General features: G+C 33.1%; 25 protein-coding genes, 11 long non-coding RNA genes, 1 other non-coding gene and 1 pseudogene across 52 annotated transcripts; 21 read left to right on the forward strand and 17 right to left on the reverse strand.

Annotated features, from left to right (window-relative positions):
- Positions 1 to 1,390: 1,390 nt before the first annotated feature.
- LOC111200352 (ethylene-responsive transcription factor ERF043-like) lies at positions 1,391 to 2,889 on the reverse strand. The gene has a single exon (XM_022691206.2). It carries the CDS (start codon positions 2,335 to 2,337, stop codon positions 1,645 to 1,647), a length of 693 nt encoding a protein of 230 aa, XP_022546927.2. The 5' UTR covers positions 2,338 to 2,889; the 3' UTR covers positions 1,391 to 1,644.
- Positions 2,890 to 4,129: 1,240 nt separating this feature from the next.
- On the forward strand, positions 4,130 to 5,727 carry LOC125577397. Its single transcript, XR_007315829.1, has 2 exons — positions 4,130 to 4,664; positions 5,349 to 5,727. It is a non-coding gene; the product is annotated as an uncharacterized LOC125577397 (long non-coding RNA).
- A 3,953-nt stretch (positions 5,728 to 9,680) lies between these two features.
- LOC106361120 (probable glycosyltransferase At5g03795) lies at positions 9,681 to 12,313 on the reverse strand. The gene is made up of 5 exons (XM_013800823.3): positions 12,185 to 12,313; positions 11,276 to 12,035; positions 11,075 to 11,205; positions 10,513 to 10,861; positions 9,681 to 10,445 (listed from the first exon to the last, which is right to left on the reverse strand). Exons 2-5 carry the CDS (start codon positions 11,993 to 11,995, stop codon positions 9,783 to 9,785), a joined length of 1,863 nt encoding a protein of 620 aa, XP_013656277.2. The 5' UTR covers positions 11,996 to 12,035; positions 12,185 to 12,313; the 3' UTR covers positions 9,681 to 9,782.
- Positions 12,314 to 15,213: 2,900 nt separating this feature from the next.
- Positions 15,214 to 19,513, reverse strand: LOC106361122 (TOM1-like protein 9). Of its 2 annotated transcripts, none has more exons than XM_013800824.3 (9): positions 19,211 to 19,513; positions 18,681 to 18,759; positions 18,250 to 18,348; positions 18,051 to 18,164; positions 17,760 to 17,920; positions 17,256 to 17,337; positions 16,981 to 17,066; positions 16,257 to 16,897; positions 15,214 to 16,132 (listed from the first exon to the last, which is right to left on the reverse strand). In XM_013800824.3, exons 1-9 carry the CDS (start codon positions 19,309 to 19,311, stop codon positions 15,477 to 15,479), a joined length of 2,019 nt encoding a protein of 672 aa, XP_013656278.2. In that variant the 5' UTR covers positions 19,312 to 19,513; the 3' UTR covers positions 15,214 to 15,476. The 2 variants fall into 2 exon arrangements, with proteins under 2 accessions (XP_013656278.2, XP_048594841.1); XM_048738884.1 differs by having other exon boundaries at positions 18,677 to 18,759; positions 19,211 to 19,464.
- Positions 19,514 to 20,533: 1,020 nt separating this feature from the next.
- LOC106361123 lies at positions 20,534 to 22,892 on the forward strand. The gene is made up of 3 exons (XM_013800827.3): positions 20,534 to 21,064; positions 21,805 to 21,885; positions 22,136 to 22,892. Exons 1-3 carry the CDS (start codon positions 20,689 to 20,691, stop codon positions 22,564 to 22,566), a joined length of 888 nt encoding a protein of 295 aa, XP_013656281.2. The 5' UTR covers positions 20,534 to 20,688; the 3' UTR covers positions 22,567 to 22,892.
- On the reverse strand, positions 22,845 to 27,844 carry LOC106361125 (transcription factor MYB3R-1-like). 2 transcript variants are annotated; one of them, XM_048738886.1, is made up of 12 exons: positions 27,535 to 27,844; positions 27,206 to 27,341; positions 27,037 to 27,091; positions 26,816 to 26,873; positions 26,562 to 26,656; positions 26,319 to 26,422; positions 26,087 to 26,215; positions 24,427 to 25,957; positions 23,901 to 24,172; positions 23,677 to 23,791; positions 23,337 to 23,555; positions 22,845 to 23,196 (listed from the first exon to the last, which is right to left on the reverse strand). In XM_048738886.1, exons 2-12 carry the CDS (start codon positions 27,265 to 27,267, stop codon positions 23,077 to 23,079), a joined length of 2,760 nt encoding a protein of 919 aa, XP_048594843.1. In that variant the 5' UTR covers positions 27,268 to 27,341; positions 27,535 to 27,844; the 3' UTR covers positions 22,845 to 23,076. The 2 variants fall into 2 exon arrangements, with proteins under 2 accessions (XP_048594843.1, XP_048594842.1); XM_048738885.1 differs by having other exon boundaries at positions 27,206 to 27,328; positions 27,535 to 27,843.
- A 375-nt stretch (positions 27,845 to 28,219) lies between these two features.
- On the reverse strand, positions 28,220 to 31,217 carry LOC106361126 (la protein 1-like). The gene is made up of 10 exons (XM_013800829.3): positions 31,032 to 31,217; positions 30,878 to 30,956; positions 30,633 to 30,782; positions 30,077 to 30,219; positions 29,826 to 29,974; positions 29,637 to 29,759; positions 29,228 to 29,540; positions 28,978 to 29,125; positions 28,827 to 28,890; positions 28,220 to 28,569 (listed from the first exon to the last, which is right to left on the reverse strand). Exons 1-10 carry the CDS (start codon positions 31,080 to 31,082, stop codon positions 28,470 to 28,472), a joined length of 1,320 nt encoding a protein of 439 aa, XP_013656283.2. The 5' UTR covers positions 31,083 to 31,217; the 3' UTR covers positions 28,220 to 28,469.
- Positions 31,218 to 32,506: 1,289 nt separating this feature from the next.
- Positions 32,507 to 35,036, forward strand: LOC106359796. Its single transcript, XR_001272630.2, has 2 exons — positions 32,507 to 34,664; positions 34,755 to 35,036. It is a non-coding gene; the product is annotated as an uncharacterized LOC106359796 (long non-coding RNA).
- A 2,949-nt stretch (positions 35,037 to 37,985) lies between these two features.
- Positions 37,986 to 38,411, forward strand: LOC125577398. The gene is made up of 2 exons (XR_007315830.1): positions 37,986 to 38,100; positions 38,191 to 38,411. It is a non-coding gene; the product is annotated as an uncharacterized LOC125577398 (long non-coding RNA).
- A 1,309-nt stretch (positions 38,412 to 39,720) lies between these two features.
- On the forward strand, positions 39,721 to 40,191 carry LOC125577399. Its single transcript, XR_007315831.1, has 2 exons — positions 39,721 to 39,817; positions 39,908 to 40,191. It is a non-coding gene; the product is annotated as an uncharacterized LOC125577399 (long non-coding RNA).
- A 678-nt stretch (positions 40,192 to 40,869) lies between these two features.
- On the forward strand, positions 40,870 to 41,905 carry LOC125577400. Its single transcript, XR_007315832.1, has 2 exons — positions 40,870 to 41,530; positions 41,621 to 41,905. It is a non-coding gene; the product is annotated as an uncharacterized LOC125577400 (long non-coding RNA).
- Positions 41,906 to 43,958: 2,053 nt separating this feature from the next.
- LOC125577401 lies at positions 43,959 to 45,298 on the forward strand. Its single transcript, XR_007315833.1, has 2 exons — positions 43,959 to 44,987; positions 45,078 to 45,298. It is a non-coding gene; the product is annotated as an uncharacterized LOC125577401 (long non-coding RNA).
- Positions 45,299 to 46,342: 1,044 nt separating this feature from the next.
- LOC125577402 lies at positions 46,343 to 47,035 on the forward strand. Its single transcript, XR_007315834.1, has 2 exons — positions 46,343 to 46,724; positions 46,815 to 47,035. It is a non-coding gene; the product is annotated as an uncharacterized LOC125577402 (long non-coding RNA).
- Positions 47,036 to 48,257: 1,222 nt separating this feature from the next.
- On the forward strand, positions 48,258 to 50,474 carry LOC125577403. The gene is made up of 3 exons (XR_007315835.1): positions 48,258 to 48,452; positions 48,543 to 50,163; positions 50,254 to 50,474. It is a non-coding gene; the product is annotated as an uncharacterized LOC125577403 (long non-coding RNA).
- Positions 50,475 to 53,408: 2,934 nt separating this feature from the next.
- On the forward strand, positions 53,409 to 53,967 carry LOC125577404. The gene is made up of 2 exons (XR_007315836.1): positions 53,409 to 53,591; positions 53,682 to 53,967. It is a non-coding gene; the product is annotated as an uncharacterized LOC125577404 (long non-coding RNA).
- Positions 53,968 to 60,186: 6,219 nt separating this feature from the next.
- On the forward strand, positions 60,187 to 61,821 carry LOC125577405. Its single transcript, XR_007315837.1, has 2 exons — positions 60,187 to 60,970; positions 61,302 to 61,821. It is a non-coding gene; the product is annotated as an uncharacterized LOC125577405 (long non-coding RNA).
- A 1,446-nt stretch (positions 61,822 to 63,267) lies between these two features.
- Positions 63,268 to 66,849, forward strand: LOC106361127 (serine carboxypeptidase-like 42). The gene is made up of 12 exons (XM_048738887.1): positions 63,268 to 63,457; positions 63,740 to 63,998; positions 64,171 to 64,278; positions 64,355 to 64,447; positions 64,536 to 64,628; positions 64,724 to 64,809; positions 64,896 to 65,156; positions 65,247 to 65,380; positions 65,492 to 65,584; positions 65,667 to 65,784; positions 65,866 to 66,181; positions 66,769 to 66,849. Exons 2-11 carry the CDS (start codon positions 63,743 to 63,745, stop codon positions 66,031 to 66,033), a joined length of 1,410 nt encoding a protein of 469 aa, XP_048594844.1. The 5' UTR covers positions 63,268 to 63,457; positions 63,740 to 63,742; the 3' UTR covers positions 66,034 to 66,181; positions 66,769 to 66,849.
- A 253-nt stretch (positions 66,850 to 67,102) lies between these two features.
- On the reverse strand, positions 67,103 to 78,042 carry LOC106361128 (helicase and polymerase-containing protein TEBICHI). The gene is made up of 26 exons (XM_013800831.3): positions 77,827 to 78,042; positions 77,079 to 77,473; positions 76,729 to 76,951; positions 75,793 to 76,635; positions 75,311 to 75,375; positions 75,053 to 75,158; positions 74,767 to 74,967; positions 74,426 to 74,626; positions 73,914 to 74,075; positions 73,576 to 73,815; positions 73,235 to 73,447; positions 72,736 to 73,086; positions 72,498 to 72,650; positions 71,989 to 72,210; positions 71,656 to 71,874; positions 71,457 to 71,574; positions 70,183 to 71,303; positions 69,815 to 70,012; positions 69,395 to 69,654; positions 69,077 to 69,266; positions 68,911 to 69,003; positions 68,474 to 68,826; positions 68,172 to 68,280; positions 67,925 to 68,065; positions 67,704 to 67,800; positions 67,103 to 67,617 (listed from the first exon to the last, which is right to left on the reverse strand). Exons 1-26 carry the CDS (start codon positions 77,860 to 77,862, stop codon positions 67,550 to 67,552), a joined length of 6,378 nt encoding a protein of 2,125 aa, XP_013656285.2. The 5' UTR covers positions 77,863 to 78,042; the 3' UTR covers positions 67,103 to 67,549.
- Positions 78,043 to 90,914: 12,872 nt separating this feature from the next.
- LOC111215068 lies at positions 90,915 to 93,158 on the reverse strand (annotated as a pseudogene).
- A 1,210-nt stretch (positions 93,159 to 94,368) lies between these two features.
- Positions 94,369 to 95,545, reverse strand: LOC125576939 (glutathione S-transferase T3-like). Its single transcript, XM_048737487.1, has 3 exons — positions 94,898 to 95,545; positions 94,535 to 94,612; positions 94,369 to 94,416 (listed from the first exon to the last, which is right to left on the reverse strand). Exons 1-3 carry the CDS (start codon positions 95,543 to 95,545, stop codon positions 94,369 to 94,371), a joined length of 774 nt encoding a protein of 257 aa, XP_048593444.1.
- Positions 95,546 to 103,575: 8,030 nt separating this feature from the next.
- LOC106402140 lies at positions 103,576 to 106,185 on the forward strand. Of its 5 annotated transcripts, XR_007315838.1 has the most exons (6): positions 103,576 to 103,819; positions 103,920 to 104,319; positions 104,874 to 105,175; positions 105,257 to 105,326; positions 105,422 to 105,505; positions 105,595 to 106,185. XR_007315838.1 is itself a non-coding variant. In XM_048738888.1 (4 exons), coding segments are annotated over exons 1-4 (324 nt in total). In that variant the 5' UTR covers positions 104,868 to 105,173; the 3' UTR covers positions 105,773 to 106,185. The 5 variants fall into 5 exon arrangements, 1 of the variants encoding a protein (XP_048594845.1); XR_001280615.3 differs by having other exon boundaries at positions 103,762 to 104,319; XR_007315839.1 differs by lacking the exon at positions 103,576 to 103,819 and having other exon boundaries at positions 103,826 to 104,319; positions 105,407 to 105,505.
- A 1,633-nt stretch (positions 106,186 to 107,818) lies between these two features.
- On the forward strand, positions 107,819 to 109,340 carry LOC106361130. The gene is made up of 2 exons (XM_013800833.3): positions 107,819 to 108,080; positions 108,569 to 109,340. Exons 1-2 carry the CDS (start codon positions 107,867 to 107,869, stop codon positions 109,192 to 109,194), a joined length of 840 nt encoding a protein of 279 aa, XP_013656287.2. The 5' UTR covers positions 107,819 to 107,866; the 3' UTR covers positions 109,195 to 109,340.
- On the reverse strand, positions 109,329 to 111,284 carry LOC106361129 (protein FAR1-RELATED SEQUENCE 9). Its single transcript, XM_013800832.3, has 2 exons — positions 111,141 to 111,284; positions 109,329 to 111,053 (listed from the first exon to the last, which is right to left on the reverse strand). Exon 2 carries the CDS (start codon positions 111,038 to 111,040, stop codon positions 109,490 to 109,492), a length of 1,551 nt encoding a protein of 516 aa, XP_013656286.2. The 5' UTR covers positions 111,041 to 111,053; positions 111,141 to 111,284; the 3' UTR covers positions 109,329 to 109,489.
- A 3,369-nt stretch (positions 111,285 to 114,653) lies between these two features.
- LOC106361131 (cilia- and flagella-associated protein 251) lies at positions 114,654 to 116,553 on the forward strand. 2 transcript variants are annotated; one of them, XM_013800834.3, is made up of 3 exons: positions 114,654 to 115,388; positions 115,616 to 115,862; positions 115,970 to 116,553. In XM_013800834.3, the coding sequence occupies exons 1-3, from the start codon at positions 115,074 to 115,076 to the stop codon at positions 116,341 to 116,343; spliced, it is 936 nt and encodes a 311-aa protein (XP_013656288.2). In that variant the 5' UTR covers positions 114,654 to 115,073; the 3' UTR covers positions 116,344 to 116,553. The 2 variants fall into 2 exon arrangements, with proteins under 2 accessions (XP_013656288.2, XP_013656289.2); XM_013800835.3 differs by having other exon boundaries at positions 114,778 to 115,388; positions 115,619 to 115,862.
- Positions 116,554 to 117,529: 976 nt separating this feature from the next.
- LOC106361133 (E3 ubiquitin-protein ligase At1g63170-like) lies at positions 117,530 to 119,681 on the reverse strand. Its single transcript, XM_013800836.3, has 5 exons — positions 119,486 to 119,681; positions 118,708 to 119,353; positions 118,508 to 118,633; positions 118,144 to 118,420; positions 117,530 to 118,062 (listed from the first exon to the last, which is right to left on the reverse strand). Exons 2-5 carry the CDS (start codon positions 119,310 to 119,312, stop codon positions 117,796 to 117,798), a joined length of 1,275 nt encoding a protein of 424 aa, XP_013656290.2. The 5' UTR covers positions 119,313 to 119,353; positions 119,486 to 119,681; the 3' UTR covers positions 117,530 to 117,795.
- Positions 119,682 to 125,589: 5,908 nt separating this feature from the next.
- On the forward strand, positions 125,590 to 128,088 carry LOC106361134 (protein TIFY 8-like). 2 transcript variants are annotated; one of them, XM_048738890.1, is made up of 6 exons: positions 125,590 to 125,961; positions 126,550 to 126,722; positions 126,801 to 127,057; positions 127,127 to 127,223; positions 127,302 to 127,548; positions 127,707 to 128,088. In XM_048738890.1, exons 1-6 carry the CDS (start codon positions 125,730 to 125,732, stop codon positions 127,793 to 127,795), a joined length of 1,095 nt encoding a protein of 364 aa, XP_048594847.1. In that variant the 5' UTR covers positions 125,590 to 125,729; the 3' UTR covers positions 127,796 to 128,088. The 2 variants fall into 2 exon arrangements, with proteins under 2 accessions (XP_048594847.1, XP_013656291.2); XM_013800837.3 differs by having other exon boundaries at positions 127,302 to 127,527.
- Positions 128,089 to 128,445: 357 nt separating this feature from the next.
- On the reverse strand, positions 128,446 to 133,981 carry LOC106361136 (transcriptional corepressor LEUNIG). The gene is made up of 18 exons (XM_013800838.3): positions 133,589 to 133,981; positions 132,929 to 133,026; positions 132,717 to 132,826; positions 132,011 to 132,448; positions 131,847 to 131,932; positions 131,664 to 131,742; positions 131,503 to 131,578; positions 131,384 to 131,430; positions 130,968 to 131,279; positions 130,673 to 130,876; positions 130,356 to 130,598; positions 130,162 to 130,279; positions 129,925 to 130,034; positions 129,696 to 129,845; positions 129,444 to 129,599; positions 129,248 to 129,364; positions 128,929 to 129,135; positions 128,446 to 128,832 (listed from the first exon to the last, which is right to left on the reverse strand). The coding sequence occupies exons 1-18, from the start codon at positions 133,618 to 133,620 to the stop codon at positions 128,689 to 128,691; spliced, it is 2,727 nt and encodes a 908-aa protein (XP_013656292.2). The 5' UTR covers positions 133,621 to 133,981; the 3' UTR covers positions 128,446 to 128,688.
- A 7,075-nt stretch (positions 133,982 to 141,056) lies between these two features.
- Positions 141,057 to 146,118, reverse strand: LOC106359798 (probable indole-3-pyruvate monooxygenase YUCCA1). Its single transcript, XM_013799430.3, has 4 exons — positions 144,695 to 146,118; positions 144,370 to 144,618; positions 143,818 to 143,940; positions 141,057 to 143,735 (listed from the first exon to the last, which is right to left on the reverse strand). Exons 1-4 carry the CDS (start codon positions 145,328 to 145,330, stop codon positions 143,511 to 143,513), a joined length of 1,233 nt encoding a protein of 410 aa, XP_013654884.1. The 5' UTR covers positions 145,331 to 146,118; the 3' UTR covers positions 141,057 to 143,510.
- A 4,835-nt stretch (positions 146,119 to 150,953) lies between these two features.
- On the forward strand, positions 150,954 to 151,060 carry LOC125577531. The gene has a single exon (XR_007315938.1). It is a non-coding gene; the product is annotated as a small nucleolar RNA R71 (small nucleolar RNA).
- A 2,500-nt stretch (positions 151,061 to 153,560) lies between these two features.
- LOC106358984 (protein ALP1-like) lies at positions 153,561 to 160,970 on the forward strand. Its single transcript, XM_048738892.1, has one exon. The coding sequence runs from the start codon at positions 159,317 to 159,319 to the stop codon at positions 160,601 to 160,603; it is 1,287 nt and encodes a 428-aa protein (XP_048594849.1). The 5' UTR covers positions 153,561 to 159,316; the 3' UTR covers positions 160,604 to 160,970.
- Positions 160,971 to 161,162: 192 nt separating this feature from the next.
- On the forward strand, positions 161,163 to 163,065 carry LOC106361138 (V-type proton ATPase subunit c''2). The gene is made up of 4 exons (XM_013800841.3): positions 161,163 to 161,420; positions 161,527 to 161,604; positions 162,345 to 162,515; positions 162,619 to 163,065. Exons 1-4 carry the CDS (start codon positions 161,302 to 161,304, stop codon positions 162,782 to 162,784), a joined length of 534 nt encoding a protein of 177 aa, XP_013656295.1. The 5' UTR covers positions 161,163 to 161,301; the 3' UTR covers positions 162,785 to 163,065.
- Positions 163,066 to 163,214: 149 nt separating this feature from the next.
- On the forward strand, positions 163,215 to 166,370 carry LOC106361137 (serine hydroxymethyltransferase 3, chloroplastic). Its single transcript, XM_048738891.1, has 12 exons — positions 163,215 to 163,443; positions 163,683 to 163,912; positions 164,002 to 164,197; positions 164,266 to 164,440; positions 164,518 to 164,635; positions 164,712 to 164,824; positions 164,913 to 165,035; positions 165,120 to 165,224; positions 165,311 to 165,397; positions 165,493 to 165,600; positions 165,698 to 165,770; positions 165,950 to 166,370. The coding sequence occupies exons 2-12, from the start codon at positions 163,696 to 163,698 to the stop codon at positions 166,222 to 166,224; spliced, it is 1,590 nt and encodes a 529-aa protein (XP_048594848.1). The 5' UTR covers positions 163,215 to 163,443; positions 163,683 to 163,695; the 3' UTR covers positions 166,225 to 166,370.
- Positions 166,371 to 166,566: 196 nt separating this feature from the next.
- LOC106361139 (cytochrome b-c1 complex subunit 7-1, mitochondrial) lies at positions 166,567 to 167,738 on the forward strand. Its single transcript, XM_013800843.3, has 4 exons — positions 166,567 to 166,788; positions 166,887 to 167,044; positions 167,205 to 167,252; positions 167,533 to 167,738. Exons 1-4 carry the CDS (start codon positions 166,695 to 166,697, stop codon positions 167,599 to 167,601), a joined length of 369 nt encoding a protein of 122 aa, XP_013656297.1. The 5' UTR covers positions 166,567 to 166,694; the 3' UTR covers positions 167,602 to 167,738.
- A 473-nt stretch (positions 167,739 to 168,211) lies between these two features.
- LOC106361140 lies at positions 168,212 to 171,589 on the reverse strand. 5 transcript variants are annotated; one of them, XR_007315842.1, is made up of 7 exons: positions 171,427 to 171,589; positions 170,429 to 170,840; positions 169,737 to 170,333; positions 169,063 to 169,211; positions 168,931 to 168,983; positions 168,611 to 168,683; positions 168,212 to 168,515 (listed from the first exon to the last, which is right to left on the reverse strand). XR_007315842.1 is itself a non-coding variant. In XM_022718157.2 (3 exons), exons 2-3 carry the CDS (start codon positions 170,816 to 170,818, stop codon positions 169,692 to 169,694), a joined length of 1,032 nt encoding a protein of 343 aa, XP_022573878.2. In that variant the 5' UTR covers positions 170,819 to 170,840; positions 171,427 to 171,589; the 3' UTR covers positions 169,417 to 169,691. The 5 variants fall into 5 exon arrangements, 1 of the variants encoding a protein (XP_022573878.2); XR_007315843.1 differs by having other exon boundaries at positions 168,931 to 169,211; XR_007315841.1 differs by having other exon boundaries at positions 168,611 to 169,211.
- Positions 171,590 to 172,621: 1,032 nt separating this feature from the next.
- LOC106358985 (probable polygalacturonase At3g15720) lies at positions 172,622 to 175,155 on the reverse strand. The gene is made up of 9 exons (XM_048738893.1): positions 175,111 to 175,155; positions 174,871 to 175,002; positions 174,655 to 174,786; positions 174,366 to 174,536; positions 174,060 to 174,267; positions 173,865 to 173,946; positions 173,544 to 173,652; positions 173,306 to 173,419; positions 172,622 to 173,101 (listed from the first exon to the last, which is right to left on the reverse strand). The coding sequence occupies exons 1-9, from the start codon at positions 175,111 to 175,113 to the stop codon at positions 172,754 to 172,756; spliced, it is 1,299 nt and encodes a 432-aa protein (XP_048594850.1). The 5' UTR covers positions 175,114 to 175,155; the 3' UTR covers positions 172,622 to 172,753.
- A 2,770-nt stretch (positions 175,156 to 177,925) lies between these two features.
- On the reverse strand, positions 177,926 to 179,161 carry LOC125577406. Its single transcript, XR_007315844.1, has 3 exons — positions 178,829 to 179,161; positions 178,623 to 178,736; positions 177,926 to 178,422 (listed from the first exon to the last, which is right to left on the reverse strand). It is a non-coding gene; the product is annotated as an uncharacterized LOC125577406 (long non-coding RNA).
- An 11,540-nt stretch (positions 179,162 to 190,701) lies between these two features.
- On the reverse strand, positions 190,702 to 191,473 carry LOC125577407 (S-protein homolog 9-like). Its single transcript, XM_048738894.1, has one exon. The coding sequence runs from the start codon at positions 191,213 to 191,215 to the stop codon at positions 190,793 to 190,795; it is 423 nt and encodes a 140-aa protein (XP_048594851.1). The 5' UTR covers positions 191,216 to 191,473; the 3' UTR covers positions 190,702 to 190,792.
- Positions 191,474 to 198,779: 7,306 nt separating this feature from the next.
- On the reverse strand, positions 198,780 to 201,721 carry LOC106361141 (protein WVD2-like 5). Of its 4 annotated transcripts, none has more exons than XM_013800849.3 (9): positions 201,526 to 201,721; positions 200,711 to 200,923; positions 200,389 to 200,637; positions 200,263 to 200,303; positions 200,113 to 200,187; positions 199,899 to 199,995; positions 199,745 to 199,816; positions 199,554 to 199,664; positions 198,780 to 199,473 (listed from the first exon to the last, which is right to left on the reverse strand). In XM_013800849.3, the coding sequence occupies exons 2-9, from the start codon at positions 200,915 to 200,917 to the stop codon at positions 199,084 to 199,086; spliced, it is 1,242 nt and encodes a 413-aa protein (XP_013656303.2). In that variant the 5' UTR covers positions 200,918 to 200,923; positions 201,526 to 201,721; the 3' UTR covers positions 198,780 to 199,083. The 4 variants fall into 4 exon arrangements, with proteins under 4 accessions (XP_013656303.2, XP_013656301.2, XP_013656302.2 ...); XM_013800847.3 differs by having other exon boundaries at positions 199,899 to 199,998; XM_013800848.3 differs by having other exon boundaries at positions 201,515 to 201,714.
- Positions 201,722 to 220,464: the final 18,743 nt, after the last annotated feature.

Consider the following 220,464-nt stretch of genomic DNA (forward strand, 5'->3'; position numbering starts at 1 on the left):
TCTAACTCAACATGTTACCAATTGGAATGACTTCAATGTAAAAGCATGGGTAATAAACAAATTATACATATATTTAATATATTTATTTTATTAAAATATAAGTCACAACCTCGGTTCATGTGTGATTTTTAAGTTGGATGACCATTAAATTTTTTAACTAAATGAATATTAATAAAACCAATAATATATAGAATCTTTGAACTACTTTAATCATAATATATATATTAAATTTTTTGAAAAACCTGTTTAAAAAGATTTTAACAAGATCTTATATGTAAATATTTTCACTAATTTTATGATTAATTTTAAAATATTATTATACATTAATATATTCAGTTATCGTTTATAAAATGAAAAATAAATATTCCATCCTATTTTATCAATTATATAATCAAAGTTAATCATATTAAAAGAAAATTATTATGTTGATCTAAATATTTTAACAATATATTAATTTTCAAATTTTTTTATGTAAATATTTTCACTAATTTTTAAATTGCAATGAAATATTATTATGCATTAATATATATACAGTTATAGTTTATAAAAAAAAAAATTGTCATACTTTTATCAATCATATTAAAATACAATTATTATATTCAACTACATATGATAAAATTATATTAAATTGATAGATTTATAAATTTATTTTCATAAATATAAAATATTTATGTTAAAAATATAATATGATTACAGACTACAATACATGTATAAAAAATTATCATATCTTAGATTTTGTATATACAATAATATATTATGTAAAATGAATAAACGTAAAAATATTACTAAAACAAGATAAAATTTTAAAGGGTGGGTAAAAATTTAACTTAAATTAAATACAAAATAATTTTAAATATATTTTTTCATGCACATATTAAATTTGTTTAATAACTAAATTCAAATAAAATAAGATGAATATATAATAAGAAGCAGCAAATACTTGTGATAGTTTTAAGCAATTGATTATTTACAACATGTCAATTATAAATTATTATATTTGAAATATTTATATAAACATTTAAATATATAACTAAATTAAATGTATACCACTAAGTATCTAAAATAAATAAATATATATATACATATAAAATTGAAAATAGCATCTACCGCGCGGATCAACATCTAGTTACTTAATTATTTTTCTAACTGCTAATGTAAAATTCCATTCATTTATTAATACTCACTCTTACATTTAATGTGAGCAATTGTGAGAACAATATTCACATAATGATTTGATACCAATTAATAATAAGTAAATTAACCATATTTATTTATATATTAGTTAATTATCGATGTGAAACCTCATTCATTCGTTAACACTACATACCATTCTTTAAAAATAAAATATTGTTAGATCTTGCAAGATTATGAAAAATTAGAAGGTCGGAAAAACACACACTAACACTACTGTTATTATTTCTTCTGAACCCAATAACGTACACACTTACACATTTCATCAACTTTCATTTCACCGACTAGACAAGGAGAATAACAAAAAGTTGTCAATTCCACAGCATCATCTTGGAGATATCTCGTGCAAAGCAAAAAGAAACAGAGAGAATCCCATGAAAACTAAACCAAGAAAGAAAGAAAAGAAAGAGCAAGCAAATACGGGAAAACAACAAAAAAAAATTACAAAAAAAATCAGGGAAATTGACTCCAAGAAAAGCTTTCTTCGAAAACTAAGTTCAATGGAGAATCATTGTTATACGTAAAATCATCTTCCATACCACTATGTAACCATGGTGGCATGTACACCAAATCCTCCAACGAGTCAAAAAACACGAACTCGTTAGACTCGTTTAGACTTGTTCCTAGACTTGGCAACTCTACGATCTTTTCCAAATTGTCCGAGACTGAACTTTCCTCGTCAATGCTCGTCACAGAGAACGACGCCGTTTCGCTAGTCTCACTATCCGACCTTATACTAAGCGACGCGGTTTCGTTACCCTCACTCTCTGACCTTTTATCTGACGCCTCCGTTTCGCTCGTCTCACTCTCGTGACAAAACGCCGTCGTATCGAACTCCATGAGAGCCGCTTTGGTCGCCGCAGCTCTGACGTCACGAGGGCTGAGAGAAGCGGGTCGAGGGAGAACATCAGAGAGCTCAGGGAAGTTGAGAATGGCAGACGTTCCCTTGATGCTCAAAGCCGCCACGTCGTGAGCACGCATGGCCATCTCCGCCGTGGGAAAAGTCCCGAGCCAGATTCTTGATTTCTTACGTGGCTCACGAATCTCGGACACCCATTTGCCCCAAGTCCTCATGCGGACTCCACGGTACACAGGCTGCTTATTACCCTTCTTCTTCTTGTCGGAACCAATTGATGAATCCACCATTGTGAATCTTGAAATGTGATTTTAGATTTGTGTTGTTGTAAAAAGAAAGAATATTATAATGAGAAGTTTCTAAGTCAAAAGTAGTGCGACATTGTTTGGGGTGTAGTAAGAGTTTGAAAAGATAGTTCTTGTTTGTATCATTGTTTGATGAAATTTCTAGTCTCGTCTTCTCAGATGTTTCCAAATCTCTCAATGGTTCCTCGTAGTATTATCAACTTATATACATGGTCGAAAGAGAGCCAGGGACACATAAAGTTGTAGCTTACCTACGAGAAAGGTTGGTGGATGTACTGTAACTACGATTTTATTTTTTAAAAGTTTGTTATCTTTTTATTTACAACGCGGAACACGAGATACTGTTTTTCTAATTTTTACTTTTGCTTTTTAAACATGATGTGACGACTTAGATCATAGATTTTTTTGTTCCGCAACTAGATTTGGTTTTTAATTTTTTTATTTATTAAACATAAAGAAGATGAAGAATTAACGATATGAAATTAATATCGTAACTGTTTTGACTTTGTACGATTTGCTACGTGCAGGTCCCGATTCGAATCTGTGGTAGAGTACGTAGTCACCAGTCTGTTGAATTAATTGAACTCTCATAAGTAGAAAGAATTTGTGTCAAAAATATTTGTGTCATATCATTTCCTTACTCCAAAAGTAGTTTACATTAAAAAATATAAATGTATTAGTCAAGTCGGAAACCCTAGGACGTAATAACTTTCTAGCTAATAAATAATAAATACTATGCATTAAATCACGTCTTTTTGAACCGTTGAGTCCGTTTCAAAACACTATGACAATAGAGAACTAAAAACCTACGTGATTGATCTAGGGGTGATTGGTTGGGTTATAAGAAATGACTTTAGCTTTAATTTTCATCTACAACCTTAAATATTACCAATCATGTTTTATCTTGGTTTTTAAAGGTACAACCAAAAAATTAAAGGTACAGCAAAAACACACAAAAAATAGTTGTAAACATCTTATTTTCTAAAGCTCTTTTTTTTAGCTGTACGAAATTTTAAAGCTACATCACTTAAAGCCAAATTAAAAATCCTACAGACAAAATGATAAAGTAAATTTTCTACACTTACAACCCAACCAATCACCCCCATATCATGAGAATTATCTTATTTTAAAATGTGAATAACATTTCGGCTAGACTAAGTTTAATTTGAAGCACTAAATTACATATATATTGTATGTCGGCTGAAGACTAATGTAAATATAAAACCCACAGAATGCAAATTATTTTTATTATGCAATAAAAAACATCCTTTGCTCATTCGAAATCGGTTCTTTCTTCTTTCCCTAACCTCTCAAATCTTATTGCCTTGAACTTCATCTCCGGCAACCGACCGGTACATGTCGGCGCCACATGATTTTTTCTACCCTTTCTACCTTTTTTTGCTCCCGCTTGGCTTCTCCTCATATTCACTTTGTTGTGACCTCTGGTTCAGGATGCACCCTTCGGTTAGTTCTCCGCTCGAGAGGCGATATAATGCTGATGGTGGTTAACTTGCTCTCAAGTTTCAGCAAAGAGATGCAGTGTCATTTCGTTGGTGGGAGTTGGGTCTTAGGGCTTAAAACTGAATCAATTTCATCACTTTCTCTATTTAGAACATGGTCTTGGTGCTCGAGTTTAGGGTTTGATGGAATATATGTTCGATTTGTTTCTGTTGAGATTCTGCAATTTTCTCGGAGATGGTGTATGGGTTCGTCAATCTGGATTCACGGTCCTCTCAGTGTCATGAGGCTCGTCTTCCTTTCGGTTAAATCAAGTGAGCTCTGGTCGTGTGTTCTTATCAGAGGTGCATCGAGGGTTTGATATGCAGTTAGAGTTGATATCTAATTTTGTTCACAGTGTGTGATAGTGCATGATAGCTACTCGAGCTGTCTCATCATGCGGTCATCTATGGCCCTTGATGGCAGCTACGTAACTCTCTTCATGTTAGATTCCTTTTCTTGTCACTGCTCGAGACTTCCCAGAATTGGCGACAACTTTATATTCTCAAAAGTTTGACTCTTGGGGTTCTCTTATGTTGTTTAGCCCATCGACACATGTGGTTAGCAGTTGCGAGTCATAGGCTTCTGTTTCTTCGGTTCTCAAAGACAGCACTAGCGTCGCGATTCTTTTGGTCGTGGCGGTTTCAAATTTGAGTCAAGCTCACATTCCAGTGTCGGCTATGGTCATTTGATTTGCTCTTGGTAATGATACTTGGTTGGCTTCTCTGTGCAGGTCGTTAGAGTCTTCCCTAGTAAATTAGTGTGTGGCGTTAAATTCAAGTCTGGTGGCGATAAGGCGAAGCTTTTCCGTAAGGGTAACCTTATTCTCTTGTTTCTTTAGCACTTCGTAGACAATGACGATTATAGCTTCGACGCGCTCATCAGTAGCTAGCTATTTCGGAGACGGCATAGGAACTCCTGATATCTATGACAATGAGGAAAACTTCACTTTTCTATGGTCATAATCAATGATTGAGAATGACGACTGATTCTTAAGAATAATAAAAACGGTCTAGTGAAATGTGTCAGATTTAGTAGGTACGAAACTAAGGTTATAATATTTAGAATTGAAATTTTTTGTTCAACTCTGGGCTTATAATCGAATCTGAATCTCCATTTATCTGGATGATTAAAATTTCAATTAAAAAAATACATCATTGCAATATAGATTAGATAAATAACAACAAGCTTCAGGTTTTTTGTTAAAAAAATTCCGAACTTAACCATAATCATTGTGATTAAAAAAAATACATCATTGTGAAAATTCCGAACTTAACCATAATCTCTTCCGGATCCAGAGTTAGCTTTTAAATATTATAAATTAGAAAATAATATTCTAATAACTTGAACTAAGGACATCATTAGGCTAACAACATTTTGATAAGGATTAAAACGTTTGTTTCTGCCTTTCTGGTTATGTCTTTGTCCTTTATGTACTATTTTTTCATCTTCGTCAATCCACATAAAATTTTGTTTATTTTTTTTTGTTTTCCTTGCAGCCTCTGAAATTTCAATGAGCTGGAACCAGGTTTACTACAGCCCAAAACATTGAATGAATTTAATAAATGCAACAATCTACTTATGAATAATACTAATAAAAAGGACTATAGAATAAAAGAGTGAGAGGATGAAGAAGTCGACATATTTTGAAGAAGAAAAAAGGCCGTACGGAAAAGATAATGCAGCTGTCTTGATGTGTTGCACTGGACTGGTAGTGTTATCGACAACTTTTGGACCCCTTTTTGATTACGATTTACGCTCCACGTAACACGTGGTTCAACCACGACCAACCGTGGTCTCACGTGATTCCATTATTGCACCCGGCAACTATATTATAATGTATTTATTATGATAAACTCTCACTCATTCAGAGTTAAAGTACAGTATCACTCGTCGACACAAGAAAAAGAGTACAATATCAGTAGTAAAAGTAAAAACTAGCTAGGGTTAATCTGGACATAAAATTTTAGAAATGGCAAACTAATATTAAACTGACTACATTTTGTTCTCCTTAAGTTTTTTTCTGATCAAAAGTTCTCCTTAAGTTTAATTAATTTTTTATTTAAAAAATATGAATATATATTAAAATCAATCCGTATAACCAGAAACTAGTTCTAGTTACAAGCTCGATTCGAATAAATTTTTCCGAATCTATGTATTACAACAACTAGCTTCATCTGCTCACTAAACCCAACACAATCCGCTAGTAGTAAACTTTTAGTAAACTTTATAAATCAATTCATGTTTTCAACCGTTAATAATAATTATTAGCAAGTGAGGTTCTCTTTGTTACCTAAGCTTCTTAGTTAATTTTAAATTACCTTTGCATGCTTAATCATTTTCTAGATATGAATGGACAATTTTCTTTTTTTAACACCTTTTGATATAGGTATACGTTTAATTGGGATTTTATTGGGTTTCTAATAATGTAAAACATTTAATTTAACAATATATATATATATATATATAGATATATAGTGGTAAATATATAAATGACATATCATTTACATCACTGAAAATAAATAGGAATAATAAAATATAAAGGTTAACAAAAATAGTACTATATATAACTAAATAGTCAATTTGAATTCACATATTTTACGTTGTATAATAACTTATTTAACATGTTACAAGGAATTTGTATAATAACTTATTTAACTTGTTACAAGGAAATTGACGTATATGTTCTAATTGCATTTGTCAAATAGGTATACCGAATTGAACAATATACAAATTGTCTAGATGTTGTGGCTTGTGAGATGGTTATTTTTTGTCTCTTACTGTAAGTCTATAACGTGTTTCTTTTGTTTTTCATTAGGTTATAACTAGTAACTAATGTGTACATTATATATATAATTTTTTTTGTGTGTACATTATATTTTAAGTTATCCTTAATTGGGAGTTAAACATTAAGAGCATAGAGAAGACGTCTATAATAAATAAGGTTAAAATAATTTTTATTTTTGTAACATTATACATAGTTAGGAAGACGTCATCTCTATGGTCTTTTCATAATGTAACACCACCCTAAGAACATGGGAATCCAAGAACATGTCTAGAAGAGTTTCTCTAAATAAATATAATAACAAATTATTTAAAAGTAAGTGAGAGATTAAAAAGAGGTTCTCTATCCATTTTTTTAAGAAGCTCAAACTCCACTTGTTATCATTTACTGGTTCATTTAATTGAGAGATACATCTTTTTATTTAATTTGATAAATTTCACATAAATTAAAAAAATAATAGAAATATATTTATATTTTATTAATTATATATATTTAATAATAATATTGAAACAAATATTATTATATATTAAATCAATGCATTTTATAATCAATATGAAACTTAAAATATGTATAAATTACATTTTAAATTCTAAAATGATACTTTTGTATAACAAAAAATTATCAATATAAATGAAAGTCTTTATGAAATAAAATAAATAAATAATTAATTAAACAATAACATACAAGAAACTTAAGTGGTTTTTACGGCTATAGATATTTTAGAAATATTGATATTAAGAGTTTTTGGGAAACAAAATTCACTTAAAAAGGTTGGGAAACCTATTTGAAAATATTTCAAAAATGAAAAATATTGGCACTGATTTTTTTAATGTTTTTTAAAAACTCTCTTATTTAAATATTATTATTTTGATAAAAGAAGAAGAGTGAAATTCTAACGGAGCCTCAAACTCTTGAGGTTTTAGTTCCTCCAACAAGTTTTCAAAACCTCAAATTTATGGAGTTGTAAGATTCACTATTCAAAACCTCAAATTTTTTATTTATTTTGGTCTTTATAATTATGTAACTTACATATAATTATATTAATATTAATTTTGTATTACTTTAATCTATATTAATATATATTACTATTGATACATAAAATACATAATTTTTTTAAAAATTAAATAAAAATTTTAATATTAATTATATGAAAAATATTATGTATACATAATTTAAATATTTCGTAATTATTTTCTCTACTTGATACACTTTCTTTTAAGAAATTGGGAAATTTTATTTGATGAAAACAAAATATCTATATATGAGTTATAAATACTATGTTTGCATTTTTAATTTATATTTATTTATAAGAATTTAGTGCTTATAGTTAAATCATTACACATGTTAAAATTTAAAATGTAATATACAAACATATTCAAAATATATTTGAGGTTCTTTGTTGGAGCAAACTACTCTTTAACCTTCATTTTAAAGATCACCCAACTCCTAAACTCAACCTCACTCTCGATTATTCTCCTAATTTGGCATGCATTAGTTATGAAATCAAGATGCATTGTAAGACAGCACACACATTCAGTGGCGGAAGCAGAAAATATATTTGTTGGGATCATCAATATTAAACTAAAATATTTTGAGTGGGGGCATATAGCTTGAGGTTTAATAACTTGCACTAAATTTTTCAATTTTGTTGGGTTCAGTGGCTCCCATCTTGTTCTATGTGGCTCGGCCACTGCACACAGTTAACGAGTTTGGCAAGTCGAATGAGAAACCCGATTCTCGGTTAGAATTCCCAAGCTGTCCACTACATTTTAGCTCATAATTCAATTACAAAAACTTATCCCCAACCTCTACATTTCATATACATGTAGAAACTCGAAAGCTCTAACAGAATGCTAACAAAGAAGCCACTAAGACGAGCTTATTATTATTATTATTGATTTCTTAACTTTTTTTACGTTGATATCATATAGCCACTACGAGCTTAATTACCTTAGAGTTTAAAGATTTGTAATCCTAAGATTACTCGTTTATCACACTGGCTTAACCCCAAACCCATAATGCAGTCCTTATCGGAAATTGAAAGCATACGAACATATATTTATGTTTTAGTAATCTTTAATGATCTTACATTGTTGTACGTATGTATCTTGGTGATCAATACACTGAATGTATATCTTACAAAACAATTAAGAAAATAATAATATCTATATACACGTATACTATAGCAAACGTTATGTGGTCCTATTTTGAAATAATTTCGCTGATGATGGTTACAAGCAATACCTATCTATCTATTTGGTCCTCAAATTTTTATCTTATTTTTGTATGAAACCAAAACGGGATTCTGGCTTTAACGTAGGACACAATATACACAAAAAGAGATTCCATTAAAACACATGAACAATTAACAAGTAGCTAGTAGCCATACATATCTTTTTAAGCCACTGAAAAGTATGCCATTAATATTATGTTATGTCCAAAGCAATGTTTTTTGTCGACTTCCATAAGCCAATTATGTGAACGTTCTTTTTTAAAAGATGAATCAAAACCAAAGATTTTTCAAGCTTATTTCACAATATTTGGGACCTAAAGATCGATCTCTTTCAAACGGCCACATGTAGATTATGATTGTATGTTTGTTTGGCATCTTGTTTGTTTGGCATCTACGATGAAGATAAATCAAAACATTTAATGATAAATGATTTATTTTAAATACTGATTAATTATGATATTCCAAACTATTGTAAACATTACTGATAAAATGTTATGAAATTGATAATTCATAAAAGATGGAACATACCAGAACTGAGTCAGACGTTTTCATAAACTTGTTTGTTGATTCGGAAACACTCAAATGATGTGGTTGTATTTAGAATCTTGTAAGTTATGTATAAATGAATCTCTGCTAATCAAAACATCAAGATACAACATGTTTTTACAATTGCAAACTATGATAAACATTACTGTCTGAATGATACAGCGTAATGAAAAGGATAATTCACAAAACGTGAAGCATACAAGAAGACTTAGACGTTTTCCTAAACTTGTTTGTTGCTTAGGGAACACTCAAATGTTGTGGTTGTAATTGCAAAACTTGCAAGTACAGTCTTATTTTTGTATAAATGAATCTCTCTGCTGATCATATGCATGCTCTACATATTTCAATCCTAGTATATTATATGTGGTTTCAAGTTTGAAAAACTCTGTTGTACCAAATAGAATGAAGTATCATATGAAATATATCAAATCTCTCAGGTTTAGAATGCCAAAGGAAATGCTTCTGCACCATCTTCACCCTCATCTGCATCTCTCTATATCTTTCCTCACTTATCGACACTAATATGTTCTTCAAATCAGGAATGTCTTTCTCCAACACAAACACTGCAAAAGACTCCCAGTTTATGACTTCAAAGAAAGGAGGCACGAAGTTATCAGATATGATAACAGGGACACACTCATAGAACAATGCCTCCACGACCCTAGGGCTATTGACTTCATGCCCTTTTGGGCAAATGCAATACTTGCTGCTCTTCATGAACTCCATGTAACTCTTATTTTTCCCTTTGGACTTGGGTATCTCACTGAATATCTTCATGTCTGGATCTCTGTTACCTCCCCAGGTTTGTAATAAGAGAGGTCTAAGGTAGCCGTGCATCCCACCTGCAAAGAAGGCAAGTATGTGCCTTTGTGAAATGGGTTTACCTCCTAGAGCCCTAAGCGGTCTCCTGGGAACAAGAATAGTTGTCTCGGGAAGTGCTACATCTTTGCCAAACACAAAACCTTCTGACACGTCAGAGTTGCATAATGCTCTGATGCAGTTGGCCATGTACTGCCTTGTCTCGGAAGGAGCCTGAAAGACAAAGAAGTGGGATCAAAAGGGGGTTTCATCTCAATAAGTAGAACTACAAAAGACTTACCCAGTCATGACAAGCAACTAAAAAATGATCTGATCCTCCAGTTTTATTCCAGAAGTGATATTTGGAGGAGATCATGTCCAAATAGTTCTTCAGGAACTTAACGAGATTCTTGTCGCTGTGAGAACCAGGGACATAGAGAGATTCTTCCAACATTTTGGAGCTGAAAGGAAGGTAGAACAGGTGAGCTTTACGCGGGTTTTTCGTGACGAATGTTTTGCTGGCTTTGAGCTGTCTCATAAACCATCCTTCGGATGCATATATCCCTTTCAGAACTGGCTTATGAAATACAGGTCTTTTGCCTTCCCTGTAGACATATACTTTGAGCTTGGACTCCATTAGCTCATAGCTCCTGCAAACGAAAATATAGAGACATGAAAACCGAGCTAAACACAACTCATAGCCATTTCGCCGAATGCAAAACGAATGTGTAGACTTATGATAGATAGTATACAAAGGTTCCTATCTTTTTTGGAAGTAGAAACCAAATCTATGTCTAGTTACAGGAGAAAGTTAACACTATGAAAACATACATGCCGTTCAAATGCATAACACTATGACTTACCTTTTGAACATGGAAAGATTCCAATACAAAGGACCGTGCAGTAAAGGGTCGTTCTCCACCTTTGGTGAGTTCTCAATTTGGGTTCTTGCATACAGCAGCTCCTGATCAACTGCAGAAGGCCGTTTCATTTTCTGAAAATAATAAATATAATAAGATACAAAGGTGAGTAGTAGTAGTAGAAACCAAAAGTAAACCACATACCAGTGAGACATGAGTAGTGCGGCTTTGATGCAATAAACTCATCATCTCAGAGATAGAAACCACCCCAGAATTCGAAACATTCATTACTCTTTTCACCTCTGGGGAAAGATTATCATCAGATCTAGTCTCCAGAGTCTCCACATTCCTATTATTTTCATTAACAATCTCAGCATCTTCCACAACATCCCCATAACTCCCGTTGGAGCTGCTGCTTCTTGTCTCTAACAGCGAGTCCAGAGCATCCTTATCTTTTGCATCCTCTACAAAATCATCAGATTCCAGAATCTCCACATTTCTATTATTTTCATTAACAATGTCAGCATCACTCCCATTCATGCTGCTTCTTGTCTCTAGCAGCAAGTCCAGAGTTTCCTTATCCTTTGCATCATGAGACTGAACACTAACATTTGCATCAGAGCTAATCACATAGTCTTCTCCTAAACCGGTTCTTTCCCCTTCAGATACCTCAGCTGATACCGAACCACTAACATTCAGTCTCTCAGGACCAGACAACGGCCGTATTGGCTCTGTGCTTCCATGTATCGATACAGGAAACTCATCTTGAGAAGATAAAGATAATATATCACCACCATAGTAATGTATGTTCACGAATTGGAAGGCTAAGATAAAAATGAAAACTACACCAGCAAATCTTAATAGTTTCATTTCCTCTAGAAAAGACCGAAGGACTCTAAAATTAAGTTGCCACAAACTCAACATCTACTCCATTCAATATCTCCTCAGCATCTTGATCACGAATCTGCAGGATAGAACAGAACAGAGAAAGGAGTTCAAAAGACACGAACTTGATGTTACAACTGAATAGTTACTATAATAGATCTTGCATCTGAGAGACATCAGCTCGAAAGTTTTGGTTTTTCACTGAAGCTGAGTGAAGGAAGAACTCACAAGAACTAGGGGAGAGAGAGAGTTATAAACAGCAGATCAAAACCAAGAAGCTCCCGAAAAAGCTTGGAAGACGAAGAAGGAAGAAGAACATGAGAATCCAGCTGTGAAATCGATAAAGGTGTCAAGGACCTAACTTTTTCAAACTAATTAGCTAGCGAGATCTAAGCGTAATCAGTTTATACTAAAACAAGATTATTCATGCTTTTCTTTTCATGAAAACTTCAATTATACCTAAAAGACTCATACTTTTCCAAATGAATTTTAATTCAAACTAATGATATTTCAGTCATTTTGATTTTGAACCTGTATTTACAAATGCAACCAAAACAAATCATGGTTTTGAATTACAATAACCAAAATTATTCATTAATTGAATGCTCAAATTTGAAAATCTATCAATATTGAGAAAACATTTTAATATGCACAAATGAAATTTATTCTTAAATAGTTCATAAAATCAAATTTTTAGTGGCCATACTTTATTATACACATAAAATTCATTAAGAACTATATCTTTTCGAAAGCTCATTATACATAAACGATATTTTTATTATAGATAAATCAATAGAAAAACAGTTTTAGTTGCACATGTTTATTCTCTAAAAAATAATTATTCAAAATTGCAATATAACAATGTACTACAACAATATGATTACAAACCATCGAGATTGTATTAAGTTCGACCACATTATATATCACTTTTTAAGAAATCAGTTTCATTTATTCGAAGTCACGTGTTTGTTTCTTTTAAATTTTCTTAGATTCAAATCATTTTCTATAAAAACTATCTCCAACTGATAATAGCAGGGTTTTATCGAGTTTTATCAAATTTTTAGTTAACAATTTTTTTTTATTAAATTTGAACCGAACTATATACAAGACGCCACTGCTTACTGGTTCGATTACGGATCTGAGTCAGATATGAAAACATTGCTTAAACTCAAATAGTATAATAGAAAAAAAAAGATTAAATTATTTATTTTCTAATTAAAAGTTGTAAATTCATACAAATTTTTATCAAAATGATAAAAAGAAAGATACTGATTATAAGAACGTTAAAAATAATAGTAGCTTCTAAATCGAACAAAGATAAAAAAAAAAGTGTAGATAGATAGTTAGAACTATAATAAAATATATATCAAAGAAACTCTTTTAATTTAAAATTGATAATTCATATTGTTACTATTTTTCAATAATATAACACATTATTTTTAATACAAAAATATCTATACTACTAAGCGCACAAATCATTTTTAAATTTATTTCCAACAAATACTATATTTACAAAAAAAACCAAATGATAAAAATATAAAAACTCATTTGTTAAGATCTGAAATAAAAAAATAATGATAGTTTTTAATCAATTTTAGATCATTAATAAACGAGAAAACAAACCGTGCTTTCTAATTGCGGATCATAATCTAATATCCAATTTAAAAACAACTGAACCAAATCTCTTTTTAATCCGACCGAGCTGCATGTTTCTTTTGTTATTGACTCCATTTTTGTTCAATCGAATCCAGCTTATAACAAAACCTTTTAAACCAGATGTAACCCAGTAGAACCGTTAATCCATATCGAATGTTATAAGATAAGTTCAGAAGATTAACATTAGTTAGAAACCAATTAGTAATTTTATTAATATGTTATGTTATCAGCTTATGACAAAAAGATTTCAAAATCACACACGAGACAAAATCAACCCAACATCTTTATAATGAATTATTTTTAAGTTAAGACCAAATTGATCGAAATAAAAAAACGTTTTTTGTGGTTTTGGCGGAAAAACGCATTTTTACGGAAAAATGAATTTTTGCAGTTTCGGCGGGAAAACACGTTTTGTGGTTTTTGTGGAAAACAAGTTTTTGCGATTTAGGCAGAAAACCAAGTTTTTGTGAGAAAACGAGTTTTTGCAGTTTTGGTGGGAAAGCGCATTTTGTGATTTTAGAGGAAAATGTGTTTTTGCGGAAAACGCATTTTTGCGGGAAATTGCGTTTTTGCGGAAAATTGCGTTTTTGCGGTTTTGGCGGAAAATGCGTTTTTGCGGTTTTGGCGGGAAAACGCATATTTGTGGTTTTGGTGGGAAAACACGTTTTTGCGGGAAAACTGATTTTTATAGTTTTGGCAGAAAATTGCGTTTTGCGGTTTTGGCGGAAAAATGCGTTTTTTTGTGGTTTTGGTGGGAAAACGCGGTTTTGCGGTTTTGGCGGAAAACGCGTTTTTGCGGGAAAACTGGTTTTTCAGTTTTGGTGGGAAATTGCATTTGGTGGTTTTGGCGGGAAAATGTGTTTTTGCGGGAAACATGGTTTTGCGGGAAAACGAGTTTTTACGGTTTTGGCGGAAAAATGCGTTTTTGCGGTTTGGCGGGAAAACACGTTTTTTGCGGTTTTGGCGGGAAAACTTATTTTCGCGGTTTTAGCGGAAAAAACTTATTTTTGCGGTTTTAGTGGGAAACGCATTTTACCACCGAATAAATGATTGAACTTGAGAAACTCATGATTTTTCAATTCTATCAAATCTTAGAATTGGGTGGTTTACTCATGGTTTTCTTAATTAAAAACAAAATGGGTAAGAGTTGACCCAACCCAATAAACCCATTAACTTGCTAACCCATTAACTTGTTAACCCATTAACCTATTAACTCATTAACCTGTTAACCCATTAACCCTTTGGATCAAAAATAAACAGTTCATTTGAGTTGATGGGTCAACTTGGGTTGGGTCAACCCATAGATCATGACCCATTTTGACACCCCTAGGTCTACCCAACACTTGTTAAAACCGATTCTATTATGAACAAAAGAAATATAGATTCAAACCTGCGCAGGCAAAGCCAAGGAAATTGCGAGTTTGTACCCTTAACCATGTTTGTTTCAGTTAAACAAAATTGATATTAACTCTAAAAAGGGTGGTTCAAGTAAAGATTAGCCCAGTAGAAGCAACTTATGATGCATTTTGAATGTCTGGAAAAATACATAGACTCTCTAACTAATACTTAAAAATATATAAAATGACTGAAAAAAAAACAGATGGATTAAAAAGGTCTATAAATAGAATATCCACAATGGCTGAGTTCTCCACAAGATTTTCTTTCTCTACAAGAAATATACAAATCCATCACCGGTCATAATCAACAGCAATTTATAAGGGAGGAAGAAGATAACATATAATTGTATCTCCCAAGACAGTAAAATTAATTGATCAGAAGCTTATAGAAGAGAGTTAGCTTGAGTAAAGAAAACGGAGTATGTCTACTCAGAAATCAGGTATCGATGGAGGATTTTTGTGTGTGTTTACATGGTACCAGCTCTTCCCGAAGTCGGTTTTGTAGTAGGCTTGAACTTGGAGATGTCAACGAGATCCCCAAATAGCTTATCCTCTGGTTTATTCTTAGGTTTTGTAGGAGGAAGATAAGACGTGGCAGATGATGATGATGATACATGATGCGAAGTCTGGTCTCTCATGGATAAACCATACATTTGCTGGTCCAGATACGGTCTGCCCCCTTGTTGCTGCTGTTGGTTATAGCCATATCCATATCCTCCCATCTGGTTTCCATACGCCTGTTGCTGTTGTTGCTGTTGGGCATAATACTGAGCCATCATCATCTGTTGCTGTTGTTGTTGTTGTTGGGATGGATAGCCTTGCCCTAGAACTTGGTTTGGCATTGGCTGTTGCATGTAAATGCCACTACCGGCTTGCGGCATTTGAGGATATTGATTATTGTTGTTTACCACTTGGCCTGTCTGGGGAATTTGAGCATATGGACTGTTGTTGTTAACCGGTTGGCCAGTTTGGGGCATTTGAGGATATTGTTGAGCATGTGTGAAGGCAACTTGTGTCTGATGCATTTGAGGAGAAAACGGACTTCCTGAGTCTGCAGTGGGACTGAAGTCTTGATGCTGAGCCTCCCATGGGGGAGGTGGAAATGCCATACTGTCTTGGGCACCTTCACATACAAAATTACCACAGATAGAACATATAAACATTCTCCTGAATCCAAACGAGTGAAATGCTTTCTCGTTGCTATGTCTGAAAAGTAAAGGTTTGTGGCTTAAACTCCGATATATTACCATTAGATGGTTGAAGTGGTTGTTGCATCTGGTGTGCAGGTTGAGCATTCCAGGGAGAAGAGGCCCCTTGCCCGTATGATGGCTGCTGCTCAAACTGTGAATAGCCCGCTTGAGGAGAAAATCCATTGGATTGTTGTAATCCAGCTTGACTAGTAGGTTGCTGGTGCAATTGAGGAGTCAAAGGGCTACTCTGGGGAGCTGAACTGCCAGTCGGTGCAGTTGCAATACTTGGACTACTAGTATCGTCTGAGAACATATCGATAAGGGCAAGTGCATTTTGATCTGATGCAATCGGACTTGCTGGTTGAGGAGGTCCAACAGGAACAAGGGCAAGATCATCGCCACTGAGGAGGTCTATCTTGGAATTGGCTGAGCCATTAGCTACAGGTGGTGCTGGGAGGGCTAACTGATTTAGAACACCGTTACCAGAGCTTGATGTAGCTCCGTTCGCCAGATTACTGCTGTCCCCAGTATCAATAAGAGGACCATCAACATCTACAAGGGATTTTCCTGTCTCAGATTTGGGCTTCTCGATTTGAACAGATGTTCCAGGTTTTCCAGAAGCGATTGCTTCATAAGTGGTTAAGACCCGCTGCAAGTCATCGTTCAACGCCAGACCTTGACATAACAAAGACTCGTCCCTGGATAAAAAACATGGGTGAGGTATATAAGATTACAAAGAAAAAATAATATGTAACTAGAGAGGAAAAGAAATCGCTCTTACGAAGTTGAGTTGATTAGATGTACCACTCTTTGTTTGTATGTACGGCATTGCTCCACCAGATCGACCATCACCTCCTGTTTAAGGTCCTAGAGAAATCCAAAAAAAGAAGGATTAGCATCCTGAGATACGTATAAAGCATAAAATATTAAAGTCCACAATGGCAATGTCCAAGAAAAATCCCGAAATGCTGCTCTTCTTCTAGTATATTTTGCACTATAGTATAGCCAACACTTGCAAACAGGGATTTATATTTCTCTGCAGCTAAATCGTGTTACCTCCTTGTTTCCCGGCTCTAATGCACTCAGCATTTCCGCAAGCACATCCATGATACCTTTTGCATTTTGAATCTCTGACAAACTGAAAAACAAAAGAATTTGACATACAATACAATGAACATTGAGAAACAATAGAATATATCCTGAGCAACAATGGCATGCAATTACGTCCTAAACAAAGAAGCAAACAGGCGCAAAGACAAGACAAGATTGAAACTCCATTAATACACATGTGTTTTACAAAAATTAAAAAAAAAGTTATTTAACTGAAGTAGTTTTTTTTGTTCAAATCACGTCTCAACTTCGGTTTACCCTATATCTAGGCTTACAACTACAGTTTTTTTCTGCTAATACATGTCCTTAGAACAAAAAGTAGCAAAACTTATATTAACAAACTTTGTCAAGTAACTCAAGGACGTCGAAATTGGCCCAACAATATCTTCTATTCTTTTGTTAAAAAATTCATCAACTTAAAACGGCGGAGTTAATACAGAAGATATTTACCTCAGTGTCGGAAAATCTGGCTCTGCCGAAGGTTCAGGCAAATCATTAGCAGGTCCAGCATTACGAAGATTTGGAGGGTAAGACGTCAAAGGCTGTGTTTGTGGAGGTGTGAACACAGGTGCTGATCTCTCTGATCTCTGAGGGAAAACAGCTCCAGCACGCTGAAAAAGACATGAGTCAGCAATGGTGATGAGGAAAGAGTAACGGACAAATTTCGATTCACAAAGGATGTAAAAGGAATTCAGCATCCAGAATCAGAAAAATATATCAAATAAGTTCAGTAAACCCTACCAGCAATTCCTGGTATCCTGCATAGTATTGTGGATATCTTGCCCTAGGGCCACCAAAGGCTTCTTGCCATGTATCGATAAGGACCAGGATCTTCTCTTTGACATGGAAGTCCGGCTATATGCATCAATAGATACCTTGAATTAGAGAGAGATATAGAGTTAACTTTTTTCCCAGAAGACCAATTTTAAGGAACATTTACCTTTTTCTTAGCTATCCGAACCAGCTCATGAATAACACCCTTCTCAGCCACATGCATATGAACCATGTCACCACAGTTCTTCACTATCGTCTCAAGCAGCTAAAACATAACAAATGCATAATGGGTGAATGAATTTGTAAGCCGCAAAATCTTCATAAACACTAGAACAAAAAAGAGCAAAATCAATCCTGGTGAGGTTTGGTATGCTTTCTAAAGGACATCTCTCATGAACAAGTAAGCTCTGCTCATGTCAATTGTCAACTCGCGCTGATTAAGAGACGACTGATCATGGATCTTTTAGACCTTTAGAATGAGGCTATATGTGTAACTAAAACAAACAAGCTATCTAAATGCAGAATTGATAAAGCAAAAATCGTTATTTCATCGGAAAACAACAAAAAAGGAGACAGTTATATCGGAAGCTCACTCACTGTTAAGGCAAGAAGTTGAGTTTTAGGATTCCTGCTACCAATCCGTTTCTTAACGCCTTTCACAACATCTTTTGCTTGCCTGCAAAACAGCAAAACTTGTTTCAGACATCATGTAGGATCCGTCTGATCTGATAAGTAAAAACCATTTATGTACCTGTTCCAATCACAAGGCATATAAAGGGAACAACTTGCCAGATTTTATAATTAAAACGAATACAAGAAAGACTTCCTCCTCAAAACGTTGACTATATACAGAACAAATACTAACCAAGTCCACTTCAAGAGAGTTAAAATTTCAGAACAACAAACACATAGTAAAAAGAATCTGTTTTTCTTTTCTTGAAGCTTAGTCAAAAGAAGGCAAAGAGTAAGTTTACTGTTAAGTTTCTTACTGAACCAACAAAACACTCACACAGATTCAAATCAGTATAGAAAGTTTCAATATTTGTCAGGAGACTAGTTGACAACTTTAGAGAGAGAGAAAAAAGAGACAAAATTGGAGGGAGCAGAGAGGCAAACAAACAACATACACAGGATCGCTGTTGAGCATGTCACAGATCTCGAGGTTCATAGCCCAATCGGGTCCGATCAGCATCTCGCTCGTCGCTCTCTCCACCATAGCGTTCACCATCTTCGCTTTTGACCCCACCCAGATAAAACAAAAACCTCCGACAGAGAAGCGAGAGAGAGACCAATTCTCAACAAGCTTTGACGGGAGAAGAAAGCAGCCAGCCGTAAATAATAAGATCACGCCGGCGAAGAATCTTTCGCTCAGGAGGAATTCACGCCTCTCTTTCCTCTTCCCTCCTTTCTAGTAGATTTATTATTTAATTTTTTTGATTTTTTTTCTGTTCTTCAGATGATCAGCAGATCATTTTAACGAATTAGCAAATCAAAAAAAACGAATAAGAATAATCTTTTGGGAAAGGTCCTCTAAGTGTTCGACACGTGTCCATCTAGTTCTTTGTGTCTGATTTCGGTTTTGGTAGACCGTTGGTTCGACCGATCAATAAAATTACCAGACCAAAAAGAAAGCTTTCACCATCTAGATTTGGAAGTTTGAATTTTCGCTTTGATTTTCCAATTTGTATAGAAATTTATGATCATTCTGATATTTATAAAATTTATTTTGGTTTTAATCTTTTATTTTTAATTTTTGGTTTGGTACTTCAAATAATAAAATTGGAAATCAACTAATTGCCTAATTTTTAGGTTTAATTCAATTCCAATTGGTTCTAGTTTTTTTCAAAAAAAAAAAATTGAATAATTTTTATAAAAGTTCCAAATAATTAAAAATTGGAAATTTCAGTTTGTTTGGTAGACCAGTGTTACATCCCCTAGAGAATGATCTACGAAGCACCCTCGTGGCACTACACCATTGTTGGTCTATGGGATATAAAATGATAATATTGGAGAATGACTGCAGAAAAGCAATAGACATAATGACAAAGCTTTACATACTCAATGCCAAAGCTTTACATTTCAGTTTATATAACTGGATCAGGGAGTTAAATAGTGGGTGAATCATTTTCGATTCCAATGGGTACAAATAAATGTGCTGATAAACCTGCAAAAAGTAGACTGTTATCATCTAAATTTTTTGTATTTCGTGATTATGAATATGTACCAAACATGTTAAATCGGTTCTTGATGATAATAAAGTATGATGTTATAAGAAAAAGTAATTTGAACATTTTAAATATTTTTGGATTAAAATACTCAGGAGCTAATCTAACCTTTACATTTCTTAACGGAAATTAGATAATTAACTAAAAGATGAGAGGTCTATTTGTAAATAATTTCCACACCCGCCGGCAGTTGCCGTATCGCTTTACACGCGCTGTTTGTTCCTAAATCACCACCACCGTCTTTATCCTTCTTCCTCATTTCTCAAACCTCCCCATTTTTCCTTCTTTCAAAACCTTAAGATCTAGCTAGGGCTCTTCCCCAAATTCAAATTAAAAAAAAAGATCCTATCTTTGGGTAAAGGGCTTTTTCAAATTCTTCAATGGCGATCATCGGAGACGCGTTGCGTCAAGCGTTTATGCCGAAGCAAGAATACGAGAGCCTCAGGGAGGAAGACAGAGCCTGGATTAAGCTCCAGAGGCCTGTGCTAACCTCGATCGTGGCTTTCCTTTGCTTCGTCATCTTCACTTGCACCGTCGTCAGCTTGAGAATCGTGTTCCCTTCGAATGTCCTGAGGAGGCCCTTCTGCAGCGACGTAAAGGTTCAGCCTTTGCCTACGTATGGGAAGGCTCGCGACTCCGATCTGTTTCCTGGGGCTTTTTACTTGACGGATCAGGAGACTGTTGATTTTTACTGGATGGTTGTTTTCGTTCCGTCGACGATTGTCTTCCTTGTGTCGTCTGTTTATCTTGTTGCTGGTGAGTGTCTGTCTCGGGAGCTGAGCTTGCTGTTTTTGTGTGTTTGCCACTGAGTGCATTTGATCATGTGCAATTGGTTACGCGAGTTATCTCTTGATGTTAAGCACGTTTTTTTAGCAAAAGGCTTATACTTTTTTGGACTGGTGGTGAGGTGAAACAGTGCTATAGAGGGTTGGTTGATGTGTCCTCAGTTCTGTAAACAATTAGTTTTGAATGAAGACATGTCTAGTTCTGTGTTGGCTCAGTTTTGTTGGGGTTTAGTGGGTAAGTCTTTAGGAGAGTTGGTATACATTACTTTGGTAAATCCAGTTTATTCCTCTGCTAGATTTTTCCCTTATATATAGTAGAGAGAGAGAGGTTTACGGAAGCTAAGACAAGTGTTCTGCTATGCTTGATTTTTTCACATGGAAGCCCTTCTTAGTTCTAACTCTCTGAGTTTTGAGGGTTCTTGCTTTTCAGTTGAATGATAAGAGTTTTATCAAAGTGAGCCAGCTTTGCTGACCACTAGAATATAGATCCTTTCATGTTGCCAAATAAATTGAAACTCTAGTCTCATCTATTATATCTGTTCATTCATTCCTTCAACAAGTAACTCTGACAACATGGAAACATTGTCAAATGCTATCATTCTAAATGGCTAAACCTCTCTACTATCTCTCCTTTGTATTATCTTTTGTTAATCTTTTCATAAATGTGTGGTATGTCTTCTTCTTATTTTCGCTTATTTTGCTATACTGTAGGAATTTTTGTGGCGTATTCCGTCCCTCACCGTCACTGGTTTCTCAAAGTAGTTGAAAATAACTACTGTGCTTCAAGAAGAGGTATACTCTCTACTCTCTCCATCTTATATGTATATACCTTTCCATATATGTTTTTTATTTTCCATTCCTGCGTGCAATAGATTCATTCGTTTTCAATACCACTGTCTGGTTAACTTTATGTATATATAATAATCCTGTTTCATCTACTATCAGTTATGATGTTTCCACCTTTGAGAACCTTGCCTTCAGAGCTTAGCTTAGAGCTCAAATAGGTTATTGATCTTCTTTATCCTGTCTGCTAAATCCACAGGTGGGGTTCGTTGCTTGTCAATTCTGAATGTAGTGTTTGCTATCATCTATGGTCTCCTCGCTATATTTCTCGGCTCAACCCTCCTGACACTAGGAAGCAGCTGTTCTATGCCATTGTTTTGGTGCTACGAGATATCTTCATGGGGTTTGGTAATCTTGTATGCTGGAACTGCTTTCTGCCTTAGAAGAAGAGCCGCTTTAACGATAGACGAAGGAGAGTTTGGTAACAGAAATCATCAGGGCTTGGAGATGCTTGAAGCCAATCCTTTGGTATTCACGCCAGAGGTTGAAAGACGAGTGAACGAGGGCTTTAAAGCATGGATGGGTCCATCTTTGTTATCATCTGATGAAGAAGAAGAAGATGAATCCGAGTTTTACAACGAAGTTCCTAATGTAACAGCTCGTACTCTCTCTAGCAGGCAAAGATCTTGAATATTGAACAGAAGAATATGAACTATGACACTTTCTTAGTCCTCCAAAGATGGGTTGCTTCAGAGTGTGCTCACCCGAGTTTATGGACGGATCATGAGAAGATTGTAATCGGAAGATAAAATCAGAGCGGTTAGCAATGTCCTAGTTGTAGATATTATTACATCATCAAGAATGGGGTTTGCTTCTGTCATTGACCAGTTATTGGTCGCTTTTGATCCTGTTTACATTAGCTATTTCAGGAGGCTAGGCCAGCTTATTTTTGTTTTGAAACCCATTCATGGAAATTTAAAAGTTAATTTATTGAGAAAAAAAGTATATTTTCACTATTTAATCAAATTGTAATCATGTCCAGAGTTAAAAAATCAACACGTTACAAAAAGAAATCAAGAGAATGTTCATAGTACGGCCAAAAAAATCAAGAAGACGTACATATATGGTATGGCCAAAAAAATATTGAAGGCGAGAATGTTTCTGTTCCCTTCAGAGCTCTATGAACAAAAGCAGCCTTTTCTATCTGCAACTCTTTAGAAGGTAAGATGATGGGCTCGTGTAGCCGCGTGGAGAAGACGAGGATACCTTTGCTTTCCCCGGTGTCACGCAATCACTGAAGTCCAAGGCGCGACACTCCACCTAGATTTCCATCCAGAGTTGGTTCAGACCAAGTCAACTGATAAACTCAAACTGCTATTCCTTATATCTCTCCCAGTTCAAGATTCAATTTTCAACATTAAAGTAGACTAAGAGCAGAAGAAGAGGGTTGAAGCTGCTACCTGGGATCGGTTTTCCAGTTGATCGTGAGGCCAGAGCTGATTTTCTTTCCCTTGAATAGATCTGTTCATCTGTCTCTTCTTGAGTATTGTTTCAGGTGTGTCATTACCCAAGACTTCCAAAGCATCTGCATATGCCGTAGCTGTGTGTTCACTCAAGTGCTTCATCAGTCCTATGGCATCATAACTTCTCTCTCCAGGACTCATAAAGCATCCAATATCCTGAGAATAAAAGAGAAACAACAACGAACATTTGATCATCAGCTAGCGCTTCAGTCTAAGACAAGAAGCAGAATGTCCAGAAACTAGTTTCATTCATAGTTAGTATTCCATCTCACATTACCTCAAATGTAATTTCCGGAGGCAAGTTTGGGCTTTGTGAGAATGAACCAAAGAGTGAAGGGGATTTCCATGGTGATGGGGTATCTAGGAGTTTTTTGAACGGAGTTCCATCAAATCTGTAAAACGAGTGGAACCAAGACAACTTAGAATAATACTTTCCAGCAAATGTATGAATCAACAGAAAAATCAGGTATCAAACACATACAGAGGAAAGGGAAAACTTACATGCTATAGTTTTCAATAATATCAAGACTGCTCTCTGCAGTGTTGGTGTTAATTTCCGCGAATGCTGATAAAGGTATAGAGTCTGTAGTGAATGGAAGTTCTGATGAGATTTCTCCAGTTGGAATAGTACCGACTGACTTTTCGTGTTGGTTCGATGGATCTTTTGCAACTGTATTCACTTCGTTAGCTGGTCTAGATCCAGTTTTATCAGGAGAGCTCAGTTTCATCTCAACATCATTATGATAAGCCAAACTTCTACGAGTTTCTTGGTCCTGATGCAGAGGAAAGCAACAGATTTAGATATTAAAGCCTTTAAGGTTAAATTATTGGATAAGTAGCACCAGGGATCAAACTATGAGCCTTGACAAAAACAGTCAAATAACTAGATGCAATGTGCTTGAACATTCCAACAAGAAGAGATTTCAATAAACTAGATTGATGTGTTAAGCAACGAGAAGTTCACTAGCAGACAATGTAAATCAAACAGTGCACGTTAAAAGTATGTAGAGTAAAAATACGGACTTACAATTTTGGCTGAAGTCACTACTCCTGACTCCAAGGTCTCCTTTGGGTCCTCTTTGGCTTCAGAAGAGGAGGCACCTTTATTGTCATCTCCATCATCAAGCATAACATCTAAGCGTGAAAAATCTTTAGCCAAGGAGGAAGCCTCAGCACTTTTAACCATTTTTCCTTTTCTCCTATCAAGCACAGGTGACAGAAAGTCCCTATGCCGCTTCTTTAAGATGGATGGTGCACCACTGAAACTTTTGGCAGCATCTTTAAGCATGACATCAGGGGTCTTATCATGACACGGTGAATCCCATAACCTTGACGGAGTTGTACAACTCATCGAAGAAATCATCAACTGGCGGATACCAAAGGGACTGTACTCTTGCCGTAAATCACTACTTGATGGTGCAAGATCACAGCTGAAGAAAGGAATATCTGCACTTGGAAAACGTGGAGGTTCATAGCAAAGAGTTCCTTTGTCTTTTTCAGTTGGCTTATCGTCAATAGGAAAATGAATCTTCTTCACTCTAGCAGGAGAAGAAAAATTATTCAGAGGCACTAGCTTCAAAGAATCCTTGGGAATATATGATAGATCCTGCTGTTCTGGGATACCATCATTATCATCAATGCCATGGGAAGTTACAAGTCCATCAGCGTCGATGAAACCATCATTTGTATCAGTTTTACGTTCTAATGCAGTAGAACCAAGAAGGTGAATACCTTGAATAGTATCATTAGAATCATTGCGGAGTAGAAGTGAGTCCTTCATATCAGAATATAACAAGGGAACACTACTATGACCCGCCCGTCCCTCAGAATTTGAAGGATGCCAGGACAAAGCTGGAATGTTTCCAATTTCATTAGCATGAGATCCGTTGGCTTTTTGAGGCTCAACCATGTTCTGACCATGCTCACCATAAGATGTATCGCTATCTTTCATGTTATTTGGGAAAAGAACCATACAACACTCCTCGTCCGTGATCAAAGTTTGAGGTTGTGGATGAATATCTGTGTCCGAGTTTGGCGACGAAGGTTGATCACTTAATCTGACTGAATTTTGAAGATCTTGGCATGCTTCATTTCTTCCTTCTCCGGCCATGTTATGGGTCAATAACTGAGGACAATCACCCTGCAAGTGATCCTCTGTAGCTGTGGTAGTTCTAACCTCAGTTTGATTCTGATACTTCTTTGAGGATTCTGCATGAGATGGTGAGTTTGAGATTTGCTGCTCTTTTTCTGAAGGCAATTCAGGAATGTAGAATTCTTCATCTGCAGGTTTAACCTCATCTAGTAAATCATTGGTCGTCTGTGAACAACTGAAAACAGTTGAAGCTTGGCTGCACTCTGATTCTTCTGCATCAGCCCCTGGCGTGAATTTACCTTCATCTCCACTGCTGGGCGTCCACGAGGAAGATGAAGCGATGGATCTGTTCTGAGGGGGAATGAGTGGCGAGCTTTGACACTGATCTAAAAGTCCTGATGCGTAGTAGGAATCCAACTTCTTCTTAACTGAGCTGTTCCAGTGATTTTTTATTGAGTTGTCTGACCTATGGAAGCATAAAAGCAAATAAGAAAATAATCAGAGAAAGAAGGCTAGACCATAATCATCACCAGAATAAGCATAACAGACCACTGAATTTTTAGGACACAGGTTACAAAAATTCTATAATATTTACCTTCCTGGCAAAAATTTCATTAGATCTGCCCATTTATTCCCATAGATTTGATGTGCACGGATAAGAGTCAGTTCCTCTTCCTGGGTCCATGCATTTTTATTAATGGCAGGGTTAAGATGGTTATGCCACCTACATCAATCACAATATTGTTCATGTGTATCCAAGCAAAACTTAAAAAGTGAAGTACTAAACGTCATTTCATTGGCACAAGAAGTAGAGATTATGCTCATACCTTTCCCTACATTGCTTTCCTATGCGCCCAGGTAAGTGCTGACAAATAGTAGACCATTTCGTTGGCCCATATTTTTCTACCAGAGCAATTATTGTGTTATCCTCCTTTGAAAATATGGAATAAGATAAGATGTCATGAAACAAATTACATAGATTAAACATGTACGACAATGGAAACGATCACTCAAGCTTGAACAAAGTTGAGTAAAGCATATAACGCAATTCAACATAGTTAGAAAATCACCTCTTTTGACCAGGGTCCTTTCACAAGCTCTGGGTTCAAGACCTTTTGCCATCTATGAAGACACTGGACATCAGTGCGATCCTTAAAACACTCAGCTGAAAAGGTGGAACAAATAAAATCACACATTGCTTTCACCATTCATTCAAGGCTACAAATAAACGAGACAGCTAACATAGAGTATTGTTAATTTGTTATGATCTTTAAAACGTTGGAAACTAAACTAGGACAAGAAGAGAATACGCTACTTGACTCACCAATCTTCTTCCAGTTCTTTCCTTGAAAACGCTCAACAGCCTTGCACAAGACTTGGTCCTGTTCCAGGAAAACAGAAAATTTCAGACAGACAAATCTTCAGTACACACCAAGGACAGCTAATGAAACCACAAACTGCACATCTCTGATTGAGAACTTACATGATTCACACAACAGTTGAAGCACGCAAGAAGCAAAGAAAAGAAAGACAAAAGGAACTGACCTCTTCGGGAGTCCATTGCCCTTTGGTGGATCGTCTTGCAGGGCCACATGTCCTCCTATGAAAATGAAAGTGTTTAACACATGACAAAAGAGGTTGCAACAATTAACCTGAGAATGTCTTGTTCGATGCTACTAGTAAAACCTCAGAAGAAAAGAAGTGAGAAGCATACCCGTGACTCCCTTTCTGAGTACCTTGCAAACCATCTTGTGGAAGATTGGTGGGGGCTTTCATCTTAGCAAGATAAGCAATGTCACATTATCCCAAAGTCGGTGCCTTTCGGATCGTAATAAGCCTTCCACAACAAAAAAATTAAAACTTTAAACTTACAACGTAACTCGGAATAACAAATTAGCATACAGTAGTCAGCAAAAGAGTTTTAACATTCCCAGAAACTAAAAAGAAAAAAGCTTCGAATCGAAATGGCAGTGTGGTTTTGAGAGAAGCTTGAAAAATAGATTTTTGATCCTTTTGGTTCAAAAAATCAAATCAAAATAAGACCTTAAGAAGAAGAAGAAGACAGTGGTCGTATGGATCAATCGAGAATAAGGGGGAGCGTATGTAAGGCTCAGAGAAGCAGATCCACTAAATCCAGAAAGTAATCAAGACGAGAGAGAGAGAGAGAGAGGTATTCAAACATGGAGAGGCGGAAATGGAAGTGAGATCAAACGAAAGGGAAAAGATGATCTCAGCCGTTCAACGTCTCCCATTAAAGTTCCTTTCCTACGCCTATATTATTTTATACGTTTTCTTAATTTTCTGTTCTTTTCTTTCGAGATTCTTCATCGTTTTTCCCTTTTTTTATTTAATTAACGCTACTAACAAACAGCTAACAACATTCAAATAAGCATTAGGCATTCATTAGTATATATACTTTTCCGATTCAAAGAGCAATTAAAATGGAACTTGTTTTCTAATTTAGATCTTAGGTGGACAAAGTCAAATACATGAAATAAATCAAAATAAGTTTACCTAATTAAAACATTTTAAGTAATCAGTGAGTTAATTACTTGGACTATTAGAATACTTTCTGTAATTAACACAAGTTTTAGATCCTCACTTGCTTAATAATTTTTGAAAAACTTTCCAAAACATGATTAAGGTCAACCTATAATAGGAAAGAGAGATGCTCATAATAAACAAAGAATAAGCAGCAAATTAATAGAGCTAAACTTCTTTCCAAAAATATTAAAAAAACGAAACCAGATATGATATTTATCCAAAATTTGCCGAAAAAATAGCAACTACTACAAAATTTGCTAGCTGATTTTTCTAGTCATAGCATATCATCACCAAACAAGTCACAAGTAGATAATAAAGGTTTCGACTGCGAGGTTGTAATAAAGATCGCAACCACAAAATATATTAAAAGCAGAAACAAGTCAAGTCACTAGCTAGTAGCTACAAATAGAGACTAGAAAGAGTGTCGTCAACCATCATGCTTCCACCTTCTGAGCTTTGTTCCAGCGACCACCCGGTGAATCAGATCCCCTCTTTCTCCCGAACCTCCCTCTTCCTCCTCCTCGTTTTCCTCCCCTGCACACACACACACACAACCCAATTTTCTCAGTCCGATACCGAACCACACTTCATGTTGAAACCCAATGACCACCAACTTTTTATTAAAAAAAAAACAGCAAGACGAATAAGCGGTAAAATACAATTTCAGCATTAAAAAAGTACATAATATGTGGTTTATGTTCGTAATTTTGTTGTTTTATATAGTTTACAGTTAGCAACTAGTCGCCATAAAACCAAACATAACATATTCAAATACCAAAACATGTACCCACCTTCCTCCACGGCCACCCTTGTCTTTGCTGCGAAGGAGACCCCAGTACTCCTTTTCAGCTTCGCCTGCCACCAAAAAATATACACATTTTAACTGAAGTCGGACAAGTATAGTTAAAGATAAGATGGAAGTTTAAAAATGTGTTTTATTACCGGTGAGAGGTTCTAGGACAGCGATGAAATTCTTCACGGATAGTCCACCTTCTTTAGCCAATACTGCTGCTGCACGGGCTTTCTGGGATGCTTCTGGTTCATCAAACCTAAGGTAACCCGTCTCTGCTCCCATTTTGAAATCCACAAACTTCACAGTGACAAAACAAACAATTTGAGTAATAAAAACCAAAATGCTAAAAAGAACAAAAGATTTATTAGCAATGATAATTCAAATAGGATGTTTATGTACCTTGACATCACCGAATTTTCCAAACACGGCCTTAAGATCTTCACGCAACACAACTTCTTTATTATCTTTATGGGTAGCTAGAGCACCCTTTTCTTCTCTCTCTCCATTCTTAGTTGGAGAGTCAGGAGACTTCTCTTCATCTTCACCCTCTGTTCCTTGGCCCTGAACCTGATCAGTGTTTTCTGTATCCGCAGGCTTTGATTCATTTTCATCCATTGTCTTAGCAGTTGGCTCTTCAGAACTCTTCTCTTCTGTGGTACCTTCTTCATCTGAGCGCTTTAGAGTGAATGAAATGATCAAACCCTTGGGATAGCTACAATATTTTAAAAAAAAAAACAGTCATAGTAAGTTCAAGATCATTAATAGCAACAAAAGACAAGAAAGTTTATAGCAGTACTGAAATTCTTACTTTGCCTCATAATCAGAACCGCTCTTATGATCAGAGCCGTTCTTCTGATTTGCAGAACCCTTTTGAGGACGGTAGTCAGCAAACTTCTCTTCATCTTTCTCCCTTTCATCATCAAACTCTTTCCTGAAAGAAAATATTATCTTGTAAGTAACGCATCCAAACAGAATGAAATGAGAAAGCGTGGATTACTTTGGTTTCATGTCCAAGTCAAGACCAGCAAAGACCAACTTTTGCTTGATAACATTCTGGGCATCCTCTTCTGTAGGGAACTCTACCAAGGCAACGCCACAAAACACTCTCGTCTCTGCAACATGGCGAGGCAACCTCAAACTATTAACCTGAAAATAACACACATACATATATATACAACCAGTTAAAAAAAATCTCACTATTAGTATTTTTCTCCAAATTTTTATAAATCAGTCGGATAATGAATTTACCTTTCCATACTGGCTGAAAAAGGCTTCCACATCATCCCTTTTAACATCAAACGAGAATGGTGAAGCAGCAACGGTCCTAGCATTAAGTTGTTCAATCAAATCTTCTAGCTTCAACATCTCTGTACTCCTACCAACCTTTTGCCCTGTGTAACCAATGGTGGATTAATACAATGTTCAAAGATACTTCTCCAAACTGGGCATAATCATGTTAACAAGGGCTATATAAAAGACAGGTCTGAACGTAGACACTTCTAAATATGAAACTCTTAACACAAAGATGTCACCACCTCGTTTGAATCAGTAGCTATCATAAACTTAACCAATCGAAATTTGATTACATCATGCGTTTATGAGGTCAATAAACTGTTCAAGACATATTTCTCCAAAGTGGGCATAGTCATGTTAACAAGCCTTGTGAGTTCGGAATACAAGAGACATGTATGTCTCAACTAACACTTCCCCTATATATGAAACTCCTAACACACAGGTTTCACCACCTAGTTTGAATCAGTAGATGCACTTATATGATTAAGAAAAAAAAAGAGGAAACTTTTACCATCTTCAGAAACCTTGAGAGCCTTAGAGGTACGAAGAGTATCAGCAACAGCTTTGATGGTATCTTCAGGAATCTCATCTCCTTTGGAATCACCCAACTTCAAGTATCCTCTCATCTTACTGAATGAACATATCAACGCCAAACTAACCACTGTTCTCAAAATCCAAACATTACAAGAATCAAATCATCACTTAGCATAAAATCACAATAAAGCGATTGAACTGTTTGAAAGTTAGAAACTTTACATCCATCTTCACTCTGTGTAACTGTCTTCTTCAAGAAATCATCAATGGGAAGGTTACTATCACTGAAGTAGAACTCCACCTAAAGAATCGAATATCGATGTTAAAAAAAAAACTGATTGAAGCCACAGAGAAATAGAAGAGGAGAGGTTTGAACCTGACGGAGAACAGTTTTGGCAGTTTCTTCTGTGAGACAAGGGATCGACATTGTTGTTAACTGGTTCGAGAGGCAGAGGAGAAGAAAGAAGGAGAGAGAGAGAGAGAGAGAGAGAGAGAGAGAGAGAGAGAGTACTAGGTTTAGTCCGCGACAGCTTCGGTAGTCAAATTACAATTTTATATTTTTACTTTAGTTTCTGCTTTTGATCCTTTATTTTCAACTATAAACCCGGGCATTTTACCCGGACCCGAAGATCCGATCTGAAACCAACCCAAAAAAACCAGATTTGGGTAGGAACCGACCTGATCAAATTACCCTATCGGATCTTGTTGCAGGGGATCCACAGGTCTTAGACCCGACCCGATCCAAACCTGATGGGTATCCAAATTAATAATGTAAATTAAATAAAATGCATCAAGGAGTAATCGAAGATGGGTTATTTGCCTAGAGAACATGGGAGACAATGAATTGTTGTTGTATCTCGCATAGTTTAGTATATATACACATTTTAATATAATGAAAACACAAATTTTGAATAAAATTTTGAATATTTTCGGATATATAAATATTTTCAGATATTTTTTTGTAGTTTTAGATCTTTTTTAGATCGAACCCGAACCTAACCCGATCCGAAACCGAACCAAATTCGAACCGATAAATTCTAATTACCCGAATTGATCTAACTATCTAAGATCCGACCCGACCCGGACCCGGCACGATCCGAACCGACCCGTAACTGAGAATTTAAAATTATCCTATCGGTTCCTAAACATTTAGATCCGAAAGATCCGGACCCAAAAGGACCCGATCCGAACCCGACCCAGCGACCCGAATGCCCAAACCTATTTTCAACTTTACATTCGTGATACCTAGAAGTTTACTATCTATCTGATTTACTCCCACTATGCTTTACAATTACAAAATTTACCTACAGAATCATAACGCAGTCAGTATAGAACGCCCCAGAGACGAGGAAAGGCCAACATCATAGCTAGGAAATTTTGCTTCCTTGGGTTTATCGGTCTTACAATGAGACAGAAACGTGTCTCTTCCTTTGCTTCAATGTAGTTCATGTCAATAATTACATATTTCTTACCTACTTTTTGTTGTATATTTTAAATCTCATATTCATTATAGAATATGTGTTGATATTACAAGAAAAAATAATTTATATCGTCTAAATATATTATGCATAATGTATTTGGCTTATGTTAAGTTAAAAATAATTACAAGAAAATTATAACTCTAAATAATATACGAAAGACACTCAAGAATAACAAAATTCCTAATTAGTTACATGGCAAATTAATGCATTTACTATATAAAACATAAAAAAAAAAAAAATTGACAGCAAGATATTTACAGACTCATACATAAAAAAAATTAAGTTCTAAGATTCTACTGAACTAAAAATAATAACTTACAAGCATGAAAAACCTCATATGCCAAGTTCTTATTTAATACCTATTGGATTCATCTAACAATATATATATATATATATATATATATATTTAAAAATATATATAATTTATGAAATTAAATTTGTAATATTAATGAACATATTTTGACTAAGACTAAGGAAATATTCAATCATAATAATAATCTAAATCAATAACAAATAACAAACAATATCTTGACAAGATATTTTCTATATAAAAAAAATAACATTTGACACCAATGGTAAAGATATTATAAGGTAAGGAATTTATTTTTATATTATTTTGACTACAAACAGAGAAATTAAGCTCAAGGATATTTTGATAAAAAATTTCCTTTTATGCAAATTTATGTTATTATATATATAACAACATAAATAAAAATAAAAAACTAAACAAAAATTAAGAAAAGTTCATACAAAATGGTTTCTCCAAAAACATATTGATCGCATTTGTTTTCACCATTTTCTTGTAGTATCCAATGTTCATTGCTACCCATGTATTTAATTTCACTTGTTTACTTAAATTTATACTCCTTTATTTATCTAATTATAATTTGTAACATTCCAATGATTCTGATTTTATATAGACTTTGACGTAAAACAAGACTACAAAAAATGCTACCTTCCGTGTAAACAAACATCCGAAGGATGTGAGAGGTTTTGTGCAGCTAGAACATTCAGTTGGTTGGCGAATGTATTTCTGATTTATGTTGTTGTAGGTCAAAAAGGCCAAATTAACATTATTAAAGATTATACATTTTGTACTAGTGTCAAGAGTGCTAATAAAGATCCAAAACAATTAGCAAACTGAAGTTACTTTGATAAAGAAATCATCTTTCCTTAAAAGAAATAAAAAATATTAATTCAACATATAAGATATTTAAATGTAAATTATCAAAATTACTAGTGAAACAAGTCCACATGTACTAATGGTGAATTCAATAATTTTTTGGATAACTAGAATATATATATATTTTTTTATTTTGATATTTTTTGGCGCATAACCTTTGATTCTCTTCTTAATCGAATAAACACAATTGGCTTTGATATGTTATATTTGTAAAGTATAACATTTTGCGAGTATGGTTTTGATAGCAATCTTGTAGTTGAAACACCATTAATTCGTCCTCGAAGAAACAATATATATTGTCTTTGTACTTTACATCAAAATATTAAATGGATTAGACAAAACATATAGTCAGGATATTTATTGTTAAAAATAGGTTTTTACTAAACCCATAATTATTTAGATGCAACTAAAATATTTTTTTTGTACTAATACATCTACCCGTGTATCATTTTTCACTCAAATATAATATCAAAAACTGAATGATTTATTTGATAATATAAATGTAGTTCATGTCAATAATTCCATATTTCTTACCTACTTTTTGTTGTATATTTTAAATCTCATATTCATTATTGAATATGTATTGATATTAGAAGGGCAAATAATAGTAAAATATATGTTGATATTACAAGAGAAAATGATTTACATCGTCTAAATATATTATGCATGATGTATTTGGCTTATGTTAAGCTGAAAATAGTTATAAGAAAATTAAAACTCTAAATAAAATACGAAAGACACTCAAGAATAACAAAATTCCTAATTAGTTATATTGCAAATTAATACATTTATTATAAAACATAAAAAAAATTAAGTTCTAAGAGTTTAGTGAAATAAAAATATTAACTTACAAGCATGAAAACCTCATATGCCAAGTTCTTATTTAATACCTATTGGATTCATCTAATAATATATATATTTAAAAATATATATAATTTATGAAATTAAATTTGTAATATTTATTAACATATTTTGACTAAGACTAAGGCAATATTCAATCATAATAATAATCTAAATCAACAACAAATAACAAACAATATCTTGACAAGATATTTTCTATATAAAAAAGAATAACATTTCACACCAATGGTAAAGATATTATAAGGTAAGGAATTAATTTTTATATTATTTTGACTACAATCCAAGAAATTAAGCTCAAGGATATTTTGATAAAATTTTCCTTTTATGCAAATTTGTGTTATTATATATACAACATCATAAATCAAAATAAAACACTAAACAAAAAATAAGAAAAGTTCATACAAAATGGGTTTCTCCAAAAACATATTGATCGCATTTGTTTTCACCATTTTCTTCGTAGTATCTAATGTTCATTGCTACCCAGGTATTTAATTTCACTTGTTTACTTAAATTTATACTTTTTTATTTATCTAACTATAATTTTTAACATTCCAATGATTCTGATTTTATATAGACTTTGAAGTAAAACAAGACTACAAAAAATGCTACCTTCCGTGTAAACAAATATCCGAAGGATGTGAAAGTTTTTGTGCAGCTAAGAACATTCAGTTGGTTGGCGAATGTATTTCTGATTTATGTTGTTGTAGGTCAAAAAGGCCAAATTAACATTATTAAAGATTATACATTTTGTACTAGTGTCAAGAGTGCTAATAAAGATCCAAAACAATTAGCAAACTGAAGTTACTTTGATAAAGAAATCATCTTTCCTTAAAAGAAATAAAAAATATTAATTCAACGTATAAGATATTTAAATGTAAAATATCAAAATTACTAGTAAAACAAGTCCACATATACTAATGGTGAATTTAAATTTTTTTTGGATAACTAGAATATATATATTTTTTTTGATATTTTTTGGCGCATAACCTTTGATTCTCTTCTTAATCGAATAAACACAATTGGCTTTGATATGTTATATTTGTAAAATATAACAATTTGCGAGTATGGTTTTGATAGTAATCTTGTAGTTGAAACACCATTAATTCGTCCTCGAAGAAACTATATATATTGTCTTTGTACTTTACATCAAAATATTAAATGGAATAGACAAAACATACAGTCAGAATATTTATTGTTAAAAATAGGTTTTTACTGAACCCATAATTATTTAGATACAACTAAAATATATTTTTTGTACTAATACATCTACCCGTATATCATTTTTCACTGAAATATAATATCAAAAACTGAATGATTTATTTGATTATATAAATGTAGTTCATGTCAATAATTCCATAGTTCTTACCTACTTTTTGTTGTATATTTTAAATCTCATATTCATTATTGAATATGTGTTGATATTAGAAGAGCAAATAATAATAAAATATATGTTGATATTACAAGAGAAAATGATTTATATCGTCTAAATATATTAAGCATGATGTATTTGGCTTATGTTAAGCTGAAAATAATTATAAGAAAATTAAAACTCTAAATAAAATATGAAAGACACTCAAGAATAACAAAATTCCTAATTAGTTATATTGCAAATTAATACATTTATTATAAAACATAAAAAATTAAGTTCTAAGATTCTAGTGAAATAAAAATATTAACTTACAAGCATGAAAAACCTCATATGCCAAGTTCTTATTTAATACCTATTGGATTCATCTAATAATATATATATATATATATATATATATATATATTTAAAAATAGATATAATCTATGAAATTAAATTTGTAATATTTTTAACATATTTTGACTAAGACTAAGGAAATATTCAATCATAATAATAATCTAAATCAATAACAAATAACAAACAATATCTTGACAAGATATTTTCTATATAAAAAAGAATAACATTTCACACCAATGGTAAAGATATTATAAGGTAAGGAATTAATTTTTATATTAAAACTTTGACTACAATCCAAGAAATTAAGCTCAAGGATATTTCGATAAAATTTTCCTTGTATGCAAATTTGTGTTATTATATATACAACAACATAAATCAAAATAAAACACTAAACAAAAATTAAGAAAAGTTCATACAAAATGGGGTTCTCCAAAAACATATTGATCGCATTTGTTTTCACCATTTTCTTCGTAGTATCTAATGTTCATTGCTACCCAGGTATTTAATTTCACTTGTTTACTTAAATTTATACTTCTTTATTTATTTAATTATAATTTTTAACATTCCAATGATTCTGATTTTATATAGACTTTGAAGTAAAACAAGACTACAAAAAATGCTACCTTTCGTGTAAACAAATATCCGAAGGATGTGAAAGTTTTTGTGCAGCTAAGAACATTCAGTTGGTTGGCGAATGTATTTCTGATTTATGTTGTTGTAGGTCAAAAAGGCCAAATTAACATTATTAAAGATTATACATATTGTACTAGTGTCAAGAGTGCTAATAAAGATCCAAAACAATTAGCAAACTGAAGTTACTTTGATAAAGAAATAATCTTTCCTTAAAAGAAATAAAAAATATTAATTCAACATATAAGATATTTAAATGTAAAATATCAAAATTACTAGTAAAACAAGTCCACATATACTAATGGTGAATTTAAAATATTTTTGGATAACTAGAATATATATATATTTTTTTTTTGATATTTTTTAGCGCATAACCTTTGATTCTCTTTTTAATCGAATAAACACAATTGGCTTTGATATGTTATATTTGTAAAATATAACAATTTGCGAGTATGGTTTTGATAGTAATCTTGTAGTTGAAACACTATTAATTCGTCCTCGAAGAAACTATATATATTGTCTTTGTACTTTACATCAAAATATTAAATGGAATAGACAAAACATACAGTCAGAATATTTATTGTTAAAAATAGGTTTTTACTAAACCCATAATTATTTAGATGCAACTAAAATATATTTTTTGTACTAATACATCTACCCGTATATCATTTTTCACTGAAATATAATATCAAAAACTGAATGATTTATTTGATTATATAAATGTAGTTCATGTCAATAATTCCATATTTCTTACCTACTTTTTGTTGTATATTTTAAATCTCATATTCCTTATTGAATATGTGTTGATATTAGAAGAGCAAATAATAATAAAATATATGTTGATATTACAAGAGAAAATGATTTATATCGTCTAAATATATTATGCATGATGTATTTGGCTTATGTTAAGCTGAAAAGAATTATAAGAAAATTAAAACTCTAAATAAAATACGAAAGACACTCAAGAATAACAAAATTCCTAATTAGTTATATTGCAAATTAATACATGTATTATAAAACATAAAAAAAAAATTAAGTTCTAAGATTCTAGTGAAATAAAAATAATAACTTACATGCATGAAAAACCTCATATGCCAAGTTCTTATTTAATACCTATTGGATTCATCTAATAATATATATATATACATATATATATATATATTTAAAAATATATATACTTTATAAAATTAAATTTGTAATATTTATTAACATATTTTGACTAAGACTAAGGAAATATTCAATCATAATAATAATCTAAATCAATAACAAATAACAAACAATATCTTGACAAGATATTTTCTATATAAAAAAGAATAACATTTCACACCAATGGTAAAGATATTATAAGGTAAGGAATTAATTTTTATATTATCTTGACTACAATCGAAGAAATTAAGCTCAAGAATATTTTGATAAAATTTTCCTTTTATGCAAATTTATGTTATTATATATACAACAACATAAATCAAAATAAAACACTAAACAAAAATTAAGAAAAGTTCATACAAAATGGGTTTCTCCAAACACATATTGATCGCATTTGTTTTCACCATTTTCTTCGTAGTATCTAATGTTCATTGCTACCCAGGTATTTAATTTCACATGTTTACTTCAATTTATACACCTTTATTTATCTAGTTATAATTTTTAACATTCCAATGATTCTGATTTTATATAGACTTTGAAGTAAAACAAGACTACAAAAAATGCTACCTTCCGTGTAAACAAATATCCGAAGGATGTGAAAGGTTTTGTGCAGCTAAGAACATTCAGTTGGTTGGCGAATGTATTTCTGATTTATGTTGTTGTAGGTCAAAAAGGCCAAATTAACATTATTAAAGATTATACATATTGTACTAGTGTCAAGAGTGCTAATAAAGATCCAAAACAATTAGCAAACTGAAGTTACTTTGATAAAAAAAATCATCTTTCCTTTAAAGAAATAAAAAATATTAATTCAAAATATAAGATATTTAAATGTAAAATATCAAAATTACTAGTAAAACAAGTCCACATATACTAATGGTGAATTTAAATTTTTTTTGGATAACTAGAATATATATATTTTTTTTGATATTTTTTGGCGCATAACCTTTGATTCTCTTCTTAATCGAATAAACACAATTGGCTTTGATATGTTATATTTGTAAAATATAACAATTTGCGAGTATGGTTTTGATAGTAATCTTGTAGTTGAAACACCATTAATTCGTCCTCGAAGAAACTATATATATTGTCTTTGTACTTTACATCAAAATATTAAATGGAATAGACAAAACATACAGTCAGAATATTTATTGTTAAAAATAGGTTTTTACTGAACCCATAATTATTTAGATACAACTAAAATATATTTTTTGTACTAATACATCTACCCGTATATCATTTTTCACTGAAATATAATATCAAAAACTGAATGATTTATTTGATTATATAAATGTAGTTCATGTCAATAATTCCATAGTTCTTACCTACTTTTTGTTGTATATTTTAAATCTCATATTCATTATTGAATATGTGTTGATATTAGAAGAGCAAATAATAATAAAATATATGTTGATATTACAAGAGAAAATGATTTATATCGTCTAAATATATTAAGCATGATGTATTTGGCTTATGTTAAGCTGAAAATAATTATAAGAAAATTAAAACTCTAAATAAAATATGAAAGACACTCAAGAATAACAAAATTCCTAATTAGTTATATTGCAAATTAATACATTTATTATAAAACATAAAAAATTAAGTTCTAAGATTCTAGTGAAATAAAAATATTAACTTACAAGCATGAAAAACCTCATATGCCAAGTTCTTATTTAATACCTATTGGATTCATCTAATAATATATATATATATATATATATATATATATATATTTAAAAATAGATATAATCTATGAAATTAAATTTGTAATATTTTTTAACATATTTTGACTAAGACTAAGGAAATATTCAATCATAATAATAATCTAAATCAATAACAAATAACAAACAATATCTTGACAAGATATTTTCTATATAAAAAAGAATAACATTTCACACCAATGGTAAAGATATTATAAGGTAAGGAATTAATTTTTATATTATTTTGACTTCAATCCAAGAAATTAAGCTCAAGGATATTTTGATAAAATTTTCCTTTTATGCAAATTTGTGTTATTATATATACAACAACATAAATAAAAATAAAACACTAAAGAAAAATTAAGAATAGTTCATACAAAATGGGTTTCTCAAAAAACATATTGATCGCATTTGTTTTCACCATTTTCTTCGTAGTATCTAATGTTCATTGCTACCCAGGTATTTAATTTCACATGTTTACTTAAATTTATACACCTTTATTTATCTAGTTATAATTTTTAACATTCCAATGATTCTGATTTTATATAGACTTTGAAGTAAAACAAGACTACAAAAAATGCTACCTTCCGTGTAAACAAATATCCGAAGGATGTGAAAGTTTTTGTGCAGCTAAGAACATTCAGTTGGTTGGCGAATGTATTTCTGATTTATGTTGTTGTAGGTCAAAAAGGCCAAATTAACATTATTAAAGATTATACATATTGTACTAGTGTCAAGAGTGCTAATAAAGATCCAAAACAATTAGCAAACTGAAGTTACTTTGATAAAGAAATAATCTTTCCTTAAAAGAAATAAAAAATATTAATTCAACATATAAGATATTTAAATGTAAAATATCAAAATTACTAGTGAAACAAGTCCACATATACTAATGGTGAATTCAAAATTATTTTGGATAACTAGAATATATTTTTTTTTTTTGATATTTTTTGGCGCATAACCTTTGATTCTCTTCTTAATCGAATAAACACAACTGGCTTTGATATGTTATATTTCCAAAGTATAACAATTTGCGAGTATGGTTTTGATAGCAATCTTGTAGTTGAAACACCATTAATTCGTCCTCGAAGAAACTATATATATTGTCTTTGTACTTTACATCAAAATATTAAATGGAATAGACAAAACATACAGTCAGAATATTTATTGTTAAAAATAGTTTTTTACTGAACCCATAATTATTTAGATGCAACTAAAATATATTTTTTGTACTAATACATCTACCCGTATATCATTTTTCACTGAAATATAATATCAAAAACTAAATGATTTATTTGATTATATAAATGTAGTTCATGTCAATAATTCCATATTTCTTACCTTGTTGTTGTATATTTTAAATCTCATATTCATTATTGAATATGTGTTGATATTAGAAGAGCAAATAATGATAAAATATATGTTGATATTACAAGAGAAAATGATTTATATCGTCTAAATATATTATGCATGATGTATTTGGCTTATGTTAAGCTGAAAATAATTATAAAAAAATTAAAACTCTAAATAAAATACGAAAGACACTCAAGAATAACAAAATTCCTAATTAGTTATATTGCAAACTAATACATGTATTATAAAACATAAAAAAAATTAAGTTCTAAGATCCTAGTGAAATAAAAATAATAACTTACATGCATGAAAAACCTCATATGCCAAGTTCTTATTTAATACCTATTGGATTCATCTAATAATATATATATATACATATATATATATATATATATTAAAAAATATATATAATTTATGAAATTAAATTTGTAATATTTATTAACATATTTTGACTAAGACTAAGGAAATATTCAATCATAATAATAATCTAAATCAATAGCAAATAACAAACAATATCTTGACAAGATATTTTCTTTATAAAAAGAATAACATTTCACACCAATGGTAAAGATATTATAAGGTAAGGGATTTATTTTTATATTATTTTGACTACAATCAAAGAAATTAAGCTCAAGGATATTTTGATAAAAAATTCCTTTATGCAAATTTATGTTATTATATATACAACAACATAAATCAAAATAAAACACTAAACAAAAATTAAGAAAAGTTCATACAAAATGGGTTTCTCCAAAAACATATTGATCGCATTTGTTTTCACCATTTTCTTCGTAGTATCTAATGTTCATTGCTACCCAGGTATTTAATTTCACTTGTTTACTTAAATTTATACTCCTTTATTTATCTAATTATAATTTTTAACATTCCAATGATTCTGATTTTATATAGACTTTGAAGTAAAACAAGACTACAAAAAATGCTACCTTCCGTGTAAACAAATATCCGAAGGATGTGAAAGGTTTTGTGCAGCTAAGAACATTCAGTTGGTTGGCGAATGTATTTCTGATTTATGTTGTTGTAGGTCAAAAAGGCCAAATTAACATTATTAAGGATTATACATATTGTACTAGTGTCAAGAGTGCTAATAAAGATCCAAAACAATTAGCAAACTGAAGTTACTTTGATAAAGAAATCATCTTTCCTTAAAAGAAATAAAAAAAATATTAATTCAACATATAAGATATTTAAATGTAAAATATCAAAATTACTAGTGAAACAAGTCCACATATACTAATGGTGAATTCAAAAATTTTTTGGATAACTAGAATATTTTATTTTATTTTATTTTGATATTTTTTGGCGCATAACCTTTGATTCTCTTTTTAATCGAATAAAGACAATTGGCTTTGATATGTTATATTTGTAAAGTATAACAATTTGCGAGTATGGTTTTGATAGTACTCTTGTAGTTGAAACACCATTAATTCGTCCTCGAAGAAACTATATATATTGTCTTTGTACTTTACATCAAAATATTAAATGGAATAGACAAAATATACAATCAGAATATTTATTTTTAAAAATAGGTTTTTACTAAACCCATATTTATTTAGATGCAACTAAAATATATTTTTTGTACAAATACATCTACCCGTATATCATTTTTCACTGAAATATAATATCAAAAACTGAATGATTTATTTGATTATATAAATGTAGTTCATGTCAATAATTCCATATTTCTTACCTACTCTTTGTTCTATATTTTAAATCGCATATTCCTTATTGAATATGTGTTGATATTAGAAGAGCAAATAATAATAAAATATATGTTGATATTACAAGAGAAAATGATTTATATCGTCTAAATATATTATGCATGATGTATTTGGCTTATGTTAAGCTGAAAATAATTATAAGAAAATTAAAACTCTAAATAAAATACGAAAGACACTCAAGAATAACAAAATTCCTAATTAGTTATATTGCAAAATTAATACATGTATTATAAAACATAAAAAAAATTAAGTTCTAAGATTCTAGTGAAATAAAAATAATAACTTACATGCATGAAAAACCTCATATGCCAAGTTCTTATTTAATACCTATTGGATTCATCTAATAATATATATATATATATATATATATATATATATATATATTTAAAAATATATATACTTTATAAAATTAAATTTGTAATATTTATTAACATATTTTGACTAAGACTAAGGAAATATTCAATAATAATAATAATCTAAATAAATAACAAATAACAAACAATATCTTGACAAGATATTTTCTATATAAAAAAGAATAACATTTCACACCAATGGTAAAGATATTATAAGGTAAGGAATTAATTTTTATATTATTTTGACTACAATCCAAGAAATTAAGCTCAAGAATATTTTGATAAAATTTTCCTTTTATGCAAATTTATGTTATTATATATACAACAACATAAATCAAAATAAAACACTAAATAAAAATTAAGAAAAGTTCATACAAAATGGGTTTCGCCAAAAACATATTGATCGCATTTGTTTTCACCATTTTCTTCGTAGTATCTAATGTTCATTGCTACCCAGGTATTTAATTTCACTTGTTTACTTAAATTTATACTCCTTTATTTATCTAATTATAATTTTTAACATTCCAATGATTCTGATTTTATATAGACTTTGAAGTAAAACAAGACTACAAAAAATGCTACCTTCCGTGTAAACAAATATCCGAAGGATGTGAAAGGTTTTGTGCAGCTAAGAACATTCAGTTGGTTGGCGAATGTATTTCTGATTTATGTTGTTGTAGGTCAAAAAGGCCAAATTAACATTATTAAGGATTATACATATTGTACTAGTGTCAAGAGTGCTAATAAAGATCCAAAACAATTAGCAAACTGAAGTTACTTTGATAAAGAAATCATCTTTCCTTAAAAGAAATAAAAAAAATATTAATTCAACATATAAGATATTTAAATGTAAAATATCAAAATTACTAGTGAAACAAGTCCGCATATACTAATGGTGAATTCTAAATTTTTTTGGATAACTAGAATATTTTATTTTATTTTATTTTGATATTTTTTGGCGCATAACCTTTGATTCTCTTTTTAATCGAATAAAGACAATTGGCTTTGATATGTTATATTTGTAAAGTATAACAATTTGCGAGTATGGTTTTGATAGTACTCTTGTAGTTGAAACACCATTAATTCGTCCTCGAAGAAACTATATATATTGTCTTTGTACTTTACATCAAAATATTAAATGGAATAGACAAAATATACAGTCAGAATATTTATTTTTAAAAATAGGTTTTTACTAAACCCATAATTATTTAGATGCAACTAAAATATATTTTTTGTACTAATACATCTACCCGTATATCATTTTTCACTGAAATATAATATCAAAAACTGAATGATTTATTTGATTATATAAATGTAGTTCATGTCAATAATTCCATATTTCTTACCTACTTTTTGTTGTATATTTTAAATCTCATATTCCTTATTGAATATGTGTTGATATTAGAAGAGCAAATAATAATAAAATATATGTTGATATTACAAGAGAAAATGATTTATATCGTCTAAATATATTATGCATGATGTATTTGGCTTATGTTAAGCTGAAAATAATTATAAGAAAATTAAAACTCTAAATAAAATACGAAAGACACTCAAGAATAACAAAATTCCTTATTAGTTATATTGCAAATTAATACATGTATTATAAAACATAAAAAAAAATTAAGTTCTAAGATTCTATGAAATAAAAATAATAACTTACATGCATGAAAAACCTCATATGCCAAGTTCTTATTTAATACCTATTGGATTCATCTAATAATATATATATATATACATATATATATATATATATATTTAAAAATATATATACTTTATAAAATTAAATTTGTAATATTTATTAACATATTTTGACTAAGACTAAGGAAATATTCAATCATAATAATAATCTAAATCAATAACAAATAACAAACAATATCTTGACAAGATATTTTCTATATAAAAAAGAATAACATTTCACACCAATGGTAAAGATATTATAAGGTAAGGAATTAATTTTTATATTATCTTGACTACAATCCAAGAAATTAAGCTCAAGAATATTTTGATAAAATTTTCCTTTTATGCAAATTTATGTTATTATATATACAACAACATAAATCAAAATAAAACACTAAACAAAAATTAAGAAAAGTTCATACAAAATGGGTTTCTCCAAACACATATTGATCGCATTTGTTTTCACCATTTTCTTCGTAGTATCTAATGTTCATTGCTACCCAGGTATTTAATTTCACATGTTTACTTCAATTTATACACCTTTATTTATCTAGTTATAATTTTTAACATTCCAATGATTCTGATTTTATATAGACTTTGAAGTAAAACAAGACTACAAAAAATGCTACCTTCCGTGTAAACAAATATCCGAAGGATGTGAAAGGTTTTGTGCAGCTAAGAACATTCAGTTGGTTGGCGAATGTATTTCTGATTTATGTTGTTGTAGGTCAAAAAGGCCAAATTAACATTATTAAAGATTATACATATTGTACTAGTGTCAAGAGTGCTAATAAAGATCCAAAACAATTAGCAAACTGAAGTTACTTTGATAAAAAAAAATCATCTTTCCTTTAAAGAAATAAAAAATATTAATTCAACATATAAGATATTTAAATGTAAAATATCAAAATTACTAGTAAAACAAGTCCACATATACTAATGGTGAATTTAAATTTTTTTTGGATAACTAGAATATATATATATATATTTTTTTTGATATTTTTTGGCGCATAACCTTTGATTCTCTTCTTAATCGAATAAACACAATTGGCTTTGATATGTTATATTTGTAAAATATAACAATTTGCGAGTATGGTTTTGATAGTAATCTTGTAGTTGAAACACCATTAATTCGTCCTCGAAGAAACTATATATATTGTCTTTGTACTTTACATCAAAATATTAAATGGAATAGACAAAACATACAGTCAGAATATTTATTGTTAAAAATAGGTTTTTACTGAACCCATAATTATTTAGATACAACTAAAATATATTTTTTGTACTAATACATCTACCCGTATATCATTTTTCACTGAAATATAATATCAAAAACTGAATGATTTATTTGATTATATAAATGTAGTTCATGTCAATAATTCCATAGTTCTTACCTACTTTTTGTTGTATATTTTAAATCTCATATTCATTATTGAATATGTGTTGATATTAGAAGAGCAAATAATAATAAAATATATGTTGATATTACAAGAGAAAATGATTTATATCGTCTAAATATATTAAGCATGATGTATTTGGCTTATGTTAAGCTGAAAATAATTATAAAAAAATTAAAACTCTAAATAAAATATGAAAGACACTCAAGAATAACAAAATTCCTAATTAGTTATATTGCAAATTAATACATTTATTATAAAACATAAAAAATTAAGTTCTAAGATTCTAGTGAAATAAAAATATTAACTTACAAGCATGAAAAACCTCATATGCCAAGTTCTTATTTAATACCTATTGGATTCATCTAATATATATATATATATATATATATATATATATATATATATATTTAGAAATATATATATATATATACTTTATGAAATTAAATTTGTAATATTTATTAACATATTTTGACTAAGACTAAGGAAATATTCAATCATAATAATAATCTAAATCAATAACAAATAACAAACAATATCTTGACAAGATATTTTCTATATAAAAAATAATAACATTTCACACCAATGGTAAAGATATTATAAGGTAAGGAATTAATTTTTATATTATTTTGAGTACAATCCAAGAAATTAAGCTCAAGGATATTTTGATAAAATTTTCCTTTTATGCAAATTTGTGTTATTATATATACAACAACATAAATCAAAATAAAACACTAAACATAAATTAAGAAAAGTTCATACAAAATGGGTTTCTCCAAAAACATATTGATCGCATTTGTTTTCACCATTTTCTTCGTAGTATCTAATGTTCATTGCTACCCAGGTATTTAATTTCACTTGTTTACTTCAATTTATACGCCTTTATTTATCTAATTATAATTTTTAACATTCCAATGATTCTGATTTTATATAGACTTTGAAGTAAAACAAGACTACAAAAAATGCTACCTTCCGTGTAAACAAATATCCGAAGGATGTGAAAGTTTTTGTGCAGCTAAGAACATTCAGTTGGTTGGCGAATGTATTTCTGATTTATGTTGTTGTAGGTCAAAAAGGCCAAATTAACATTATTAAAGATTATACATATTGTACTAGTGTCAAGAGTGCTAATAAAGATCCAAAACAATTAGCAAATTGAAGTTACTTTGATAAAGAAATCATCTTTCCTTAAAAGAAATAAAAAATATTAATTCAACATATAAGATTTTTAAATGTAAAATGTCAAAATTACTAGGGAAACAAGTCCACATATACTAATGGTGAATTTAAAAAAAATTTGGATAACTAGAATATTTTTTTTTTATTTTGATATTTTTTGGCGCATAACCTTTGATTCTCTTCTTAATCGAATAAACACAATTGGCTTTGATATGTTATATTTCTAAAGTATAACAATTTGCGAGTATGGTTTTGATAGCAATCTTGTAGTTGAAACACCATTAATTCGTCCTCGAAGAAACTATATATATTGTCTTTGTACTTTACATCAAAATATTAAATGGAATAGACAAAACATACAGTCAGAATATTTAATGTTAAAAATAGGTTTTTACTGAACCCATAATTATTTAGATGCAACTAAAATATATTTTTTGTACTAATATATCTACCCATATATCATTTTTCACTGAAATATAATATCAAAAACTGAATGATTTATTTGATTATATAAATGTAGTTCATGTCAATAATTCCACATTTCTTACCTACTTTTTGTTGTATATTTTAAATCTCATATTCATTATTGAATATGTGTTGATATTAGAAGAGCAAATAATAATAAAATATATGTTGATATTACAAGAGAAAATGATTTATATCGTCTAAATATATTATGCATGATGTATTTGGCTTATGTTAAGCTGAAAATAATTATAAGAAAATTAAAACTCTAAATAAAATACGAAAGACACTCAAGAATAACAAAATTCCTAATTAGTTATATTGCAAATTAATACATGTATTATAAAACATAAAAAACATTAAGTTCTAAGATTCTAGTGAAATAAAAATAATAACTTACATGCATGAAAAACCTCATATGCCAAGTTCTTATTTAATACCTATAGGATTCATCTAATAATACATATACATATACATATACATATATATATATATATATATATTTAAAAATATATATAATTTATGAAATTAAATTTGTAATATTTATTAACATATTTTGACTAAGACTATGGAAATATTGAATCATAATAATAATCTAAATCAATAGCAAATAACAAACAATATATTCACAAGATATTTTCTTTATAAAAAGAATAACATTTCACACCAATGGTAAAGATATTATAAGGTAAGGGATTTATTTTTATATTATTTTGACTACAATCCAAGAAATTAAGCTAAAGGATATTTTGATAAAATTTTCCTTTTATGCAAATTTATGTTATTATATATACAACAACATAAATCAAAATAAAACACTAAACAAAAATTAAGAAAAGTTCATACAAAATGGGTTTCTCCAAAAACATATTGATCGCATTTGTTTTCACCATTTTCTTCGTAGTATCTAATGTTCATTGCTACCCAGGTATTTAATTTCACTTGTTTACTTTAATTTATACTCCTTTATTTATCTAATTATAATTTTTAACATTCCAATGATTCTGATTTTATATAGACTTTGAAGTAAAACAAGACTACAAAAAATGCTACCTTCCGTGTAAACAAATATCCGAAGGATGTGAAAGGTTTTGTGCAGCTAAGAACATTCAGTTGGTTGGCGAATGTATTTCTGATTTATGTTGTTGTAGGTCAAAAAGGCCAAATTAACATTATTAAAGATTATACATATTGTACTAGTGTCAAGAGTGCTAATAAAGATCCAAAACAATTAGCAAACTCAAGTTACTTTGATAAAGAAATCATCTTTCCTTAAAAGAAATAAAAAAAATATTAATTCAACATATAAGATATTTAAATGTAAAATATAAAAATTACTAGTGAAACAAGTCCACATATACTAATGGTGAATTCAAAATTTTTTTGGATAACTAGAATATTTTTTTTTATTTTGATATTTTTTGGCGCATAACCTTTGATTCTCTTTTTAATCGAATAAACACAATTGGCTTTGATATGTTATATTTGTAAAGTATAACAATTTGCGAGTATGGTTTTGATAGTAATCTTGTAGTTAAAACACCATTAATTCGTCCTCGAAGAAACTATATATATTGTCTTTGTACTTTACATCAAAATATTAAATGGAATGGACAAAAAATACAGTCAGAATATTTATTGTTAAAAATAGGTTTTTACTAAACCCATAATTATTTAGATGCAACTAAAATATATTTTTTGTACTAATACATGTAGCCATGTATCATTTTTCATTGAAATATAATATCAAAAACTGAATGATTTATTTGATTATATAAATGTAGTTCATGTCAATAATTCCATATTTTTTACCTACTTTTTGTTGTATATTTTAAATCTCATATTCATTATTGAATATGTGTTGATATTAGAAGAGCAAATAATAATAAAATATATGTTGATATTACAAGAAAAAATGATTTATATCGTCTAAATATATTATGAATGATGTATTTGGCTTATGTTAAGCTGAAAATAATTATAAGAAAAGTAAAACTCTAAATAAAATACGAAAGACACTCAAAAATAACAATATTCCTAATTAGTTATATTTCAAATTAATACATTTATTATAAAACATAAAAAAATTAAGTTCTAAGATTTTAGTGAAATAAAAATATTAACTTACAAGCATGAAAAACCTCATATTCCAAGTTCTTATTTAATACCTATTGGATTCATCTAATAATATATATATATATATATATATTTAGAAATATATATATATAATTTATGAAATTAAATTTGTAATATTTATTAACATATTTTGACTAAGACTAAGGAAATATTCAATCATAATAATAATCTAAATCAATAACAAATAACAAACAATATCTTGACTAGATATTTTCTATATAAAAAATAATAACATTTCACACCAATGGTAAAGATATTATAAGGTAAGGAATTAATTTTTATATTATTTTGACTACAATCCAAGAAATTAAGCTCAAGGATATTTTGATAAAATTTTCCTTTTATGCAAATTTGTGTTATTATATATACAACAACATAAATCAAAATAAAACACTAAACATAAATTAAGAAAAGTTCATACAAAATGGGTTTCTCCAAAAACATATTGATCGCATTTGTTTTCACCATTTTCTTCGTAGTATCTAATGTTCATTGCTACCCAGGTATTTAATTTCACTTGTTTACTTAAATTTATACGCCTTTATTTATCTAATTATAATTTTTAACATTCCAATGATTCTGATTTTATATAGACTTTGAAGTAAAACAAGACTACAAAAAATGCTAACTTCCGTGTAAACAAATATCCGAAGGATGTGAAAGTTTTTGTGCAGCTAAGAACATTCAGTTGGTTGGCGAATGTATTTCTGATTTATGTTGTTGTAGGTCAAAAAGGCCAAATTAACATTATTAAAGATTATACATATTGTACTAGTGTCAAGAGTGCTAATAAAGATCCAAAACAATTAGCAAACTCAAGTTACTTTGATAAAGAAATCATCTTTTCTTAAAAGAAATAAAAAATATTAATTCAACATATAAGATATTTAAATGTAAAATGTCAAAATTACTAGGGAAACAAGTCCACATATACTAATGGTGAATTTAAAAAAGTTTTGGATAACTAGAATATTTTTTTTTTATTTTGATATTTTTTGGCGCATAACCTTTGATTCTCTTCTTAATCGAATAAACACAATTGGCTTTGATATGTTATATTTCTAAAGTATAACAATTTGCGAGTATGGTTTTGATAGCAATCTTGTAGTTGAAACACCATTAATTCGTCCTCGAAGAAACTATATATATTGTCTTTGTACTTTACATCAAAATATTAAATGGAATAGACAAAACGTACAGTCAGAATATTTAATGTTAAAAATAGGTTTTTACTGAACCCATAATTATTTAGATGCAACTAAAATATATTTTTTGTACTAATATATCTACCCATATATCATTTTTCACTGAAATATAATATCAAAAACTGAATGATTTATTTGATTATATAAATGTAGTTCATGTCAATAATTCCACATTTCTTACCTACTTTTTGTTGTATATTTTAAATCTCATATTCATTATTGAATATGTGTTGATATTAGAAGAGCAAATAATAATAAAATATATGTTGATATTACAAGAGAAAATGATTTATATCGTCTAAATATATTATGCATGATGTATTTGGCTTATGTTAAGCTGAAAATAATTATAAGAAAATTAAAACTCTAAATAAAATACGAAAGACACTCAAGAATAACAAAATTCCTAATTAGTTATATTGCAAATTAATACATGTATTATAAAACATAAAAAACATTAAGTTCTAAGATTCTAGTGAAATAAAAATAATAACTTACATGCATGAAAAACCTCATATGCCAAGTTCTTATTTAATACCTATAGGATTCATCTAATAATACATATACATATACATATACATATATATATATATATATATTTAAAAATATATATAATTTATGAAATTAAATTTGTAATATTTATTAACATATTTTGACTAAGACTATGGAAATATTGAATCATAATAATAATCTAAATCAATAGCAAATAACAAACAATATATTGACAAGATATTTTCTTTATAAAAAGAATAACATTTCACACCAATGGTAAAGATATTATAAGGTAAGGGATTTATTTTTATATTATTTTGACTACAATCCAAGAAATTAAGCTAAAGGATATTTTGATAAAATTTTCCTTTTATGCAAATTTATGTTATTATATATACAACAACATAAATCAAAATAAAACACTAAACAAAAATTAAGAAAAGTTCATACAAAATGGGTTTCTCCAAAAACATATTGATCGCATTTGTTTTCACCATTTTCTTCGTAGTATCTAATGTTCATTGCTACCCAGGTATTTAATTTCACTTGTTTACTTAAATTTATACTCCTTTATTTATCTAATTATAATTTTTAACATTCCAATGATTCTGATTTTATATAGACTTTGAAGTAAAACAAGACTACAAAAAATGCTACCTTCCGTGTAAACAAATATCCGAAGGATGTGAAAGGTTCTGTGCAGCTAAGAACATTCAGTTGGTTGGCGAATGTATTTCTGATTTATGTTGCTGTAGGTCAAAAAGGCCAAATTAACATTATTAAAGATTATACATATTGTACTAGTGTCAAGAGTGCTAATAAAGATCCAAAACAATTAGCAAACTCAAGTTACTTTGATAAAGAAATCATCTTTCCTTAAAAGAAATAAAAAAAATATTAATTCAACATATAAGATATTTAAATGTAAAATATCAAAATTACTAGTGAAACAAGTCCACATATACTAATGGTGAATTCAAAATTTTTTTGGATAACTAGAATATTTTATTTTATTTTATTTTGATATTTTTTGGCGCATAACCTTTGATTCTCTTTTTAATCGAATAAACACAATTGGCTTTGATATGTTATATTTGTAAAGTATAACAATTTGCGAGTATGGTTTTGATAGTACTCTTGTAGTTGAAACACCATTAATTCGTCCTCGAAGAAACTATATATATTGTCTTTGTACTTTACATCAAAATATTAAATGGAATAGACAAAATATACAGTCAGAATATTTATTTTTAAAAATAGGTTTTTACTAAACCCATAATTATTTAGATGCAACTAAAATATATTTTTTGTACTAATACATCTACCCGTATATCATTTTTTACTGAAATATAATATCAAAAACTGAATGATTTATTTGATTATATAAATGTAGTTCATGTCAATAATTCCATATTTCTTACCTACTTTTTGTTGTATATTTTAAATCTCATATTCCTTATTGAATATGTGTTGATATTAGAAGAGCAAATAAAAATAAAATATATGTTGATATTACAAGAGAAAATAATTTATATCGTCTAAATATATTATGCATGATGTATTTGGCTTATGTTAAGCTGAAAATAATTATAAGAAAATTAAAACTTTAAATAAAATACGAAAGACACTCAAGAATAACAAAATTCCTAATTAGTTATATTGCAAATTAATACATTTATTATAAAACATAAAAAAAAAATTCTAAGATTTTAGTGAAATAAAAATAATAACTTACAAGCATGAAAACCTCATATGCCAAGTTCTTATTTAATACCTATTGGATTCATCTAATAATATATATATATATTTAAAAATATATATACTTTATGAAATTAAATTTGTAATATTTATTAACATATTTTGACTAAGACTAAGGAAATATTCAATCATAATAATAATCTAAATCAATAACAAATAACAAACAATATCTTGACAAGATATTTTCTATATAAAAAAACAATAACATTTCACACCAATGGTAAAGATATTATAAGGTAAGGAATTAATTTTTATATTATTTTGACTACAATCCAAGAAATTAAGCTCAAGGATATTTTGATAAAATTTTCCGTTTATGCAAATTTATGTTATTATATATACAACAACATAAATCAAAATAAAACACTAAACAAAAATTAAGAAAAGTTCATACAAAATGGGTTTCTCCAAAAACATATTGATCGCATTTGTTTTCACCATTTTCTTCGTAGTATCTAATGTTCATTGCTACCCAGGTATTTAATTTCACATGTTTACTTAAATTTATACACCTTTATTTATCTAGTTATAATTTTTAACATTCCAATGATTCTGATTTTATATAGACTTTGAAGTAAAACAAGACTACAAAAAATGCTACCTTCCGTGTAAACAAATATCCGAAGGATGTGAAAGTTTTTGTGCAGCTAAGAACATTCAGTTGGTTGGCGAATGTATTTCTGATTTATGTTGTTGTAGGTCAAAAAGGCCAAATTAACATTATTAAAGATTATACATATTTTACTAGTGTCAAGAGTGCTAATAAAGATCCAAAACAATTAGCAAACTGAAGTTACTTTGATAAAGAAATCATCTTTCCTTAAAAGAAATAAAAAATATTAATTCAACATATAAGATATTTAAATGTAAAATATCAAAATTACTAGTGAAACAAGTCCACATATACTAATGGTGAATTCAAAATTTTTTTGGATAACTAAAATATATTTTTTTTTATTTTGATATTTTTTGGCGCATAACCTTTGATTCTCTTTTTAATCGAATAAACACAATTGGCTTTGATATGTTATATTTGTAAAGTATAACAATTTGCGAGTATGGTTTTGATAGTACTCTTGTAGTTGAAACACCATTAATTCGTCCTCGAAGAAACTATATATATTGTCTTTGTACTTTACATCAAAATATTAAATGGAATAGACAAAATATACAGTCAGAATAGTTATTGTTAAAAATAGGTTTTTACTAAACCCATAATTATTTAGATGCAACTAAAATATATTTTTTGTACTAATAAATTTACCCATGTATCATTTTTCACTGAAAAATAATATCAAAAACTGAATGATTTATTTGACTATATAAATGTAGTTCATGTCAATAATTACATATTTCTTACCTACTTTTTGTTGTATATTTTAAATCTCATATTCATTATAAAATATGTGTTGATATTAGAAGAGCAAATAATAATAAAATATGTGTTGATATTACAAGAGAAAATAATTTATATTGTCTAAATATATTATGCAGGATGTGTTTGGCTTTTGTTAAGCTGAAAATAATTATAAGAAAAGTAAAACTCTAAATAAAATACGAAAGAAACTCAAGAATAACAAAATTCCCAATTAGTTATATTGCAAATTAATGCATTTATTATAAAAATTAATAATTTAAGTTCTTTGATTCTACTGAACTAAAAATAATATCTTACATGACTGAAAAAAACCTCATATTCCAAGTTGTTGTTTAATAACTATTGGATTCCTCTAACTATATATATATATATATTTAAATATTTAATTATGAAATGAAATTTGTAATATTTATTAATATATTCTGACTAAGACTAAGAAAATATTCAATCATAATAATAATAATCTAAATCAATAACAAATAACAAACAGTATCTTCACAAGATTTTTTTTTTTTTGTCAGCAGATATTTTCTATATAAAAAAGAATAACATTTGACATCAATGATAAAGCTATTATAAGGTAATGAGTTTATTTTTTTATTATTTTGACTACAATCCAATAAATTAAGCTCAAGGATATTTTGATAAAATATGTGTTGATATTACAAGAGCAAATAATAATATCTCATCTTCATTATAAAATATGTGTTGATATTACAAGAGCAAATAATAATACCTTTTTTGTGTAGAAGAAAACAATCATAAACATATTTTAGTCTAAATACATTATGCATGATGTATCTGCCTTATGTTAAACATAAAACACTTATAAGAAAATTAAAAAATAGATATAAAATACGAAAGACACTCAAAAATAACAAAATTCCCAATTAGTAATATTTCAAATGAATGCATTTATTATAAAACATTAAAAATTAAAGTTCTAAGATTTTACTGAAATAAAAATAATAACTTACATATGAAAAACCTCATATGCCAAGTTCTTATTAAATAACTATTGGATTCATCTAACGTTAAATATAAAATATATATAATTTATGAAATTAAATATATAATATTTATTAACGTATTTTGACTAAGACTAAGGAAATATTCAATCATAATAACATTCTAAATAATCAATAGACTTTACAAAATCAATAAAAAATAACAAATAGTATATTGGCATAATATTTTATATATAAAAAGAATAACATTTGACACCAATGATAAAATATTATAAAGTAAAGAATTATTTTAATATTATTTTGACTATAATCAAAGAGACTAAACTCAAGGATATATATTTTGATGAAATTTTCCTTTTATGCAAATCTACTTATATATAACAACTAAGGGTTTGCCCGGCGCTACACACCAGTTTTTCTAATATTATTTAATTACTTTGATACATAATGTAGTTTTATAAATTAGAAAATTTTATATATTTTTATTATGTTGTATATATTTTTTCACATAATATCAACAATGAGATATGATAGCAAACATACCTAAAATCTTAAATTCGATAAATTATTGTTAATTAGATCAAATGTCTTCTGCTTTATTTATCGTTTATTTTGCATTATTATTTGAAATAGATAAAAAAAATTTAGTTGTCATTTTTCCAATTTCTATATGGGGTTATGCTATATTTTATGCGGCTGCACTGATTCGGTTAAGACCGAATGCATATCATAAGTACTCCTCATTACAATTGGCATCTAGGCAAGAGCCAGATATATCTCATTTCCGTGTATTTGGGTGTGCAGTTCCGATAGCACCGCCACAAAGAATAAAAATGGGTCCACAAAGGAAATTGGAAATATATGTGGGTTATATGTCACCAAGTATAATAAGTTATTTGGAACCGGTAACTGGTGATATGTTTACGGCACAGTTTGCCGATTACCATTTTAATGAGGATGAATTTCCAGCGTTAGGGGGAGGAATTAGTAGAATTTCTAAAGAGATTACATGGTGTACAACGTCATCGTTACACCTTTATCCCCCTACGAATCAAAGAGAGCTGGAAGTTCAGAAAATTGTGCATTTGCATAAGTTGGCAAACCAGTTACCAGATGCGTTCACAGATACGAGAAAGATGACGAAATCTTATATACCCGCTGAAAATGTTCCATCCAGAGTTGAAATTTCTAAAGAACAAAATGATAGAAATAAAATGAATGAACCTAGGGTTCAGTTAAAGAGGGGGAGACCAGCGGGTTCCAAAGATAAAAAAACCCCGAAAGAAAAAGAGATTGGATGAGCTAATAAGGTTCTAGAAGAACCTGATACTGAAAGATGTCTGAAAAAAAGACATAAATGGAAAGGTTCTAGAAGAACTTGTTACTGAAAAATGTTTGAAAGAAGGCGTAAATAATATGATGCAGATGATGAAAAGGAAATATAAAAGTATGAGATTTCCATCAACTACGCCCGAGATGAAAATTTATGGATCAGAAATAAAAATAAAAGATGTTGATGGAATGTTCTTATTTTCTGTGTCCAAAGAGATCGATCATGAAAATGATGATCCCGATCCAAGGTCCATTTTGGAATGCCAGAAAAGACATGATTGAATTACTCTCCTTGAATAAAAGAAATGTCTTTGGACCTATAGACATAACGCATGTGAATGTAAATCATGTTGGGTATAATTGGGTATTCGTGAGAAAAGTAAATGAAAAGGATGAAGTAACACGATATAAAGCACGATTAGTTGCCCAAGATTTTTCTCAGAGACCGATAATTGATTTTGAGGAAATGTATTCCCCGGTAATGGATGCAATTACATTTAGATTTTTGATGAGCCTAATGGCATCTAAAAATCTTGAAATGCATCTAATGGACGTTGTGATTGCATATTTGTATGGATCGTTGGATAATGATATATATATATATATATATGAAACTCCCTGAGGGATTGAAAATTTCTGAAGCATTGAAAGAAAAATCCAGCGAGATTTGTTCGGTCAAGTTACATCTATCACTTTACGGATTAAAGCAATCCGGACGCGCGCATGTGGTACAATCGCTTAAGTGAATATCTTTTGAGTAAAGGATATATGAATGATGTGATATGTCCATGCATTTTATAAGGAAATCGTCATCTGGCTTTGTAATCATTGTTGTATATGTAGATGACCTGAACATAATTAGTATTCAAAAGGAGGTTGATGATGCTCGAACTCATATGAAAGAGGAGTTCGAAATGAAAGATCTCGGCAAGAAAAAGTTTTATCTTGGGCCCCAGATAGAGTATCTCCGAGAAGCAATATTTGTTCATCAATCAAACTATACGAAAAGATTATTGAAACGGTCTTGTATGGATAAAGCGACTCCTTTGAGTACTCCAATGGTTGGTAGATCTCTCGATGTTGAGAGAGATCCTTTTAGGCCATGTGAAGATAGCGAGAAGATATTAGGTCCTGAAGTACCTTATATGAGTGATATCGGTGGGCTATTATATCTTGCAAATTGTATTAGGCCTGATATTGCCTTTGCTACTAACCTACTAGCAAGATATAGTTCTGCTCTTACTCGCAGGTACTGGGACGGAATACAGCATGTATTATGTTACCTCCATTATACAATTGATTTAGGGTTAATGTATTTTAGAAAGCCCGAGTTTGGTATGGTTGGTTTTGCAAATACAGGATACTTATACGATCCTCATAAAGCTCGATCGCAAACCGGTTATGTTTTTAAAATTGGTGGAACCACGATCTCTTGGCGGTCCCAGAAACAAACTCTAGTTGTGACATCTTTGAATCATGCAGAAACTATTGCGCTTCACGAAGCATGTCGAGAATGTGTGTGGTTCTGGTCAATGAGTCACCACGTACAACCACAAGCGAAATAGTCAACGAGAAAGAGCCGATGAAAATATTTGAAGACAATTCGACATGTGTCGCTCAACTTAAAGAAGACTATATCAAGAGCGACAAAACAAATCACATCCCTCCAAGATTTTTCTCATACATACGAGAACTCGAGAAAAATAAAGAAGTGGACATTGAGTATGTACGTTCATACGACAATCCAGCTGACTTGTTTACAAAAGCTCTTCCGACTACAACATTCCAAAAATATATCTATGGTATCGGAATGCGACATTTGCGTGACCTGTGACAAGAAAGCTATGTCTACTATTCTCATAGGAAGATTACATTACAGTACTCTTTTTTCCTTTGTCATAGTTTTTATCCTACTGGATTTTTTCATAATTAGGTTTTTAACGAGACTGTAAGTAATTCATGATGGATAATCAAGGGAAAGTGTTAAAAGATAAAGATCAAAATAGATAATTATCCATTAAAGAGATAATGTTTGTCTTAATGTTTTGTCATTTTGTGGGAAGTAAACGATGTTCTAATAGTATAAATACTAGAAATTATTTTACCAAGAGTCACATTTCATCTTTTTATTACAGTGTGGGTCACTTTTCACTACTGGGACATTTTTCTTTAAGTTTTCTTAGACCATCATTAATCCTAGTATCTTAGCTGGGGTTCTTAACTTCGGCTAAGAGACGGTTCTTAGTTTTTCTTAGATTTTAACTTAAAAAAATTAAAAACCATCTCTTAAATAAGAGATATAAGAACCGTCTCTTAGCTGAAAAGTGTAATACAAAAAAAAAACAAAACAAAAAAGTGTCAAATCATAAGTTAAGAACCCCGACTAAGAGATCCGAGTTAATCATGCCCTTAGAGCAGCATCAACGGGAACGCTTAAGTGGGGGGAGCTTAAAAAAATTACTATAATAGTGGGTGGGTCCCACATAAAAACTAAACATCGTCGCCTCTGCGTTCTATTTAAGCACCGTGTTTTTTTGGTGCTTCCACTGTTTCGCAGGCCCACTAACACGTGACGACCCACGATTGGTTCATTTTCAATTTTTCTTTTTTAAATCAGACAAAAAGCTTTAAAAAGAAAATTAAGCACCCCCATTTGGGGTGTAGGGTTAATGATGCTCTTAGTTTCCCAACTCCTCTAGTTACGTCTTTAAACCAAACACCTAACTAAACTTGTAGTATCTAAGAGCAGCTCCATCGGGAGTTTATTAGAGGGGTTCTATACCAAAAAAATAAAAAATTTAAATGAAAAATGTAATAAAGCGACAGAACCGGTCCTATATTCGGTGATTGTAGAAGCCGTAATAACCCCATACGTGGCAATATGAGATTGGCTAGAGGAAAGTTTACCCTTTCTCTTCTCTTTCGCAATCGATCTGTCTCTCTCTTTTCTTCGCTGACCCCAAGATTTGCACCAGAGACTGTTCTTCGCGACTTGGAGCGATACAGCTGCGTTTGGTAGATCGATCATGGCACGATGCGTACGATGAGAACAAGGGAACGGCAACAGATGAAGCTTGTGGTGGAAGAAAGAGGATATTGATGATGATGATGATCGTGGATGAAAGTGGGATCAGCAGGTACAACTGTGATGAAACGAGGATGCTCGCGTTGTGATATTGCCCAGTTTCCCCTGAAATGAAGAGGAACATGTCCCAACTCTAACAAGGGAGCTGGCGCTGTATAACCCGGCTTGAATCCCTGAATAAAAAACACACATGTCTATATAATTTTATACAATCAATGTTTCAAGAAGAAGATGTTGAGAAGAGAAGGAGAAGGGACCTACCTTGGCAAGATAACGAGAGCATGTATCATTCTACATAATATGATCGTAGAAATTGGCAAGATAATGAGATCATGTATCAAACCGAAGTTCCCATGTGAATTTCACGTATTCGACGATATGCCTTCAAATCTCGGCAATATGATGAGCATTCGGAATCGAATTCGTGATAAAACAATACATCAACAATTGAAAGCTGATTTGGTTGAGCATATTTGGCAAAAATTTAGAACAAATCAAAATTTCGACTAATCGGCTTTTCTCGTTTATGATTTGTATTTGTATTTTCATATGTTTTATGTAATTTTTATCAAAAATTTTATGTATGCTTTTATTTTAAATCATTCTAATTAAAACAAAAAAAAATTTTAAAAAATTTAAGAACCCCTATGGGGTTCTCCCATTGGAGGAAGCAAAAATTAATTCCAATAACCAAAGTTCTTAACTTATCAAGTCACCTTAAAACCAATTAATTTAATCATTAGAACCCATTAGGGGTTCTAATGGATGGAGTTGGTCTAATACTCCTGTCTAGTTAAATGCTATAGCGTTTGAACTCTTTCCTCTCTCGTATTACTGTCTGATTAAATGCTAGAATTTGAACTCTCCCCTCTCTCCTCTCTAGTATTTTCGTATTTTGATGATGGAAAAAGTGTAACAAATGAGAGAAATAATTTGATTTGCAGAAGGGGGAGTAAGGAAGAAAATGAGATGTGCTCATGCCAAAATCGAGAAGGTGGATACCGTCATAGCTCGTAATTCAAGCAGCCGCCGCCGTATCTCTGTTTTCCGATGCACGTAGTCCAATAGGAAAATCTCAGTGTTGTTCCATCGGTGGGTTACTTTTCCCGAGAAAAGTCGTTCTGTTGTTTTCCCCTAATCTATAGATGCTAATAGATATCAAAGTTTCCAACTTTCTGTTCAGCTTTGATAATTTAGCTGATAATATCTATGTTGATTTAAAAGGTTATTGCTTTGCATTTAGCTTTATGCTGTAATCCTGTGAATTTAATCAAGAAGCTTACATCTCGAATTCATATTCAGACAGTGAAAATATTGGTAGATTCAATATTTGTATACCTTGTTGTTTTTTTTTGAAACACTTTGTATACCTTGTTATCTTCTAGTTATTTATATGATTTGTGTTAAACTCCTTGAATTTCAGAATAATTTTTGTTTGCGTTTCAACGAAAACTGGCCAAAGCTTTTAATCTGAAAATCGTTAATTAGCTCCTCCTAGCAAGGTATGTCATGTTTCAAAGTGTTCCTCTTTGACTTTACCTAAACTTATGTCTCCACAAATTCTTGTTCTTTCATGTTCTTCTTCTCTTTAACAGATATAAACTTGTCTTGTCTTGATTTGATGCCACTTGTTAATTTTTGTGTTTTGCTTTTGCTTTTATGTATGTAAACATGATAACATGCAATTGAACGTTTCGAGGATGAAAATTCTCTAGCACAAGATGGAGGCAGTGGTAAGGGTGGCTTATTGGCCGAATGATAGAAAGAATTCACTAGCTTGTTTTAGTTTCATGTATTTTGTAGAGTAATCGTAGATGACACCAAGGCAAAATGCAATGTTATCTACATGTACACAATAAACTAATGGGCTGTTGTCATTTTACCACCATAGAAATGTATGTACATAAAAACTTTGAGTTGCAAGTATCTGAATTTTTGGTAGATTCTCATAGAGTAGAAATATCGTTGGTATATATATAGACTTTATATAGTCGACCAAAAACACAGCCATATGTTACATACTTCCTATTGTACATGTGTACGCCATATTTTTATACATACAATCTCTGTTTAGTAATTCTCTATGTATAGTAGATTTAGCCAACACAAATTTAACCAATGATAATGTCATATATCTACCAGCTTTTTTGTTTTTAACTAGTTAACCAAAAAGAATCACAACATTCGAGTAATCCAACAAAATTCACATGATGTACAATAAACTACTATCCATGTGTACACCTTTTCTGTGCATTGTTTTATGCTATCTACATGTACACCTATGTTCGCGTACAATTATATTTATGTACATGTATTCCATTTTGAAAGGATGTTCTACAACATGCTAAAAATGAACATGTAACCCAAAGGAACAACAATCTGAGGAACATAACACAAAACTCAATTTCGTTTGGATCCACCGAGTCAAGATGATCTAAACACACAAAAAGTCTGAGACTTTAAGTGATATGTCTGACGTTAACCAGAAGCATTTTCTTGTCCAACCTCACAGCCGCGTAAACCTCAGAAGACTCTCGATCGAAGAAATCAGTGGTGCATACACTAACCTTATCCTTCTCGATGTTAACAAACATAGCAGAGACGTAACAAAATCAGTGATGCATTAAAAAAGGTAACCATTAAAAAATAAAATAATAATAATGTGTAGTTGGTAAAGCAACAGAGCAAACTCAAAAAGATGAATTATTTTTCGGTTCCAACAACATGAATAACTTTTGGTATGGGGTCCACCACTAAAACTATTCAAAATCACAATTGTAACTAGGGGTGGCGTTTGGGTTCGGATCGGATATTTTGGATTTTTGGATATTTCGATATAGAGGTGTAGAATCCGTTCGGGTATTTTTGAATTTTGGGTCGGGTTTGGGTATTTTTAGTTTGGATTCGGTTATTTCGGATCGGATTCGGATATTTAGATATTGAAAAAATATATTAAATTTTTCATTTCTCAAATTTCTTGTATTTAAAAATATAACTTTCAATTAACTAATTTTTTTATTTTTAATTGATTGAATGATTGATAGATTTAGACATAACATTTTAAAACTAAAAATACATTAATTTGGTTATTGTTTTTAAATTTTGGATGTAACTTTTTGTTAGCTTTTGAAATAAAAAGTTTGACATACATTTTAAGTGAGTTACAAATCATTTTCTCCGTAATTGTATGTATATGATATGAACTTAAAGTATGTGTAGTATCAATATAAATATTTTATATAAGATGAGAGATGTAAACTAGAAATATAAGATTTAAAGATATTTTAATAAAATTTTCCTTTTATGCAAATTTATGTTAATATAGAATACTAAACACAAATTAAGAAAATTCTATACAAAATGGATATCTCCGAAAACATATCGACAGGCAGCAGCATAATAAGAGACTACAAGTACAACTACACTCAATGGTAAACCCCACACAATCGACGGTCCTCAGTGAATATAACAAAAGCTGCTTTGAGACTTTAACCAAGTATATTTATCTGCTCCAATCCTTTAGCTTCCTTCCTTCCTTTAGCTTCCTTTCTCACTGCTGTGTTTCCTGACAAAATCAAGGTGAAGCTCGTCTTCTAGTTCTGTGTTCTGCATTTTATTTCAATGGCTTGTGAATGGTTCTTTTTTCTTTTGTCGTGGCTCTTATCAGCAGAAACTCTAACTAAATAGCGTAAAGACAGACACATAGAGTTCTACTTTTATATGTACACAACATCTAATTTTTTTCACGCTGTGGCTTATGTATCCTGATCTGTAGACTGTATGTGTATAAGAATCAGTGAGATCGGACTTAAAAATGTCTTAACTTATTTTTTGGTTGATTTGTAATATGACATGTTTCAGATCATGGTGTCGTACGGTGGCTTGGCGGTGACAATGGTGGTGGTCGTGGTTACAGTGCAGTTGTTGGGTTGCAACTTTGCAGAAGGGTATCCGGAAGAAGAACTTGTGGTGAGGCTTCCTGGTCAACCAAAAGTCTTATTTAGACAGTATGCAGGTTATGTCGAGGTTGACTCCAAAACAGGCCGTAGCCTCTTCTACTATTTTGTTGAAGCAGCCACACAACCTGAGACCAAACCCTTAACCCTTTGGCTTAATGGAGGTTTGTATGTCATTGTTTCTTCTAGCTTTGGTTTTTGTCCTGTATGTAACTTTTTGGCTATATATGTATAATATGGTTAAGAAGATGTTAATAAAAACTTAACTTTGCTTTTTTTCTGACATTTTGAGTATCAAAAGGGTGTGAGTTATGGAAATTGAGGTTGGTCTTGCAGGTCCAGGTTGTTCATCAGTTGGTGGAGGAGCTTTCACTGAGTTGGGTCCATTTTACCCAACAGGAGATGGCCGTGGCCTCCGCATTAACCCCATGTCTTGGAACAAAGGTTTTATAATAAAATTAGAAGAGAACTAGGATTTGATTCTACCTATACATCTGATACTTTCTTATATAATGTGTAGCCTCGAACCTGCTTTTTGTGGAGTCTCCGGCAGGAGTTGGTTGGTCGTACTCCAACACAAGCTCTGATTACAACACCGGGGACGAAACTACTGGTAAAGAAAACTTAAAATACCATTATCAGGTTATATTAGAATATTTACAAGACTAGTTCTTATTTCGACACGTTTTGTATATGAACAGCAAAAGATATGCTTGTGTTCTTGATGAGATGGTTCAGCAAGTTCCCAGAATTGAAAGCTCGTGACTTCTTTCTCACTGGGGAAAGCTACGCAGGTGTGTTTGATACATCATGTTGCTGTTTTTGATGTCATATCAGAAATATAACTTTATTAGTTAGTGTCTTCTGTTGATACAACGCACTCTCGCAGGACATTACATACCTCAACTGGCTGATGCTATACTCAGCTATAATAGACAGTCAAGTGGGTTCAAGATCAATGTCAAAGGAATTGCAGTAAGCAAAAATAATCTTCTTCTTTTTCTGGATGTTCAACTCTTTTTTTTAGCTCTTATTTTTTTTCTTAAATATCTGATGATCAGATTGGGAATCCACTTCTAAAGCTGAACACAGACACTTCGGCTGTTTACGAGTACTTATGGTCGCATGGCATTATTTCGGATGAACTTAGACTAGAAATCATCAGTCAGTGTGATTTTAACAATATACCAAACGTAAGCAACGCGTGCATCAAGGCAGCCACTGAAGCTGGCGTCGTTTCTCAGTTTATCGACGTGGATGATGTTCTCCGAGACTTATGCTACCCATCCATTGTCCAGCAAGAGCTGAGGCTCAAGAAAATGGTCCCTCTCTTTTCTTTTTCTTTTTTTAACCAACAAAATATTTGTTCTTCATCTGTCTAGGTGTAAACTTTTTAGAAATTGGTGTTTCAGGCTACACACATGAGCATAGGGGTGGATGTTTGTATGACTTACGAAAGAAAGTTCTATTTCAATCTCCCAGAGGTCCAACACGCTCTTCACGCCAACCGCACTCGTCTGCCTTACGAATGGTCTATGTGCAGCACGTAATTAAACACCTTTCCTATCCTCTTTCATTTTTTAGTTACATTAATTAATGGAAAAGACTTTTTATAACTGATTGGTACTGGCTTTTCGCTAATTTCCCTATGTCACAGCCTGGTAAATTACCATGGCATCGACTCGAACATCAGCATGCTTCCGCTTCTAAAGAGAATTATACAGAACAAAACTCCTGTTTGGATTTTCAGGTAAGAACTCTCTATTTTAAATATCCCCTTTTTATAACTTCTTTTTGCAGCTCTAAACACACCAGCTTTGTTGAAATTGCAGTGGCGATCAAGATTCTATAGTTCCATTTCTTGGTACTAGAACCAATATACGAGAACTTGCTCATGATCTTAACTTCAGTACCACACTTCCCTATGGACATTGGTTCCACAAAGACCAGGTAAGTTCTCTACTAACACTGAAAGTCAGCAGAAGCCAATTTTCCCTACTGATTGCAAACTTGTGGTCTTGTGACTAAAAGGTTGGCGGCTGGGTCACTGAGTATGGAAAGCTATTGACGTTTGCAACAGTGAGAGGAGCGGCTCATATGGTGCCCTATGCGCAGCCCGCAAGAGCTCTCCATATGTTCAGTTGCTTTGTGCGTGGACGAAGATTGCCCAACAACACACATTACCCTCATGATGAATGAGAGAGAGGAGATTGTCTCTTTATTGTTAACAACCTATATAAAGACAATGGCATGGCGTAGTTATCATTGTAATAAGTTACTATTGAGAAGTGTTACTTTTCTAGAGTAAGAGATATTGGATTCCAATTTGGGATTTCATAGACTTAAGGGCAACATTATTGGTGTCCTTAATTTTTGGATCCTTAGATTAGTTTAATCTTATTTTGATGTTAAGGACAAAAGTTAGGGACAATCCAAAATAATAGGATTATTGGTAGGACTTTTTGGAGTATCTTAGCAAAGTAATAAGATTATTATAATTAGTAATGACATATAAAAGATAAATTTAGAATAAAACATATAATACAAAACGACTGATTACATGAGAAAATTAAAAAAGTGAAAAAAAAGGACAGAGAACAGAGAAGAGCACATACCTCGTCTATATTCGATTCGGCGGAGAAGTCTTCGATTACACGACTGATCGGTGTCGCCGTCGAAAAAGAGAGAGAGGAGTCGAGATCGCCGTCGGAATAGAGAGAAAGGAGTCGAGACCAAAATTATTCGAAACAGATCTTCGTGTTTCCTCTACCCCTTTCGGTTTTCCAATCAAACTGTGCCACGAGCTCAATAAGGACGAGCTCGGACGTTCCTTGATTAACCCACGTCTCTCTTCTTTTCTTTTATTTTTTATTTATTTTTCGGCCCATTTCGCCTAAGGACGGCCTGCTGGGACGCCGATAATGTTGGCCTAAGAACCCATTTTGAATAGTTCTGTTGTTGGCTCTGTTCCCATGTCTCTAAAACTGTAGTCAATTATTTCTTGTTGGTCTCTCATCCCAGTGTCGCTATTGCATTGAGTTGATTTCATAGTCTTATGGAGAAAACTGATTATTGCAATGACTATGAGAGTCCTCAAAGTCCTTATAGATAATTTGTGTTTCTGGAACAATTCCATGGCGTAGAGGGTTCTCAGTGGGGTTTCAGATGAGCTATACGTCCTGTTACTCCCCGTCTCTTCGAACCATACATTTACTAAAGCATACTAGATCAATAAAACAGAGAACATAATGAACCAATACATTTACTCTTTTGGATCAATGAGCACATCATATTGAGAAAAACATTAAGAGTATTTACAGTGAAAAAGAGAGAAAACTTTTCCTAATCTTTCTATATGATTTTTGGTTATGTCAAAAGTCACTGTCTAAGTAAAACTGTGGAAACTCTTAATGGTACTTTACAGACTCTCTTTGAAGCTAAAACGAAGAGCCCTCAGAACACAGCAGGAGCAAATATCCCTTTGGAATGGTCCGTTCCTCTCCACCTCCATATTCAAGCGATGAATGTCACAAAGAAGCAGCCACTGATATCATTTATCTTCATCACTTGAAGATGAAACAGAGCATACCGTTGAGTCAAGCTGTGGTGAATGTGGGAGCATTTTGAGCCATAAAATACACATGTGAGCGAGTTGCTCAAACAATCCGAGGCTCTTAAGCTGAGATTTAAAGACACTGATATTTTGCTGATGTCTTTAATCAGCCTGAAGCGGCTCTAAAGAACCCCATGTTTTCCCAATCTTCAGCTTCACATGTAGGGGGACTGATAATACATAACAGAATCAATAGTCAACATATAATATTTATAAACATGACACAGAAAAGGAGCATGGTATATGAAGAACATACCGAGAAGTGAAACCGCATTTTCCATGCTGGATTGTAGCAACATTGCAGCTTCTTTTGCGTAAGAAGGATCAACTTCCAGCACGAGCTCATCATGTACCTGCATAATGAATGTGCAACTTTAATGAGCTATACAGACAATATGAACAAACATTAACTTGCAGGCAGAAGTAACAACTAAAGAAAGAAAACTCAAACAATAAAAAGAGGTGGGCAACTCTCACCTGTAGAAGAATTCGGCATCGTCCCTTCAACATGTGAAACCTAGCCTCAGTTGAAGAACTAGATGCTGAAGTATTAACATCCTCAGAAATAGCTGAATATATGTTTATCATCGCAATCTTGATTATATCAGCAGCAGATCCCTAAGTAAAACCATAACCAAGTAAAAAAATTATGGTCTAATTAAACGTCACATCATAACATAAAAGTGTCAGGGAAAAAGCAAAGGAAGAGAAACAAAGGTCAGACCTGGCACACGGAGTTTACAGCTTGCCTTTGAGCCTTAGATTTCTCTTTGGCATTCCCAAATTTGATTTTTGACAAGAACCGCCTTCTTCCCTTGAGAGTCTGAATGTATCTGCATATCAAAAATGTTCTTGGATTTGTAATTATAGTTCACAAAGAAGCAATCCAATTAATAATAAAGCTGATCGTGGACCAGCCAGTAAAACACAGCCAAAGAAATAAAACAATTAATCAAAATCTAAGTGTAATATCTCAGTAATTTTTAGTATAAGAAGCATTAATGAAGATAAGTGTAACATGCTCACCCTTTTTCCTGGCAAAAGGAAACTGTTTCGTTAAGCCAAGACGTGACTGCAGGGAAAGAACTTTTAAAGCTTCTAATTTTCTCCTTGGCTTCATCTGAGCTGCACTCAAGCTGTTCAGCAAGCGTGTTGGCACCCATTCCATAAAGAATTCCATAAATCAATCTTTTGGTTTGATCTCTATCATGTGAACCAACAGAATCCTCGGTCTTTCCAGTCCATTTTGCAGCAATCATCGTAAAGACATCACCTTCTGGCTGACTGAGCTGCGCAACCAAAGAGGAATCTCTAGAAAAATGTGCCATAAGTCGCAACTCTATCTGTGAATAATCTGCCGTCAAGAGTAACCAATTCTCCTGTGGTGAAAAGATATCATTATCGAGTCTTCATAAATGCTTGAAGACCAAAGACAATAAACTTTTAGAAACAAGGAAATTTACTTGAGTAGGAACAAAGAAATCACGTGCATTGATTTTGTAGCGATCTTCCTTTCCACTTTTATCCAATATAAACTCTACTTCGTGCTCAACAGACTGCAGAAAAGCAACATGCTGTTTAATTTGTGGATACATGATACAACGAGAAAGGAAAATAAAAGAATCATACTTGGAGATTAGGTTCCTCTATGGAAAGCCTTCCAGTTGCTGTGGATGTTTGAAGCCAGTGGCCATGCAGAGTGTACCTTTGCGTGCTTAAGCGTAGTTTAGCAAGCGAACAAATTGATCCAAGTGTACTATTTAAGAGTTTTGCCAAAGTGCGGTGCTCTTTGATAACTGGGACAACAGGATGTTCATTCCTGAGACAAAGTCGTAATCCCAAGTTCGATCAGACCAAAATAGAATCACATAAACTAGAGGAAATCTTATTCTTAATATCATAACCACATACTCTTTGTAAAGAAAAGAAAATAGCACTTTGGAATACCTTAATAGATCCAAGCAATGTTTATCAGTACTTGGATGGAGTTTCCCTTTATTGTGGTTTTCAGGTATGGGCAACTTCAGCTGTCGAAACAGCACATTTGAAATATCAGCTGGGCTGTGCAATGAAAATGTCATGCCAGCTAATTCAAATGCTTTCTTCTCAAGGGACCGCAGTTTATCCCGCAATAAATTCCTTGCCTTAAGACATCCCTCTATATCAACGCCTATACCCCATAGCTCCATGTCTGCAAGGACATTGACCTGAAACACAGAATGAACGCATTATGATGCCGGAAAAAACAACTAATCAGCAGATGGCTGCTTGAACAAATAGTTTCACATAAATATTTGACTTTGAGCATGACATGCTGGATGCTGGTGCAGTTAAGATAAACTCAAAAACAATTTAAAGGGGATATACCAGAGGCATTTCAGTGGTTGTCAGTGCTTCGATAAGTTCTTCTGAAACAAGGATCTTCCAAAGAGCTGAACAAAGGGCTCGCGTTTGAGCAACCCGTCTGCAGCAGCCATTGTGGGCAACCCTTCGGATCTGATTCCTCCACCTGCCACTGCGATTTGCAGCTTCAGCTGCCTCTGGGGACAGTCTTTTCTTTACCTCCTATAACAGTTTTACAAAATTTTAATGAGCAAATACACTAAACAGGTATGAGCAAAATCTGTGTGTGATGATAGATAGTTATACTATGGTGTTTTTCTGGTTCAACACCATCATCAGGACATATATGATATACAAATCATTCATTCTGCTAATAGTCAATCTGGAATTACCTTATCTATGTTTGGATTTGAGTGTCTTTCCTCATCTGGCCAAAGAATCCATGACACGATGCCCATGTCAATGGTGTGGCTTATGCGAAGTGGAAGCATCACCAACCAAGATCCATCCACCAACTCATGGTCCCTGACCACTTCTGCAATATTCAGGCGAGCGCATCTTTGGATTGAAATGGCAGGACTCTTGAGAACTTGAATCTGGTTTTTCAAGTTCCAAGTGAACTTTCTCTTTTCTTCATTCCCCATTATTTTACTGATTCTGTTCCACCTAGCTTTAATAACATCAAGCATGTTTTGGGTACCCAAAACCTCTTTCTTGTCAATAACTGCATCCTTGAAAAGCTTTTCTTTTTCTTCACATTCCATATTGGGAAGATCCTTGTTAAGATTGACATAGTATACAGGAGAGCTATTCCAGCAGATCGCAATTCCATGTATCTCATAAGAGATGCGAGAATTCAAATTTTGTAGCTTACTATAGTGGATATCAAAGAAAAATTCCTCAGCAGATTCCCAGAGCTTCAGGAAAGAGTCAAATCCGCCACTAATATTTCCTGCAGTTAGTGGACCCTTTTCACCTGCATTATCCTTATTGCTAAGAGGAATATGGGCACTCCTGGTCAATTGCTGCTCAGCATTATCCTCATTTTTGATCTCTCTGTCATCACTAGAAAGAAAACTAACAGCATTAGGTCCATCAGTGCCAACTGTAGTTCCTATCGGTTGGATTTCAGGAAGAGGATCGGCCAAGTTAACTTCTGATGAAACCCCTAAGGCAGTACCTGCTACGTCCCTTGGCTTTTCTCTGTGATTATCCGTGTCAAAGTTCCCACGTTCCATGTGCCCCTCCATGCTTGATCGTCCTGGAATATGTTGTGGTCCATTAGGACCAACAGAGCCTCCAGAGATATCTCTCTCAATAGTTACTTGTCCATTGGGACTCCTAGCAGGAGGCAACGGCAAGGGATTTGAAAGGTCATGAACATCCAAACCAAGCGACTTAAATGCAGAGAATGCAGCAGCCCTCGCCTCTTCTGCTTTCTCAAGAACAATTTTGCGCGCCCCATTCTTGATTTTCTTGGCTAATCCCAAGTGTATCCTTCTCTGTCCAGTACCTTGTACACCATATCAACTCGAGCACATTAGATGGAAGTGGATACAATATTCTTTCCAACAAACGGCCAACTTATCATTCCTATTATAAGCTGGAGAGACCTCAATGAGGCAACAAAAACATAAAAAATAAACTGTCTAGGAAAACTGATTACCTTCTTCAGCCCACGCTGAAGATTCAAAGAGAGCTTTGACAATTTCAGGGATGGATGCTTCAGCTATCGCCTGACATGTACGCAAGCCAGCTTTGTACAACGCTCTAGCTCTTGAACCCTATTTATTCAACACCATAAACCATCTTTGTCAATAGCACTCCTTATATCCTAGCTATAAGTTCCTGGAAGTTGCAAGTACCTTTATATATGGAATGCTAGTAAGTTCAACAATTTCAGCTCGGACACCAAATGAAACACGGTTCTGGAGTTTGGCAACTAAGCCTTCTAGATCATGCCATCCAAGCCTTTCACAGAACACCGAAACCATGGAAGAAAACCTTCCAGCGTTCTCCTGTAGCGCTTGAACCATACCTCTAGCCACTTTATAGGCTTCACAAACCTCAGACACAGAAGCTTCCTGCATTTCATAGTTAAAAATGATCTATTAGAGGAGTCAATCATCACCTGCAACGGGTTTAGCAAATATTTTTTAAGAAAATACAAGAAGCAAAAAAAGCAGTAGGGGAGCCACCTGAACTAATTTTGACAAGATGAGAGCAACAAAAAATCGTTTGCACACTCGAAGCATCTCTTCATCTGAAAGCATCTTACTGCTAGTTGAACCATGCCGATTGTTATATTCTCCACGCAATTTTTTGTTCACATCTTGTGGTTTCTTTAGAGTGCGCACTGTTGCACCATGTGCCATGCGCATCAGAAAAGGTTCGACCACTCCAACTCTATTGCCAACAGACTGAAATTGTATGATCAAGTAACAGATCAGCTTACAAGATTTTCTGGAATTGTGTGCCCAAATAACTAGACCTAGAGCTTTTCAAAAAGTACTGCAGAAAACTTGGAAGGTTTCCACTACAGAAGTAAATGAAGAATAGAATGCCTAACTATTGTGCAAAACATTAAAATTTCAATAAGAAGAATGACATTAAACTAGAGAAGTCAAATTAGAGGAAGAAGTTATCTGAACATACTTCTTGTTTTCAGCACATTAATGCCGCATATTAGTAGAGGGTACAATATTACCTGTTCTAAAGGAGACAGTTCCATAAACCGTTCATAATACAGCTCCCAGTTTGGTTCAACACCAACATTAATTGGTGTGATTAAGTAGACCAAATGCAAATCAGAAGCCATAACTAGTCCGTCACGTGCTCTTAGAAGATCATCCAGCACAATCTGCAGCAAACCATTACATACACGTCAAGCATGCTCACTTAACCCTATGAAAAATGCATTTTCAGTTATAGAAAGATTAAATTACAAGTGACTCCTCTGGGCAGAGTGAACTGCCAAAAGCTCCACGTCCAAGGGGTGTTGTAGTGTATAACTTCGTCTCTTCATTCCACTCAAGAAATTTTCTGTGGCACAGCCACCGAAGGGAATCCTGAGCTGATTTGACCACATCTTGAAAAGGCTTTGTAGAATTCAGAAGAGTACACCTAACATAGCGATGTATATCTTTGGCAGTCTGAACAATTCCACCTGCCACAACTTCTAATATTGCATGAGTCATTCCATTCTTGTCCTCAGATAAACAAGACTCCAAAGGTGGGCAGCTCTCATTTAGAAGTGCCATTATTCTCTTGAGTTCTCCTGGTTTGCATATCAACACCTGGAAAGAAATGTAAATTTAGATCAAGAATCAAAAGCCTAGACCATTAACCACTCCAAAGAAGAAGAAAAAATGCCTGTGAATTTCACTATGAGGAACTGAAACATGAATTATAACATCATTATTTCTAAAGAAATTAAAGGCATACACTTTCTCCTTTTGTATCAATGCCAGTCCGCCCAGCTCGACCAGCCATTTGCTTGTACCTTGTTCCATCAAGAAAATCACGGCCAATCATTGGTTGCCGAAAAATGACTCTCCTTGCAGGCAGGTTAACCCCCGCCGCCAGTGTGGATGTAGCTGTTAAGACACGTACAAGACCTTTACGGTAACAGGTCTCAACTATCTCTCGTTCTTCTACCTGTAGTTCAAATATAATAATTATATGTCCTCATAAATAATTATTATGACTTTTGCGTAAAATTCACCATCTCACAAAAGATTACAATCTAGCAAAAAACATATCTAGAATAGATTGTGTATACATACCGTAAGACCAGCATGGTGGTAGGCAACCCCAGAGGGAAGAGTTTCTTCTAGTACAGGATCTACTCCAGATGGAGACCTTCGCAGGGCATCAATCGCAGACTGAATATCCATAAACTCACTATGTTCACCATCAACGTCTATGGGCACTCTTTTAATGAGCTTTGAAATGTGTCTAGCAGTTGATTCACATCCTTTTCGACTCGAGCAAAATATCAGCACTGAGTTGCCCTCTTGAACAACCTGGATTGTGATAATACATCTGAGTTTTCCTTCTTGAACCAAGTTCAGTACATAAAAAAATGCAAGTACTTAGGACCTTAACTCCCAAAAGATATTACCTCGTTACAAAGCTCAATGATATGGTCTGGGTCTTTTCCTCCCATATCAGCAGCTTTGGGTATAGTCCTCACAACTTCCATCTTCTTATTATAAATGGTGTTACCAACTTTGATATACTCCTCTAGCGGAACTGGTCGAAACTCTGTCTGATATAAAGCTGCCTTTCAACATGTAAAGCCACAATAAGTTTTTTGATTAAGAAGGCCACAATAATTTTACGGAGTTTCAAAAGAAGTGAGTACAATAGCTCCGGAAAGTAACAAATACAGAAAAATTATCATCACCCATATAAGAAATCTGGAGATATACAGGTCTTCATTTTACAGAAAACGTAACGTTTATTTGACAATCACGAAGAGTATTTCTGCGCAAAATATCATATTCTTATAATTCTCAGAAGCATGCAGGTTTATCTATGAATACACCTATACGCCTAAAGATAATTGTCATGCAACTAGATGAGAGCCAAAAAAATAATACATAGATCAAATAGTGATTCTGTTTGTCTTACTTGAAGCCAGTCAGCAACTGCTCCGACATTCGGCATTGTAGCACTCATACCCACAATTTGTAGGCCATGAGCAGGATCAGTCTTGCCACTGCTATTCCCTGAACTCTCACCACTACTAGACTCTGAACTGCCTTCACCGGCAGCATAACGAAGTTTAGTCAGCATAAGTTCCAACAGATAACCCCTATGTTGGTCACCCACCTGTATAAACCATGAGCACAATAGGTTCCTTTTAATGCATTCATTATTGTATGCAAAGATAAAGTACCAAGAAAATAAAAGTGTCAAAAAGTTATAAGCTTGTCCGAGATCCATATAGACGAGATATGTGAAAACCATACCATGTGTAATTCATCTATAACAATTATCCCAAGTTCAGACAAACGACCCTCTTCAAGCAAGCGATTTATCAAAGAGTTTGCCTTCTCAATCGTGCAGACAGCCACAGAAGTGCCTTTAGGAAGTGTTCCACCACCCTGATTTCCAAAGTAACTACGAACTTGCTTACCAAGTGGTTCAAGAAGGAGCTCAAGGTGTTCCGCCTGCATCCAATTGTTATACGGCTAAATTAACAGCAAGTAATGTTATACAATGTGTAGGATGCTTGGAGAGAATAATAAAAGAAACCTTCTCAGCGCAAATGGATACATAAGGTAGCACAAGCAATGCCATTTTTCCTGTTGTTATGACCCGGCGCAGCATCAAGACTTCTGCAACAAAACTTTTACCAGCACTGCACAAACAGCATGATTTTGAAATTGAGCATAAATTCTTTTCAGATAGAAGCCTGCTGGCGAGTTAATAACACTACTATCATGATCCGGCGGAAATGTATGAATGAAGCAAACTTTTAATAGGCAGATTCATAGAAAACCATGAAGATACCTTGTGGAAGCACAATATACCAGATTCCTTTTCTCCAAAACACCATCTACTTGAAGGCACTCAACCTATAAAATTAAACTTCGATTTGTATTCAGCTAGGGAAAGGACGTCAGAAGCAATAGCATACACACAATGACACAAACAGGTATAACAAACAGAATAAGAAGTTCTTCCAGATGTTATACCGACCAGAGAAGCTATAGTTGTGTATCAGAAGAACAGATGTAGAACGACATCACTCTTTAATAAGCGGCAGATATTTAAGAAAGTATAAATACAAAACCGAAGGATAGAGCAGATTAACTTTGGATGGCATAAACTAGTTGCAGGTTCTCAACTGAACTTAAACTTTCTAAACTGCAATAGAGAAGCAAATGCACATGTATCTATCTATAGGAGACGAACAATGAAAATGTTTCTCAGCTGTGTACTTAAATATAGTTGACAAATAACGACATACGCATCAACGAACAGTTATGTACCTGCCATGGATAGAGTTTAGATATTCCCTTCTTATTGTATACGCTGCAAACTTCTGAGGGAAGCCAGGTGCTCAGACTTAAACCATCTTTGTTATGATGAGAGCTTGAAGGAGTATAGCTTTCTTCAGATTCACTAGAATCAGCTGGTTTCCTCATGTTGCTTATCATAGAAACAGATCTTACACTATGATTGTCCTGGCACACTAAAACTTGCTTTCCTTCAGGTTCTGGATACTTCCTGCCTATCAAATGTTTATTTGCCTGAGCATTACTGGCAATATCAAGAGTTCCACGTCCTTTATTTTCAACAAGAACAGATTCAGAGACCGTAATGTTTCCTCGAGTAATGTTATTTTGATCCAATGAAGCACATTGCTCTCGGGTACCTCCATTTGTTTTTTTATCTTGAAACAAAAGTTCCAGATTCTTGACAGGAAGCGGAGATACTTCTCTATTAAAATCTCTCCCATGCTTCTCCCCGACCTTTGAATAACCAATGGCATCTTTATCCTTGACTCTGCTTTCGTCTAAGCCTAAAGTTTTCTTTAAGTTTTCACTGCAATTATCTGCTTTTTCGCTATTCTGACCTCCATCTTTAGCTTCTACGGAACCAGAGTTTTCAGTTGGCATTGACAAACCATCAGCAAATAGAATTGCTTCATTCCAGAAAGAATCTCCAGGTGAGAACATTATGCTACCGCTTCCTGACTTAGGGGTTCCAACAGGACGTGACTTGACGACTGATCCAGGCGTGTGGCATTCAGTGAGATGAGTCGATGATTCAGGTGCCTTAGTACACTTCCTCAAGCCCATTGAGATTTCAGCAGATTGATTGCTTGGAATCTGTGAATATATTAGACCAGAGGCGTCAAAAAATTGAACGTGAATCAGTTTAGCAGGAAGATAAGTAACCATAACTGTTGACTCCATTTTTACCTTCTGCATAGGTTCTGAAACAGATGTATCTCTCTTGTCACTGATTGATTCAGGCTTACTACCGAGAGGATGTGCAAGTTCATCCAGTGATGGTATATTTTGGGAATCACAACGCATCTTGTGAGAAACTTGCATATCTTGAGCAAGTAGTGATGAACTGCTTGGACGCTTCCGTTCATTTGCATTCTGATGTGGAGGTGGGCCAACAACAGACCGCACTTCACTACATAAACCAAACAAGCAAAGTTTACAAATTCCTCTAAATCTCAGAACATAAATGGATGTTCACCAATCAACTCCTTGATGATAATTGAAAGAAGAGTCAAATCGAGAAAATGAAGGCATATTACCTACAATACAAGGACAAGAAACCAGTGGCAAAGTCTCTTAGATCTGAATTATCTTTCTGGTTGGCACAAAGCAAACCATCTGTTGCAACCGTAGCAACACCTTCTTTATCCAAGACTTGAGATCCGCTCTGTTGGTTCAAACATCCTTTAGAAGTTCCAGCGCTGGCAGGTTTAGGCAGGCGCTCCAAATCCAGTTTTTTCGTAAACGCTTCCTGCCTTGCCTGCAACACACTGTTGGTAGTGTTCTTGTCATCTTCCAGGGAAGATGCTTTCAAGTAACTGTCCAAAGTTCCTTTATCTCCAGGAGACCTTTCTCCAGTCACCTTCACATGTTTCTCGTTCCTCCCAGACTTCAAATTTGGTGACGGGTGTTTCCTCTTCTTCGAAACATAAAACTAGGGAGAAAGTAGAAAGTAGAAACATACTTTAGCTTCAATATCACAAAAACTCCCTAGCTATAACTATCTTCACTGTTCATAAAAGCATCCAAAATCAATTCTTTTTAACCTAATTGGGGGACCCGTAACAAAGTTTTTAACTTTATTCATAGACAACCAAAAAAATATATCAAAGTATGGGATTCAATCAAAATGTGGCATCAATTCAAGTAATGGGTCTTCTCAATGAATCAGATACTCAACAAAAGTTGATGCCTTTGCATCGAGTAAGATGTTGCAGCAGCAAGCCTAGAAACAAAGAAGAGGAAGAAGAAGTAGAAGATCGACATGCGTCTCCAAGAGAAACGGACCTGGTCAATCCGCGACCTTGAGGAATCTGAATCCATGGGGGCGGAGGAGGAGGAAGAAGAGTAACCACCGGAGAAGAAAACCCTAGACGGCGATTTCAGCGTCGAAGGAGTGAGGAGAATCCGTGCGTTTGAATTTTGATTTCCTCCCTTCTATACACAGTCAGAGAGGTCTCTCTCTCTCTCTATTATATATTCAAACTTACAATTTTGAACCATAAAGTTTTTGCCTTTTTGGTATACAAATATTTGAGTTTTTTTTTCAAAAACTGTTGTGCCGTTGGCACTCCATGACAAAGAGCAACCTTATCAATATTATTAAAACTGAAAGGTTTTTTTTGAGGTCCCGTTGAAGTTTTGAAATATTTACAGATCTCTGCCACTGATATCTTTTTAGTCTATGCTTTTAATTAAATGTTTTTATTTTTTTTTTGTAAATCACAGTTATTATCCTCTATTTAAAAGATTTATAGTTTATTTAAACCATGATTATTCAACCATATAATACAAACAGAATTTGATATTGCAAGAACCGACAGGAAAATAACAATTACGAAGCAAATATGGAAATAAAACCTAGAAAGAGATCGTAGCATCCTCTTCGCCACCATACTGTTCTTCACCACTTCATCATCTTGACATCTTCCTTCTTCACCAGTTCATCATCAACGTTTATACCTGTAATGTTTGAAATTTAGTACTCATGTAAAGCACAATAGTCTACAACTAATTCACGTAGCAAAATGTACACCAAAAACAAAAACAATAGAAAAATGCAATAATTATTCATTTCAAGTTACACAGTATTAATTTGCTATGATTTTATCAGATTTGTTTATTTTATAAAATTCACATAATATAAATTCTGAGATTAACAACTATGAAACAAACTCGCTAAAGCTTATTTGCAAATCTTTTTCAAATGCAATTATTTTGCAAAATTTTTAATATATAATTAAGTATAAACTACCCTGTATAATCGCAACACATTGTGATATTCTATCTAATAAACTGGTATAATATCGCAACTATATTGTTATATCTTATCTAAATTGAACAACTTTAATCATCCAAAAACATAAAGAATAGATTGTTGTAACTTATAAGATATCGAATAATATATATACCTAGAATATTCCTAAATTAAAACGATTTAGTTGGTTTGCTATCCTAATAATTTACATGCGATAAGAAGTATATAATTATCCTTTCAAACCCAGCAAAAATAACCATTTTAAACCTCCAAAACTGTGATATACACTTATGGGTTCCACAATCAAAATCAGCAATCTAACTGTTCTTAAGCCTTTCAAATCTGCATGGAGCGTTCATGTGAAAGTACCACCTGGAAACATCCGAATGCAGATAAAAACGTAAATATATATCAACTTGAACGATTACTTTTTTTATGTTTGTTATTGTAGCGAAATCAGGTTCATCAAAAAGCGTCTATGTTTTCGTTAATTAATGGAAGAAAAACTTAAATAGTTCAATACGTTTTGCTGTTTTGCGTATGTTTTCTTTTCATGTGATCATTGTTATAATTTTTGCAGGGCTTCAAAATTCAAACTACATTAAAAAAAATTTGATCGGACAAACGATCGTGTTTGCAGACAACAAAGTTTAAGATAATTCAAAAACAAAAATATTTAACATTTTACAGTTTTAGCAATAGCATATTGATCAAATAATTTATATGTTTTCAATCTTTGTAGATCCTATAAAGTTCAATGGTACCGAGGGAAAACTTCATATCATAGATTTCTAGATTCAACTACATGAGGTAAAGGAAATAATCTGATTATTTTATAGATACACAACAAACGATTATTTTAGATATACATTTATGATTATAAATAGCCACCAGTCCTTCGTTTTTTGAGCATCATTGCATATTACTTATTTCTTGCAGTCCTTTTCATTTGAGTAGTACAACGGCACAACATGTTAACTCCTGTGAATGCTGCAATAAAGAAAACATAACTAATATAGCTGAATCACAAATCATTTTTATATAAAATTTAATAGTTCTGTTCGATTACAGACTAATCTATATTTTACAATGAATGTTGCGAATATCAAATCTTAGAGCAGGAAATAGAGTATTTTTTTTTGAAGAAAGAAATCATTTCGATTACAAACCTTTAATGGTTTTGACAAAGTTTGAACAATATCAAACTTTATTGCTTATTTTTGTCAATTATATCTGAAACCATCAGAAGTCACTCCTATAATCCGCACAACCCATCGTTCGACATGCAACATTTCGAAAAAGAAAAACAAAGTTAGATTTCGATTTTAAACTTTTTTGTAAATCGGTCAGATTAACCTATTATCTTTAGAATTTCAAAAAGAATTTAGATTATATTTACGTGACCATTTTGGAGTAGTTGGATCCTTGAACTCTCGATCTTCGTGTGATTTTTTGATGGAGAAATGTCTTTTCTTACAGATATTTTTTGGATATACAAAACAATATGAAGCTCATCCGATTAAAAAGTTATGATATCAGATTCGACATGCAACCCTTTTTTGGAAAGACAAAAAAAAAATTATATATATAATATATATATATATATGTGTGTGTGTGTGTGTAAGTGCGTTTCGATTTATCAAAAATGATTCAGATGAACGTATGATCTATTGATCAAAAAAAAAATAAGTGAGAAGTGAAATGCCTGTAAAGATTGGTGTCGATGGAGGATGTATCTCCCAATTTTCGTTTTCTATTTCAAGAAAGTAATCTTTATTTCAGAGCAAGACTTTTCTTGAAGAAGACAAAAAGACAGATGAATTTTTGTGTGTTTGCCAAAAAAGGTTTTGTGGGCATGGATCATATTAAACAAATAATCAATCAATACTATTAAAACTGAAGGCTTTTTTTGAGGTCACCTTAGAGTCTTAAAGTATTTACAATACACAGCCACTAACTTTATTTAAACACATGCCTTTAATTAAAATCAATATTTTCGAAATTCTTTTTATTTAAACAGAAACACCTACATTACAGCTACGTAATTCTTTTATTTTAAAAGTAACATAGTGTCTTCCTAATGAAACATAACGTATCATTAAATAACAAAGTAACATCTACATTTTAAACAAACTTCAATTGCATCAACACTAATTTTCCTTTTTTATAGATTAGATATACCATCTCTTTGTATATTGAGAATGATGTTCCAGCAATACCAAGCTTGAACGTTTATTGGATTCTGCAAACTTCAAAATAAAAACAACTAGTGGTTTTCCGGCGCTACGCGCCGGGTTTGTATGTTTTATTTTTAAATAAATTTATAATTTACTTAATGGTTTTAGTAAAGAAAATATGTTAAAAAGAATGAAGACGAAAATATGTTAAAAATGATATTTTTTCCCGATCCAATTGATAGTGATTAGTGACCATAGTGTATGACTTTGGTTTGAAGTTCTTAGTGGCCAATACCTTGGACGCAACGGTTGTCGTGTTTTTTTCAATGTTATTGTTTTAAATCTTATGTGCTTAAAAAGTTCGGTGTATGAACTTTGGATTGTATAATTGTGAATTAATTATTTTCAGTTTATTATTCCTAAGCTTGCCCTGAACATCATAGATGTTGAGGCAAAAATGTGTTGCGAGCCGCATGTTGTTTATGGGTGCAACTGGAAAGTAAACATTTTTCTGTAGCCTAAACGGTTTTATAAGCATTGCAAGTTTGAACGTTCTATGCAAGGGTGCATGACTATTGACTTCACAGATCCAATTCTGAAAATGACTTGCATTACTAATTGGAACAACCACCACCACCACATAGAGTTTAAAAAGGAGAAATAAAGCTAAAGAAATTTGAAAGTCTAAAAGGAGAAATAGAACTAAAGAAAATTGAAAATATGACTTATTACTAATTAAAACAACCACCACATTGAGTATTATAAAAAGGGAAATTGATTCAAAGGAAATTGAAAGATACAAAAGCAATTATTTGATAAAGAGAAGACGTGGTTGTTTCTCATAGTAGACTCATTCCAAACGTGGTTTCTTCGGTGCATTCTCTTCCAAAGCGACTTGCTCACTGGCTGATGCTGTATGTCCGGCAAGTGAACCATCCAATGTAGATGGCACCTCTAACAGAGCAAGTGTTATCAACTTTGACATCAGATCCCGTTGTCACAACTTCAGGCTGCGATGCTTCAGGGACCTGCGCACCTTCCTATTAATAAGGTAACAAACACATAGATTATATACAGATAGCAGCAGATTCACATTAAGAAAAGAGACCAACATTCACAACAAAGGCTGGCGCAGGTGCAAGCTCTCTCGAAGGAAAGACGCCAGAAATGGTGAAGGTTTGGTGCTTTGAAGTAAAATTGAAGTCCTTTAACTTGAGCTGGAAGGTGTATGTATTCCCAACAATCTCAGCAAGGGACCGAGGCAGTTCAGTGTCTACCTGAGCATCAACACCTCTTTTCTTACTTGAGTGCAACCACAACATTAGTTTCATCACATGCGACACATTTGAAGGAATATATCTCTTGGACAAGTTTCTTTGAACATCCAGTCACTTTAGCTGTGCAAAGAAACTCAATTATCTGTAAAGTGCAGAAGAAGCAGACAAAAAAGAAGAATAATCTCAAACAATATTAAATTTAAATCGACCAAACTTCACCTGAGGATCAACAGTAATAACCTATTGGCTAAGCCCAGCAACGGTTAGAGGTTCAATTTTTTGGGCATGAACCAGCTTTAATGAAGACGCTGTCTGGTCTGTTCCATCGCCTGTCAATCTGCAATGGGCTGAGCTTGAAAAACAGTGAACAAAGTAGAAATTCCATTCATCAGGACAAGACCAAAGTTGCGATTATCTAATCAGAATGAGGGGACTTACTTGTCAAATTCTTCTTTTCCTGCAGCTGTCTCAGAATCAAAGTAGATATGTGTGCCAGAAGTGGCCTTCAGAACTAACCGGCCTGACATCGCATATGGTTTTTTTTTAAGAGAATGTCAGTTCAAAACAAACACTCTATTGTATAGATTTGTTGAACCTATGTTAAAATGCAACTACAGTGAAAAAAGATTGTCTCTTACCCCCAACTATCTTAGGATTAATGTTGGTGGCAAGCACAATTTTAAGCTCTTTCCTGTAGCTATCATTTTTTTATGAAATGCAAGAGCCAAATAGTCAAACATACTAACACGAACATTTACATCCCTGCGAAAAAAAAACAAAAACCAAAGTTTTAGAGTCGCAAGTATACATTAGAGTATCTATTGTAACAAATGGAGGTTAAACAATTCAAGGTACCTTTTTAGACGCAGAGTTAGCATTACACACTGGACCCGGATATACTGTCGGTGATTGTGCTCCCGATTGAACTTAGCACACCAATTATATATGAGAAATGATTTAATGGGATTAAGTTAACACATGCTATCACAAAAAAAAACAAAAACAGTACTCAAACTAAAGACACATACCACGAAGTTGTTTGTTGACTGAAACTGGATACACGTTCACACTTACAGAACCTTGAATAACAGTTGATTGTTGGAAAGGAGCCAATTACATGATCAGACAATCTGAATGGATGTTATCGCCGCCAGGTTCAATCGAAAACAGAGGTGCTTACCTGCTCATCGTACCATGTCAAGACTCATGAGTTCACTGACTTTCCTAACGTGTTCCTCGCCTCCCAAAAAATGCAGCAAACGAACCTCAAAAGTGTTGGGGCAGCGCCAGGCTTTCACATCCGCAAAGAGGGTGAAGGAATTGGCCATTGTCGGAATCAATATTTCAGACAAACTGTTCTTCTCGATCTCGTTGAAGTTGTGCTGTTCATCGGTGCAAGGTGTGATATTTATACTTGCAGCTTTAGTTAATTAGTTTGGAATGCAAAGAGGTCGATTGAATGCTTTAAATTGTGAGTAGTGGGATAATCGCTTTAAAGCTCGGATTTAAGGGTATTTTAGTGGAAGGTGGAGGCGCAACGGTTCGTCGATGGAAGCTTCACTTTCTGAGAAAATTGACATAGAAGAAGAAGGTAGAAAGACGATGAGAAACCTAACTCTTAATTGGGCTGAAAAAAAAAAGTTTAATAAAAAGCCAATAAAACATACGAATGGGCCAGCAGCAACATATATGAGATAAAACCCCAATCCAATGAACGTAACGAAAACATACGCTCGTTGTGTTTTTATAAGGGACACGTGGCATCTTTTGCCCTCATAAACCTGATGACGTGGACGCCTGTGGAGATACTAAAGTCTACTTTATTTATAAAGATACATATCTGTTAATATCATTGTTTTTACCAGTCGTCACTTCCAAACAGAAGTTTTGCTTACAAATGATTGCACCATAAATCCTATATGTTGCATTATTCAAATATAGTTGACCAAATTATTTAAATCCTAAACTTTCCCACTTCAAATACCAAAAATATAATCCACTAAATCAAAACCGCAAATAAACTTGATTGCCGGAAGTATTCGGTTAGTATTTGACATAAAATTGAAAACTTTTGTATTAACGACGGACTTTTCTTTTTGAAACATTTTTTTAAAAGTCTTTAATACCTTGGCCAATGTATGCAGAATGTTTTTGAAATAAATATGATCAGCGTTTTTCAGAATTAAATGTAATAAAGTAGAAGACTTTGCATTTATTTTTTTGTTCCAAATTAAACATTCATGTAGCAAAATTTTTACTTATATTTAAACTTTAAGCATTAAATTTATAATTTGTTATAAAATTTATCATTAAAAATATTTTAAAATCAGTTATGAGAAATGTTTTAAAACCCAACCCGGACACTGAACCGGATGACTTACCGGATTGCTGGGTCACCGGGTCGACCGCGGGTGAACCGTGAGTTAATAAATAAATTAATTTTATTATATAATAATATATCAACTATGTAAAACAAAATATAGAAACTAAAGTTTAATATTTTCTAAATGTTTTTGAAAACATAAAATAATAGTTTGGATATGTATATATTTTATGTTTAAAAACATTTAGAAAATACTTAACTTTAGTTTTTATATTTTTTTATTTTCAATTGACATACAAAATATCAAAAAAATAGTTTAGACTATTTAAAATTTTCTCTAACAAGGTAAGAGTTATGATATCTTTAAAATATCAAGACATAAAATTTATAAATATTTAAATGTCTAATGTAAATAATAAATTAAACTTCAAATACAAAATAAACCAAAAGTAAAAAATCATTGTAATAATTGTCAATAACGGAAATAAACTAACACCAAATCACATCAACTAATTTTGGTTCTTTCTACCATCTTTCATTTCATTTTCTACAGGTGCTATAGTGAAATCTTCATCAAAATCTAAAAATCACAAATATAAAACTGAAAAGGGAAAACCTAACTTCTTTTTTTTTGTCAGCACCTAACTTCTTAATTGGAAACTGAAAATATAAAACATAATCTAAAAACATAATTTAAAACTAAAAAAAAAAAAAGTTATTTATTGGTTCACCTGGTGGTTCAACCGGTATCGAGTTCTAGGTTGGGATTTTTGCAAAATTGACCTATAACTTAAAGTCAAACACAAAACTAACCTCCTTTTTTTTTGAAAATTGGTTTTGCCCTATTCACCCCACAAGTTCATATAATTTACGAAAATGCCATCCATTTTTTTTTTTATTTTTTTTTCGAAAATGACATTTTTACTCTCTCACCCTCATCATCTTCAAGTAATTACAAGATTGCCATTGTCATCAATACCACAACCACCATGAACAACCAATTTGAAGCTCTTAATGCTCCTAAAATCGATTTACCCTTCTTCTTTTTCCATTCTTGTGACCTAAACACAACATATCTCTCACTTTCTCTCCACAATGAGCTAAAAAAACTCAAGATTTTGATTCTAAAATTTTCATGGTTCATAGAGTCATAGAAGCTAACGATTATGGGTGGGTGACTTCCGTTTGTGATTCTGTGTGCTTGGAGAAGCCTTATGTATGCCAAGGAACTTATCTCACTAATTTAAGGTATGACATCGAGTTTTTTTCCAGATCTGTTCGTCAGACGACTTACTTGGGAAGTCGTCTGGCTGTAGACGACTTACCTTTCAGTCGTCTGGCTGTAGACGACTTACCTGGAAGTCGTCTGGTCAACGCAGAGGTTATTTTTGCAATTGACTTTGAAATCTGTAACCTGAGACGACTGAAAGTTAAGTCGTCTACTATTGTTTGGTTTCAAAAAAAATTCCAAAGAACCTAGACGACTTACATTTCAGTCGTCATAGGTTAGTTTTGTATTTGACTGGATAATTTCAGAAGTTTGACTTCCCCAGACGACTTACATTTCAGTCGTCTGGCGAAAATTAAAATAATAATATTTTTTTTAAAGTAAACGACTTACAATTAAGTAGTCATAGGTTAGTTTTGCAATTGAAAAAAAAAACTTCAAGATTTAATTATACACAGACGACTTATAATTCAGTCGTCCACCAGACGACTTAATTGTAAGTCGTCCAGGATTTTTTTCCGAGATTCTGGTCAAACCTCGTAAATCCTGGACGACTTACATTTCAGTCGTCTCGTGGACGACTGAATTATAAGTCGTCTGTATATAATTAAATCTTGAAGTTTTTTTTTTCAATTGCAAAACTAACCTATGACGACTTAACTTTAAGTCGTCTACTTTTAAAAAAATATTATTATTTTAATTTTCACTAGACGACTGAAACGTAAGTCGTCCAAAAAGTCAAACTTCTGAAATAATCCAGTCAAATGCAAAACTAACCTCTGACGACTGAAATGTAAGTCGTCTAGCTTTTTTGGAGTTTTTTTTTTAACCAAACAATAGTAGACGACTTAACTTTCAGTCGTCCGAAATAACAGATTTCAAAGTCAATTGCAAAAATAACCTCTGCGTTGACCAGACGACATATAGTTTAGTCGTCTAGACAACTTAGATTGAAGTCGTCCGCGTCTTCTCCACTAGTTTTTAAGTCTTCTACGTTAGTTTTTGAATAACTTGTATTTTTAAGAGTGATAAGTAACTTCAAGATATGTAAAACTCATATTTACAAAATATGTTCTCTCCCTTAGTTTTACTAAATTTGACTAAGTTTTTCAATGCAAACTTATAAAAAATATGATATGCTTTGACTAGTTACTATTGTTTGTTTCCATCTCTTACCAACATTCTTGTTTATTAAGATGAGAAAAAGGCCATTGGAGTTTATTATTGCATATGAGAGATCCAAAGATAAGAAAAAGGCTACTGAAGTCTATTATTTCATTGATTTGTAAATGTGTAAACACATTGTTAGCACATTTAATACATCTTGGAAAACATTATTACTGATTTTACAAAAAATTCACAACTAAAAGAGTATACATGCAATTCATAAAACAGATCACAAACAAAACTATTATAGATCATTCATCTACAAAGACAAGCTTGGATTCCACTTGAGTAGACAAGACCAGACAACTTTTAAGAAGTTCAGACGACTTCTAAGAAGTCCAGACGACTTCCAGGAAGTTCAGACGACTTTGCCAGAAGACTTTTAGGAAGTTCAGACGACTTCCAGACGACTTTACAGGAAGTCCAGACGACTTTACAGGAAGTCCAGACGACTTTTAGGAAGTCCAGACGACTTCCAGACGACTTCCAGATGACTTCCAGACGACTAACAAGTAAGTCGTCCCAGAAGTTTTCCAGATCTGAAAAACCTGCATATTAAATCCAGATCTGAAAAACCTGCATATTCAAAAACGTTCAAATGGCTTAAAAACAGAAAAAAATGAGTGGAAGATTATATAAATCTACCTTTACAGAACACACAAAAATACATATCTAAAAATAATAGATCTACCTTTAAATTAGTGGAAGATGAGTACCAAATAATTAAAAACCTGCAAAAAAAAAATAGATTAGTAACAAAGACATGAGACAAAATTGAAAAATTCATATAAAGTTTGGTGTTTTCAAGTCAAAGAGATTAGAGTGGGTTTGGAGAGTTTTAGTTTGGGAAAAAAGTAAGAACTTTATACAACAAGAAGTTACCAAATGAAGAAAAATCAGACATAAGAACTTACCAAAACGCTCAGAAAAATCCAGACGACTTCCTAGAAGTCCAGACGACTTCCTGGAAGTCCAGACGACTTCCTGGAAGTCCAGACGACTTCCTGGAAGTCCAGACGACTTCCAGGAAGTCCAGACGACTTCCTGGAAGTCCAGACGACTTTGTCAGAAGACTTCCAGATGACTTCCAGACGACTTCCAGACGACTAACAGGTAAGTCGTCCCAGAAGTCTTCCAGATCTGAAAAACCTGCACATCAAATCCAGATCTGAAAAACCTGCATATTCAAAAACGTTCAAATGACTTAAAAATAGAGAAAATGAGTGGAAGATTAGATAAATCTACATTTATAGAACACACAAAAATACATATCTAAAATTAATAGATCTACCTCTAAATTAGTGGAAGATGAGTACCATTTGATTAAAAACCTGCAAAAGAGATAGATTAGTAAGAAATACATGAGACAAAACTGAAAAATTCATATAAAGTTTGGTGTTTTCAAGTCAAAGAGATTAGAGAGAGGTTGGAGAGTTTTAGAATGATGAACATTACATTTTTGTTGCAGCCATTTGAGAGGAGGAGAGAGAATGTGTAAATTTTTCTTTATATAGGGAGACAAAAAATCCAATTAGATTAAATATTTTTGACTCAGACGACTTCCTGGACGACTTACATTTCAGTCGTCTGGTGAAGAAATTAAAACAGACGACTTACATGTAAGTCGTCCAGAAGAGTTTAATATTTTTAGCGGGAAATTAAATATTTTTAGCGGGAAACTAAAATAGAAGACTTTCCAGACGACTTACAAGTAAGTCGTCTGGACGACTGAAATATACGTCGTCCGGGTAAATTATTTAACAGACGACTGAAATATAAGTCGTCCACACCCTAAATATAACCCCTAAACTTAATTATCTAATTAAACACTTCATAAAACCAAATCAAACTTGAAAAGTGTTTACTATACACAGAAATAAACACATATAGGTGAAAACTAATTTTTGAAAAAAACATTTTAGTTTTCCAAAATCTAACCCTAACAATACATACAATACTACAACATATGTTTGCCAAACTCCTAAACCAAAGTATTTCATGATTCACTACTTCCACTCATATATCTTCAAAACAAATCAATTTTATCATATCTTAATTTATATCAGTTAAAACTGTTTATAATTACTTGATTTTTATTTTTTACGCATCAAAATATTTTTTTACAAGATTTATAAATTATTTTTAAAATAAACTGGTACCAGACGACTTACACTTCAGTCGTCCAGACGACTTACACTTCAGTCGTCCAGACGACTTCCAACATCTCAGACGACTCAGACGATTTACTGGGGCTATATTCGTAAAAATGGCTTCTGTTTTTTTGTTTGGTCACAAGGGGCTGAGCTGTAATTTCACTAGGCTTTTAGGTTAGTTTTGCATTTGATTCAAGTTTGGGTATAGGTTTGGAATTAAAATCAAGTTGTGGGTTAGTTTTGGCAAAAACCCCTTCTAGGTTTTACTGGATTTTTGCGGGTTTCTAAATATTAATTTTTCACAAAACCCAAACCAGACTTTTTCTGGGTCACCGGGTTTACCGGTTCAATCGCGGCAGATCCGGGTCGGGTTTCAAAAACACTGGTTATGAGTCAAATGCAAGACAAGTTTTTTTAAATAAATTTAAACCTCCACATATAAATCGAATCAAACTAAAACATACCAAACTCAAAATACAAAAGTAAAGAAGAAGAAAATGTTCATATAAATCGGAATGAATTATATATTTATAGAACATGAAAAATTGAACTAAATTATAACTAAACCAAAACCGAATCAATGTACCAAATATCAAAAACTAATCACGTCAAATAATTTGAGCCAAATCTATACATAATCGAATGGTTTTTATATCTTTTTAATCTAAAAAAAATTATGACAAAAAAAATCCTGCGCTTTGATTTATATATTTGTAGAACATGAAAAATTAAACTAAATTAGAACTAAACCAAGAACAGAATCAATGTACCAAATATCAAAAACTAATCAGGTCAAATAATTTGAGCCAAATCTATACATAATCAAACAGTTTTATCTCTTTAACCTAAAAACTTAAAACAACAATCGAATTAGAACCGAAAAGAAAAATTCCGCGCTTTCAAAGCGCGGATCAAAATCTAGTGTTATATTAAAACAGCCAAATCCTTCGATAGAAATATTTATTTTGCTGATTATTTTATTCAGGACTAATTACCCAGACTACTTCGAATATAAATAATAAAATATTTTTTACCATCCAAAAAAATGTTTTCATCTATTGTCGAACAGAAAAACTATTTTCATCTAAACTATACTATAGTATATGCTTGAAAAATGAAAAAAATAAATGTTCTTTGTATAAGTTTGGCTCAACTATTATTCTACAATAAAATATTTCATCAGCAATCGTTATTTTATTTTATTTTTTCATTTTTACTTTTCTATCATATGTTATACTATATATATTATTATTTTTCTTTAAAATTATATTTTAAATATAAGATATCTTCATTATAGAATAATTAAGATTAATTTTTTAAAAACGTGCAACTCACTACATTCTATTTCTAGATATTTAAATAGAACATAAATTATAATTTCATATTTACGTAAGATAATGATCTTATCAAAGCTATCGCAAAGCCATCAGCTTGGCCTTCTCTCAAGTTCTTCTATTCGAAGCTTATTCCGATATTTCAAGATTTTTTGAATTGGCGTGTGTTGTATGCCTCAGGCATTGCTCTCGAAAGGTCTTTCCTAATTGCTAACAGTGTCACTGAGGATCTTTTTCAATCTTATATAGCTTCTGGTTTTCCAGCTTGGCTTGGTCATTTTTTTTTTGTGGTCAAAATGTGCATATAATTTTGTCACTGAGGATCTTTTTTTTTTGAACATCTGAAACACCTGAGCAGACATTCTACACAGGCATATAATTTTGTATTACTCGTGGTAGTTCTCGTGATAAATATGATCAAATGGCTTCCAAAATCACATACATGTCAAAAGAAAAACATGATGCAGTTGCAATCTCTTACTCATCCATCATACTGTTAGTTTTTTTAGCTTTGAATATATAAAAGAAAGGTGAAAAAAAAAACATTTGAGGATTTGGGTGACAAACAAAAGGAAGAATAAAACTTGAAATCTCTCTCAACCACGTCTTTTGCTAAGACGCCATGAGTTAGGCTCGTGATAACGATCATACAGAGGCTCTATGCGTTCCTGGCGCTTACGCTTGCTCATATGGGTTGGATCAGCCACTTTGAAAAACCTTGGAGCTAGCTCCACAAGCCACCTTGGGTCAATCACGGTCACTTGTCTCATGTACTCCTTGGTCGTCATCACAAGATCATGATATATCACCCAATCTGGTTGTCTTTGGAACAATGCACTGCCCGGGTGTATGTAAACCGGTTGGTTCTCCACTAGCGTCCTGTAACCTTCCTGCGGATCTTTTCTTGCTCCATGGAAGAAGAATCCTGCTGTGATTGCTTTCCTTATCTTCGTGAAGTTCTTCCCCGCGCTCACCACGTCTAGTTTATGTTTGTCCATAATGCTGAGAAGCTGTTTCCTCACGTCTTGAGCACGTCGTAACGATCGTGACTGTATGAAGTTCTCAGAACACCATGGGCCTGAGAAGTTCTTAGCCTTCCAAGCTTCATACACAGCTAGCAATGTGAAGTGATCACCTTCAGGCTGGAAAAACTTTGCCCTCTTCTGGTCTGCTTGAGCTTGCTTCTCTCTTGGTCTATAAAATACGTTGTCCGTCTGGATCATAGCAATCATCGTCAAAATCTCATCGCTGCACCCAAGATCCACACTCGCTAGCAACATCTTAGAGAGAGGTGGTTCGAGAGGAAACTCAGCCATTTTTCTACCTAGGTTTGTCAACAGTCCTTCCTCATCCAAAGCTCCCAGGCTGTACAACTGTTCCATAGCAGAGATCAAGGCTTGCGGTTGGGGTGGATCCATGAAGTCAAACGACAACAGGTCATTGATACCCATTGCTTTCATGGTAAGGGTTGTCGTTCCTAGGTTAATCCTCTGGATTTCAGGGATTGATGTAGGAGGCATCTCATTATGGTAATATGGTATGCGCTCTTCGTGTAGAGACGGTAACATTTCCCAGGACCAGTACGACCAGCACGCCCAGCTCTCTGCGTTGCCGATGCCTGTGAGATTGGAGTTATGACAAGCGATTCTAGTCCTTGCTTTGGATTATACACGTTCTGCTTTGCAAACCCAGGATCAATAACATAATATATTCCATCTATTGTCAAAGAAGCTTCTGCAATATTTGTAGCTACAACTACTTTCCGGGTACCAGGAGGAGGAGGATCAAATATTCTAGACTGCATTTCACTAGGAAGGGCACTGTAAACAGGATGTATGATGAGTTCAGGAACGTTTTTACCTAGAATTTTCATTCTCTCGTACAGAGACTGACATGCAGAATCAATTTCTTCCTGTCCCGTCAAAAAGAGAAGAATGTCACCCTCTGGCTCAGTCAAGTGAATCTCAAGAACTGTGATCAGGGCTTCATCCAAGTAATCGCTCATTGGCTGCTTGGTATACAGAAGCTCTACAGGGAAGGCTTTTCCAGGAATTGTAAAGATGTTGCAGTTGAAGAAATACCCAGAGAACTTCTCTGCGTCTAATGTGGCGGATGTGACAATCAGACGAAGGTCAAGCCTGCGTTTCAACAGCTTCTTTAGAAGACCAAACAACACATCAGTGTTAATTGTCCGCTCATGAGCTTCATCAAGCATTACAACAGAGTACTGAGAGAGGTTTTCATCAACCAGAATCTCCCTAAGAAGCATACCATCAGTCATGTACTTGATCACCGTATCTGGTCCAGTACAATCCTCAAACCGAATAGCATACCCTACCTCCTCTCCCAAACGACAACCAAACTCCTCAGCTACTCTCTTTGCAACAGACGTTGCTGCGACCCTACGAGGCTGCGTACACCCAATCTTTCCTTTGGTAGTGTAACCTGCTTCGGCAAGATACTGAGTCACCTGTGTCGTCTTACCTGAACCAGTTTCACCAATGACCACCAACACTTGATTATCATGCACAGCCTGTATCAGCTCCGTTTTCAGCTTGTATATAGGAAGGCTCTCCCTTTGCTCCTGGATAGAAAGCTTTGATCTTTGTCCAAGAGTTGGAGTATTCCCGAAAGCATCCTTCTTCCACTCAGGCATGTCATAAGCGGATAATCCAACACCTCTAAGAGCATGAGCATTGGTGAACCCACTGGGGTTCACCCAATTTTTTAAATATTTTTTGGTGGGGCCATAAATAGTTATGAACCTGTATTTGTTGTTTTCTGCATTAGTAAACCCGAAGAAAGAGTTCATAGGAATAAAATAAAAATATAAATTAAAAAAAAGAAAATTTCGAAATAATTCAGAATACATGAATAAAATATTAAAATATATTATAAAATTATGAAAATTTTTTATTCAATACATTAAGAGTAGATTACATAAATAGAGAAATTCAAAAACATACAAAGCTTATTCATCTTCATCACCAAACTTTTGCCAAATATTTTCCACTAAATCAGCTTTCAATCGAGCATGCGTCTCTAAATCTCGAACTTCTCTGCGGATGCCTAACATATAACCGACATGAATACTATCTCTGCTTCTCACCCTTGAACTTCTGCTGGACTCTCCTGACTCAAACTCAGATGTATTAATTTGAGCGTATCCGTGTCGTTCGTTCTCTACTATCATATTGTGCAATATGACACAAGTTTTCATTATCTTTCCTATCTTTGCCTTGTCCCATTGTAGAGCTGGGTTTTTAACAATTGCAAACCTCGATTGTAATACTCCAAAAGCCCGTTCGACATCTTTTCTGGCGGATTCTTGCTTTTCAGCAAATTTCTCGGCTTTACGACCTTGAGGAAGTGGGATGGATTGGATAAATGTTGCCCAATTTGGATAAATTCCGTCAGTAAGATAGTAGGCCATACGATAAGTGTGGTTGTTGACCTTGAACTTAACTTTAGGTGCTCGACCATGTAAGATGTCATCAAAAACATGTGACCGATCTAAAACATTGATATCGTTGAGGGTACCGATCTAGAACAAGTAGAGGTGGTGATGTCTATGCAATCGTTGCCTCATAAAAACAAAAGAAAAGTTTGTATTTTACCTCTATGGATTGGTTTTTGACAAGTAGAGGTGGTGATGTCTATGCAATCGTGGTGAACCCCCGTGGTGATGGATGAGAAGTGTATCAGAGCAAGTGGTGATGGTTGATGAGTGTATCAAAGCAAGTGATGAGGGTATCAAAGCAAGTGTATCAACGAAGTTTACAAGTTTAGAAGTTTTGGTTTTCAAGTTTACAACTATTGTGAAACACTTTGATGCACAAAAATAATAGAAAGACATAGTTTATATATATAGAGATACATGAGTCAAGTTGCTCGGGTACATACACCCGTGAGTTTAAAAGGCAAGTCGTGGGGACATACACCCGTGACTTGAAAACACATCCTGTGGGTACATACACCCATATTAACCGAAGGTCCTAAAACGAGTGTAGAAACAAACAAAATACTACACTCTCCCGTGATTCAATCTGACATAATACTACTACAACCATCAACCTTACCCGTGACTTGATATGATACATAAAGAAACCGAGACCTACAACCACGTCCACACGCATCCTCCTCCTTGAACCCGTGACCTACAAAGAAAAACGGATACATATCAATAATCTAGATACCAAATCATATACAAACATTATCAATATACAGAAACCAAAACATATTCAAAAAAGCACAAGAGAGTGAAACAAGAGAAAAAAAACGATTAACCATCTGATAAATGCACAAAAAAGCTTCCACTGACCAGGTTAAAGCATTTCTGAAATGAGTTTGTTTTTTAGAGCTCTTTCTTGATCAGATAGAGTTTCTTCATTTTTTCCTAGCAACCTATCTAGGAGTTTTTTTTTGGATAAGTTATTCTTTGCCTCTAAAATGCTCTCTATCTGATCAAACGCTGGTTCATTCAAGTGTTTCTTGCGTTTTGCTGCTTTGGAAGCCTTCACACCGGGAGGCCTAACATCTTCCTCGCGACCCACCTCCTCTGCAGGTTCCTTCCTCTTCTCCTTTGCACCATCTCGTATCGAAGTGTGGGATCTCCATTTTTGATCAAACCGAAGCTCCCTCCAACAATGTTCAAGAACGAACTTGGCATTGTAGTCATTAAAGAAGATGTCATGAGCCGCCTTCATGACATCATTCTCAGTTTGTCCACTGGCTTGCTTCTTCAAAGCAGCTTCGTGACATCCCACGAACTTGCAAACCTGTTCGTTAACCCTACCCCACCTCTGCTTACATTGACTCCACTCCCTAGGAACGGAGCCAACTAGCAGAGGGCTTGCATTCAAAAACTCCTCTATGCGCTTCCAAAATGAGCCAGCCTTCTGCTCATTACTCACGATTGGATCCTTGCTGGTGTTCAACCAAGCACTGATCAGCACCACATCTTCTTTGGTTGTCCATTTCCGCCTTTCCGCAGATTTTGGAACCTCAGAACAACCAATATCTATTGGTTGACTGCTCTGGGAGGCAAGGAGGTTAACGAACCCGTGAGAGTTAAGGGAAATTGGTTCCATTTAGTTTTAGATAGAAGTTTTAAAAGTTTGGTGTGTTTTGAGATGTGGATCATGCCTATGTTTTAATACTAGTTTTAGTGTTAGAAAGTACAACAAATTGATTACGTGTGTGTGTTTGTCTAACTACCAAGCATTGATTAAACTAGTTTAAGTATGGTGTGTGTTTTTGGTTTTAATTACTATATACTAGTTTTAGTGTTTGGTGTGTGTGTTTTAATGACTCTACAACAAGTACAACATAGGTATAACTACACAGATTTCATTGAATGAACATCAAATAAATTTTAAAAACTCAACTACACCGATTTGAAACACAACCACTCACTACCATTGAATTCGCAACTACCTATAATTTTTAAAACTCAACTAACTGTGGTTAAACTCTAGCTAGCTACCACTGTAGTTAACCAGTGTAGAGTAAGGGTTACCTTTTGTTTTCAGTCGAAGCAGAGCTTCTCCAAGACCTCAACCTGCATAGAGAGGTTATAAACCTGCCCAGTGAGGTTATCAACCTCCCGAGTGAGGTCTTTAACCTCTGCCTGTACAAGAAAGAACAATCATACAGTGTTAGTCAATGCATAAAAAATTAAGAAATTTTTTACAAAATTGAAATCAAATTAGAATCTAGTTACCTCCAGTCTCTGAATGTGGTTATTGACCTCCGGCACCCAATTTATCACCACCTCCACCTCCTCCAGACGCTTAGTGAGGCGTTCGATCTGCTCCTCCACACCAATGACCCAAGGCTGACGATAATGAAACCCATCAGCCTTGGTAACAAAAAAAAAAATATTTGAATCAATAGTCTATCTCGTTTAAAAAAAAAATATTTCAAACTGCAATTAACAACAACCGTACCTCGTAGTTTTTGCAGGTGAAGAACCGCTTCCCAGGAAGAGTGTCGTAGTCGTCCTTCCCACGAACCTCGTGAATGATACTGCCACCGCAGGGACACCTCGTCGGAATCCCGTACTCTGAATCAGCCACAGAAGAGAGCATGTTGATGTACTCCTTAGTCCTCTTTGAATCTCTTATCTCTGTTGCGGGATCCATCTGCATCACAAAATACGATTCCTTTTAGAACCCTGACTATAAACTAAATCGATTATAAATCCCAAATAAACGTACCCGCATGACGATTTTAAACCAGAAATCTATACCCCCTTTTCGATTTCGAACCCTACGACAAAACCCCCAAAATCATAAATCAAAACCCCCAAATCGATTTTTAACCTAAAACGCTTTCGACCCCAAACGATTGAATCAATCGGTGAAACTAGTGGATACTCACCTCAGATCGTCTACGAGAGAGTACGACGTTGATTAGATCGAAGAAAGAAGAGAAAATGATCCGGCTACCGCGTCGCACGAAAAATCGCCAGAGAGAAAACGAAACCCTAGCTTTAGAAGAGAGAAGTGAAAATGAATGATCTATCGCGCAACCCTTTTTTTCTCCGTCTACACGCGGACTCGCGTGTCCACTCTGCTATCGACGCGTGGCTTGACCCTGTATCATACGGGTTCACCCGCAAGAGACGGATCACGATATTAAACCCAATAAACATTTTCTTTTAATCGAATGGGCCTAGGATCCCGAGCCCGTGATCCGGTTATAAACCGTCGATGCGGCTGCTCTAAGCTCCTGTGCAAGATGCCTTTCACCAGTTTCAGGCATAGGATCTTCCCAAGGACGATTCAGATCCTTGGGGATAGAGTCAAGCATTTTTCTTTGCTGCTGATCCCTCATTTCTCTCTTCTCCTTGGTGAGCGCAGACTGAAGTGCAGCAGCACGACTCAAGGAGCCTTGTGGATTTCTGAAGATCTTGACAGGAGACATGTCAGCAGAGTGCCCTTGTAAGAAAGCAGGTTCTTCTTCGTTCATCTCAATCTCGAGCTCTTCTTCAGCACCTTCCTCCTGATAAAACATCCCATCTCCATCCTCCTCATCATACTCAGGAAAGTCAGTGGCTTTCAGAGCACCAGAAGCAATGATCTGCTTCGCTTCCCATCTCTCAGGGGAGCTCATCTTCTTCTTCAGTGGCCTCCTACGTGAAGGACGCTCCTCCTCAAGAATCCGGATGGTATCCTTTGTTCTAAAAGATGGATTACTCCTCCTCGGCTTGTTCAAGACTCTACCCGTGTTCTGATCAACATCCTTCATGGAAAGACTATACTTAGCACCACCAGATAGAACTTTGACGTACACTTGCATATCACGCTTCACCAAACTCTCTTCAGCCCCCATCTGAGAAACATGAACAAGACCTTCTTTCCCTCTGAACCTATCAAACTGAACAAAGCAGCCAGACTCCATCACCCTACTCACTCTACCTTTGTAAACCTGATACAACTCAGGCTCCCTATCACGTGATCTCCCCCTCCTATACCTATCACCACCTGATCTTCCTCCCCTATCTCGACCCTCCTCTCTCTGAGCTTCCCTCTCAATCTCCTCCTTGAATCTCCCTTTCTCCTCGGATTTGGGCGGGTAGATCCCGTGGATTACAGTGAGCAGCGAGCGGACGAAATAATCAGGAAGCTCCGCGTCGTCCTTCTTCAGCTTCTTATCGAGTTCATCGGCGGTATCGGAGTTGCGGCCGAGATGGATGATGTACTCGGCTAAATCCTTTGGCTCTACAACTCCAACATGCGTTTCCAATTCGTTGCAGATGTTGGAGACGAGTGATAGGTGCTTTAGTTTCTCCATGCCACCTCCTCAATCAATGTAACAATCAAAGCCTAAGAACAAGTTTGTTTCTTTCTCTCGATCGATTTCTAGGGTTTCTCTTCTTTTTCACTCTGATATTTCTTGTTTTGGGTTTCCTAAATTATCTAGTTTATATAGGGACTACAAAAACTGCCATTGCCTTTTTCATCACGTATTAAACCGATAAATAGAAATAAGTTATGCCAAACCCAATTATTTCACGCTTTTTGTATTGCCTCTACAAAATCAAATCTTATTTTTCCAAAAATCACTTCACTACTTTTATAGATCCCATGTATATTACAACATGTTTTTGTAGTCATATGTCATCATCACAATCATTCTTAGAATCCTTAAAAAAATATGTTAGTCCATCAAAATATATAATAAGTTTTTTATTAAACTAATCATAATTAATTATTAATGTTCTTCATTGTTTTCTTAAATAAAAATAACGGAATTACCAAACGTGTCTAAAGTATATATGACGATTAATAATTTTGAATAATAAAGATTTGATAAATATTAGTTTATTCTCGATCATTTTTAAAATTTTAACATATTAAAATAAATTAAACAACCACATTAACTATATAGTAAAAATTTAGATTTTTCTGTGTATGCTATATTTTGAATTTTTAAAAACGACTATAAATGACTAAAGTTGTTAAAAATCTCACATTGAATTTTTTTTATCCATGGTTTAAATTTTTTGTTATAAAAAGATATAAATGATTACAAAATTAAATAATAAAATGTCTCATTTATTAATATATTAATATTGTTTAAAATAAATTATGTAGCATATAAAAATACATATGTATTTCAATTTTGAAATTTTTTTTGTTTTTTTTGATAAAATTTTTGAACAAATATTGACAACTTAATATTTGGTTTTAAAACTTTTCATAATGTTTTTAAAATTACAAATGACTAAAACTATTAAACATCCCACAAAAAAAAATTGTTATCATTGATTCAATTTTTTTTTTATAAAAATACAAATTATCAAAAAACAATATGAGTATAAAATATTGAAAATGTACTATATATCTATGTTATCATTAAAACGTAATTTTATATCATATAAAATAGAAAAAAAATTGTTTGAATTAATAAAATTTATTTATGTGTTTGCACCAATTTAATCACATACGTAATGGTTACTGAATTTTTAAATATCAATATATATGTATTATTTAATAACATGTAAAAGAACATATAATACGTAAAATTAATTTATATATCCAACTTACAAATGTACTCAAATAAACTTTTCAATATAGAAGAAGGAATTGTGTATATAATAAAAATACATATATTGAAAGATCAAATGTACGTAATTAAAAAGTTGAAATTTAAAGGTATGTTATAAAAATGGATCTTCATAAACTCAAAACTACAAACAATAATACGCGAAAAATCAATAACCACCAATACACTACAAAAAAAAGCTTGTTTCACATCATTTATTTATAATATATGTATCATTTATAAATGATGTTAAGAGCTTTTGCATCATTTAAATAAGTGACTCTAAAAGTGGTGATGCAAATAATTGACATCAATTTACCAATAATTGTTGCAAATATACAAAATATTCATGTCATTTCTAGCAATTGATGTGTATATGTGTCAGTTACAAAAAAATGATGTTAACTTTTACATCAATTTATTTAAGTGATGTTAAAATTAGTATCAATTACAATAATCGATACAAATTATTTATATTGCTTATTAATAACTGATGTAAAATTAGTATCATTTTTCATAAGTGATTTTAATAATTATATCATTTATAACTACTGATTTAAAAGATTTTTATCACTTGTACATAATTGATGTTAACAAAAGATTAAGATATTTTTTTAAACAATTAAAAATGCAAACAAAATAATTAATTAAATCAGAAAAAATCAAACTATATTAATAATTAATATATTGAAAAGTAAATTATATTATTTATTCACCGTGCAAATTTACAAAATAAAATAAAATAAATAACAAATTTTGCTACGAGATACCACCTAAACTAAGGTCGATAATGACTTTATCAATGAGAGCCCCAAGACAATCTTCAAAACTGAATTGTAAAATAGTAGCTTCAGGGCCGGCATCCTGGTTTACTAAAACCATTGGCACTCAATGAAGTCCTAAGCATTGACTCTTCCAAAATGAACGAAGTCCTAAGCATCCTGGTAGATATTTTTTCCTAGCCAACTCAAATTAATCTGTAGCCTTGGTGGCACTACAAAACAGTGAAACAGAAAATGGTCACCAACATTTATCAATCAAATGATCAAATCCTGGTACTCGTGAACAGAGAATACTAAACACCTTAAGTAGTGGATTCTTGATGAACTTTTGAATTATAAAACTCATAATAATTCTGCAAGGCTTCCAATACAGCTGTAGGCTTCTGAGAAGTTGCAGCACTGTATAAGTACACACGCTTAAAACCATTCACTTCCTGAAACTCAGTTTCAAGGTCAAATGGTTGCTTAGCGTTATACAATTTGATAAGAAGGCCGAAATATACAGTGGTGTTAAGATTTGATACTTGGTGTAAGATTCGGAAATCTTTACGAGCGCAACGACCTAGAAAGACGGATTTGGAATCAGCGGTAATTGTTGCAGAGGAAGAGGGGCTGAAGTAGACGGGTAGTGAAGAGGAGCGGCGGACGCATGAGAAGCTTCGTTATATGGAACTTCCATAATGGAAGAGGCAGAAGCAATGGAGATAGTGTTTAGGAAAAGAACCAGAACGAGATGAATCAGATAATTGATTTTGGCGTTAATTGCAGTTATAAAAAGCTATTATTGGGCTGAGATCTCCATTAGTTAAGGAGGAAAAGTTAATCTTTTTACGAAGCAGTTATATAGATTCAAGTTAATCTTTTCATTCCTAAATATTAACTGATGCAACCTAAGGTAAAATAACATCATTTTTGCTTAGTTGATGTTAAGGAAAAAATTAGTTACCTTCACTTTCGCAGTTAAGGTTAATTTATAATATATTATTTTAATCTATTTTTTTTATTGGCATCAGTTTTTTTTACGTTAGTTTTATATCATTAGATAAATGATTTTAAACTACGAAATAGGTGCATCATTAATATAACTGAGATAAATTTATATAATAACATCAGTTTTGTTAGAGTGATACAAACTATTTTTATTGGCATCAATTTTCTTTTTGATGTAAGTTTTATATCATTTAGATAAGTGATTTTAAACTACAAAATAGATGCATCATTTATTTAACTGATATATATTTATATAATAACATCAGTTTTGCTAAAGTGATACAAACTAATAAAAATACATCACTTAGCTGAACTGATGTCAAATAATTTAATTAAAACATCACTTTTTTGCAATTGATGCAAAATTTTACATATTTGTATCATTCTCAAATAAGTAATTTAAAATAGAATCATTTAATTTTGTGATACAGTTTAAGTGATTTAATTCACCTCTTTTTTTGTAGTGATAGATCCAAAAAACTAAAAAGTTAAAACATAATGTAAAAATTAATATATTATTTAGCATAATATAAGCAAATAAAATAAACTTACAAAGCAAAATAAATATAAAACCACACATGTGTACACCATCAAATAGAAGATAATAATGTACAAAATGTTTAGGATATAAAATATAAATAAAATGTTTAGGATAATTAATATTTGTGTATGCGTGGACAAGTCTCTAGTAAAAAAATATAGCAAATTTGTTGTTTAGTTGCGGAATGAATATAATAAATAAAGCAAAGCTGTTGTTGTTGAATATCAAAATCTAGTCCTTTTGACGTAAAAAAAAAAGAATATCAAAATCTGGTTAACTGAAGGTTTATTATATATTTTGTTCAGACACGTCTTCTATGGAAGCAAAACAAGTATGCATGTGGATTCAAGGTTGCAAGTTTATAATAGAGAATAAGCTCTAATGGTGGTGAAAGTTGGTGTGTACAAGTCGCTTGCCAATTTAAATGGATGCTTACATATCTTTATTTATTTGCTTGACATTTTTCTCGATGATCAGCGACATGATTGGATCCGGATCTCAATTTCCACCACTAAGGAATATGCAAGAACTGACAATGTTGTGAGTGTCAAAGCTTATATTTTAGCACTAGCCTTACAAAAACAAATTTGTTGGTTCCAAAAGTTAAATGTTCACTCTGTCTCACTGTTTTTCTACAGAGTTCTTAGAAACTTGAATTTTGCTGGAGAGTTACCATCATACCTTCGAATAAATACCACTAATTTAACTCTCTTGTGATAGTGAACAAAAAAATTCTCTTTTGATTAGTTTTGTATCTTTCTTCGATAGACTCAATGATCCCAAATTCAATTAGATTGATTTGTGTGTTTTTGTTTGCATTTACACAAATTCAAAATAATCATTCTTTCATTTGTTTTTATAGTAAAATAGATAAATCTTGATCTCAACCAAATATATTTATGGACCAAATAATTTATTATAAAAAATATCTAAATTTTATTAAAACATAATTGTAAAAATTACTAACAGAATATTTCTATTTTAGATTTTGAAATATCACAATATTAATTAAATTTACATAATATTTCTAGTATATATGATAATCCCACTTCTGTAAAGAAGCACAACTTTAAATCTAACATTTAATTATGTATAATATTTTATTTTTCTACTTAATGCATCATATATAATTATGCAGATATCATATAAATACTACACTTTAATTCTAGCTACAATTTATTTTAAGCTATTCAAAATCACTTAATTAATTGATATATTGCTTATGTTTATTATTGTTTTACTACTACTTAATTTACAAACCATAGTCCATAAAAATAATATTTAAACCAAAAAATAAATTACTTTATTCTATATATTTTCTCTGCTAGTATATATAAGATCGTATAGAATAAATTCATATATCACGAGTCAAATGTTTTATACATCTACATATTAAAATTCTTAGACTTTATATTTAAAATGTATATAAGAAGACTTTTTATCCATTTTACTAATATAAATAAACTTACTAATCGGTGTATTAAATTATAAATAAATACATCAGAAACGGTTAATGTAATTAAAAATATTATTTGACAAATATGTTATATAATATATCATTTTGATTGGTTTAATATCCAATCACAATATAAACAACTAAAAAATTACAGAAAATTAAAAAATGTTGATTTATCATAATGTTATCACTTGTGCTCTCTCTTCCTTCCTCCACATCAGCATTCAGCATGGGGCAAAATGCGCCACGTCATCAGTTTCTCTTGAAAAAAAAAAAAGGACTTCGTTCTCTTTCTTTCTAAACAAAACACAGAATTTCGCTATCTTATTAAATGACACTATGCTGGACTATTGGGTTTAGTTATTATTTTAGAAAAGCCCATATAGCTTTTGTGACATTCTTCCTCAGGATTGCTTATCGTGACCCAGAAGGACGATTGAAGATTCCCTTCTTCAGCTTTCAACGGTGACGGCCAGTAACGCTTTCTTTAGACACCTGGCAACTCCTCCTGATTCTTCAGCTCACTTAAGATCAATACCAAAACGTATTCACATGCCTTTCCAATGTCCTCTACCTGATATAAAAACGTATTCATATGTCCTCTAAGATCCGAATCATGCCTCAATTTTATGACGATTCTGTAGATCATCTCCCTCAGATTCGGTCGACGATCTCTGGAATATTTGGTCCTTTCTCTTCGAAAATAGGTGCTTGGAGCTTTCGGCTCTTATGGATTGAAACTAACCGTTCGATTTGTAGCGATGGTTCTCGGTTTGGTTTCGGAGAGCTTTGGAGGAGATTCCGAGACATCAATCAAAGTCAATCAAAGCTTTTCACCATACAATCTACTTACATGATTTACTTCAACAAGGACGCTTGGAAGTTTCACATGTCAGATTCTGTAAACTCGAATCAAGTAAGTAAAAATGGAAACTGTTATATCTCTTATACGTTTGTCTTTGCTATCGTATCGTTTGACTACTGTCTTAAACCGCCATGGAGCACCTCCTATCATCAAACACTCTCTACCTCATCTTAAATCTGGTAAGTATTTATTCAATTTTTTAAAAAAATTTCCCCTTTATATCCTACTTTTTCTAATCGTTGGTAAACGAATGTTGCCCAAATGCAAAACCTTAGTAAAAGAGAGAAATCAAGGATTTATATCAGGAAACAACTATGAAAGATAGGAAATACCAATCAAATGAGAAACAGTCTGCTGCAAAGGAGCTTCTTGAAAAGGCATGTGCCATTTAATTAATGAGAACATGAATAGTGAAGTCAACGTAGATCCAGAAAAACACAGATATTTTTTTTTACAGAATATAGATAGAAACTTAAGTTGTCATCCTATTATAAAAACAATGTTATTTCATTGAGTTCTGAGTTGTTATTTTGAATATTACGTATTTGGTTCTTCTAATGTTGTGATATTAGTCATCATAAAGGATGGGACAGTGAGAAAGTAATGTTTTTCGTTCACCCCTCTAGGATTGATATGATTCAGTATCATTTATGTTCGGTTTGTGTGAATCATTACATCCGTCACTTTTCTGCACTTTTTGGGCCCTTAACTCTCCCTCCTTCATCTTTTGCAGTTGCCCCTTTTTCGGATTGTGTTTGTGGCGTTTTGAGAAGAAATAGAAGAAAACCATGGCAGGAGCTGATTGTGCTTGATATCAAAGGCCGTGTTCGCGTCTGGTGTGACTACCACGGCGATGTGCCGTCGTGGAAGCCGAGCGCTTCTTCTCCAAGCTCTCAGGGCTTGGAAATATCTTAAGGCAGCAACATGTTGCAAGTCTCTGGCTGTTGTCTACAATGGTATGCTGCAAATCGGGATGCTTGCTAGATAAGCTGATCAAAGGATCGATGTAAGAAGGCGTAATGAAATCTAAAGCATGTAAGTAGTACCAATTTTCGGTTTATATTTCTGCGAAAATATGCATTTATCTAAACAAAAAATTGGTTGTTTTGTCAAAAGGTTATTTAGCCAGTCTTTCTCTTTATATCATGGGAGATTAAAGCTACCATTTCTACATGCGAATACACAGGTTTGTTGAGGATTGAGTGCTATACTTCATAGGTTGTAGAATCAATGACACTTTGTGGACTGTGTGAAAAGATATATTAGTTTTCTCTCTGCAAGGTGGTGATTTTGCAGCTGCTTGGTGATAAGGGAATCACAAGTATTGGTGGAAACATGATTAGGTGCTTCACATCTCCAGACCAGGTAAGAAAAACTCACGCTTCTTTATATTGTTTGTAGCTTGGAAATACTAATAGGACAATTAAAAGAGTTGGTTTGCTCATTATGTTTAGGCTTACGTAGGCTTACATTCCTTCAATTGAAAGAAGCTGGATGCGGGGAGGTGTTGTATTGGTTCAGCTTATATTTCCCAAGAAACAGATTGCAGTGAGTACCCAGCCCCGTAAAGCAGAGAAAATTCATCACATGCGTCGTCGCGTCGATCGGTTCAAAGAACTTATGAATGCGTGATCATGTGGTTTAAACACGGAGTGGAAATGTAAATTTTCTCAAGAAATCATGAACTAAACACTTATATATCAGCGCCGAGTTCTTTTTTCAATATAAACAAGTAATCTTCTTCACAGGATAAACTTCAAACTTCGAAGTGTTGTCTCAATGTAGACATGTGTTTCGTTTGTGGGTGTCATTTTGAATGATCGTTCAAGAGACTAACAAATCAGTGGAAATTACGCTGAATGATGTCTCTAGACTCGAGGACAAAAAATTGCTTCTCATAGAGGTTTGTATTATTTTTAGTTTTGAGCTTCTAAATGTAGATTTATTGATGCTCGCATAATCTTTGACTCACAGTTTTAGAAAAGCTTGTGATGTGTGATTATTATGATTTAAACGTATGGAATAAAAGAGAAGATTTCTCATCATACCTTTACTATTAGCACACATGATTTTATCTTGATATGTTTGCAATTAGTTCGTAGGGATTTCACAAATATGTTCGAATGTTACTTTCTTTTGGCAATATCTATTTGGGCCACTTGACCTTATGTCTTCTCTCTTCGGTTGATGGAACTTGAGGAAAGTAAAAACAGCCTAAGCTTATGAAGCTAATTTATGAGGCATAACAAATACATGTTCAAAAGACCAGGAGGATAGGAATTCACAAAAGTTTTTTGCAGAAAATGAGTGGATGGAGCTAGAGAAAGTTAACTTCGTGATGCAAGGTCCACAAAAAAAAAAAAAATAGAAAAAAAAATGTTATAAGTTAGGAATTTTTTAGTATCTTTTTGCTAAAAAGGTCTTTTAGTAGGTATGATTAGTTAACTCTTTCAATATATCAATTTAATAATTTAAACATTTTCATTACAGTTTAAAATATTTTATATTATTTATTCATTTATATATTAAGATAATAGCAATGTAGATGATTTATGCAACTGAAGGTATAGTTTTGACAACAAGACAAATTGAAATACCTGAAATGAAGTTTGTATAGGTTCATTTGTTACCCTATACGCACAAATGTTCATTTACAATATATACATTAAATATTATGTCATAAACTTAACAAACAAATTCAGCGCGACTAAAACGTAACTACTACCACTCAACACTATCAAAATGGATCAAAAAACAATTTTAAACTCATTAGAACATTAAACATACGAATCCGGCGCGTAGCGCCGGAATACCACTAGTATATTATAAATTGAACAAATACTCTTACAAACACATGTTTGTGCAACCAATACATTTATTTTTATGTTGTAAAAAGTTTCATATTCTATTTGAACCTATAATCATTTGAAGGCATTTGGCCCATTTAAGCTAAGCCACACTATACTTCGGCCATCTAGCCCATTTGAATTGGCATTTTAAGCCCATGACTTGAAACGCTACAAACTCCTTACTGAGCGAGATTTAGGGTATGACTGGTTTTTCCGCTACCACCCGCAAACGCAGCTTTTGCGGTTGGTAGCGGTTGCTGGCGTTTTGCAACAATCGTTCAAACCGCTCTGAACCGCTCCAAATCGCTCCAAATCGCTCTGAACCTCATAAATTCAAAAGCTGGTTCCAGCTAGCGTTTGCGGTTGCGGGCGTTTGCGGGAGGATAAAAAAAAATTATTTTTTTTCCAAAACAATATAAATACAAAAATAAAAAAATTCAATAAAAAATTAAATTGAAATTATAAAAATGCTAAAATATATCAATTAAATTTTAATTAATATTATAAAACTTTAAAATAAAAATATTTTCTATATTTTTAAAAAATTTAAACTATAACTTTCTAAATATAAATTTTATATTTATTATAATATTATTATTTTTGATATTTTTATAATTGTATAAAATGTAAATATTGTTAATTTATTATTTAACTGTTGCTGCATTTGGTAGTTAACCAGTCATAAGTATCCCGCAAACGCACAAATTTCTAACCGCATAATCAGTTGTACAAATCTCTTAAAACCGCTAGAAACCGCAACCACCCGCATCCGCAAACTCCCGCAACCGCAACCGCAACCGCTGCGGTTAAACCAGTCAGGCCCTTAAAATCAGCGATCAAGCTGACCCACGGAGTCTCTCTAATCCCTCCCAAGGCAATGGCGTCGAACAGCAGAGAAGCGAGGAGGCGGAAGATCTTAGAAAGAGGATCTGACCGTTTGGCCTTTATCACTGGTCAGATCAACGGCGTTCCTCCTCCTCCTCCTCCTTCGTCCGATCCCACTTCCCTGTCTCAATCTCCTCTCCGCACTAGTGATTCCTCACCGGAGACGATTCCGCCTCGCGATCAGATACCTACTGATGGAGAAACAGGTTCTCTTTCCCCCCCCCCCTCTCCCTCCAGTAGGATCATCCTCGAATTGTTCGTTCCGAAAAGTTTTTCGAGTTCGAGTTCATTAATTTGAGCATAGGAAGCAATCAATTGGCGTCTTTGATCACAGTTTATGTGTACGAATCAGTCAAGTTGATGATCACAGTGTATGTGTATGGCTAGTTATAGATGATTCGAATTCATATATGGAAGATTAGAAGATGCATTTGTCTAGCTTCATAAGAAGAGTGGTGTGAAGGAACCATCTCTTCCCTAGGTGTTTCTTTAACCTTACCTTAACACTACCTTGTTAATTAAGGGTTTACTTGTTGTATCCACATTTTTACAAATGTGTGTTTGCTTGCTTAACTTGTTATATTCCGAACAAGAATCGTGATGTGTGTAATGGTGGTAGCATCACTGAGATAAGCATATTAAGAAACACCTACCTAGTGTATTGGTTTTGATGATCCTGGTTGTGACATTGCAGCTTTCACTAGTCATCAGGAAAACATCTCTGAGGCTTCGATGCTTGCTAATATGGACCCTATCATCCATCAAAGCAGAGCAGACTCTCTGAAGTATACTGAAACATTGGCAGAAGCCTCCTCCTCTTCAGTTCCCAGAGACACAAGGGTACAACCGTCTCCTGCAACCCCATCCGTCGTAGATTTAGGCGCTTCTCAAGCATTTACTCCTCTGGTTAGTTTTGTCAACGCCATCACTCCAAAACACGTTGGAGCCGCCATTGATGCTTCCGAATACGCACGGATGTTCTCATCTCTTGTGATTGCGCTTCTTGTCGTGCTATCTCATCTCGGGTTCTCTTCCCTAGGCAGCAGCATAGTAAGCTTCAGACCTGTCTTCTTGCTTCTCTTGACCGATGCCACGATTGTGCTGGGACGTGTTCTGCTGAGCCATCATGGAGATCCTTCCTCAGCTTCAAGACGAGAAAACTCAGTAATGAATGGACAAGGCATAGCGGACCAAGTGGGCAACGCGCTGGAGATGGTCATGATGATGAAGAAGATAATGAACGCTGTTTCTATGGATTTTAGCTTGTACGCTGTGTTTCTCATATGTGGCCTCTTGTTCACACAAAACATCTTTGCTTAGGTCCTCTTTGTAGGTTTCTGATTTCTTTTTTTTTTTGGACATGTGATTTCTTATTCATTTCTCATACTATTATAGACTACGCTTATGAGTAACATATTTATCAAGTATTGGTTTGTTTGATAATAAAGACGAGGTTTAGTGTCTTATGATTCATTATGTTCTGTTTATGGTTTTCATCATTTGAGTAGAAGAAGATATAATGGATGTTTTCATCTTTAAGTACAGAGTTATTGAAGCTAGAAGATTTTGATTAAAAAGCACAGAGTGGTATGGGCATTATCCATCAGGTTTGCATTCACTCTTTCAAGCTTAGTCTAGCATTTTGCACCTTGAGAGACAGCTGAAACTTGTGTTCTTCCATATCTCTCAAAATAGACAGCAGGTTTGCTCTATAAGCTTCGCATCGCTGACCTGTCCTCTCCAGTTCAGCTGTCAGTTCAAGTATGGTCCTCTCCTTTTCACCCTGACATTGAAGTGGATGATACATTCCATTGGCAGTTTCTTGAGTTTCGTCAGACTGGTAAGAATCCCCATTAGTTGCTCCTCCTCTAGTTTTACTACTTGCAGCAGCAACCTTCTTGGCAGCTTCATCTAAGGCAACCACTGCAGCTTTATAAACCTGAATAGACTTGGCTCCCTCCTCCACATACTTGGTTGCTTCTTGGCGGAGATTGTCATAGCAAACAGTTAAAGATGATTCTTGGCAACCACTGTTCGAAAACTCGCCGCTACTCTTTGCTTCCTTGGTCCATCTCCTTAGTAGATACCTAGACGGAAGAGTAAAAACATTCCTGGCACTGAACACAGCCAATATATGTCTACAAACAATCCCTGAATACTCAAACATCCTACAGCTGCAATTAGCTTTCACCTCCTCAAGAGACTCAAACTCAACAGTGTGACCTTGTCCAAACTTCCCCACACGATAAGTGGAATCACTCATCTTACTCACAGGATTCGCGGAAACCTCCAAAAACTCCTCCTGAAACTTCAAAAACGCTGCTCTCGTATACAATCCAGCAGCTTGCTTCTCCATGGGAGAAGCCGTCTTCAAAACAGGAGTAGAGTTAGTCGATTCATAATCAGCTCTCAGCTCTTTCACACGCCAGCTTTCAACAGCTTCCTCGTACCGTGCCATGACCATCTCCATGGTGGTTGACCCGTCCACAAACCCGTGGAAGAACGAGTTCGAGTTCTCACTAGACAGCTCTCCAAAAAACGTGTCTTTAATAAAAACAGGGACCCACTGCTGCCTCACGTTATAAATAGACTGAAGCCAGTGATCCTCCTCTAGACAGTATCTCCTCACAACAGAGTCCCAAGCACCTTCAAACTCACCAACCGTCTCCGTCTCCCTAACACAGCTCAAGAACTCAGACTGAAACCCGGGGTGAGACCCAAACACGTGAGCGAGCTTCTCCATGATAAGAGGGAGGCTGAAGCGAAGACGCGCCTGGGGGAAAACCTGAGAAGCGGCGAGGTGGATCACGGGGTCAGGCTCGAGGGTGATGGAAGGAGGAGGAGGAGGAGAGGACATGGCTTGAAGCCAAGAGTGGAAGAGCCAGGCGAAGGAGGATTGAGATTGGTTGAGGATGAGAGCGCAGCCGAAGAGGAGAGGGTGGCCGTGGTGGTTGAAGCCTGTGAAGGCGGCGAAAGGGACTTGACTGTTTCTCAGGTAGGTAGTGTCGAAGACGAGGGTGTCGCCGAAGTGAGTGTAGTTTAATCTGCAAGTGGGATCGGCCCAGAAAACGTTTCCGACATTGTCTTCGTCTTCCAGTGCGTAGGAGAAAGATGGGTTCTCGAGGTGTTTGCGTTTCAGATAGTTCAAGACGTGCTCCAAACTCATCGCGGTACCAATCCTGCGGAACAAAGTTTGTAACTTTGCAGAAGCTGGAGATGAATTGAGACGAGAAATTAAAACTGCACAGCGATGGTGATGATGATACCTGTAAGACTATAACCCTAGAACCTTGTTCTGTCGACGGAGTAATCCAGAGAGATATGTGTGATGCAGTTAACGGTTAGGCAATGAAACTATTTGGGCTTATTAACTTCTTGGGCTTAGTCCATTGAACAGGTATGTAGATGAGATAAAATGATTAATGCTGGATAATTATGCTAGAGAAATATTATGATTTTACAACCAACATCTCTATTTATTTTATGAAACTTCCCAAAATAAAATTAATTTATAATCTGCATTATTTTGTGTTCTTTGAGATTTAAAATGTAAAAATACTAATGAAGCCTTATTTAAACCACTAGACTGCTTCCATTTAACTTTTACTTGCTTTTCAGATGAAGTTTTATATCTTCACAGCATTTTATATTAAAGCTTATTGTCCCCCTATGGCAACAAAAAAAAAAGTGAACGTTCGAGCTTAATTAACACACACAGAAAGTAGATGTACTAGGAAAAGACACATTTGTGTAATCCTTTATTATTTTTATAAAAAAAAAAGTGTGAGAAAAAGAGACTATTATCTATCTAACACAACACCTTCAAAATGAAGTTAAAACTTTTTAGAAACTAGTCGAATTCAATACGATGAAAACTTCTCAAGCATCCAATAAAAGCGATGAACAATGTTCTTTTTCCCTTCGTATACGCCTTTCTACTGTAAATTCTAAACATGATGCATAGGACATTAATAGAGACTTTTGTACGGAGCCAGTAGAGAGGATCAGTTCATTTTGATCTGGATTTGGCGATGGACGTGAACTAGATGCTCCACATATGATGGGCCGCCTGCTGCTATGTCCTCTACCATATACGACATAAACATCATTCCTGAAAAAGGTACCAAAGATTATTTACAAACAAAGTTTAACAAGAAGTCATTCTCTTATTAATCAATCAAACTCACAAGTTTCAAATCACAAAAATCACTCTCTCAATTCACAAGAGATGCATCTCTATTTATGAGACTAGATAACTCCTAATCCTATTAGCACAACAAACTTTCATTATTTCCTAATCCTATTACAAAACCATATTTCACTAGGATTAGGATAGCTTGAGTCTTAAGCTATTGTCAAGCTTATTCCAACATTCTCCCCTTTACGCTTGATTCCAACTTCACTCGCACTATGAACTCCAATAATACTTCTAGTTTCTTTGAATCGAATTCTACTTAGAGCCTTCGTAAGTATGTCAGCTCTTTGTTCATTCCCCGGAACATGTTCAATTTCAATTTGCTCATTCTCTACGCATTCTCTAATGAAATAGAATCTCTGATGCATATGCTTGCTGCGACCATGGAACACTAGGTTCTTTGTGAACGAGATAGAAAGGTACATAGTCATTAAGAGAGAATTACATTATACACTAATAATACCTGTATATGCAATATATTAATTATATTAATGTCCACACATGCGTGCAGACGGTCCACCTAGTTATATTTAAAATAGTTTTTCAGAAATCATAATTCTATATAGCATGATTACTTCCCAGTTCCCACAAAATAATGTACACAGCTATATATAAATATTATAAACATAAAATTTCTAATTTTTTGAAAGAGAAAAAGACCAAAATAACACTAAATCAAGTTTTTGTTCTCAAACTAGCATTCAAGGCCAAAAGTCACAAAAATAACACTCAAGAGGTGGGGTTTATAGTTTAGAATTTAGGGTTTAGGGTTTAGAGTTTAGGTTTTAGGGTTTAGAGTTGAAAAGTGAGGTTTTGGGGATAAGATTTCAAATTTTGAAAAATAAAAAAATTTAAATTTTTCAAAAGATAAAATGCTATTTTGGTCATTTTAGTTTTTGAGTGCTATTTTTGTGATATAAACTTAGAAATATGCTATTTTGGAGATTTGCCCTTTTTGAAACTCACAAAATAAGAGTATTCACTATGTTATTTATTGTAGGAATTTTTTTTCTTATGCTAAAGATTATAGTATTTGTTGCAAAAAAAAAAAACCATATAAATAAATGATGTTATTTTTGGTTTTTTTTTCGGGTTCTGTTGTAATTCAAAAACTAGATTTTGACCCGCGCTTCGAAAGCGCGGGTTTTATAGGCTATATACGAAGTTGAAAATGTGATAGTATTTTGAGTATATTGTGTATTATTATGTTATAAAGTCGTATTATATCGAATACATAAATTTGTTTAAAATTATATAACTTATGTATAAGTTTATTCGGGATTTTTTATATACACTCTTATGTAAATCTTTCTTAAGTATGAACATTTTACCTAAATTTGATAAATGAACCAAACCAATACGAAATACATGTTGAGGTTCGAGATTGGGAAAAAATTACCTATTAGATTTTTTTGGACCTGTGGGTCTCTGTCGGGTACCTAAAGTACCCTGAATGTTTTGTTCATATTATGTATATTTGAGTAATTCATACGAAATATTTGGGTATTTTCATGTTTTGATTTTTTGACTTTTCGGATTCTTTAAATCTTTTTGTGTGAAATACTCGAACCGAGCTAGACTCATTACGTAGCCAAATTACATAGTAAATTTTATAGATACTTGAATTATTGACTCAAACTGACCTGGAACTAAAAGGAACCGATCTGAACAAAAATCATTCAAATACCTAGTTGGATATAAATCCCCAAGACCCAAAGAACTTGGATCTGAAAGAAACCGATTTATATTTGACCCGCAGATCCGAATGACCAAATCTAACATTTCACTATATTTTTGTGCATTTTATAAAAGTTACATTTGTTAAGTTGGTGAAACTTAAGATTTATTTGAGAGGTTTTTGACTAATTTAATAGTATAGATTTGTAGGTTTTTTGTTGATCAGTAAAAAAAGATTTGTTTGGTTTTTGATAATTTAAGCTTATCTTAAATATTAAATTGTTATTTATCAATAAAATAAAATTAAGATAATATATAATTTTTAAATTTATCTTAATTATGAAGTTAATGAGACATATTTAGAGAAGAGTATAATAAAGTGTATATGATATTATATTTTCGTGAACCAAATTTATGTGGTAGTATATATATGGTATAATCTTTTCGTTTACAAAAAGATATGGGTCCAATAAATAAAAGCTTTGACTAAATGATTGTTAGAGAAATTAAAGGTAACATATTGTTTGTCCAAATCAAAGTAAGACCAGAATATTATTAGTTAATAAAAGAGTTCAAACAACTTTTTTTAAGTAGATTTATTAAAACTCCTTCCCTTTTAATAGTATTGATGAAAATAATTTGAATAAAATCTTGAAAATTTCAAATTTAATAATTATAGTATAATTTATTTATTTTTGGTTCTGTATTTTTTTCGGATTCTCCCGTGATTCAAAAATGAAAATAGTTTGAATAAAATCTTGAAAATTTCGAATTTAATAAATATAGTATAATTTATTTCTTTGTTTGGTGATTAAATATCAAAAGAAAGGTGAAAAGAATCTTTAATGTATTAAATGATAAAGGATCGGTTTCGATTTGCTTTGCTGAGTTCCAATTTCAGATCGGACCCGGTTCGATATTCTAATCCAAATATCGGTTCGACACATAGCCGGAAATAGCTACATCCTTTGTCGTGTAGCCAGTAGCCCTACCCTCAAACGATTTCCACCTCTTTTAAGAAACCCTAATCATCTCGCTGCGTCCCCATCACACAACCAGCTTCCCGAAGCTTCCTCTACCTTCTCCCCTTTCATCTCTCTATCAATCCTCAATCTATCCTCGAACCCTAATTATCAATCGCTTTCCAGAATCTACTTGTAGAAAAATCAATTTTTTTTCCTATCTCCCCCGTAGAAAATTTGTGACGATTGTATCCCTTATCCACTGCTTGCATCAGATCGTTTTCGTGTTCTGGGTTTTGTAAAGATCGCACCTTTTTAGCTGTTTGTTATCTGAATCGTTGATTGTTTGAGAGAGAGAAGGAAAGATGTTTGGTGGTGGAAACAGGAGAGACGAGGGATCGATGCCGATTCAGAACACTAACTTGTTCGCTGCTTTGGACACTCGCAAAAAGAAGAAGAAGTCGGACAAGGCTGGTGGTAAGAGCAAGGGTTCGTCGTCATCGCGGAAGGAGCCCGAGCCTCAGGTCTTCTGGGCACCTACGCCTCTCAAAGCTAAGGCTTGGGCTGATATCGACAGTGATGATGAAGATGATGACTATTTCGTTACCACTGCTCCGCCCCAGGCCTTGTGGAATGCTTCTGAAGCGTCTCGTTCGGATGTGAAGGAGACTCACGTTGAGGTATTATAGATGTCAATATCTTTCATACGCTGTCGTTTTGTGTCTTAAGCGTCACTAGTTTTGCTTTGGAGTTGGCTGTTTTGTAATCTGAAGGTCTAATTGTAAACATTTGAATTTGATGTTGTAGAATTTTCTCTAGGCACTGTAAGTTTGCGCCTGTTTGTCTGTAAATCGTGGTTGTGAGTGTATCTGTATTTGTTATTGAGATGAGTTTGCTTTTAATGTAGCAGGAAAGTGAAAGTGAAGAGGATATCCTTGATGAAGGTGATGATGATGATTTGGAGGAAGAGCAGGAGACGCAAGTGCATCCGGAAGCAGAGCCTGAGGTGAAGAAGGCTCCTGAAGTTCCTGCACCACCCAAGGAGGCAGAGAGGCAGCTTTCCAAGAAAGAGAGGAGACAGAAGGAACTTGCTGAGCTTGAGGCTTTGTTAGCAGATTTTGGAGTTGCACCCACTGGTCAAGACAACACTCAAGGTATCTATCACACAGTCTCGCAATGATGTCTTACTTATGTGGACAGCTTTCTACACTGGCTTATTATTACGGGCTGAGGTAGTCATTTTTTGCTAATACCCTAACAGATAATCAAGAGAAGAAAGAAGTCAATGGAGAGGGAGAGAAGAAGGAGAACGCAACAGGAGAATCAAAGGCCTCAAAGAAGAAGAAAAAGAAGGATAAACAGAAGGAGGCAAAAGAGTCTCAGGAAGAAGTGAAGAGCAACGCAGATGCTGCTGGAGGTGAGTCCGCTGAGCAGGAGGAGCAGGAGGCTTCTTCTTCCATGGATATTCAAGAACGGCTCAAGAAGATTGCATCGATGAAGAAGAAGAAGTCAAGCAAAGAGACTGATGCCGCTGCAAAAGTTGCTGCACAAGAAGCAGCTGCGAGGAAGGCAAAGCTGGCTGCCGCAAAGAAGAAGAAAGAGAAGAGTCACTACAACCAGCAGCCAGTGAGGTGAAATCAATCACCCACTCAAACCTGTTTTGATATATGAACATGTGTTTCCCTCTTTCTGTTCATATGAGACTTTACTCTTTGATAAAATCTGTTGAAAGGAGGGGGATGTGTTTGGGTCGTACTTTTAGAGATATGACTTTGATCTTTTTAAATTTTATGTTATACAATGGGACATAACCATAAAAGATTTGTCTTTGAGTTTGTTTTGCTCTTCCTTTTGTCTTTTTATTCTCGTTTCCGCTAGAATCATGTCAGGTGCATATGCTTTAATTGCTAGTCACCCATGGTGTAATGATGTGTTACTAAAACGAATATACACACTAACCCCTCATGATGTAATGTGTTATTTTTAAGAATGTCCTTGCGGGATGAAATCCACAACCCCAAAACCGTCAAACAAGTTTCATTCGGTATATGTTTCGTATATAATCTTCAACTAAGGTTTTGTCTTAAAATTAAAAGTGAAGTGTTTTTAATCGGCTAAGAAAGAGGTTGGCAAGGCCAATTCGCGGGAAGTAGAAATGTTGAGAAGATGGATCGGTAGTGTTGCTGTCCGGCGTCAGTTTTAGCTCACGGAGGTGATGATGATGAGGATGAGGATGATAATGGGATTAACCAGTTGTTCCTACATGTAGCTGTCTCAAAGCAAAAGGCAAGCTGATTCTCTGCATTTTCTTTGCGGACTTTACCCTGATGCATTAGGTATTCACTCTGTTTCCATGAGGCCAAAGCTCGAGGCTTTGGAGTTGTCTGATGATCCTACTCAATACACAGGCCCTTCTTTTGAGTAAGTGTGATCCTCTACAAACTTTTCTTACAACCTTTATTACAGTCTTTTTTAGCTTTCAAGATTTGCCATCTTATGTTTGTATCATGAAGCCTGCAAATAAAGGATTAGTCGTTGGCCTGCTCTTTATTCATTTCTCAATTCTAAAAAAAAAAGATGTGCGCTGTTGGTGTACATATGCATTAAACTGTATGTTATGTTAAGAAATATTCATTCCAGTCGACTCTGTGAGCTCTCTTTTGAAACGCATAGCTATGACCTGACCTTATCATACTCACTCTACTCTCTTAAGACTTTTGAAGAATAAGTAGAATACATTCATGGTCCAGTATAAAGTATCTATTATAGACTATTAACATCTATACCAGTCTATTGATAAGGGCAATTTAGCTGCACAAGGTATCGAAAGAGCCCTGGCTCTCGTATAAAGGTTCTTCTGTTCGTGATAAGATTCAGAGAATAAACAAAAAACAAAGTATGTAGAACACACGCAAACTCAAATCACTGATTTTCAAAACTCTCCTACGTGTTCAGAGGGTTTTAATTTACAAAAGCGAAAAGGCATTTCTTCTTTCTTCACCTTCTTAACGATGAGGCTAAGAAGCAAACGTCGTTTTGTGTAAGAACAATCGCTGTGTACCGTTTTCTCTAACATCGAGCAAATGTCTAGATGATGCTGTGCGCCAAACCGTTATCAACTCTATGTTCATTCCTTTGTTGTTGAGTATTATCGTTTTCACCAGAAGACAGCGAGCTCAAGACCCCCTGGCTCGTTAAATCAGAGTTCTTCTCTCCAACTTCACTCTTGCAGAGAGGGCAACTCGCATTGATCTTCAGCCACTTGTCAACGCACTCTTTGTGGAAGAAATGCGAACAAGGAAGCTCTCTTAACTCTTCGTTATTCGCATACTTCGCTAAACAAATGCAACAGACCTGCAAAAAAAAACAATTGTAACTATTCAAGAATACTTGAACTGTACGTATGCAGAGTCAAAATTGTAAGCAAAAACTCACAGCGTCTTCTCCTGAAATGGCACGCTCGTTATCTGTTCCAGCCGCCACAACTCCACCTTCGATACTACTCGAACCACTACTCCTGCTTTTCTTCAGCTTAAACTTATGGGTAGGCAATGCGTTTATCGACTCAGGTGTAGCACCTCGGGGTTGAGTTAAATCTTCTCTGTATCCGAGAATCGAGATAATGCACGGCAAACAACAACATATAGTTGTGCAGAGGATGAAAGGCATGGCGTAGCCAATACAGCTAAAGGTGAGAAACACTAAACATAACCTATATAACATTCAAAGAACCAAAAAAAAAAGTTAAAGAGTCTTTGACAAATGTACCCAAAAGGTTTGAAACCCAAAAGAGTATTACCTGTACAAGTTAGGAGCCTCGGATGCAGATGAATGCCCTCCGAATATCCAGACGTTACCTACCACAAACCATATCGCAAAGAAGCAATCCAGAGCCATTTTGAAGTACTCCATAAGAACTTTTAGTCTACAACCCAAAAAACAAAGACTCAAATGAATGCAAACAAAGTACATAAGGCGGATAAAGACATGTATGTATACCTGGCAGCGCTTATGAAGCCAGGGTATCTACTACTACCACGAGAAGAAGACGTGTTGTTGTTGTTGTTGTTGGTCTGTCGAGCATCTCCTCCTTCTGATGACCTGGATATCGAAAAGGCGAATGGTCCTGCTGCAACGTTAAGATTAGGACGATGCTGTGTAGAAGAATCCTGCTCCGAGGGGTGACTGGAATGGTAATATCTCCAGTACAGGAGAGGGAGCGTTGCAACGCATCCACAGGCGTAACCAACAATCCAAGCAAACAAGGGTGCACGTGGATGCTCGTGTTTGGACAAAGACAAAACGACTATAGCTGCAATGATCTGGCCGAGAGTGAGGAGTAGCTCAATGGAAATCCATAGGCCAGAGTTCAAAGGACTGCGTCTGCGACGTGGGGTTCTAGGATTTGACCGCACAGAAGAAGAGGAAGAAGCTGTAACTGGGTGAGAAACAGAAGCAGTAGAAGAAGAAGGTCTCTCCTCCTCATGGTGTAAAGGTTCATGAGAAGAGGAGCTTGGAATGTCAATGATGTGGTCATTTGATGAATGTTCCATGAATGGTAGATTAAGGGTATGAGCTTTAGTTGTCAGAAGAGAAACACCCATCTAAGGTTTTGTAATACCATGGAAACTCAAAATTTGACTTCCTGCAAAACCCATTAAACAAAACTTTCTCAGTTCATGAAATTGAGAGAGACAAGTAAGCATAAACCCTAAAAACATCAATTCATTAACAAACCCTAATTAGCAGATGGAATTTGAGAAATCAGGGAACAAACCTAATTCTTCAAATGGGTGAGGTTTCCTTCTTCAATTGGAGAGACCCGAGAAGAGAGAGCCCAGAAAGAGTCTGACTTTTTTGAGCTATTGAAAATCGTAATCGTACTACTTCTTCTTCTTCAATTCTCTTGCGATTAGATTTTGTTTTTTTTTTCTTTCTTTTTTTTTGTGTGCTCACCGATCAACTAAGGAGATACTAGATACGGATGTTTGTTTTCACTTTTCTATACATAAATTATTGTTTTAGAACATAAGTGGTATATATTTTTAATGTTAATCATATACTTAAATATTTATATAACTATTTCAAATACAATAATTTTATAATTTACATGTTATAATTAATTAATTGTTTAAACTTTATGTATTTTCTACTTCTTATTATATATTTATCTTATTGTATTTGCATTTAGTTATTAAGCAAATTAATATATTCATGAGAAAATATATTTAAAAAATATTTTGTATTTAATTTATGTTAAATTCTGACCCGTATTTCAAAACTGGATTTTTTTTTACCAATATTTTTATGCTTATTCATTTTAGATAATTTATTATTGTATATATAAAAGTGTAAGATATGTTAATTTTTAGACATGTATTATATAGTTTGTTAATTTTAAGTCGTTCTATCATCATATTATATTTTAAATAAATAGTTTATATTTATGAAAATAAAATTTATAAATTTATCAATTGAATATAATTTTATCATATTTATTTTAGTATAATAATTATATTTTAACATGATCATGACTATAAAAGTAGATAAAATATGATTTAATTTATTTATTTTCATTTCTAAACGATAACTTAAAATACATTAAGTTATTGTTTAAATATTACACAGATTTATTAGAATTTTTAAAATATAATATATAAATATATATTATATTTAAAATAAAAATATATTATGATTAAAGTAGTTACAAAGATTTTATATTATTAACTTTAAAGAAATACATGTTAATTTTTATACATGTATCATATAGTTTGATAATGTTAACTCATCTTACCAACATATTAGATTTTATTTTTGAACATAAATATTTTATAATTACAAAAATAAAATATATAAATATATAAATTTAATACAATTTTATTATATTTAGCTCAATATAATAATTTTAATTTAATATGATTGATTATGATTATATAATAACTAAAATATTATAGATTTTTTTATTTTTCATTTTATATAACTGAATATATTAATGTATAATAATATTTTAAACTAATTTCAAAATTAGTGAAAATATTTAAATATAATTTCGAAAATGAAGATCTTGTAAAAATCTTTTAAACAGATTTGTTAGAATTTTAAAATAAATATATTTATATTTAAAATGAAAAGATATCAAAAGATACTATGATTAAAATATTTTAAAAATTATATTTATTATTAGTCTGAATTAAAATATAGTATGAATTTCTATGAATAGGTCCATTAGGTCCATTTTTTAAAAAATCACACATGAATCAAGGTTGTGACTTCTGTTTTAATATATAAGATAATAATTTTTTTTTTTTATATTCGGAGCCAAACAGCAATCACACAAACAGAAGAGTATGTAAACTACAGGCGTAAGATGATGGATTCAGGTTTCAGATAGTGATGGGGTTCTTTGGCTCCTTGCTTTTTAGTATTTTATTTCAGAACTAATAAGAAAATGTGTAATAAAAATGAGAAGAGATTGTTTGTGTTCTGACTGACTTTACAACCTCCCCTGTTTTTCGGTGCGGCGCGTAATAGCTAGACTGAAGGATGCCTTTTCTTGTTGATCACTTTTTTTTTTCTTTCTTGGATATGGGCTCTTCTTGATGTATCCAGCTATTGTTTCTCTTGCTAATATTTGGTGTGAGAGAGTTAGAGACTTAGGGGGCGACTGGTTTTCCCGCTACCACCCGCAAACGCAGCTTTTGCGGTTGGTAGCGGTTGTCGGCGGTTTGCAACAATCACTCAAATCGCTGTAAACCGCTTCAAACCGCTCCGAATCTCATAAATTCAAAAGCTGGCTCCAGCTAGCGTTTGCGGTTGCGGGCGGTTGCGGGAGGGTAAATTTTTTTTTCTTTTTTTAAAACAATATATATACAAAAGTAAAAATATTTAATAAAAAATTAAAATTGAAATTATGAAAATATTAAAATATATCTATTATATTTTAATTAATATTATAAAATTTTATAATAAAAAAATTTCAATAAATTTTCAAAAATTAAAATTATAACTTTCTAAATATAAATTTTATATTTATTATAATTTTATGATTTTTGATATTTTTATAATTATATTAAATGTAAATATTGTTAATTTATTATTTGACTGTTACCGCATTTGGTAGTTAATCAGTCATAAATCACCCGCAAACGCACCAATTTTTAACCGCAGTACCAGTCGTACAAATCTTTTAAAACCGCTAGAAACCGCAACCGCCCGCATCCACAAACTTCCGCAACCGCAACCGCAACCGCTGCGTTTGAACCAGTCAGGCCCTTAGAGTGTTTTTGTTATGTTGTGACAACATTCTCTTTTTGATAAGAAATTTAAGGTGCGAGTCTCTATTCTTCTTATTCTAGCATGACGTCAATCTTCTTGTTTCCACACAAAAAAAAACGATTTTTGTAATCCAAAGACAAGGATGATCCAGTAACATGGCATTTGCCACCTGCAAAAGTATTTCACGAGAAAAAAAAAACTATTTAAAAAAAGATTTGAAATTTTCCTTTCCCATGATGTAAACGCAAACTTAGAGATGATTAATGTCTGAAACAATCTAGGCCTTAAAGTAGGTACATTCCCTGAGTGTTTTTGTTCCTACTGTTGTCTGACATGCAAGTCTCCAAGATTCACTTTTTTTTTCTCCTACTATTGTCTGACATGCAAGTCTCCAAGATTCAGGCTTCTTCACAATACTTAAACAGTTCCCAGGTTCTAATTTTAATCTGAAGTTGTATTAACCAACCTTTTGAAGATACATGGTTTCTGTATTTGTTCTCACGCCATCAAGTACGTCGTGCACATAAGAACACCAAATGTGCTCGAGTAAACACAAACTCGAAGGATCAAACCATACAAGCACAAGTAGAAAAGAGATAACTTGACATCTACGCATCAGATCTCTTGCATCCCCAAACATACTATGTAGTCAATAACATAATCTATAGAGATATCATAGTACGAAGTCACTTGCCTCCACAAATCACAATGCAAGTTCCACAGCGTTATGACTTCACAAACACTTTTTCTTGCAAAAGAAATCATATGAAAGAGGCCATCCTTATTAGTTATCAGTATTTTAATGATTCTTATAAATAAATCAGTCATAACCCAAAATCGGAATCCTAACCCTAGGGTTGGCACAAGCCGAATACTCACTATTTTACGTGTACTTGCTATTTGACTTACTTTGTACGAATAATAAAAATTTTGACTTGTACTTGACTTGCTAAAAACGAGTACTTATTATTTCGAGTATTTGATCTAAAATGAATTACTTATAAGTTACTTGTCTCGCTCTATTACTTGCTATTTACGAATACTTGTGAACTATTTACAAGTACTTAGTACTTATGAACTATTTACGAGTTTTCTTGAATATTTCAAACTACTTACTAAATAATAAATATTCTATTAGAAATAGACATAAAAATTTGTTTTGTTTATTCTATTAAAAATAACATGTGAATTACTTTAAACGAAATATTTATCCATATTTTAAAGAAGATAAATAAAAAATATATGTAAGCAAATAATGGATCAAGTAACGAGTCAAATAATAAAAATAATAATGATACTTGATATTTGACTTGGTCTTGCAAGTAATAAAAATTGTCGACTTGTTACTTACCTTGACAATACTGAGTATTTAAATTTTCAAAGCGGATATGAGTCAAGTAACGAGTTTAAGGCGAGTAACGAGTAATGATGTACAACCCTCTTGAAACACGTGTTCCTGTACAAGCGACAATTATACTTCTATATCGACCCCAATCAAACTTAATTATTTAAAAAATCAGCGAATATAGTTTGATGCTTTCTATAAACATCTTAAAGGTGTATGGAACGGAACCAGAGGGATATTTTTGAAAAAACACTGACATTTATCTTATTCTAATAGTCTCAAAATTAAACGAGCTTTTTTTAAAGTTTAACAAGAAAATAAACTGACTTTTTATTATTCCTTCTGTTTCATTTTTATGTTTTGGATTAGTACACAAAAATTTAGAAATTTACATTTTTCTAAAAATTTACTTTTAAAGATATTCCCTATGTTCCCGAAAGTAAGATTTTCTAAAATGTTAACGCTTATTAAGAATTCAATAAATATTTATAATTTATTTTTTCTTTTACTTTATTATACACTTTTCAATAATTTTTCACCAATGAAATTTAATCAATAATATTTTCATTTAATATTTTTTAAAAGTATAAAAAAGTAAATTAAACATATAGAAAATCTATCTTTGTGAAACAAGTAAAAAATCTAAAACATCTTACTTTCGGAAACAGAGAAAGTATAATTTTAAAAGTCATTCAACCAAGTATAAAAAAATATAAAATATTATAGGTTAAACATTTTTCAATAAATTTGAAATTTACCTTAAAACCTCAAAACAACTTATATTTTGAAACAACATAAATCTTTTAAAGCATTGTATAATTTGAAACGGAAAGAGTATTCAGGGCCGGCTTACAAGGGGGGACAAGCGGTGCGACCGTTCCGGGTCCAAGCCCGTGTCCCCCCGTATAATAATAAATAAAAGGTTCATTTTTTTATAAATCTATATTTTTATGTATAAAAAAATTATAAATATAATAAATAAAATTGAAAAGGGTCCGAAATCATTTGATATTTATATAATTTTATTTTCATTACAAAATATATAAAATATTATTCATTAAATTTTAAAAATATTTTAAATATTATCTACATATAAATTTAAAGAGTAAAAAGAAAATTTACCCTAGGTCCCTAATAGTGTTGAACCGGCCCTCGGAGTATTGGAATACGTTGTACTATAAACATGTTGTACTATAAACATCTTAATTTGAAGGTAAGAGCGTTTATTGATCACCAAATATAATCTTTAAACCTTTTTTCGTTTCAGTTAAAAATTTGCAAAAAGTAGAAAAATATCAAATGAGCATTATGAAGTGGGAAAATAGTCATGATGAGTAGTTGTAACATCGAGATATCATCAGAAATAGGTAATGTCTCTTTTGGAATTCTCTTTCATACTCAGATTAGGCTACGAAATTAAGAGTACTAGAACACTTCACCGAAAGTTCAACAACTCCAATCTCTAAACCAAATATTCCACATTTTGATAAATATCATTTACAAAGTAAAAGGGATTAACTAGACTGGAACTTTAGTGGTAAGTACATTTTTACCAATAAAAAAGTTAGCAAATATGGTTAAATACATTATCACCAATATGATTAAGATAAGAAAATTTAGGTTTTATGAACTGATATTAAATTCGTTTAATATGTTTTGAACGGAAATTATTTCAGTATTGATAAGAATACATACGTCTACGCGATTTTCATTTCATAGTTTTAGTATATTCATATAATTTATTATCTAGGAAACTATATTATTGTTTTCTTAACAAAATTACTTAATTCATTAATCCAATATTTTTTTGGAAAAATATGGATTTGATAGCACATGGAGAAATAGAGTTAACCACCACATCTGAGCAAGTACTTTTACCAATGTACCAGATGAAAACTTTTACGTAAAGGGGTAAATGACAACCTTACCAACTGTCCCACAAACTATTTTTTGTAGGTGCGGATAGGTTAGAACTTTGAAGTGTGGTGGTTAGATTATACACACACCATATTTTCTCTAAATCATTAAAGTGTACATCTTATAACAGTTTTAACTGATAACATCATGAATCTATGACTCTACCTTAATACAAAAAGCAGTCTACGATGTCATGATTTTACAATCTTACTTATGTTCTTTTTAGGTGAAATTTTTTAATTATATTTTGTTTGAAAAGATATGATTCATTATTACATGTACTGTAAGAGAAACCCAATAAAGTAGAACCAAAAGAGACACTGTGATCTCTCTCTCTCTCTCTCTCTCTCTCTCTCTCTCTCTCTCTCTCTCTCTCTCTCTCTCTTCTTTCTGGTTGTGTGTGTCCATGAAATAATACAGAGAGCAAACTGTAATGGAGGAAGTGGTGGCGAAGTGGACACACTGACACATTGGTTTGAATTTGATGATGGTGAACCACAACAATGACGATCGTACTACTGATGTTGATTCTCACCTCCGCCAAAAAGAACAAGACAAGCTCTTGTTCCATGACTTCCTAGGATCCAAGACCGAAACTTTAGCTTCCACTTCCATGGCTGACCACAGTCTACCTCTGGATAAGGCAGTTAAACTGGCCATGACTTCAGCTTCCTCCGTCGGTGGACGCGGTGGTCTTTCCTCAACCTCCGATCTTGGTACTTCTCTCCCTTTCTCTCTTGATGCTTTTTTTTTGTCTTTTGATGAAGTGTCCTTCCACTGATGTGGTTTAAGCTGGTTCCTCTGTACATTTAGGGTTTCTATTTATAGAAAGTTCGTCTTTTTACATAGATTCAAGTTAGAGTTCGATTCTTTCATCGAGCTTTGATTCACTATGATTTTGAAGTGTAGAAGAAGATCATGTGAATTAGTTTCTATAGTTGGAAACTTTTCATCCATTAGATCTCGTAAGTAGAAAAAATAGAACATCTATGGACTCAACTGAAACAAGACATGAGTGTACATTGTTTTGTTTATTTTTAAAAACATGAACATGTTTTTCTTTCTTTTGTGTTAGCATGTGGGTTGATTGAGCTCTGGTACATAAAACACACAGACACACTCTTTATGTCCCTCTCTGTCCAACCATAATGTCTGATGGATTAGTTGGGACATTTGGAAGTGAATTTGACATATGAGTTTGTGATGCTTTTTTATATGACTTGTTCTTCTTTATTACCTCTCCTAGCTACTACTACTACTACTGCATTGTGATGTTGCTTATCTAGATTTTATCTTTCTACTAGTTGAAAGACAAGGCAGTGGTGGGGGGAATCATCTTGATGGGAGACAACTGTTTGGACCAAGAAGTGAGGTTTCAGGCTCAATCATGAGCAATCGATTTTCAGGAAACAAGAGAAGTAACTCTGATTCACAATTCACCTCTCAAGACCACCCAGAGACTCTGCACTGGTCCAAGGTAAGATAAAACCATAACCTACATAATAACTTCACCGTGTGCACAGCTTCATGATCTGTCATTGTCATCAAAAACCAGATGCTAAGAAACGGACCTGGAAGCCTCTCCATGAATATGAACCATATGGCAAACCAGTCTCCACGCGGAGGAGGACAAATCAGTCATTTGCTTCATCAGCTGTCTTCCAGCAGGTTCAAGGATGAAAACGTGGGACCATCAGTTATCTCCCAGACAGCTGCAGATGAAAGTTCACGGACAGGGATGAAAGGTCCAGGTATCATGAGTCATTTTACAATGCCAAACCCGAGCAAAGTCGAATGTTTTGCCCATTCAAGGTGAGTTAAGCTTCTAGTGATGCTTTGTGCTAAGGTCAATTTCAACACACTGTGTGTTGTATTTTGCAGTACTGGGAATAGGAAAGAGTTGACATCGAGTACTAAGCAAATGACTATCTTCTATGGTGGTCAAGCTCATGTCTTTGATGATGTTCACCCAAACAAGGTAACTCTCTCTGTCACTTAACACTTCGATATTCAAATTATTTGAGAAGTTATCATATGAACGTTATGTTATTTGTAGGCGGATGTGATAATGACTTTGGCAGGATCAAGCGGGGGCTCATGGTCTACGGATGTGTCTCATAAACCGAAGACAAAGAACAACACAAGCGATGGTCCATATAAACTAAGCCAAATGTATGAAGGAGGCAGCTCTAGAGAAACACCGTTTTTGTCTTCAGAGTTTCGTGCAAGACCAGGTCATCAAGCAACCTCTGGTGCCTGTCAGAGGATCTTTACACAACCAGGTGACCTCTTATCAAATAAAAGTGAGATTTTGGCTACCATCTTACAAATACACTGTGGAGTAGAGTTAAAAACAAGTCTTATTTTGCAAAAAAAAAAAAGTCTTATTTTGCATTATGACTTACAAAATGAGGATACAGAACTTTGAATCTTTTTGCTCATGTGCATTTATTATTTGCAGGTAGAGAACAACAAGGAAGTATGATCTCAAGGGGACGAGAAATAAGAGATCCGGTTCACGTATCAGATCCTGAAAAAAAAGCCACATGATTAAGCTGAATATGAGAGATGCTTAGTGTGGCCTCTCTTCTAAGATGTTATTTGTTTGAGTTGATAGCCATTTGCAATTTTCTGTGCCTTTCGAGGTTTGCATCCAAACTTCTCTTCCTCAAAGAGTACGTATAATACTAGTTTCCTATAGCTAGTATGTAACCAATTGGTCAACCACACCTGCTGTTTCTATTCCTAAAGATTATCATCTCGTCCAGTGTATAAGGCTGACCATAAAGGATACAGCGTATAACAAGAGATTGATGTCTAAGTCTACTCACCGTTTTTTTTTTTTTTTGTCAAGTCTACTTACCGTATTTAATTCCTTCTTTCCAGTGATATTTGACTTACCCTGTCCCTGTCATTCTTAGTACATTTCTCAGGACTAGAAACGCTAATCAGTGTCACCGATTTACTCTTTTTGCGCTAACTTGGGAGACTCTTAGTACAGTATAGCATTTTCTTTTCTCTGCAGCTGCAGCAGTATACTTTTCTTTTAAACTATCACTGATCACTGCTCTTCTTTATGCCCGAGTGTACCGTTCGCTAGATTTTAGTTTTCAACCGTTTTGGAAAAAAGATAATGAGTTTTCCAAACGTTTCAATATAATTAGTGAAACCAGACCAAACCGAAGTGAAGAGTGTCCAAGTGATAAAGATGAGCCACAATAAAAACTAAGATTACAACAACAGTTATCACAGTTCCACAAGATCCCAATTACGTCAGATCATACAACATTGTTTTAACCATCTGAAAAACTATCTTGAGATCGAAGATGATTAGCCGAGAAAGAAGTACAAAGAGAAACACTAGTTAAAAGAACCCCCACCCCCTCCCTGAGAAGACTACTACCTAAAAGACAAACGAACTTGTCCTTATCTCACACTTAACTTCACTTCCACAGCTTCACTAGCTTGTCGTGACTAGCTGATGCAACCAATCCAGTTGCAGTTGAAACAGCCAATGACGCAATTAGCCCTTCGTGAGCCGGTAATGTCATCGTCTTGTTCTCTGACATGTTCCATAGTTCTAAAGACTGCACACACAAGTTTCACAAAGCTTAGGGAATCAGCACCAGATTGTAAATCTCAGACACGTTTTGAACACACATGCGTGAAGATATAAACTTTACCTGGTAACACCCAATTACGAGTAGGGAAGGGTACGTCGGATGGAAAACACAAGACTGGAACTTGTTGCCATTGCAGCTCAGCTCATGAACACATTCTCCTTCACTGCCTGTCCCCAGCGTCCAAACTTTTACCATATCTTCACTAACCGATGCCAAGAAGTCACCAGAAGGATCCCAGCAAACCGAGTTTATCTGATTAGCATGGCCCTGTACAGAGCCATTAGTAAACAGTGTCTTGTGTTAGCTTCTCTCTTAGTAGTCAGTGGATATATCATATAAAACAAGCACATATCGAATAAGGGAAGTTTTAACACTAAACCTGCAAAGAGTGTCGACAAGCTTGTGTTTCAACATCTAGTACTGATACAACATTTGCTGACGAAGCAGCTAGATACTTCCCAACACGTGGTTGGAACCTCAACTGAGTGCTACCACCCTGTGAACAAAACAAAACAAAACAAAAATGAAGTTAAATGTATTCATTTTCTTAAAAGCAACTTGTCAAAAAGATGTACCTTGTACACTCTTGTGCAACTTCCATTATTGATGCTCCAGTACCTTATTTCGCCATCAGTGTCACAGGAACATATGAGATCATCCTTATTGGGATGGAAGTCAAGTGACGTAACCATAGAAGAATGTCCCATGAAAGTACGCAGGGAGTAACCTTTCTGCAAAGTATGTTCACAAACTCTTAAGAACTCACATAATCTGAATAAATAGAGATAAAAAAAAAAGGATAGTGGAATCATCAGCACTCAATTTACATTATCAGCATCCCAAACCCTAACAGTTTTATCGAACGAAGAAGTTGCAAGGCGAGGCAGGCTGGGACTAAAACGGACATCTGTTATCATAGCCGTGTGCTCCTCAAGGGTGGTCTTCGGCTTCATAGTGTCTGTATGCCATAATACAGCCTGCAAAATAGACCAACAAGCCAAGAAGGCTCTTAAGTTTCAGAACACCACAAGACCTAATGATGATTTCTTGCTTTACCTTTTTGTCGTGCCCGGCACTAGCAAGCATTTTCCCATCCGATGAGAAGTGGCAACATGTAACTTTGCTTGTGCTCGCACGTACTGAATTCACTTCAGTAAACGTGAAACCTGGTGCAGAGAGGCATCAGTGTAGTGATTAAGAAACATTGTTGTATTACAATGTTGAGTAGGCATCAGTGTAGTGATTAAGAAACATTGTTGTATTACAATGTTGAGTGGGACAAGAAACACACACCTTTACTAACATCCATACACCGTCCAACGGCGTCTCTTTGATCACCATCCTCATTGGATAGAAAAGACTCAACGTTGTCATCAAGTGAACCATCTTCCACAAATCTATCCATATCAGCCTGCAAAATAACCAATAATTTATGCTACTATTTCATATTTGATTACATTCCCATTAACAGTTTTAAAGAAGCACACCAATTGATTTGATGGAGATGTGAGAGTGGCGGTTCCATCAGTGCCAAACATAGTTATTGCTTTGGAGGAACCACTACGAGGCAGATTAGGCATAGAGATCGCATCTCCAGGAGTATGAGTTGAAGGTGTGGAAGGTGCTGAGCCTGGAGATGGTCCCGTAGTGTTGGCAGTTCCTGTACTATTAGCTGGACCAGAAGACGAAACCGGTTGCTTTCTTTTCCTCCCAGTCTGATTCTTCAATACCTTCAGTTAAATGCATAAACATTTTAAGAATCAACCTCAGACTCACTATTTGAAACAGGATCTTAAGAACAGACCTGTTCATTTCCTCTAAAGGAATTTGACATGCTACCATCCATGGTAATACTACCACCCCCACCCAATTTATCTTGTTGATGAATGTTGTGATTTGAACTCTGTGATTGCTGATTTGAAAGAGCGTGCTGATTAAGTGACTGTGGTTGCGGTAGATTTCCACCACCCTGCTGTTGATGCTGCTGTTGTAACAGAGCCATCTTTAACTACAAAGCATACATAGTTATTAACGCAATCGTCCAGCCTTTAAAATTGAGCAGAGATTTATCAAACAAAACTGTAAGATCTTATTCAAACCTTTAGTAGCATGTCTGTGTCTCCACGAGGCAGAAGAGTGCCACCAGGTTGTAAAGACGATCCAACATTAGGCAACACATCCCCGACAGAACCCCCAAGGCCATCCTTTCCGAGGCTCATGCTCCGGTTGTTCAATAGCATTTTCAGTCTTCTGTTCTCTTCATTGACGGTTTGTGAATTTAGATTCTGTTGAGCCATCATGAGCTGTTGCTGATGTTGCGGAGTCAACATGTTGAGCTGGTGAAAAGACTGTGGAGACTGCATAAATGGTTTTTGCTGCTGGAGAAGACCAGAACGAAGCTGATCAAATCCCTAAACCAGGAAGGAAAGTAGCAGTCAAAAAGAAAACTCCTTTGAAGCAAAAGAGAGAGAGAGAGAGACAGGCGAGTCATATAATGCATGCATAGAGTGCTTACAGTGAGCGGCCACCCTTTAAGTGTAAGGTTGCTGCCTTGATTTGAACCTGAGACAGGAAACAAGCACTAATCATAATCAAGCTTGACCTACTGAAACGATCTAAAATTAGATAACCTACCAGGAATTCCAATCAATGACCCTTCTGGAACAGGAGTTCTGGGAGTGAGCACAGGATTGATCTCACTTTTTATATCCTAAACACACATAATCACATCAAGTTTAAGCTCACAGTAAAGTTCTGCAAGGAACTAGACACAACATAGATTCAGTATTACATACCATAGCAGACCCAGAAAGTTGCTGATTTCGAGCTTGAACCTGTGGAGAGATACCGCCACTTGCACCATGTAACACTTGCCTGCGATTCATCAGCAAATGAAATTAGCACAAGTAAGAGATATTGAATGATTTTTGTTGCTTAAGTATAAGAACAATGAAGGCATATATGTATGAGAACAGCACCCTGCAGGCTGTCCAGAAGCTCCAGCAGACTTCAACATTGATGCATGATTTGGATCCAACAGTTGCCCAACATTGTCCCCAAATCGCTGTAGACATCGGAAAATAACATTTGAGGAAACTAAGGTGCTGTGACAAAAGAAGGGATGGGGCCTTGTTAAACTAACCTTCATAGCAGTCTCATCTAAGGAATCCCTCTGAGTAGGAATTTTAACCCTCTCCTCGTATGCCTTATTATTATTTGCCAAGGCACTCCCAGACACAGAGTTTTGCCTCATAACCGGGTCGCTGTTGCTACCAACAAGTCCGTTTGCTGATCCATTTGCCAGGTGGGGCGCAGCTCTCCTCTGTGGTAGCTGCTGAGGTGCTGACTGCTGTTGGTGTTGAGGCGCTGGCTGTGGCTGTTGCTGTTGTTGAGAAGGTGGTTGGTTTTGATGTTGCTGCTGTTGTTGCTGGTTATGTTGTTGCTGCTGCTGTTGTTGTGCACGTTGCAATAAGAGTTGTTGCATTTGTATTTGCTGCTGTTGTTGTTGCTGCTGCTGCTGTGAGATCTGTGGGTGTTGAGATTGCTGCAATTGCTGTTCTCGCGCTTTAATCATCTGTGTCTGTAAGATATCAGCACACAAAAGAACTTCTAAATCATATAAACTTAACCAAAACAAAACAAAATAATCATATACTAATTGGAGAAAACATGTTACATATAAAACTTCTAAATCTTCTCTACAAACACAAAGGAAAAGAGAGAACACAAATCAACTGTAAGTAATCAAGCTACTAACTAACTCCATATATCACTAACTAAAAAGAACATTGTGCAGCTTTGCACAGATGTAAAAACACTAGGTGGTGTGGGTAAACAAAGAAGGATACCTCAATGTAAGATGCTGCAACCTCAGAATGCTTCTCATTGGTCCTAGCAATAAATATATCCCAGAAGACAGACCACCACTCAAACAGAAATCCGCCAGGTGCATCAATAGCTAACACATTGCAAGAAGAATGGGAAGTTCAATAGGACACGAAGAAGCAGAACTGCTATTAGAATCGCTGTAAGAAAACTCAAGAAGATTGTGATTTCTTACCGACTGGATCCGATGACACTTTCCCTTCAGCTTGAAAAGCCTGAGCTGTAGCTTTTAAATCTCGTTTCACAAGATAATCGTAGATATACACATCCAACCTGTTACATCCAAAACCAATACTTAGAGCACCAATGTACACAACATTGATAACAATAATAATACATAACACATCAAGATATGCATAAGAAATGTCTAGCTAGGCAACTCTCCAAAGAGAAGCATAACATCAAGCAGAAACTTTCCTGATGGAGCTTCTAAAGTACACACTTGTATGCCAAAAAAGGAGAATAAATTTGGGACAGTAACACATAAAAAAAAACCTGATGACACAAGAGCCAAGCCCGTTGAAAGTGACTGACAACACAAAAGAACTAAACTTTAGCCAAAACATGCAAAACTCACCAAACAAAATCTAGCAAGAACACTTTCAGCAAAAACAGAAACTAGAAAATCCTCAAGGTAACATAACCAAGAATGTCAAAGGAGAAAGCTTTTTGACAAATGCAACAAGTTGAAAGGTAACAACAATAAGCTAAACCCTTAAAGAAAGAACCCAGATCAAGCACACGCAAATAAATTCAAGAACGCACAAAATCAAAAACCCAACTCAAAATTGGCAAGAAGCAGAGTGTATCAGTGAGGGGAAATCAAAAGACTCACATTTTATCAGCTTCCCAGTTGGTCTGAGACATTTCTCTCTCTCTCTGTTGTTCTTCGACAAAACTAAACCCCACAAGACAGTTGTTTAGAATGTCAGATTCCTATGTTAATAAACTAATAGTGATGATAGCTTCACGACCCTCTGAGATACTTATTGCAACAGCAGAAACTAGAAATCAATGCTTTTGTACCCCTTTTCACCTCCCCACCTAATCTTTCTTCAGTGATTAGCACTTGAAACAAGCCAAAGCAAACTCAAACACACATAACTAAAAGGACGAAGGAGACAGAGAGAGAGAGAGAGATGATACAAGTTCTGGAGAGAGAAAGTTCAAAGAAAGGCAAAAGCATCTAGAAGTAGCTCAGCTTTGATTATAGCAACTAGCTAAATGGAGTATAATTAATTTTTATTTTCACTGCTATAATTAATGGATTAAAGAAAAAAGCAAAGAAACAAATAAAAGGAGAGAACTTTATTTATTTATTTTTTGTGCACGAGAGTACTTTATTTAACTTGAGAGAGAGAAAGACAAATCAGATAATTTAATTATTTATATTTTATTTATATGTTCGTTATATTTGTTTGCCTCTTGAAAAAAATAAAAACCGGAAAAATGCTTTTAAATATATTTAATTGAAGAAAAGTAGTTTCCATGTCAGTTTGTTTTGAGTGGACGGACGGAGTTGCAGAAGATATATACGAAGAACGTAACTTTATTAGTCTGAATTACTAAAAGACCCTCGTCAAGTTGTAGATTTTACATGACGTAACACGCCTTTGTCAAAGTACTTTTACTTCTAATGACAAAAATAACCTTTTCTAGTTAATGACGCTAAATATCTTTTTCATTTTTTACGTTTTTTTTTTACTTTTTCAGTTTGTCTTATTCTCTGTGTAAGTGTAAGCTTGTGGAACTAGAAGACTAGCCGAAAAATTGACCAGAACATAGTTTGTGTTCTGCCATTCGGCTGTAAAATGAAAACAGTTTTACACTGAATCAAGCCTAAACTTTCTAATTTGATATATATATATATATATGTAAGTTAAACAAATATTCATGATATTATTTTTTCATAATCTATGGTTTTGTGGCAATCATTGATAAATTGAATTTCTTTTGACTGAATTTGATGGTAAATTGATTTTGATTTGTAGTTTGGTTGATTTATAATTTCAATATAATGTTTTTTTAATTAAATTCATATGTGATAACATGTAGGAGACTAAGCATGATATTTCATCATTCATATTTTATATATGTAGAGATTATTTATATTTGAACAGTTTCCAAATAAAACATAACTTAGTGGTAACATGTAAGGATAATTTATATATTGGAACAAGCTTTTACAATAAATTTGTATTTGTCATATTGTATTACTAATAAAAGACTTAAAACAAGCTTCTCAACTGTTGGACTAATGTGAGTATGGTTTTACTAATCGAAGATTAAAAAAATTAAAAAAATAACTAGTCTACAAAATAGAAAATACAAATAGAGGTGCGAGTCCTTCTTGGAATACTAACCATCTGCTTCGCTGAAGAAAACTTTACTGGAAATCCGACCCTAAAAAGTTAGAAACAAACGGTGGTAACTGGTATTGATAACATAATCAATTCATCATTCAAAACTCATATTACTACGGCGACTTTGACTATGACAAAGATTCACTTATGGTGTTATAGGTAAGACCAAATAAATATATTTAATCAGTTTAGTGTACTTAAACCTATTTAGGTGTTCGACAAAAAAAAAATTAGGGCAATTTGCTGTATAATCGTAGCAGAGCAAAAATGAAGAATATAGTCATACTTTGGATTTTGCTACATAAATAGACATTAAAGTCCTTTACGACGAGTGGACATGTGTATATCATACATTATGATCATATACTATTATATTTATAATTTCGATAGATCTCGATATAGAATAGCTCATTTTAACCATATATATTATAATAATTTGATGTATTAATATTATTTATTTATAATATTAATACATCAAATTTTTATAGTTAAAATTTTATTCTATGTTCGTAAATAGAATACAATACAATAACACATTTTTTAACATAACATGAAAAAGAGAAATATTGAATCAAAAGAAAGAATAGAAGGATTTAGAGATAGAGTGAGAGATAGAAGAAAGATAGATCGTATAATAACAACTAGATTTTGACCCGTGCAACCGCACGGGTGTTTGTTTTCACTTTTCTATACATAAATTATTGTTTTAGAATATAAGTGGTACATATTTTTAATGTTAATCATATACTTAAATATTTATATAGCTATTTCAAATACAATAATTTTATAATTTACATGTTATAATTAATTAATTGTTTAAACCTTATGTATTTGCCACTTCTTATTATATATTTATCTTATTGTATTTGCATTTAGTTATTAAACAAATTAATATATTCATGATAAAATATATTAAAAAATATTTTGTATTTAATTTATAATAAATTCTGACCCGTATTGCAAAACTGGATTTTTTTTACCAATATTTTATGCTTATTAATTTTAGATAATTTATTATTGTATATATAAAAGTGTAAGATATGTTAATTTTTAGACGTGTATTATATAGTTTGTTAATTTTAAGTCTTTCTATCATCATATTATATTTTAAATAAATAGTTTATATTTATGAAAATAAAATTTATAAATTTATCAATTGAATATAATTTTATCATATTTATTTTAGTATAATAATTATATTTTAACATGATCATGACTATAAAAGTAGATAAAATAGGATATAATTTATTTATTTTCATTTCTAAACGATAACTTAAAATACATTAAGTTACTGGTTAAATATTACACAGATTTATTAGAATTTTTAAAATATAATATATAAATATATATTATATTTAAAATGAAAATATATTATGATTAAAGTAGTTACAAAGATTTTATATTATTAACTTTAAAGAAATACATGTTAATTTTCATACATGTATTATATAGTTTGATAATGTTAACCCATCTTACCAACATATTAGATTTTATTTTTGAACATAAATATTTTATAATTACGAAAATAAAATATATAAATATATAAATTTAATACAATTTTATTGTATTTAGCTCAATATAATAATTTTATTTTAATATGATTGATTATGATTATATAAAAACTAAAATATTATAGATTTTTTTATTTTTCATTTTATATAACTGAATATATTAATGTATAAGAATATTTTAAACTAATTTCGAAATTAGTTAAAATATTTAAATATAATTTCAAAAATGAAGATCTTGTAAAAATCTTTTTAAACAGATTTGTTAGAATTTTAAAATAAATATATTTATATTTAAAATGAAAAGATATCAAAATATACTATGATTAAAATATTTTAAAAATTATATTTATTATTAGTCTGAATTAAAATATAGTATGAATTTCTATGAATAGGTCTATTTTTAAAAAAATCACACATGAATCAAGGTTGTGACTTCTGTTTTAATATATAAGATTCTATTCTAGGTTTTTAAATAGAATTGAACAAAATCTTATTTTTTATTATAACTGTGCGTATTCAATTTATCAATATATGTTCGTTATGCAAAATTCAAAACTTTTTATATAGAAAAAAAAATCTATGTTTTTTGTAAGTATTTAAAAAATCAAATAAATATTTTTTAAACTTATAAAGTCAATTAAAAAGAAAAGATGAAAGTGAAAAATGGCAAAATAGAAATTAATACATAAATATCATAGCCTAATGAAGGTTATTGTTATATTGTTGATTTTTTTGTTTGTTATGTGCATGTAGCCAAATTTCTCAAAAAAAATTCCTATTTATAGGTTTGTTGACTAAATTCAAAAATAGTTTTTTTTGGGGGGGGGGGGGGAACAAATATTAATCCATCTTTGAACGTACTTTGTTTATAGGCCCAACATCAACTCTCAAGTCCAGAAGACAGGCCTTTTTCTTTTCTTTCGTAGTTTGTAAGACCAACTGGCCAAGCCTCTTGCACAAGGCAACTTCGAGCAACATAATAGGTTTGCTCTGTACACAAGGAAAGCAAAACTCAGTGAAGTAAACGAGATATGTTTGTACAATACTTTACCCCAATTTTCTGTTGGAACATAGAAAACTTCACATAACAATAACAACATAATTTCCTTTTTGTTGGCAAGTTGTATGTTTCATTCCTAAATCTCTATAAACCCAAGCAATGAGAAAGAAACTCTGTGGCTATTATAAATTTATAATGGTAGCTTTCCCTCGATATACTAATAATATTTATCAACAAAAATCTGAGTTTGAGTTAAAAAAAACATGGCCATTAATATTTTTATCTGACTTGTGAATCCTATTTCTCACGGAAATAAAGAAAAAATAAAGAAAAAAGATGAAATGTCATAGATAATTGCTTTTAGACCATTTTAAATGTATTTTTGCTAATTTCTCTAAAATAAAGGAACTTTATGATATCATGAATTTTACTAATGCATTCCTCTAAGATAGCATTCTTCAAAATATAGAATAACAATAGAAATTATTATTTCTTCCTCTAATTATAGAGAAAACATAGCAATGTGTATTTTATAACAAGAAGTGAAGATGAGTTGGAGTACTTTTGATTAAAGGTAAAAATAGCAATGTGTTGAAGATGATCATTAACCTCATATGCACCTTTACAACTCTATATTCCCTTATACATTCTCTAGTAATTGATTCTTAAATTGTATGTTATAGTTAAATTTGTGTAGCTAATATCAGTATTGCAATTTGTTTTCTTGCTTAGCGGTCAAAACACAATTTCACAGATTTTCCGCAAAAACATGTGTAATCAAATGCATATGTTCTAATAATCTATAACTAGGACCTAGATAAAACTAAGTAGTTCAACTTTGATATATAGTTGCAACAAAAATGCATATGTAATAGACTTTTAGTACAACTCAATGGTAATTGATCTGATAATTCGAAACTGCAAAACTTTAAACACGAGTTAGAGTATTATTGGCCATTGGAATAGGTATGGTGGATGATACAAATGGGAATACAGCAATCTAAGAGTAAACTTGGACGAAGGATGCAGAATCAGCTTTTACCAAAAAAAAAAAAGGATGCAGAATCAGCAGACGACACGACATGTCTATTCTCATGAAAGCTCTGCTGTTGTCATCATATGTACATATAAATACAAACTCAAAAATTTGACTTGTACATTTTCTCAAGTTTCACATATATGGCTACATATAATACGTGAGTAAAAGAAGTGCATTTGTTTATTTGCATGGCAAATCCCCGTGCATCTTAAAATTTTGCTTTTGCTTTTGTTTTGGTTTATCCCATGCATCTTGTTTGTGTAGCAAGTTGATAAGTACAAGTGCATGCCAAGTTAAGAGTGCAATAGGGAAGGTACGGTTCATCGGATCATGAGTATTTTTATCTCGATTCTAATTCCCCCTCGTGGTCCATGCCTTAGTCGTATATCACTATTGCATCCTTATAAATTATATAGCATCAATCAGACAAGTCATACGTATAAAATAATGCTAAAACATAATCGGGATTTTACCATCCCCACCCTCTTTTTTGTTGTCGTTGCTGTCAATATCCTCTACTTGCTACCGATAAAAATTTGGTCATTAGTCGATGGAGATGTATGAGTGTTTTGAAAGAAATTGAAACGAAAAAAACATAGATCGTCGTGTACCTTCCAATAGAAATTCAGTCATTAGTCGATGGAGATGTGTGAATGTTTTCGAAAAAAAACGAAACAAGAAAATATAGATCCTCGTGTACCAATTAATATATACATGCATATGACAAATATTTTTTTTTTGTAAAAGAATGCATATGACAAATATGCATTAATAAATTTATGACATGCGCGGATGCATGCGCCTTTCGAAGAAAAAATTTATGGCATGCATGCAAATTTAAATGAAATGGATAAACTTACTAATGGCATGAAACCAACTGAAACACGAAAGAATGATCTAACGAACTAAATTCACCTTAACAAAAAAAAAACCCATGTTAGTATCCAACACTAATAACAATTTTAATTGATATGCACATATAAGTATAATTTGATAATTAGTTAGTATGGAAATAATTATATAGTTACAATATTAATTCTTGTCCCCTCGATCTCTTACAATTTTAGGCTCTGACTGGTGATTTTTTCGGGAATAAGAAGAACGTGAAAATTAAAATGTATATGAATAAAATAGTAGGAATGAAAAATAATGTTTATTCTTTTTCAAATTTAATAAACAATAATTTTGTTTTATATTGTTTTACAAAAGGAATGAGAATAAATAAAAAGAAAAAAATATTCTTTGTGAATGTATTTTTTTATAGGAATGATAGGAAATTTCATGTTCTTCTTCATTTTTCAGTCACCTTTCAACTCTTATCTTATTTGTAGTTAAGTTTTATTACACGTGCCAAGAAGATATGTTTGATTTTTCTGTTAAAAAATGTAGAAAACATCATTTGATCAAGTAACTTAACGTGCTCAGTGGGATTAAGGATTAAGACCCATTTTTCATTATTTTTAAAAAAAGATCGAGACCCATTGTTTACCAAAAAAAGATTGAGACCCACTAAACAAGTGATTAATTAGTTATCATTTGTTATACAAAACTAGGGCTGGGCAAATAAACCGAACCCGAAAATCCGAACCGAACCCGATCCGATAAAAATTAATCCGAACCGATCCGAACCCGACATAAATACCGAATGGATCCTGTTTTTTGGTATTTTGGGTTATGGGTATTATCCGAACCGAACCCGAACCTAAATGGATATCCGATAGAATCCAAAACATTTAAAATCACAAAAAGAACTTCTACCAAATATGATCTTAATTCTTAATATGTATCCAAAATACTTTAAGATATTATTGAACTTCTAAAATAATTATCTGTTACATGAAGGTTGATGGTGGAATGTGGCGGTTGATGCATGAAGTTTTTAGATTTTGGTTTTGTTTTTATTGAATAATGTTTCTCATTTCACGAGAACTTATTTTTTGTTTTATGATTTCATTTATCTAGTTTTTTTTTCTATCACTAATTATGTTTATCTTTCGCTTGATTTTGAATGATCACGTTTGATGTTTTTTCTTATTTTTGAATCGATTTTACTTATATTTTGGCTATTAAAATATGTACAAATCATGTATTTTAAATCCGAAGAACCGATTTCATTTATGTTTTAGTTACAAAATAGGTACAAATCATGTATTTTTAAACTGAAGAACCGATTGGGACCCGAACCCGAAAGTACAATGGATTATACCGGTTCTTTGAATATTTACTAACCCCGACCCGAACCCGATAGAACTCGAACCGGTCCCGAACCGAAATTTTATATAACCCGAATGGAGTTAATTTTGATAAACCTGAAAAACCGAAACCCGAATGGATAAAACCAAAATCCGATTGGGACCCCGAATGCCCATGCTTATACAAAACGTATAAAGTCAACTTTGGTAGTAAACTAATTAAACCAAATGTAGAGTCTGACTGAATTGTACCGTTAGAATAAACTTTTACTCATAAAAATATTTCTACTCTAAAAATAATTTTACTCCAAATCCCACTAAAAGTTTACCAATCAAATGAAATACATTTTTCATTTTTCATTTTACTCTATTTACTATTTAAATGGGGGAAAATATAGACTCATGGTTATTCTACATTTTACTAAAGTGAAAGTGTTTCTTTTTATTTTTCTTGTTTTTCACCAATTTTTTTTTCCATTCATTTCCACTTTTTTTCTTTTAGTCTAGTTTACTATACAATTACCAATCAAACCCGTAGTCAAAAGTTGAAGCTATTAAACTCAGATATGAATGTCATAAAGAGGATAAAGGATTGGGGTATTAAACTGACGGAAGCTGCGAGGGAATTAAAAGAGCGGTGACATACTTAACCTGCAAAGAGAAATGTCAAATCCATCATGAAAATTGACAGTGCCTGCAAAAATGGTCAGTAGCACAAAGCCCCTAACCATAAAAAAGAAGAATGCAATAAGAAATAATAATAAAATCACAGAGTGACGCAAGTGACTGAGGATAGTTAACGTAAGGTGTGCATGGATGCGTGTCATAACGTTTATTGAATTCAATGCCCTCAAATACCGTTGAACTGTTGAGTTAGTTTGATATTTTATTTGGTATTGACTCAATACTTGTTCTTGCCTCTTGGTAAAGGATTTCTCATATTCTACATTTTTTTTCCAACATTTGACTCATATTCACTTCAGAGAATTTTAACTTTTTGATAAGTATATATGTCCTATAACCAAGCGCTCGTAGCTTGGTGGTAAAGGAGGTACAGCTGTACTGCCCGCCACCCGGGTTCGAGTCTTGGCCACAACGGATTTAACATCCCTTCCGTTGGGGTGCTGGACCCCTTTCGAGGGATAGTTGGGATTGTGGCTGCCCAGATACCAGAGTTATCAAAAAAAAAAAGTATATATGTCCTATTTCCTAGTATATTATAAGAAGTTATGAATTTGTAAATATTTTCTGTAAGTATTTAAATATGATGTAATATAATTTATTTTCCAGACGTGGTTCTACTGTGCTATAATGTGCTTCTAGCAAATAGCTTGCGCGAAGCCATTACTCCAACAGTGAAAAAGGTCATGTCTCAATAAACAGATATTTCAAAGCCCTGACTGTATAAAAATTTATACACGTAAACAAAACAAACGCATTACTCCAATAATCCATTCAGATTGGGATGCAATAACCCATTATATGAAGTTAGTTGTATTGTATTTTGGGTAAAGTGACTAAAACAAAACCCTTAAAAAAATGCGCGTGTGTATGTATCAATGTATGTGTTCTCTCATGACGGCAGAGAAAGAGAGAGCGATGGATCAATTTCGTAGAAAGAGATAGTCCATGCGGTGGTCGCAGAAGAGTGTCAGATCTCTCTATCTCAATTCTCATTTCAGTGACAAATCAGTGCCCACCTCCATCCATTTCTCTTCCTTGCGTTTGCTTCTCTCTTTACATACACACTTCGTTACATATTCATTTGTCTCTCTTGCGTAGATGTGACACATTCAATATTACCCACTATGTATTTCCATCTGACATTAATATGTCGTGGGAATGATGTATTTCTAACCTTTCACTACTTATAAGTTATAACCTTCTCAAATAGCAAAGCAATGTCATATTTTTAATAAGATTGAAACTGTTTACAGAATCGACAATGGCGTGACATGAACTAACTTAAGTAGATTACTTAAGTAGATGTAGATACTAAGCATAATTAACGGCGGGTCTTAATTTGGTTCTTAAGGGGTGGGTCCCACTGTTTTTATAAAAACCGTGTCTTCCGCGTCTTTTATAAGGACCAAGTTTAACTTGGTTCTTGCACTGTTCACGGATTCCGTTGATACATGGTGACCCGCGATTGGTTTGTCTTTTTTTTTATCAAATAAAAAAAATCAAATAAAAACCCGTGCAGCGTTAATCATGTTCTAAGAGCTTATTCAGTTGGAAGTGATTCATATTAAAATGACAAATTCATTATTCTTCAAACATATTTTAAATATATATATATATTATTGAATTTGCTATTTGATATACTTTATAATCCATTGTAGTATTTTGCTAGCATTTCTTAGTTACAAATATTAAAAATATGCTTTCATAGTTTTAAATAGTGGTTTAAACAAAATTATGGTAAATTTTCAAATCAACTAAATTCATCTAAAACTCATTAAAATTAAATCATTTTAAATTGAATACACACTTTTAAGTTTTAACAGTTCCTAGAGTATTTTGTTTTAGCAATTTTAAATGACAGTCAAAACGTTATATACTAATCTAAATCCGCATCTATACAAGTTTATTTCTTGAATTTACAACATGCAAAATTAGGTAGTGATTTGTTTTTCGTTTTCAAAACACAAATTAGGATTTAGAGATAATAACAAAACGAGAGCTGCACAAATTCTTGGTGGCCCCCTTTATGTCTCTCCACTGGTCAGCTATTTCGCCAGCGATCTTAACCGCGTCAGACGCCGTTCCAAGGAGTCCTCTCCTCGTAAACCCAACGGTGTACAAACCTTTCCCTCCTCTCCAGCTGTTTGGAAACGGAGTTTTCGGCATCCCTTCCTTCGTGAAAAAATCACTTCCCTAATTGAATAAAGGGAGGCATTGTCTATGATTGTTTCTAATTAATTTTTAGATGAGTGGGAATTATAGATGTTAAGCTTACCTGAAGCCAAGTAGGCACGTTACTTTTGTAACCAGTGGCAAATATAATAGAGTCAAATTCCTTTTCTTGACCATCCATAAACTTTGCTCCCTTTTTTGTAATTTCCTTTACACCTTCCATTATCTGCATTTTAACAATAATAAAACGATTAGCTCGACCCAGAAACAAAATTGATGTAATCATGACAACGTAAAGACGATTCACGGAAGCATATACAGAAAATGATATAACAAAACAAAAACTAACTTTTTCTGAAGAAGAAGAAAACTTTTTCAACAAAACAAACAAACATTCTTTAGAACATTAAAAACATTTTAAAACATTTGTAGTTTCCACATTAACAATAACACATTTCTTTTAGAACGTTAGGTAACACACTATTATTTCGCGGGCACTGCAGAGTTATAAATAACTCACTAGAAGGTTAGGTAACTACTGCTAAATTTCTCAGGCCACGCAAGACTATCACAATTAAAATAAAAGAGAAGTAAAATCTTCAGAAGGAAGTCTTATTTCAATAAATTAAATAAAGGCAGATATGGTTAAACCCACCTGAATCTTGCCAGATCTGATGAGAGTCATAGCTCCGACGTCAAGAACCGGAGTTTTTCCGGTGAGATTCTTTAGCTCAAGCGGACCGGTTTTTGGTCTGCGTAGACCTAACCGGTCGGTATTTCCAAACGACAGATTAGCCATCAGTAACAAGAACTTATCAACAAACCTCAATGGTAAACATTTGAGAAGTGTCATCCCAATTCCAAATGTTGACAGCCCAAGTATCTCCCTTGGCAACACATGAACCTACATTAAGAAGTACTAACATTACTAATTCATGTATTAAAACCAAAATGAAAGTAAATATGTTTTGATCACTTACTGTGTTTCGGACAACAAGATGAGGAGAAGCGTTATGTCGAACAAGATCCAAACTAATCTCCATGCCGGAGTTTCCACATCCGACAACTAAAACTTTCTGTTGTCGGAACTCTTCACCGCTTTTGTATTCACTTGCGTGAATAATTCTCCCACCGGAGAACTTCAATATCCCCGGAACCTCCGGCACGTAAGCGTCTGCGTTCTCACCGGTCGCAACGACAAGCCATTTGGAGAGATACTCTGCGCCACTTAGAGTCTTTACTCTCCATAAACCGGAGGAGGAATCGTAAGAAGCGTTTTGGACGTTCTCATTGAACCTAGGGACGATGCCAAAATGCGAAGCGTATGACTCAAGGTAGTCCAAGAACTCGTTTTTAGAAGGGTATTTTGGGAAGTTTTCAGGGAAGTCCAAGAGTGGTAATCTACAATAGTGTTTAGGGAGATGGAGTTTGAGTCGGTCGTAGGTTTTGGATTTCCACAGAGATGCTATTGAATCGGAACGTTCTAGGATCAAAGAGGGGACTCCACGGCTAGAGAGACATGCAGACGTTGCAAGACCGGAAGGACCGGCTCCAATGATGATGGGACCATGTACGAGGATAATCTGTTTGGTTTGGTGGCAAGAATGAGAGTCCATTGTTGTATGGAAAGGAGAGGATGGTATTGATATAAGCTTTTGAAGAGTGGAGGAGACTAAAAGAGAGTGAGATATGTTTTACTTTTTGAAAAATGTTCTTTTGAGTGAGAGAATGAATATGGAATTTATAGAGGGAAGTTGCAGTTGGGGGGACCTTCTAAGATTCTCTTAGTGACGTTCTCTTTACGTATTGCGAACATAGTACATTTGTTTTTTAGATATATCTAAAGTGTAACACTAAAAGGAATATTCTTACTTTCTTTAGGAATATGAATAGTGACGGCAGATTGATTAATTTAAAGAGCTATAATTAGACGAAAAACCGGTGTTCTAAAAATTAGTTCGGTTTTTAAACGGTAAACCAGTCATAAACAAAACTACTATTTATTTTAAAAAATTGACTTTAGTGGCACTTGAACACGTGTCTTTGCACTAATATCATTTCTTTTTTTTTTCTTCTTCTTTTTATTTTTTCTCAAAAACAAAAAAAAATCTTTTCTTTTTATTTCACTGAAAGTTATATTGATAGATCAAATACAAACCATAACTTATAAGAAACTAACAAAAGCCGGTGAGTTTAATAACTCCCGGAAACAAAAGCCAGACAAACCCTGGAATCCAAGGCCGGCAAATTAAAAAACAATCCCCAAAACCAAGATGAAACTACAAGACCAGATTAAGTAAAACAGAAACTAAATCATAGATCAAGCAGCTATACATATACATCCTATGAAGAGAGTTACACAATGAACATAGAAATAGAAAGAGGAAAGCACCAACGTCGAGCTTTATTGGGGTTGAAACACGGATCTTAATATAATGCTCCGTTAAAACACGTGAGAGGAGACAACAGATAAACCGAAAGGAGACCAACCCAGGGAGGCGAGTGATGTTAGGAGTTTTCAAGGCTCCTAAGACAAATGTTGTAGTATAAATGATTGTCGAACCAGTTCTGAGGGATATCAAAGCACTGAGAATGCAAGTACTCACTTAATCTAAGTGCAACCAATGATTTAGATGGGTTTTAAGCTATGACTAAAACTAAAAAGCAATAACAGAATGATACTTTCTTGACTAAGGGAAAAGAGAATTCATGGGCATAGGGATTAGACCTTGGGTGATCAAGTATCGAACTAAGGATGGCAAATGATCAATCAAACTATCAACCTTAAGCCTAGACACAATTCTAAGCAAGCTCTATGTCTAGATGAATGCTCATTTGCTAACACATCTCAAACATCAAATGTCTTTGGTTGAATAATATGAAAGCAATAATTACTAACAAGTCTATTAGCTATCTTAGCACCTTTAACAACAAATGTCTTTGGCAAAGTATACTAAAAGCCTAGGAGAGTTGTCTCGGGCATTTCATCGAACACCTTTCGGGTGAGAAATGCCTAAGGATCAACAACTGAGTGGCCAACTCAGAAGATGCATTATGATTACTCTACTAGCAAGGAAATATGAATGATCTACACTAAAACATCCTAGCTCTAACCTAATCACCTTTAATCTCCCTAACCCATGAATTCCAAAGGTGATTACTCACTAATCTCCATGATTCCTCTTAAACCCATATTGGATTTCAGATTAATCATGTAAAGAAATAGATAAGAAATCAACACAAGAACATAGCAAATCAAAACCCAAGAGATGAACTTCTCAAGAGAGTTTTTGTGTATTTCTCCAAGATAAAAGATAAAAGATAATCTGCCACTGGTGGCTTACAAAGTATTAAAACATAGGTTTTTAGAAGTGCAAAACGTGCCTTCAAATTGCAAAAAGGTCCCCAAAAAATTGTAAATTTCGGCAGCAAAATAACGCGGAGCGACTTGCAGGTGTCGCTCCAGCAAGTCGCTCCAGAGCCACTTTTAGTGTCTCCGACAGCACAAACGCGAGCGACCTTGGTGTGTCACTCCAGCAGGTCGCTCTGAACATCGGGAGCGACTTCAGCACGTCGCTCTGGAAGGTCGCTCCAGGGTCAAATATGTGTGTCTCCGGATGTGAAAACGCGAGCGACTTCGTGCAGTCGCTCTGGATGAGTCGCTCCGGGATGTGGTGCACAGCGACCTCATGTAGTCGCTCCGAGAAGTCGCTCCAGGCAGTGCTCGTCCAAAGACCACTCTAATCACCTCCTTTGAGCTCCAAATGCACCCAAATGTCTCCAGAAACTCCATGTGGTACTCAAATACCTGATAGAGACATATGTATGCAAAATGCAACCTAAACATGTCTAAATCCTAATCTATATGATGAAAATGTTTATGAATGAATGGATAAAACAATGTAAATATGCAAGATATCAACTCCCCCAAACTTGTTCTTTTACTTGTCCACAAGTGAACTTTCTAGAACTCATAGGGAGAGAGGTTGAAGGTGGGAGCACATAGCCAAAAGAAACACAACTAGCACACTCTCTTATTACACTCTAGCTTCTCTAGGCCTATCTTAACTCTTTTTGTTCTTACACTCATCATCAAGCATCCACACATTCAAATCAACCAACTCTCACATTCATTAAGCACAAAACATCAGGTGAATTCTTGCAAATGGTCAGTTGGTCCAAGTCATTTGGTTGGGTAAGGGAAGGCTTTTATTCAAGTGATTCAAGAGGTTCAAAACATATGATCTTTAAGGTGGTTTACTCTCGAAACAAGTAGCCTTGACATTGCACATAATATATCTAAGAAAGGGATCAACTCATGCATACAATGCTCAATCTCCATTGTTCTACCCTTTTCCCAAACATACAATTACACAATCATTCCCAAATGTCAAACCCAACTCACATCTCTCACCAAAAGATCCTAAGAACTTTAACTCCTTCTCTTTGAAATCTACGAGGGATTTTTCACAACCTCAAAACATTTCTTAGCTCCTAACAACTTTGCTAGCCCCCTTTTTCTTTTTTTTTCTTTTTTTTTCTTTTCTCTTTTTTTTCGTTTTTCTTTTTCCGTTTTTTTTTTTTTTTTTTTAGGCTGGGGGCCAAGACTTTCAAAACTTGAGCTAGAGGCTTCTATACTGGTCCCAATAGAACAATTCACTTAAGCACAAAAAGTCTATTCTTTTCCTTTTTCATTTCTCCCAAATCATAATCACAACACTCACCCCCACCTATAGCTAGACAATAGAGTGCCCAATCTAGCAAGAATGAAGATCAAGCATTGTCGTTCCCGATACTCTCAACATTATGCACATGTAAGACTTTCCGAAAAAGGCCTCACTCATCAAACAATGAAAGCTTAAAAGGAGGAAAAGGTTTTGGGAGTGGTCTACCACTAGAGTTTGTCAAAAAAGATTGGTATAAAAGATGTGACAACTCAAGTGTGTATAGCCATGACTCAGTACACAAGGGACCATGAGCAAGAAGCATTAAGTTCGTTCAGTTCAAATAAGGTTGTAGTTGGCTTCAAAGACTGAGTTTCAGCAATCAACAAGTTTCAGGAAGAGTTTTCAAGGCTCGAAACATACAAGTCTTTTTGAGAGGTGCAAAAGCTATCAAGTGCAACGTAGTGTTCTTTACAAGGCATTCAAAATCATTGCTCCCAATGCAAGTGAATGCAACCTATATGCTCTAGACTCTCCTAAAAATGCAAATGATGCAAACTAAATGATTGATTTTTTTTTTTTATCTATGCAAATAGGTATGCCATGCATGACTCAATGAAACAACATCAAAGCAAACATGATCAAATACTTGGTACCTCCCCCAAACTTGAGTTACACAGTCTCTGTGTCGTCAAGTAGAGAGAGATACCGAAAAGAAGACTAATATGCAAAAATGAAATGGTATATACAAGGGAGTGTGGTGGGTTACCTTCTATAGGGAATGAGTAGAGGGAGATGCTCCCTCCTCGTCGTCCTCAGGTGGTAACTCTTCAAGGTGCTCATCAGCAGGAGTGCCCATCTCTTCAATGTAGAAGGCTTGCCCGAACACAGTTGGTTTCCTCATTTTCCCCTTGATGTCAAAGTGGAGGATGTTCTCTTTACCCAAATGGAGATCAATCGTGCCCTCCTTCACATTAACAATAGCTCCTGCTGTAGCTAAGAATGGCCTTCCTAGAATCAATGGATCTTGAGCCTCCTCACCCATCTCAAGCACCACAAAATCTGTAGGTATCTCATACCTTCCAATCTTCACAGGGAGGTCCTCTAAGATGCCCACAGGGTACTTCACTGAACGATCAGCTAACACCAGAGAGAGTCTACACTTCTTGTACTGAGTGAATCCAAGCTTCTTTGCAACAGACAAAGGCATCAAGCTGACACTAGCTCCCAAATCGCAGAGACTTTTCTCAAATACCATAGGTCCAAGAGCACAAGGTAGTGTGAAGCTTCCTGGATCCTCTAATTTCTCTGGAACATCAAGCCTCTGGATGATGGCATTGCACTCATGGGTAAGAATCATCATGCCTTCCATCTCCTTCTTCTTTGCAGCTACAACATCTTTCAGGAAATTGTTGTATTGAGGAATCAACATGAAAGCATCGATGATGGGCATTGCAACCTGAGCTTCACTCATTTGCTTCTCAAACAGAGCCTTGTACTTCTCTAGCAGCTGCTTCTTGAATCTACCAGGGAATGGAAGTTTGGGTTCATAGGTAGGGGAACAAAAGAACTTTCACTTGCTGGAGTAACAACTTCACCATCCTTTACTGTCTTCTTCTCCTCTCCAACCTTTCCTTTACCTTTGGCTTCCACTATCTTCTCCAAGATCTCGTCATTGATCTTCTCATCAACAATCACCACTTCATCATCTATGTTGATGGCAACCCCCTCACCTAGTTTCTCAGCATCCTTGGTGAGGGTTCTAGGAGGTAACTGCTTACCACTCCTAAGGGTGATAGCTTTGGCCTCCTTGGGATTTTGGTCAGACTTTCCAGGTAGAGATCCTTGCTGGCGATTCTGGTGAGTGTTCATGGAAGCAAATTGATTCTCTAAATTCCTGACTGTAGAAGCAAGGTGTGAGAATTTGTTGTTGAGCTCATTGTAGCTCCCATCAATCTTGGAATGAAGGTTCTTCAACTCATAACCAACTTGCTTCTCACTTCTAGTCTGAGACTCCAAGATTTGCTTCAGTAAGGTATCAGTGCTGCTCTCTTGAGGAGCAGAGGAACCAGACGAGGGGTTTTGCTGAGGCTGATAGCTGCCTTGCTGGTTGTTTCTTGGCGGATAGCCACTCTGTTGGTTGTTTGGATAGGATTTCTGTTGGTAGTTGTTGTACTGAAAGTTGGGCTCCTTTTTGTACCAGCTACCATTGTTGTTGATGAAACACAACTCCTCTTGACCTTCCAAACCCTCAACCTCATTGACAGCAAGTGGATCTTCCTGCTTAGAGTTACCAACAAATTTCAGCTGCTCTTGGGTGGCATTTTCAGCAATGAGTAGGTCGATCTTGTCTTCCAAAGCTTTGATCTCTTTCCTCGTCTGCTTATCATCTGTTCTACTGCCTCTGTCGTGGTCTCCACTGTAGACTGCATCACTCTTTACCATGTTGTCAACCAGCTCTTCTGCATCCTCCTCAGTTCTCCCCAAGAAGAACTCATTGCTAGCTGTATCCAGTCTGGCTCTGTACTTAGGAAGAGCACCACGGTAGAATGTGCTCAGTAAGCTCTCCTTAGAAAAGCCATGGTGTGGGCATTGAGCTTGGTAGCCCTTGAATCTCTCCCAGGCTTCACTGAAGCCTTCCAAGTTCTTCTGTTGAAAGCTGGAAATCTCGTTTCTCAGCTTAGCAGTTCTTGAAGTAGAGAAGAACTTCTCCAAGAATGCTTTCTTGCAGTCATCCCAAGTAGTGATGGAGTCACTGGGTAGAGACTTCTCCCACTGACGTGCCTTATCCCCCAAAGAGAAAGGGAATAGCTTGAGCTTTAAGGCATCTTCGGACACACCATTGGTTTTTGACAACCCACAGTAGCTGTCGAACCTGTCCAAGTGATCAAATGGATCCTCTAGAGCCAAGCCATGATACTTGTTGTTCTCGATCACGTTGAGGAGTCCTGATTTGATCTCAAAGTTGTTGGCTGCCAAGCGGGTGCTCGGATTCCCAATCTATGACCATGAATGTTGGGGCGGTCGTAAGTGCCAATGGGTCGAGCTGCTCGCTGTTGGTTTTGAGGTATGTCTCCCATATCAGTACTCAATCTCTGCAAGTGAGCCTGTTGCTCTTCTTCTCTTCTATTTCTAGCACACTCTCTCTCTAAAGCTCTGATGTCTGCAGCTATTGGAACTAGGTTTGATGGACCCCTGCTCCTCAAGTTCATACACCTGTAGATTAAAGGGAGGTGAAGAAAGAGAATCAGTACCAAAAGAAAATAAAAATGACTTAGTCTCAAGCAAGTGACTAAATCTCAATGTTCAAATCTACTCAGAATTTGGCAACAGCGCCAATTTGATGTTAGGAGTTTTCAAGGCTCTTAAGACAAATGTTGTAGTATAAATGATTGTCGAACCAGTTCTGAGGGATATCAAAGCACTGAGAATGCAAGTACTCACTTAATCTAAGTGCAACCAATGATTTAGATGGGTTTTAAGCTATGACTAAAACTAAAAAACAATAACAGAATGATACTTTCTTGACTAAGGGAAAAGAGAATTCATGGGCATATGGATTAGACCTTGGGTGATCAAGTATCGAACTAAGGATGGCAAATGATCAATCAAACTATCAACCTTAAGCCTAGACACAATTCTAAGCAAGCTCTATGTCTAGATGAATGCTCATTTGCTACACATCTCAAACATCAAATGTCTTTGGTTGAATAATATGAAAGCAATCATTACTAACAAGTCTATTAGCTATCTTAGCACCTTTAACAACAAATGTCTTTGGCAAAGTATACTAAAAGCCTAGGAGAGTTGTCTCGGGCATTTCATCGAACACCTTTCGGGTGAGAAATGCCTAAGGATCAACAACTGAGTGGCCAACTCAGAAGATGCATTATGATTACTCTACTAGCAAGGAAATATGAATGATCTACACTAAAACATCCTAGCTCTAACCTAATCACCCTTAATCTCCCTAACCCATGAATTCCAAAGGTAATTACTCACTAATCTCCATGATTCCTCTTAAACCCATATTGGATTTCAGATTAATCATGTAAAGAAATAGATAAGAAATCAACACAAGAACATAGCAAATCAAAACCCAAGAGATGAACTTCTCAAGAGAGTTTTTGTGTATTTCTCCAAGATAAAAGATAAAAGATAATCTGCCACTGGTGGCTTACAAAGTATTAAAACATAGGTTTTTAGAAGTGCAAAACGTGCCTTCAAATTGCAAAAAGGTCCCCGAAAAATTGTAAATTTCGGCAGCAAAATAACGCGGAGCGACTTGCAGGTGTCGCTCCAGCAAGTCGCTCTAGAGCCACTTTTAGTGTCTCCGACAGCACAAACGCGAGCGACCTTGGTGTGTCACTCCAGCAGGTCGCTCTGAACATCGGGAGCGACTTCAGCACGTCGCTCTGGAAGGTCGCTCCAGGGTCAAATATGTGTGTCTCCGGATGTGAAAACGCGAGCGACTTCGTGCAGTCGCTCTGGATGAGTCGCTCCGGGATGTGGTGCACATCGACCTCATGTAGTCGCTCCGAGAAGTCGCTCCAGGCAGTGCTCGTCCAAAGACCACTCTAATCACCTCCTTTGAGCTCCAAATGCACCCAAATGTCTCCAGAAACTCCATGTGGTACTCAAATACCTGATAGAGACATATGTATGCAAAATGCAACCTAAACATGTCTAAATCCTAATCTATATGATGAAAATGTTTATGAATGAATGGATAAAACAATGTAAATATGCAAGATATCAGCGAGGAAGATAACCTGTTTTTATCTTGCACCAACACATTAATATCCACTAAGACAATTTTCAATGGTACACTATAATTTTCTCTATATTTTACTCTAATATAGGATAACTGAGTTGGATTTGCTCAAATGGTTCACTCTATAATAGAGTTACTCTATTTAGTGTAAATTATAGAGGAAAAAATAAAGTCCTCTTGGAGATGCTCTAAAACGCATTGTTACCACTTTGTAATATATATAATATATTATATAAAACAGAGTTATAAATCTGGTAATCTACAAAATAACATAATGGTTCGACCTGCAACCATCATTGTTCGGTCACACGAAGAAGTCTAATTAGATTTCTTTTTATGTAGTACTGATTTGGTAAAGGCTTTAGTTTTTTTTTGTTCAGACGCTTAACATTTTGGTCACACGAAGAAGTCTAATTAGTTTTGTTTATGGAGATTTTTTGTTCTTCCGCTAGCTTGTAGTAAGAGCATCTCCAACCCCACTCTAAAATAGAGTTTAGAGTGAAAAATGCTTCAATAGTACATTATTTCTCACTCTATTAAAAATAGGTGTACTCCAAATATAGAGTAATTTGTTTTTTTTTATTCATCACTCTATTTTCTACTCTAAAATAGAGTACCATTGGAGCAAATTCAAACTCTATTATAAAGTTATTCTATTTTAGAGTAAAAAATAGAGTAAACCATTAGAGATGGTCTAAACTTTGCATTCCTCTTTGAATGAAATTAACAATTTGACGGAAAATAAAAAAAAACTATCAAAATCTTGGCATTCATAAAAATTAAATTCAAATGAAAATACAGTTGCTAACAAACACTGAATGACGGAACTAAACACAAAAAAGAAGAGTTCTGAGAACACCACGAATAAGATTAGTCAAATTGATTATCAGAGTTTAGCAAAGTGGAATCTACATGGAAAAAGTTGAGTTATCTCAAGTTTATATGATTGATCTAGGAAGCCTAGATATAGTGTTTCTGATTATTTTATAAAACTTGAATAATGTAAAAAAAGTTCAAGAGACTGAATGAATAATAGAGAGTGGTGAAAGAGGCATTGGAATAGTAAAGTGGCAGTCCAAAATGACAGTGTAATAAATGGAAAGCGTGAAGATTAAGTAAATTATTTGCTCTTCTTCCCATTCGATTTTGGAAAAAAGATTGCCAATCATACAAAAATCAATCAAACAAACAAACAAACAAGAGGAACGACCAATAAATTGGCTGAAAATTTGAAAATAGTGATCTATGAGAGAATGCTTTCGTGCATTGTCTTTGCTAACATCCATTTCATTTTCCTTTTCAAAGTTTCTCAGAATTAATACATGCAAAACTTATAAACTTCCAATTTTAAACAATTCAAATATTTATTATAAGTCTATCATAGTTAGATAAAACTAATTTGTTGTAAATGTATTTATATATTTTGACACCCACCCAATATATAAATTAGATGGTTGGTTGTGTCCAGTCCACTTTCTTCTAATCCAAACAACCTAATTTTCGATTTTAGTAAGAAACATTATCTTTTATACAAATTATATAGTAGACAAACCTATTATCTTTTTGTAACTTGTATTTCTAACATATGTTGCTTTCACTTATCTCAGTTTTTTTTTGTTTTGAAAAGGACACTTATCTCAGTTTTCTTTTCAAAATAATATAGTTCTCTGAAACATGAGCACATAAGTATACATTTTTTTTTGAAAAAACACATAAGTATACATTACAAGGAAATGGGTTTAAGAATTAATTAATTTAATTTGTTGTAACAAATAATTTGTTACTTGGTTAAAAATGAAACAAATAGTATTAAATAGATCTATAGAACTACAATTTGATTACGGAGTGTATGAATGTGCACCGAAGATTCGCACAAGAAAGCAAGCATAATTCATTCACATGCTTACTCAATCAAATTTATAGTTTTTAAATCAAAATTCAGAACTCATTAAACCAACAATCTCAATACTTGGGACTTTAAAATTTATAGCTTTGATATTAAACTGGATAAGACTCCAAACTCCAAATTATATATGGTGTACGTCGACATATTGATCTTATTTTTGTTGAGCTGTCTTAAATTACAATGATTATATCATGACTCGTGTGATGCATTTGCCATTTGGCCACTAAATATTACTTTTTTCCTGGCAACGAGTAAGCCATTTTATTTTTTCGTAAAATGCTAAAATTTTAAACATTTTATGTTTTCGACAGAAATACAACCAAGATTTGAAGCGAACTAATCAAATAAAAATTAAGCAACGCCAAATATAAAAAGTCAGAACGACTAAACGATCAGGGAAACGCAAATGCAGGAAGGAATTCATATGATCTCGAATAGCACAAATCCAGTCTTCCAACGACACACAAACAGAGATTAAGACGATGCTTTGATGCACGAATTTTAATCTTTCGAATACTGTATTTTTTTTCTTTCTGGTAAAGCACTATTGAATACATGAATGTACATAATTTCTTGAATCGTTTAATAGAAATATTTGGCGGACTACAACATTCTGCTCATCTGAGGGTATTTCCATCCATACTTCATTTTTTCCTCTAAAATGGAGTAAAAGTGAATATGGAGTAAGGAATGCTCCAACCCAACTCCATATCTCACTCCATAATGAAATTTACTTCATAAATGGAGTAAACTATTTTTTGTTTGGTCATCACTCCATTATAGAGTGAGAAATGGAGTAGGATTGAAGCAATTTTATTCCATTTTCACTTTTACTCTATTTTAGAGGAAAAAATGGAGTTTTACATTGGAGATGCTATAAGAGTACCTTGGATAAATTTGGAGACGCGGCCTTGTATAAGACCATCTCCAATGGCTTACTCTATTTTTTACTATAAAATAGAGTAACTCTATAATAGAGTTTGAGTTTGATCCAATGGTACTCTATTTTAGAGTAGAAAATAGAGTGATGAACAAAAAAAACAAATTACTCTATATTTGGAGTAAACCTATTTTTCACTCTATTATAAAGTGGAAAATATAGTACTATTGAAGCATTTTTTACTCTAAATTCTATTTTAAAGTAAAAAATAGAGTGAGGTTAAAAATGCTCTAACTAACAAACATAAAAAAATCACACAACATTTTGATTATCTGAATCTAAGTACTTCGCAAGTTTGCAGCCAAATTTTCTAGGGGAATCTAGGGGCCGGACTCTATAGGAAATGATTAAAAGATGGCTATTATGACTAATTCATGACTTTTAAAACTAGTTATGGGGAAAGAAAGCACGTTGTAATGATGAAATATACTAAAGGGTATAAACAAATAATTGAAAGTACAATTATAATCATTGATATGAATTTTCCTGTTTTCTTTTAACTTTCGTTATAAAGCTGCATAACAAGTGCCATGCATGTGGTTGTTCTCTAAAATGTAAAGATTCATCTTATACTATTAAATAACATGAACATATTCCATAGACCTATTCCATTTAGCTACTAAGACCATGATTAACCCATGTTCTTAGGATGAAGTTCTTAGTTTTTAGCTTCGGCTAAAAACATTTCTTACCTTTTAACTAAAAAAGCTAAAACTGTCTTTTAAATAAAAGATATAAAAACCGATTTTTAGCAAAAAAAATATAAAAGAACAAAAAACAAAAAGTATCAAATTATGAGTTAAAAACCTCAAATTAAGAACCCGGATTAATCATGCTTTAATAATTTTAAAATAGAAACTCAAAAATTTAAAAGTATATTCATTAAATTATCCTATTTTTGTGTAACAAATGGCATATTATTATTATTTTCATCAATGGTTTGTAAACGAAGTCTTGATAAATTTTTAGGATTTACAACAACCTCCAAAAAAACACACGTGTACTAGTTTAGTCAAATAATTGTATCAGCTAAAAATGTTGATAACATAGTAATCAGTTGTTTCCTGCCCTTTTTACGTACTTATTTTATGTTAATAGTATTTTTATATGATGCACCAAATTAAGTTGCGCATGCATGCTTTAAGATTTAAGTATTTGACACCGGAGAGAACGATTTAACTATGTTATACACCTTTACTCAGCTATTCGCCAAAAGGGCCGGTTATGGAAAAAGAGCTAGTATTTCTTTGTTTTTGTTGGGGGTAGCCCATCTAATGAGAGCTTCATCATGATGCAACACTATTACGAAATTCACACTAAAACGAGTAAAAATTTTCCTTGGTTAAATAAAGTTATGTTCATTTAGGGTCCAACTGGTGACACCAATTGAGAAAAAAAATTGCAGGAAATACTATGTTCTTCTCAGTTCCCGTCTTTTGTTACCAGTTAAAGGAAAATTTTATTACTTGTAGGAATTAGAAATTCCCCCACGTTCCTTTTCTTATGAGGAATATAGTGTAAATATATTCCATGTCAAATTAGATAAGGAATCGAAAGGAAAACTATAAAAATGGTAAAAAATATATATTAATATGTTAATGTACCAAATAAATTTATAGAAAACTGACATTTTAAACCAACTTCTCAGTGTACGTAGGTTTGTCTTCTTCTATATAACAGTAGTTCATCAAGCTTTTTCTTCATATAACCCTAATACATCTAGAAACAAGAGAAGAGGTAAACTATACTTTTAAGATTATTTATTTTGTGTATAAGAAAAAACACAACGCACTGATCAGTGTTGGTTAATAATAAAACTTGTTTCATGTATTTATATTATAGCTATCATGTCAACTCCAAGAAATCAAAACGGAGCACGTCGTGGACGTAAGTCAAACAATGAGGCAAGAACCACAATCGATGGTGAAACCACTCGTGAAGGCCAGGTAATTATGTTATATAATTTTTTCTGCAGTAATGAGCTGTATAAATGAGATATTTTAAGTTAACAACTAGAAATATGTACTTTAGTATCTATGGAAAGATAAAAATTGTCAAGTTATGCTTGAACTTGTCATTGCGGAGTTAAGAGCAGGAGACTACCGTAGTAGAATGCCCGATGCTGCTGCTAAGAAAAGAATTGAGAACAAATACTTTGAGTTGGTGGGAGAAAAGATTTGTTGGGATCCAGAAATAACTAACAAAATTTGTTACCTGCGTAAACTATGGAGTATCAATGGTCAACTGATGAAACGTACTGGAGTTGCAGTTTATCAATCTACTGGACAAATAGATATGATGCAAACTTGGTGGGCTGATCGGATTGCAGTAAGTCTTTATGCATATACAATTAACTATGTTCTTATTAAAAATCTAGTAACCTACATTTTTATGGTTATCTATGTAGGAATATGGAAATAAAGGAAAATTTGTTAGCGTGTTGCAAAAAAAACCGTTGCCGTTCAAAGATTTGCTAGACCAAATTTTTGGTGAACATGATGTTGAGCAAGATGAACGTTATTCTCCGCATATGCTTGGCCAACATATCCAGCAGATTCAGCCTTCTTTGCCTAGCAATGATGACACGGTATTTGACCAAATGCAAGAAGATCAAAGTGTTGAACAAATTGCAGATGCGACTAACGATCAAGGATCCCAACCGCCAACTCGAAGAACATCAGCCCGTCGCCCTCCAAGAAGAAGAAGTAGTTTTGAAACACAGGTTGAGAGTGGATTTCAACGTGTAATAGATACTCGGCAAGATATTTTGGAAGAACTACGGTCACGAAAAGTTCAAAAGCTATCATATGGTGATGCGACGGCTGTTCTAGAAAAACTACCAATTGAACAACTTGGAGTGTTTTGGTGGGCAGCAAATAAGCTGTTGAAGAATGAAGTAGATGTCCGTGAAGCATTTATAAAAATAGAGAGTCAAGATATTAAGATCAGATATTTGGAGAGTTTAGTTGGCATAGATAGATACGGCAATCCATGCACTCATGTTGATCTGCTAATGACAAGTCAGAACGTCTTTCAAAATGTTGGAATGACTGGAACTAGTTCAATGGGAACTGAAACTGTTAGAACTGATTTCATGGGCTTACTTGGGATGCACTCTTCTGAGTTAGAAGAATCAACAAAAAATGCAGCACGTGTAGTCCATATACATGATGATGGAAGTGATGCTGAAAAGCTTGTTTAAGTTTTCTGAGATTTATATTTTGGTGTTTGATATTTATATGGATTTTATTTATTTTTATTTATAAAAGCATGAAGTTTTTCTAAGGATTATATCAATAATAAGTTTTATAAATATATATGCAGGATCTTCGTATTATATATTTACTTTCTCGTGGAACTGAAAATCTAGAAGAAGATGAGTTAGTGGAGCTTATGTTATTGGAAGAAGAAGAATTTATGCAAAGGTGCATGCATCCTATATTAGAGTATTACAAAAACAACTTTTGCAAGAATCCAATGAACAACGTGTGGGGAAATGGTTGGAAAATAATACGGGAACAAATCTACAGCAATGAAATCTCGTGCCGTACTCTTATTCGTATGAGCTCAGAAGCGTTTATCCGTTTATGTGAAGTCCTTGAGAAAAAGTATGGGTTACAAGAGTCGCTTAATATTAAAGTCGATGAGAGTGTTGCAATTTTTCTTGTTCTCTGTGGTCAAAATGACACTCAACATGACATCAGTTTAAGATTCGGTCATGCCCAGGAGACTATAGGTAGAAAGTTTCATCATGTTCTGGGGGCAATGGTAAAATTGGCAGTTGACTACTTACGGCCAAGAACTGCTTCTGAGTTTGAAGCAATATCTAATAGTTTACAAGGAGATAAAAGATATTGGCCATATTTTAATGGATCTATCGGGGCTCTTGATGGAACACATGTACCCGTAATGGTGACTCCAGGTCGTGATGCATTACGATTTGTGAACCGGAAAGGAACGGCAAGTCTAAATGTTCTAGGAGTATGTGATCACGATATGCTTTTTACATATTGTTTCGTTGGAATGGCAGGATCAACACATGACTCTAGAGTGCTAGATACCGCTATGCGCGATGATCCGTTGTATCCTAAACCTCCTGGAGAAAAATATTATCTCGTAGATTCTGGTTATGCAAATAGACGTGGTTATTTAGCTCCATACCGAAAAGAAAGAAAAGAAGGTACTCGATATCATCTTCAAGACTTTATAAATTGCGAGCCTCCAAGAAATAGTAAGGAAATGTTCAATAGATGGCATGCATCATTACGTTCAGTTATTGAACGTACGTTTGGTGTATGGAAGAAAAAGTGGAGGGTTTTAAATGAATTCCCAAGGTACGACATCTCCACACAGAGGAACGTTATATTTGCAACAATGGGGCTTCACAACTTTATTAGGTGGAACAAAATTAAAGATGTTGATTTTGAGGAAGCGACTATGGAGAACAGTGGTGTGCATATGCATCAAAGTGAGAATGATTCAGATGATGAAAATGATGTACGAGGAAATGAAGAAACATCAACGACAGTTTATATGAAGATTGTTCGAGATCAGATTGCTACACAACTGTGGTCAGATAAAAGACTTGGCTCCCGTCGAGTATAGGTCAGTATGTGTTTTTCTCTTTATTATTATATACAAATTCTTGGATATATCTATATCTCTTAAAAAGCACAATATATACTTTCAGTAACACAAGTTTTTGTTTTGTAGTTATGAGCTACATGCATTGTGGCAATTGAACTGGACATGGCAACATGAAGCGTAGACCAAAAATCTTGCTTATATTATTTATTATTTTTAGAGTTAATTATCTGATTATTTATTGTTTGAAATTTTGTTCCTTGTTTTGGTTACCATTCACTGATAATTTGTTACATTCCTTCTCTACAATTTTTCCTTCTAATTAATTCCATATCATTCTTTTAGATTCTTTTCCCCATGATTTCTTTTATTTTTAAAGTGATCACCAGTTGGACCCTGAAGATTTTATGGCCATTCAAAACAAAAGAAATTGATTAAATCTGGTTAAGATTACCATAGGAAAACAAGGCCCAAAAGATAATATTCTTACTGTGCCAAGTAGTCTATGAAATCTCATACAAGGCCCAAATCAACGAGTGAAACGTCGTCGTTGTAGCTTTATTATATCACCCACGTGCATCCGCGAGCGCGTGGTTTTCAATTCCTCAATCATCTTCAGATCACAGCCCCTGAATAATTTCTCTCCTCCAAGAGAGACCAGAGAAACAGATCGTATCATCGCAATAAGCGAGAGAGAACTAGAGAGAGAGAGAGATAGAATGTCTGGAATGGTAGATGCGAGCTCGTGGGGCGCAGCGTTGGTAAGGATCTCGCCGTACACATTCTCGGCAATCGGAATCGCCATCTCGATCGGCGTCTCTGTCCTCGGCGCCGCCTGGTAAAATCCAAATCTTCTTCTTATTCTTCTCCTTATCCACGTCGTTACAATCATTCTCCTTTCTGAATCTGCGATTCACCAATCTATCTGCTTCTCTGATTCAAAGGGGGATTTACATCACCGGGAGTAGTTTGATCGGTGCGGCCATTGAAGCTCCTCGTATCACTTCCAAGAATCTCATCAGGTTCGTTAAAAAAGTTGAAGTTTTTTTATTAGTTTCGTGGTCCTTTGGTGTTAATGTTGTGAAGGGTTCATTGAAAGATTCTATGATATGGAATCGTCTCTGAGCAGCTGATTCATGTTCGTTTCTTGGATATTTAATCACATAATGATTAGAAGAAAAAAAGCAGTTGACTTTGGATCCAGTAGTTAGAAAATGAGAAACCCATGATATCATATGGGTTGGTAGGGTGCATAGATAGTGTGAAGGCTCTGGCTTTTTGGGGGTTGAAGCACTGGATGTAATGATAAACAAATGTCTTATCTCTCTCTCAGCAGAAACTTATTTAGAAGCTCTATGTCAAATGAGAGGAAAAAGATGAAAAGTCTGATTTAAAAGCGTCTATGATGACATAATCTTTGGTGCCTTGCCATTCCCTTAGACCATCTCTGAACCATATTGAGTAGATAATTTGACTCCTAAGGAATGCTTAACCGGGACTACTTTTGTTTGAAATTTGATTTATTGTTACAGAGCTATAGCCTCGGACTAAGATGCTCTGTAACAACTAATGTTGACAATGACATTACCACAGGTCCAACACAACCCATTTCTGAACCATATCGAGCTGGGAATTTTGCTCTTTGGAATGCTTAACTAGGATTGTAATTTAATTGGTTGTTACAGAACTTTAGGCACAGACTTTGATGCTGGAACAATGGAATGACCAAGCATTTGTTTTTCGTTTTTTTTTCTTGTCACAGTGTAATCTTTTGCGAAGCTGTAGCTATATATGGCGTCATTGTTGCAATCATTCTGCAAACGAAGTTGGAGAGTGTCCCGTCTTCAAAGATGTATGACGCTGAGTCTCTTAGAGCTGGATATGCAATCTTCGCGTCTGGAATCATAGTTGGATTCGCCAACCTTGTATGCGGGTCTGTATAATCATTCTTAACTCTCCTTCCTCACAGTGTTTCGATTTTTTGGGATTCTATTTTCAAATATGCAACCAAGGGGTCCACATTTTCTCTGCTGCAGGTTATGTGTAGGGATCATTGGAAGCAGTTGCGCATTGTCAGATGCTCAGAACTCCACACTCTTTGTGAAGATTCTTGTGATTGAGATCTTCGGAAGCGCTCTTGGTTTGTTTGGAGTTATTGTGGGGATCATTATGTCCGCACAAGCAACATGGCCGACCAAATAGACACAACCCATCCAGTCTGCAACTCTGGAAAAAAGATTGTTTCTTGATTATCTTCATTGTTATATGGGATACTCTCATGTCTAGAAGAAAACCCAGTGTGAGAACTGAAGAACCTCTTTTGTATCCCTGATTTTTTTTGGTTTTTGTATTTTTTTAAAAACCTTTGGAATAAGCCACTTTGGAGAACATCTTCTTGTTTGTATTCTCTTTTAATCAAAGACGAGAGTTTGTATATGACTTGTTGTTGGCTCTCTTTGAAATTGAAAGTTCTATTCAGTTAATAAGCTTCTCTATACCGTTATGGTTCTAGTATTATTCATGGGTAGTTGCTGTTGGTACACAAACCCACCCAACTAAACCAGATAATCCAGTCTATACAAAGTGGTAACCCAGCACAGCCGGTTTATCCTAAACCAAACATCGAAGTAGACGACGTCGTTTGTCGATATTGTTTCTCGGTGGCTGTTCTGTTCTTGGAACCTGGAGCTTTTTGTGTTTGTTGGGTTTGTGTAAACCCTACATATATATGTGTACGTCGTCACTCACACCATCTGCTACAGCGTATACTTTACATATTCGTCTTCCTTCTCAGATTCCCTCCCATCTCCACTTCTTAGCCACCTCTTTTTGCAAAGCTCGAATTTTTTTCTACCATACCGGTAAGTGTTGCCGTTTTCGTCGCTTTTCTATTCTGGGTTTTTAGTTCCGATTCCATTTAGACCCGGAGCTGATAATATGATACGACGTCCACTTCGTTGTCTCAGATTGGTTGTGTCTGTTTTCGTTCATAAAGTTTGAGTCTTTCTTTCAGCTTTTTCTCTGTCTAATTGATTTTTGCTGGTAACTGGCCTGTCTGTATGTTGTGTACCTGATACAGTTGGGATATTTGTGTGTGTAGAAGTAGGGAAAAGATGCAAGCTTGTTGTGGAGGTACTTCAATGGGGTCTCTTCAGCAACCTGTACGGGTTCAAAGACCTGTCTTTGCTCCAATAACCTCCCCAGTGACTAAATTCTCCCAGCAACTCAAGTTCAGTTTCCCGAGACCTTGCCCTTCTTTGTTTCTGAGAAAAAGCTCGGTCTTTGAAAGGAGAGCGTCTTCAGTCTCAGCACCTGATGTGGAGACTACCAGTAAGAGAGTTTTAACTCCCACTTTCACTTGATTATGTGAAGAAGGAATTAGTTATTTATTCCATGTGTGGTTGTGGCTGATGTTTTAGGCAATGAGATCCCATTCGAGGACTACAGTCGTCGTGAAGTGGATCCAGAGGTCGATGATATCATCACCAAGGAGAAAAACAGACAGTTTAGGAGCTTGGAGCTTATTGCATCCGAGAATTTCACTTCTCGAGCTGTTATGGAGACTGTTGGATCATGCCTTACCAACAAGTACTCCGAGGGTCTTCCTGGTAAAAGGTAATCAAGTATTGATCAGAACGAGTTTTTGTGTCCCTACCCTTTTTGCTGATGTCCATGTCTCACAGGTATTATGGTGGCAATGAGTTTATAGATCAGTTGGAGACACTTTGCCAGAACCGTGCTTTAGCAACCTTCCGGTTAGATTCTACTAAGTGGGGTGTTAATGTTCAGCCGTTGTCTGGTTCACCTGCAAACTTTGCTGTCTACACCGCCATACTTAAGCCTCATGATCGTATCATGGTTAGTGAATTTTGCGCTCTTCACCTCATCTTTTTTTGTGTGTGTTTGAGATATTGAATACTAGTGGCTTTGTTTAGGGTTTGGATTTACCTCATGGTGGACATCTATCACATGGGTTCATGACTGCCAAAAGACGTGTATCTGGAACTTCAATATACTTTGAGTCCATGCCTTATCGACTTGATGAATCAACAGGTGGTCCATTTTTTTGATGATAGGGATCTCTGCAAACTACTTAGGCTATTTCCTGATGTCTGAATGTTTTGTGCAGGGATTGTGGATTATGATATGCTCGAGAAGACTGCTGTACTGTTCCGGCCAAAGCTTATAATTGCAGGAGCTAGTGCATATAGCCGAGATTTTGACTATCCTCGCATGAGGAAGGTAAAAACCAAACCACTGATTCTTGAATCTTTTTGTTTCTGTCTAGTTTTGGCTAGCTTCTGATATTTTAGTGTATGAATTTCTGAAGATCGCAGACTCAGTTGGTGCTTTCCTGATGATGGATATGGCTCACATCAGTGGGCTTGTGGCTGCTTCTGTGGTAGCCGATCCTTTTGAGTATTGTGATATTGTTACAACAACCACTCACAAGGTATGTATGTATGTTCTTGAATACAAAAAAATTTCTCAGATTAAATCAAAATCTGATAATTTGCTATATACTTTTCCATGTCAGTCTTTGAGAGGTCCGAGAGGTGGCATGATCTTCTTCAAGAAGGATCCAGTTAACGGGGTTGAACTTGAATCTGCCATTAACAATGCTGTCTTCCCTGGTTTGCAGGTTGAGATATTCACCATTCCTTCAAGTTCTCTTGGATATTAATTCTTTAGACTTGGTTAAAAGTTCTTCGTGTTGTATGTTTCTAGGGTGGCCCTCATAACCACACAATTGGAGGATTAGCAGTGTGCTTGAAACATGCACAGTCGCCGGAGTTCAAGGCTTACCAGAAAAGAGTACTAAACCCTTTTAACTTGATCGTCAAGTTCTTCTTCACCTCATAGAGTTAAAAAAAAACTTAACTTATGAGAATTGTTTGTTGCTTGTTTAGGTTGTGGCTAACTGTAGGTCTCTAGCTAACCGATTGGTTGAGCTCGGGTTTAAGCTAGTCTCTGGTGGCAGCGATAACCACTTGGTTCTTGTTGATCTTAGACCATTGGTAAGTCCATACAAACTCTATTGATTTCCCCATGCAATAGGCTCTTTTCTCAAGTTAGAGAATCACTTATCAATCAATATGCTTTTGGTATGGTTAGGGAATGGATGGTGCACGGGTTGAGAAAATCTTAGACATGGCATCTATTACACTCAACAAGAACTCTGTCCCTGGTGAGAGAGAGCCTCTTCCCTTATTCTTTTATTTTGTTTCTTCCCATCTAAAAAGTTGCTAGTCATTTACTTAATCCTGATTGAAACAAGATTAGTCTTTGGAAGTCATAGAGTGCATTGGATATGTGTGAGTTTGATTGTCACAGAGCTATAAAAGTGTGTGTGAAAATGTGAAACAGGGGACAAGAGTGCATTGGTTCCAGGGGGAATAAGGATAGGAACGCCTGCAATGACGACAAGAGGACTGTCAGAGAAAGACTTTGTGGTGGTTGCTGACTTGATCAAGGAAGGTGTAGAGATAACGATGGAAGCCAAGAAGTTGGTGTCGGGGACAAAGCTTGGAGAGTTCACCAAGTTTGTGACATCTGCAGAGTTCCCATTGAGAGAGAGAGTGGAGAGTCTCAAGGATAGAGTGGAATCCTTCACCTCTCGTTTCCCCATTCCTGGAGTTTGAAAAGAAGAAAACAGATGATGTCTTGTTGTGTACCTTTTGATTATCTATCATTGACACATTTTTATCTCTTAGGGTTTTATCAGCTCCTTAAGCTTGTGTGTGTCCCAAGTTTCTTATAAAAAAGATTAATAAATTCCGTTTGAATCTTCGTATGGTACACAAAACCCAACAAACTGAAGCAAGAGCCAAATATAATTCAGTCTCTACAAATTGCTAACTAAGCACAACACAAAACCAAATAATCAAATATCCTTTCGACGGCGTCGTTTAATCATTTGAGCAGCAGCTCTGACAGACGAATGACCCATTTAATCCGCCCATTACAGGCCCAATAAAACGCCAACTAAACGACGTCGCTTTAGTCGTTGTAAATTTACCCTTTTTATGTCTCTCCCAGATACTGAAAACTAGCAGCGGACCTTATTGAGCAAATCGGTGAGGAGAGAGAGAGATCGCAAAGAGAGAGAGAGATGTCTTCGTTTCTGAAATCGTTCCTGGATCCAAAGAAGAACTTCCTAGCTCGTATGCACATGAAAGCCGTCTCCACCCGCCTCCGTAGATACGGTCAGATCTCTCTCTATCCAAATCCCTAATTTTCTCAATCTCGATTTGTGTTTGCTGAGGAGTGAATCTGATTTTCGTTGATTATGATTATGATTCAGGTCTGAGGTACGATGATACGTACGATCAGTATTACCACATGGACATCAAAGAGGCACTGAACAGGTTGCCGAGGGAGGTGGTCGACGCCCGTAACCAGCGTCTCAAGCGTGCCATGGATCTCTCCATGAAGCACGAGTACCTTCCCAAGGATCTTCAGGTATTTCATCTTTGATGATGAATAGAGAGAAGAAATGTGAATTGATTATCCATACCATAATAATTTCGATGCTTGTATTCTATTATGATGTTTTTACAATGTGTTAAGCTTAAGCTACTTAATAATGTTGTAACTTGAGGATTGTTAATTCTATATACAGGCGGTGCAGACTCCATTCCGTAGCTACCTTCAGGAGATGCTGGCTCTCGTAAGTCTCTCTCTCTTTTGATGATTTTTTTTTTTTTTTATAAAAAAAAATAGATATTCCTATTTAATTATAGGAATGGTACAACCGCATTCTTGCGTGTACATGCTTGATTAGGACTCTGAGATGCATTTGATTTTTGTTTGCTATTTGAAGCAAGTTAGCTGTTCTGATCTTCTGTTTATAGTGCTTCATCGTTGTCTACTGTAACTTCTCCTTTAAACATGGATCCTCATCATCAGTATTCACTGTCGTCAATCATCGCTTTTCTTTGTTTTTGCAGGTTGAGAGGGAAAGAAAGGAACGAGAAGCCTTGGGAGCTTTGCCACTCTACCAGCGCACACTTCCTTAAGCATACTTTTTCCCCCTTTCTTATGATGATGATCAACTCTGTTTTTCTGCATAAAACTCATCTCCTAATGGATGACATTGATATTTTGTTGTTACATTTTCATGTTTGCTGGCTTGAATAAAATCGAAACTCAACTCCATGTTTGGCTCAATGATTTTTTTTTTTCAGTTTGGTTCTTTGTTCTAAAGAGTGAAAGATATCATCAACATACATATTATATCAGTTTTAATTTGGCATTCGAAATTGGGAAATTAAACTTGAAGATTTCAAAAACAAGATAATGTATATTATCAACAGGATATAAATCATTCATATTATAGTGTGACCCATGCTATGAACGTGTTTATGTGACTACTAATTTTTGGAGGATTCGACTTCCAACAAATATATCCTGAAAAGAGTATTTGCATGCGAGTATGTAGACTGGGAGACAAGTCTGAGATAGATTCAGGGCTTCTTTAGTTACCCATTTCCCCCTTCTTCATCCCCCTCTCCCTTTATTTTGCTCTCATTTATGTAAGTATAGATTTGAAGTGACGAATAATTTCACAAGTTCACGTGTAGAGAGTGCCCATGAGAAAACAGTAAGTTTTTACAAAAGAAGGTATAGTTGAAGTTTGAAACTCGGTTATATTAAATGAGGAAGAAATTAGTCAAGACACCATTTTACAAGAAATATTCTGCACATCTGTGGAAATAAATGAAATCGGCTTTGGAACTTCATATTGTCATGTAAACAACTAGCTTTGCTGGAGATTTCTGAAGAGTAAGCTTTCCACAAGGCAGACTAATAAGCAGAGAATGCAAACATTTCTTCCCTTTGAGAGTCCGAAGATATCTCGATTAAGGCCAAGTGTCTAACACATTGTATGCGCTCATCCTAAATGTGTTGATTCCTTATTCTTAAAGCAAGTCTGAGAACAAATCAGAACAAGGAATCAAGAGCACAGAAAACAATATTTTCAGGTATGTGGACGTAATAACCCTGTTCATGCCATTTAACTATTACCTCTCTCTCACCAGTCACCATGCCACAATGCTTATTCCCCAAAGAATGAAGAATGGGCGTCAAAGGACTATGGCTTTGGGAATAGCAATAAAAAGAAAAAAAATGAATCAATCTGGATATAGCACAATTGCTTAGAACGGTAATAATACTAAGACAAAATAGTATCAACATAATGCAGTTCTAAGCAGACCAGAAACAATACCAAAAGGAAGACACCACGAGACGTAACGAATGAACTACAAAGTACAGAGAAACTACTCGATCTTGACATGTTGTCAGCAAATTTATCCAACCAGACTGTAAATATATATTAAGGAAACCTGCTCGAAAGCACAGCTTTAAAGCCCTGTGGACAAGTCCGACTCCAGGACACCTGAAACAAGCCGCATAATCAAAAAGCGACAAAATAAAAGACAATTATGTTTTGAGAAAGAACATGTATGATATTGCACCATTCAGATGGCAAAGGCAGAACTCGTCAACCCCCAGCATCAGAGTTAGACCTCTAAAAGCAAAAAGTCTGTATGCCACGAACAAAGCGATACTGTTCCAGGGATGATGAGTAGGAAACTCACACCGCTATGCAACACACTTCATAGAGCTACAAGTAGAAGCACTGAATAGATCAGACACAAGTTTGGATATGCACTGAACCAAAAATCCACATATTACTGATACTGACAAGGACAAGACGATTGACCCATCTTGTCACACAAGTAAAAAGACGAGGTCAAGAATATCAACACACAAGTCTGCCCCCAAACGAGGAGAATAAATTCATTATCTACAAAATCGACATCACAGAATAAAAGACAGCACCAATAGAACAGCCCTTAAAAAATATGATATCTCAGAGTATGTATACATGAATTTTGCTTTATTCTATTACAATAGAGGAAGCTAACTGAAATCTGACAGAGCAGTAAAAAAGAAAACCGTACCGAACCTCGTAAATTTTCATTCTAATCAGAGTCTCGGTACATACTTATATTCTGCTGTCTACACACTGGAAAAGAACACTATATGACAGTTGATTCCACATGTCAGGACAAAAAGAAAAAAGAATAAATGCTGATTGATACTAGCAAAATTGACTGCGTGTACCAGCAGATATCAAATTTCTTACCTCCATCAAATGTTCATCATCTGATATATTAAGAGAAAGACGTAGATCAGTTAATGACGTTTCTTGTTCCCAACTTAGTGGACCAGAAGCGAACAAGTCCCCCAAAGTACTCCGGTAAGTATATAGTTCAGACCTACAGGACCTTCTCGCTCCATCACCTCCTAATGAATGCTTCCGCCTTGCTTCTTCTTCCCCAACGCCACAATAAGATTCGGCATCGCTGCTACACGAGTCTGCCTGCTGACTAAAGCCATCTAGCATACAAGGTCGCATGTTACTCCCATCATAACTAGTGGCGCTACAACTACCAACTGAGCATGCATCGCTATCGTTACAATCATCAGCGACTAAGCTCTCACCAAGACCTTTTGATCTTACCCTGACCGTTAGGGGATTCTTGGAGGAAGCTTCCAGTGAACGTATCTTCTTGGTCTTTCCTGTGTATGATTCAGCACATTCAGACCAGTTCTGAGGTAACGGCCTCTTTAATACTCTAGGAGAGACAACACTTGGCTCGCGGAGAAGTATGCTTTTCATTTGAGGCTGCAGCTTCCGATCTGATCCAGTGACTGTGGATGACTTCGCAGAACCTGATATCTGAAAAAAATAAATTACAAAACAGTTTAGTCAACGTATAAGCTCATCAGCAAATTAGTTAAAGATCATTTCAAACAAAGAATGAATAACGTTACCTTTCCAATAGCAACCCATCTCTCATCTTGCCACGACTGACGAACCCTGACGTTTGCCTTGTGAAACGTAAACTCTGCAGGAGACCCAAGCAACCGAACCACATAGTACTTTCCAGATAACTCTTCACGAACAGTGGCAGCTTTCCAAGAGAAATCATCAAGAACTTCCACCAATTCACCGCTCTTCCATCGCTCTACATCCACTTGGGGAGGACACGGCCTAATCATCTTCCTTGGAGCTCTCTCCACCACTGCATCCTCGTGGAAAGAGTAGTATCTAACACTGTAGGTGTGTCCATTACCAGAGATAATCTCAGCGCATCGCCACGCACCATAAGGCGCCTCTTTGCTGCTAAATACCTCAACTCTACTTCCTTTTCTGAATCTCATGATAACTAAGCCAACTTAATACCTGCAAAAACAAAAATATACATATATTAGCGCTAATTTAAAAGCATACATTGTTTAGGATGTTGAAAAAAGACACATTCTTAAGCAGTTACTTTCCTGACTAAAGCTCAATCAAACAAATGTTCCAAATAAACAGAATCAAATTAAGATGAATCAATTTGTAAACAGAATTAAAGAAACAAACAAAAAAAAAATCAAGATCAATTCAAACTTTATTCTTCAGATAGCAGAAGATCATACATACATTGTTTAGAATGTTGAAAAAAAAAAACACAATCTTAATAGTTATTATCCTGATCAAAGCTCAGTAACAAAGATTTGAACAAAGGTTCCAAATAAACTCCTCTTAAAAACGTGTTTGCTTGATTTAAGAATCTGAAATCAAATTAAGATGAATCAGTATAATCATTCGTAAAAACATAATCAAAGAAACCAACTAACCGAGATCAATCACATGAAATACAAAACGAATCAAAGATCAATTCAAACTCAGTTCCAAATAAACTAACGAAGAATCTCGATCAAAGGGATGAACAGTAACATGGAAACAACAGAAGATAAGAAAAAATCGAGCAAGGGATCATCACCTTCTGGAATGTTTGGATGATGAGATAATCGCCGGAAATTTTCGAAATTTGTCTCTTTGATTTTTCTTAAATGATTGTGATTGAAATATTGGAAGAGGAATTGGGGATTAGGGTTTCAAGTAATGTTTTTTTTTTTTTTTTTTTGATATGGAAAGAAGATTGGGCGTAACGAAATTTATATTTATTTTAGTTTTTGTTTTTGTGACGTGGGTTTTAAGTTTATTTCTGTAAACCAGAAATAGGTGACAACCCCTACATTAATTATGTTTTACTCGCTTGATTAGTGCGTGCTCACGCGCGTTAATTGTGTTCTTGAGTTTTTCGATACGCGTTTAAAGTGGTTTAATAAAATCAACTTACAATATGTGGTTTAATAAAAAAATTATTTTGCACAAACTGATATGTATGGTGTACACTCAAGTCTATCTGGTTTTGCTTATGTAATATATTCAGAGTGAGTCATGTGCCAAGCCTAACGAAACATTTGTCTTATATCTTCAAGAATTTTGAAAACAATTATATAAATAGATTCCAAGTAAAATTATTAAAATCTTTATTAAATCGTCTAAAGACCCTAAATATATTTATTGAATTTTAAAATTAGTCAATACAAAATTTACGTGAAAAACATATAATACCAAAATTAACATTATATACTATTAAAAACTAGGATGATGATTTCCACACTATAATGTGATTTTCACACTGTAATATTCTATTAAATTTTCCTGAAAAACGTATAATACCAAAATTTACATGAGATATCATTGATGGCCTAGTGGTTTCAATGAAATTCTCGCACACGACTGTCAGAGGTCGTGAGTTCGACTCTCTGTCAGCGAGACGGTACTGAAATCTCTCCAAAAAAGTCTTGTCGCAGATAGCCCACGAGTTTCTACGGTGCTAATGGGATTTGAAAAGGTAAATACTTTGAGGGATTATAGACTTTACAGTGTAGATAAAGGTCCTGAGAAGCAGACAAACCAGATTCTAATTTTGAACTAAATTTGATCTGGTCACCATATTCAACTGTGACCAAAACAAACAATTATTCGGTTCAGTTTTAAATACATTGATAAGCAGATAATAATGTTACTGTTCCAATGTATTAAATGGGTATAATTTGAAAGCTGATGTATTAAAGTGGATAAAATAATTAGTTAATGCATTAAAGTGGATAAAATTAGTTGAAGTATTTTGATTAAATTTTCCTTTATTATTATTATTGTTATTATTATTATATCTCTCGACTGTAGGTTTAAAGATTACAAAATGACTTCTGTGTGTTCAAGTCCGTTTATGAAATACCAAGAATGGCTTAATTAAATTATAGAAAAGATAAGAACGGTCGAGCTTGAGCATGCGGAGCAGAAGCTTGAGGAAGCTGTGCATGAGGTTGATCATACTGTGATGGAAGTTCCGGACTCGGTGATGGACCTTGAAGATCTGCATGATTAACACACTTCATATCAATGTTGACAAAGCTGCTAGTCACATCTGCGAAACGGCAAATTGCGCTGGGACTTGTTTGTGGAGATGAAGAAGTAATGTTGATGTGTTCCAACACGATGTTACCACAACCTATTTTATCACAATCTAGTTTTATTGCAATGGGTTGCGCACATGTCCCTCTGAAGTATCTAAAAGTTACATCGCTCACTTTCACAGCACTTCCCTGAAAGGAGTCAAACAACATAACTACATTAACGCATTTACACAAAAAACGACAACATAAATACATTTTTAATATGTATATCTTTTTATGAATGTGAAATTTAGTAATTAAATGAATGAAGCTTGGCCAAGAAAATAATAATCACAGTCAATATTATCACATCAAATACCATATATAAGAACATGAATAAAAAATAAAATTTACCTTTGCATATTTATAAAAATCATCATCGTATTGCTGATCGATTATGATGGGGAATTTGGTATTTATCAGCGTAATATCTTCGTACCAAATATTTTTGGCATATCCTCCTCCTCCCTAAGAAATTATGTAACATCTAATAAATTACATATATATATATATATATATATATATATATATATATATATATATTATTTATTCCCTATGATATGCTCATTCTTTTATACACGTAAAACCTTACCGGCCAAGTCTTGATTCTTGCGGCATTATCAGCGCCAGTGAAGGTGCAATGTTGTACATGTACGTTTTCTACCGTTTCAGTGGCTCCTCCTTCCCCCAAACTCCCTATACTGTTTTAAGATAAAAAAAATATATAACATTTCACTGTTAAAAAATATATAATTTTTAGACCAAAAAAAATATAATTTCCCTTCGATCAAAGCCATTATTTTATCTAAATTGAGCTTACAATAGTTTTTTCCGCACTCCCACGCACGAATAGTAATATGATTTTATCATTTTACCAGAAAAAAAACTATAATATAAAATTATATGTGCGAACCTTATGCCATGGCCTGGACCACAGTCCACATTGGTTATGTTGATATCGGACGAACCAGTTTTAATCGCAATACAATCATCACCTAATAGGTAGAAAATCATATATGTATATGTGTATATATATATATATATAGCTCACAATAAGAAAACTAGGTATATCATAATTTTCTCGTAATCAAGACAAAAATGTTAATACCGGTTTGAATTGCCGAGCTGAAGATATTGATTTGTTGTGAAAGAGAGATATCAATGCCATCCGTATTTGGACTGTTTGCAGGTGCTATGAGATGAAGATTTGATAAAGTTGCTTGGACGCAATTACTAATTGAAATGTGATTCTTTGGACTATTTCTTTGAGTTAGTCCATTATATATAAGGTTGTTACATCGATTAAATTGCAGTGCCTGCATAAACAAAGATAAAACCCTCAGACAAAACAATTAATGTTTTATGATTGCATCTAGACATCTTAAACTCAACTTATTGAATAACTTTGAAGTACCTGTGGTCGGGAGTCGAACTTAACAGTAGACCACCAACTTTCCCCATGGGGATCAAGGAGACCAGATCCAGTGATAGTGAGGCCTGACACCTTATCGAAAGATAACCAGTTTTCTGGTTTGTTGCTTCCCCAATCCTTAACCAGCTTTGGCGCTTCAATTTTTCCATCAATCTTGCAAAAACAAAAAGATAATACATGTGAATCATGAATATTGTAATCATTAGGTCACAACAAGTTGATTTTCAGATTAATGAGTTGATTCTTAACATTCTTTCTAGCTAGTAAATACCTGAATATGAGGATTACTAGCTACACAAGGGCCTTGAAACACTTGTGGTAGTAAGGTATAAACTTCGTTGGCATGAATTACTAGAGATTTTGACTTTCCTGCACATAACGCTTTCCATGCGTCTTGAATCGCCTATTTCAAAAAATATTTGCAAACGATCATTTAATCATGTAGTTGAAATGTTTTAGTTGTAAATGAGTTTGTATAAGCAGTTACTTGAGATTGATCAGCGTTTGTATTGCCAGAATCTGATAGAAAATCTCTCACGCTTATAAATTCAGAATCGCTATCTCCATAGTGCGCATAAAACGATGATACTAAAAGCACCGAAATCAGTAGCTGGAAACCCTAATAACAGTAACAATAGTTATGATATATATATATATATCCGTAAACAAAAGTGAAACAATGAAATACATGAATGAAAATTTGAAGGGGTATATATTTTTGTCTCACCATTTTTTATCTAACTGATTAGAAAATAGTTATTTTGTTTTTTTTCTTAGTAAAGATAATATTGAGATATTGTGTGTTGTATGCATATATATATACATAAAGGTGTGAATACGTAGTTGTTGTGGTATATAAAAGATATATTTGATTAGTTGTATAATTTGGAAACGAAATATTTTGTCAAAAAGAAGTAAATAAGTTTGAACAGAATACATAAAGTTACTATATTCTTACATATATATATTCCTAAAAATGTTACTATATTTAGGAATATTATATTCCCTTTTTTAATCGGAAGGAATGTAAAATAAAGTTATTATATTCTTATCCTCATGGATTGACAATACTTAACACTCAAGCTAGTCTGTGGTATACTGATATAGGTGCGCGGGCATAATTATTTAACTAAGTAGGATAGGTCCGCTCTACGAACGGGATGATAATTTTAAAATAATTTAAATAATTAGAGTAAATATTTTTGATTTTTGTTTAGTATTTGTTTTTATTTTAAAATGTTTTGTTCTATATTAGTATGAATCATTATTTTAGTTTTCTTGCTTTGAATTTTAAATAGTTAGAGTAAAACTATTCATTTGCTTTGAATTTTATTTTGGTTTAGAACCATTAAAATTTATAACTTTTAAGGGTATTAGAAAATTTATCTTTCAAAATTTTTTGTTCCTCCTCGTCCCACATCGTATTTGTAAATATATAACTAATTATTTATTTTCAAATAACATAATCTCATTTGCACAATACTGAAACTTTCAGAAATGGTTGGTGATCAAAATAGTTATTAACAAAGTACAAAAAAATTGTCTATATTATAGTTGTCTTTAGATGTTACATGCTAATACATGATGCTTAAAAATCTCTATCATAGTTGTCTTTGGAAGTTTTTCTCATATAATCTACAAAATACGCTTGCATGATCGTTATATCATCAATCTATTACAAATGCATTTTGTTTTTATGTATAAACTAACAATGCTTCTTGGTGAGAAAATACCGAGCTGCTGAAAACAATGTCTCTCGCCTGGTGATGAAGCTGGAAAAAAGTTAAAGAGATTGAAAGTTTCAACGAAGTGTCACCTTCCCTCTTGAAATTAAATTTTCCTTTAATGCAATCAAATGTGGATTTCTTTCCTCTAATAGATCGAAAGTATCAACGAAGTGCATACATAACAAATAAAAGGATACTGAACCTTAGATAGATTAAAACCCCTAGCTTAATTAGATGAATGATAAGACTTGGAGTCCTAACACAATTTTGCTTAACGTCTTGCAAAGATTAATTCTTGCAAACACCTAAGTTGTCATATACTGAAAAGTTCTCTACTGATATCTAAATAAGCTTCAAATTAAGGTTAAATATGAGTAAGAAACTGAAGCAAAGCCATATTGTTAGCAGAGCCGGGCTTGAGCACATGATTATGAAACATTTGATTGGGACCCCCACTTTGTGGGGCCCCCCGGTTAACAATTTATTTTTCAAAAATTATATATAATGAAAATGTAAAATTATATATAATGAAAAGTAAAATATATTTTTATTATGCATAAATTTAATAGAAAATATTAGATTTTGGATTATTATAATTTAAAATGACCAAAACTACACTAAAAAGAATATTATTTTTATGGTAACTGAAACTAATAACTTTTTATTTAAATAAAATATATAATTCCAATAAATTTTTCTCTATAAGAAAATTATTATCAATTTCAAATCAAAAAATATTTTTTTTTATTTTTGAATAGGGCCCCAAGTTGGTTTTAAATCTCAGGACCAGCGTCGTGTTTTGTTGTTTGCCGACTTCATATGTATTTCTGACATGTTGAACGTACCGGTATACTACAGTGGTGATTTGATATCTTTCGAACATCTAAAGATGTGGTTAAGGTGAGTATATGATGTTTTTTCATCACTTCGTTCATAGTGCCTATTTATTTACTTGTCTTAGGTTGATTAACGCGTTCCTCGCCTAATTCACTTTAGTGTAAAACATTACTTACATTATACAGCTGTTTGAAAGATTGTGTTGTATCCCTAATCTGTTAAATGATTACGAATAAACTTCACCTCACTGAACCTCTGTTTATGGGATGCTCTGTTTTAGGTGTCCTACTGATATATTTGTCCCATAACCATGGCTGGTTGTCGTCATATCCGGGCCTCCGGCTATAGGTTCAGGTGGACAAAAAAAAAGTGGTAAAATGGTTAACTATTCTTGTGGCTGTAAGATGAAAAAAATGTTTATCTTTTTGTTTCTTGTGCGACCGTAAAGAGGTGGTGTAGTCATTAAGATTGTGAGTACTTTCTTGAGAAGTTAAACTCTGAGGTTTGTTGCTATGACTCTATCTTTCTCAGGAATTGTTTTCTTAACCATCTAAGCAAAAGTCCGGGGTCAGGTGGTCAGTAGCTGGAGATTGTTTAGGAGAGAATTCTTGGTGAGGGTCTCAGACCAAACCTAGATCAAAATAGCAAAAGGTTTGTGGCAGTTGTCGACGTAACCAGTTGTTGTGCTTGTTTATTTTCTTGCAATGCACTGAGTTATAATTGCAGCTCTGTTCCTCCTCCTCTAGCTTAACGTTTGTCTTATTACCAGTCTCAGTTAGAAGTCGCTTTCATTATTTTCATAATTAAAACAGTTGGAGCACGGTAATAAAATTTTTTCCACAGCTGATGATGAGGAAGATCACTTTCTATTAAATTTAAATGCTTAATTTGCAATCCTTTGCCGCACGTTCATCACAATGCACCATTGTCTTCTAAAATATCCAACAACTTCGGAATCAATGGCAGAACATAAATTACAATGTCATTATGTTGGTATTATAAGCAAGTGGGTGTATTAGTACACATAGTACTGGACGTTCATTTTAGTGTTAACAATTATTAACTTAACGATCACTGTACAGTAAAATCTATCCGACTTGCTGTCTGGTCGTTCTAACACCGCTGTTGCAGTCTCCACCGCCTGACGGTTTCCCATTTCACGGCGGAGAAAAGTAGGAGATAAAGGAGTTAGAATGAGCTAAACGAAAGCTACTGGGGAAATAAACAAACAAAAGCTACTGGGGAAAAAAAAAAGATAATCAAGACCTGAACAAATGGTCTTACAAAAATATTTGGATAAAAAAATTTAATAATCAATTCCTGAACAAAGTGAAACAGAATCAACAAACCACACAATAATCATCTCTCGAATATTTAAAGATTTTAATGCTGGAGTTACCTTTGCGTCGAGGAGGAGCATTCACATTCCTGAACCTTAGGAGGCGGACCTCGACGGTGGAAATACAACAACCATACTTCAAATCAGTGAGGAGGACAGAAGAATTAGCAATTTTCCAGGACATATTTTTTAAAAAGATAATTAATGAGGAGAAACAACTGATGAATCTCACAGGACAAAACATACTCTTTTATATTAAATGGAAACCTTTATCATCATTCAAATCAAAAATCTAAAAAAATTCAAGAAATAGATTGAAGATCATGAGTTTTGTACCTTTGCGTTAGGATGAGCATGTCTATACACATAAGCTCAATCCTCGCTTCACGTACCTAGCCTCCCAAAATAGGCGGACCTCCACTGTGGTGGTCCAATGGCCATCCCTCAAGTCTGCGAGGAAGAGAGCGGAGTTAGTCAGAACGTGTAGAAATCTATAAGATGGAGAGGCATGAATAATATGAGTTTCGATGGAATGAGATAACCTATTTATAGTGGTGATTCACACAATAGCAATAATGGGGATACATTGAATGATGGATCGTGTGAAGAGTGGGAGATGTTGTTGATGAGGGCGTTAAAGACGATGATTGGATGAACTGATTCTCGTAACGTTTCCAAGAATTTATTTAAAGGTGAGTTGGAAGTCAAGCAAAAGACACCACCGCCGGGTTCTAACAGGCTATCGCCGGAAACAATGGCTTCACGTATTACAGATGGAGATTTGATGCCGGTTAGATGAATGATCGAGCTTTCGTCGAAAAAAAACTTTTTTTTGGCGACGCAAAGAGAAGAGGAAAACGGAGGTGTCGTTTTCTGAAAAAGGAAGTCCAGCAAGTAACAATATCCCAAAGCCCGTATATGCTAAGAAAAAAGCCCATCCGAATTCAAATTAATGAAGCTCTCCGTTTTGGAAGAAGCGGGACACGTGTCGTCACTACGTAAAACGACTTTCCTAGCTGGACGCTGAGGTGGCAGCACAGGAATGAAGCAAACATATCCCCTATATATTAAAATAGAAGTCACTTTAGTGATTTCTGATGACGTGTCGCTCATAGGTGAAGTTTCAATTTAATTGTTATAATTTAATTGGTCAATTGTTCTTAATTTTTATTTATTTAATTTAGATATAAAAATTTAAGGTAAGTCTAAAATCATTCAACACCACTTACCATATAATCTAAAGAATATTATAATTAACAATTTATGGAAACTAATTCTCGAAATTATAGAAAGATTAATAATGTTTTATTTATCACTTTCAATATTTATAAACTATAAAATATAATATATAAGATAATTATAATAGTTTTATACTATACTTGATGAATTGTATTCGAATATAATTATATAATAACTATTTTAAATATAACAAAATCCAAACATGTTTATTAATATTATTTTTAAATTATTTATCGTTGTTTAAAGAATAAATTTATCAGAATTTTAAAATAACTTATGAATAGTTTAAATGTAAGTTACCCTATTTATTTTGCAAAGTAACTTATGAATAATTTATTTTTCTTGCGCAAGTTGCAAAGTAACTTATGAATAGTTTAAATGCAAGTTACCTTATTTATTTTAAACATTTCTTGCCCAAGTTATTATCACATTTATTAAAATTTTAAATGCCAATTTACCTTAATGTTTCTAAATTCTTAATTCGTTTGTAATGACTTACCTTATTACAATAAAAAATTCACGGTGAAATAATTAATAGGGGGATAACTTTCTTTAATCTATTTCAATATTTATTGCAGAAAATAAATATTCAAACGTCATTTATTATGAAAAGTCGACTATATATAAAGATACTCCCAAGGTCTTACATTCAATACAATACAGTGTTGTGAAGATATCAAATTTTTAAAAACAGTATGGCAATAGTTCAAGCTCCCAAAAACCGAGTGTCTTTTATCAGGCAATTAAAACTATGTAAAGATACATGACGTATTGAGGTTAGGATTCTTCACTTGTGGAGAAATTACAACAAATATTCCGGAAATACGATTGAAATGGTTTTCGTTGATAAAGAAGTAAGTAGATTACTACATTTTTTACAACTCATAATCATCTTTAGTCTTTTGTTCTCAATCCAACTCATATAACTTTATCTCATCTTCGTGTAGGGAACAAAAATTCATGCTTCAGTTGGTGAACAGCTCATCAAACAATTTGGAGGGAAACTAACCAAGGGTGATGCGAAAGTCATCCAGTTATTCAAATTGTCGATGCTATTGGTGACTATCGGACAACCGCGCATCCGTACAAAATTGGCTTCTTTCAAACAAATTTTGTTGGAACAGCTGATGAATTTCCGAGTGAAGTTCCGGAGAAGTATTTTGCGGATGCGCGGTATGTCAATTTAATATTTCGACTATTTTGCGGATGCGCGGTATACCTTCACAGCTTATGAATCAAGTATTTCGACTATTTCGATGACGGTATGTCAATTTAATATTAATTTCTGTTCAATAAAACTTAGAAACTTATAGATCTATCAAATAATGTTAACCCGTCCAATTGCTTACAAAATTAAAGAAATTTTTTGCAGGTTTCTAATGGATTTTGTTTTCTTTATCGAGAATTGTACTTCATAATTTATATTATTTATGGATAATATTTTCAATTTTATTATATTTTCTTTTAATATGTCTACATAAATTTTTTGATATTATTTATGTAAAAATAATATTATTCACCTAAAATAAAGAATTACAACACATATACAATTTCAATTAATGATAATATAAAATATGTTACTTCTAAAACTATGCACTATTTATTCCATATTTTGAAAGAGAAATCACTTTAATGATTTCTGGTGACGTGTCGCTCATAGGTACGTTTCAAGAAATTGTTATAATTTGATTGGTCGATTGTTCTTAATTTTTATTTATTTAATTTAGATCTACAAATTTAAGGTAAGTCTAAAATCATTTAACATCACTTGCCATATAATCTAAAGAATATTACAAATAACAATTTATGGAAACTAATTCTCTAAATTATAGAAAGATTAATAATGTTTTATTTATTACTTTCAATATTTATAAACTATAAAGTATAATGAACGAAATTTTATATAAGATAATTGTAATAGTTTTATACTCTACTTGATGAATTATATTCGAATATAGTTATATAATAACTATTTTAAATATAACAAAATCCTAACATGTTTATTAATATTATTTTTAAATTATTTATCGTGGTTTAAAGAATAAATTTATCAGAATTTTGAAATAATTTATAAAATGTTATAAATTATTTATAAAAATACAAACCTACTACATATTGATTGAGAAGTCATATAAGTGATTTTTGTATTACGTGTCGATCGTAAATGAACTCTTCAAATTGTTATGATTTGATTGGCCGATGATTTGAGGATTTTATTTATTATAATTATATCTAAAAGGAAAGGATAATTCAATTACCACTTTCCAAATAATCTATATAATTTTAGAAATAATTATTTATGGTAACTAATTGTTAAAACTATGAAAGAGTAATAATGTGATCAAAATTTTTATATATTTATAAATTACATAAAATAAGAAACAAAAATGTTAATTTGAATTGATATAATGATTTTATATACATATAGAAAGCCTTATATTTGCATATAAAGTATCATAATAACTATTAATGTCTATTAAATGCCATGCATGCTTTATAAATCATTTATTAAATTATAAATAAATTTATAAAATTATTTATATTGGCTTATCATATGTTTTAAATTATAATAAGAGGTTCTATATGTTCTTTAGGAAGGTGAGCTATATCATCATTTTTTTCCAGCTCTTTTCCTATTGCACATATCGTTTTCTTATTTGACATGTGCAAATTGCAAAGTAACTTATGAATAGTTTAAATGTAAGTTACTTTATTTATTTTAAACATTTCTTGTCCAATTTATTATCACATTTGTTGAAATTTTAAATGCCAATTTACTTTAATGTTTCTAAATTCTTAATTCCTTTGTAATGACTTAACTTATTACAATATAAAATCGCTCTTGAAATGTTCTTTTTAAACACACAAATTATTTTGGGACGTTGCAATTATACATATACACAATAACTGCTTCTTGATACTGAAGTTACTTTGTTCCCTCTCGTCCATGTCAAATATTGAGTACTAGCTTTTCTCCATGACTGATGCTTTCTCGCAAAGACGGTGATATTAAGATGTAAAATCCGTTACTTCTAAAACTATACACTATTTATTCTATATTTTGAATTTTGTTATGCCCGCATAGGGTGCGAGCCGGTCACCTAGTTTATATATATATAGATAGATAGTTATTCATATATTTTTTTTGTGATTTAATCATGACAATAATTTATTTTTTATATTTTTAATCATTTTAGTTTTCTTTGATTTTTTATTTCAGTCTAAATTTTTTTAGTACAAAGGAAAGCTATAAAACTACGAAACCATGAGAGCATAATTATATATCAATATTACACACAATAAAATAAGAATGTGAATTTCTTTTTTGGACAATGAAGAATATGAACTTTTGGTCTCTCTTAGTCTACTTTATATTTTTGAACCAGAAAAATGTATTAAATTACTATAAAAAATTGAAACACACAAATCCAAGTAAAAATAAAATAAATAAAAAGTAAATAAAAAATAAAGTTCAATGAAAATTTAGAAGAAAACTTAAAAAAAAAACAAATTGAGATAATGATAATAATTCATTGGTTTACTTGATAAATATATACATTGAGTTATCGAAATATTCATAAGTTACATTTAATAAACAAAAAAAAGATAATGATATTTTTATTATTATTATAATTAATTATATAATGATAAATCTAATTATTCATTAACAATATATCTACTTTAACCGTTTTAGAGATTAAACCATTAAACACATGTTCATAACACATAAGTAACTCTCTCAATTTAATATCAAAGCATAAGTTTTCTTATAAATTAAACGGTAATAAAATAAATAAGTGAAATACTGCCATTAAATAATTTAGAATAATTTATAATTCCAAACTGCATATAACAAAACTGATTTGCTTCCTAATCTTTTAAACTCAACGAAAGAAAGAAAAACATAAAACTCCAACTAAACAGAAAACAAATATCGAAAGTACATAAATATAGATATTAAAAATCCAAATAAGATCTAAAGCCAAAGAGAGAACTAAGCTTTGATGTTGTTCATATAACCGTTAATGCAAACAACTCCACCAATAATATTGTTTGACAAAAAAATATTGTTTGATCTGAACAAAATGATTGAACCTCTTTTTAACATTCACATCAGAATGAAAGTGACAAATACATAAAAACACAATGCTTTGGGGGTATCGAACACAGTTCGTGTATGCTCTAACTAGAGACGTTACCAATAGAAATACTTAATAATTATTGATCCTATAAATTATTTATCGTCTACGGATCCTGAAGCACATGCTTCACTATATACTTAATAGTTAATACTTAGCAAGATACTTTTGACCTTTTCATATTTCTGTAATCATATTACTACATTGGATATCAAAATATCTTACTTATTAAGCATTAAATATTTTCAAAATTTTAATTTATATACAAATATTGAAGTCTTGTAAATTAGTGTAGCATTCTTATTTGTAAATTTCACAGTATCATTGAATCTTACATTACCGTTACTGATATTAGTTTAATGCTTTTATTTATTAATATTTATGCTAACACGTGAGAATCCATATTAAAACTACAAAACAAAATGAGTTGGAAATGACAATATAAGACGTAAAAACAGTTTGAAATTTTATTGATAACGTGAAATCAATATTTGATGTATTTTTAATTCAATAAATTATCCATATTTAGTTTAAAAAAAAATATCCATAGGTGATATGGTTTATATAAGTTTTTGAGCCCCATGATAAAATCATGTAAGACTGTTTTGCACGCCCAAAATAGAATCTGTGAACTTAACATTTACACTATACTTTCACGATTAAAAAAGATCTACAGAGATTTTGATGGAAAAATGACTGTTAGATAGCATGTAAGCTTATCTTCATACATCTTGGTGTATTTTTAATGGAGGGTTCAGTCATAAAGTAACTTAAATATTTTTCGCTAAGTTTACTAAATTTTATCAAGTGTCATTGAGTTTACTTTGATTATTCACTAGTTTTGTCATTTGTCACCAAGTTGATTTAGCTTAGTCAATAAGTTTGGTTAGTCACTAATTTTTTTAGCTTAAATTATTTGTCAGCAAATTGACTTTGCTTAAAACTTTTTATTTGTCCACAGACAATTCTAACATTTACAAGGCCTGTGAGCTTGTAAAATCAGTCTATATTCTCCGTATAAAATACAAAATTTTACTTAGTCAATTTGGCTGGCAAAATGTGGTCCAAATATTCTTCATTTTTCTTCACATTCGATTAGATTTTACCCGACCCAAACAAGAATATGAGAACTTAATATTTATTTTATATTTTCGAGACTCTAAAAAATCTAAGAGGTGTTGATGGAAAAATGATTGTGTAGATTGTATGGAAGCTTATGGAAAATTATCTTCATACATCTCTATGTGTCTTTAATGGAGAGATAAGTCACAAAGTAACTTAAACATGTTTCACCAAGTTTACTAAGATTTAACTATTTGTCGCTAGGTTTAGTTTGATTATTCACCAAGTAAATTTAGTTTTGCCATTTTTTACCAAATTGATTTATCTTAGTCACCAAATTAAATTAGTCCCCAAATTTACTTAGTCACCAAATTTACTTAGTTTAAATAATTTGCTATTAAATTGACTTACCTTACTCAGCAACTTATCTTAAGGCTTTTTATTTGTCTAAAGAAAATTTCAACATTATCTGACCCATACACTTGTAAATTGATGTGGCTATTTTCCATAAACAAAATTCAGCCCATTTGGTTTGTAAAATATGATTAAACATTTTATTCACCCTATTTAGCTCACAAATTATAGTCCAAAAAATTCTCATTTCTCTTCGTATTAGATTAGATATTTACCGGATTTATTAAATTTGTAAAATTTTATTTATGCATAACATTTTTTACTCGCTCCATTAGGATTTGTAAAAATAATTCTAACAATTTGAACATAACATAATAGAAATGGTAAGCCAACAAAAAATAATATTATGAATTGCTATTTTAATTTATTACGTTTTAAAATATCATTATTTCAAAAACATTATTTCAACCCTTGTTTTAATTTAAGATACATATTGTTACTTAAGCTGTTAATTTAAAACATAATTACCTTACACCAAGTTTACAATTTTACTTGTGTAAGACACATTTTGTTAGCTAAGCTGTTTATCTATGTGTTTCAAACTGCCTTTTATCAATCAAACGAATAAAAGTATTTACTTTCATTAACAATTAAAATTTTATAAAACTACTATATTATGTTTTGACACAAATGGTTTTAGAAAATTATAATCTGAGTCTTCATAGAAACTAATCAAATAGGATATTAAGAAGAAAACGTAAAGATTGGTGTACTCTAAAAGATCTTTTTAAAAACAAAATCATTAATAATAACAAAAAGTACATGGTGACTTTTCATAAGTCCCTAATTCAATTTCACCAATAAAAGTTATATGATCATGCTTATGCAAATTTAATGAAGCAATCAACATAAATATATAAATTAAAGATGATCTCACGCGAGTTCGATCAAAAAGGTATTTACAAATTGTAATAACATTTACAAATAATATTGACACTATAGTATAGTCTGAACGCGACAACATACACGAATTATATGAAGAATACTCAATATACATTCATTAATTGAAAACTATACTATAAAAGGATATTAATCAATAAACTAAAAATAATATTTTTGACAAACTTCTAAATTTATAATAAAAAACTAATAAAGTATCATAATCGTGACATTACTAATGTTTACAGTAATTAGATCAAGTAAGACATATATCTAATATTGTATTCTTATTTCAATAAATAAGATATTAATTAACATTATTTAAACTTCTATATATTTATTTTCACTTTTCTTATATTAGTTAAATTTCATAAATTTTTCTTATAATTTTCTGCTATGATTAAAATCAAATCTGAATATTATACTATCAAAAATAAATTTATAAAATTAAATAAGAGTATTTCGACTACATATTGCACACAATAAATATACAATAATCACATTCATTGTAAAAAATTTCTAAATATAAAAAAGTTAAACTTTGTGCAGATTGATTAATATTTTATATGATTTAAATATAAATATAAATAAAAGTATAATAAAAATATTTATAATTGTGTAGGAGTAGTTAATTCACATCGAATAATCTGTATAAGTTTTTAAAAGTAGAATTTTATAAATATTTATAAATTCAGCTTGTACATTCACATATATATATATATATATATATATATATATATTAATAAAGAGATATCTAAATAGTAATTTTTATAAAGGGTATAATTCTATAACAACTTAAATAGGACAAAATAACAAATCATATTTCGAAAATATCATTATAGAAAATACATATAAATCAGATATATCTAAAATTTAAAATTTATTATAAAATGAAACTAAATTATTAGTATTTCTTGCACATAGCGCAAATAGAAGATCTAGTGTAAGAAAGATATCAGTACAATATATAGGATATAAATGCAAGTTTTCGGCTTAGTCCGGCCATGTATGATATAGAGAGTATTACACTTTGGTTTACTTTGGATTTATTTTTATTACAATATGAGCTACTTTGTGTTATAAGTGCACCTTGGATCTCTTATATATTTATTTTTGTGTCCAAATTTCCCCCGACTGATCAAAATAATCGATTGAATTCTAACTATCTTGTTGTAATTAAAGTAATGAATTGTTTTGAAAAGAGTTTTTTCTTAGGTTCACCCCCTAGACGTCGTTGGGTTATATTTTTTTGTACAACAGGTATTTTTTTTTTTGGATACATAATATTGATATTTAGTTCACCCTTTTATGTTTGTTTTGTTAATCTTTCATTTAAATAATATATATATATATATATAATTAAAAAAAATTATATATTTTAACATCTATTTTGATATTTTTTTAATTTTAATAGTTATATTAAAAATATGTGGATATAAAAATCGTAGATGTGGACGAAAAAGCATGGAACGACAGAGACATGGTTGAAACATGCGTAGACGAAAAAAAAATAATCACAAGATAGAAACAAAAATGTGAAACAATTAGGTCAATATCGCGACCTAGGGTTTCGAGATCTCCATGACTTCAATATCGCATGGAGTCATGGAGATATTGAAGTCATGGAGTCAACCTTCGGGGGGACTAGGGTTTCGAGATCTCCATGACTTCAATATCGCGCTTCTTGCAAAACAATTATGGAGACTAATTCATTATCCGAGCTCCTTATTAGCACGTGTTTTAAAAGGACGATACTATAATCACACTTCTCCCTTGGAAGATCGGCGTACATACTCACCATCATATGGATGGCGTAGTATCATGGCAGCAAAACCTCTACTCATATCGGGTTTACGGAAAATAATTGGTACGGGTCAAGATACGAGGGTTTGGAGTGAGCCTTGGGTTCCAGATGTAATGGCGCGACCACCTAGACAGCTGACCACATTGTATACATGCTACCCCAACTCCTTGTTCATTCCTTCATTAGGAATGATACCAAAGAGTGGGATATACAACTTCTACGGGATTTTTTTCACCAAGATGATATCCCTTTAATACTCGGGCTGAAACCTTCTCGCTCTCATGCCCCAGATGGTTATGTTTGGAATCATACAAAATCTGGAATTTACTCAGTTAAAACTGGCTATGACCTACTTCGATCGACCAAGTCGAGTCTTTCACAGAGAGTGGCTGTAGAACCGAGTATCACGAGCCTACAGAGCCATGTGTGGAAGATAAAGGCCCCGAGTAAGATGAAACATTTTTTGTGGCAGGCTATCTCGGGATGCGTGGCGACGGCAGAGAGGCTCATGTATAGACACCTGGGCACCGATAGGAGTTGTCCTAGATGTGCTGGCCCAGTGGAGTCGATTAATCATCTTCTTTTTGAATGCCCACCAGCTCTTCAGGTTTGGGCCTTATCGGACTATCCGTCCATTCCGGGTTACTTCCCGAGTACATCCATATATCAAAACATGAACTTCCTATTTTGGAAGAGAATAGAGGTGGCTCCTTTGAGACCACAATTCGATACTTTTCCATGGATCTGTTGGTACATTTGGAAGGCGAGGAACGACAAACTGTTCAATGGAAAAGATGTATTCCCCATTGACACCCTCCAACTTGTGTCTCTTGAGGCAGAATGTTGGAGGAAGGCTAACGAAAATGAGGAAGCAAATGAGGATCAGGACGATCCGTCCACTACAGAGATTGAGACAACGCCCCCTTGGATACCCCGAATCCCTACTTGTCAAATTGATGCATCATGGATCAATAATGGCAGTGTCAGTGGCTTAGGGTGGAGTCTTAAGGATCAGATGGGATTAGAATACTTCGGATTACGGGCGTGTAACAGGAACCTCTCAGCTTTGCACGCTGAGATGGAAGGGCTACTTTGGGCAGCCTCATGTATGAGAGACAAAGGGATCACTGCAGTACGGTTTGAGACGGACTGCATGGACTTAGTGGATATGACTACAAACCCGATGGACTGGCCAGCTTTCGCGACAGAGATCGAGGTGTTCCAGAGGTTACAGGAAGACTTCGAGGATGTGAGACTGTCTCATATTCCTCGAAGCCGAAATGGCCGGGCAGATGGATTAGCAAAAGATGCAAGGACCAGAGGTTTTATCTTCTCCCATATAGATCAGACCCGGACAGATGGAGATGCTCCTCGGAGAATCAACTCGTCTGCTCTCCACTTGATCTAGCTTAAATGGATAGACGACAAAAAAAAAAAAAAAATGTAGTTTTTGATGTGTATGACAAAGAAATTTCTTTTGTGAGTTCAACATTTTGACTGATTAGGTCATCAAACCATCTCGCAACTAGTTGTGGTCATGAATAGCAATGTTTTGTGTATATTTGACTAGAGTTGATTGGTGGATGTGGACACATCAGAAGTGGTCAATCAAGACCAAAGGGTTTGTAGGATTGTGTTAGTGGTGGCTGTGTAGGTTGTGGATACGTGTCTATACTGATATAAGATGGATAGAGGTGCATCAACACGTATGTGGTTGTGGTCACTTTATATGTGGTTGTGTGCAATAATTAAGGGACACCTCCTACAGCACCTCTAAACTCACATTCACCCGCACCACCATTCTCGCCAACTTTACTTCCGTAACCACTAGCATGCTCACCTCCTCCACCGCCTCCGCTACCATCATGTTGTAGCCCTGAAATCTGTGGTTCAACCAGTCTCACTAAACCTTCCAAACAGGCCACCTAAGATATACCAGCGACAGACGTTCAGTACAAGGAGCGTATCTTGACAACCAGAAGGAATTTCTCTATGGAACTAATTTTACAAGAAAACTAGATTCTTATAACTCTGGTGGAAACACTCAATTTGCATTTTTTTTGGGGGGGGGGGGGGGGGGGGGGGGGGGGGGGGGGGGGGGGGGGGGGGGAGAGGGAAGGGGGGACTTGCTTTTTTTTTTTTTGGTTTCGAAGGAAAACAAGAACATGAATTTTTGCGGGAAAATTAAAAAAAATCAGTTTTCGTGAAAAAAATAATTTTGCGGTTTAAAAAATAATTTAATTTTTAAGTTTTGGCGAAAAATAAAATTTTGTCATTTTGGTAGAAATCAAATTAAGAAAATTTTAGCGAATTTTTTTTTTTTTTTTTTTGTGGTTGTGATATAAAAACATAATTTATTATTTTTGTAGAAAATATGATTTCGGCGGCCTTAAAAAAAAATCAATTTGACAGTTTTGACAGAAACAATATTTTGCGTTTTTTTGACAAAAACATGAATTTGTAGGTTTAACAAAAACATTCTCAATTTTTCTGTTTTATGAGAAATTTTAATTTTGCTATTTTTGTATAGAAAAATTTGATTTTGCATTTTTGAGGAAAAACATGGATAAGTTTTGCTGGAAAATTTAATTTTGTGGTTCTTACAAAACAAATTGATGTTTTGCGATTTTGATAGATTTTTTTGTTGTTGTTGCAATTTTAGCAAAAAATACTATTGTTATAATTTTTATTTATTTTGCATGTTTGGCTAAAATTAATTAATTTTATTGAATTACTATTGTTTTAGTGTTATTGTAAATTGACAATCGTTTTTGATGTATTTATAATTAAATTCAACGTGTTTTTAATGTGTCATAGGAACAAATTTATGAATATGAAATGAAGTGAATATAATTATATTTAATTCATTTTATTAAAATTATATAAATATGTCTTTATTTATGTTATTAGAAAGAGACATCGAAAGTCTCAATTGAGCAATAAGTTACATATATGTTTAATTTGTCCACTTAATAAATTGGTGAAAGGGCTTGGGTCGACCAGTTGTACTTTAATTTGGGAGAATCTTTACCATGTGAGATATATATACCATCTTCTCTTGCATCCCAAAAGTTTTTCCTACCATAGTGGACAATGAAACCACCACCTGTATATGCCCTAAAGATTGCATAGAACTTGAAACCAGGTCCCTGCCATAAGGCACAATTGACTTTAGTCGTGAAAATACTTTCATAAAAACTGAATTCATAGGTTTGTCCAGGACTCAACAAATGATAGCCTAGATCATCATCGTGCGTTAGACAATGGACCCTGAGAATGTTGTTCGGATTAAGAGAGTTTATAAAATGGACCGAGTCTTTGTCGTAAGACTCTCCGTTACTCAACTCAGCAGACAATGCAATGACAATCAAAAAGCATGAAAGGGGATTCATTGTTTTGATTTGTCGATGTGTTCTATATTTTTAGGTTGATATATAGGAGTACCAAAAGGATAAAACTTGTGAGTTATTTAAAGTATGTCATGAATTGATGCTCATGCATTCAGTCTCCGTTGCATCTTCTTAAGAGGGTAATATCTATTTTATTTAAATAAAAGTCACAATTTCCTTTCAAGTGTGATTTTTAAGTTGGACCATCATTAAAAACATTTATTAAATATTTTGATAAGACTAGTAATATATAGAATTTTTAAACAACTTTAATAATAATATCTTTTGATATCTTTTCATTTAATATATATATATATAAATAAATATATATCTAATTTCGAAGAAATCTGTTTAAAAAGATTTTAACAAGATTTTAATTTCAAAAATTATATGTAAATATTTTCACTAATTTTGTAATTAGTTTTGAAATATTATTATACATTAATATATTCATTTATCATTTTAAAAATGAAAATAAATATTCTATCATATTTTTATCTATCATATAATCACAATCAATCATATTAAAAATAAATTATTATGTTGATCTAACTATTTTAACAATATCATAATTTTCAAAACGTTTCTATAAATATTTTCACTAATTTTGTAATTATCAATGAACTATTATTATGCATTAATATATATACAGTTATTGTTTATAAAATTTAAAATAAAAATTCTATCCTATTTTTATCTATTTTATAATCATAATCAATCATGTTAAAATAAAAATATTATTGAACTACATATGATAAAATTATATTAAATTGATAGATTTATAAATTTTATTTTCATAACAGAAAATATTTATGGTAAAAAATATAATACGATGACAAAACGGCTAAAGATTAGCAGACTACAATACATGTTTAAGAATTAGCATATTTTAGACTTTTGTATATACGTTAACATATTATATAAAATGAATAAACGTAAAATATTACTAAAAGGAAAATCAGTTTTGAAGGCGGGTAAACGTTTAACATAAATTAAATACAAAATAATTTCAAATATTTTTTTTCATGTACATATTAATTTGTTTAATAACTAAATGCAGATAAATATAGAAAAATAAGCAACAAATAAATGTGACGGTTTTAAACAATTGATTATTTACAAAATGTAAACTATAAATGATTGTATTGAAATAATTATATAAATATTTAAATATATGATTAAAATTAAAAATGTATACCACTAATGATATAAAATAAATAAATATATATATATATATATAACTGAAAATAACACCCATGCGGTTGCACGGATCAAAATCTAGTATTTACCTTCAAACGAAAAGTAGTCAATGTTTACTTTTGTAATTGTGAATATATATTAATGGCGTAATTGTGTTTTATTTTCCACTTGTACATATATATATGGTAAATGTAATTTTAATATATTGAGAACTTTGGTCAGAAATAAATACAAAATTTCATAAAAATAAAATAAAAATTGACAGTTTCTAACGTATTAAAGCTTCTATACAAATCATAAACTTTCAATATACTAATGTTTGACTAGTAGTTTTGTAAATATTATTAGAGAACATGTTTACATGAATCGTGTATTATTTGTAAATGCTACACGATATAAGAATAGTTTAATGGTTTCATTAATTTTTAAAAATAATACTAACATTTAAAAAATCAAAGCTTAAGACTTTAACTCACATGAGATTTAAATAAAGCAAAATAGCAAAACAAAAATTCAGTTAAAAGGAATCAACTTGATAAATAACTTTTTTTTTGAAAAAGTAACAGAAAATATATCAAATCATTGTTTTAGTTTACTATATTTAAAATGTAAACAAAAGTCATTTTGAATCATAACAATCTAAGGGCATCTCCAATCCAACACCAATTTTCCTTCCAAAATAGAGTAAAAGAAGTATGGAATAAATAGTACTCCAATCCTACTCTATTTCCCGCTCCATAATGAGATTTACTCATAAATAGAGTAATTTATTTATTTTTGTTCACTACTCCATTATCAAGTAGAAAATAGAATAAGTTTGAAGCATTTTTACCCTATTTTGGAAGAAAAAATGGAATTTTACATTAGAGATGTTCTAAGCTACACATAAATTGCGTAAACAAAAAAAAAACGGATTATACAAAAAAAATTTCCTCTACAAGAGTACGGTAGGCTTCTTATATTGCGCTAAGAACACCACCCTAAAAACCCCCCCATTGAACTTGCTCTAAGGCAATAGGTTTAAAAACTCAAATCACATCGATTCAATCATTTAATAAGAAACTAGATTTCCGACCCGCGTTAAAACGTGGATTATATTTTTGATATTAGATTTATAAATAAAATGATACAAATTATTAGAATTTTTTCTCAAAGTTTTTAGGGTTGGACAAAATATCTGAATCTGATCCAAAAAATATATTGAATTCGAGCAGAAATTGGTAAGAAATCCAAATAGATTCAAAATTTTGGTATATGAAGAACCAGATCTAAATCCGATCCATACCGAAATATTTCGGGTATTCAAAATAACTCAATAAAATTATATATTTAAATATATTAATTGTGCTTAGTTTAATGTACTAAAACTATCTAACATACTAAAAAAAATAATCGAAATTATCCAAAATATTTGAAAAATAATTAAAATATTCAAAAATAGTCAAAATACCAAAATACTTATTAGTTCTCTATCTAAGTAGCTAAAAGTAACTCATTTCATGTTTATCTCATGTATTTACCATAAGATATTCAAATTTATATACTGTATATTATTTTTATTTTTAGATTAAAGTATATTGAATTCTTGATTTTTTATATAATTTTAAATAGATATTCGAACTCAAACTGAACCCGCAAAAATCTGAATTGAAGCTGAACCAAAATATTAAAATAGCCGAGTGGAGCTTACATATCTAACCTTATAAATCTAAAATAAAAATATCTGAATATGATCAAATATATATATATATATATATATATATATATATAAATCAAACGGATTCAAAATTTTGGTATATGAAGAACCGGATATAAATTCGATCAATACCGAAATATTTCGGGTATTCAAAATAACTCAATATAATTATATATTTAAATATATTAATTATGTTTAGTCAAATGTACTAAAACTATCCAACATGCTCAAAAATAATCGAAATTATCCAAAATATTTGAAAATAGATAAAATATTCAAAATACTCATAACGCCAAAATACTTATTAGGTCTCTATGCAAGTAGCTAAAAGTAACTCATTTCATGTTTATTTCATATATTTACTACAAGATATTCAAATTTATATAATGTATATTATTTTTATTTTTAGATTTAAGTTATATTAAATTTTTGATTTTTTATATAATTTTAAATTGATATGCGAACTTAAACTGAACCCGCAAAAATTTGAATCGAAGCTGAACCAAAATATTGAAATAGCTGAATGAAGCTTAAATATCTAATTTCATAAACCCAAAATCAAAATAGATCTGAACCAAAATCAAACAGATAGCTTAATCAAATAGATCTAGACCGATTTAGAATAGATGTCTGAATGTCCACCCTAATTTTTTTAGTGATTAAGTGAAAGAAAAAGTAATGAAGTTAAGAATGCTTCAAGTCCCAATTCTCACGTATCTCCTATGCAACTATCTTAAACGTATCGTGATTCCAAGGCATAATCCATTTAAGCCCACATAATAAATATAAGCTCCGTTATCTCGGGCCTAAAGTTCTGTTGATATTTTAATTACTTGCTGAGCTCATCATCATAGAGAAGAATATTCGTGCTGGCTACCTTTAGGCCATGATTATCGGTTGGACTAAAAACAGAGTCCTTAGGATATTTTAATCATATTAGTAGTTTAGGATAATTATAAAGACTTTGGTTAATTTTTGTGATTATTAGTGGGACTTTTGTTTGGTCCTTAAGTATAATTTTTTTTTTTTGCAAAAACTTAAATATATTAGATAAAACAAATTGAATAATTAATAAGAAAATCAAATTTTATTCAACCAAATTTCAAACATTTTATTACATTGCAATTAAAAAACAAACACAAATAAAATTGGAAGAAGAAGAGAAGAGATTATAGAGAATGAGAAGAGATTTTAGAGAATGAGAAGAGATTAGAGAGAAGGGAAAGACGATTTGGAGATTTAATAGGGGAAACTTTAACAAGTAATAACTCCAAAACCAACTAACCATTATCTACCTATGTCTAATCAGGAGTTATTACTAAACTACAAGTACGAAAGCTATCAGCTCTAGATTAATGGATCATTAAATTTTACTACGAAAGCCATCAGCTCTACTACAACTACAAAACCTATAAGGTACAAATGGAACTACAATCCAAGCAGACAACACCATTTCGTTAAAGTAACTTCTAAACCAAACTACAAACATGGCATTCACGTTCGAAAACAATTACATTCACAGCCTTATCACTATATATATTTTTAAAACTTGGTTTTTTTTTTGAACCTGTCAGGTCTCTTGCACAATCGTTTACAGTATGATTAACTACAAAAGTTAGAAGAGTGAACAATAAGTGTAGTTACTTCAATACACATTAAAAAGTTACCAACTTTGCTTCAAAAACCAACAAACCATTTAAGCTATCATCTCTACGTAAATACAAATCTAAAACATATCATGTTTCGTAACAAGTTTCAGAAACCATCTAAACTACAGAGCTATCGACAACACAATAACAAAGACAATAGTTGATACGAAACAACTACAAAGCTATGAACGATCATCATCATCATTCAATAAAGAGACAGAATGTAATATACTTAACTTATCATCACAACAAAGATTCACACGAATACAGGCGAGGAAACAATCGAGAAACTGAACCTAATCAACAGAACATTTAATCAAAAAATAGAATCTAGGAAACCAAGTACGACCAACTACATCGATAAAATGACTCTAATCTACCAAACAAATCTTCACAACTAAAATCAAAGAACCCATCATGCGGAGGAAGTAGATCAAGAACGACAAAGGAACACATACCTTTTTTAATTGAAAACAAACGGCTGGGAATGGGCTTCGAGACAGGCTCGGGATTGACTCGTGAGGGATTCGTGACCGAGGCGGGGGAGATGAGAGGAGAGATGAGAGGAGAAAACAGCGATCACGTCGTCGGTGTACTATCGCCACATGAGTCGCCAGAGAGAGAATCGGAAGACGGTGAGATCGATAATCTGAAACGAAACGAGGGTTTTCCCTACCCAACGACACCGTTTCATCTCCACTCGACAGCTGGTAAGGAAGGACAACATAAGAACGATCTTAGTTAAGGCTCGTCCCGCACAATTAAACCCATTTTCGAATTATTTTTCGGCCCAAAATACTTAAGGACCAAAGTTCGGACCGCCGATAATCATGGCCTTAGCCAGCCAAGAACATAGTACGGACTTGTACAATCTGCCCGCATTTTCCATACGTTTTTCAGCCATGTCCTAGTTCTCGTCTTCTGTTCCGGTCAAGTTTCTAGCTCTTCCTTTACATACAAAGAAAATGCATTGCTTTACCTTGGACAACAAAAGTATCAGTTAACTAGATGACATGATCATCAACTCTTGAAATACTTTTGCCAAATTCAGAATTAACAACTTTCACAGGACATAAAATGCACAATTCTAACCTCAATAAAGCAAAATGTCAAAAACATGCACAAAATTCAAAGCAACTACTCAAAAGCCAAAGAATTGTCCACATACAGCGTAATCAGTAACCACACAGATAATATTCAACTAGAATACATTAAATGGAATCAAATGACAAATTAAAGCATTGACTCCAATGAGAAAATATATATGCATATCTAAAAAGAAGAAGGGTGGATTAAAAACGCAGTACCCGGCTACGAGACACGAGCCATCCTCATACCGTTTCTGGAGCCGAAATGTACAGGTCCGGCCCGCTGCGGAAGCAACCTAAGCGACGGCGTAGGGCATAACGTGTTTCATTTTTTACAGCTAAATTTGTCAATTTTTTTTTTTAAATCACCCAGCTGATTAAAATGCACATTTTAATTTTGGATTAGGGCCTTGCATGCAGAGGCTCGTCAGAAAAATAGGAGAAGGCTTGTAGGAAGAGATATTATGGGTGTATATGGTGGGGTATTGGCCGTCGACAGATTGAAAGTCATAAAAGTTTGACTTGTCGGAGTGGCTACGACAGACGGTGGCCGCCGAAAACTGCATCCAAATAGTTTTTTTGTCAATTTTTTTTATAACAGCTTATGTTTATGGATATCAAATCAATGTAACATATTACATGAAACGTAAATTACAATTAACATGTTGTTAAGAAGAACTTTTAATAGAGACAACAATAACACGATGTTTCCTAACGTCTTCGTAGGATATGCTGATTCGCTAGGTTTCTTCCACTTCCTTCTTGGTATATATATATATATTGTTCGATCAAGTTTTACCAATCAGGCCATTATTGTTCGATCAAGTATTATTATTCAATGAATAGAATTAAACGCATATACATATCTTGGAAGTTAGAACCAATTTTTTTTTTACATCAAGCTTTCGAGGGACTCATTCACGGCGTACAAACTATGACTAGTTTTTCTTTTTGCTAAAATTTGGAAATATGACTAGTTAGGCCACAACATACATAATATATATATATTGCTTCTTCATTTCTTCACATTGAAGGGCTTAATCAATAGAACCAGACAAGAGAACAATGGCGTGAATGCAGAACCAGCCAACAATGTCGAGTTTTGGAACCTGCTATAAGGTGACAACCAATGAACAATCTTCTTAATGAAAAATTGTGACTAGGGGTTATTAGTACAAAATGTGCGGAAAAAATAACAAAAAGAAGTATTTGTTTCTATATTGAATTTATATGATTGGTTTGTTATAACTTTTCAATGTTAAGATGAAACCCGTACTTCTAATTCATACTCTATGATAAATTTTCAGCTGGGACTCGCCATATGAGAGCTTACTGAGCACAAACAAGCCTTTTCCTCGACCGATACCTCTTCAGGTGGTTTATTTCCTGCTTAAGAGTCAAGACACCTTTAATTGTGATACAAGATTGATCGAATTACTTCTATCTAGTGTTATTATTGATAAGAAAACTAATATAAATCGATGGTGATGATGCAATGTTATAGGATATGGTGCATTTTCTTGTTGACGTTTAGGAGGAAGAAGGCTTGTACATGTGATACATGTAACAAAATGTTTTATACATAAGAAAGGCAAATAAACACAATTTATATGTCTTTCTCTTCTTATGAGATGTGATTCTTTTGTTGTTTTGTAAAACACAATATATTACTGTAGCTAGTATATTTTTACCAGAAAGATACAATTAAAGTGAAATAAAATCTGAAATCTCAATAGGTTTTGGTTGGGAGATTTTTTAAAAATGATGATACCTGTGTATTAAGCAATGCAGGGTGTGATTATGTACGTTGAACTTTTCTTTCCATATCTTCAAGCATATTTTTTTGGTGGAACATAACAAAAAGTATTGCATCAAAATAGAGAAAGAAAGAATTTTTTTTTTTTGGTAAGACATAGAGAAAGAAAGAATACACAGAGCGAACGCATAATCTCCTGAATATTCACCTTTTAAAAATCAAAGCATCAAAAGAAAAAGATCTTGACATGAAAAAAAAAACAACTTAAAGCAACATCACCATCAAACATAGAACTATTTGAAAGCAGCAACCTTTAGAACCAAACCCATATGATTCCTTTCACACTTTTTACCCATTTCTTCTCGGATAAAGTTTTGGTCCAAGATATTATATAAATATAAATATCATACGGTTTCTTTTCCTCTTGTCCTCCTCATTAATTAATGCAAGATGAGTCTTGAGAGTGTAATAGTATGTATATCTTAGTGCTCAATAGCAACTACTTCAGATACCTCAATGGTCTCGGCTCTTTCTTCATCCATCCTTAAAGATACAGTCACTTGTGCTTCCTCTTCTGTGAGATGTGAAGTTTCTGCATCTTTTTCAGGTTTCTTTCTTTCAGGTTTCACCTTTGCTGATGTTGCAGCGGGTTTTCCATCAGGGAGAGCTGTTTTCTGAGATGGCAATCTTGGAAGTGACTTGCGCAACGGTTGCTTCTTGTGATCAACTGTTGGCACAATTCCCTTGGAAGCTGAGTTATCTTTAGAAGCTTTCTCATCTAGGCTCAGTCTACCTAGGCGAGGAGTTTGAGTTTCTTCAGAATCAGTCTTCTTTCTCCCGAGTTTTGGAGATTTTGGTCTTGTTGGTGGTATCTACTTGGAAGTAAATAACAATGAGAAGTAGTACTTTACGAAAAAAGTGAGATGATGGTTGTTGAAGAGAGCATAAGTACCTTCTTTAACTCTGTTTTAGGAGGTTGAGGTTCTTGATAAAAGCTAGGCATGGGTGTGGCTTTGAAGTTCAGGCTCTTCCTTAGCTTCCTAAGCTCAGCTTCTTGTGTTTCCTGAGAGAGTAGCAAGAGTTTTGTTTCAGCAAAAGTAGGTGGAGAACACTATGACAAAGAAGAGGGTTTGGGAAGACAACCTTGGACTTGGCCTGCATGCTATTAATCTCCTCTTCTTTGGCGTGAGTCTTTTCCTCAAGCTTAACATAGAACTGCACCATATGAAATCAGATATATGATTACTTTTAAAAATGCTTCTGGAGAGAGGAGAAGCAAGCGGATTAAAACGCAAACCTCTCTTCTCTTTTCAGCACGTTGGTCACATTTGAAACTAAACCCATAATTTGGAAGTGCACCAACTTTACGAGGTTTGCCATCTTCTGCTTGCGGGCTACTAAGAAACCATAAAAAAAGTTATAATCAACATAAAATGCTACAAATAAGAGCCAAAATGCAGAAAGGCCCCAGGGAAGAAGAGGTGGTAAAAATATAAAGGTGAAACAAATACTTAGAAGAAGACTGAGTATCATCTTCAGATGTTTCATGTACTTGTTTCTTTTGAGCCTTTGCTTTCACCTTGTCCCTGTATCAAAGATAAATGATAAGACTTAGCGCCAAAGCCTAGTCTTCAAGACCATGAGGAAAGAGGACTCAATACCCGGCGGTGCTTTCAGCTAGTGCAGCTTCTTGCTTTCCATGCTGATATGTCACAAGAATAGGTCACATGAGAATATGCATAAGCCAAATCAGATAAACTTAATAGCAAATTGTGAGGGATTATTACCTCCGTGACTTGAGCCTCTCTACCGTTTAATGGCGTGCTCTTTAGAGACTTTGTTGTGTGTGCACCAGGAGCAACAGAACCATTTGATGCTGCAACTTTAGCATCTGCACCATTCCTCTCTTTCTTCTTTTTGATATGAACCGATGATGGAGCACTCTTACCACCTGAGATTTTCTCATTCTTTAGCTTCCGTTGAGCCTTTTGGCCTTTAATACACTTTGGTTCATCTACATTTTCAACTTGTGTACCCTACAAAAGAAAAAAAAGTGAGAACAAAACCGTTTATCTGACAGGCGAGTAGATTAACCATACAGTTACCAACCTCAGCTGCAACCTCTTTGGAGTGTTCAATTGCATCCAAAGTGGAACTATCTCCTGAATTCTCATTCTGAATTTCTGAAGTAGCATCCAATGTTTCGCCGGAAGCAAAACCATTTACTTCAATACCGACACTTTCCATTGTTAAACCACTATTTACAAGAGCAGGTTCACTCCCATCAGCCACCATGATGACACTTTCAGGATCCATAGTAAACTACAAAAACAACATATATGGAACTAACTGATGTAAGTGAAGAGACAAAAAAGGGTGATAGCACCAGCAAAAATCATTCCCTTGAACCATGCGTTGTTATATAAATTAATCAACAGACAACAAACATTTTCCACACACAACCAGAGTGAGTTGAGTTTCTAGGGGTTAGGAAGTGAAATTTACATGTCAATCAATATTGTGACAGTGACCAAGACTCAAGCTACATTCTAAAAGTGTTGAAACATGAAAAAAAAACTTTCAGTGTTAAGCCATTTCTAATACATATATGTAAATGGATCCATAGACGAGTCTCAATCAGCTTACTCACATACACTTTCCTGAATCGATCCAGAAACAGACGCATATCTAAATCAGGTTTAAACCTAAATCTCGTGGTACTGAGCTCAGTAACCATGGCAGTGAAGCAAATCGGTTAGATGGCAGTTAAAAAACATCGATCTACCGACACTCAGACCAAAGCAATGAAAACGGACAAGCAGACAAGTTCCTCAGATTCATAAGAACTTCCTCCAGTTTACAAAGAAGAAAGAAAAAAAAAAAAAAGGAGAAGACGAGAACACTAAGACGAACATCTTCCTCACCAGACTTAGTCCCAGAGCAAATCAAATATCCATTGAAGCAAACATCGAACGAGAAGGACGAGGTTTCATAGGCTGTGAGATTTCGATTTGTTCTCGAGTGGTTCTTGAGTGGATGGATTCTTGGTCTTTGATTCTGTCTGTGAATTAGAAAAAAAAACAAAGAGAGAGCTTTTTTTTGTGAAGACAGAAAAATGATAAAATGTTTTAATATTTATTACAGTGGCTGTCCGAACTCTAATTGCCACGTCATCAGGGAGTTACGGTTACTCGACGGTTTTATTATTTTATTTTAATCGTGGGAGTGATGGGGAGTTTTTAATGTTTCCACTTGTTAAGAATCAATATCGCAGATACAGTCTTAGTTATCACTCGATTAGATTCTTTAGTTGATTGTTGATTAGCTTAGATCGGATTCTTTTGTTGCAAGTAGATCAAACACACAAGATTGTTTACCCAGACTTCGTTGCCTACTGTCTGGGGAGAGATCCAAACTCTCAAGCTTTCACTAGATCATATGTGAGTATACAGATTACAAAGAGCTTACAGCGTATTCTTGTTTCAGGTTAACTTGACACTGAAGTAACCGGAGAACAAGCGCTGTATCTGAAAGTGCACCACCGGCAATCAGAGTCGTGAGAGAAGATCAGGTAAGCTCCTTCACCGTCGCTTCTTCGTCTCTTCTCTCTCGCGTAGCTCTCTCTCTTTCTCTGTATCTGATCTCGTGTAACAGAAAAGTCTAACCAACTTTTCTTATCTTCTCAGGTTATGAAGATGATCCATGATCCTCAAAACGATGCCGTTCTCTTTAACTGATCAAGACTCAGTTGTGTGGCTTTGCTTCACGAAGCCCAAACCACATTAGTCAGCGGCCCACTTGAGATAGCCCAAACCGAGATAGTGATACTCGACAACTCAGCTCACAATCTCCACCTTTGTCGGTAACACTTCTCTTTCTCTGTCGAACATATCTCCTCAGAACTTCTTGAATCAACCTTCAAGCTCAATTGATCACTACTGTAGTTATCGCTGTTTCATCAACTCCACCTCTTCATTCATCTGTCGTATCATACACCCTGATTCACTATCTCATAGATGACTGACCTCATCAACCCGAATCAGAAAACTTCTCCTGACGCAGTACTTCCTCTGAATTTCTATAAACCGAAGACCGAGAGCCTCAACCGATTCTCATTATACATCAACGTAAGTGTTTTTCCTCTTCGTCACAGTGCTTGAGTAACCTTCAGACTTTAACCAGTTCTGAAACCTTGTCGATTTGACTGTCTAATCCTTTAGACGTTGAATCAAGCTTACATATACCTGTTAGCTGACTCGTTTTATTATGCTCCTTCTTCCGAGGTATCTAATCGACTTGACCCTCAAGGAGCTCCACCAGCTTGGATTAAGCCACCAACTTGAGTTGGCCCAAACATCGCTCGAAAGCATTTCCAGGTAAACTCTTAGTCAGAAAATCTGAAGCATTTAGGGTAGTGTGAACTTTCTGTAGATCAACTAAACCTTCGCGGACCTTGTCTTTGATGAAATTGTACTTAGTATCCATATGCTTAGTTCGAAAATGGTAGACTGCATTCTTAGCTAAGCATACTGCACTCTGTGAGTCACAAAACAACTTAAAGCTGCTGAACTTAAACCCCAATTCATCACAGATCTTTAAAAGCCACTTCCCTTCCTTAGCTGCTTCCGTTAGAGCCATATACTCAGCTTCTGTGGTTGATAATGCTACCACAGACTGAAGTGTTGATCTCCAACTTACAGTATTCCCCCCTACTTGAAACACATACGCTGAGACTGACCTTCTACCATCCAAGTCAGCAGAATAGTCTGAGTCACTGTACCCTACTATGTCAAACTGATCTTGTTTGGTAAACGTTAAACTGATATCCAGTGCCCCTGTCAGATACTTGAAAACCCATTTAACTGCCTCCCAGTGACCTCGTCCTGGTTGAGCCATGTATCTGCTGATCAGACAGATAGCATATCCCAAATCTGGTCGAGAACCTATCATAGCGTACATTAGGCTTCCAACAGCACTAGAATAGGGTATCTTATCCATGTACTCAGCTTCTGCTTTCTGTTCCTTCTCTGTTAGTTTCTTCAATTTAAACTGAGAACTCGTAGGGGTAACCACAGCTTTTGCTCCTTCCATATTGAAGTTTCTTATAACCTGTCTTAGGTATTTCTCCTGAGACAACTTCAGTATTCCTAGTTTTCTGTCTCGCATTATATCCATTCCCAAAATGCGAGTAGCCTTTCCCAAATCCTTCATTTCAAACTCTGTCTTCAAACTGTCTTTCAGTTTCTGAATTTTGCTCATATCTTTAGCTGCGACTAGCATGTCATCAACATACAGAAGTAGATACACTCTCTCCTTTAGCTCATTTCCCTTGAAGTAAACACACTGATCGTTTTCACTCTGAACAAACCCCTGCTTTTTCATAAACTCATCAAATCTATGGTTCCACTGCCTAGGTGACTGTTTAAGTCCGTACAACGATTTCTGCAGCAAGCACACCTTTGATTCATCCCCCTTATTGACAAAGCATTCTGGTTGGTTCATGTAGATTTCTTCGTCTAGAGTTCCATAGAGAAAAGCTGTCTTTACATCAAGTTGTTCAAGTTCTAGATCAAAGTTTACCACGATAGATAGCAACAATCTGATAGACACGTGCTTAACCACGGGAGAAAAGATCTCATTGTAGTCTATCCCTTCAACTTGAGTGAAGCCTTGAGCTACCAATCTCGCTTTAAACCTTGGAGGTTCAACTCCAGGGATTCCTTCTTTGAACTTGAAAATCCACTTACATCCAACTATTCTCTTTTTGCTCGGCTTCTGAACTAGTCTCCAAGTTTCATTCTTAGACAGAGACTTTATCTCTTCTTCCATTGCTTTCTTCCACTCCTTCCAGTATTTGCTCTTCTTAGCTTCTGCTACTGTTCTTGGTTCTTGTATTTCCATGTCTTGAGCACATACGAGAGCATAAGCAACGAAATCACCGCTTTCAAACATAGCTGGTTTCCTTAACTGTCTTTTCCCTCTGTCTCTAGCGAGTACATAGTCACTCAGTGATTCAGGTGAACCTGAGCCTTCTGATTTTTCCTCAACTGATTCTGCTTCAACTTCAGACTCTGATTCTGATGAAGACTCTGATTTAGACGAATCTTCTTCTGATTCTGTATCAGCTCCACCTACATCAGTAATCCGTTGAACCTTGTCGAAATTAAAGCTGACTCTTTTGGAGCTTCCTTTCTTGTTAGAGCTTTCTTCCATAGTATCTTTGAACACTAGTTCCTCGTGGAAAACTATGTCTCTGCTCACAGTGCATTTTCCTTGAGTCGGCATCCATACTCTATACCCTTTTGTACCTTCAGGGTAACCCATGAAATAACCTTTCTCAGCTCTAGGGCTTACTTTATCCTGCCTAGTGTGCACATAAGCAACGCTTCCAAAACGTCTTAGATGATCCAGACTGACTTTCTTCCCTGACCAGAGCTCTTCAGGAATTTTGAAGTTTAGAGACGAAGTTGGTGACCTGTTGATCAAATATACTGCAGTTGAAGCTGCTTCTGCCCAAAACTGTTTCCCAAACCCCGTTTCTGCTAACATGCACCTTACCTTGTTCATTATTGTTAAATTCATCCTTTCTGATACACCATTCTGTTGGGGAGTATAAGAACACGTCTTGTGCCTCTTAATCCCAGCTTCTTTACATAGACCATCAAAAGCCTTGTTACAGAACTCAAGACCGTTATCTGTTCGTAAGCACTTAACCTTCTTTCCTGTTTGAGTTTCAACTAGCTGCTTCCATTCTCTGAAACTTGAGAAGGCTTCATCCTTGGTTCTCAGAAATTTTATCCAGACCTTTCTCGAGAAATCATCGATAAACGTGATCAAGTATTTGCAGCCAGCTAAGCTTTCTTCAACTCCAGGAGAGCCCCATAAATCAGAATGAATGTACTCAAGTATTCCTTTAGATGTATGTTTCCCGGATTTGAAACTCTGTTTTTGAGACTTCCCCAGAACACACTCTTCACAGAAGTTTAGTGTTTGAACTTCGTTTCCATCTAAGTAGCCTTCCTTTACTAGGATGTTCATACACTTTAAACCCATGTGTCCTAGGCGAGAATGCCATCTCTGAGCTTTGTCAACCTCTGGTCTTGCAACAGCTACAACTCCTTTTTCAACTGACCCTTCAAGATAGTACAACCCTTCCTTGTATTTACCAGACAATACTTTCTTTCCTCCTTTGTAGAACGTCACTCGAAAATCAGATCCTTCATAGTTACAGCCATTCTTTTCCAACTGACCGTAAGATATAAGATTTCTCCCCATTGAGGGCATATACCTCACATTTGTTAGGATGACTTCAGTCTTGTCAGGATTTAGGATCTTTAATTTTCCCATACCTTTTACCTCACTGTGAGTGTTGTTTCCCATTAAGACTTTGCCTCCACCTATTTCCTCAAAATCAAACAGCGCACCTTTATCAGGAGTGATATGGAACATGCATCCAGAGTCTAGAACCCATTCATGTCTTGTGTCATGAACGCTGGCAGTAAGTATCATTGGTTCTCTGGATTGTACCACATTTGCTGCTTGAGTCTTCTGATAGTTTTCTTTTCTCTCTGGGCAGTCCCTTTTATAATGTCCTTCTTTACCGCAGGACCAACACTCACGTGCTTTAGGCTTTTCCTGATTCTTCTTTGACCTGCTTCCATTGCTCTTACTTCTATTTCGATAAGTTGAGCTTCCTTGACGCTTACTTTGTCTACCTCTGTCAGCAAATAAGCCTTCACCTTCCGATTTGCTCTTTCCAAGCATGCCTTTTTCCCTTAACTCTGCTTCTTTGGCATAAGCGGCCAAAGTCACTTCTTTGACCGTCAGTGTATCTTTACCAGATCCATACTTCAGTGTGTGGACCAATGCATCATACTGAGATGGGAGACTTGTCAGTATCTGAATGGCTTGATCTTCATCTGATACGGTAATGCTTAGACTGGCCAGGTCATCGATCAGCTTTAGGAAAGAGTCCATGTTTTCTTCAATGCTTTTAGTTTCTTGCATCTTGAAGCTTGCAAAGCTTTGCTTGAGGTAGATTCGATTTGGGAGTGTCTTCGTCTGGTAGTCAGCCTCGAGAGCTTTCCATACTCCCATAGCAGTCTGCTCCCGCATGACTTTCCTTAGGACTATATTAGAAAGACTAGCGCATATGAGGTTTCTTGCTCTAGTGTCCTTCTCCTTAGCCTTAGGATCTTTCTCATCTTGCTTTACTGGTTTCAACTCTTTATCATCTCCATCTGATGATTCAGAACCAGTATCCCCTTCAAGGACATAGCCTAGTCCTTGTAGTTCAAGTTGCATCTTCATCTTGAACTTCCAGAGACCAAAATCCCCCCTGCCATCGAACTTCTCCATCTCAAACTTCTTAACCGCTTCCATGGAGATATGTTCGCAGTAGCAGCACCTCAACAACAACAGTAGATCGTCAATGCCTTAGATCGCTTTACCGCAACCTGATCTTAACCTCCTGCACCTAAACCAGCGCTCTGATACCACTTGTTAAGAATCAATATCGCAGATACAGTCTTAGTTATCACTCGATTAGATTCTTTAGTTGATTGTTGATTAGCTTAGATCGGATTCTTTTGTTGCAAGTAGATCAAACACACAAGATTGTTTATCCAGACTTCGTTGCCTACTGTCTGGGGAGAGATCCAAACTCTCAAGCTTTCACTAGATCATATGTGAGTATACAGATTACAAAGAGCTTACAGCGTATTCTTGTTTCAGGTTAACTTGACACTGAAGTAACCGGAGAACAAGCGCTGTATCTGAAAGTGCACCACCGGCAATCAGAGTCGTGAGAGAAGATCAGGTAAGCTCCTTCACCGTCGCTTCTTCGTCTCTTCTCTCTCGCGTAGCTCTCTCTCTTTCTCTGTATCTGATCTCGTGTAACAGAAAAGTCTAACCAACTTTTCTTATCTTCTCAGGTTATGAAGATGATCCATGATCCTCAAAACGATGCCGTTCTCTTTAACTGATCAAGACTCAGTTGTGTGGCTTTGCTTCACGAAGCCCAAACCACATTAGTCAGCGGCCCACTTGAGATAGCCCAAACCGAGATAGTGATACTCGACAACTCAGCTCACACCACTACTAATACTTTTAATATTTTTATTAATTGACGTTTGAAATTAAACAAATAAGTTAATTTACTAAAAAATAAGTAAAATCTTTAGATGCCAAAATAAAAAGGTAAAAAATTTACTCTTTTTGTTAAATTTCATTTTAGAATTCTAATGGAATTATAACATCAATATTAATGCAAAATGCATTTATTTATAAATAATTTTATTTATTTCAAATACTATTGTTAAATAGGTATAACTAATAAAAAATCATTTCATTCATTTTTTAATATGTGAGAAAATTTTAAAGTAACACTATTTAAGAAATGAAAAGAGTTTTATTTATATACTTAAATACAATTCAATAATAATTGAATTAACCATAAAATCTAATAATTTTTTTTTATTACAACTGAATATCATCCAATTTAAAAAAAAATTGATTTTCTTCTTTTTACCACAAGTCTACACAAAATAAAACTCTAATGATAACGATGAGATAGAATAATAAAATAAATTTTAATATAATAATATGAATAGAATATGTTAAAATAAAGTATATTATCTCCAATATTTTTTTTATCAAAACTGAAGATGAATATTTAGGAATGCTTCTCTTTATATTTTTTTAGAGTTTATCAAATAATTGTTCTAGTTTATTCAAGTTAAATGGTAAAGAAATAAAATTAATGGAATAAATCATTTAAACATCAATTCATTCTACGTCATTATTGGGAAAATTTTATGATTACCCCTATCTTAGTACCACTTTTCATCTTTACCACCACTATATGAATATTTTCAAAAATATATTATTATTAAGTGGCAAAAAACTATTATACCATTGTTATCTATATTATATAAATGATTATTTAAATAAAAATAAAAATCATAATAAAAAATAATAATAATTTTTTTTCGAATTATACTTTTTCAAATTTGAACTTTTTATAAAAAATATAAAAAAAATTCATTTTTTCCAAATGTTTTTTTTTATTTTTGAAAATCGAAAATTATGTTTGAAACTATTTTTTCAATTTTTTATATATTTTTTAAGTATTTATTTATATATTTATTAGAATTTTAAATTCCACATTCTAAAAATCTTACCACACCCTTCAACTATAAATCCTAAGTCTAGATTAGTTAACACTATGAGTATAACTATCTTTTATTTTTCACTAAAAGTAAGTGTAAAAGTGATTAGTGTAAACATAAAAATTGATCTTATGAATGTAGTATTTGTGACAATTTCTCATTATTTTATTCTAAGAATTTATAATCTAATTGCAACAAAAGTATATTGTGTGAACTTTGAACTTAAGGCATATGCAGCTTGGAGAAATAAAAACAAAAACAAAACCACATGCACTTCCTTTAAAAACAAATAAACTGAATTCAGTTTTGGTGGCTTTTCAAATTTAAATATCAAGAAGTGGAGGAATAGTAAAATAAATATATGTACAAAATAGTAGGGTTGGAATGGATCCGGATATCCAGAAAATTTAGAATATCCAGATCTGTGGCTTCAAGATATTTGGATTTTGGATATATGTGTAGATATTATACTACTCAGAGGTATCTGGATCCAAATCCGTAAAATAATTTAAAATAATTATTTCTTTTAAATACTAAAAAATTAATATAATAGATAAATTAAATATTTATAAAATATTAATAAATATATATATATATATATATAAGATAATAAAAGTTAAAACATAATATTATAAGACTAATATTATGTATAAATATTAATATATCAAATGTAGTTATTAATAAAGATAAAAATTAATATGTTTTAAAAATACTGCACCGGATATCCAAACTTGAAAATCGAGATATCTAGATCTATATTCGGCTGTGATGGATCTGACATTTTACTATTTGGATCCGGACATCCTAGAGATCCTATTTTCAAAGTGGATCCTGTATAATAAGTTTCATCCCTACATAATAGAATCTTCTCCATCATGTAACTTGTTTAAATTGAAATGAATATTTTAAGTTTTTGAATTGAGTGTAACTACTTGCTAATATAGATAAGTTTGAAATAATTTGAATGGAATCAGTGCAGAATAGAGGGTAAAATCCATATCAATACATCTTTTAATAATCTATGCGCATAATAAAACCTTGAAATATAATGAATCTTATTCAGAGTCACATTACCCTTTTTTTAATGTACAGAGTCATATTTCACTTTTGAGTAAGATCCACTAACTGAACTTAGATGGGGGATTTTAGAAAAACATATGAAAAGCTTGGGATAAAGAAAAGACATGACTGGTTGGCCAAAAAAAAGGAAACATAAGTGGGAACCAAGTACTATATGTTATAAGAAAAAGAAACCCGTATATCAGGGGTTTTGGATATGATTAGATTGCTTTTATATTCTTTTTTGGTTTAATTACAAAGGAGAAAGACATGGCCTTATCCGATGTCCATTCATGTAAATTTATTAAAAAAAACCTCCACATTTTCTTAATCAAACGGTTTAAATAAGTTTTGGTAACAATCTCTGTATATCACTTATCAATTTTGTTTAATTTTATATTTATTAAAATAAATTAAATAATCACATTAGCCATATACTAAAAATATATATTTTTTATATGTGTTATATTTTGAATCTTCAAAATGACTATAAATTTTTAAAATAAATTAAACAATGACATTAGTCATACAACAAAAACTAGATTTTGTATATGTTATATTTTAAATTTTTAAAACGACTATAAATTATTAAAAATACTAAAAATTTTACAATTAAATTTTTGTAACCAATGGTTTAAATTTTTTGTCATAAAAAAAAGACAAATGATCATAAATATATACGAGTAGGAAGTTTCATTTAATATATATATATATATATATATTTAAATGAAAAATATATATCTATGTTAGTATTGTTTAAGTTTAACTATATGGCATATAAAATTATATATAAATATCTTTATTACAAACTTTTATAAACATGTATCTTTTTTAAACTGATAAAAATTAAATATTTTTACAATTTTAATTTGATCAAATTATTAAAATATATTTTACATATCTTTTGTTATTATTTCAAAAATTTCTAAAAAAAAAATTATTTAACAAAAATTTTATAAAACATCTCACGTAGATTATTACCGAGCTATCTGAACCGGTAGTTTCATAGGCTAATAGCTTCTTATGTTGTAAAAAAAAAAGATTATTACCGAGCATTAATATTTTTAGAATTGTCTAACTCTATGTAAGACGCGAATCTTTTGGTCAAGTTAATAAGGTGTACCATATTATCCCCCATACTATAGTAACATACTTTAATCATGTTTTTTCTTTTGAAAAATACTTTAATCATGTAGTTAATTAACACATTTAATCATAAATATTAAAGCCAGCTCATGAAATCTTACAGTATTCCCCAATTTTATGCAAAATAAAGACCACAAGTGTTTCATGTTTAAGTACTTTTTCTTTTGACTTAATTCATATTTAAATACATGCACCCACATGTATACCTAACCGAAAGCTTTTGGTTGCCAAAATAATTAATTCAAATGAAAGTTAACTGTACTTATTTCGTTGACTATGTAGGAACTAATAAACTACTCCCTCCGTTCCTAAAAGATAGACTTTTTAGAGTTTTCACACATATTAAGAAAACGCATTAAATTGCTATAATAAATGTATCGTTTTCTGTAATTTTCAATTTTCAACAACTTTTAACCAATAGTAATCTAATAAAACCAATTAATTTTCTTAAAGTTTGCAATTTTTTCATAAAAAACATAGAATATACATCTTTTTAAAACAAATATTTTTTCTAAAACATGGATCATTTAGGAACAGAGGGAGTATTAGTTATAGTCCATGGGTTATTGTTAGTAATTAACGACTAGAAAACCAATTAACAAGCTTAGAAGATGTTGCTCACAAACTCTTTTCTTCCCAACATCATACACCATGTGTGGTTTTGGTCATCATGCCTTCGTACTTCGTACTCCTCCTCAGTTAACTATATCTCAAGATTTCTTAGAGAAGTTTGCATTTTTTTTTTGCTCAAAGAGAAGTTTGCATTTAAAAACTAAAATACAATATACGTATGCTTTAATGAGTGAAGGTCATTTTCTTCAACAGTTTTGTAACTTATATAACACTTATCCATTTGTTTGGCCCGACATACCATTAAATGTCATTAAATATTTGAATGCAGAATAGTTTTATTGGTAGGAAATAAATGTAAAAATCAAGAGAGAATTTGATGTTTAGCACTTTTATGATATTATTATTCATCTTTATCAGCACTAAATAGATATTTTCAAAAATGTTTTCTTCATTAAACAACAAAAGATTTTTATACTCGTGGTCTATATATACTCCCTCTGTTTTCAAATGTAGGTAGTTTTAGCAAAAAGAGTTTGTTTCACAATATAAGTAGTTTACATATTTCAATGCACCTTTTTCATTTATTGGATAGTGTGTGACCAATAAAATAATGTTAAACTTTTTATAATTGGTTGAATTAATTGATTAAATGATATATTTTTTTAGATAACAACTTTCTAAATATTTGTGCTTTTAAGTAAAACTACTTATAATTAAAAACAGAGGGAGTAGAATAAATAATTATATAAATAAAAAAAATAATAAAAATCAATATTTTTTATGTTTTCGAATTATACTTTTTCAAATTCGAACTTGTTATAATTGTTTTCAAATTTTCCTTTCCAAAATTTTTTTTTCAAAATTTCTTTTTGAAAATCAAAATTATGTTTGAATTTTTTATATATTTTAAAAAATATTTATTTATATATTTATTAGAGTCCTAAATTGCACATTCCAAAAACTTTATTCACTCCTCAACTCTAAACCTAAGTCTAGATTAGTTAATCCTATGAATATAAATATCTTTTAATCTTCATTAAAAATAAGAGTAACAATTGTTAGTGTAAACATTAAAAGTAGTACTATGAATGTTGTATTGTAGCAATTTCCCTAATCAAACCTTAAACATATTTTTAGTTGACCTGGATATATCTTGAATTTATGAAAGAGCTAAAATTAATTTTTAATTTGTTTACGGATAAATTTTCTTTTCTAGTATTCAAATGAGGTTCAAAATATGATTTCTTATCTGTATGGTCATGTTTAGTGTCGTAAAAAAAAGTGTTCTCATATCACCTAGATTTCCAAATTCCGCCATAACCTAAAATACTTTCACATGAAAAAATTCTGAAAAAACCTTGACATGTTTTGCTCAAAAATCGAGCATATAAAAAATCCAACATATTTTACTATGGAATGTTTGAAGCTATATCCGTGACTAGAAACAGATTGGTAGCCAAAAGCATTCGGCGAACACACACGGATCCTATCATGTTCTCGACTAGTCAAGTCAGGTGCTTTTTTATATATTGAGGTTATAATAATTGAAAAGAACCTATTTCCTGTTGTAGGAAAGTGGTAACAATTAACAAAGATGTATGATTATCCTGATTAGCACTAAACGAGAGAGTGATTAAAGAGGAAGCAAAGTGATTAGACACACAACCCACTTTTATTAAGGACAAGTTGGTCCAGTGATTAGGATAAGATACATGTACAACTGTGACACCCTTCCTTTCTTGATCAAGAAAGTTTTCTTATCCATCATTTCCATCTAATCCCAATTACTTTCTTAATTTATTTTTCAATGATTTCTTATTAATATCCCATATATATTAATCCTGAAGCATTGCAACATGTTTTCGTAGCCAAAAATGATTCTTAGAATTGTTAGAAAAAAAAGCTGATCCATATAAACATATACTATGTTTTTTATTAAACTAATTATCAAATTAATTAATAGTGTACAAAAGAATTTTTTTCTTTCCTTAAATAAAAGCTACATAATTACCTAATACGGTTAACATATATATAACAATTAATGATTATAAATAATACATATTTGATAAAAAAAATTTAACTCTTTCTTTTTTGTTTAATTTTACGCTATTAAAATAAATTAAACAATCACATTAAACATATAATAAAAACAATTAGATTTATTCTTATATGTTATATTTTGAATTTTTGAAAACGACTATAAATTACTAAAAATGGTAAAAGTCTCACATTAAAAATTTTGTGATCATTGGTTTAACTTTTTTTTTGTTCAAGCAAGATACAAATGATCATATATCATAGGGGTGAGCGTTCGGATACACGTTCGGGTTTGTATCAGATATTTCAGTATAAAGGTATAGAACCCGTTCGGGTATTTCTACACTTCGAGTCAGGTTCGGATATTTTTACACTTCGAGTCGGGTTCGGGTATTTTATGTTCGGGTTCGGATATTTTGGGTCGGGCTTGAATATTTAAATTTTGAAGAAAAAATAAATAAATTATTCATTGTTTAAGCTTTTTGTATTTAAAATATATTTTAACTTAACTGTTTTTTTTTAATTTTTAAAAGATTAAACTATTAATAGGTTTGGAGATAAAACTTTAAAAATAGAAAGACACTAATTTAGTTATTGTTTTGAAATTTTAGATGCAACTTTTGTTAATGCAAAAAAACAAGAACTTGATATGTATTTTAAGTGAGTAGCAGATGATTTTGTCCAAAATTATATGTATATTATATAATTTTGAGCAATAAGAATCAATAATATAAATATTTTGAATAAAATGAGAGAAATAATCTAGAAATACAGAGTTAAGTATACTTATGTTTGGTTATCTTTGGATATTCATTCGGGTTCGGATATTACCCTTTCGGATTCAGATATTACCCGAACTGGTGAAATAAGTAATTTGTTTTGTTGTTCTAATTAGATGATTTTTAGACCGAGCTGGTGAATATATACTATACAAACATTTATATTTCGAGTCTGCATTTATATTCTATAACAGCTTGATATATTAGATTTGAACACTAACTTGTTAATATAGTATCTCGGTGATTTTTTTTCAAAATTTTGATTCTTAGATATGTATATGAAGTGAAACTAATTTTTACAGATGTCCATTTTTTTTAATTGACACTTATATAATTCATTGAATTCATTAAAGAAGTTAAAAAAAAGAAACTTAACTCATATCAATGAAACAAAGACGGGAACGAAAGCACAATTCTATAGAGATAGAAAATAAAATCACTTATGGAGAGTCAACAGTAAACAAATAGAGAGAAGAAAACCTAATCCCCTTTCGTCATTATACAATTGATGTTGCCTATTTGGTTTTGGTGATTTGTATCAGCCGTAAAACTTAATTTCCTTTAGTGCATATGAAGTTTTAAAAATAATTAAAATGAGATGTAATACATTATGTCTTCAATAACGATGATATATTTAAGAGACCAATATTTGTATTCATCATTTTATAATCGATAAAGATTGTAGTGTTGTAAAATATTAAAATCATTTCATAAATAAACATTATTATAAGAACTCACTCCGCGCATGCGCACGGATTATCATCTAGTTAACCAATAAAGAACATACTTTTATCAAACAAACTATGTATTTCCCAATAATTTTTTCTAAACAATTTAGGCTGAAAGCAGGTGAATAATGTAAGTAGTACAATGATAAGGAAAAAGAACGTATCTATATATATAAAGAAATGTTCGCCTCTCTCCCGTGAAGCCACGTCATCAAATTGTGCGTTATGTGAGTGACACGTGTCCCGTTTTATATTTGGGGCCAAAATATAACAAAAATATATATAAATGAATGCATTCAAGGGTAATTGAACCCAGCACCTCCAGCACTGGCAATTTCTCTTAGAACCACTAGGATAAAGTCACTTTTTATAAGTATGTGGCCGCGAAACTAATTATAGATACATATGTCCATGTTATATTTTAGATTAAATATTTTCTCTTTTAAAAATATAGAAAACAGTTTTTTTAGTCTACAAGCAAATGTTGTAGAGCAAGTATGCATTATACAAAATAATATATATTTAAAATCCATACGTAAAAACATAAAAATTGTTATAGGCCTCTTTCTGACACATGCACACTCCACTATGAATAAGAATTTAAAAAAAAACAGTATTGTCATCAAACTTTATCACAAATCCACATTTGTACATCTATAATCATGAGTTGAACAATTAGTTAATTTGATACAATACCAAAGCAAAAATAATCAAAAACAACTATAATACCGCATACTAATAAGTAACACATAACAGAACCAAATTCTTGAATATTAAAACAAATTTCAACTCGAGCATTTAGTGAATATCAAATTAACTAATATCCCGCCCGTAGGGCGGGCCGACCCTAGTATCTTATACAATAAAGTTGCCTTGTCTCTCTCCTTAGGCCTCCACATCATCAAGAAGGAGGGGGCAAATGAGGACAGCTGTCCTATTCTCTTTAACTAATTCTAAATGTTTCAAACGCCACTTTGTTATTGGGCTAACTTTAAATCTGGTTAATAGAATGGGTTATCAAAATCTTTAGAAAATAGGCTCATGTTTTATTAGGGTTTTGTATGTTTTCTCTGTTGAGGATTCAGAGTATAACAGCTAGACTCTTCCGATCTCACCTCCTTCCATAACGGCTTCATTCCTCCGATTGTGGATACGTTAATATAAGCATTTGCGCGTTTATCATCACTCGTCCCACTCTCTTGCATTTAAGCGGCATTAGCATCCTCCAACGTAAAGCTCTGTATATAAATGGGATCGTCTCCTGCAATGAACAGATCCACCACTGTGAAATCTCGAAGGTTACTCTCTGTCAAGCATCAACTCGGTATTGTCAGAGATTGATGTAACTTGGTATTGTTTCAGAAGTATATGCAGCAGGACAATGATGTTGAACTGTCTTCCCTTGAGATGGGTATGCATGTTATCTCTCTTTCCTATACATTTTTAAAAATGACAGTTGAAACCAGTCCGGAAGTTAGTTTTTTTGGGCCAAACCCGCGGTCCATTTTTTCAATTGCCATCTCTAGCAGTGGCTATTGGACTGGTTGAAGCAAACAAACATATGCGATGAGTTCTCAGGTTACTTATGGACTGGGGTCTTACTCTCGCTGCAATGAAAAGTTCAGTGCTTTATTTTTACACTAGGGATTGAATATACGAGTTGTTAAGATGTGTCTTTCTTCTTCTGTAAACCATTTCAGGAAAAGGCTGCGTCTTCACCTATGCCGCAGTGGGATCATATGAGAAGGTTGGATACAGTGCTCAAGGTTCTGGTTCTACTCTCATTATGCGTTCATTGACAATCAGCTCAAGAGTCCCAGCCCGCTTCTGCTTCCTGCCAGGTTTGTTTTGTGCTTGGCCTTTTAATCAGTTTAAGCACATAATGAATCATTTCAAGTTGCTTATTTTTTCCGTCTTTTGCGTATGTAGGATGCTATCACACCCCTTTCTGAACCTGAAGCAGTTGACTTGGTTAACACTGTCTTCGCTTCTGCCACCGAGAGGGATATCTACACTGTACGTTTCTCCCCAGTTGTGTCTGACTAATGGCTCGTCTATAGCTGACTAAGGCTTTGTGGATTGTTTTGTTTGGAACAGGGAGACAAGCTTGAGATCATGATTCTCAAGGCGGATGACATCAGGACCGCAGTCATGGAATTGAGGAAAGACTAAGCGAGTGTTGGGAACACCTCTATTTTTTTTTATTCGCTTCTCAACACTAGACTCCCTCTGTTTACTTGAAGAGTGTTTTGAAGTTTCCTTGTGTGTTAACTGATTCTTCTTCTCTTTTTTATGACAAAAGATCTTTTGGAAGTTCTTTATAGTGTCTGAATTCAGCATATTATATAATATAAATTGAAGGGGTTTTTTTACTCTAAACTCTGTTTGGGGAAGCATGATTTGTTCCTCTTATATAGATCATGACTTCAAGGTGTGATATTAAGGATGACTTAAGGGGGTCGCCCTGTGCCGAAAGCTATGGTGGTTTTTAACGAGCAGATTATGATTGTCATACATCCCATTCTTGATTTTATCAGTTTTGATTTTCTATGGTTTTGATCTTGCAGATTGTGTTTGACATAGAATCAGCATGCAGCAATTTGAGTATCAAAGAGTCCCATCTCATTTTCTCTAAAGTTTCTTAGTGTCATGACAAAACATCTTCAAAGAACGACGCGTTGATTGAAAAGATGGAATCTTTTCTGTTCGGTATCAGTTTAACAATATAAACATATCGGGAAAATCGCATAAAAAACCTTGAAAGTGTCACTTACTAGCACTTTAAACCTTGAAGTTTTTTCGCTAGCACTTTTAACCTTCAAAGTGACATTTTAATCATAAAAAACCTCCAAACAAGAAAAATGACCGGTTGAACAGGTTAAAAACAGTTTTTTTTTTCAAAAAAAAATTATTTAATTAATAAAATAAACAAAAAAATTAATAAAAATCGAAAAATTTAACAAAAAACTCACAAATTAAAAAATGAAAAAAATAAATAAATATTTAAAAATTAAATAAAAAATAACAAAAAATTCAAAAAGTAAATAAGATCAAATTAAAATGGAGAAAAATAAAAAATCATAAATTTAAAAAAAAAAGTGAAATTTTTTGACACTGTTTTTTAAATTTTTATTTTTAATTTTTTAGTATTTATTTTTTATTTTATAAAATTTTAAACCCTAATTCCAAAACCTCACTCATTAACTCTAAACCCTAAAGTTTGGATTAATTAACCCAAGAGGTATAAGTGTATATTTACCTCTTTAATGAAACTTATTTTTTTGTGACTTTGAGCCTTGAATACTAGTTTGAGAACAAAAACTTGGTTTGGTGTTATCTTAGTTTTTTTTTTTTATCAACACATATCTCCAATGATAATTTCCGACATTATATTTGAAAATGAAAAAAAACTTTTTGAATTTTCAATTTTTTTCAATTTATTATTATTTTTTCTGTATTTTAATTTGATCTTATTTATTTTTTAATTTTTAGTTATTTTTATTTAATTTTCTAAATCTTTATTTATTTTTCTCACTTTTTTTTAATTTATGAGTTTTTTGTTAAATTTTTCGATTTTATTATTATTTTTGTTTATTTATTAATTAAATAATTATTTTATGAAAAAAAAAACTGTTTTTAACCTGTTCAGCAGGTCATTTTTCTTCTTTGGAGGTTTTTTATGATAAAAATGTCACTTTGAAAGTTAAAAGTGTTAGTGAAAAAACTTCAAGGTTTAAAGTGCTAGTAAGTGACACTTTCAAGGTTTTTTATGCGATTTTCCCTAAACATATCTATAGCCAACGTATCTAAACGGGCAATTGTCAATAATAGCACATTTTGAAGTTTATGTCACAAAAATAGCATTATAAGGAGAAAGTCACAAAAATGACATTCATTAAAGGGTAAAATATCTCTAATACCCTTGGTTTAAAATTAAATAAACAAACAAAAATAAATAAAAATAAATAAAATAAAAATAAATAAAATGAAAAAAAGAAATTTTTTTTATAGTTTCAGATTATATTTTTCAGATTCGAAATTTTTATAATTTTTTTTTGAAATTTTTTTTTCGAAATTCTTTTTTTTTTTTCAAATTTTCTTTTTATAATTTAAAAATACTTTTTGAAACTGTTTTTAAAATTTTTTATTTTTATTTTAGTATTTATTTTTTATAAAATTTTAAACCCTAATTCCAAAACCTCACCCCCTTAACTCTAAACCCTAAGGTTTGGATTAATTAACCCAAGGGGTATAAGTGTATATTTACCTCTTTAATAAAACCTATTTTTGTGACTTTGAACCTTGAGTGCTACTTTGGGAACAAAAACTTGGTTTGGTGCTATCCTAGTCTTTTTCTCTATCTAAACCTGAAAATTGAGTTTGTGAACTAGGCGAGCTTTGTTGTATGTATTTTTGTTTATCTGTAAATTTGATTCATACCATATAGACAAATGTTTTTCCTTGAGAGTCATCTACTAATAATGTTTGGTTATTTTTTACCAATTTACTTCCCTGTCAAGAATATATGTTTTGTTTTTACAAAAAAAAAAAAAGAATATATGTTTTGTCAAGAATATAAGTTTTTTATTTGTTAGATACAATTAATCACATTTCCTTTCATTACGGTCTGAAGTCTGAACTGTTAAAACTTTGCAATTGAGTAATTTTCTTTGATTTATATATTTTGGAAAAGAATACTTTTAATTTAAAAATATACACAAGAGAATGTATTAAATCTAGAAGTCAAAGTGATTAGATTTTAGTAATTTTTAAATGATTTGAAAAGATTTAAGAATTTTTTTATAATTAATGTTGAACTATTCAAAAATCTCATCTAAAACCATGAGATATAATTTTCCTGATTTTTAAATTAAAAACTCTACCAAAAACACTTTAAATGAATGCAAATCCTAAAATACATATCTTCAAGATATTTCTAAACAGTAAATTTCAAATTAGTTAATCTAAATTAATGTTTTAGTAACAATTCATTTTCCCAGCAATTTAAATAACCTCAAAATTCTAATTAAATACACCCTTTAAATTAACGATGATTATTATAGTTCTAATAATATGTGACTCTATATCTTCTTTTTCGATAAGGCTTTTAGAGCTGTTATAATTGACAAAAAAAAGTTGACAGAAAAAGAGCTGTTACAGATATGGTCGAATAGAGTAAGCAAAAGAACAAGAAAATGTAAAAATTATGTTCACGATATAAACAAGAGATCAAAGGTAATTATATCCTAAGAAATGTGTAAAATTTAAGAAATAAATATGTCACAGCTTTTAAAAAAACCTCAATCACAAAACGAATATTGATATGAAAATATATATTGTTACAATCCGAACGAGTAACACAATATAAAATA

This window comes from Brassica napus, chromosome A8, assembly GCF_020379485.1.
Source record: "Brassica napus cultivar Da-Ae chromosome A8, Da-Ae, whole genome shotgun sequence".
Lineage (NCBI taxonomy): Eukaryota > Viridiplantae > Streptophyta > Magnoliopsida > Brassicales > Brassicaceae > Brassica > Brassica napus.

Coding starts and splice junctions, on each gene's coding strand:
- LOC111200352 (XM_022691206.2), bottom strand. CDS start 2,337: ATGGTGGATTCATCAATTGGTTCCGACAAGAAGAAGAAGGGTAATAAG.
- LOC106361120 (XM_013800823.3), bottom strand. CDS start 11,995: ATGTTGAGTTTGTGGCAACTTAATTTTAGAGTCCTTCGGTCTTTTCTA. Junction 10,862..11,074: donor AATCTTTCCATGTTCAAAAG/GTAAGTCATAGT, acceptor TTTCGTTTGCAG/GAGCTATGAGCTAATGGAGT. Junction 10,446..10,512: donor TAGTTGCTTGTCATGACTGG/GTAAGTCTTTTG, acceptor TTTGTCTTTCAG/GCTCCTTCCGAGACAAGGCA.
- LOC106361122 (XM_013800824.3), bottom strand. CDS start 19,311: ATGGTGAACGCTATGGTGGAGAGAGCGACGAGCGAGATGCTGATCGGA. Junction 18,165..18,249: donor TTCGGATAGCTAAGAAAAAG/GTAAATGTTCCT, acceptor TGATGCATATAG/CCGGACTTCCATGTCAAAGA. Junction 16,898..16,980: donor CATCTAATCAACTCAACTTC/GTAAGAGCGATT, acceptor TTTTTTATCCAG/GGACGAGTCTTTGTTATGTC.
- LOC106361123 (XM_013800827.3), top strand. CDS start 20,689: ATGGCGATCATCGGAGACGCGTTGCGTCAAGCGTTTATGCCGAAGCAA. Junction 21,065..21,804: donor GTCTGTTTATCTTGTTGCTG/GTGAGTGTCTGT, acceptor GCTATACTGTAG/GAATTTTTGTGGCGTATTCC. Junction 21,886..22,135: donor CTACTGTGCTTCAAGAAGAG/GTATACTCTCTA, acceptor CTAAATCCACAG/GTGGGGTTCGTTGCTTGTCA.
- LOC106361125 (XM_048738886.1), bottom strand. CDS start 27,267: ATGAAAGCCCCCACCAATCTTCCACAAGATGGTTTGCAAGGTACTCAG. Junction 26,874..27,036: donor GGCAATGGACTCCCGAAGAG/GTCAGTTCCTTT, acceptor TTCCTGGAACAG/GACCAAGTCTTGTGCAAGGC. Junction 25,958..26,086: donor ATGAAATTTTTGCCAGGAAG/GTAAATATTATA, acceptor ATGCTTCCATAG/GTCAGACAACTCAATAAAAA.
- LOC106361126 (XM_013800829.3), bottom strand. CDS start 31,082: ATGTCGATCCCTTGTCTCACAGAAGAAACTGCCAAAACTGTTCTCCGT. Junction 30,783..30,877: donor TACACAGAGTGAAGATGGAT/GTAAAGTTTCTA, acceptor TTTTGAGAACAG/TGGTTAGTTTGGCGTTGATA. Junction 29,975..30,076: donor TTTTCAGCCAGTATGGAAAG/GTAAATTCATTA, acceptor TGTTATTTTCAG/GTTAATAGTTTGAGGTTGCC.
- LOC106361127 (XM_048738887.1), top strand. CDS start 63,743: ATGGTGTCGTACGGTGGCTTGGCGGTGACAATGGTGGTGGTCGTGGTT. Junction 64,448..64,535: donor CACCGGGGACGAAACTACTG/GTAAAGAAAACT, acceptor GTATATGAACAG/CAAAAGATATGCTTGTGTTC. Junction 65,157..65,246: donor AGCTGAGGCTCAAGAAAATG/GTCCCTCTCTTT, acceptor TTGGTGTTTCAG/GCTACACACATGAGCATAGG.
- LOC106361128 (XM_013800831.3), bottom strand. CDS start 77,862: ATGGATTCAGATTCCTCAAGGTCGCGGATTGACCAG. Junction 75,376..75,792: donor CTAAACTCTATCCATGGCAG/GTACATAACTGT, acceptor TTAATTTTATAG/GTTGAGTGCCTTCAAGTAGA. Junction 68,281..68,473: donor TCCTTTTGCCAGGAAAAAGG/GTGAGCATGTTA, acceptor TTTGATATGCAG/ATACATTCAGACTCTCAAGG.
- LOC125576939 (XM_048737487.1), bottom strand. CDS start 95,545: ATGGAACCAATTTCCCTTAACTCTCACGGGTTCGTTAACCTCCTTGCC. Junction 94,613..94,897: donor AGATAGAGAGCATTTTAGAG/GCAAAGAATAAC, acceptor TTTTCTTTGTAG/GTCACGGGTTCAAGGAGGAG. Junction 94,417..94,534: donor TGTATCATATCAAGTCACGG/GTAAGGTTGATG, acceptor ATGTACCCACAG/GATGTGTTTTCAAGTCACGG.
- LOC106402140 (XM_048738888.1), top strand. Junction 105,327..105,421: donor TTCTACATGCGAATACACAG/GTTTGTTGAGGA, acceptor TCTCTCTGCAAG/GTGGTGATTTTGCAGCTGCT. Junction 105,506..105,604: donor GCTTCACATCTCCAGACCAG/GTAAGAAAAACT, acceptor AGGCTTACGTAG/GCTTACATTCCTTCAATTGA.
- LOC106361130 (XM_013800833.3), top strand. CDS start 107,867: ATGGCGTCGAACAGCAGAGAAGCGAGGAGGCGGAAGATCTTAGAAAGA. Junction 108,081..108,568: donor ACCTACTGATGGAGAAACAG/GTTCTCTTTCCC, acceptor GTGACATTGCAG/CTTTCACTAGTCATCAGGAA.
- LOC106361129 (XM_013800832.3), bottom strand. CDS start 111,040: ATGAGTTTGGAGCACGTCTTGAACTATCTGAAACGCAAACACCTCGAG.
- LOC106361131 (XM_013800834.3), top strand. CDS start 115,074: ATGTTTGGTGGTGGAAACAGGAGAGACGAGGGATCGATGCCGATTCAG. Junction 115,389..115,615: donor TGAAGGAGACTCACGTTGAG/GTATTATAGATG, acceptor CTTTTAATGTAG/CAGGAAAGTGAAAGTGAAGA. Junction 115,863..115,969: donor TGGTCAAGACAACACTCAAG/GTATCTATCACA, acceptor ATACCCTAACAG/ATAATCAAGAGAAGAAAGAA.
- LOC106361133 (XM_013800836.3), bottom strand. CDS start 119,312: ATGGGTGTTTCTCTTCTGACAACTAAAGCTCATACCCTTAATCTACCA. Junction 118,634..118,707: donor GGCTTCATAAGCGCTGCCAG/GTATACATACAT, acceptor TTTGGGTTGTAG/ACTAAAAGTTCTTATGGAGT. Junction 118,421..118,507: donor GAGGCTCCTAACTTGTACAG/GTAATACTCTTT, acceptor AATGTTATATAG/GTTATGTTTAGTGTTTCTCA.
- LOC106361134 (XM_048738890.1), top strand. CDS start 125,730: ATGATGGTGAACCACAACAATGACGATCGTACTACTGATGTTGATTCT. Junction 126,723..126,800: donor AGACTCTGCACTGGTCCAAG/GTAAGATAAAAC, acceptor ATCAAAAACCAG/ATGCTAAGAAACGGACCTGG. Junction 127,224..127,301: donor ATGATGTTCACCCAAACAAG/GTAACTCTCTCT, acceptor TGTTATTTGTAG/GCGGATGTGATAATGACTTT.
- LOC106361136 (XM_013800838.3), bottom strand. CDS start 133,620: ATGTCTCAGACCAACTGGGAAGCTGATAAAAT. Junction 129,846..129,924: donor GTGCCGGGCACGACAAAAAG/GTAAAGCAAGAA, acceptor TCTATTTTGCAG/GCTGTATTATGGCATACAGA. Junction 128,833..128,928: donor TCGTAATTGGGTGTTACCAG/GTAAAGTTTATA, acceptor TTGTGTGTGCAG/TCTTTAGAACTATGGAACAT.
- LOC106359798 (XM_013799430.3), bottom strand. CDS start 145,330: ATGGACTCTCATTCTTGCCACCAAACCAAACAGATTATCCTCGTACAT. Junction 143,941..144,369: donor TCAGATCTGGCAAGATTCAG/GTGGGTTTAACC, acceptor GTTAAAATGCAG/ATAATGGAAGGTGTAAAGGA. Junction 143,736..143,817: donor ACGTGCCTACTTGGCTTCAG/GTAAGCTTAACA, acceptor TTATTCAATTAG/GGAAGTGATTTTTTCACGAA.
- LOC106358984 (XM_048738892.1), top strand. CDS start 159,317: ATGCAGGATCTTCGTATTATATATTTACTTTCTCGTGGAACTGAAAAT.
- LOC106361138 (XM_013800841.3), top strand. CDS start 161,302: ATGTCTGGAATGGTAGATGCGAGCTCGTGGGGCGCAGCGTTGGTAAGG. Junction 161,421..161,526: donor TCTGTCCTCGGCGCCGCCTG/GTAAAATCCAAA, acceptor TCTGATTCAAAG/GGGGATTTACATCACCGGGA. Junction 161,605..162,344: donor ACTTCCAAGAATCTCATCAG/GTTCGTTAAAAA, acceptor TTCTTGTCACAG/TGTAATCTTTTGCGAAGCTG.
- LOC106361137 (XM_048738891.1), top strand. CDS start 163,696: ATGCAAGCTTGTTGTGGAGGTACTTCAATGGGGTCTCTTCAGCAACCT. Junction 164,198..164,265: donor GAGGGTCTTCCTGGTAAAAG/GTAATCAAGTAT, acceptor CATGTCTCACAG/GTATTATGGTGGCAATGAGT. Junction 164,825..164,912: donor ACTATCCTCGCATGAGGAAG/GTAAAAACCAAA, acceptor GAATTTCTGAAG/ATCGCAGACTCAGTTGGTGC.
- LOC106361139 (XM_013800843.3), top strand. CDS start 166,695: ATGTCTTCGTTTCTGAAATCGTTCCTGGATCCAAAGAAGAACTTCCTA. Junction 167,045..167,204: donor ACCTTCCCAAGGATCTTCAG/GTATTTCATCTT, acceptor TTCTATATACAG/GCGGTGCAGACTCCATTCCG. Junction 167,253..167,532: donor TTCAGGAGATGCTGGCTCTC/GTAAGTCTCTCT, acceptor TTGTTTTTGCAG/GTTGAGAGGGAAAGAAAGGA.
- LOC106361140 (XM_022718157.2), bottom strand. CDS start 170,818: ATGAGATTCAGAAAAGGAAGTAGAGTTGAGGTATTTAGCAGCAAAGAG. Junction 170,334..170,428: donor GATGGGTTGCTATTGGAAAG/GTAACGTTATTC, acceptor TATTTTTTTCAG/ATATCAGGTTCTGCGAAGTC.
- LOC106358985 (XM_048738893.1), bottom strand. Junction 173,420..173,543: donor CAAGAATCAAGACTTGGCCG/GTAAGGTTTTAC, acceptor ATAATTTCTTAG/GGAGGAGGAGGATATGCCAA. Junction 173,102..173,305: donor ATTTTTATAAATATGCAAAG/GTAAATTTTATT, acceptor GACTCCTTTCAG/GGAAGTGCTGTGAAAGTGAG.
- LOC125577407 (XM_048738894.1), bottom strand. CDS start 191,215: ATGAATCCCCTTTCATGCTTTTTGATTGTCATTGCATTGTCTGCTGAG.
- LOC106361141 (XM_013800847.3), bottom strand. CDS start 200,917: ATGGATCCTGAAAGTGTCATCATGGTGGCTGATGGGAGTGAACCTGCT. Junction 199,999..200,112: donor GATACTCAGTCTTCTTCTAA/GTATTTGTTTCA, acceptor ATGGTTTCTTAG/TAGCCCGCAAGCAGAAGATG. Junction 199,665..199,744: donor GCATGCAGGCCAAGTCCAAG/GTTGTCTTCCCA, acceptor CTACTCTCTCAG/GAAACACAAGAAGCTGAGCT.